Source organism: Cydia strobilella, chromosome 2, assembly GCF_947568885.1.
Source record: "Cydia strobilella chromosome 2, ilCydStro3.1, whole genome shotgun sequence".
Lineage (NCBI taxonomy): Eukaryota > Metazoa > Arthropoda > Insecta > Lepidoptera > Tortricidae > Cydia > Cydia strobilella.
The window spans coordinates 9,920,696-10,149,051 of record NC_086042.1 but is presented as its reverse complement, the minus strand read 5'-3'; the positions used below and the strand labels follow the sequence as shown (position 1 = coordinate 10,149,051).

General features: G+C 36.9%; 7 protein-coding genes across 22 annotated transcripts; 3 read left to right on the top strand and 4 right to left on the bottom strand.

The window, feature by feature from the left end:
- The first annotated feature begins 4,128 nt into the window (after positions 1-4,128).
- On the top strand, positions 4,129-7,297 carry LOC134755431 (uncharacterized). Its single transcript, XM_063691986.1, has 4 exons — positions 4,129-4,912; positions 5,071-5,139; positions 6,106-6,250; positions 7,125-7,297. The coding sequence occupies exons 1-4, from the start codon at positions 4,160-4,162 to the stop codon at positions 7,295-7,297; spliced, it is 1,140 nt and encodes a 379-aa protein (XP_063548056.1). The 5' UTR covers positions 4,129-4,159.
- A 25,729-nt stretch (positions 7,298-33,026) lies between these two features.
- LOC134750947 (proton-coupled folate transporter-like) lies at positions 33,027-41,494 on the bottom strand. The gene is made up of 9 exons (XM_063686211.1): positions 41,282-41,494; positions 40,588-40,819; positions 39,470-39,763; positions 37,303-37,455; positions 36,735-36,927; positions 36,143-36,244; positions 34,365-34,502; positions 34,045-34,128; positions 33,027-33,363 (listed from the first exon to the last, which is right to left on the bottom strand). The coding sequence occupies exons 1-9, from the start codon at positions 41,323-41,325 to the stop codon at positions 33,074-33,076; spliced, it is 1,530 nt and encodes a 509-aa protein (XP_063542281.1). The 5' UTR covers positions 41,326-41,494; the 3' UTR covers positions 33,027-33,073.
- Positions 41,495-45,541: 4,047 nt separating this feature from the next.
- LOC134750560 (uncharacterized) lies at positions 45,542-139,132 on the top strand. Of its 10 annotated transcripts, none has more exons than XM_063685810.1 (19): positions 45,542-45,559; positions 52,133-52,195; positions 110,057-110,207; positions 111,855-112,101; positions 113,370-113,465; positions 123,904-124,150; positions 124,605-124,785; positions 124,869-125,025; positions 125,594-127,849; positions 128,121-128,244; positions 128,353-128,707; positions 129,189-129,438; positions 130,398-130,817; positions 131,263-131,410; positions 131,984-132,092; positions 132,482-132,589; positions 133,131-133,220; positions 135,564-135,713; positions 136,093-139,132. In XM_063685810.1, the coding sequence occupies exons 2-19, from the start codon at positions 52,162-52,164 to the stop codon at positions 136,262-136,264; spliced, it is 5,295 nt and encodes a 1,764-aa protein (XP_063541880.1). In that variant the 5' UTR covers positions 45,542-45,559; positions 52,133-52,161; the 3' UTR covers positions 136,265-139,132. The 10 variants fall into 10 exon arrangements, with proteins under 10 accessions (XP_063541880.1, XP_063541873.1, XP_063541841.1 ...); XM_063685803.1 differs by lacking the exon at positions 45,542-45,559 and adding an exon at positions 51,835-51,979; XM_063685792.1 differs by lacking the exons at positions 45,542-45,559; positions 52,133-52,195 and adding exons at positions 63,040-63,113; positions 63,639-63,895.
- Positions 139,133-140,003: 871 nt separating this feature from the next.
- Positions 140,004-168,275, bottom strand: LOC134750710 (microtubule-associated protein 4). Of its 6 annotated transcripts, XM_063685960.1 has the most exons (10): positions 168,133-168,275; positions 158,238-158,373; positions 152,927-154,340; positions 152,757-152,800; positions 150,808-150,967; positions 148,774-148,979; positions 148,179-148,364; positions 147,836-147,868; positions 146,801-146,971; positions 144,516-146,470 (listed from the first exon to the last, which is right to left on the bottom strand). In XM_063685960.1, exons 2-10 carry the CDS (start codon positions 158,259-158,261, stop codon positions 146,408-146,410), a joined length of 2,301 nt encoding a protein of 766 aa, XP_063542030.1. In that variant the 5' UTR covers positions 158,262-158,373; positions 168,133-168,275; the 3' UTR covers positions 144,516-146,407. The 6 variants fall into 6 exon arrangements, with proteins under 6 accessions (XP_063542012.1, XP_063542020.1, XP_063542043.1 ...); XM_063685942.1 differs by lacking the exons at positions 144,516-146,470; positions 146,801-146,971 and adding an exon at positions 140,004-142,192; XM_063685973.1 differs by lacking the exon at positions 146,801-146,971 and having other exon boundaries at positions 144,512-146,470.
- Positions 163,480-164,786, top strand: LOC134755430 (uncharacterized). Its single transcript, XM_063691985.1, has 2 exons — positions 163,480-163,639; positions 164,076-164,786. The coding sequence occupies exons 1-2, from the start codon at positions 163,576-163,578 to the stop codon at positions 164,279-164,281; spliced, it is 270 nt and encodes an 89-aa protein (XP_063548055.1). The 5' UTR covers positions 163,480-163,575; the 3' UTR covers positions 164,282-164,786.
- Positions 168,276-215,598: 47,323 nt separating the features above from the next.
- Positions 215,599-222,186, bottom strand: LOC134751325 (myosin light chain 1). 2 transcript variants are annotated; one of them, XM_063686710.1, is made up of 7 exons: positions 222,046-222,185; positions 221,695-221,722; positions 219,375-219,532; positions 218,753-218,903; positions 217,950-218,036; positions 217,337-217,399; positions 215,599-215,849 (listed from the first exon to the last, which is right to left on the bottom strand). In XM_063686710.1, exons 1-6 carry the CDS (start codon positions 222,046-222,048, stop codon positions 217,374-217,376), a joined length of 453 nt encoding a protein of 150 aa, XP_063542780.1. In that variant the 5' UTR covers positions 222,049-222,185; the 3' UTR covers positions 215,599-215,849; positions 217,337-217,373. The 2 variants fall into 2 exon arrangements, with proteins under 2 accessions (XP_063542780.1, XP_063542779.1); XM_063686709.1 differs by lacking the exon at positions 217,337-217,399 and having other exon boundaries at positions 222,046-222,186.
- A 452-nt stretch (positions 222,187-222,638) lies between these two features.
- LOC134749425 (uncharacterized) lies at positions 222,639-226,905 on the bottom strand. Its single transcript, XM_063684353.1, has 8 exons — positions 226,745-226,905; positions 225,033-225,221; positions 224,818-224,867; positions 224,364-224,735; positions 224,201-224,264; positions 223,854-224,002; positions 223,476-223,631; positions 222,639-222,897 (listed from the first exon to the last, which is right to left on the bottom strand). Exons 1-8 carry the CDS (start codon positions 226,851-226,853, stop codon positions 222,700-222,702), a joined length of 1,287 nt encoding a protein of 428 aa, XP_063540423.1. The 5' UTR covers positions 226,854-226,905; the 3' UTR covers positions 222,639-222,699.
- Positions 226,906-228,356: the final 1,451 nt, after the last annotated feature.

The following is a 228,356-nucleotide window of genomic DNA, read 5'->3' as shown; positions in this document are numbered from 1 at the left end:
CACACTGATATCAAAAAAATCAAAATATAACCAAAAATTAGGAAATTACGCATCAAAATGTAAGTATTTGCTAGAACAAATGCATTGAAGTTTAAAAAATCCAAATTGGTCATTTTCAGGTTAATCCACTTATGCTTCTAGTATGTTATTAGCAATATGACCTGGATTCTAAAACTGCCGGGAGACCATCTCTATTGTCCCTATAATCACAGATAATCACTGCCGAAATTCGCAAAATTTAAACTATAGCTATACCATGAGTCACACATCCACGTGTGCTACATGTAATGAAAGGTTATTAAATGTATTATGATTCATCTATACATTGTTTGCAAAAAAATGTATGGTTTAAGAGCTATAAACAAAGAAATACCACTCTTTATGAAAAGAGTAGGTGTATGTCAAATTTATAGCTAAACTAAAAAATATTAAAAAGGTACCTTTAATTCAACCCCCTCCCCCCCTAAGATACACCCTCAGCGTCCCGTCCCCCCCAACCTCGAGGACTTTTCTTTTAGTATGTTTATCTGGACACCACAAGGTATAACTATACCAATTTTCAAAACTACACGAATTATTTCCGCAGACTTTTTTTAGTTTTCTTGGGTTATAAATATAAATACACACACACACATTATTACAATCTACAAATAGTAAATACTTATACCGGGTGTTTCTTGTAACAGGAGCAATAAATTAAACTGGAGGCTGTCGCCTCAAACTGACCAACATTTGTTCAGCAACTTTTTAAAATTATGAAATTTTTAGATTATATCTTTTTCATACTAATTAAATATTATTTTCAATGTACGCTGCCATCTGTGTGTTTGACGTTCCTTGTCACCCTTTAAACATAACAAATTTTGCAATACATTGCGTCTTAAAATAAACTTTAAAGTGTAATAAAAATCAAAACACAAGTTATTTTTAAAAGTTGCTGAACAAATGTTGGTCAGTTTGAGGAGTACAGCCTACAGTTTAATTTAATGCTCCTGTTACAGAAAACACCCGGTATATGTCAATCACAATGAAAAAATCAACGTGGGACTCGAACCCACATATCCTTGGATTGCCTATCCAGAGCGTTACCAATTTAGCTCCATGCATGATTTTTTTATTATTTTTGGATTCATAATTTATATCGTTGGAACACCGGAAATGATAAAAATACTTTTGTAAACCTTAACATTATTTTATTAAAAAATATTTAAAATGTTGAAAATTTTTGAGCGGTTGAAACGCTCATAATTTTTGGCGCGAATTCGACAGAGCGTGATGACGTCACACGTTGGGCGGTCCAACTGACGTTTGCTACTAATGACACTAATCTGTCGAACGCGTGACGTCACGTGGCGTTTCGAGCGTTTCGCTCACTAGCTTTTCGCGGGCAAATTTTTGTACTTTTTATTTATAATTTTAAGTAATTAAATGGTAATTTAAAAACGGAAATGCATTTGTAACATGATATAACGGTAACAAACATCCGAATAAAACATATTTCATTTAAATATAAACTTCATGCATGAGGCTAATTCCGCCAGCTGACCGGATGGTTGAGTGGATGCCAATCAACGCGAATTTAGAAATCTGTGAACAACGTCACTACCGACATCTGCCTTTGACCAAGGATATGGGTACGAGTCCCACGTTGGCCAGAGTTGATCATCGATCATCGTTGATTTTTTCATTGTGATTGATATGTACATATTTACAAGTTATAGACAGTTCCAGGTCCATGGGGGTCCCAGCGCGCACAAGTTGTTTGCAGAAATCGCGAAGCGTCTGGTTGAAGTTTTAGCCACATAACTAAGATTACATAGTTTTTTATGTTGATAATATGCTTCACATACTTCGTTGCCTTAAACATGGAGTATAATTATTAACAGGTATTCATTTAATATTTTCGTCGCAACTCATCCATACTTACTAATATTATAAATGCGAAAGTCTGTCTGTCTGTGTCTGTCTTTCTGTGTGTTCCCTCTTCACGCTTAAACCGCTGAATCGATTTAGATAAAATTTGGCATAGAGATAGTTTGAGTCCCTGAGAAGGACATAGGATAGTTTTTATCCCGAAAATCATCCCTTAAGAAAGTAAAAAGCGGGGTGGAATTGAGATAATTAACGAAGTGCCTGCTAATTTGTGTGCATAATATGCCCAAATTTAGATTGCTATGAAAATTTTTCCAGGCGCTATTCTTACTATAGCTGCGGTTACTAAGTCCACGCAGACGAAGTCGCGGGCAAAAGCTAGTATTAAATAACACAATCAACAACGCACAATGAATCCAATAAAATAGAATTACAGAATAAAAAACAGTTGAACTTTACCTCCAAAACGATAAAAAAAATACCTACGCGTGTTTGAGTAGACATTTTTACCGCTAATATTTAAATGAAATATTTTAAATCTGTAAGTTAAATTTGCAATGCAATATTATTGGAAATTGTTAATAATGTTTTATTTATAATTTTTTTTTGTAAATTGTATACAAATAAAACTGAAAAATATATCAAATATCGTTTATTGTTTTTTTTTAATAGGCGTATTAGCAGAATGTACCGTCATTCCGAACCAAAAAGCAAATATTGGTTATATTTTTTTTATGGCTGAATGCCATGTAGGCCAGGAAATAAATGCCCAATAAAAGGTATAGAGGGAAATGCTTGGAACACAATTTTTGACTTCGTAGCTTTGTTTGGACTAGTTATGAAAATGAAAATAAAAAAATATTTTATTTCATTAATAAAATGTTACATTACAAGGTAGTAGGTTGGGACTTCCTTTTTAGCAAAAACCTAGTTTAACAAAAGCAGAAAGAAAACTTAAGCTAATACAATTTTATCTACATTAAATGTGTATGTGTGTGTGTGTGTGTGTGTGTGTGTGCGTGTGCGTGTGCGTGTGTGTGTGTGTGTGTTCGTGTTCGTTTTGAAATTTCATACAAAGTTGCAGGCCTAGGCCGGGAAGTGGCTCTTTTTTAATTTCCATTTCAATGTTGATACCATAAATGAATTCAGCACCCCCGATTTATACGAAAACGATCCCAAACCCGGCCTAGCAGCTTTACTGATGTAGATAATCAAGATAAAAATGAGAGCCCTAAATAAACCTTCAAGAGCGGATGTCTCAAAAACTATACAAGATATCAAAAAACTTGACTGAATAAAACTTATAACAAATTAAATCTCTTTTCATTTTGTATAAGTGGCCAAGTCGCTCAGACACATAGTTTCCGAAATATAATCGAAAAACCGAAAAATGGAACCTTCAAACCCCCCTCTCCCCGCAGCACCAGGGTTACGGTCGGGGACTTTGGATATGTTCATCTCCTAACTAGTCCAAACAAAGCTACGAAGTTAAAAATTGTGTTCCTAGCATTTCCCTCTATACCTTCTTATTGCTTGGCCTAATGATGCCGATGTGAAATGGAAATTAAAAAGAGCCACTTCCCGGCCTAGGCCTGCAACTATGTATGAAATTTCATTACAGACCTCTCGTCTAGCCGCGCCTGAGACGTGATACTTCCCAGCCTAATATGAGAAGAACATAATATCAATATTTCATTGCATGTTTGAGAAAATGAAGATTAGATTTTAAATATATTACAATTAAAACATTACATTAAATGTCATCATAATTACATTACAATACTATTTTACAAACACAAATTTAAAACTATTTAACTAACCTAAGACCCGTTCTGTGGCATGCCTGGTCTAAAAGTCCCCATCACACTCGCAGCGTTGCCGCGCTGTATGGCGATGGAGACTTGTTGGACAAGACCCAGATCGGGGATCGCTCCCCCTCTCTCTCAGCCGCCGACCCAGTTCTCTGAACAATTCGGACGCCTCGCTGCACCATGGTCCGGCTGTTTCGACAGCAACGGGCACAAAATCGTACGCCCCCTGTAACCCGGAGTATTTGGCATGCTTATTTTAATTTAAAATGAAGCTTTTTTATGTCTTGTTTATTTTTTAGATAAGATCTTAAGTGAAACCCAATAGCTTTAATGATAGGTTAGCCATCAAATTGTTGTTAGCGTTACTTTCAGCTGATTTGAAAATAATAACCTACCTATTTCAAAGCTCTCTCAAAAGAATAAGTATTATTCCCAAATGAACTAACATAGGTTTCGGTTCTCTTTTAACTCTTAAAATGTTTTACTATTACTTTCGTGTTTTTAATTGGTTCTGTACCGCATTCGGCATGAAGAAACCATTTCTGTTGTCGAACGGGCAGGCCTGCAACTTTACCTATTGGAGTAAAGTTTGGTCTGTCATGGTTATTACTATCTTTATAGCTATACATTTTATATCAAACAATGACAGTACTAAAGAAGGCATTAAAACTTACGTAGAAGATATATCGGATATCAATGATTTAATATTCAATATAATCATACTAATCATAGACTTTTTTCATCCCTTGACCTTGTGGACGGAGCTTTATATGACTTTTGGCAATATCTTTAATCGTTTGAAGTTGAGTAATCGAAATTTAAAGATGATTGCTTTGAAACTATATGTGTGGATTTTTTTGCCAAGTGTTGTATTTATTCCAACCTTTTTTATGGAAATATTTATTCCACAATTTGCCCAATTTACTATTCTTATAAAGGTGCCGGGTTATTTGGCAACTTTGCATTTGGTGATTCATTTGCACCTAGCGTTGGCTGTATTAAGGAATATAAATAAAAAATTGTATAAGGCACATCAGTTTTATGTAAAAGACACCGAAATACCATTTTTAACGAAGGAATCAAGCATGTTCAGATATTTTTTAAATATCAATGTTAATTTTATGGAAGCGGATGTCTCGGATTCCAATTTTAGTATCAAGTCCATATGCAAAATTTACGATGATTTAATCACTTGTGTTAAATTATTGGAGAAACTTCACGGAAAACAAGTAAGTTAAATTATCTGAGTATTCTGAGTCGATGTGTGATAAGTTTAAAAATTGTGACATGTAATACCTTACTACTCGTACCAATAAATTACGATGAATTTAATTACCTATACAAATAATTATTGTAAAAAAAAAAAAAGATTTTGTACCATTTCCAGATATTGTGTACTATTTGGATGATGTTCTCCGGTGCAGTGATTGGAGTTACTCTGATGAGTTGTGAGGAGGTACTACTTTAATACCTAATGATAAAACATGCCAATATACCCATTTTAACGGTTGGCTAGTGGGTTCTGAGCTTCTTAGTTCCGCGATCTCAATGTACACTGGTCAGCCACAGGCGGACTATTGGGTATTTGATGTATTTAAATCAAATAAAGTCATAATAATGTAAACATTTAAAGGTGCATGGCATAACGACTTAGATTTCACTTAAAAATAAAATAAAAAACCGGCCAAGTGCGAGTTGGACTCGCGCACCGAGGGTTCCGTACTTTTTAGTATTTGTTGTTGTAGCGGCAACAGAAATACATCATCTGTGAACATTTCAACTGTCTAGCTATCACGGTTCATGAGATACAGCCTAGTGACAGACAGACGGACAGACGGACAGCGGAGTCTTAGTAATAGGGTCCCGTTTTTACCCTTTGGGTACGGAACCCTAAAAAGTCTTAATTCCTATGGTCAGCCTACCCCGGCTGACTTTTGGGTTTACGACCTTTTTAAAATTACTGCCTCATACCCATTAGTCAGCCAAGGAAGGCTGATTATTGGATTTTGTACAAAAAAGTAGTTTCCAATAGTCAGCCTTAAAAGTATAACTTAGTATGGATTTATATTTATTTTTTACTTTTATTTACCTTTATTATCACAGTTAGAGTGATAGAAGAACACGAACTTACTGGACCAATAGGCCAATAAAATTAAATTTTTTCGAGAAATTAATTCGCAGCAAGCTGGAAATCGTTTTAATACCATCATTTGGTCCAATCACCTGGGATTGCTCAAACTTGGATTACACGCATTTAGGGCCAAATGAAGGTATTTAAACGATTTCCTGCTTTAACGCTTATATTTATCTAATTTTATTGGCCTATAAATGAGAGCGTAACTTCGATTGTATGGCATCAGGTAGGTTCGTGTGACTTTTAAAACATTATAAATCCCACTCAAACATTGTTTTTATGTTGTAGGTAGAATGTCCCTGGATATTATCGATAAGAATTGTACTACCATTTATTTGGTCAAGTCTTTGTTGTATTGTGGACGACCAGTTAAGACAGGAGGTGGATTGGACTGAAATACTCATCATGAAGCATTTGATTGACTTTAAATGTGGTAAGAAAACATTATATGACATCTTTGGTTGACAACCAACTTACTGTAATAACATAATAACTTTACTTCTTTCTAAATAAATACATGTAGGGGAGGGTTGGAACTAATTTTAACAAAGTCGGATCTGGGTTTTTAATCCATGTATCTGGGCATATATATATATAAAGAGGTCGTATAGATTAAAGGATCTATCCACGGATATGGATCTATCAACCTCAACCTTCAAGAAAAGAGCGTACTCCTATCTTAACTATGTTATAAGTACCTAATGTGTAATTTTACTTTTGAGTGGCATTAACGTGAGACACTTCATTCGGTTCTTGTCTGTTTCTGATTTAATTTCTTCTTATAATTACCTACTTGTATAAGGTATATTTATATATCTTGAAGGATAATATGATGATCGTTTTTTTATTAAATATGTTTTATCTCTGACATTTAGAGACCGGTTACATCTCTAACAAAATATATTTAATTGATTCCATATTTGTAATTGTTTTTCTGTATATTTTGGTTATTTTTATTGCTCGTAAATATTTGACTTGTAAAAGGGCCCTGTGGCCTGATGTTTGAAAAGGCCTGTTATGGCTCTACACGATGGCCCAGCGTAGGCCAGTCCAAGGGACACATTTATGCGTTAGAGGGAGCAAGGGAGGGAGGGAGTGATATTGCTATCTCATTTCACTCAACCCCTTTAGTGTTGCCGGTGTCCGTGGGCAATGGTAATGGCTTGCCATTATTTACATTATTACGAGTATTACTTTTCAATTTTTTTCTACAAATATGTAATTATAAAGTACTAAAAAACAACCATCGTCTTTGTAAAATTTCAATACACCCATACTTTATTTCTACTGCAATTTGTTTGTTTTAGATCTCCCCAGAAAAAAAGTTTTAGAAACATTCAAGCAACTCGTTAGTACAAATAGACTACAATTCACCGCTGGGAGCCTTTTTCGTGTGAACTACCATCTGATTTTTGGAACTGTCATGAACGTTATTACTTACAGCATTATTTGCATTCAATTGTTTTTAAGAACAGATTAATGTTTGGTTATAAAATAAATTGTCTTTTTAATACAGTTGCTCAAAAAGTGCTACTTTACGTAGCTGTTTAGCGTGCGGAAAGTTGGTTTTCGCGAACTAGTGCTTTTTACTTTTCCAATTATTTTAAATTTATTCTTGTTCCAATTCATGACTACTTATTGATGAGTGTTAATATTAGTTTCCTTTAAACGTCGTAATCAACATAAAAACCTACTATAATGCAACTACTACTAATGTAAGAATACGAAAAATATACATATTTTATATTTTATTACTTACCTCTTCATCATTATAACACGTCTATTTTTTTATATTGAATATTGAAAAACCGTTCTTAATAAGTTGTCTGAATGGAACGGAACGCCTGTCAAAGAAGAGGCGTTTTTTCTTTCTGCTTTAAGTTTCCAAAGGCAACATTCGATATTGTTTTTATAAATGTACGATACACAAATAATCGTAATTAACGATATTTGGGTAATAATAGTACAATGTTTTATATTTACAATTGTTTCTGTCTTATAGAACATGCATTAAAAAAAAAAACATTCATTGTAATGGGTTCAATAATAATAACACCAAGCTAAAAAAACACCTCTTCATAATGTCAATGTCAATGATGTCACAGAATTAATAATATAAAAGTTTCGAATTCCTTACTTGTTGTTTTTCTTATTTTTTCGCAACTGTATTAAAAAACGTCGTTCGATACACGTGCGGAAATGTCATTCTTCACTCGTCCCGAGTCTTGCCACTCGCCGGCGGCTCGTGGCAAGATATCTCGGTACTCGTGTGCTGATGACATACTTTCCGCACTAGCATCGAAATGTACTATTATACTTCAAATTATCACTATTTCGATGTGACAATTCTGCAATTGTTTGGTAGAGCTAATTATAATGACCGTTTTACAATAGAGCTACTGATGTAGAATTTGAAGAATACTATCTATATATGATATGTCATTTCAGTCTACGGAATAAAAAAACAGAATATATAGGTATGTATCTAGCCTAAGTTAACGGAATGTAACAAAGTAGGTATACCCTTATTCAAAGTCAATACAATAGAGTCCGGTTATAACTTATAACGACGCCCAAGGGACCGCTGATATGACGTCGTAATAACCGGACATCGTACTAAACTAACTGCCAATTTTAATATATTTTTGAATCAAAATAATTATTTACGTAATTACATCATTTTGTATTTATTAATACTTATGCGAAAATCAAAGAAAAAAAAATAAACATTACAATTAAAATAATTATATTTACGTTAGTATTATGACTTTTTGTCTTAAATGGAGAGACTTGTTTTTGGAAGAAGCCACTTTTGTACGCGTACTCATCATCACCCGCAAATTACTCGAATCTCGTAAAATAAAAAGTCATAATTCTTGGGGATGATCTAATAAAGATGACACTCGTACATCGGCAATCAAAGAATAAATAAGTTTTTTCATGAAATAAAACTATGAAAACGGATTATATCGCGTATCATCATCTTCATCTTCCTCGCGTTATCCCGGCATTTTGCCACGGCTCATGGGAGCCTGGGGTCCGCTTGACAACTAATCCTAAGAATTGACGTAGGCACTAGTTTTTACGAAAGCGATTGCCATCTGACCTTCAAATCCAGAGGGGGAAACTAGGCCTTGTTAGGATTAGTCCGGTTTCCTCACGATGTTTTCCTTCACGGAAAAGCGACTGGTATAAATATCAAATGATATTTCGTACATAAGTTCCGAAAAACTCATTGGTACGAGCCGGGGGTTTGAACCCGCGACCTCCGGATTGAAAGTCGCACGCTCTTACTGCTAGGCCACCAGCGCTTGCGCACTACAATTACCAGCCAATTATCTCTACCACCAGCTTGGGATACTGTAGTCCATCTGATAAAGGAGCAAGCGAGACATAGACTGTGAGACCTTAGTGTTGGATGATGTTGGACATTCTGAGTATAATATGTTTTGAAAAGATGTGTCCCGCCGAGTTTGTTGCCGGTCCCATATTGGGATACCCTCCTACAATTTAGGAGGGAATTAAATCTTCTCGGGTCCGTGGTGTAGGGTTGGAGCCGGCGTAGTTTTTATCGCGTATATATATATATATATATATATATCTTTACTTGAAAATAATTGTAGTGTATAACTTATGAACCGATTTTGCATGTACAACCAGCCTTAAAGTTTATAGTCTGTGATTGTTCATTATTTTAGTGTGGGTATTTTTGCACTTTGTAATTTTTCCTCAGTCACCCGTTGACCACGAACGCTGTAAAGGGTTCGAAACGTCGGGATGTATTATAAATTCAATATACGCGATATAATCCGTTTTCATAGTTTTATTTCATGAGTAACTATCGCGGTAACCGAAGACAATATTAAATAAGTTTTTTGCCAAAAATTTCAATTTTAATACAAGCCTTTATCGCTGGCTGTGTACTTTTGTTTCAACACGCAACTTATACTCATTGAGACAATTCTAACAAATCCAAACGTAACAATTAGAAGTGGGTGACAGTCCAAAATATTGCATTGTCACCCAGCTTACACAATTATGTATGTGAAGTTTAAGCTCAATTAAATAATGGGAAGTGGGTTTTATTTAGTTTGCAAGATTACGAAAAGTCACATGACCATTTCATAATATTTAGATCAGTACGGTTTCACTCACTACAACTCCGAAACATGTCGCCAAAAGCAACTAAAAATAATAGTAAGTAATAAAAACCGTACTGATCTAAATATTTTGAAATATGTCTCACGCATGTTGCTGCGTATAGACAAAGGGGGGGAGCAGATGGGTGCGCGGGACGGGTCACTATCAAATTTACCTTACACAAATGCTAAATGGTCCGGTAGCAACACTTTTTTATCTTAGAACGTCTTAATTACTACTAAACAGACATGAACGCTAAACAGGCAAGAAGCAAAAGTCTGGATTGTGTAATGTTTTTATTGCTAATATTCCTTACAATCTTTCCGTGTTTTTACACTGTCTAAACCTTCTGTGGTCTAATACAAACATTTCAATGCCGAAATTAGGTAAATCGGTCCATCAGTTCTCGAGTTTATGTGCGACTAACAAACGCATTTTATTCATGTTTTTATTTCATGACGTTTTGCTATTAACTCGTTCTGTGTTTATGTCAATTAACTAATTTCACTTTCGGCTCATTAGATATTCTAATCATATGGACTATTTATATTTTCAGACGCTTGGCTACTTATTCATTCCATAGATAGATCGTTAGTAGTTACCTCCGTAATAGATGGATACAGTCTAAGGAAAAAACGTGCCTCGAAAATCACGAAAATTTGATTCTCGATCAGATGGCGCTACTAGTTTTGGCCTACACTCGTATAGAGGGCGTTAACGGTTCGTTTGTTATTTATAAAATTAACGCATATCAGTGAAAGAACATGGGTCAAAATCATATAAAAATAATTAATGCAAATAAAAAAATCATTTATCCATATTTTAATACATTTTAACATATTTTTATAAATCTTCATTTTTAGTTTTAAAGTATGTCGATAGATGGCAGTGAATTTACAGTGGTTACAAAATTTACTATGACAGTACCGCTCTATCTTATTATATCCTCTTTGTTCATTCTAATTCTTAGCCATCCAGCCAAACTGTATTTTTGCTGTCTGAGTATTCTACTTTCATGTCGTTGCAGCTGAATTGACTATATGCTGACTGTGTATTTAAATTTTATGTCATCTAGCTGAAATGGTCGTTTAACGATAAGGTCAATTTGATAGTAACCCCGCGGGACGGATTAAGCTTCTTACTAACAATTTATTTGTAAAAACTACGTCGCTCGTCGTTGTAACCGGACTTGACGGACTGATTTTATGTCAATTTCCGTCGTTAAAAGCGGTCAGTCGTTATAAGCGGAGTCGTAATAAACGATTGTACTTTCATAGTAGCTCTTACTAGAACCAAACATGTGCCTATACTTACGTCGCTATAACCAGTTGGTTGTTTATGCGAAGTGCTAACCGCACTCTACTGTATATACCAACATAAAATATCATCATCATAGGCCTTTCAGTCTATTGCAGCTATACAAACAGTGTCAGGTCAGGTAAGGTTTCTCATGGCTGTGTAAGCCAATACGAGAGCGGCAACCACGACCGCAAGACAGGCAGACTTAAAACATACGGTGGCACAAACACCATGCACCGTGCGTGCGGGCGCGGGGCGTGGAGGTGCAAGCACCGCGTATGAAAAGAAAAGCATTTGTTTGATTAGGTATTTTATTAGGAGATTCATAGCGTTAAAGTATATGTAACTAATGTCTTATTTATTTAAATCGGCTAAGGGCCACTTGCACCGTCTCACTAACCCGGGGTTAACCCGTTAAACCGTTAACCCGTTAAACCGTTAACCCAGTGTCAAATTGTACTGGTAAACATGGTAACTCCAGGTTTAACCAGTTAACCCCGGGTTAGTGGGATGGTGCAAGTGGCACTAAGCTTCTTCTTCTAACAAATATACATTCTTGGGGAATTGGGGATGTTCCTAGTATCACTTCCCTCCCTTGGTGTCATGGGGCGCGTACGGTCTTTCGTGCGGAGGGGGGCGGTATGGCTTTTCCCTTTTGTCACCGGGGCCCGACATATCTGAAATTAAATTAAAAACTTAAAATACAGACTCATATAGAAAAATAAAATTTATATACTTTATGAATATATTTTAGAAAGAAGAAGATTTTATTTACTTTGAAAACAAATATTTTAATTCTTTGTGTGTTTTTAAGGCTTTAATACCTAATTGACAGGTAGTTTTGCGATATTTTAAGTAGAAGTACATAGGTCACTAGATAAGTTTTGCAACAAATAAATAAAATAAGCCTTTATTGATGCTCTACAATGTAGAGTCTACATTGATAACAATATATTATTAGGTATTACTTTTCCGATGATTGGGTTTTGTAATAACAGCTTGTTTTTCGACAAAGGCCTCCTCTAAAGATTGCCATTTCTCCCTATCTCAAGCCACTTTTTTGACGTCATCTTCCCAGTGGCACTTGGCATCCGTATGTTAAACACGGCAGGATGCATGTGTTAAAGACTTTCCTCTTTTCCTTTATAGGCATGTCTTGGTTTTTCATTACTTCGCTAAGTGACCAAAACCTTTTCCAAGTGTTGGCAATTCTTCTATCAATTTCTTTAGCCATAGTGTCACTTGTAGCTGTTAACTGACCCGTTTTTTTTTTTTTTTTTATACCACGTCGGTGGCAATCAAGCATACGGCCCGCCTGATGGTAAGCAGTTACCGTAGCCTATGAACGCCTGCAACACCAGAGATATTACACGCGCGTATACAAGTATACATATTCATCCACATAATCTATTTTTTCCTTATTTACCATGATGCTGTGACTTTGTGAACCGTTAGTCATGATTTTGGTTTTGAAAGCCCCGTTGCTGTTATGCTTTGGTCTGATAGTTGTAGCATTTGTTCTAAATTTTTTGGACATTCTGAGAATAAAATCAAATCGTCTGCAAAACGCAAATGACTCAACTTTTCACGGTTTATGTTGAGTCCATTTTTATTCCGTTCCAGATTCCTGAATATCATCTCTAAGGCCGTCGAGAACAACTTAGGAGAAATTGGATCCCCTTGTCGGACTCCTCTTCCTATAGGGAACTCTTTTCCCGTTGCTTCTAGTCTGATTTGGGCAGTGCTTTTCGAGTATATGTTTTTAAATAAGCGTATGTATTTTTCTTGGATTCCCTGTGTACGCAATGCTTCCCAGATGTATTCATGTTCTAAGGAATCAAAGGCTTTGTTGTAATCGACTAACCCTAGATAGTAGGTTTTATTGTATTCTCTGTACTTTTGTAGAACTTGTTTTAAAACATGTATGTGGTCTACGGTTGAGTGTTTGCCACGGAACCCCGCCTGTTCTTTTGGTTGATTGTCGTCGAGTGTAGATGTGATTCTGGACAGTATTACTTTTGAAAAAACCTTGTATATATTCGATAACAAACTGATCGGTCGATAATTGGCAATTTCTCCTTTATCTCCTTTTTTATGCAACAGGATTATAGGTGTTTTGGTCCAATCTGCAGGAATATTTTCGCTCTCTACAATTTCATTAAATATATCTGTCAGTGCAGGGGTAATAGCTGGTATAGTAGCTTTTAGTAGTTCATCTGTTATTTGATCAGTTCCAGGGGTCTTGTCTCTTCTTTGAGTATTAATTGCTCTTATAATTTCTTCCTTCAATATTTTTGGTACGGGCTCAGGGTATTCTATGTCACTTACAGTTGTCGTTATTTTTGGGTGGTTACTTTGGTATAGGTCTCTGTAGTAGTCTGTAGCTATTTTGAGTATTTCTCCTCTATTGTTTGTATAGGTTCCATGATTTGTTTTGGCTTTTAGCATCCAATCCTTTTTACAGTTCAGTTCTTTCATAGCCTTTTTTGTTCCCCCGGTTTTTTCAATATGTTTTTTTAATGTATCTTGTCTTTTTAGTTTTTTGTCTTTTCTTATGTGTTCATTAATTTTTTTGCTAAATTCTGCTATTTTGAGGCGGTCAGTTTTATTTTCTTTGCTGTGTAGTAGTTTTTTCCTCTCTTGTAAGCAGCTGTTGTGTCTCATTAGAAATTACCTTTTTACCCATTGAATTCACTTTCTTAGTTTCTGTTTGTAAAATATTTATAAATTGTTCATACTTAGGTGAGTTGCTATATTGTCTTCCTTATCTTTTCCTATTGGCTCTTGTAAACATCTTATGAGTTGGTTCTTATTATGAATGCAAGTAAGCGAAGAAGTATCCTTGTGAATCATCCTGTTCCTCTTTAGGCCAGGTAATAAATGCCCTAAAAAAGGTATAGAGGGAAATGCTTAGAACACAATTTTTTCGTACGTAGCTTTGTTTGGACTAGTTAGGAGGTGAATATATCAAAAGTCGCCGGCCATAACCCTGGTGATGGGGGGGAGAGGGGGGTTTGAAGGTTCCATTTTTTGGTTTTTCGATTATATACAAAATGAAAAGAGATTTAATTTGTTACAAGTTTTATTCAGTCAAGTTTTTCGATATCTTGTTTAGTTTTTGAGATATCCGCTCTTGAAGGTTTATTTAGTGCTCTCATTTTTATCTTGATTATCTACATCAGTAAAGCTGCTAGGCCGGGTTTGGTAACGTTTTCGTATAAATCGGGGTTGCTGAATTCATTTGTGGTATCAACATTGACACCTTTCTGAAGTAAAATTCATCTTGAAACATTTTGGCATTATTAGTCATGATAAAATCTATTTCATTTTTGTATGAGCCATTTGGGGAGATCCACGTCCATTGTTAACGTAAGTTTTGCAATAGACGAATATGAAACAAAGAGGTGGCCTGTCACATATACTTTTTTTAAACTACATATATTTACATAGACAATGATTGGTACATACGAGCCGGGGTTTAAACCCGCGACCTCCGGATTGCAAGTCGCACGCTCTTACCGCTAGGCCACCAGCGCTTCGTTTGACTGTATTAAAACATAAGTGTTAAATGGTCCTAGTCCATCGTAATCAATAATCATGAACAAGATTAACATTTTTTTTTGGGAAAATAGGTTTTGCACTTATTCCTTGAAAAGCGTAACCTTATAATAGTAGATTGTTAACCAATGGTTGAAAGACACCCATTTCTGTCGAGGTAGTTTGGCGCTCGAACGCAGTGAGATTCGTTTTGGTACCCGCCTTATGAAATCGAGTAAATACAAAAGAAATCAAGAATAATTTAGTTTAACAATTTACATAATTTTTGTTAAAAATAATTCAATGCGGGATTAGTAAAGTTAGAACAATTACCAATTGTTCCAGGTGGGGAAATAAAGACACTTTTTTCCATTTTGTTTCCACCCAGTGGCTCGTGAGACGGTGACGCAGAGGAGTACACCACTTTCCTGCACTAGAGCAGGAACGTATCACTTTCTGCGCACTTTTTAGAACAACAACGACCCACTTTCAGATCATGAGATATGAAAACTTAATAAACCGTCACCTACTTGCAGTTGATGCTGAAGTGTTCGCTCTCAATATAGGGATAATAAGTTCCTTCAAACGTGCAATGTGTTTTGATGCGTAACTAGCCATGGAAGCTATATATATATACAAAATGAAAGTGTGACGAGAAAGATAGCTGTCCGTTGAAATTATCTCGTAAGGCTAACTCTTTTGGTTTGGGCTTCCCGAGATAACATTGGATTTATTTGATAGGAGATTATCCGTCTTACTTTATATTATACAGGATGTTGTAGATTCTGTACAAGATCTGAACAAGTGTGTTATAAGGCAAAGCGCGGCGAATTATATTTATATATCCATTATATTTACAGATATACTTATTTTTGTTAAAAGAAAATGTTGACTGGTAGAGAATGCCTTGTAGCATTAAGTCCGCCTTTTGTGCGTTTGTATTTTCTTTTGTGCAATAAAGATTAAATAAATAACTAATGTATGGCCTCACAACCCTACCGTACAACGGGAGTAGGACGACGTGTGAAGTAAGCACGTGTACAGTTCTTTGGTGTCTGGTGCCTTGGGAGTAGATCTAGCGCGCCTCAAAGCCATCGTGGAGCCAGAATCAGGGGCGTGGCTCCATACTTTGCCCTCATCTCAGCTGAGTACCATGCTAGATAATGATTCGATTCGAATAGCTGTGGCACTGAGATTGGGGGCAAAAGTATGCGATGCCCGCTGTGGCTGCGGGGCATGGGTGGCGGAGAACGGGCATCATGGCCTGTGTTGCCGGCGATGCGCTGGTCGTTTTCCAAGGCACCACTCTATCAATGAGATTGTGCGGCGGGCCATGGTTTCTGCAAAGTTGCCGTGTGTTTTGGAGCCGCCGGGTCTCAGCCGCACGGATGGGAAGAGGCCGGACGGCCTGACGTTGGTTCCGTGGCGGAGAGGGCGCTGCCTCCTGTGGGATGCCACTTGCGTGAGCACCTTCGCTGCATCCCATTTGGGGCAGACTGTGCGTCGTGCTGGTGCAGCGGCGGAAACTGCTGCTAAGTAGAAACACGCTAAATACTCCGCACTGGCATCGGCGTACGACTTTGTGCCGGTGGCTGTAGAGACCGCGAAGCCGTGGGGTATGGAAGCCCACCAATTATTTAGGGAATTAGGCCGGCGTTTGCGGGAGAGGGGTGTTGATCCTCGTTCTGGGTCGTACTCGTACTTGGTTTAACAGGTCTCCATAGGTGCATTCCACGAGAATGTTCCCTTACGAAACGCCGTTCTTCTAATAGTTCTGAAAAGGCTGAGAAAATGATATTGGGTCTGGTAATATTTCATGACTTTGCTAACAAATTGGCAGTATTTTCTCGAGCTTTACGGATTTGATTGAATTAGCTGCCAATGCCATACAAGGCAAAAGGATTTCGTAAGGGACATTCTCGTGGAATGTCCCCATAGCAGTTCAGAGGGGGAATGCTGCGGGCATTATGGGGACCTTTGAGTCAGGTACGATGCAGGGGGGTTATTTTAGGCTAAGTGTAGAATTAATTTTCAATTTAAGGTGTTTTTTTTTTGTTATGTTTATAGTCAATTTAAATGTAATCTTTTAAAGTGAAATGAGTTAAATTATATCTTTTTCATCCCTTTACAGTTTTATACGAGTTTGTTGTGCCTATGTTGCAACCTGACATATCGGTCAGTAATTTTAGTTTTATTCTATGAGGACAACAAATAAATAGAACTAACAATTTATGCACAAAAGCTAAAAGTATGAAAATTGCTTCTAAAAATGCGCAATTTTATTTTTGAGGGATTTATTCGATTATTTTTAAAACCTACAATAAATTAAAATTCAAAACATAATATATCCGCGGTCCCAAGCACGCATAACCATCTCGCTCACGTTTACACTGAGCTCACTGAGAGAAGAACACGAACCTACGGGGCCTTAATAACATGTTTGACGAATTGAACGTTCTAATCCGGCAGTTATGCGGCAACGACTGTCGCTCATTTTATCATGGAAATTGTCAGTGACATCGCCCGCATCAACGCCACAGCAGTAATGCAGCATCAGTTGTGATCCGAATGTCACCTATTAGGCCAGGAAATGAATGCCCAAAAAAAGTTATCACCAGGGTTACGGTCGGGGACTTTTGATATGTTCGTCTTCTAACTAGTCCAAACAAAGCTACGAAGTCAAAAATTGTGTTTCTAGCATTTCCCTCTATGCCTTCTTATTGCTGGGCCTATACATATACGTGCTTTTACGTTTATAAACTGATAATGTCAATAAAATAGATAAGTAGCTATTTGGATGACACCGAGTCCGGAATTCCCAGCAAGATCAATCAAAACATTTGGGAAAATATCTGGAAGCTTTATCTGCTGTTCATGTATCTTCGAGGTATTTCTACTGTAGGTAAGTAGATATAGGCGTCCACGTTTTTTACCTACATGTTATTAAAAAAAAACATTTATTTCAGACGTTGGTCTATACAAAGTTAGAATAAGAATAAGAAAACATGTATTGCCACACAACAAAAGAGAAATTACAGGAAACAAATAACATAAAAAATTGGCACGCGCGACAAAATATGCTGCGCCAGCCACGTCACCAGGAATTGACCGCACGGCGCTGATTTTCAGTCCGCCCCCTTACTGAACCACATTGATATGTGCGCGGGATATTATTTTTACAGCTATATATATATATATATATATATATATATGCAGGTTAAATTTAGAATAATTAGATAGATTACACGAAAAATTTCATAGTTAAACTCTAACAAAGTATTATTACAGTTTCATACAGTTTACAAAATTTCATACAATTAATATGTTTATCCTAAAATTTATTAAAGTTAATTTATTAATAAAATAAAATACTGTTCATTAACAAGTCTACTAGTTTGACAGTTACAAAAAAAAGACTAAAGTACTTTTTGTATGAGGGAATACTTATAATATATTTAACATTTTTATAATATTTTTAACATATTATAAAATATATGCAAGAAAAGTGTCCTGAGTATAGCACAGCACTATTTTAAATAATTATATCTTCTGTGGCAATCTGGTCATTTAATAATAAAGGGACAATTTAGCGCGCAAAGGCGGGGGCAGGTCGTTCCATCTTAGACGCCGAATATTTAAAGCAGCCACGATAACCAGCCGTTTTATATTGCGGAGCACTCATTTTATTTAGATACTTACTGCGAGTGTTTCGATCGTGAACGTCTTTCATCCAACGGAATTTATTATAAAGATATTCTGGTTTTTGACTAGAAACTACATTTTTAACCATACTAGCAAATACTAGCAATATGCAAGGTTCTACGTGCTGCCATCTTTAGAATTTTCCTCTCGTTAAGAAACGGTGTGACATGGGCTCGCTTTGGCACCGAGAAACAAAACCTAGTAGTCAGCTGCAGAGAAAAGGTACCCCACGTCCATACTAATTTACAGAACTTTGTATGCAGGGCGGGTGCCTTTTCTCTGCAGCTGACTTACAAGCATTTTGGACTCTTTGAATTGCATGCTCGGTTTTAGCCAGCAGACGTGGTCCATAAACGGTGTCGCAGTAATTAAACTGTGACAATACTAGCGACTCAACCAAAACCAGCCTCACCTCTTCCGTTAGGTAATTGCGAATACCATACAAAACTTTTAGCCTGTAAAATGCGTTTTTTATTTTTGTATTGATATGATCAATGTAGCGCATATCACTATCTATTATCAATCCCAAATATTTGGCTGTATCCACTCTCAATTCTTTTACCATTAACCACTAATCTAGGATCAGAATTAATTATCCGACTGCGCTGTAACTTAGATCCAAATATAAGGTACTTTGTTTTTGAGGGGTTTAAAACTAGGTTATTATTATATGCCCATTTGTATATTGCATCTAGATCCTCATTTATTTGTTGTATAGCACATTTCGTGTCTTTTGGGTCAAATGAAAAATATAGCTGCGTATCATCGGCATATAAATGAACACTACATGTTTGAGTAGTTTGCTAAGGTCAGCAGTAAACAGAATAAAAAAGCAACGGACTGAGAATCGAGCCCTGTGGTGTGCCTCTTTTAACTAATTTTATTGTCGAACATTTTTCCTGTCCCTGACCATCTTCTGTAAGAACATACTGTTTACGATCTGTCAAATACGACATAAACCATTTCCGTGCTGATACCGACAATCCGTAGTAAGCCATTTTTGCTATTAACAGTTCCTTACTGATGCAATCAAATGCTCGTGAAAAATCAAGTAATACTAATATTGTGCATATGCCATCAGTAGCTGACATAATGTTATCTGTCACTTGAGCTAACGCGGTGGTCGTACGGTGCCCGCTACGAAACCCGGATTGTACGCTCGGTAGCATATTATTCTGTTCTACGTAGTTAGTCAGCTGAATGCAAACCGCTCTTTCAAGAACCTTTGACATGACGGACAGGATACTTATTGGTCGCAAGTCTTTATGGATTTCTACAGAAGTACTTTTGGGCAGACACTTAACTCTGGCAAGCTTCCATGCCTCCGGGAAGTTAGTCGTTTTATTGTCATACAATAGTTACCTGCCGGGCTAGCACATGATTGGCGCGAGAGTAGGGTAAAGGCACCAGTGCTCAGCCATGCACCAGTGGTCAGCCTTTCTTGCTTATTTTTGGCTGTAATTATCACACCTTTTCTAATTTTCATGTCAAAAGTAGGTGATATTAGATTCATAAACTATTAATTAAAAAATAGTTTAATAAAAAAAAAAATGTCTAGCATGAACCACAACACTACTTTAAAGAAGTGCTGTTTTCTGACATGAAGGATCATGTGATATATGCGCCATTTTTTTTGGAGTGTCACATGGTTTTTTGATAAGTCGTTAACAGCCGAATTATGATATCTTGTTAAATGAATTTGGACTGCATCACATGACTAATACTTATTCTATGTGAAAAAAGTAAAATATGAATATAAATCCATATAAAAGTAACATTTTTAAGGCGGCTGACTATTGGGAACTACTTTTTTGTATGAAATCTAATAGTCAGCCTCCCTTGGCTGACTACTGGGTTTATGGCAGTAATTTTGAAAAGGTCGTAAACCCAGAAGTCAGCCGGGGGAGGCTGACCATAGGAAATAGAACTTTTTTATTTTCAAATGAAATCTAAGTCCTTAAGCCGAGCACCTTTAAATATTTACATTATTATAATTGTATTTGATTGAAATAAGAAACTACCCAGTAGTCAGCCTGTGGCTGACCAGTGGACATTGACATCGCGGAACTCAGAACCCACTAATCAGCCGTTAAAATGGGATGGCTTGGCACTGGCTACTTAAAGGCTGTCTATTGGTACACAGGGGGCTGATTACTGGCAAAAACGCACTTTCATTATATTTAATTTAATATTTCCAAAAGCAACGTTTAAAAACGTTTTATTCTTTACAAAACTTAAAGGTTATGAAATTCTTGAACAATAAAAACTTTAATCATTCTTATAGGTCAATTAGTAAGCAAATTAAACGATCTTGAACATAGAAATTTCGTAAAAAGGCTGACTACTGGTGCCTTTACCCTATCTCGCCGCGACATAGACTACCCGTCCCCCTTTAATTCATACAGTTAGTAAAAGACGGGTAGTCTATCTCGCGGCGAGATACTGTCGCGTCAATCATGTGCTCGGCCTACTGCTTAAAGTAATACGTAATAATTGTCTTTAAATTACTAATACTACTAATAGCTGTCTTTTGTAAGCCGCTACTAAATCACAGAATATCTAATAGTACCTACTACTAAGTTAAAATCAGATGTTGCGGATGCAGGTTTTTTTTACATCCGCGGATGCGGATATTTAAGAGCTCACTTCCGCGGATGCGGATTTCAAGATTAGGTATATAAAAAAAATGTCAAATATAACATTTTAGTAATTTTTATAAAAAAAAAAACTGCAGAACCACGGCGAGCAGCGAGCAGAAATAGGAAAACATGAATTGTTAATAAATACAAAGTAGGTAAAGTACCTTTGGTTTTTTATTTATTTACATTAGGAAACCTATATATATGTATGTAGTCTTATAAAATAATCATTACTATTTTTTTTTTAAATAAACACATTACAGAAACATAAGCAATCAGGCTGGCCTTATCGAGATTCTTAGCATGTTAACGATGTCATAGCTTTATTTTTCTGAATTTGACGTTATCGTTTTACCCCATAATTCTCAAAACTATAGTTCACACCTTTGATGTCCGAAACTATTGTTTTCAGTGTACAGCCGTATCCTTAATAATTACTAAGATAAATCCATATTCCCTATGATGAATTTTTGTCAAAGAAATTAATGGAAGCAAGGATCATAACGGTACGACGTCGGCGCGGTGCTGCAGGCGTTCGGGCCGTGCACGGGCATGGGTCGGCGGAGTGCCGAGGCGGGCATGAAGCACGAGCCGGCCTGGAACGTGGCCTGGGGCACCGGGGCTCCAAAGCATGGTCCGTACTGCACCAGCCTGCCGCCACCGAAGTGAGTTGCCGGCCAAGACATAGGGTTTGGCCCGGTGAAACCGCCGACGAAGCAAGGGTTGAATCCGTTGCGCTGCATTCTGGGAATAAATAAAACGAGTTGAGATAACATTTTGAAAGTAAGAAACGTGGCACCAGTAACAATAGCTCTTAAACTATATCACTAGGTATTTAATTTGTTATTTATGAGTATGTACAAACAAATTTCTGTACAAAAAACTACATATTTATTGTGGTATAATGGAACGTGGTTACTTACATATTTATTGTGGTATAATGAAACGTGGTTACAAAAATTGCTTATTTAGTAGCAACAATGGAAGCTAGTACAACTTGATGTACTGTCGCCTAGCCAAAACGTTTGTGCGTCAATCGCAAATCGCCTTGAGTATTTTATACGCTCGCGTTATCGGCTTCGATTTAGATGCAATATGTCTTATCTGATCACTAGTCACTTCCTTTGTGCTATTTCTTTCAGTTGGCAGAAATATGCTATTTTTAGAATAATACGGCTCTCGCCAACAAGATAAATTATAATAATTAGGTCAAGTGCGAATCGGACTCAAGCCCCGAGGATTTGTTTTGTTGAGACCGTCTCAGGTTGGCTTTATCGACATCAACAAGCTTGACATTAGAAAACAAAAGATGATTGGTACCGTTTCTCCATTTTAAATCGTCTACCTGTCCGTCCTTAGTTCAGTGAAAATTAGTGCTAGAAAATTGGTTATTTGGCTTGAATACATATAAAATAAATATTACTCTCCGACAAAGTGGAAAAATAAAATCTAAGAAACTGTTGACCTTCCCTACCTACCAAAGATAGATATAACTCCGTAATAGATGGATACAGTCTAACCCTTAAATGCATGATTTTTTGTATAACTTTTTAATAAATTGAAATAGATGTGTCATGTTGTATAGATTGAGGGAAAAATAAAGAAAAAAATCATAGTATTTAAAAAAACATATATAATATACGATGCATATATACATCATTATGCATTTAAGGGCTAAGGAGAATTTGATTCTCGATCAGATGGCGCCACTACCTTTGGCCTACTCTCGTATAGAGGGCGGTTGACGGATTTTAACGCGGATTTTAAAGTGAAAGAACGTGGGTCAAAATCATACAAATAATTAATGCAAATAAAAAAAATAATTTATCCATATTTAAATACATTTTATCGTATTTTTATAAATCTTAATTTTTAGTTTTAAAGTGTGTCGATAGATGGCAGTGAATTTACTGTGGTTACAAAATTTACTATGACAGTACCGCTCTATCCTATTATATCCTCTTTGCTACCTACGCAATAAAGTTTTTCCGCACCTTTTTCAGCTTTTGCTCTTGGGCGTCTGTACACTCTGTACCTACTTTCCAAGTAATTTTTTAAATTTTTTAACGATAAGTAAATAAAATTTGGTTCGAAAGGGATTTGTTGTACATTTCCATTCTGATATTTAACTCCCCATGCCATAAATAACGATAAGTTTACGAAATTGTTAATCGAAAGTACCCTCAATAAATATAAATACTATAAAAGTTAATATTTGTGCCATTTTCAACCAAAAGGGTACTTCTTGTCGCTTGTCAGAAAGGCGCTATTTCCATATAGCTTCAATTAGAAATCAATCTTATCAACAAGCGACAATGTGGTACCTTTTGGTTGAAAACGTCACATTTAATCATGTTTTTAAAATATACATGTATTCGGTATACACTCGTATTCGAAATGAAAAGGAGTGTTAACACGTTCGCGGATGCGGATTGCATAGCATCCAATTTCGTACACTTAAAGAATTTACTTTCCTACCCATTGTGTACTTTGTCACTGTGACAATAGTATGAGGTCTCTAGCGACTTTCATTTTGATTTTGATAACGGTTAACGTGCGGTTAACATTAAAAAAGTGAGGCATGAATGTGTATACTCGTACCTATTTATTCTTCAAGTAATAATTACGTTAGTAGTCATAGTTTTGGTGATATAACATGGAATCTTTTGTTAGTTTAGTATTCAAGACTTTTTTTCAAAACGGTTCATCTTACACCACCACTAGTTCCACTACCGTAAACTCAGGTTTTAACTACTTACCTATAGTCCTACGATACAACAGAACTATGGTCCACTTTTTAACGTTGATTATTAACGAGCCGATTTGATTTGGACTCGTTACATTTATTTTGGAGCTTAGATATACTAATGATTTTCTATAATAAATACTCAACATAATTTGAAAAATACTTACTTGTACATATTTCACTGGAACTTGGATTTGGAGTATTTGGACCATAGTTGTAAGTTGTTGACTAAAGTTACCTGAGTTTAGGATATGCCTTTCCTCTTATCTCGATCATCTGTTGCAACAACAAAAAGAAAAGAAAATATAGTGTGGGTATCGCAACCACTGGCCACTTTATAAAAAAATATTAAATAGACATAACAATTTAGATAACAAGGAACAAGGTCAATAAAAATAAGCCTATCACTTGAACGTGCCACGAAGATTATTTGGCTAATCGTGCCACATAAGTATAATTATAATTACATTAGAAATTATGAGAGCCTAAAAACTGGAAGTATTTTATACAACGAAAATGAAAATGAAAAATGATTCATTTATGTATCAAAAATGCAGCTTGTTACTTAGTAAAAGAGTATTACATTTTTAGGAGTATTCTATTGTTTGAAAGAAAGAAAATAACTTTATTTTGCATGAAATATGGTACAAAAGGTGGTCAGACAATTTATACATAAGTATCACATATTTCACCAGCATCTGGCATGCAAAAAACTAAACTTACAACTAAAGCTAAGTTTAAACAATCATAGTCAAGGCCTATATTATAATTATCATGCACCTACCTCACTCAAAAGATGTCATGTATTCCTCAACGGAATATAAGGCTTTTTGTACGAGCCATGCTTTTAGTTTTACTTTAAACATTTTCAAAGGCAACTGCTTGATGTCATTATCCAGTCTATTATAAATTTTTATGCTCATACAAAAAGTGTTTCTGCTATACAAAGCTGTTCGTTTGCAAGGTATTGCTAGCCTATCAGGGTACCTCAAGGTTACATACATTTTGAAACGTCTTGAAAAGTTCTGGGTTCATTTTAACAAACATACATATTTCGTATATGTACATACAAGGTACTGTCATTAGCTCAAGATCTTTGTACAATGGTCTGCAAGATGTCATAATATCAACATCGCAAATTGCTCTGATGTATTGTTTTTCAGCTATCAGCGCTCGATTTGCATGGCACGAGTTCCCCATAGGATGATGGCATATCTAAGTAGGGAGCAAACATAGCCATGGTACGCTTGTATGGCTGCCTTCTTGCTACAAGTTTTTACCATGCAGTCTCCACAAAGCATATACAAAAGAGTTTAGGTGTTAGACAACCTAGGAATAGTGTCCTGAGCCCTAAACCAAGTAACCTGTCTTATAAGGATCAGGGAATAGTGACATAATTAGCCCAGCATGTGGCCTGAACACGGTACTCGATTGAAAATTTCTTCTTTCAAGATTCTTTATTATGTCACAATTTGTTAATAACAATCGCTGAAATAAAAGTAATCATTACCCAAAAGTAATCCCACCCGTCCCATGTTCCGCCAGAAAGCCAAGTACAGCCGCAGTCTACGCTCAAACAGACAAGTACCGCAAATAAGTATTTTTGAAAAATATTTACCTACCTATCTGTGGCACATTATTATTATGTGTATCTCCGTTTTAAAACTCTCGGGTCTTTCGAGCCCGGTCATTTATAAGGCGTGCGTGGAGATATAGATCCAAAACGTAGAGTCCGTTTGGAGTGATTTGATGTCATGTAGAACGCCTGCTGGAACCCTTTCGCGGGTACATCAATAGATACCCTTGAACCGGTTTCAGCAGGCATTGGAAGCTATTGTAGAGAATATGGACAGAGTACTGGTCTATGGTTTAAGATTGGGTGGAAAAAAGACTGGGCTATTGCAAAGAAGTCCGGACACCTGCCATAACATTGCTTGCACAAGTTATCGAGGCAGGCGGTGACTCGCCACTCATTAGATGGGCACCTGATACGCCATCGTAAAGACGGCCAGGCGCAACACCGGCGTGAGCGGCTCAGCGGTGTCGAGAGGTGTGCTGAGCTTTCTCCGAAGTTACTCGCGGCGTTATGCCCTTTAACACTTCCACCCCTGGAGCATATAGCTCTTACGACTCCCCTCTGGACGGCCAATGAAGGCAAGCCAGAGCTGAGAGTCCTGCAGGTCCCCTAGGGGTCCACTCCGACCGACGAAGACACGCCGGAGACGGAGACCCTGACCGACTCTCTGGAGCACTCGGGTTCGTGGCGTCGTCATTCCCCAACAGCTCGCCACAAGCTGCATTATTATTATCTTTTTTTTCATTCTGACAAGTCAGGTTCCCTGGCATTTCATGGCTCATGCTTTGCTTACTACATAAGCAAGAAAATAAAACAAAGTGAGTAAGTACTTATTATTTGTATTTATTACGAGTAGGAAATTATTTAAATCTAAAACATATTTACGAAATCTTATAGAGTAACTATTTTTATACAAAGGTTATTAATATCGAGATTCGTAGTAATTAGTCGGCGCCAAAAAGTATAAAGTATGCTCCACATTCCCATTGACAATATTTATAGAAAGAAATTATTGAAAGCAGGGATCGAAGCGGTGCGGTGCCGACGGCGCTGTGCTGCAGGGGTTCGGGCCGGGCATGGCGGGCATGGGCCGGCGGAGTACCGAGGCGGGCATGAAGCACGAGCCGGCCTGGAACGTGGCCTGGGGCACCGGGGTTCCGAAACACGGTCCGTACTGCACCGGCCTGCCGCCACCGAAGTGAGCTGCCGGCCGAGACATAGGGATGGGTCCGGTGAAACCGCCAGCGAAGCAAGGGTTAAATCCGTTGCGCTGCATTCTGAGAATAAATTAAATTAAATTGTAAAGTTTCATTCATTCAGGCAGAAATTGACTATTGAAAAGTAGAGCTGGACAGCAAACATTAATATAGCTAAATACTTACATGATTGTATATGGTTTTAATACGAGGTCGTCGAAAGTTGTCAGTGGCAACAATGGTTGATTGCTGGACTTGCTTGGTGTACTGACTTTTTGAGCCAATGATGACAAATTACAAATTGCCGCCAGTATTTATATGGATGCGTTATCGGCTTATGATTGAATATCTTTATCGGATCACCCACATCCCTTATGATATTCAAGTAGTTTTCGTAATACGCTATACTTATTAAAAAAGGTTAATACTTTACAACAAAAATATATCACTAATATGATCGGTCTGAAAATAGAATGTCGGCAAGATAAAACGTATGTGAAATGTATTTTTGATATCGAAATCAAGACATTAGATCCGATCCTTGTGATATCGTTGATTGTTGATTCAATGGAAGATTTAGCTTATCATTGACAAAATCGGCAGAACTTATTATCTCACAACCTAAAATTAAATATAGATTTCACAATATTGAAAGAAACCGGATGCAAAGTAGATACAATATTAATAATAAATATTCGTGGACACGCATCGACCTAGCCCCAAACTAAGAAAAGCTTATACTATGAGTACTAGGCGACGATTATACATAACTAGGTATATAGATAAATCGATACTTATATATGTACATACAAAACACCCATGACTCACACAAATAAATGCCCTTACCGGGATTCGAACCCGGGACCATCGGCTTCTGCCAGGGTCGCTAGTGTCGCTACCCACTAGGCCAGACCGGTCGTCAAAAGACCTCACATACAATGCAGGTAAAACAGGGCTTGAGAAGTGACTTTTTACTTTAACAGATAGGGCATTGATGAAACAGAGCGTATATAGTGCATCATCTTCCCGATTAGTCTTGCTTGAGCTTGTTGTTTGACAATATTTTTCAGAATTCGCCAATCGAATGTATGGACTGGATCACGAAAATGTTCGTTTGCAACAGAGACCGTGCGTCTGCCATCTCATGACATGACCTGTAGGAGATACGTTATACAGGTTGACTAAAAATAAGTGTTTTAACTTTTTTCGAATTTGTTTATTAGGCACTATTTTTGTGATTTTTTGATATTTTTTGGAACGACGGTTTAAAAGTTAGAAGGAAAAACCCTTTTTTGCTACTTTTTGTGGCTGTGTAGCGTGCGGAAAGTTGGTTTTCGCGAACTAGTGCTTTTTACTTTTCCAATTTTATTAAATTTTTACTTATTCCAATTCATGACTACTTATTGATGAGTGTTAATATTAGTTTCCTTTAAACGTCGTAATCAACAAAACGAAAAATATGCATATTTCATATTTTATTACTTACCTCTTCATCATTATAAGTATTACGTTTATTTTTTAATGTTGAAAAACCGTTCTTAATAAGTTGTCTGAATGGAACGGAACGCCTGTCAAAGAAGAGGCGTATTTTCTTACTGCAAGAATGTTTTAAGTTTCCAAAGGCAACATTCGATATTGTTTTTATAAATATACGATACGCAAATAATCATAAATAACGATATTTAGGTAATAATAGTACAATGTTTTAATATTTACAATTGTTTCTGTCTTATAGAACATGCATTTAAAAAAAACTTTCATTGAAGTGGTTTTAATAATAATAAAAGCTAGAAAAACACTTCTTCATAATGTCAATGTCAATGATGTCACAGAATTAATAATATAAAAGTTTCGAATTCCATTCCTTACTTGTTGCTTTTCTTATTTTTTCGCAACTGTATTAAAAAACGTCGTTCGATACACGTGCGGAAATGTCATTCTTCACTCGTCCCGAGTCTTGCCACTCGCCTACGGCATGTGACAAGATATCTCGGTACTCGTGAAGTAATGACATACTTTCCGCACTAGCATCGAAATGTACTATTTCGCACGGTTATTTTACAACGTTTTACAGTACATATGGCCCTTAAAATTTTTGACATACGAACGTATAGTGCACTAGCACTAGTGCGGTAACTATACCGCACGGGCGGTAAATAACACCATATGTACTATTAGTACATTTCGATGCTAGTGCGGAAAGTATGTCATTACTTCACTCGTCCCGTGAATCTCGATACTCGTGAAGAATGACATTGCCGCACGTGTATCTTGCCGAGCCGAGATATCTTGCCACGAGCCGTAGGCCGCACGTGTATCGAACGACGTTTTTTAATACAGTTGCGGAAAAATAAGAAAAACAACAAGTAAGGAATTCGAAACTTTTATACTCGTATTATTCACTAGCGACCCGGGCTTCGCACGGGTAGTTCAAATAATTTACACAAAACCTTTACAAATTATACATATAAACCTTCCTCTTGAATCACTTTATTTATGAAAAAAAAAACGCATCAAAATCCGTTGCGTAGTTTTAAATATCTAAGCATACATAGGGACAGACGGACGGACAGACAGCGGAAAGCGACTTTGTATTATACTATGTAGTGATTCTGTAACATCATTGGAAACTTAAAACATGCTTGCAGTAAGAAAAAAACGCCGTTTCTTAGACAGGCGTTTCGGCAGCTATTCCGTTCCATTCAGACAACTTATTAAGAACGGTTTTTCCATATTCAATATTAATAAATAAACGTGTTATAATGATGAAGAGGTAAGTAATTAAGTATGTATATTTTTCGTATTCTTACATTAACAGTAGGTTTTTATGTTGATTACGACATTTAAAGGAAACTAATATTAACACTCATCAATAAGTACTAATTAAGTAGTCATGAATTCGAACAACTATACATTTAAAAAATTGGAAAAGTGAAGCACTAGTTCGCAAAAACCACGTTTCAACCAAACAGGTATGTTAAGTAGCACTTTTTGAGCAACTGTATTAAAAAAACTATTTTAATTTTTCATGCTCTAAAAATGGGTCGTTGTTGGTCTAAAAAGTGGGCAGAAAATGATACGTTTCTGCTCTAGAGCACTGTACTTTGTAAGTAGGTTTTTTTACCATATATGCAATCAAAATTTTGGTTTTTAATGGATTTGTTGTACAATTTCCATTCTGATCATTAACTCCCATTCCATAAATAACTATATTTTTGCCTAAAGTAATTTGGATACCTATCTTTCTTATCACACCCAAGACAGTTCCAAAAAAATTGCTGATTATCATATAAATTTTATGAACACCTATACCTATTTGCGCAGTTCTGGAAAATCAATGTTTTCATAACAACTTATCATGCAATCTATTGGCTGGCTTAGTTTATTTACCCCCACGGGTAAGAACGTATATCTTGAAATGTGGGTTACCTCTTAACAAATAAGATATCATTCACCATACGCAAACGCGATATCTAGTATCAATTAGATAAATAGGCTAGGTTGTATTCAGATTAGTAAACAATCGTGAATTTATAGTCAGTACCTAATTATATTCCAAAATAACCATACATACGATTTCATAGGGAGCCCTAACCAAGCCTTTCACAGGTAGAACTAAAGGTGAAACCATGAAACTTTAATAATACCTATTCTTAATACAGTTGCTCAAAGAGTGCTACTTTACGTAGCTGTTTAGCGTGCTTTTTACTTTTCCAACTTTTTTATTTAATTTTGACCGTAGTAGGGTAGATTAGAGAGTTCCAGCGCACAGGGGGAGGGGCGAGGGAGGGCCACATCCCCAAGCCACGCCCTTTGTGCCACGCTCCTTTTTGACATACCCGTTTTACCCCAAGCCAGGCGTGGCTTGGAGGTGTGGTTCACGAACCACTAGTTCACGAAAACCAACTTTCCGCACGCTAAACAACTACGTAAAGTAGCACCCCTTTGTGCCACGCCCAGTTTGGCCCAAGCCACGCCCATTTCGGCCACGCCACCTTTTTTTGGCTACACCCCTTTTGGTCCCAAGCCACGCTCTTTTTAGCCACGCCCCCTTTGACCCAGGAATTGATTTTTGGACAAAATCATTATTTTTCGACTGTATTACATGATACAGGATTAATAATATAAAAGTTTCGAATTCTTTACTTGTAGTGTTTCTTATTTTACAATACATATAAGGTGCTACTTTCTCGCACTAGTGACTTTTCGTGCATATGTCGAAAGTTTAAAGGGCCATATGTACTGTAAAACGTTGTACGATACACGTGCGATTAGGTAATTCGCAACTCGTGTCGATTTAAAACACTCCCTGCGGTCGTGTTTTAATTTATCGCCACTCGTTTTAAATTTCCTCTTTTCCGCACTTGTATCGTAATAGTTATTTGTTATACAAGGGTGCAAAGTTGTATTTTACCCGCGAGTGTGGAATTAAAACACGAGCAAGCGAAAGGATTCTATAGATGAACCACGAGCGAAGCGAGTGGTTCTAAAATAGAATCCTGAGCGTAGCGAGTGTTTAAACACACGAGAAGTAAAATACATTTGCACCCGTGTGTAACACAAAACTTTTCCCCTCACTATAGCGAGGAAAGTGCAACATCCACAGGCGTTAGATCATCTTCATCAACTGGAATCACTCATTTTTTACGATATTATAACAAAAAACTCTGGAAGTAAAAATTTGGTTGACAATGTTGACATTTCTGACGTATGAAATGTCAATGATGCGTTTTGAAATTGCATCGACTTAACATGTGCGTTCAGAATTATATAAAATAACATAATTATTAAAAAACAAACGTTTATTATGGAATTTTAAGGTTTATGACTTAAAATCATTAAATAAAGCTAAATCTGGTATTTTTTATTAAATACTCAAACCATTTATTTAATGATAATTAATATCGAACGAACCATTATTATGAGCGTTTTACGTTTTGTTATCTGTCAAGCTACTTAAACACGCTCCATCCAAGGTCAAATTACTTTCCCCACTAGTGGATAAAATGCGTTTTTCCCCGCTTGTTTTAAAGGATAAAAGACGGCTTTCCGAGCTAGTGAGGGGAAAATAACTATTTTCACAACTGTATTAAAAAACGTCGTTCGATACACGAGCGGAAATGTCATTCTTCACTAGTCCCGATATCTCGTACCTCGGTACTCGTGAGGTAATGACATACTTTCCGCACTAGCATCGAAATGTACTATTTTATCTGATAAGGCCCCTACGAGGGTATTTCCTTGCCTTAGGGCCTGTTTTCACATTGATTAGTGTTTAGTATAAGTTATTAAATTTTATACATTTGCTACGCAAGTACTACCTTGGACGACTGATGTTCGAAATGATTATCAAATTGATATGTTAGTTGTGTATTAAGGTTTTTACCTACATCTATGTATTAAGGATGTATTATAGTTTCCCAGGTTTTTAAAACTTTTATATTAACTATTATTTATTTATTTAAAAATTTGAATCACCTGAACAAGGCCCATATTACAAATACCTTACATTAACATACATAATGTATTATCTATTTATACGACAAAACGGCGTGGCTCCGTTGAATCGGCTGCTCTTGTATCGGATTCAGCAGTATGCCCCGGAACCTCCGAAACACGACACCACACCACGACACGATTAACTATTATGCCGTATTATCTGTAATCTGTGTCATCTACATAGTTTAAAACAAAGTCGCTTTCCGCTGCGCTGTCTGTCCGTCTGTCCCTATGTATGCTTACATCTTTAAAACTACGCAACGAATTTTGATGGGTTTTTTTTTAATAGATAGATAGAGTGATTCAAGAGGAAGGTTGATATGTATAATTTGTAAAGGTTTTGTGTAAATTAGTTGAGCTACCCGTGCGAAGCCGGGGCGGGTCGCTATAAAATAAAAGTAGTCTTGAGTTCGATTACTTACTAAATTTTGCAACCGATAGTTGCTGATGATTGCCTTAGATTGCCTATATAACTTCTCTTAGATTCAGTTTTCAAATAAATATTCATACTCACGATTTAAATGAAATAAAGGTTTATTTTTAAAACAGTTGAAAGAACAGGTTGTTCATTGTTAAATAATAGTTTTTATACAATCGTAATATAATAGAGAGCTTTTCAGTCGAGTACCGTATTTAAGTCACTAAGCTTGCGGAAGTACTTTAGGTCTTAAAAGAACGCTTGGCCTTATTGCTCTTAAGCTTTGAGTATGACACAGAAGAGACAAGAACCTGCTGTAAATGACTCAAATTATATTTGGGTCTGTAGTATGTAAAAATATTGCAAATGTTAAGCAAACATTTATATTCGATTTATTTATTTATTTAAACTTTATTTCACAAACACAGAAAAATGTACAAATGGCGGAATGGATTTCACAATATCATGTTATCTTTTCGGCAAAGCCGATTTGATTCTTTGGCTTTATGTTACATTTTCATCTTTCTTTACTAATTCACAATTATCTTCTAAAAGATCTTGTAGAGCGACTAATGGTTTTTCATGCGGTGCATGCGGTTCCTGATAATTACTCTTTTGTATTAGTTTCCTAGTAACAAGGAATGATAATAATTGTATAATAGCTAAAGCAAGGCACGGCAACAGCCATGCATCGGGCATGGTCTTGACAGTTCTGCTATACAGGTAGTTGTAGAGGGGAGATGCTACGATAAGGGTTGCCGATTCGAGAGCTCCCAGAACACTGTAGATTTTACCTGAAAATTAATAGTCATTGTTACTTTAAATGAAACAGATAATATTTATAATTGTTTACAAGTTAGCATAGAATTATAGGAGATGAATGTGATTGTCTGTCAAAACTTGCCCTGTTTTAGATAGACTGACACTTGTTACAGTTGACAGCCCATAGTAACACAGTAGACAACCAGTTGAAATAAAATTCTATTCAGGAATCAGTGTGTCGCGTCGCCCTCTTTAGGTTTCGCGTTAAGTGACGGAGGTGTTCGGATGACGACTGCAGAAGTATTAAAACCTACTGTTGCTACGTTACGCAGTAATACTGCTGCAGTAGCCATTCAAAAGTCACCTATTAGTATTGCAACCCGCTACGCGCAGCCGTTTCTGATCGAATTCCAATCAGGTTTTTAAAATGTTAAGTAAATTCCGCAAAAAATATTCCACTGTTCCGCTTCAAATCTTTGCCCATGCCTAACCTTTTTAACAATTTTCTTGATTCTCAATCATCTGTGACTGTGCTACGAGAGCTCTACGCCTACGTAAGTAAACATCAATTTGTAGCAAAAATTGCCCGCAGCAATGTGTGTTTTCCTTGCCGCTGTTCAGCATTAAATTTACTCATGAAGCGAATGTAAGAATTAAAACTTAACCTAAGAATTAAAAAATAAAGTATACCCTTATTTAATTTATATACACACCTTGTTCGGTTGACAAAATTTGTTTATTCAAAATAGGTCTTTGTACAACTTGAGAGCCCTGGCTTATGATGCCCACCAAAGCAACTGAAACCAAAATATAAGTAATTAGTACCTGAGTACATATAGTTGTGACATATTAATTATCTAAACGTGAAATGACTGTGACTATGTTTTACTCTAACATACTTACTCTAACATATGTTTTGACTTCCTGCTTCGCTGTTCCCTTAACAGGAAGGACATTTTTCACTTCGTGGCTGATCCAATTTACGAATTTTTTATAGGGGCCAGGCCATCACGAACAAAGATCGTATACTTACGTAAGAAAACTACATATGTGTATTTAGCTGCGATGAGGCCGGACGTGGCCAGCAGGTAGGACAGGCAGCTCAGCACGCCCACCGCCTCGTCCGACAGCCGCAGCCGCCGCTTCAGCAGTGTCAGGATCAACATCGTTCCTGCAATACAAATACGAATACAATAAAAAAATTTTTTTTATAAATTTACAGTTTTCAGATTTTATTTCGATATTACTTCCCAAATCTCATACTTCTAGGTCAAAGGGAATTACCCTATCAATTTTGATTCCCTTGAGTTTGAGAGTGTCGAAATTTACGTTTTTTGCCGCATTTATGCGTCGTCGCCGTCTATTTTTACGTTAGCTTAGAAATTTGATTTATTTACAACTTTTAGGGACTGTAGTAAGTATATGATTTTAATTTCAACTCGATACTTCAACGCGTTCCCGAGATAAATGGTCTTGACAGACGGACAGACGGACGGACAGAAATCAAAGTGATTCTATAAGGGTGTTTGAGGTACGTAACCCTAAAAATGTGTGAAAGCACGAGGTACCTACAATTGAAAAATGGCGTATTACGCGGGAAATCGTATTAAACTGATCGTAATAACCGGGATTTAAATATTAGGGCCTAGTGCTTATATTGAGATTTGAGTAAGCTATCTCAAAAAGTAAAGTAAGCGTTAGAGCGTTTTCACATTGTCCGATCCGATATCGGATGTAGCATCCTATACGCGTAGTCAGGCCGCGGGGGCGTGCCAGGGCGCGGGCGCCGTCTTTAGCGGTCACGCAGACTCTACAACAAGCATGCCTACACATACGCACACAAGCAAATATAATGGGTACGACGGCTGACGGGAACTCCGTCCTCCGACATGGCTGAATTAATCGAAAGCGCCTTTCCGATATCGGATGTCGGAAGGCGCCTATGACAAAAACAGCTCCAGGAGAGTGCCATTGGCATATTATCGTGTTTTAGTAATCATAATTTATTAAATGCATACATAAATACAGTGAAACACATAAGTATATCTTACATTTTACTTCCTTCCGACATCCGATATCGGATCGGACAATGTGAAAACGCTCTAAAGATGGTTTCAATTGGGTCTGATTTGTTTAACAGATCAGTAAATTTGATTTAAATGTTAAATTTTTTACGTTAATTTATAAAATTTTAAACGGCAAATGTAGTTTTCAACGTGAATACATAATTATACTATATAAAAAATAAATTATTAAATATTTATTAATTTAACTGTTATAACCAACTTTGGGAACATATATTTCTTTAATATATGACATCTATTTCAGTTTAACTGTTATAAATTTTAAAAAATGTGCCCAGGCCCACTAATAACATAAAATTTAACCGTTGATGTTTTCTCAATTTTGACCCATTTTTTTCGCTTTTTAGTTGCATTCTGTGTTAGTTCAGTTGCACGTAGGTTGATTTTTCGTTACTTAACAAAGTTTAAATACCTTTGATACAACTATAGTTACTAAAAAAGTTTAGGGTGCCGTACCAAAAAGGTAACAAGGAACTCTTATCTAGTTACTAGGTCAAGTGGGGTATCATTTAGAAGAACTTGCTTTTTTACTGTAAAAAAAATTTTTATGAAGGAAAACAGCAAAACCCTAAAAACCCCTAAAATACAAATCAATTTAACACATTTCTAAAACAGAAATAAGACAACTGTGTTGTATCATTTTATGAAAGAGTTATTAGCTAGCTCTAGCTCCTTAAAAATATACGAGTATTGAAGCTCTCTATATTAAAAAAAAAACGGTTTTTACCTAGGAAACTGACAATATTCCGGTAGGCGAGGAATAATCCAAATGTGATGTCATCCCAGTTGAACTTTTTCCTGTAGTACATGAAGGCCAGCACTACTTCGGCTGAAATATAAAATGAACAGTTTATAGAAAATAAGTATAAATAGTTGCTGCGTTGTTGTTTTTATATCTGATCTGGTTATGAAAACTCGAAAATACGACTATACCATTAGGTAATTAAAAAGTGGCATTAAAACGACACAAAGCTTAAGATAGCAACACAGCCAGTCCAACAGCGCAACCAGCATCTTAAAGAGACATGAAGAGGAAAAGGAAATGTGTTTTTTGATATATGGTCCTTCTGCAGTCCTGCTGGGCCCACTTGAGGCAGACAAATCAGACACTATCTGGAAGACATAACCAGTAGGAATATTATTCAACCCTCATTGACAATACTTAAAAATAGACAGCAACAGTCAGTCCACAAGTGCAGCATGAGGAATACGATGGTCCTCCTGTAGTCCGTTCGTGTCCGCATTAGGCTCTTAATGGCCAGAAAGGGCAGCCACCAGTTGACCACGGACACCTTGTTACCGTGCCCTAACAAACTTACTAGACAACAGCAGCTTGTCTGACAGCCCCACCAGCAGCATGAGGAATATGATGGATCTCCTGTACTCCTGCCGCGCCCGCACTACGCTCTTAATGGCCATGAATGGAAGCCGCCAGTTGACCACAGACACCTTGTTGGCCGTGTTCACGTTCACGTCCTTCACGTACACTATCACGAATATCAGAGACGAAAACTGAAATTAAAATGTTGTAGTTAAGTACATATATCTCATATACCAACTATTCACACAATTTGTGTATTTGTGATTCTTTGGTACAACTTAGTTTGAAAAAGGTTGCCCGTATGTCAGTCAACTATTTCTTTTATTATACGTCAGCGTTTGCTGAAGATACAACAAGGGAATAAATAAAACGTTGTAAATTCAGTCATGGTAATTGCAACTATGGGGCAAATGCAAAACTACTTAAGTAAAACAGGATGCATTTTTGTTACGTGGACTTTCCTATTTAAGGCGAAAGTGTGCTGTATTTCAGGAGTACCTAGTTGCATCTGGCCAATATATGCAATTACTCTGACTGACCTTACTCTAAATAATCATATTAAGTACCTGCAGGAATAATGCAATAGGAAACACACCATGGAATCCTAGTTGGTGGTAGAGCAGCGGGCCGCTCACGGCGCCCATGACGTGCGCTATTTGCATGGCCGCGCGGTGTGTGCCCATGGTGCGGGTGACGTCTCGGCCTGTTGCGTGGCACACCTGAAATATAAAGAGAATATCAGAGTGTCGAAAATATATGCTAATAGGTACTTGGCGATGGAAAAGAAAGCCCCAGATCAAATGAAATATAACGGCATAAACGCAGGCATAAGCAATTTACTGCTCTTCTCATCAAATACTTAGGCCAGGCATACGTGCCCTTTCTTTTTTTGTATGAACGTATGAACCCCTCCAAAGATATAACTCCGTAATAGATGGATACAGTCTAAGGAAAATACGTGCCTCGAAAATCAAGAAAATTTGATTCTCGTTCAGAGGGCGCTACTAGTTTTGGCCTACAGTCGTATAGATGGCGTTGACGGTTTCGTTTGTTATTTAACAATTTTAACGCATATCAGTGATAGATCATGGGTCAAAATCATAAAAATAATTAATGCAAATAAAAAAAATCATTTATCTATATTTAAATACATTCTATCGTATTTTTATAAATCTTCATTTTTAGTTTTAAAGTGTGTCGACAGATGGCAGTGAATTTACTGGGGTTACAAAATTTACTATGACAGTACCGCTCTAGTATAAGTTACTCTATGCCTCCACTATGCGTGGTCCGACACGCGCACAGGGCCGTTTTTTGTGACACGACTCGCTAGCCAGTCATAGATTAGTATATGTTATTACTGTAAGCCGGAGTGTAGTTGTGTCCATAAAAGGAAGAGTTTAAATCCGAGCTTTGGCTGAAAAAAAAGTATGATTACTTAGCTAAAACAAAATAAACCGTCCTTTTTCTATTACGAAAATGTAAATACTAAAAAATATAAAATAAAATAAAATATTTATTTAAACTTTATTGCAAAAACAAAGAAAAATGTACAAATAGCGGACTCAATGCCAAAAGGCATTCTTTACCAGTCAACAGTCAAACAGGGACATAAATGTTGGCGCAGGAGAGATTCATAAATTATAACGAAAAATTGAACCGAAAAGTCAAATATTATATATAAACATAATAAGATAAACCAACAACATTATGATTAAATACTAAGGCACACTTGCACTATTCCACTGATCACTAACTATCGACTTTGACCCATGTTCTTTCACTTATTTATTCGTATGGCGTATATCCATAAACATTAATTCTATATAAAATTGCATAATAGTCTAAATACTGTTCTTTCACGGATATGATGATATGTGTTAACATTGTTTAATATCAAACGGTGTCGCCAACGCCATGTACACGGGTCTTCTTCTCTTCTTCTTCTTCCTGGCTGTATATGTCCCATATCATTTGGGGTCAGCCCTCCTTGTACGTTTACGCCACAATGTACGGTTTTGTGTTGTCTCCGTATCTACCTCCACCAATTTCAGGTCCTTTTTAATGGTCTGACTCCAAGTCGCGGGGGGTCGGCCTGAACCTCTTTTTCCCTCCTGAATGGTCATTACTTTTCTCGTCATGTGGTCTTCACTTCTTCTCATGTCATGCCCATACCATCTCAGGCGGTTTTCGCGGAGTTTGTCTTCGATTTTAGCGACTTTGAAGGTTCCTCTTATGTATTCGTTTCTAATGTTATCCATCCTAGAAACTCCGCCAGCCCAGCGCAGCATTTTTATCTCTGTAGTATGCAGTTTCTGTTCATCTGTCTTTTTCGATGGCCAACACTCAGAACCATACAGAAGAGCGGGTCTTATTGCTTGTTTGTACACTTTGCCTTTGGTTTGCCATGTACTACACGAGTATAGGCCAAAAAAATAAAAATAAAATAAATTAATAAATAAATAATTTATTCTGGCGAAATAAACCCTATTTAACATTTACTTATTCAGCCAAACTGCAAGACAGTTTGTCGGTAGAGGAGAAGTCCCCTTAAAAACAGATGAATAGGTGCCATTTATTCGACCATATTTCTTGATTTTCCGAGGCACGTTTTTCCCTTAGACTTTACTTATCTTATACGGAGTTACATATATCTTTGGTTTAACCAACTACTTATATTGAAAATTGTTAGACCACAAACGGAAAAACTGTTTAAGTTAAAATGTTCCTTACATCTCCGATGTGGCTGAAAGCGCCCGCCAGCATGAGACCGAAATTTCCTCCGAGAGACATAGGTATCTGCACTGCGTACAAAGTTTGCGTGGCATTGAAGCCCGGGAAGATACTCAGAAGAATGGTGCACGTTGACATCACGCACATGCCCACTAAAGGTAGAATCATAATTGGTTTTCTTCTGCCACTGCAGTCACTCCATGGCCCGACGAATAGTAATATGATGGTGGAAATTAGTGCTCCTACAAAACTTCGACTGACGTTGACTTGTGAAACGACCATCTGACTTGCTGCCTGAAATACAGAACCAGGTAAACAGTTAACTACTTAAATTTTCAAATAAATACAACCATTCCATTAGAGGGACAATAGTCAACTCATATTACTTTCGTGTTTGTTTTTTCAAAAACAGTCCGTTCATCAGCCAAATCTCTAGAACAGCTCAGGCACTAGTTTTGAACCTGTGTGTGACCTTACAATCCAGAGGGAAATCTATTTAACTTTAAAATTATTCAGTCTACCACCCACCCACCCCACTTTTACTTACAGTACCGGCCAATAATATCTCACCTTTGTGTGTTTTTATATGAACTTGTATAGAGTAAACAATATAGGTTAGTTTGTAGATTGCATATTTTACTAGTAATTTTATACAAATATATATTATGATGAATACTGCAATGAAATACTGTGAAGTTGAACTCACTCACTCACTGCTTACCATCAGGCGGGCCGTATGCTTGATTACCACCGACGTGGTATAAAAAAAAACGTTAAAATAAAAAACCTCTATGAAAAAACCTTAAATAATTATGTTACTAAAAGACGTCGTACCAACAAAAATCATTATTCAATAAGTATGCCGCCATTATAAAAGCTATATCGTATTGCGACATCCTCGTATCTTTTTTGGTATCACTGCCTTGTGATACAGGACCTGTATTTATCCAAAGTCCATAGACAAACAGCACTTTATTCAATTTCTATATATTCGATAATCGATACGCCACGTTATGCAACACTATCTATACATTATCACTCGATACGAGATGACAATACCGGCAAAGATAGATATAACTTCTATTATATCCTCTTAGATACCGGTATTATTTGATTACCTCTGCGCTTCTGAACTCCTCTCCAACGCCTTTGTCGCATATTTCTGGAGCGATGTTGAGGTCAACCATGCAGGCCGTGCGCAAGTACAGGATCTGCAGTGAGGTCTGTGAAAGGTTTATGGCTACCATAGCGCCTATAAGAGCCGGTTCCATAATTATTTTCCATTTTCGTGGCTTTGGTTCTTTGCATTCTTCTTTTTTTTGGACTTCTGAGAGACAATCGCCACTTGAACTGAAATCGTTTAAAAATAAAAATTAAAAAGTAAGACAAGTGACTAATATTAAAATGGATATACGGGTAAATATAAAATTTTCTTGTCATTTATATACAGGAGTTGCTGCACAATTCTAGCTCAAGTGAATAAAAAGCTGTCTAATGATTTCTATGATCTGAAATAAAACGCTTCAGTGCCTGACGGACTTTATGTCTTATCAAAGGCCGGGAAACGCTTCAGTGCCTGACGGATACAAAGGTAACCACTCGGTTTTTCCAATTTCGATACCTCTTCTTCTTTTACCGGAAAACTATAAATGTAAGCAGCAAAATACCTAGATACTTTCGTAAACGGGAGTCGCTTAAACCAACTGCTTTGTTAGATTTGGGACAATATTTCACATTAGAATTAATTGACATAACTACTTATCTATTTACTTTTGATATATATGTATTCTAACTAAGAAATAATAATTTTACTTAAACTTTTCCAACTCGTGGATATCAACACCGTTGGTAGTCATGTCCCGCAGTAAATATATTTACACATGTAAATTAGATTACACTTAATGTTTTAATAACATTATTTAGCATTAACATGCACACATTAACATCACAACCACACGCGCGGGTTTCCAGTATCGCGCCGCTTTTACATGTGAACTGATAAGATCCACTGTCTGTCACCTCTGTTCAAATTGTATCGGAGACAAGGCGTTGCTTTGGGGCTTGGGGCCTCTTCTCACCTCACCGATAATTGCATACGATTTGTGTTACATTTCGGCATTTGATCGATCAATTGTATTCGTTGCACCTACTCAGCCGACAATTATCTAAAATCGCATGCAACTATCGGTGAGGTGAGTATAGGCCCTTGTTCAGCCGCGGTCGCAGATATAGTGCGAGGTCTAGAGGTCGAGATTATACAATGGTCTGTTTCACACGCGCCAGGATGCGAAACAGCTGATATCCAAGTAGCCGCGTAACTGTCGGTCAATTGGTTTCACTTACGTTCGATTATACCTCTAGTTCGTGACCATTCAGCTACATTCTATAAGATGCATAAGTCAGAGAAAGAATATATGTACTTAGTGTTAAAGTCGAAAAATGTAAGAGTCAAAACTAAGTGTTCATGCCAAGTAGTATAAAGGATGACTGGATATGGGATATGTAAGCATTGTCACTGCCAAGTTGATGTAAACTTAGCGTAGACGAACTCTACGAAAACGAATGTCAATATGTCTAACTACGACGGTAAGGACGGTACGGTTCTGATAAATTTGCGATAAATTTGCTTTTAGCAGCCAAGGGCCACATAGCGGTTAGCAAGATTGCAGCGGGCCGCACACTGTTAATAATTCGTTTATTAGACAAAAGGTACATTGCCGTTTGTCAAAAGGACTACTTTTAATATACATTTTTGCTGCGGCGCCCCTCATACTTAAAGGTCGACCGACATTCATCGCGCTTGGCGCGCTCTTACATGCAGGGCGCCTGCGGCGTCCCTCACAGTTATTCAGTGCCCTTCGCGCGCTCTTACATACCTCACGCTTAAAGGTCGGGCGGAGCCCGACATTCATCGCTCTTGGCGCGCTCTTACATGCAGGGCGCCTGCGGCGTCCCTCACAGTTATTCAGCGCCCTTCGCGCGCTCTTACACACCTCACGCTTAAAGGTCGGGCGGAGCCCGACATTCATCGCGCCTTGCGCGCTCTTGCATGCAGGGCGCCTGCGGCGTCCGTCACAGTTATTTAGCGCCCTTCGCGCGCTCTTACATACAGGGCGCCGGCGGCGCCCCTCACACTTAAAGGTCGGGCGAAGCGCGACATTCAGCGAAGCGCGCTTACTAGCAGGGCGCCAGCGGCGCCCTCCATACTTAAAGGTCGGGCGAAGCCCGACATTCAGCGAACCCTCCACACTTAAAGGTTGGGCGAAACCCGACATTCAGCGCGCTCTTAAATTGCAATAGGCAGACACTCATATTGGCACGTTTGTGCATATTGAGTGATCAGCACATTTAATGTAGATCTTTTGATATATATATTATATATATATATATATATATATATATATATATTCCTCGACCGTTATTCCAATTTTCTTGGGGTCGGCCCTCCTTGTCCATCTTCCCATTGCACGCGATTTTGTGCGGTGTCTTTATTGACGTTTAAATCCTTGAGGTCTTTCTCGACCGTCGTCAACCAGGTGGAAGGGCGTCTTCCCCGTCCTCTTTGTATATCGTCGGCAAGTTTAAAGCCAGCTTGACTATGTGGTCTTCAGGGCGTCTGTACGTGCCCATACCATCGGAGGCGTTTTTCTACTACTTTGTCTATAGGTGCGACCTTGAAGCTTCCCCTTATGTAGCCATTGCGGACCTTATCTTCCTACCTTATGTAGATCTTGTGATAATAGGTCAATTCCGAAAAAAAATTGAAATTAAAGACTTTTCTTTTTCACTCCATCACTTTAGTGACGTAGGACTAATGTAGCCTGGAGGCTCGCGGGCCGCCGGTTGCCGACCCCTGTCCTACGTGATTAACACCATGCGGGTACCTACCTACTCGTACTGTTTCCTGACGCATAACGCATAATGCACATATCATAATGATAACTGCTATTATAGTATTTTTCAAACTGGAAGGGTACGCTGATAGATGTCAATTCAATACAATTTTGCTACATTGCATTTGGCATTTTTAACCGACTTCAAGATTTCAAAAGGAGGAGGTTATCAATTCGGTTGTTTTTTTTAATGTTTGTTACTCCATAACTCCGTCATTTCTGGACCGATTTTGAAAATTCTTTTTTTGATTGTAAGTATATACATACAGATTGGTCCCGTTTTGGTCAAAACGCAGTTCTGATGATGGGATCCATGAGGAATCGAGGGAACTCCTCAAATGTTAAAGGCATACATATAGTGATTTTAGTATTTTCATCAACAAATCAAGCATTTACATTTAAAAAAGTGACATTTGATGAAGTGGAACTGCTGATGATGATCAGAACGGAACTCTTTAACGACGCATAGTTCACGTTTGGCGATTTGTCCTCTTCGTTATGATTGGTAAGCAAGTTAGGTTTTCAAGACACATTTTTGTCAAGCTCGAGTTCTGATGATGGAATCCATGAGGAATCGAGGGAACTCCTCAAATGTGAAGGGCATACATATAGTGATTTTTGTATTTTCATCAACAAATCCAGCATTTCCATTTAAAAAAGTGACATTTGATGAAGTGCAGCTGCTGATGATGATCAGAAATATCAGAATGGAACTCTTTAACGACGCATAGTTCACGTTTGGCGATTTGTCCTCTTCGTTATGATTGGTAAGCAAGTTAGGTTTTCAAGACACATTTTTGTCAAGCTCGAGTTCTGATGATGGGATCCCTGAGGAATCGAGGGAACTCCTCAAATGAGAAAGGCATACATATAGTGATTTTTGTATTTTCATCAACAAATCCAGCTTTTACATAAAAAAGTGACATTTGATGAAGTGGAACTGCTGATGATGATCAGAATGGAACTCTTCAACGACACATAGTTCACGTTTGGCGATTTATTCTCTTCGTTATGGACCCAGACCCAAACTTGGACCTGGACTTTTTTTTGAACTGCGATCCTCACAGAATCGAACTGCTATCAGAAAAGTGGGTTAGGTTAGGTTAGAACTGTGACCCTTACAGAAACGAAATGCTATCAGAACATTGGGTTAGGTTAAGTTAGAACTATGACCCTTACAGAAACGAAATGCTACTAGAAACGTGGGTGGTTTTACCTCATTTTAGTTAGGCAAAAGATGCTGTCTTTTTCATTTCATCGTCTGGAGTGCATCATCAACAATAAGTAACCTTTCAACGGCATCCCCCATTGAAGTCGGTTTTTTTTTCTTAAAAATTATTAGGTTATACATTGTATAAAATTAATGTACACTTTGAAAAAATACTATAATTTTAGCATTTGACGTGGATGCCGTCGTAACAGTGTACTTCCTTAATGAGAATGTAGGTCAACATTATATTCTAGGTCGACATAGTACCGGGCGGGCGGTAGCTTGAGCGCAGATGCTAGCTTAGTAGCTTACGCTACTTGGTCTTCGTTCGAGACCCGTTGGGCTGACTATGTTTTTTCATTTTTTACACTTGCCTATAATTTATCCTATTTCCCGATACCTAGATTGTCGATGTATGAATATAAAATGAATGTATGAATTCTATTATTTTCTTGGTGATCTACCTATGACGGAAATTATAAATTGTCAGTGCATTTTTTCGTAAAATAAAATAATTTTCTTCCCTTTTAAGATGCGTAATTCTCACTGCTTTTTGATAGCTTGTGACATCGTAAGTACCTATTTAAATCGTAACATGGTTAGGTACTATAATTGATTCCATATGTGACAACATCTAAATATTCTATGTGCCTATGCATCAATTAAGTACACACTTACACAGAATAGCAAGCTTTGATGATTCGCCAAGACAACCCTACATTTCACAAGAAAAACCAGTTTCTCTTGAAAATGTAACATATGACGCGAAAACCTAATTCGTTACGCTTTTGTTTAAACCTAATGGCTGGCTCGAATTAGGCAACGCAGTCAATGAACGACATTGTCCGGCGCTAGTAGTTACATGAATACCTAAGTGCTATACCTCTGCGATGATTTTCATGGTCGAAGCTAGAGCCAGCTCTAAAATAACACAGTAGAGAACCGTTCGGGCAGCGCGCTGCACTACGCGGTAGCAACAAGCTACAAGTTTGTTACGCGTGTAATTATTATCATTTGTTCTAACACTTCTAACTGCATAATGTTTACTTGTTCATTAAACTAGCTAACTTTATTACGAATTGATAACTTACGTGTTTGTTCTAGAGTAATGATAGTTAATTACAAAGCAATCAGCACTGATTAATATTTTTGGGTTTTGTTCACTAATATGTAAAAAAAAACAAGCATTTCTATGCATTTCCACATACGACAGTTAAAACTGTACAAAATACAAACCGTGTATTTCTGACAAGTGTATAATGTTACATCGGCACGTGAATTAACTCACCACCTAACGCTTCCCTATACATATGTTGTGTAATTGAAACTAAATATTTCAAATGAACAAGTATTCGGCAACGTTAATTAATGCTATCTGTTTGCGTTTCGGTAGAACAAGTTTGAGTGACTTCGTTTCAGGTGTAGGACATGCAATTCAATCTAGAATCTATTTAAAATGCACTAAGGTTTAGTTTAGCTCTGACATATGTAGTTTCAAATTCTTGCTAAAAACATATCCTTAATGAGTTAGTTCGCTTGAATCATTCGTTGCTATTGCTACGGATCGGTGTTTTCGTGTGTTCCCAGAAGTTTTCAGCTTGTTATAAAAGTGAAGTGAAATCTGCAGTTTTTAGTTTTTATATTATCAACTGTCTTCTATCTTATCAGGTAGGGTTAGTCGTGATAACAGAAAGATGATAACATGTATACCGACTAATTGATCACTAATATACACTCAACTGGGTATTGCTATTTAATAAATGATGTTTAAACGTTTTATCTATAACCAATAAGCATCACTACGTAGATATTCCGAATAATACCTCCCAATTAAATAAACATTGTTTCATATCAGCAAATATCAGTGTTATGCTTAAGGTTATATATTTATCCTGACTGCGACTGCATCAGCATAGCTGATGTAGCGTTTCTACTGCAGCGTTGCAGTTGTGGGAAGCGGACGAAATCACTCCTTGAATACAATATAATATCTTAGGTTGTAAGTGCTGTAACTGGTTGTCAAAATTTAATTTAATTTAAAAAATGTATATACAGTACCGGTCAATAATATATCACCTTTGAGTGTTTTTCTATGAGCTTGTATAGAATAAACAATGTAGGTTAGTTTGTAGATTGCATATTTTACTAGTCATTTTATACAAATATATGATGAATACTACAATGAAATACTGTGACTTACGATAGGATACTCAGCATATTACTAAAAAACCTCTGGTAAAAAAATTAAGTTATAATACATAAAAAAAATCTTTATGAAAAACCATTACATGAGACCAATTTTTCTCATCGCCCGTACAAAGGAATACTACTAGACTACCTAAAGCAGTGAGGTGGAAGTCACTAACAAATATTAAAAAAAAGTTATACCTACCGTAAAAACATGGAGGTGATATACTATTGGCCGGTATACTGTATAGTCCACAAAAACAGAAAAGCGTATAATATAAGTTTACCTATCAACTGTTATTGTCGTCACTCTTTGTTTTATACAATAGCCAAATTAGTTAAGCAAATTACAAAGTATTATATGAATCATCTTCTAAATTATTATCTCGTTCATAAACTTGTTCGGACAAACAAATGCATTTAAAATATAGTCGAAAATGGTGTGACGATATGGCCTCTTCTAAAAGGTACCTGGAACATATCTACATCAAAATATGGAGGATCCTTATGAGGCAGGTGGATGGCCTTGAAGCCATCTAGGTACATAAACCATACTCGCCTATATATATTATACGTAATAATTAACTATAAGTACTGTGATATATCCCTCCATATACAAATGCAACAACGTCCATTGAAATTTGGTTCTTGATGAACTGACATGAGGTATTATATGATTGTACTCTGCTGCCGGCTATATGTACGCATTTGTTAACGTCAATTAAGAACCGATTGAATAATGACTAAGGCCTGCCTACGTTTTAAGTTATTTGAACTCATAGATAATAGATAGACTAATAGACTATTTTTAAATTTATTGTAGGTACAAGATAATAAGTAATAACGTAAACTACGCAGCAACCTTAGCAGCACAATCGCGACATGTTGATTCCTTTAGTGCTGTTAATTAGGGACTTTTTTTTTAAAGTAGGTGTATATTGTAATTAATTATTGCACAATACCTACATCGCAGTACATACTTATGACCGTCGAACTGTTTGACAACATGCTCTGAAAGGTAAAGCCCTGTTTAGGCTGCGTTGCGACCAGAGATGTGCGAGCATGCGTTGCGAGGGATGTGTTTTCTATTGGTTCTTAACAAATACATCCCTCGCAACGCATCATTCATTCATTTATTTATTCCTTTATAAAACATAGTTTTACATGTCAAATACAGTATTTCATATTTACAACTATTTATATCTAAGTTACATAGCAAAACACTGATGTACATCCTCGCACATTTCTGGTTACAACCTAATGGAGGCGAATAAAAATACAAGAGATGCAACGGACAGTGGTTTGGTCGAATATCCGGTATTCGGCCGCCAAAAATACGGCTAAAAGTTTTATCTTTAGCGCATATGTTATTCATTAATATCGTGCTTAGTTACTATCCGGTATTCGGCCGTATACTTAAAAAATGGCCAGATAGGCCGGATATCGGATAGTGACCGGATATCCGTTACATCTCTAAAATATACACAGCAATAATACCTTAACAGTAGGTAAAAAAAAATCGGTTAAGAGCATGTCGGGCCATACTCAGTGTAATAGGGTTTCATAGTTACTATTCTGTCAGAACAGGCCAAATGGGGGTTATTAGTGTATCATGTACAATATTTGAAGGGTACACGGAAAGAACATGTCTAGTCACTTTGACAACATTTTGAGTTATCGCGGTTTGAAAGGAATGATGTGGGTAATTAACCATATTATTTTCGTGTATAGGTGTTTTTAAAGTGAGACAAAAACGAGTTATATTTATAATTGCAGCGGTAACAGAAGTTGTAACTAATAGTTCATAAAGGGCTCTACATTTTGAAATTAGAATCTCATTTTCCAAAAAAAGAGACTAGACATGTTCTTTCCCTGTACCCTTCATTTACATTACTAGCATAAAGGGAGACCTTCGCAGCGCTTTGTACGTCTTTTTACTAAGAAGAGAAGATTTTTTGCAATAACTCGAAAACGGCTAAACGGATCATGTTCGCTATAGTTTTCATTGAAGATATTTACTAAGCTTTTGCTTTACGATTTTTTCATATTTTTTGGACCCATCGTTCAAAAGTTAGCCCCCCTTTTCGGAGCGATTATTTCCGAAAATATTACCTTTGTCAAAAAATGGTTGTTGGTGACCCTTATTTGTTATGAAAGACCTATCCAACGGTATCCCACACTATTGGGTCAAAGCAAACAAAAATAAAATTAAAAATATCATTTTGTATGGGAGGTACCCTAAAAAATGTTTTATTTATTTAATTATTTTAGTTGTACCGTTCTGTCGCCATGCATGATTTATGTGTCCATACCAAATTGCAGCTTTCTAGCACTAACGATCACGGAGCAAAGCGAATCGGACATGGCGAAACTATAATATAATATAATAAAGGGTTTCTAGTTTCTAGGTGACTTACGAAACCCTAAAAAGATAATTTAAGAGGGGCTAACCCAAAACTGTGGTTTTATATTGAATTTTTACACGTTTTAATCAAGGGTAAATGCCATGAAACATGTACACGGAAATTAGACTATATTTGCAAGGGCAGACTCCAAGCTCTATAGAATAAATCACGAATTTATTTTCTGTAGTGTCCCATCTGCATAACATAGTATAATTTTATTATAAATAAAATAGCTAGTGATATAGCTGAAGCATCTGACGAGCAAAATTTTAAACAGGTGTATATTTTTATAGTATATACCTGTTTAAATTTTTAAATTTAAAAACATTAATAATAAAAAATTAAAAACCCGCGCAACGGATCTTCCGTCGCAATTTCCGCGCTTCGCGTCATATCTTTTGTTTCCTTCTAATTTTCTGACTTTACCAACCAACATATCTGTTGATACATATCAATTGCACTTTTTAGATTCCTTATCAAAGTTTAGGTACTTACACAAAATCTGTTTTATTGGTCACATACCATGCTGTGTAAATTTCTTCTTTATTGAAAATGTAAAAAGAAAATAAGTTATTAAATTTTATTTTAGTTTTATGTTTCATACATTACTGGCGACTATATTTATTCAATTATATTACAAAACCCAGCTAACTATTTTCACGTCAAATGTAACTGTAACTGTACCAGAGAGGGTAATAAAGCGCCTACATAATCGTAAGAGCAAAGTTGAAAATCTAGGGCAAGCGAGGATTAACAGTCCCCGGCAAGCTCGGCTAAATTTCACCTTCCCATACAAACGGAGTTACGTTCTCATTTTAAAACTACGAGTAGGTACGTGTTGAATTGAAATGAAACTTTCCACATACAATGACATGAGGTACTATATCTAGTCCTCTAATTAGTTTATATAGCTCCAATTTATAAAACAAATGAAATAGAGCAAAAACAAGTTTTGTATGAAAAACTTAAATTCGCTGTATTTTTTTAACTATGGTATCTGAAGTTACATAAATAAGTTACATAAATGTTAAGTACAAAGTTTCAGAGCAATCTAGCTAGTCCTTTTAAAATGAGAGCGTAACTACGTTTGTATGGAGAGCCGAGCTTGCTGGGAACTCTTAAGTGTTCAAACCAAAGTGGATGGCAGCTAGGCTACTCTTGAATATTATACAGATAGACAGAGAAAGTTACTTTCGCATTTATAATATTATATAGTAGGGATTTCTTAGGGCGTAGGTAAAATAATATAGTATAATATGGAGTTAATATTTTGTATTATGTATTATGGGGTTAATATTTTGTTCTGAAATGACAATAATATAACGTAAAATTTATTAATAACTAATTAATATCAGTCGGATTTACAGTGATGGTTCTAAGAATATTTTAAACTGGATAACTATATGGTACAGCAGTGATCTGATATACGAGTATATTACGTATGACCTGCTCTCAATAGTGTGACGTCACGATATCGACCCTTGCCTTGCTGTCAATGCACCTCTACTAGGCCGGCTTCATACACAATACATATTTCTAATAGAAATTTTCTATGCTATGAATTCTTTAAATAATAACAATTAATACATGTATGAAATGAAAATAATACTTAAACGCGACACGGTACCTGCATATTTTATTTTATTTAACACTGGTCACACTGTAGCGACGTAATACCATGCCATGCCTAGTGATTACCCCAAGCATGAAAATTAAGGCGCATGCGTGAAAAACATGGCGAGCGACCCCACTGCAGGGTGGCAGTGCTTTCTTTAACAGGGACGAATTCAGAAAAAAAAAAAAACAACCGGATTTAAATTTTACTGCATACTTTAAATGCTTTCAGATAGGTAGGTCCAAAACTCCGTTACTAGTCCCATTTTAGTCAGAATTTAGAATGAGAATCTTTATAAACGAATTTAATAACCTGTTCCCTTTTAAGATTAGTTTTATTTACTTACTTTGATAGTTCAGTTAATATTATTGGTAACTAAATGTAAAAACGGATTACCTGAGACACATTTTTTGTAAACTTACTTATTTATACTTACCTACAACATAATCGGAGCCAATGGTAGTTTATAGGGTATTTAACTGTATTTAAAATAAATTATATTACACCATGCAAGAAATAAAGCAGCAGAAGATTAATAGAGGAACGTAGACAGCAGTTATTTTTAGACACACTTCCTATTTTAAAACCAGTTTAAAACTATAAAGAGAAGGTAATTTGATCGTGACGTCACATGCTAGTGTTTCATATAAATTCCATAGTAGCAAATCGTTTTGACAGTTCGAAAAAAGAAACTGATTTGACTAGTAGTCAAATACCCTATTACACTTGTTTTTACTTTTTATGTTTTTTAATTTATAAAAAATATATATAATATCAGCATATATATATACCTATGTCATCAGAATAAAAAAGTATTTGCGAAAACTAAATTTTACTTGTGTCTATATATCTATCTTTGATACAATGTATCGTCATAGTTCCTGAATTTAGAAACACTTAAAATATTCCAAGTGCGTCCCTGCGTGATATTTGCATTCGGCTCCAGTCGGAGGGCTTCGTGCATTTCCGCGAGGCAGCCTTTCAACCCTCGCAGAGATGGCTCTATCGCAATATGAAAAATCTTTACAATATTTCCCGTTTTAAACAAAATAACGCATAGTTTTTGAGTGAAGTGTGTTATGTTTTAAAAGTTGACTATGCAGAATTCGTTTTACATTATTGTTAAAGTTCTGTGTAGATATAGTGCCAATCTGTGATTGTGTTGTGCTTGTACGTTGAATTCCGGAACGATAGATTTAGGTAAAGATTGTATATTATGACTAATCGTTTATGTCTGGTTAAAGAATACGGATATTGTCAGACTATATATAGCGATACATGTTCTGTTAGCGGGTATTAGTAACTAATGTATAGTTAGTTACGTTATTAAGTGGATACTGTTTTACATTACAGGTATCGAACCATGAAAGGCATCGACGACGATGACTGAAAAAGGAGAAGTCAATAGGATGCTGGGTAAGTTGTTTTACTTTTTTCCATATTTTAAACATACTCAGCCCTCACTGTATTAAATAATTACAATATATATTTACATAATCAATTTTCGACGAAACCTAATGTCACCTGGGGCATAGTCCCCAGGACACTGGCCGCATTTCCCCGCTGTATGGCTAAGCTAAGTCTTTGGGCAAAATATGACCTTGCTAGTAGGTCGCCAGACACCCTAACAAGTTCCGGGAAATTTATTAGGGATTTGGTGTCTGACGACCAAGGCCCAAAAGTCTCAACCGCCATCGCCAGTGCCGCAACTTCGTATTTAATTATCTTTCAAAAATGCGTATTTGTGGCACTGGGCAGTCTGGGCGTCGTCTGCTGCTGCACCTGGCTTTCTGGCAGAGCGCTGGACATGGGACGGGGCCAGTGTCTACACAAGTCACGTCCCATGCCAAGGGCCGTACCAGAAACCACGGCACGAGCGTACATCCGTCGGGTCTTTTACCGTCCGCCGCGGATAAACCTACTGGTTCCAGGGTTGCCGGTATGGAAGCCGTGCCGAGAGCCCTCCACTGTATTTATATAATACTGTATTACTTCACTATAAATTCGATACCCATAATTAGATGGGTTGTAGGTACCCATAATTAATTTGGCCAACCTACCTATTACAAAATTTATTTCAGAATTACAAATACCAACCAAACCAAAAATTAATATATCATAGGCTTCATTCATTTATGTTTCGTAGGGCGCGGGCGGGCGGTTCATACATACACGTAGTTAGTAACATACATAAACATTTGTTATTTCTTATTTGGGTTTCTCATTCTCAAACCCTCTACCGAAATGATGCTAAAAGTGCCACTTTATTTGCCTTATTAAATGAAATAAAATTAAGACCTCAGATAAGTGATGCGTTGAAGTTATACAATTCTTACATTAATTCTAATTAATTCGTCCTACAGAATAAAAAAAAACTACCTCGTCAGGCCATTATGTAGTAGTCCTCGGAAATAATCCACTATCTTATATATAAAAATCAATCCATATTTCACTTGGTCACGGCATCACGCGTGAACGGGTGGACCAATTTCGCAAATTATTTTTTGTTGTGTTTGTTATTATTAGGAGAAAGTTCTTATGTAGGAAGAAATTAAGACTGCAACAAAAATAGATAGATATAGGTAAAACGAAGTTCGCCGGATCATCTAGTCAATAAATAAATAAATGTTTTTTTGTTTTGTAATTTCTCCAAAAGCTCTTAGGTTTACGTGATTAATTTAAAAAACGTGAATGCAGGTACCGCGACCGGTGCGGATGTCACGACTGCCACTACATCTAAGGGGCCCACTGATTACCATTCCGCCGGACGATATCAGCCTGTGAGTTAGAACAAAAAGTTGACAGTTCCCAACAACTGACAGGCTGATATCGTCCGGCGAACTGGTAATCAGTGGGCCCCCAAAATTAACATATTTTTTTGTGACATCCCTCGCACATGAAGTTAATGTCAAATTGGATTTTCGTATGACGGCTTAAATTATGGAGCAAATTACTTAATAGGTATATGAGCTTTATCTAGTAAATTATTTGCTCTTATTTTTCGTTATTCGATGTTCATTGGTGCCTGTAAGCTTTTATCAATAAATAATAAATAAGAAAATGTGATTTGTTTATTGTAAATTGTAATCATAATTGAAATTTGCGTTTTATATTTTTGTGTAACACATTAAGGACATGTTAAGTAGGTAATATTTGGGTACGAATAGGTAGCAATGCAGATGTAGGTAGATATTGAGTATTAATAATAATAATAAATAATAATAAAATGTTTTATTGCAGGCATAAAAAAACCCATACACTTCTTAATAACTAACTATAAACTAGCTAAACTAACGAAAATAAAAATAAAAATATTGAGTATTAAATATAATTCAATACTCAATATTGTTATTTCCGGTTTTCATTCTGATGAATGAGATGAGCCAATGCCTAAAAACGTGACTATTTGGGTCCTCACTTATCGTCCTCAGAATTTCGTTCTTGGAACTTCTAATAGCTTCTCAAAAGGAGGCTACTCTGGCTCTGAGAATCGCGAAGAAGTCAGGTACTCTGGCCATCGCAAACATGTCTGATGCACTACAATATCTAGGCTTTTGCATCAGGATACGATATGCATCATTATACAGTACCCTGATGCTACTATACGCCCGCCTCGTGTACCTGGTCCATAGTATTGAATGCAATACTTACCTATAAGTATCTAACCATTTCTGTCTCCTTAATAATGCAAGATAAATGTTAGATTTCTTGATCGTGACCTGTTTGATAAATGAGTAAATTTTCTATTTCATAACAAAAGGATAAGACTTAAAACTCCAGACACGTGCGACTAGAAAGCACGCACAATACGTTGCTCCCTGATTACCGGTAGAGTACCCAGCTACTATATTATAAATTTTGTAAAATCGGTATGCAATTCATTCTGTACCTTATTTTCAATAGCTTAAAGCTCATGTAATAACACATGATAGGTTTCTCAACACGGACTTAACCCTTCGACGGAGTCACTCAAGACTTGCCCTTCATTATAACAGCAGCAATATCGACAGTGTTACAGGCGGTAGAGTAGAGCTAAACAGCGAAGTGTAACTGCAAATAAAGTTGTGTTTAAAATGTAAAAGAAAATAGTGGCATTAGTGCTATGTAAATACTGGACAGGATGGAACAAAATAATCACTTTACATTTAGAACTAAACTTTAAAATTAGATGACGTTTCCAATATTAACAATATGCGGTAAAGTATGAATTTCAAGTCTACACCATCACCTATGTCAGGCAATCAATGGTTTTACCGGCTCGGCTCGGACAACTTTTTACTCAGCCACGTATGATACTGATGTGTGTATTTTTATCCTTATAAAGAAATCACGTCAAGGCTGCTTGTAGTGTTTACTTCTAACTAAGACATGTGCCTATTACGAGATGCATCGACTCAGTAACACGCTCGCCTCTCGGACGACTTGTGTTGTGAGTGATACAGATAACCTATATAAGAGGTCTTTTAAAACTCACAACTAGTGTACTTGGATAATCTTAGTGTTTAACCAACTGTTACTTAACAGTACAGTTTATTGTGTTTGTCATCAACGAAGGTTATGTGGAACTCTGAAGTATATCAAGTATATGGCCAAAAATATACAAAAGCAGCGCTAGTAAATACTAAATCGACAAAGATACCTGTGTACAAAATAAAAATAAAGAAAAGAAAAAGAAGACTACTCAAGTGGGTGTACTGTTGAACAGTGAATATGATTGGTTTAGTGTTGTGCATTTTCGGTAAATTATGTGAACTCGCAAGGACTACAAATTTAGGAGTCGTCGAGGATACTGGAAACAAAAACTATGTTAACAAACCCAAAATAAAAGGAAAAAGGCAACGTAAAAGAAGACGTAGGCGACGCAAAGGTAGGTAAAATTTTAAAAGGATATTTTACAGAAAAGTTAGATAATAATATGGTGCAGTCTTTATTTTCGTAGCCTTTTATCAGTCGCTGGTTGGTTTGATACGCAGATTAAGTACAGTTTGGAGGCCATCAAATTTCCATTATGCAGCCTAGCGTCTCTTCCGACTATCAACGTACCAAGGTTGGTAATGATGTAAGAAAATCGGGAGAGTTTCAAGTTCATAGTAAATTCGAACTGTAGCAGTAGAACCGAATTATTCCACTTACGTCAGCTGCCACGCAGACGCGACATCTAGTCGCGAGACATTTAATTAACGTAGTTAGGTACGTACCGAAGCGTTATACTGGACAACGAGCCGAAGTTTTTATTCATGGATCACGTTAGATGGCGCTAACGTATCAATAATTTAATATGACATGTTGTAGCAAGGTAGCATTTTGGCTGGCATATTTTGTATGGGAGAGTCTTTTTTTTTTCGCGATTTCGACGGGGTTGGTTCCATAGTTGAAAGTTGCTCAGTATGCAAATTATTGCAGCGACAATTATGCGCATAACAGCAATTATGGCGACACATCGTGGCGTCTCTGTCACTTTGCTTATATAGAAGCCGTTCCGATGTATGGAAAACAAGGAAATTGCGATTTTATCGGTGAAATGTTGCGTTTATGTATATTGTTGCTGTACAATATTTTTTTAAATAAAATGTAAGGAATCGAATAGTACCGTTATTTTTTCCTATTTGAAAGTTAAAAAAAGTTTCATTTCGAAATTTTCAGGTCTTTTATTTATTTATTATTCCCATATATTTTTTAAGTTTTCACTTTATTGTGATAAATTGCTCATTTTCTATCTATTTTACTATATTTAGTTATAAAATTCAACATTTGTCAACTACCCTACTAACCCTTTTTGCATGGTGATGGTAATTTCCATCATAACATTGTCCTAAGAATTAAAGGTACTTTTGTAGGTAATTGATATTTATTTTAAGACTGACAACTTCAACAACAGTACAGTACGAAATGGAACGTAGTTGATAAAAATAAAATAAACAGAACTTTGACATATCAAATTTTAATTTGCGGGTTCGCCGTTACGCGCCAATTACATAAACGTTTGACTTTCAGGCTGTATTCTGAAGGATTTTACTGCGAAGATATTGATTGACGCGGGATAATAAATGTGTAACAGGTATGTAAATTGATACTGTTACTTTTTGTGCATACATTTTCAAAATTTAATTATAAAATAACTCGAAAGTATGTGATGGAAATTTACATCATCATTAATAAATATAATATTTATTCACGTAAAATAATTATTTTGTGTTGTATGGAAAAAATAAGAATTATTAAATAAAAAATACGTTTAATTTCATCATCATCATCATCATCATATGAGCCCTTTATCGCCCACATGTTTAAAATTTATTATAAGTAGGTACTACCAACAATTATAAAAAAAAATGATATATTCTGTTTATCTTATGTGTTTTTTTCCCTTAATCTAGAGGTCAACTAACATTATCGTGATTTATAATCAATTGCTCATGCTCTGCTTCTTCCCATTTTAGATTATGCGGATATCAGCTACCCCGATCTTTCTGAAGAGCAACTAAATAAACTCGAACGTCTTCAAAACCTATGCATCCGGTTCATTTATGGCTTGCGAAAATATGATCACGTCTCCTACTATCGTTCGCAGCTCAAGTGGCTTCCTATACGTTTGCGACGCAATTCCCACATTCTAGCTCACCTATACGGTATTCTCTTCAACCCCTCTACCCCGCTTTACCTGAAGGAGCGCTTCAAATACCTCTCTTCTTTAAGATGCTCCCAGAATTATCTGCTTACCCAAGTTTCTTCTTCTTCTAAATTCTATAACGATTCTTTTACCTTCCAAGCGATTCGGTTGTGGAATGCTCTGCCGTCGGAGCTAAGACGAGCTAAATCACTCCCCATTTTTAAGGCTCAGCTCAAAATCCACTATCTGTCCCTTCCTCAAACTCGTTAATTATTCGATTCTGTCTGTCTATCTGTATTGTGTGATATGTTTATGTATGTATGTATATATATATATATATATATATATATATATATATATTTATTGTATATATTACATTTATGCATGTATTGATATTGTTATATATTTAGTTGTGCTGATTTTTTTTTCCTGTACTCGTTCTCCATTTATTTTTGCTACCCTTATACATATTTCTTCCTTGCGCTAATTTCTACTACCTGAAGGTTGTCTGGAAGAGATCGCTTTTAAGCGATAAGACCGCCTGTTGCTGCTTAGTTTTTTATGTTAATTTGCTGTATTTAATCATGTTTCATTGTGCACAATAAAGAATATTATTATTATTATTAAAATCGCAAAAAAGGGTTAATCAGTCATGAAACGGACTTTTCACGACCGCAATTTTCTTACGGGTAAAATATTATACTCTTTCATTTCATGAAGAATTATTGTAGTGATTAAGAAATTTGTAAAATAAAAATTGGATAAAACATTTAAGTTAATCAAAATGATTGCCTGTACCTAAAATGTTCGAGTGCACGTTTGTATATAAATAGGTACGGTTTAATGTCAAATAATATGCCTAAAAAATTCTAAAAGGTTAGGTATTAAATAAATACCACAGCCACATGACAGTCTCCTGGCCGTCGTGGCAGGGAGATGGGACAGTGCAATTATTAGGCACTGAACCTCCCAACATCTTAGTTTAGGTACTAACCAAAGAGGATATAATAAGATAAGAGCGGTACTGTCATAGTAAATTTTGTAACCACTGTAAATTCACTGCCATTTATCGACATACTTTAAAACTAAAAATGAAGATTTATAAAGATACGTAAAAATTTGTTTAAATATGGATAAATGATTTTTTTATTTGCATTAATTATTTTTATATGATTTTGACCCATGTTCTTTCACTGATATGCGTTAAAATTATAAATAACAAACGAAACCGTCGACGCCCTCTATACGAGAGTAGGCCAAAACTAGTGGCGCCATCTGATCGAGAATCAAACTTTCGTGATTTTCGAGGCACGTTTTTTCCTTAGACTGTATCCATCTATTACGGACTTATATCTATCTTTGGTACTAACATAGTAATTGAAGCATATTTGTAACTAACAAAATATGGATTGTATCGTCCGAAATAAATGTTTTTATTTTTAAATAGAAGCCGATTGAACTTTTGTTTCGATAAACATTGATAAGTAGGTTTGTGGAATCGTTGCCTAGAATGTAGTTAAGCGAGTCTGTCGCAATTGTCGTAACTCGTAAATACCGTTAGTCAGCACAATCAAAAATAACGACACTAAATTTGGGACATCAGCCGCTCCATTACATTGAAGAGTTATGGAATCATTCCCACGCACGAATAAATTCGAAGCATATCCGGGTAACGTTACTGTGATTACGTTACCTAAGTTTTCAGGCCCCGTAGACAACATGCCAGTCGCTAACGCTACGTAGCGATCAAAACGCAACTGTCACTCTCATACTAATATGGAAGAGTGATAGAGAAACACAAAGCGATTCGATGGCGAAGCGATAGCGATTGTCACCTTGGCTAGGCCGGCAGGTGTTATACATATAACTAAGTTAACACATTGGTAACGCAACTTTGGGAACAAATCAAATTATTTTATTAAATATTTTTGATTTGTGTTTTATAAGTAGTCACACTACTATATATAAATTATAAACTGTAATATATGTCATATATTAAAGAAAAAGTAACGAAGCCCTCCAGTGGTGAAGGCCGGATCCGGCAATAATTTGATTTGTTCCCAAAGTTGAGTATAAATGGCAGCACCAGTCTCTCTCGCTATATCGTATTTCCGTAAGGACTTCGTATAGGAGGTGCAAGCGTTACTGCTAGCCCTTAGAGTTGGTCAAAGACGCCTAGTCTTATTAAGATAGCATATAGTCGAGAAATTCGGACGGGCACCGCCGTGGCGGGGTGACCTAGGGGTTCATGGCGTTAGCCGCGATAGCTAAAGACGCCGGTTCGTAATGTTCGTATCTGGCCTTCAACACTGGAGGGCTTCGTCACTTTTTCTTTAATATATGACATCTATTACAGTTTACATTGGTAACGTTTTGGAATATTTAAGTGATGGTCATTTGGGACACCTACAGCCTACAGCCATTAGTCCGGATCTACATGCTTCGTACAGTATATACTGTAGTCATGTGATTCAATCCGGGCGATGCAATATTTTTTACCACATGACCTATTTAGCAGAACATGGCTGAACTTTAGCTGAACGCAGAAGATAGGTCACGTAACGGCCTCTAGCGCTTTCAGCATTTCAGATGAGATTTAATTTCGTGGGTCATTGAACCCGAGATTATTTGCCCCGTTCATTTAAACTCCAATTTAATATGGAGTGATCTGCGTTTCAATGAATTCGGTACTCGATTAATTTAATTCTAGTTCAAGCCCATTGATTAAACACAAGGAACTCCGTTATACATTTTTGGCCGGGTCTGAAATATATCAAAGTTTAACAGTTTTGAAGTACCGACATACCTAATATTAAATTGGTGATAATACAGAACTTGCACAAGGGTATGATAATACTCTATTACTTATTCTGTGACAAGGGGTTGCATTGAATGAGATCATAGACAGTGCCAAATTTTACAAATATGTTATTTATGAATTTGAAACCAATCCCTTATCATTGTAACGTAACAGAATGTGTAAAATAAATTAGCTTGATTTATTTGAAATAAAATAAGTACTTACAATTTTTACAATTTATAGAAAAATCTTATTATATTTACTTAATTTTACTTATAACTAGTTTTTTCCCGCAGATTTGTACAATTGAAAATCAATCAATTGCACCTTTTGACTAATAAACGGCATATGTGTCCCCTTAACTAAAACTGTGCGTTACCTAGCATTCAAATAGTTGTCGTGTTTGCGTAAAAGAGTAATGCTGGCACTCCACTTCGCCTTATTTGGCAAATATTCGTGTTGTATCTCTTTCCTTTGACATACAAAACAAAAGGGATGCAACACGAATATTTGCCAAATATATCGAAGTGTGGTGCTGGCATAAAAATTATTAGTACATCCGTCCATCTTTACAAGCCTTCGCGATTAGCAGAATATTAACTGAATTAACTCCCCGAGAATACAAAAAGAGATGAACTAGGTAATTAATTAGCTGTAAGCGGGCTTAGTCTAAATATGGTTAGTACACACAATGCTTTCTTGTAGCGACTCAGGGGTCATTCACTCGCTGATCCCACATTACTGCCCAATGTGGTTCGACTTAGCAAAAGTACCGTTCGGTTTTTTAGACTGCAAGTATAGAGGACATGCTAAATGTAGAAGTACGTACCGACTATCAAATTCCGTTAAATTTACAGGCTGGTCTAAAACTACGTTGACAAATACATTTTTAGTAATAATTATCTTACTTAGACGTCTTTTACAGTTTGTCGTTAAACATAATCATTTAACTGAAACAATTAAAGTACTTACTTATTATTTATGATAAAGTTTTTGATCCGACCCCTACAGGTTTTTTTAAAGACATTTCTCTCACGTTTCACATAAAAAATGCATTGTTTAAATTGTGTAATGTACGGAACCCTTGGAACTCGGCCGGTTTTTTTTTGGTATTACTATTACATTTTTATTAAAAAAACCGGCCAAGTGCGAGTCGAACTCGCCCACCGACGGTTCCGTAGTTTTTAGTATTTGTTGTTATAGAGGCAACAGAAATACATCATCTGTGAAAATTTCAACTGTCGTACTATCACGGTTGATAAGATACAGCCTGGTGACAGACAGATGGACAGACGGACAGAGGAGTCTTAGTAATAGGGTCCCGTTATTACCCTTTGGGTACGGAACCCTAAAAACTACACATATGTTTAATTAGTGATTTAATAAGGTACACATTTCGTCCTGGGAGTCAACGTAAAGGTTTAGATAAAATTTACCCAATCCTCCGGAGTAACAATAACGATTTCGTACAAATACTACAAGACAATTTACGATTTGCGAACGACGATATTACACCAAAAAAAGCGAACCGCAATTACACATGGTACGTAAAGCGAAACATCGGGGCATAGTCTAATCATTTCTTTATATAGTAAAAAAAAAAGTTTTGGATCTGTGCATGGTGGCCTTTTAGAGAATAAATAATTATGTCATGTTAATTACGAATTTTGGGAAATTTGTTACCTAAGAGAAGCTTTTAACCAACTTGACTTGTCCCCCCGCCCCCTTTAATTTTTTAATTCAAAAATTATGAAATAAATCGTGGAAACAGAGCTTTAGAAAAACATTATATTAAAACTATAGCGAACATGATTAGTTTAGCCATTTTTGAGTTACCGCAAAAAGTCTCCCCTTCATAGTAAAAAGACCGTACAGCCACAGTTAAACGTTACATTAAATGGGTTTTTAAAGTTATTTGGCATTATTTATGTAAATAAAGTAAAATGTAATGTTGTAAGAATTGCTTATTTTACTCATTCAATAGTTATTTAATATTTAATTTCTCTAAAACAGTTTCATTGGCTGAATGACTAATGCCGTTGCCTAATATTGCAGTTTAAGAACGAAAAAGTAAAAAAATAAAAAGTAGGAGGCAATCCCGCTGTTTTTATAATTATTGCAGTTTCCTAAAATATTTGGTTTTTTTTCATAAATATTGCGATTTAATGTTTTTCGCTATGGATTAAGTATTATGACCAGACATGCAGTCTCCGATTGAAAGTATAAGTTCTAAGGAAAAAACATGGTTATACGTCTATTATTTTAATTTTAATTACTGACTTGCCTTGTCTTTTTGGTTTCCTCGTACCTATTCGATATGAAAAGTAGTCGGCTGAAAGGCACCAAGCATCATTTCTTCCCTTTGTTAACAATCTTCTATACTAATAGCGGTTTAATTATATCGAAGATAGTTGTTGTGTTGTTGTTGTTTTTATTTTATTTTTTTATTTTATTTATTTAAAGAGCCAGCATAAAATTTTGGTTTTCAGAAAATAAAACGGTACAATTTATTTATACTATTACAGACGTATAACAGTCGCTGTTTTTGAAATTTTAATTAGGTAGGTACTTATACACATAAGTTTCAATTAGCAAAGCCCGCATGAGTCAGAGGTTTGGCATCGGCTGATTGTTGAGGGACAACACATGACACGAAGGTGACGAAGGGCTCGCGATGTGTAACATGCGGGTCAATATCAAATCCTCGCTTAGCATCTGCCACATTACACAAATTATATATTTTTTGCCTGTTAATTTGTATTAGTTTATTCACCCCCCTGCCACGGAGAAACTGGGTTTGTTGTCACGACACGAGTGACGTCGACCATGCTGAAGTCGGCCGCAGGTGTACGTCAGTTGCGCGCGCAGCGCTTGCGCGATAGACGGTTATACGGCGGTGGTGCAGTCGTGATCCGATTAACAACGTCAGTTTTATACTTACACCATTCAACAATATGATTATCTCTATTGATTGTTTCAGTACATGTTTATCGCTTGATTTGATCTATAGCAAAAAATTTGGGCCTGACGAAATAAAATAATTGCACGTTTTTTCATGTTGTAAACGCTGGAATTCCGGCATCATAATGCAATACTTTGTCTTTCACTACAGTGCATTATCGTTCGGCCTCAATTCTCGTGTTTTATTCGCTTATGTTTAGTTAGTTTGAGTGGCAGACGAAGTATCAAGATTTGTTAGCGCGCGAGTCGTAGTATAGTGGGATTAATCCCGGTCTATTTGTGTCCCGTTCCCGCGTCCCGTGCTCCCGTGGGCACCCGCGACTGTCTTCAGGGTGTTCCCGCCCCGCGCTCCCCGTCTGCCCCGCCGCTCATTCACGCGATCAGCCAATATTTGGATCGGGATAGCGTGCTCGCAGCTGTCAAATCAAGCGATACGCAGTTGCTATACTACTAACAAATAATCTTATTTATTTTGTTTCACGTTGCAGTGTCTTTACTTGTGTTTTGTCACGTGCAAAAACAATGTGAAAAGTGGTTGTTAAAATATTTTCTTGATTACTTTTACCCTTTTTGACTTAAATTAAATCGATCGAACACGCAAAATGTGAGGTGATTTACCCTCAAAGTGTTAAGTGCTAAGTGATGAAGGTGCGTTGTACGCGAATTTGGCACCAAAGCGACCGATCATAAAGGATATATTGGAAAGAGAAAATGCGGATCAAGCTCACAGACCTTCGCCCGAATGGTACTTAGTTTTTATAATTACCCCCCTTTTTAAAACAATTAAGTAATCTGAGCTAAAATAACCTTAATTTATTCAATTAACCATTAATGTAGCTATATTATATTATAAATATTTATTGCCAATTATTAACAATGATTAATATGAATAAAATTTATATAGCCGGTCAAACGAGTTTGTCACGGACGGGACGATTACCCTTCGCGCATACACTTTTTAAATTTGCCGCTTTTTTCTACTGACGGAAATGGCTTGACAGACTATAGATGTGTTACTCGCCCCCTGTCCACTTATTAGAGAGGCGTTCCTAATGTTTTAAATTGCGATGAGTGTGCGCGACGACGGCGGTGATTGGTGCAGCCGCCGGCGAGGTCGCGGTTTCATCACCATCATAAAAACAATACCTCGCTCCCGCACCACAGTCCCACACTTGCCCAACACCAATTGTTTATAGTGTCAAGCACTAGATTGGATACAAGGAGGATATGATTGTCTTCACACTACTGTAGTGTTAAGGGTCTAACCGTCTAACCCATACGTACATAAGTAGGTATACCTACCTATAAGTATTTAACATTCAATTAGTTAACTACACTCAAGAGAAATTAAAACGAATCACATTGTATGAAAGTTTTGTACAGTTATCCGTTTTAGCACATATTTACGTAACTTACATTGCTTTCGAACTTCTACTAGTAGATTTACTACCTACCTACTTGATTAAGGCCTCTAACTCACCTTGCAACAGTTGCAACAAATCGCATGCGATTTTAGATACATGCCGGCTAAGTAGTTTCTACGAGTTTAATCGATCTATCAAAAAACCACAATGTATCAAAAATAGCATACAATTGGTTACAAGGTGCGTAGAGGTCTTTACACGATTACTTATGATAGGTAATTTCATTTCATTTTCTTGGCAGTGTAGCAGCTGATTGAAATGAAGCGGTAAAAAACTAATTTCATCTGAACTGATTGTTAGTAGGTACATACCTATTAATAATGTTAACATGAACGAACTCTATTGCTCATCTACAGTCTGGCAAAAAAGAGTAGAAATAAAAAAAGGCAACACTGTAGTGTCGTCCCTTTCAAATCAATCTAAGAAAAACGGGACGACACTACAGTGTTGCCAATTTTTAATTTCTACTCTTTTTTGCCAGACTGTATCTCCCTAGAAATTGCTTGTTGCCATGAAAATTGTTGCTGACCACCGACTACCTACATAAAGTTTGCTCGATATACCTGAAATCCAACAGAAAAAATACATAGATATCTACGTTAGCCTACACCAGTTTAAGAACACTCCGTTCGATGTTTGTGTTAAATAGTTACCTGGTATGAGTGTCTTATTGGAAAAAACTAATCACGCGAAAGAAGGCCTACGAGTCATATCTACGAACAAACGTAATAATAAGGGCACACTGTAAATCTTATGAACATGGCGTTAAGCAACAATGTTTTTTTTTTGTAATAAAATTAAATACATAGGTACATATTGAATTTGTTGATGTAGTAACTTTTTCATGAAAATTTAAGTTAATTAGCTCCAAGCATGTTTTTTTTAAATTACATATAAGCACGCCTATTTCCCGGAGGGGTAGGCAGAGATCACGGATGTCCACTTGCTATGATCCTGACATACCTCTTTCGCTTCTTTTCATAACATTCCTCATATATTTATACACGTTCGCTCATTTCTTCAATTGTATGATTATATACTTTGCTCAATATAATTGTGACTTTTAGGTAAAAATGGTCACTTGGTGACTGGTGTTACGTAAATTGCGTTACGTAATATTTGAACGCCTCCTCTGGGAAAACTCGCAATTTTGAGCTTTTATATGTTTTCCGAGCAAAGCTCGGTCGGGAGGCCTATGCAAACCTCGATGAATTGTGCATTGCTGATTAATCGTAACTTAACCTGGTTGACCACTGTTTGCTGATCGGTTAGGACGACTTTGTTATTAACAATGTTTTACTGGCCGTATTACCAGGCAAACCAGCACAAAGTATGATCTTCTTTTACCCATAATTGCTAGGGATCTCGAAGGCACAGTTATAATAGAAACGTTTCCACTATTAGAGACATAATGTTTTATGAATTACAATGAAACTCATTGGAAGTGTTTAGGTCCGATGTAAATACGGGCTTTTGTAATTCAAACAAACCTTTTATTCCTTTAACGAGGTGCCATGTTTGGTAAAACAGGTAAACCGTACAATAATTTTACACCATTAATAATTATCATAGGAAACGCCCGTTTCGCTTACCGCTAAGTTCCTTATGATACGTTTTTAATTGAGTAATCTAGTCTTTATTAACAATCAAGGAAGTCGTAAATGGTTAACCGTTTAAACGCAACTTTACACATGCTTAGCTCTGAAGGAAGATACGTATAAAACTACTTAAATTTATTGCCAACTGAAAACGATCGATTAAAAGAGCATAATTATGGTAGAGAAGAAGCGCTTAACGCTTGTACCCCTGGGATGTGAGTACGCTAAATATAATGTCAAAATAGAGCTGGATTATATTTATTGGTCATCAAACCTTAGGTACCCTATCTTAGCCCACTATCCCCTATTGTAACTCATTTGCATACTCACAATTATACATAGGCTGTTTTTTCTCTGTTCGGATAAAGCAAAAATGTAATAGAAATTTAATACGAACTTTGTACCGCCGAACGTTTCAAATTTTTAGTCCTTACCCTTACGCTGTCATGACATCACAGAACCAACCCTGACTACAATTCCTTAAAATATGTATGTTTTCAAACAGGTATAATTAAAATGTGAACGACTGTTACTCGTAACGTAAAATCATTAAAAGTAGGGACGTGTTATTTTGGATGTCCTCAAGTTCAACAATATCGAGCGGCCGATGCCGAAGTTCGTCTCCCTTGATTGACTGCACTGTGCACCCTGGTGTCTGGGGGAGTTTCCTAACTCGATCGATGCCTCCCTCGCTTTCTTTCATCATATACTTATACTGAGATGTATTTAAGACACTGTTAATTATTCGTTATCGCGTGAGTACGGATTCGGGATCCATATCCGAATTCTCAGAACTAGGTATAGAAATATCGTTACATAAACTTGCGGCAAACATAACTAAATATTATGCTCTATTGTGCACTATGTGTGATACCACGATGATCATTAATTGTTGATACATTCGATAAATAAATAGGTAGTACTTCTCTTTTTTTTTCATTATCTATCAACACACTTATATCGCCATTTACATTTTGTTCGGACTGGATCTCTTTGCAGCGATTTTCCCCAACTTTAGTTTACAGATATTCTTGGCTGGCCACGACCGTCAATTTTCTTATCAAAGAGCGACAGAACGAACCGCAAATTGACATAGGTATAGATTTAATGCCGTGACCACTTCTGGCAGTTTAATTCGAGGAAGAAATGGCTGTGTTCTATTTAAAGTGTACATATGCAGACGCGGACTAGACATCCGGCTGATTATGCCTTCAGATAGTTTTGTTTGAGTCAACTTCAAACGTCGGTCATTTGGTATCTTCGAGCTTCGTATATTGTTAACTTCATGTATTAACTTATATGTATATTAGTGTAGCATTGAATTCGTTGATGTAGTAACTTTTGCATGAAAATTAAAGTTAATTAGCTCCATGCATGTTTTTTTTTTTTTAATTTTTGTAACGATAATTTATATCGTTTGAACACCGGAAAAAATAAAACAATACTTTTGTAAACCTTCAAGTTATTTTATTAAAAAATATTTAAAATGTTGAAAATTTTTGAGCGGTTGAAACGCTCAAAGCAACGGTCGAACAAGCCAACGCTCCAAAAATATATTAACACGCCTCTGAGACACTGACACTTAGGTCGTGTAAATATGTTTTTGGAATCTTGGCTTGTAAAGATGTTCAAAGACGTTTAAAGATCACAGAACAATATCAGACAGGAAGAAAATTTGTTATATAATTTGGGCAAACTGTACATTGATATTGGCAAATAAATTTGCGGATAGATTTATTAATACTGTACAATACATCAGTCTCACTTGGATGGGTAGCTTTAAAAGTGAAATTGATACGTAGGCAGTCTTAAGAATTCCAAGCAGTATTCCGCTAAGCGTGCCCATTTCGACATTGCCGGCTTGAGACGAGATTCGGTTACTGCACAGTAAAAAATACCGTGACTTATTATTAAGTTTCACTATGTTTTTGTTTCCTCGTTAAATATGTATCAAGGTTGCTTTAGACCTTGACTGGAAAGGTTGGGATTAAGATAAGGTAAACGAGAACATTAAAACGCCAAAAACTGTGTCTTAATTCTCCTTATGTTGACGAGAAATAGGGACATGTGAAATATTTAAGACAAAAGTGTTGTTAGGTATTTTATGAATTCAATACATATAATAAGCTAGAAAGCTGATATTTAGCCAATATCTAACATTTGTAAAGAATGTGAATCAATTTCAATATGTATACCTAGTACATAAATACGAGTATTTAATTTTCTTTTATCTTCAAACGATCAATCTTTAATGACCATTATACATCTCAAATGTGTACTGTTCTACAAACACTTGTACACCGATTAATTTGTTGTATGACCTGCATGTACGGTGTTGACCTAGATTACCTTAATTTAAAATATGTTCGTTAAATAAAATATAGAATTCATGCCCTTTAATGGTACATAATACATTACATAATTTGTAATGTTTGTAGGTCAAAATAGGTTATAATTTTTTTTACACAATTCATAGTGTTAAAATAGATTTGAAAGTTTACAACATTGTACGAGTAGAGAGTTTGACCTCAAGGCCTACTTTTATGTCAGACAAACAGCATGTTCCAAAAAAACATTTTGAAGTTTTTGACCATGCTCCCTAATGTTTTTTTTTACATGTACAAACAGCAACACTCTTAACTGCCAATCGGTGGACCTTATTACAAAAGGCATACGGTTTCCTGATGGACAGTTAAGTGTGGACGATGTTACAGTCGCGATCAGATATATAGGAGCGGCCAAGGTACTCAAAAATATCTGAACGCGCACTCTATCGCCTTGACAATAGAGCCGTGTTCAGATATTTGCGAGCGTCTTGGCCGCTCCGATATATCTGATCGCGACTGTACCTACTTCAACAAAGAGTAAATATGGCCTTTTAAAACGTGTTTTTTACCTAAATACCTAGGTAACTTATAGAAAATGCTTTTATCTAATATTTACAGAGAAACAATTTTTCACGTTTTTCCTCCTTTAAAACTATGTATATACCTGTATGTGTGTTACGAGTATAGTTACATGCTGTAGGTAGTATTTTTTTATTTGTAAAAAATTAACTCTTTTTAAGGAATCTATACCCATGCTCTTATATTTGCAATGGATATTACTTACTGTCGTAATTTACATAAATTTAGAAAAAATGTTGTGGGCGGAGAAAATGACAAGTAATTTCCAACATCGTAAAGTTGTTTGTAAAGGACACTTTACTGTCAACAGTCTCAGCCCTATTAACTGATAACGCTAAAGTACACTGGCCCAAATCTTCTCCGATACCTCGCTGTAGAATGGCTCTGCTGTTAAACGTTCATGCTCGTTTGTAGTTGGCTCATAAAAGGTGACATTTATGGATCAGGTTTGTTGCCTTTCAGATATTTTATTTTTAATGTATTTGTTTACATTGTTATCGTATGCTAACGAGACAGCCTGTCCAATAAATAGGTACCTACTTGTGTGGTACAATAAATAGGTAATAGGTGTTGAATTTTGGCATTATGAGGTGAGCTTAAATGAGCTCACCTCATAATGCCAAAATTCAACACCTATTACTACATATTAATATTTAATATTTGTTTTTACCTGACTAAGTTATTAATTACAATTCCTATATGTACATGTTATTCTATAAAAAAAATATTTAAATCAATGTGTTATCCCTCTTGCGTGCAATAAATACGACCATAGCGACCGCTTGACATGAATCACCGGTATTCTAAAATATAACTCATAAGTAACGCTAACTAATTTCTAGGTACATAAATACCTACCTTAAGTCTAGATTTTTGTATAAGGAAGTTTCAACATATTGTTATATACTGTTGAATTGAAGTAATAGAAAAGTTATAAACGTTGCTGGGTTTTGCTCGGAAATTTGTGTAAATTTAATGATTACAGTAGGCCGAGCACATGATTGACGCGACAGTATCTCGCCGCGAGATAGACTACCCGTCTTTTACTAACTGTATGAATTAAAGGGGGACGGGTAGTCTATGTCGCGGCGAGATACTCTCGCGCCAATCATGTGCTAGCCTGGCTGCACGGTATAAAATTACAACACAATGCGATTTGTAGGTACACGTGACATACTTCGGTTAAAACTGTAACAATAACAATGTGTAATAATATATAGACCTAAATGTTTTGGCTTGGCCGTGTAACCTTTACGCGTATCAGGATTGACTATACTGGCTGTACACACAATTTTCACCGGCATCCCTTTGGGGGCGGCGATGATTCATCCGGTACTTTCCGGGAAAACCCTACGGGAGATTAACGCCTCGAGGCAACAATGGCGCTAGTTTATCCCCATGCAATATAAATCTTTGATACACGTAAAGGCCATTGCGGCAATTTTCTAACCAATTGGAAGATGAGATTTTCCTGTTCATCTATTACTGTATCAATAGTTTGATTGAATTTCAAGAGATGTATTTCGTAAAAAGTTTTGCCCCAACAAATGTTGGTTATACATAGTTGGTTCATACGCAGCAATTAGATTCAGGTCTCTCCTGTGGACATGCCCAAATACTGAACTCTTATCCGCATAACGGGATACTCTTTTTCTATTGATTTTTATAATATATATCATCAATAAGTAAGTACCTCTACTTATTTATTTTTTAATTGCGTTGTGTATGACCCAGTTTTCCAATTGATCAGCAGCTTTTATGTAAAAGTTTTATAGGTAGTTAATTAGTATGAAGTATGAACTTAAGCGGAACAGTCGTTTAAAATGAAAACATGTTGTACATATTTTACATCTTTTGTCACAAAAACCCAAAAGACTCACTGTAAAATGATAGTGATTTAATACCATACATTAACAGCAGAAAGTTGGCTTCGGTATCGAATCCAACTAGACTTTTCTGGAATACGGCTGGCATGGGGTGGATTAGGACACCGACCCCGCTTACCCTCTGTCTGCATCTATACTTATATTTTCATTACATTACACCCTTATTTTTATGGTGAAGCGAAGGCGGTCACTTACATAAGAACGTGCGTGTTAGTTAATACTGTTAATAGTTACTTAATTTCGCGTAAAATCTAATTACTTTGGTTAGTTTTGGAAGGCCTTATTAAATTTACTTTCGTGTTTTGCTTATGGTATGACCACGATTGATTTAGGTATGCCTGACAGGTAAAAATATTGACAATTAGTACAGTGCTAGCTATAAAGTTAGAAAAAGAAAATAACTAAAATGTGAAACTTGCATGTAATACCGCGAAGAGTGCTTATTAAAATCGTAATCCATATGAAGGGTACACGGAAAGAACATGTCTAGTCACTTTTTTCGGAAAACGAGATTTCCATCTCAAAATGTAGAGCTCTTTATGAACTATTAGTTATATCTTTTGCTACCACTGTATACGTAACACAACTTTTTTTTAGTTAATAAAGACCTGGTCGCGGAGTTACCATATATTTTGACATGGTTCCAAATTTTAAAACCGCGATTACTCAAAATGTTACTAAAGTGACCAGACATGTTCTTTCCATGTACCCTTCATATAACCACATTACGTTTGATAAAAAATATGCATCTCAACACGGCTTTGCGGGGAGGGAAACATCCGGCTTTGCGTGCTTAGCTTAGGAATATTAATTTTATTCCCCAGACGCACTTGAGTGACTAATATGAGTAGAATGACACGACTAATCGCCTAAGCCTATTCCACTTTTTTAATGACAGCGCGTGATATTGCAATATGTGTGACATGGCCAGCACATTACGAAATTCTACCATTTTTTATACGCAAACGTGGAAAACAAGCGCATGGCTTGGCTGATTGTAAGAGGACACTGCACGCGGAGCTATACCTATAAAAGGACATACTGTTCGCAGCTTAAGGAAAATTTGCAGGATCCTCACCGCAGTGCATGCTCGGGAACTCGGGACGGCGGGGGAAATAGGGACAAGAACCGGGAAGGACCTGTTAACCTGATAATTTATAAGAAAATATGTATCACAAATTGCATATTGCGATTGAAAATAATGGTATATTATATTCTTTTGGTAATAGAAAGACTGGAAAAGCATGAAAGTAGTGATATATTGTCAAACTAACAGTTTAAAATTGAGTCTGTCAAGGAATGGTTGATATGAGCTCCAAAACTTCCTTTAAAAGTAAAGGTTTTACTTGTTTGTGATACTCCTGGTAGTGAAAATTGGTTTGGCATTTAATTAAGAACCTATTAATAATGACATGGTAAGTAAGTTTAAATAATATTTGTTTTGTTAGCAAAAAGTGTGAAAATAGAGATCCATGAAAGTTTCGAAAAAATTCGAGGTTTATAGGGACGCAACGGTGGTGAATAGGGACGACTGAGGGGTGGAGCGTGACGCCTCTGGTAGTTAATAGGGACGCAATAAGTGGGAATAGGGACGCTAAAGCTTTAAAATTATTAGTTGCATATTCTTTGTTTAGTGTTTTTGGTAGATTAGTACTAGACACTTACTTACACCAACTTAAAACAGGCGTAATTTTTGAATGGGATATAGTAGGTAGGTATACTAGGTATATAAATATATTAAGTAACTGTTTTTAATTATTCTGACTTATGTTACTTTCGTCCATATAATAAGCCCCGGTTAATAATATAATAACAATTAAGATTACTTGGTCAAAGACGCCTAGACTTACTAAGATGGCATATAGTCGAGAAATTGGGACGGGTACCGCCGTGGCGGGGTGGCCTAGGGGTTCATGGCGTTAGCCGCGTTAGCTAAAGACGCCGGTTCGAATCCGGCCTTCACCACTGGAGGGCTTCGTCACTTTTTCTTCAGTATATAACATCTATTACAGTTTAGAATTTATATATAGTAGTGTGACTACTTGAAAAACACAAATCAAAATATTTTAATAAAATAATTTGATTTGTTCCCAAACTTGAAATAATCATTGTTTACATGATATATATAGTCTAATTTCGAGAATTTTCGAGTAAATGCCTGCAAAAAATTGCAGCATGATAGATTTTTTGCCGCTACTGTATAATACCATATATTTATTTTTATGATTATCTACAACAAATAAATAACAGTTTATTTTTAACCGACTTCAATTTCATAGAAGGAGGAGGTTCTGTATTCGGTTGTGGCTATTTTTTTTTTATTTTTTTTTATGTATGTTCACCGATTATTCCGAGACCCGTGGTCCGATTTGAGTAATTCTTTTTTTGTTCGAAAGGAGCTACTTCCAAGGTGGTCCCATATTAATCTAGTTCTGATCTGATGATGGGATCCCTGAGGAATTGAGGGAACTCCTCAATTTTTAAAGGCACATGTATGGTGATTTGGTCGTTTTCTTAAGCAACTTGATCATTTTTTCTAGAAAACCACCAATTTGATGAAGTGGAGCTGATGATGATGATTGTTTTGATGATAATGATTTCAGCGATTACTCCGGCACCCATGATCCGATTTGAGTTATTCTTTTTCTGTTTGAAAGAAGTTACCTCTCCAAGGTGTTTTCGTAATATTTTTGGTTTTGATCTGATGATGGAATCCGTGAGGAATTGAGGGAACTCCTCAATTTTTAAAGGCACGTGTATGGTAATTTCGGTGTTTTCTAAAGTAACTCAAGCATTTCCTCACCAATACCACCAATTTGATGTAGTGCAACTGTAGCCTAACCACGAGTTTGGCACTAAATATTCTTCGTAACTTACTTTGTACACTAATACGCCAGTACGAGCGAGATGCATAAACAGTAAGTTACGCACACGATAGCGAATATATCAATGTCAAACTCGTGGTAAGGCTACTGATAACTTCCCTCGTATGTGTATTATGATTTTTGATGTAGGTAGTGTTGGAAACATCCAAAGAGACTGAGAGGTGAAGCTAGAGGGTATTAGTGTTTGGGGGGTTTGAGGTTGGGGGTTGAGGGGAGGTGAGTTGATGGGTCGGAGACTGAGGGGTTGGGAGTTAAGGGATTGGGGGTTAGGGTTAGGAGTTAAGGGGTCTGGGGTTAGGGGTCGGGGAATGGCGGTTGAAGGGTTGGTGGTTTAGGGTCGAGGGGTTCAGTGATCAGGGGTTGATGTGCTGTGAGGGATTGGGTCAGTGGCGGGGCGGAGAATGGATTTACTGACAGGAATGATTTCCCAGACGGACTCGAGGAAAATTCTGATTATTTAATAAAGTTTACGAATTTACAGATAAACATGATTATGTTTTTCATTCATGCGTCACGCTCTTAACAATGTCTTAAAACTAAAAATGGAAAAATAAAAACTTTTATAAAAAAAAGATAAACCGACTTCAAAAAGGATGAAATAAAATATTATCCTTTTTAGGGTTCCGTGTTTAAGTATATGCGTTTGTTGGCACGTGGAAGGAGTATGAATTGGTGGAGAGGAAAAGGCGTGTCTCTTCAATGGTGTCTAATTCGTAAAGAAAGTATAATTTTAATATGGCTAAGCTTAAAACTAGATATTGATTAAGGCGCCACCTATGGGCCTATTCTTGAACTACGTGCCCTAGCACGAAGATTCAATAGTGTAGATAGTGTCCCATAGATTGCGCCTGTTAACACGAGTTGACAGCGTTACCAACTGATATGTTTGAAGTCGGTGCCAAGCCAAGTACTCCAAGTAGTAACAATATCAGTCAAAAATAATCAGCTTTATGTCTATAAATCCCATTACAACTGTACAAATGTTATAAACGTGAAAGCAATTATGTCTGCCTCTTTGCTACCTTTTCATGGCTAAACAACTGAACCGCTTTAGCTGAAATTTTGCATGAAGGTTCCTTGAATTGTTTTATATTTTGAAATGTAGTCCTCTGGATAAGCGACAAAAAATAACTCAGTCCCAATCCCACACTTGCGTGCTATGACTGTTTAAGAATTAGTAAGAAATGCTCTTTAAAAAAATACGACGACAAAACGTATTAGATTTACACTAACGTGCCGACAAGCATGGTACGAACTGCGCCAAGAAGGTTCAACCGTGTGTTCTGTTCTGAGGTGTACAGGAAGTTCGTTTATTGTCGTCGTGTAACGCTGCGTCTTACATAGGCGAACACTCGCGAACACGAAGCGAAGCGACGCGGCACGGCGCGGCCGGCCCAATTCGTTCGCGTTCGCAACGAGATCGCCCACGTAGGACACTTCTATATAGGTATCAAAGGATTAATTAAGGCGCCGTGCCGCGCCGCTTCGCATTCGCGTGTTGTTCGCCTACGTAGTACGCTGCATTAGGTAATCCAACGTACATACTATACTTATATAGCCGCATCTTTATCGAATTGCACCAAAATCCCTATGAATATATGGTTTAAAATTTGGCTTGGCACCGACTTCAAACATATCAGTTGGTAACGCATATACTTAAACACGGAACCCTAAAAAGGATAATATTTTATTTCATCCTTTTTGAAGTCGGTTTATCTTTTTTTTATAAAAGTTTTTATTTAATCATAGTTTTATTCGTGTTTTAACTATTTGCCTAATCATTTTAAAGTACGCAAGTACAATAAACTATCTAGACCAGGTACTTACTTACCTGTCAACTTTTTTATTTTTTTATTTAATTAATATTTATATAGATAGACTATACTTATCTAAGTACATACGGGCTTTATTTAAGTTTTTCTTATAAATCAATTTCAAAACGAATAAAACTCGTTCAAACATTTCAAAACTGATCCGTATAAATTTTGAAGTAAACAATAAATTTTGAAATCGTTGGCCGATAGTCTGTTGGCTCGGCGCCCGCTTTTCTTCACCATTTTAGCGTTCGTCCCGGTCGGATATTTTACAGTCTGCATCCTAGATTGCAATAACCTATTAAATTTATGACTTTTATTCTAAACAAAGATGTGTACCGTGGTATATGTGTATAGATAATTACTTGAAAAAAGTAATAGTCGACCCCGTCTTGCAGGAGTTGCAGGTGTATTATGGTCGTTTTTATCGTGCATGGTACAGTCGGCATCAAAAGTAGCAGTTCAGACTACGCGTCAAAAGTATCTAACAATCCTAGTAGTTTAACTAAAAGATGATAGCAATGTCTCTATATGTTGAACAATTACATTGTGAGAGATACTTTTGAACGCGAACTGTACAGATATACATATCTCTATTTGGAAAAGTTTTCCAAGGTGATGGCAAATACTTTTGGTGCGTTATTTCATCCGCTACTACCTATTGATACTGACTGTATAACATGACATGCTATAGCGGACGCCTCTTGCTAATTCACAATGTCAGAAAGTGACGTTTTATACACACGTACTAAATTTTTTACTTGGTACTTATAGATTTCTATCTTTCAATCATTTAGATATTTTAGATGGTACATAAAAGTCATCATCTAAATGTATTCGTTTAAAAACCATTCTCTACAAGATTTGACAACAAAGCTTGCCGTATATTATTTAGCCAGCTTTCTTATAACAATCTCAAATAAAATCAAATGTCACGTCGTACGAGAAAAGTGCTTCAAATTTTCCCAGCGACTTAAGATGACTGATACGAATATAAGTTTGCTGAGAGTACCCTATTGTGAAGATATTGTCTTTCTAGTTAAACCCATAACTTGTTTCAAAACTTGCCATGGTATAAAAACAATATCGCGGTAATTAGGAATGCGGAAATAAGGTATATGGAATATTTTTCACGATATACAGTTGGGTTCAAAATTTCTTAAATGGGTTTCGTCAACGTTTAGCCATATGTATATGTAATGTCATACTTTTACTAAGGGACCAATTTGGTAATCGCAAAACACCAACTACATAGTTGTCTTATAGAAAACGTCGACGTCGTTGTCACTTGTCAGCCAAAATATATGTATGAAACATTGTTTTTCCGATTTAGATTATGCATGATCCTCGCTTGGGTAGTAAAAGTTGTTTAGTAAGTTAATTTAAATTTTGTTGAGACTTCGTGCATTAGACCCCTAATTAAAAAAAAGGTTACTTACGGTACGACTAGTGCTAGAGTAGGTACTGTAAGATAGCTAAATATTTTCATGGAGTGATATAATTTGCCCATAAAAATGTACACACTAGTGTACGCGAAGCACTTAATTTCATGCGGGATCTAAAAATACTGCGAAAGAATTCGATACGATTAAGCTGGCGATGGAGAACATACAGCGCTAAGTGTCTGATACGTTATTAGGTGCGAACCTCTTCAATGGGCCTCTCAGATACCCAGCTCGACACACTTCAATAATACAAGATTTATAGTTTGATTCAGTTCGTACATCATAGTAAATATATATATAGATAGCATATATATTTTTGGGAGCTAATTATGGTTGGAGAATGGTCTGTGACATCAGACGTTAGACCGGGCATCTTTACATAATACCTACCTCCTTTTCTGTTCAAAATGAGGTGGGTCGTTATTTACTGCTAGCTTAATTTTCGTACATGTAATAATAATATTTGAGTCGTTTTTCAGTGACGATCTGTTTAAATTACTTGTTACACTGCCTACAGGAATGTTGGTTAAAACATCAGGTAACCGAGTTTGCAAAAAATTAACCGGCAAGTGTCAATTTTTCGCCAACCACGTTAATCATCAGCAAACATGACGCGGAATAGTTATTTGTTATACAAGGGTGCAAAGTTGTATTTTACCCGCGAGTGTTTTAACACACGAGAAGTAAAATACATTTGCACCCGTGTGTAACACAAAACTTTTCCCCTCACTATAGCGAGGAAAGTGCAACATCCACAGGCGTTAGATCATCTTCATCGACTGGAATCACTCATTTTTTTACGATATTATAACAAAAAACTGGAAATTCTGTACTTTTACGTGAGAAGTTTTTAAGTAAATTTTTTGTTGACAATGTTGACATTTCTGACGTATGAAATGTCAATGATGCGTTTTGAAATTGCATCGACTCAGAATTATATTTAACATAATTATTAAAAAACAAACGTTTATTATGGAATTTTAAGGTTTATGACTTAAAATCATTAAATAAAGCTAAATCTGGTATTTTTTATTAAATTCTCAAACCATTTATTTAATGATAATTAATATCGAACGAACCACTATTATGAGCGTTTTACGTTTTGTTATCTGTCATGCTACTTAAACACGCTCCATCCAAGGTCAAATTACTTTCCCCACTAGTGGATAAAATGCGTTTTTCCCCGCTTGTTTTAAAGGATAAAAGACGGCTTTCCGAGCTAGTGAGGGGAAAAAGGCTTTCTTTGTTTCGAGACGGTCGAGCACCGGTCATGGTCGGATAAACAACAGAAACATATTAACGTTATATAACGTTATATTATATTAACGTTAATACCTACGACAGTTTTCCTAGTTGGTGCTTCAGCTTGCTTAATTAGCAGTGAGTCCACGGGTCGGGCTGCGTAATTTTGTGTCATGGCCGTACTCGTTACATTCCATAGGGGCACTTGTATCCTCATAACATTGCATAGTCGGCATAATGATGCTTATATCAATTTACATACTTTTTCATAAATTTAGATTTTGCTTATGTAGCTTATATTATATCTGTACAGCAGACTCACTAATTTCGCATGGTTTTTTAATGGTGTATAAAAAGATAAAGGCGTTTTCTTGTCTTAGTACTTGCTGGTAAATACAACCATCGTAGTTTTGAGATGTTTAGAATTCCAATGCAAAATTATGAGACTCATCATACTTCTTCCAAAATTAGAACACACACTCATATATTTAACGCCCATCCAATGCCAGTGCCAATAGGTAGTGAACCGACACCACTAGTGTGGGGGCAACCTTTCAACGGCATGAACCATTGTTTTAAAGATGTATAAGTCATATTTTTGCGCTATTATTGCCTTTATAGAAATATTGAGTCGCGTTATTTCGGTCAAGGGTTCATTCGTGAGTTTGATTGACTCCAAATTTCATGAACATACCTAAATCATTTCGTTCAAATCGTTTCAAGTCGTGGCATTATGACATCTGGTCCGATCTTTTTATTAGATGCTAAATGTATCGCGCCCGTTTTGGTGCAGACGAGTACCCAACATGGCGAGGTGATTCATTAAATGAGATCTCCTTCCTACATGTGCCATAGTTAAAATATTCAGGTCGAGGAATTTGAATATAACTATTTATAGCGCCAAGCCAAGCCATGACTTGAGAGATGAATGTACTCTAATCGACCCTAAATCGCAAAAAAATCGCTGTTTCATACATTATGCCTGACCAGATGTGAATTTTGTTAAGCGACAATCTTTTTTTTTGGAAGTCATGGGCCCAGCCGGATAGGCAGACAGACAGACCAGGCGATTACATATGGATATAAACACCTATTAGCAGAGTATGGCTATGGGTTGAAATACGACCCAGTGTCGTAATTTATTTAATCAATATGTATAATTGTAAATGTATACGAATAGTTCGTCTGTGACAGGGGAAGCCGGGTATGGTTGTCTCAGAGGTTGTTGTCACAGTGGTCATAATAAAATTAATAAACCACTAAACGAAGAAAAAAGTTCATCGACTCATTCATTACGTAAAGAAGGAGGCCTCTTGCGATCTTTCGACACCGGTACAAGATTCGTTCGTTTAGTTGGTTATTATGGCTGCTGTTCCAACCAACCTCTGAGACAACCATACCCGACCTCCTCTACTTCTGCCAGTAATAGGTACACAATCTTACGAACAACAAAAATATTGTCTTAGCTTTGGTTTTATGGTCGTTGTAAGGATATAACTATTACGAATTAATTATTTTACTCATATAAAAAGGTGCAATTGTACTCGTAGGTATGACTATTAGAAAATCTTATAACAGGCGTGTAATTAGATACCTATTTGTTTTATTGTTCGTTTCCTTATAAGCAATAAATCGCATAAAAGTGAAAGTTATGATGGAAGTCAAACGGAAGTGCGCTTTGATTGCGCAATACGTGTCCTCCGAGTGAGACGTTCTCCTGCGAGTCCACTTAGCCATACCTTTAACTATCTACATAAGACGTTCCATAATAGCCCGGTATCGATTTTAGTCGCAAAAATGTAAAATTGATAAATCTATATAAGTCGCTGAAGTTGTACCTTTTGATACGTTATAGAAATAACAAGTACTGGTTTCTATAAGCACGTCTTCTCATTTTGCCATTTTACAGATAATTTTTTTGAAAACAGACTCACTAAATTAGTAATGATTTTTTTTTTAATGGGCGTTAAGGTAAACGCGCGTAAAGCACTGTTTTTGGTCGCTCTTATTTGTAAATATCATAAAGTTTGGACGGCTAAACATAGTTATTATGTATTACGCATATCCTGTACTCGACCTTTTACAGACTACATTTTTATTATTATGACTTTGAAGTAGTGTAAATGAAAGTTAGACGAAATCAATTTTCTCCAGAAATTACTTCAAAACAAGTGACAATTTCTCTGAGAATCGACTTACTCTCAACGTAATTTTGATATTTAAACAATCTACAACATGTGCTGAAACTGTTTTTATACATCATTTTGTATAATTTACCACCATCATTTTTTGATGAATTTTTAAAAACTGCACCTTCATATATTACCGGTGACGCACGCTCGCGACCTCATTATTAAAAGGCAAGATGAGAAGACGTGCTAATAGAAACCAATTCTTGTTATTTATATATTACGTAACAAAACGTGTATAATTTTAACGACTAAATCTATCAATTTTACATTTTTGCTCCAAAATCGTTACCGGGCTCTTAAATACATTTTATATAACTCACTCATTAACTATGTGAACGAGACCTCGTTTTTTTAGCATTAGATAAAGGGTAAACAATCTTGAGGTGTATTTTTATTAAAAATCGCTTATGAAAAAAAAGTTACAGCAAATATTTATATAACAATTATATAGCAAGGATATATATTTAGGTTTCATAAGTAATAATTACTATTTTTTAAAGCGTTTTTTCATTAAAAAGACATGTCAAGATTGTTTACCATTTTTCTACTGCTAAATAAGGAGGTAGAAAGCAACATGCTATAATAAAGTAATTAATATTTAGCAACACTAAAAGAAGATTTATTAATGTCAACGAGAGCAACACGAGTGTTTTAAGTGTTTCGTTGTTATTTGTCCTATATGCCTTTTTCATTCCGTAATATTTATAGCAAACAAAAATGACGCCGCCATATTTTAGCAAATAATACCTCTACAACAAAGTGCGTTTCGGGCTTTATGCGTTATTCACGAAGCTATTATCACTATCAAAGCTAGTGATTATGCTTCTATGAAGCTAGATTATGCTTCTATGAAGATTTAGAAAGAGATGATACATATGTAGCTATCATTTACTGTTACACGACTGTTACTCACATATTTAGCTTTCGGACCTTGGCGTTTCTGGAAGTTAACCTGCGGCTATGACAGTTTTGTTGCCCAATTTTTCCTTGAGCCAATGCAGAGAATGAGGGAGTAAATAATTCAATTGGCTGGGTGCCGCCTTGCAAACTAAGAACTATTTTAATGTGTCGTTTAGACTTTGTTTGTCAGACGGGCCCTTGAGAAAAAATTAAATTAAAAACCGGACAAGTGCGGGTCGGACTCGCCCACCGAGGGTTCCGTACTTTTTAGTAGGTATTTGTTGTTATAGCGGCAACAGAAATACATCATCTGTGAAAATTTCAACTGTCTAGCTATCACGGTTCATGAGATACAGCCTGGTGACAGACAGACAGACAGACGGACAGTGGAGTCTTAGTAATAGGGTCCCGTTTTTACCCTTGGGCACGGAACCCTAAAAACCTATACTACTTGAACGATGTAGATAATCTACTTACCGTCATTGTTGTGGAATTTAATATTGTATCAAAATATACTGCATACACACAGCTACATTACACGGCGCCAAAGAGTGATAATAGGATAGAGCGGTACTGTCATAGTAAATTTTGTAACCACAGTAAATTCACTGTCATCTATCGACTCACTTTAAAACTAAAAATGTATTCAAATATGGATAAATGTTTTTTTTTTCCGTAATTATTTTTATATGATTTTGATTCATGTTCTTTCACTGATATGCGTTATAATTGTTAAATAATAAACGAAACCGTCAACGCCCTCTATATGAGAGTAGTCCAAAGGTAGTGGCGCCATCTGATCGAGAATCAAATTTTCGTGATTTTCGAGGCACGTTTTTTCCTTAGACTGTATCCATCTATTACGGAGTTATATCTATCTTTGACGGCGCCTAGCATTTCATATTTTCACGTCACACGTTCAGAGCATCTCGAGTGCCAAGTGACATTGGGACGAAGTATACCTAATAATAAACTTGCAGACTCTATTTAAACTGAACTACAGTGTATAAGGTAAGGTCATAACAAATGTTGTAATTACAATACAAATTAATTAAATATGATTAAATTGCTACTGAATTGAAAATATTTTTGATCATAACAACAGTATTAATAGAGAAATAGTAAAATATGCAATAAATTTCTGTACTGCTGAACTACAACACAACACTACTACAACATATATCTATGTTGTAGTTTCATCGTTCGAGCCACTTCGAGCTGTATTTTCCAAAATTCTTTCGATATTGTCATAATTTTGCCTTCTTAACTACTTGCCGCAAAAGACGGGTATTTCGACACTCTTAAGGGAATCAAAATTTAAGGTACTTCCCGTTGATCTAGAACCATGAAATTTGGCAAGTAATATCGTCTTACACTGCAAATATAGGGAGAATTCTGAAAACTATAAATTTGTAAAAAATAAATAAAATCAAAATAAGTTTCATTTGTACAGAACCCTCGGTGAGCGAGTCCGACTCGCACTTGGACGGTTTTTGTTCATCTAAGTAAAATTAGATTTAGCAAATAAGTATGTACCTAATAAGTACCTATTCGCAGAAAAGTCAGATCTTCTTGCATTATTTTATCGTTCTGTGACCTATAATGTGTCTGTGACACACGCTTATTAGTATTTCTTAGAAAGCCATTAAATAGAGAGAGCTTGGTTCCATGATCGTAAGGAGAGACAGGTGATAACTCAGGCGGGTTTAGCCCAGTATGTACCTGCCATCGACATGTGCAGAAAAACCACCTGCGCAGCTTTCTACTGATACTGATGCGATCACTTTACTAATTAACGTGTTACTTTTTACCATAATAAACCATAATGGGGACCACCTAGTGATCTCTACTCCTCAGATAGCACGTTTTTGCGACTAATCATTCTACATTTGAATAATGTGACGCGACGGTGCATTACGCATGTAAAAACGTACCTACTAGATTTGACCGTGTAGATTGTGAGAGTAATTTCTTGCTGTCGCACACAATGCTGCCTTTGTAATCTTTGCAATTATATTGATAATCGACAGCAAAATCAACGTTATTTTCTTTGGGACTTATGTGATGTAACAACAATCTGCTTAATAATTTACAAGATATTTTTCTTAAAAACTAAAACAACGTTACATCAATTCTGGAAACGAGCACATATGGATCTTTTTGTCGTTTATACACGGAGTTTTTTTGTTAATTTCAAGGGTGCATTCCTGATCTTAAATTAACTAACATTCTTAAAGAAACCGATATTCTAATTAACTTCATTTTGGAGATAATCAATGAATTATTTATATCTGATAAGGTCCATGCGAGCGTGTACATTTGCCTTAGGGCCTGTTTACATTTTGATTAGTGTTTAGTATGAGTATAGATTTGCTACTAAACGCAATTACTATCCTGGGACGATCGATATTCGAAATGTCATTGATATCTCATAGTTTTCAATTGTTTGGTAGTTTTAATATAATGCCCGTGTTACAACAACGCCAATAATAACTTAATGCGAAAAAAATATATATGAATAATTAACTATGCCATTCAGTTCAGTTTCCTTAATGTACCTACTTTAGCCCATACCCAGAAGCTAACGGAGTAAAAAAAAAACACCGTGTATTGGTTCTGGTTGTGATAATAAGAATAAGAATAAGAATAATTTATATTGACAATAGAGAACAATTTTCAGACACATGGATACAGTGGATCCCAAACTAGGCTATGCCTGTGACTTGGGGTCCTAGAATGCAGTTGACATTAAAGAATATTACACCTATTTTATTTAAATTTGAATAATTAAAACTACAAAACTATACTACTATAAAAGGAAAAGGAAAAGAAGAGATTAATTAAAATAAGAGGAAACTTACAGCTAATAACGACTAATAAATTTACAAATTAAAGTCGGTGAGTGAGTATGTGTGAGAGAGCGTGTGTGTGGGTGTGTTGGTATATAAGGGTGTGAAAGAAGAGGGAGGATGGGAGAAGAAGGAGGAGAGGATGGGAGTGTCAAATATAAATGTTTCTTAAGAAAAGTTCAGTCTCGTGATAGTTCCAGTCCAAGCATGCTCTAGTCACGACAATTTTTACTTCCCTTTCAGTCATTTTTTGGAGGTCAACTATCTTGCAGAACTTGTTGTAAAGGAACGGTTTTAGGTAGGAACTGAAACGTCTACAGAAACTAGTCTTTGTGGGCATTAATGGCATCCTAAAACAACGATTTCTGAGCCTGTTGGATTCAACCGGTCCAACCGAGAGCGAGACCTTTCGGTGGGCCCTGGTGACAATTTTTACCAAAAAGAGTTTTCTAACACTAAGTAAGCAGGCCTCCCTGAAAAGACTGTCCGTTGAGAAAAGTGGTGACTTTTTGAGCATAACCTTAAGTACTGAGCGCTGCGCACGCTCCAAATCTATCAATGATGAGGATGCTGAGCCCCCCCACGCCAAGATACAATATGTTAGAACCGACTGACAAAGGGCAAAATACACTAGTTTTAAGGTTTCACTATCGGCTACATCTCTCAGCAGTTTCATCGTGTATATGAGCTTCCGAACTCTTTTTGACGTAGCGACAATATGTTGTTTGAAACATAGTTTTTCGTCAATTACTACGCCTAAGTATTTTAAGGCTTCTACGCGTGAAATAGAGTGGCAGTTGGTACAATCAGGACGAAGGGCAATGGCGGCAGGATTATTGCAGGTGTGAAGTACTAAACTAGTGTCACTTGGTGGACTCGATGCGCTGGTTTTAAAGAAACACACGTAGTTCGTTTTGGCACAGTTTAGGCTAAGGAGGTTGCAGCTCAGCCATTTCCCGGTTCGAAGCAGGCCCTGTTGAGCTATTTGAAAGACCTCGCCCCAAGTCGACCCGTGAAAAATAATCACTGATAATACTTCATACATGTGTTAAAGATTTCCGTACAACCATAATTACGACCAGCATGTTAAGATATCCATAACTAACTCTCCGCCTTTGTTATTAGCATGATTGTGTAACACGAAATGTTCATGCGATGGCCACACGTATCCAATTCGTCAGTTATACTCGTACAAGTAACCTATGTAATATCTTTTGTTTTTATTCGGCTTTCGCTGAACACAATGGGCGGGCTGACACCCACAGTGGAAAGTGTTTGCCTAGATCACGGTTACATTACTGCTGGTGACACTGGGGGAAAGTAACAATTTTGTGTTTGTTGCCAATTTTTAGCAGACAGCTCCTCGGTCAATATTTGCATAAGATGTTGGCTAATCTCTTTTATGCGTAGACACGTAGGCTATAAAGAATGTTGAAATGGTAAACATGTCATTAAAATGTTACCCTTACGATGCTAACGAGGATATTAACGATTACTATGTGTATATAATGCGGCATATGTGACACACATACCTACTTTTTTTTTCTAAAAATGAATAAACAATTATATGGATACTTTCTAAGAAATGAAAGAAAACAAACTGGACATTGTTTCATGGACTAAATAGGTAATATTATAATTAGGAACTTTAAAATCAGAATTCAAGAATTTATTATTATCAAAATTAAGGTAGGTATCTAATACTTAGCTACCTCGGTATTTTGATTTGGACTAAAAAATAAACAAACGTTTACAGAGTGCAACGGGTGTTACAAGAAATACATAACTATATATGTATTCCTTTAGGCTCAGTAGTAACGGAACTTGTAAATTCTGATTATTTACTGTGCATAAAATAAATATTATAGTGCACAAACTGAATGCCCAAAGTTAATAAAAAACAATTGTGTAGCCCATTATCAAGTCTTGTGTTAGCCCATTTTGTCAATAATGTAATTAAAATTATCTGGTGTGAACTAAATAGTGGCATTGTGTAGGTTGTGAGGCAGCATTTATTTAAAGATAAATTGCGTAACAACTAACTATGTTTTACGTACATGCAAATGATGGCTTCATTCAGGTTGATGTTTTATCTTAGCATAATAATTAGTTTTGATTTAAGCTGACCCGACTGCCACAATATTTTCAAAGCGGTTTTTGTTTACCACAATCATGTGGAGGAAACGTCTCTGGCACGAGTCAATGAGCCTATTCATGTGTGGACCGCGCCCGCAGCAGTGAAAGCAGTAGCCCTTTTAATTGCTGATGGGGTTTAAATTACCCATGTAATGTACGATTTGTTGAGTGGTTCAGTTGACGCCAGTGCAGTTGTAAACGTTTACATCAAGTATTAGCACATATTAACAACACATAACTTCTTGTAGACAGCGTTGACATTAAATGGACAGCAAATTTAACAATAATTAAGAGCTGTTTTGCTCATTCATCCTTAGTTAATTATGAAATAGTTTCATATAATAAGTAAGTGTGTTGTGTATTGCGAACGTAGGTAGTAGGTAGACATAAAAACTGGTCAGCGGTAGAGAGAGAGAATAACATCGCTGTTTTCTTTTAAATACCGTTAGTACTAGAATTTGAACAAGTATTCGTCCTTTATTGTTTCTTTAGCACATTCTGTACACTTAGTAGAACATGTTAGGACAATAAGGTATATTTACTATAAATCAGTAGGTACTCGTACTCTTAGTGGGCACACGGTTATACAGTACCTACTTGCGTATTAAGGTCTTGATTTTTTGCAGTCTGGCTTACAGGTCATCCTTTCATGGTTCACGCTCTGCTGCAGCACATTCAACCATTTTCCGTATAATTCCACCTTTTAATTACATCTTTAAAATTAATACACTAAGTTTCAAATTAGTTTAACGTAGACATGCTGAAGCCGTAGCGAGGTGAGCAACTAGTTGACAAAGGAGAGTGTCCTTGAGTACAAGTATCAGCCATCCAGAAGGACTGCCGGTTTTCATTTCAGTTAACACCCCGCTGCACGTTGCAGTCTCGTGTTTATGGCTGCTATCCTTTTCCATAATTGTATGGAATGGATGTAACAATTAAATGTTATAATTAAATAGGTACGAGAAAATTACTTACAATTTTTGCGGTAAGTTACACACGCGAGCGTTGTTACATACATTTTTGTTGCTATTACTGTCACATGTAGGAGGTAATTAGGGTATAATTTTGGATTTTAATGTATGTGCACAACTCAGTATTCTTTGTTGTAATAGATTAATACCAATATCTGCCTAATAGTATATTCTTGGGCAAGCCGATTTATTAATCTTATATTATTATACTTGTATTATACTTGTATATTGGAGAGACTTACCAGCGTGCGACTGCGGGGCCCCGGTACAGACTATATAGGTACACCACATTATGCATAATTGCCCGATACGGAAATTTATCGGAGAGGCCCTAGATCTTCACTCACCTAATACACACGATGCCCAATGTGAAGAATTTAGATATCATATTGTAATTAATAATTAGCGATTCTGCATATGACATACGAATAAATAAATTATACTTGTAATAGTCAAGCCGGTAAGCATAAGCATCTTTTTAGTTTTCGGCATCCGAGTTCTATGGACCTACCTACATTTTAGTGGTATCTTGTTCCACTTTTGAGCACTTCCTATATTTATCAAATATTACGTGTAAAAGGCAAGACCGACAAAACTGATGCATTACGCAATCGACTGGTTAGATCGGAAGTTGATGATTATCAAGCGCGAATGTCGTCTCGCTCGTGATGTATTAAACAACTAATGAATTATTGATTCATAATACTTAGATTAACGTACTCACATAACACTACTAATATGACAACTTTAAGCTTTCTACACACGTTTCTTATATAACGATTACTTAATTACCTCTACGATAAATTGTTTGCTAAATTATGTTGCCCCCTCAAATATATAATAAAATTCCGAACACTATAAAAGAATTAAATATTGTACATTTTAAGAAGACTTTAAAATCACTGCTAATCAAGAAATGTTACTATAGTGTACAGCAGTTCTTGAATGATAATAATTTATAGCTCGTTTTTCTATTTTTGTAATTCTTTTGTAGTTTTCTTTGAAATTTTCATTGTTGACATTCTTTAATATTTATTGTTTTAAATTTAATTATTATTGTGAATTATCTTTCTGTTCTTATTTATTATTTTTGTAATTGATTTGATTATTGAAGCATGAATACCTTAGACTAGCGCATGTTTAACTTAGTTTATATAGGTAAACAAATTCGTACGCCTAGCGGCAAAACATAGCGTTCGCAATATGCTCTAACTATAAGACCAATACAATGTACCTATGTTATAACGAATAAATGCATTCTGATTCTGATTCTGATCCCGAAATATATACTGGTAAGAACGGAAAGTTGGCAAGTGTCGTTAACGTCTACAAAAGTAGACTATAGAAATGATCGTCTTGATTGGGCTGTTCAATATTGGCAAAGGAGAGGCAATCTTAATGTTTCCACCTGTGGCGGCTGTGGCTGTGCGGTTGCGGTTGCGGTTTAATGGTAACGACACTTGCCAACTTTCCCTTCTTATCAGTATTTATTTCGGGGGCAACATAATTTAATATACTTTTCCCCTCACTAGCTCGGAAAGCCGTCTTTTATCCTTTAAAACAAGCGGGGAAAAACGCATTTTATCCACTAGTGGGGAAAGTAATTTGACTTAGGATGGAGCGTGTTTAAGTAGCTTGACAGATAACAAAACGTAAAACTCTCATGATAATGGTTCGTTCGATATTAATTATCATTAGATAAATGATTTGAAAATCTAATAAAAAATACCAGATTTAGCTTTATTTAATGATCTTAAGTCATAAACCTTAAAATTCCATAATAAACGTTTGTTTTTTAATAATTATGTTAAATATAATTCTGAACGCACAAGTTCAATCAATCTTTAGGTAGTATGGCTCCATCGATACTGTCGATGATTTCGCCAACGTCAAAGTGGGATCCACGTGGGATCGAATTAATATTTCAGCCAGTGTACGGTAAATAATAAAATAATGGGCCTCTAGGGCTCTAGCCAGACACGGTTAGAGGTAGAAATACCAAATGCTCTTAGAGCACGACGTTGTTCGGTAGTTATTATTTGTAGTTGACTCGTAAAACCGATAGCTGGATTTTACGAGAAGCACGTGGACTACCGGCCGTTGACTCCAAAATGGTGGTTAAACACGCTTTGAGATTAATTCTCCATTCACTGCACACTACTACATTAGATTACTGTATAATAAAGCTATCGATATTACACTTTAAACAATATTAATGAGCAAAAAACAAAGTAATTAATCACGAGGCTACTATCAAGTTAAGTCGATGCAATTTCAAAACGCATCATTGACATTTCATATGTCAGAAATTTCAACATTGACAACAAAAATTTTGCTTTAAAACTTCTCACGTAAAAGTACAGAATTTCGAGAGTTTTTTGTTATAATGTCGTAAAAAAATGAGTGATTCCAGTTGATGAAGATGATCTAACGCCTGTGGATGTTGCACTTTCCTCGCTATAGTGAGGGGAAAAGTTTTGTGTTACACACGGGTGCAAATGTATTTTACTTCTCGTGTGTTAAAACACACGCTACGTTCAGGATTCTCTTTTAGAACCACTCGCTTCGCTCGTGGTTCAACTATAGAGTCCTTTCGCTTGCTCGTGTTTCAATTCCACACTCGCGGGTAAAATACAACTTTGCACCCTTGTATAACAAATAACTATTTCACGACATTCTTAAATTTGTTTTTTTTTTTCAGGTAAGTGCCACCTACCTACATGCTAATAATGAAACAAAGGAATGATGTGTAAGTACTGACTAGTAGCGCTACTATCATACCTATGTGATAATTTAATACAACAGTTGTTATTATTTTCTAAGTTTTGCCCGCAAAGAACCACTACATAAACTTCCACTCTTTGTCTCTTTCTCTTTTTCTTTTGTCTAATCTTATTCATATATAATATTAATATGTATATTATATCCGGGATAAAAATGGCCATTCACTGATTGTGCCGCAGATTTTATAATATTATTTATTTAAGCATTTTTGCGTTTACGCGTATGAGTACACAAACATCGATACGATTCGTCGCATACATTTAAAAGAAATTCTAGAAACTATCATTGATGATTTTATTTGATTTACACGAACTAATGACAGTGTTTAATGATATCGTACAATTAACAGAAAGAGCGTGAATTGCTGTAATTAGGGTGTCGAGATACAATCGTGACGATTTATGCATAATGAAATCGCGTGGTCGCCACTTCGATCACGAGCTCGCGCTTCAGGAGTAGGTACTATCTCTAACATTGTGTGAAATATAAAATTGAGCATCCAAAATTAAGCAAATTGTCAATTCGTGCGTCGACGGATTTTTAAATACTCACGTTTCTACTTCCTACTTTACTCGTCTTTGTTTTTAAACTTAAATTCAGGAATAATAACAATTCGAGGAGTTTTAAACCGCCTTCAAAAAAAGGAGGTTCTCAGTTTAACCCGTATGTTTGTATGTATGTTTGTTCGCGATTATCTCGCGTTTGGCTGTTTGGCTGAACCGATTTTGATGCGGTTTTCAGAAAACTGTTTGTTACATTCTGGGGAAGGTTTTAGTATACATGGATGGTTGGAATAACATTTGGACCCGGTAGGTGGCGCTGACCAAAAATTATGTTAATAACTATTCTATCATAAACCCCATGTTCAGGCAAATACACATCATCAACTACACAAACAAATAACACAGTAATTACCTGTTGCTAACCGCCTCGAAGCCGGCTTCAATGGGGCATGGGGCAGAGAGCCCCCGCTCTCGTTGGTGCTTAAATTTAATGTTCCGAGTTCCTTAACACCTTTGACACAAACAAAAACAGAGGTTTGGCACCGACTTCAAAAACTAAGTAATTACCCGGATGGTTATTAATTTTCTTATTATTAGGTATTAACTACTTTTTGGCAGAAATTTGCTTTACGACGGAATAGGGGTGGAGTACCTTTTTTGTGCTTTTCAGTGGGTTGTTTTATTGAAGGCGGTTCCTTTTTTTAATTAAAAATAAATGAAATTAAGTTCTTTTGCTTTTTTAAATTTAATTTTTATTATCTTTTTTTATCATAACTTCACGTCGCGTCGTATCTATCGTTCTGATAATTAATCACGGTTTAACTGGAAGAATGGTCCGTAGGTATTATTCACGTTATGAGGAAACAAATAAAAATTAAAGTGCAACCAACGTGGTATTTTTTTTAATTAAATAAATAACTAAAGTGAAAATGTATTGATACTGGAGTATCGGATTGCAATACCATTCTGAATTTTAACTTGGTCGTGCAACAGGCTGCAGTAGTTGTAAGTACCTATGCATAGCTACATATGGTTAAGCATGCTACTAAAATAGGTGACACGATATTTCAGGCTCGATAGGTACATTAAAAAAAATATTTAGTAGGTAATAACAAATTACTATTGGTAATAAAATCAAATAGCCTAATAGGTCAAAAGCGTGAATTACGAAAAAGGGCGTGAATAATCTAATAGTTAAAGATTTGGGTACATTTTACTAAGGCTTCAGACATTCAGATTTTCAGCTATGGACAATTCTAACATACTTGTGAGGGTCCTGTGAGAAAATAAGGTTTTAAAGTACTTATTTTTATTTCCACAGGAAAGACGCATAACCTTAACTCATACTAAAAAAACGTCTTAAAATCTAATATAATAATATGATCATACAATATATCTATACGTTTGTAATTAAATTAAAACCACTTTCTCGAGAATTCTGGAGAGTAAGTAATAGTCGACAAATAATTTAGATAAACCGACAGATTAGATTCGCCCACATCCCAGATAGAGACAGAGACTCAAAGCAAAGAGTAAAATATGTTTAGCAGTTTATTAGTAAGTTAATATAGTGGGAGAATGTAATGATAAAAATATATATTTACCTCTGGATATTAAATTACTAAAATATAGTGGTATAAATGCGTGTAGGTTACATTATCAATGAGTAGGTATTATTTATAGGTACATTAGTTATTACGAATGAAGAAAATGCTAACATACACGTACAAGAATTAAAAAGAATATGTAATGAGACTTATGAGAGAAGTTCATACGAGCATTTTTTCACTTTGGTCTAAAATGAAAATTCATCTTACGTTTTTTTTATTATCTACACAAACACTCAAGCTTTTTTAATATCTGTAAACAATATTTTAATTAGTTGTCACTCATTTAATTAAATTTTTTAACTAGCGCCCTGAAATATTTTCACCAGAACTAATCTCACTTTACCTTAACTATAATAATTTCAAGTAAAAACTTGTTAATTTATTGTTAATTACCATCAGATATCCAGTAAGCTTATAAAAAATATTAATATAATATTTTAAACTATTATTAAGCCATAAATTAACAAATGTATGAAATAAAACTATGAAAACGGATTATATCGCGTATATTGAATTTATAATACATCCCGACGTTTCGAACTCTTTACAGCGTTCGTGGTCAACGGGTGACTGAGGAAAAATTACAAAGTGCAAAAATACCCACATACTAAAATAATGAACAATCATAGACTACAAACTTTAAGGCTGGTTGTACATGCAAAATTGGTTCATAAGGCTAGTTATACACTATAATTATTTTTCAAGTAAAGATATATATATATATACGCGATAAAAACTATGCCGGCTCCAACCCTACACAGCGGACCCGAGAAGATTTAATTCCCTCCTAAATTGTAGGAGGGTATCCCAATATGGGACCGGCAACAAACTCGGCGGGACACATCTTTTCAAAACATCAGAATGTCCAGCATCATCCAACACTAAGGTCTCACAGTCTATGTCTCGCTTGCTCCTTTATCAGATGGACTACAGGATCCCAAGCTGGTGGTAGAGAAAAGCCATCTTCCCTATTAAAGTTTGGATATTTCTTAATCTCAATGGCCTCGCGCAGCATTCTGGGTATGTAACGCTTCTCCTTGGCAAGAACCAGAGGCTTATCAAACTTGATTGAGTGATTGGCTTTATCCATGACATGCTCACAGACAGCAGACCTAGGTCGACGGTGCTTGACATCAGCTATGTGTTCCTTCACCCGAGTGGAAATGCTCCGTTTCGTCTGCCCGACATATGATAGGCCACACTCACAGTCCAGCCTGTACACTCCTGCAGTCTGTAGAGGGGTATTGCATTTTACAGGCCTCAGGAATTGTGACATCTTCTTCATTGGCTTGAAATATGTTTTTATAGAAGCACGCTTCAAGATGTGGCTGATCCTGTCCGTGACCCCCCTGACAAAAGGCAGAATGGCAGGCCTGCGCTCGACTGTGGGGATCTTAATGTGGGACCTCTGGTTGACCCACGGTATCCTGAGCTCGTTTGCCTGGAGCGCGCGCCTGGCATGCTGGAGCTCCGCGGCCAGATGCTGGTCATCACATATCCTCTGGGCTCTCTGAAACAAAGATTTGCCTACTGTAACAAGTTGACTGGGATGGTGATGCGATTTGCCATTTAAGTACCTATCAGTATGAGTAGGTTTCCTATACACAGTGCGACCTAGGGTGTTATCAGGATCATGGAGGTGACATTTCATCGGTGAGATTAAAGACCTAACATTGACTGATGATGAGATCATGGTCAGTTTTGACGTTCAGTCGCTATTTACAAGCCTACCGGTACAAGACTGCATTGAAATTGTCAAGAAGAGGTTATGTGAGCAGAACATGTCAGAGGAATATGCTAAGCTGTTGGAACATTGCCTTACATCTGGCTACTTGCTATGGAATGGTGAATTCTACCTTCAAGTCGATGGCGTGGCCATGGGGTCTCCGGTGTCTCCAGTAGTCGCTGACATCTTTATGGAGGACTTCGAGGAGAGGGCACTCTCATTGGCTCCTGTGCGACCGAAGATATTTAAAAGATACATAGATGAGCCTTTTACTATACTTCCAAAAAGTAGTGTTTCAACTTTCTTGGATCACCTAAATTCCATCCATAGCAAAATAAAATTTACTATGGAGTTGGAAAAAGACTGTTCTCTCCCCTTCTTAGATGTATTGGTAAAAAGAAATCCTGATAACACCCTAGGTCGCACTGTGTATAGGAAACCTACTCATACTGATAGGTACTTAAATGGCAAATCGCATCACCATCCCAGTCAACTTGTTACAGTAGGCAAATCTTTGTTTCAGAGAGCCCAGAGGATATGTGATGACCAGCATCTGGCCGCGGAGCTCCAGCATGCCAGGCGCGCGCTCCAGGCAAACGAGCTCAGGATACCGCGGGTCAACCAGAGGTCCCACATTAAGATCCCCACAGTCGAGCGCAGGCCTGCCATTCTGCCTTTTGTCAGGGGGGTCACGGACAGGATCAGCCACATCTTGAAGCGTGCTTCTATAAAAACATATTTCAAGCCAATGAAGAAGATGTCACAATTCCTGAGGCCTGTAAAATGCAATACCCCTCTACAGACTGCAGGAGTGTACAGGCTGGACTGTGAGTGTGGCCTATCATATGTCGGGCAGACGAAACGGAGCATTTCCACTCGGGTGAAGGAACACATAGCTGATGTCAAGCACCGTCGACCTAGGTCTGCTGTCTGTAAGCATGTCATGGATAAAGCCAATCACTCAATCAAGTTTGATAAGCCTCTGGTTCTTGCCAAGGAGAAGCGTTACATACCCAGAATGCTGCGCGAGGCCATTGAGATTAAGAAATATCCAAACTTTGATAGGGAAGATGGCTTTTCTCTACCACCAGCTTGGGATCCTGTAGTCCATCTGATAAAGGAGCAAGCGAGACATAGACTGTGAGACCTTAGTGTTGGATGATGCTGGACATTCTGATGTTTTGAAAAGATGTGTCCCGCCGAGTTGTATTGGGATACCCTCCTACAATTTAGGAGGGAATTAAATCTTCTCGGGTCCGCGGTGTAGGGTTGGAGCCGGCATAATTTTTATCGCGTATATATATATATCTTTACTTGAAAAATAATTATAGTGTATAACTAGCCTTATGGACCGATTTTGCATGTACAACCAGCCTTAAAGTTTGTAGTCTATGATTGTTCATTATTTTAGTATGTGGGTATTTTTGCACTTTGTAATTTTTCCTCAGTCACCCGTTGACCACGAACGCTGTAAAGAGTTCGAAACGTCGGGATGTATTATAAATTCAATATACGCGATATAATCCGTTTTCATAGTTTTATTTCATGAGTAACTATCGCGGTAACCGAAGACAATATTAACAAATGTATGTTTTGTTGTGATATGGGGCATTTTCTATGAAAAAGGACCTTATTGTCGATGGCGCTTACGCCGCACAGCGTCGCGCGGCATTGTATTTATATCGGAGCATCGTTAATAATGGCGTAAGCGCCATCGACAATAAGGTCCCTTTTTATAGAAAATACCACATATTTAGTTCTATTACCTATATATTTGAAGATTAGACCAAGTTATAGTTTCTATATCAAACTCTCGCATCAGTCTATTAAATTCAGGCAGTCCTAGGTACTAGGTAGTTGGTTACCTATCCATGATAATAATCCGAATTAAATATTGCTAAACCCTAATTAAATTACTAAAGCCTAATCATGATTCAAAACCACAAGCCAATTTAAAAACTTGCTCAAACATCTAGATTATTTAACCACATAAATAAAGTTAAGGCATTTAATAACATTGAAAATAATGCATATTAGTCACCGAATCCGCTAAGATCACGCGGTGGGATTAGCCAGGTTATACCTTACATATAGGTATTGGATGAAGATATCAGTGAGATCCCCAGGTAATCAAAATTAACGTAAAAATGTGCTTGGTTTTAGTATATTTTATACGGGAGTCTGTTTTATACGGATGTACGTCAACGTCAGTTTAAGAAATATGTACAGCTACTCGTAACCAGTAAGTAGATTGCATAACTTAAGCACTAATTTATGAAGCTAAAACATATTGGGTCTCAGTTCAAGGCTAGTTACTCTATGAAATGCCTGTGAGCTCAAATTAGCGCTTGCGAAACTTACGAGTTTTCCCAGCGCACAGTAAATCAGCCGGTGGTAAAGATATCGCTGCTCATAATTTGCTAGCATGCACTTTTTCTTCTAAGCTCTGTCAGCTTGAGATGAATGCTCCTTGATTTTTGTGTTTATGCGATAGCCCTGCAAATACATATACGAGTAAGACTGCAAAGACCGCAACAAATTATGAATTAATACAATTCCAATCTAATCTCAATAAATTAGTTCAAGATGTAAAACAATATTATAAAAATAAATACTTACTTATACTTAATGGCCCAGCAACCCAAAATGAGTGTTGGCCTCCGACACGAGTACACGCCAGTTGTCTCGATCTTGTGCCATCTCCCAATAGTTATCGGCTTGGAAATCGCGCAAGTCGGCTTCAACCTCTTCGCCCCAGCGATACCTGGGACGTCCGATCGGCCTCCGCCTTACCGAGCGTCCCAGGCCCTTTTAACGCCGTGATCCTCCTCCATTCTCAAAATGTGGCCGAGCCAGATTTTAAAAATAAATAGATTTTGTTTTTATACGCATACCTACGCATGTTCTGCTTGTACGTTAAAGAAGCTTATCTGAAACCTGTTATGACTCCTCGTCAAGCGTTTTTAAGTGGATAGTTACAATAGTTAGGTACATATATTATAAAGAGAAACATCTAAACCTTCATTAGAAAAAGTATATGAACCACATTGTAACCCCTACGTATTAAATAGAGTTTAATGCAGTTAAACTCCGAATGCCCTTTAGCTGCTCATCCATATGGATAACGTACTCGTCTCGTCTACGGAATGGAATCCATTGTCCACGCCGGCCGGCTTGGATGCCGGTCCTTCTATTTATATATCCCAATCAACTCCCACATCTGGATATTTACCTCTTTAACTATGGGATCATTTCACTCGCATTGCGGTTTATGTAATCCTAAATGTCATGCAATCGCACAATAAACCTAAATTTAACTTTATCGTTTTATTACTTCTCGTTCTTTGCAATGTTTAATTAAATAAAGCAAATAAATTCTTCGAACGTGTTGACGATCACTTGACGACAACAAATACTTAATATAGTTTTATTTTTATTTTGAGACAACAGTTTAAAAAATATACAAATGAATAAAGTTAGTAGTAATTACATAGTAACTTTTATATGCGAATATAATCTACATTTACAGTACATATATTATGTTTTTTACTTTCTCGCACTAGTGCGTCAAATAGCACTTTTCATGCATATGTCGAAAGTTTAAAGGGCCATATGTACTGTAAAACGTTGTACGATACACGTGCGAATAGGTAATTCGCAACTCGTATCGATTTAAAACACTCCCTGCGGTCGTGTTTTAATTTATCGCCACTCGTTTCGAATTTCCTCTTTTCCGCACTTGTATCGTAAATAACTAAAAATGAATACCGCATCATACCAACCGGCCACCAGCATTTACTCCAGTAGCAATATTTGCTTCCTCATGACGTTTGCTATTTGAAATTGATTTCGTGTGAGTGGTACAGCGAGCGGTGCATTTGGATTTAGAAAGTCAATGCGGTATTTGCGGCTAACGCCGAGCTGATGTGGTCGACGGCTTTACCGTTTACCCATCACTTGTCGTAACGATCATCTTTTGTTTTGTCTGCAGTCTAAGAAGTTATTGATTTTGTTCAATATTGCAGACCGTTTTATAGCGGGACCACCATACCATTAACTTGACATGGATTCAACTAACGAAAATCGAATGAGCTTTGGTCGTGTTAGTAAATTATGTTTAACGACAGCTTAAACATATGCTATCAATCAGTCGGTTAAGGAACGTTTTTTCCAAGGATTTGGTAACTATAAATTACTGGCTGGTGTTGTAGCAACGCTAAATTTGTTTCACTGACTTGTTAGGGTTGCCGTACATTAATTTACTTATTTTCGATTTCAGTTTGACATAACTGGCACACACATATATTCACTTATGCAGACAATTCTTGTAAATTGACGTCGGTAGCATAAGTCACTGTCTACGCCTATGGCGAGTCCGGTGCTTGGAATTATATCGTGACTCACGCAATAAAATGAATATATATACTACAAGTCCTTTAATGCGACCATAGCGCTTTATATTCGTAGATATGTATTTAAAAAGCTGTTATTTCGTTTTGGAGAATACCGGCAAATGAGGTTTAACTTACTTAAGAAACTTGACTATTTGTGTGCAATCCCTTCATGCTTTTAATACAATAAGGTCTTTCAGACAACACATACGCAACACTGGTAGGTATACCTACAGTACACGATAGGATACGTAAAACTAGTTTCGTAATTATAGTGTCGACGAAGAGGAAGGTTGCTCCTATAATTGTTTTACATACTGGATTGGATAAGAGAAGTCATCTAGCTTTCGGCCGCTATGAAGCTAGAACACATTGCGTCTCAGTTCAAGGCTACTCTCTAAAATTACTGTGAGCTCAAATTAGAATGCATGTCAAATGCATAATAAAAAGGGACAACCCTGATGCGGTGTAGGGTAGGAGAGGGGACTAGCAATAGCGCCAACCGTGCGCGCCGCGTCAAGTCAAGGATGGCGGCGACAGCGGCGCCGGCATCGTATCGGTGCATTATTAGTTTGGGCGTTACTTTACCGCTATTATTGCACCAACTGGAGGAAGGTCGTCAAGAATCACGACGACAAGAGGAAGATGGAGGTCAAGACCCATAAAGGATTGTAGCGCTGTCGAAATTAACAAATAAATAAATAAATATCGATTTGAGCATAATAATATGCCGAAAGCTTACGCTGGGACAGCCCTGATGCAACAGAGGGAACGGGCTGTGGCGCCAGCCGCATGTTGCTCCAATACAAAGACGGTGGCAGCGCGGACACCCTACCGTTGGATAGTTTAGGCTATTTATGCCGTACCGTACTTGACTACTATTGTGAGATTGTACAATATCACAGGAGAAGGGTTGGCTATGAGGAAGTCAACTGACTTGGGAACCTACAATGACCTACATGTTGAATACGTAAGCAGATACAGCGGGCTTGCGATGGAGGGGATCGGCGGTGGCGCCAGCCGCGTTAGGCCAAGCCGAAGACGGCGGCGACAGCGGCGCCAGCGACAAACAGTTTCATTGTTTAATTTAGCGATTTTTTACTGCTATTGTGACATATCCTAGTAGCATTAGGTGAAATCGACACCTAACTACATAATTGATTTAGCTAATATTATTTGTATCTCATATAAACTCACGGGTATATACATCCCGGTCATTTGATAGGCGTGCGTGGGGATACAGATCCAACACGTAGAGTCCCTTTAGAGAAGTTTGCTGTTATGTAATACACCTGCTAGAACCCATTCACGGGTACAAATAGATACCCGTAAATCGGTCCCAACAGGCGTAGGGGCAAAGAGTGCCGGTTATGGTGTTGAAGTTTGGCTGGTCAAAAGATTGGGCTATTGCTGAGAGTTCCGGACACGTGCCATAACAATGTCTGGCCAGCCTCTCAAAGCCTTAGCTAATATATTTGTGTTTATGTATTTCTATTTCGCAAAGCCGCAAAATAATTGCATTGCAAAACATGTCCCCCCCCCCCTCACCCCCAAGAAGCGTGTTGTTAAGGCCTTTCGGAATATTAGGATTCGATTTAGAAGTGATAACTAACAAACCACGAGTATAAACGGGTGTCTCTGTATCATGAGTCACAGTTAGTATTTCCATGCAACCATTTGTTTCATTGCAGCTGCGAAGTGAGCAAACAGTCAAACACACTGCACTAAAACGTGGAGACGCGGTCTATTGAGGCTCAGGCGAGCTCTGTGCAACAATACGGACTTAACTTTAATGAAAAACGCCTCTTCGCAGACTAGCTCGTGCCGAGAGCTGTTGTTTTAAATATTTTTCACTTGTTTTCTATGTTGTGTCCTTTAGCCTCTAAATATTTTATTTTTTATTATTTTATTTTAAACTTTATTGCACATCAAAGAAACAGTACAAAAGGCGAACTTAATGCCTCATGGCATTCTCTACCAGTCAACCATAGGGGCAAACAGAAATATGTCAAGGTGTGAGTGCAGTGAGAAGCGTTTAAAAGCAATCAATACAGAATACTCTTATCTAGATATTTGTTAATGTATAAATATAGTGAATATATATACATATACAAGTATACAGATATATAAATATATATATATATATACAGGTGCATGTGCTTAAGGGTAACTTATAAATAAATATAGTATATCAACTCTTACATTTTACAGCGTTAACTGCTGAAAATCGCGCTCACAATTTTTTTTTTTCATTTCTATATATACTCGTCGCTTGTTCCCGGCACCCGAGCGTCATAATGTCGCAGTGCACACGCTAAGTGTATTTTCTCATTTTTACAACGATTAAAAGCACAATCTACCAACCACCAACCTATAATGGGATGATTCTAATACCGTTCGATTTTGTATAAACTGATCCAAATTCTGTTTGGTATAGTATCATAATTAAATTAATATTTACTTAATACTGTAACTGTTACTAAAAGATGCAAGTAGCTACGTAAACAATTAACATAAATTCTAAATAAAAATTGATATAGCTGTCCCATGTAGCGCCCGTCTCCTAGCAGATGGTTTTTACTGATATGTAACCCTTATCATGCCGGCAACAGTAATATAGTTAGTGTATTATTAGTTACAAACCTTTTTATCTCCAAAAGGATGTCAACATGTCACAATTGTCTTCATTATAACTTATTTACATCATAACTGACGTTCTAAATAAAGTTTAATTGTAAAGCCCCATGTGAATGACATTTAAATTTAAACGAGATTAATTGAAATGACATTTTCTGTTGAATTTATGAAAGCTTTGAATTTATCTTTAGTGTTAAAATATACGAATTATTATAAGTATTTGATTGTCATCCATTGAACGGTTAGTGTTGGTGCCTAGGCCTAGACTGCCTACTCGTCAGCAAAAAATGAGATGTCGCAAATATTCGCTAAAACGAAACGCTGTGAAAGTATATAAATTGTGTCTGTGACAATGTAAAGCGACCCTTAAATTTAATTGGAAATTAAATCACACGAAAAATAATAGCTATAAAGATTTGTCCTGTAAACAATGTAAACAATAGTAGAATGCGAGTGTCATTAATTATGCACGAGGGATATGCATATAGTTCTTACAATGGGTTCAATCTGATAGGGTATTGTATTCTAACTAAGGTGGGGCACGGCGTGATGCCCCCTGAGTGTTGGAGCTTCCACTTCCACTACCAGCCATTAATTAGGCGAGGAACACATTGTTCTATTATACTAGCTGGGAACACTAATCCATTTACGTTAAGGTTAAATAGTTAAATACGTGTTTATCTGAATGATCGGTGTTGTATTTTGATTCTGAACAAGCTGCGCCGTTACCTATATCATAGTTTTCCGGTATGTAGCAAAAATACTTTAAAGAGTTACAAGGATATTTTTTTTCGTGATTAGCGCTACTGGCTACTGGCCATATAAGCAAACAATTTTTCGTGCAAGCCACGCGTATGCTTTGGTTGGCAATCAATATCATATCAAGCCCTAATAACAGTTATAAGGAATTAGTTTAGATAAACGGTTGTTGGTACCTCTAGTACCGGCTGGTACTACAGGTAGTCAGAAAGATTCTAAGATATAAATAATAGTGGTACCTGAATAAATAACTGTAACATTTATCAAATAACATACGTTATCAAGATGTGACCTTTAAACTTTATCTGTTTTATTTTTCATTATTAACTTAAGTACTTTGTCAAATTTCATTACCTAATTGACTAACTAAATGCACAAACGTGTTATAAAATTATTCAAAATGTTTTGCACACTCTTTAATTACTGGTAACATACTTTATGCTCATTACGTTTAATTATGTAAACAGAAACAGTTAAATAAAAACACTGTTTACAGTGTTGCTGTATCCACTTTGAGTGACTGTGGGTGGATCTGTTCAACAGATTCTGATGCTGCAATTACCACTCAGTGAAGCCCACATATTGACGAAAGTTACGCAACGCATTTTGTGATTACATAAAAACAATTCGATACTATCTATATCTTCAATTGTAAGCATTCATAATTATTCTTCAACACCCATACAGTCCCATTCAATTACTCAAAAGAGTTTGCTACATTGATTGTTAAGGCAGAGACGTATTCAATTCGTTATTTCAAAAGGGAAGTTGGCATTTTGTCGAGTGACTAAATTGCCACTGGTATGCAATGCAACCATCATCACGTCAACGTTCATTGATGACGAGTGAACCTCTTAAAATTTTCTGTTACAGGATATTTGCAGACAAGTACAAATATACGTATAGCTAGATTGTTGAAATGTTGACATAACTATAATAATAGTTATTTCAAATATAGGTTACTAATGTAGGTACCTACAATATTTACAGCAACTATTATATGTATACTCGTACTCGCTTAAGCTATTCATAACTTGCATTAAAAAAAAATCTCATCTTTATCGACTAAGATGCCTTGCTTTGTATATACGTAAAGATTCGCAACGCAACGCAAGGAAAAACACATTTATATAGGTATTATAAATCTTCAAGTACAAGTAGGTATCATGTATTTTATAGATAATACAGTAAAGCCCTGTTAATACGATTACGTTTAATGCGATTTTCTACGTAATAAACCATTTTACATTGATCCCTGCAACTAGTTTTCATCGATTTTTCACAGTTAATACGTTTTCCGCTTAGCTTCCCCTTCAGAATCTTCTTAAGCGGACTTTACTGTACGAGTAGTTTATTGGTATACCAGAGGGAGGTACCTACTTTCAGTACCGGCCAATAATATATCACCTTTGAGTGTTTTTTTATGAGTTTAACTTTATTCTTAATTGTTTAATTTCAATTTTAATGTTTCACTGCTTTTATGAGCCATGTTGCTTGAAATAAAGTATTAATAATTAATAATTATATAGAGTTAACAATATAGGTTAGTTTGTAGATTGCATATTTTACTAGTCATTTTATACAAATATATGATGAATACTGCAATGAAATACTGTGAATTACAATAGGATACCCAGCATATTACTAAAAAACCTCTAGTAAAAAAATGAAGTTAACAATACATTTAAAAAAAAACCTCTATGAAAAAACCATTACATGAGACCAATTTTTCTCATCGCCCGTACAAAGGAATTCATATTCATATATTTATTGATAAAGTAAATTACACGTCCAGTCGTAATTATAAATTCAAATAATTCTAAATTTGGTCACATAATTTTAAAAAGTGTATAGTAATTCATATAATATTGAATAAATTAAAAATAAAGATTCACAATGAAAATAATGTCCCATAAAAACAGCGAAATTAGACTTTTACATCGTGTGTGTGGTTCGATGACACCATTTCGAAAAATTCGTCGATACTACTAGAATAGAATACTACTAGACTACCTAAAGCAGTGAGGTGGAAGTGTCACTCACAAATATAAATAAAAAGTTATACCGTAAAAACATGGAGGTGATATATTATTGGCCGGTACTGTACATAACATGATTTATATTAAATTAATGTTTCAGTTCACTCGAACTACAATTGTTAAAATATAATATGTTTTCAACCTATACCTACCTGCCACGTTTCAAAGACAACGACCCTGACATAAGACTACTTTGACTAAGTATCGCGTAAGCGGCTGGTTACTCATAGCAGTCATAGCATATTCTCGTATAATAGGACATTATCTACTGCCATATCGTTTCCATGATAGATCTGTCAATGACCACCCACGTGCCCATTACTCGCAACCGATCGCAGGTGGGAAAATAGAATAAGACAAACATCCTATCCGATTACAAGTAATGCGACTTATCTAGTTCACAGTTCTGTATTTATTTTGCATTATTTTTTTGGATAGTTTGTAGCCTAGGATGTAAGGGTGCGTAGATACTTTGCATAGGTACCGTACAGTTTCTATGCCATTGTTTAATAATAATAAATTAATGCAGATACTTTGTGTTTGGAAAAACGTAACCATTAACTAATTTTTTATGACGAAATCGCTTTATGCAAAGTTTCATCGACATATCCGTTGCCAATTGCGTGAGGATCGGGCTATAATCAAGTGAAACAATATTGCATCGCACTTCTAAAAACCTTTGTAAAATGTTTTTTTTTTAACAAATATGCCATAATAAGTTTTCTCATAGGCTTTTATACAGACCGTTATAAAATAATTGTAGTAAAAATACTTACAATAGTATTAGAGTTTTGAATGATTCACGGTTAGTTTCAATATCGGGAGCTCACAAATAATACAAAAGGTAATCGCGGTCTATATCCCGGTCAATATAAGTCTAGTTATAATAGTATTTATTAGTTACAAGCATAATTTGCCTATCTTAGTTATCCATAGTAAATAAATTTTGTTTACTGGGCTAAACCACTTCGACGAAACACCTTGTATTCGTACCTACAAAAGTCAAGCCGAAGGTTGATTACTTGGGATTTAGCGCTACAGTATGTAACATTGTATGTAGATCTGTATTTAATGCTATTACGTTTTTTACCTAGTACGTTTTGGATAGTCTTCTGTTGCAAGTCCCTTTGATTTCCTTAAATAAATGACATATCCTTTCAATTTTGAGTTAGCTCCCTAACTCTAGTAGGTTCTTGTTTTCATGAGCTGGTTACGGTTATAAAATTAGAGAATTGGTCATACAGCAAGCAGTGAGACTATTTATGTTGCAAGTTTTCTTCCATTTTGCGAACGTACGCCGCCACTTGCGACGAAATTACCCGGCGCCTGCTCGTATGTTTTCTTTTACGTCGCCAGCATCTTGCATTTAGAGCTTTGTTTTTTCTAATGACTCACTAACTCAATTTAAATTTATCCTCGATGTATTTTTACTTGCGACACTGATCGTTATTTACAAGTCATAAACAACCGCCTACGAGTTGACTATGTCCGCTGTTCATGCGACAGCAAAATACAATTGTAATAAAAAGTTTTATATCATCTGTATAACAAATTATACATTACGATACAAGTGCGAAAAGTAGGAAATTCGCAACGAGTGGCGATAAATTAAAACACGACCTCATAAAAGACATCTCGGGACTCGTAAATATACCACACTTTCCACACTTGCATTGAAATGTACTATTACAGTTAGTATTTTCCTTGTTTGGCAAAATTTGTTTAACCCTCGTGCCTTGAAACCCTCGCAACGCTCAAGATTCCATTTATCGAATTCCAAGATTCAATTTTGGAATCTTTTGCTTGCTTGGGTATATTATTGCTTCTTATTAGGGTTCCGTATTTCTTATAGGGCTTCTTATAGGATCACTCGTGCGTCTGTCTGTCTGTCTGTCTGTCCGTCTGTCACAGCCTATTTACTTCGAAACTACTGGACCAATTAAGTTGAAATTTGGTATACATATGTAAGTTTGTGACCCAAAGACGGACATGTAACGTAAACAAATGAATTTTAAACACGGGGGTCACTGTTGGGGGGTATTATAAGAAAATAAAAAATAAATCTAAAAAAATAAAGAGCTCATTGTGAGAATCTCAAATATATATTTTTTATAATTTTAGGATAAACAGTTTAGAAGTTATTCAAGAAAATAGGCAAAACATTACCATTCCCCCCCCCCCGCCCTTTAACTCCGAAACTACTGGGACTAAAATTTTGGAAAAAATACACAAAATAGATCTTTACCTACAGATCACAGGAAAACCTATTAGAAATGTGCAGTCAAGCGTGAATCGGACTTAATTACTTAGTTTTTGATCCGACGAGGTTTTTAAAGACATTTCACTCACGTTTCACATAAATAATACATTGTTTAAACTGTGTAATGTACGGAACCCTTGGAACGCGAGTCCGACTCGCCCTTGGCCGGTTTTTGTTAGTTAAAGTAGTCAAAAGTTTATTTGACTGATTCCTAAACATGATATTTCAAAAGATTTAGGACCGCAAAATAAACCTCTTCGCCCTCGTCGGATTATTCTATCAAATTCTTTTGAAATTGACATGGATTAAAAAATACCTATAACGCCACCTGCGTCCCTAAAAGGTAACTCTTAATATTGTATTCTGATTTAATAATCCGATGATATCGTTGAGTACATTCTATCCGAATCTAATCTTCCGGGTCTTAAATAAAAATCCCAAAGCCCGAAGCGTAACAACAAAAATATGTGAACAACTCAACCGAGAATTCTAATAATATTTTCATGTTGTTTTGTTGTTGTTTTATGTTTTGTTGTTAGGCTCCTGTTGCCTACTGTAACGTATTTATAATCTTTTCCGGAGGTCTTATCGAATACGTCACATTCCTCACGATAGTTTCTCGGAACGTGGTCCCAGATTTTGTACCGACAGCATTTCTCGAGTGATACCTGGTGGTGGTCCGGCGACGTTGCCGTATATGGCGAGTCAGCGTCTTTGGGGGAGGTGAAAGGTTGCACTGCATCGTTACCATTCTCACGATTAATATGCTAACGTTGCTTGCATGTTCATATTTCGCAGTAGGATATACAACAAACAAATGTATCTAAAGGAACGTAGCCTTGAAGGTGATTTTGCTTGCGCTTGCCACTTGATAGAGCATCCGGCTATATTGTCTATCAAGTCGTAGAAGCGACGAATGATTTGGCAACACACTAATTTAGATACTTTTCTTAACATGCAGTTGGGTGACTCTTCTTCTGAGCAAATAACGGTTTCTGTGTGGTTTCTGTGAATTTTAAAGTTCCGCGAGTTTATTCAATAACCATGAACCAGTTGTTAACCCCTCGTTGGTAGTTTCATGGTCAATACCTATTACATATATGTTGGGGCGTTTCACCTTTAACAATTTGAATGCTATTAAACCGGAATGGCATTATGGGTTGAGATTGCAATTTGTTTCATACTTATGTACGCGTATTTAAGTAAGAAATAATTTAGTGAGTGAATACGAAAGTCTATTATCATTCTACATCATAGAAAATTGTTAGATATTTCGGATTCAGAAAAAACTATAGCAGAATAGCAACTACATTATTACAACAGTTTTAATTACTACCGTTTTGCACGACATAAAAATTAAAGTCACAACTGCAGTGCCGTGGTGGAAGCCAACTGCTGACCTCCATTTTGCATCACGGCCAATTTAGTCGAGCGGCGCCGGCGCGGTCTCACGGGCACTTTTGGTTGTCTGCTGGACGTTGCAATAAGGAAACAACGTACAACATCTAGGAAACCAAACATGTTTCAAACTGCAAACAAACTCAGGTTATTTATATTATAAACTTAGTTATGAACGTGACATCCACTATACATATTATTTAAGGACTTAGCTAGGGCCTCATGACTTTATTCCTTTTGAAAAATGAGTTGCTTCTAACCAAGCAAGACAAAATAGGGCGCGTACTGACACGACACGAATAACTGCGACACGAATAGCAATATCGGTATTAGACACGTGAACACGGTTAATACTTTACATTAGCGTTTATTTTTCGGATCCATTGCCTAGAAAACTAAACGGATACAGCTTTTGATAATAAAGCATCTAGAAATTGTTTATTCGGAAAAAGTCGCTGGCACTATGCCATTAATTGGAGGTGTTATCATAATACGGAATACAATTTAGAAAACTTTCTCGATGCGATGCATGCATCAGAGTGCCGGGTTTGTTTACTTTGTGTTAAAAAAATAATGCCCTAATTAATGGTGCGTGCATATTGTAATTAATTATAAAAACAAACCCATGGATGCGCCACGTCATAGATTAGAGTAGTTTGGCCTCATGCTTCATGCTTGTGCAGTCTATGCCAATAAATAACTTATCGAAGTGTTTTATTAGTAAGCTCTATTGCTATTCCTTTTTTCTTATTATTTAAGAAGCCTTAAAGATAACTTGCGTAAAGCATTAGGTGAGCGTTAATGATTTACACATGAAATAATAGGTACATAGTTTAAGAAAAGGTTTTTAAAGTTCATTTGAATATGATGACAATATATATTATATATATATTAATATGCTGGCTAAAATGTAACCTAAGAGTGTAGAAGAGTTGTATTTTACTTAAGCAAACATTATATACCTACATGCACATATCTGAACTAAGATAATCTCCCGCGCTAACAAATTGAAAAAATGAAGTAAGTAATGCAGCTCCCGCCCACAAGAGGCCGTCTCGCCGAAGACGTGTCACATCACAACTGCATTTAACCGCATCTTTCCGTTTAAATTGTAAATTTAGTAGAACAGCTATTTATTGCTGTTTACAAAATTTGTTCGATTTTTTCCGTTGCGTATTTTAATGGTAAACTATGTTTACCGTTGTTTTTTAATAAACCTACGCATCGATATGTACCGGTGAAACATAATATTGAGATGATGCATTGGTAATTTTAATACAAAAATGAAACAGAGGTAGGTACAGGTACCTACATTATGAATTTATGATAGTGATCTTGCAAAGTAAATCAAAGCAGCTCTCGGAGTCTGCTCTAATAGTAGTCAGAGATGAGTCAGTAATACTTGCGTCATGCCCCGCTTAATCCGGCCTCTGTACTTAAACTCACTGATCAGCCGTATATCATCAACATAAACCGTGATGTGACGGTTATTGACCGTCCCGACTCATCGAAGTGTGATCAATCTTTAACTTAATATTATGATCATAATTTCTACTCATGTTTAAAATACAAATATTTAACCTGAATAGGCTAGATGCCATAATTTATTTACATTATGGATCTTGTAAACTTATGAGTGACTAATATTTAGTAGGAGTCGATGTTGTATGTACGAGTAAATAATTATGTAAGATCGTGAGTATGAAGACCGGTTGAGAAACGTAGGGTTTTTATCGGCAGCAACAATTCTTCTATTAATTCCTAAAGAATAACCATGATCCTCAAGTTACGTACTCTAGGACCTAGAAAGGATACTCGGGGCTTGGCGCCTATCTCTAAGCTAAAAATATCCCTTTTCCTTATTGCATTGCATCTCTGCGATATCAACATTCCCTAGAAGGCATGTTGTCCGGCGAGCCACCCACGCCCCGCGGCCTGCCCGTGCCCACCCGGGCCCGTATTACAATACAATGCTCGTGACAGAATAATGTGGCGCCGGGAGACGGCGAAACTAAGAAATACCTATAGCCGATGCCTCTATTGAATTTGCTAACCTGTCGCATGTTCCATGTTATTATAAGTACATAGCTTTTACGAATAAACAGTGCAATTACTTTTTGAGGCATAGGAATCCTGTTAACACATGCCTAGTTATTTATCTACAAGCATTGTATATAATTACAGTTTTTCAAATATACCTACTTCATTTATTTTATAATTCCACCTGGCTCACCATTGTCGGTTCTCAAGCAATATTTATACTTAGCCATCCGGTTAGTCATAGGCGACTGACTTCCTTCTGTGATTTTTATCAACATGATAATTATTATATTTTAGTCACTATAAACTTGTATTATAGCCTATTGTCTTGCTAAATGAATCTCCATAGAATAACAAAACCATAACTTTTACTATCACCATAAGTATTAGGGTGATAGGCTATAATAAAAACCTAATTATAAAGTTGCGTTTATTGTTAGCGTGGTTGAAGTTGCGAAGAGTTTTTGGATTGAATGAATAGTTGAATACTGAGTTTTTTGGTACGTTCCAGGGCCACCGCCGCGGCTGGGCCTGAAGGCGGCGAGCCCCGGCGTCGACGAGGACTGCAACAGCAACACCAGCCTCGCCGGCAGCCAGCACTCGGCCGACGACCTCGACGCGCACTGTGACAACTCCGGCTACCTCTGGTTCCTCGACTATAAGTAAGTGTTGCTTGTCTGAGGTAACCCAAGGGACAAATATTGAGGCCTATTCTCTTCTTATAATTTTTTTGTAGCTAGTGTAACTTAAAGCGCATTACGAATATTAAAATTTCAAGATTGTTTGAAATAGTAAAAACCTGCAGTAAAAAGTATAATGGGCCTTGTATGATTTTCATATTTTGTAAAAAAAAAGTCCTTGTAAGATAGTACAATAATCATATCAGTTCAGTAACTTCCTCGACAGTTTTTTTGAATGATGTCATAGTTTTACAATTTTAGTAATTTATTGAACCTCTATATACGCTGCTGATTTCACTTAACATTAAAAGTGTCATGTCTCTATAAATGGAATAGAACATTTAACGTTATTAGCTAATTTGACGTCAACTTCGAAAATTTATCTTTAATCTCTGCTGTAAACTAGTGTAAACGTTATGACAGTGAAATCCATACATACAAATTTGTGAGAGAAATCGCCATTGGCTTGGCATCGCCGCAAATTACACCCGCATGTTGGCAAAGTAAATGTACGAATAGGTACCAATTGTGATGTTGTAATGTAGACGGAGGGTGCAGGTGTAGGTTACATTAAAATAACAGAACCGGGCTTCGGCCTGCAGCGCGCATGATTGATTTAACTATTTGATATTTTCAAAATACTAAACTATAAACTACAGCAGCTGAGAATTCAATTAATGCGTCAATGCGATAAAAATGGCCACATCCACACAATGAGTTGGAAGCGAGTTTTCGTGACTTGAATTTAAAAATTATAACGCTATAATTAAAGTGGATGAAAAATAAAATGATATTGAAAAGAGGAAAAGCACTAAGTGCCTTTACCTGTTATTTGCATTTTATTGTTTTATTCGTCAATCAACCTGTCTACGTTGATTTTATTAAACAATACCAACTGATACCGCAGCCACGAGATGTTTAAATCTTGCACCCCCCCATGCATGTCAAAGAAAATGAAGGCAATAAACGTACATTATGACCCCATTATTAATAAAACTGTACAAGCCTCAATTAGTTAATTTATATTTTATCCCTTTTTAGGGTTCCGTACCCAAAGGGTGAAAACGGGACCCTATTACTAAGACTCCGCTGTCCGTCTGTCCGTCCGTCTGGACAGTCCGTCTGTCTGTCTGTCACCAGGCTGTATCTTATGAACCGTGATAGCTAGACATTCATTCGTTGAAATTCTCACAGATAATGTATTTCTGATGCCGCTATAACAACAAATACTAAAAATAGAATAATATAAATATTTAAATGGGGCTCCCATACAACAAACGTGATTTTTTTGCTGTTTTTTTCCGTAATGGTACGGAACCCTTCGTGCTCGAGTCCGACTCGCACTTGGCCGATTTTTTACTAATACATAGATCTAAATGACAGATTAAGATGAACATATTGTGTCGCTTAACTTCAAACTCGGGTAAATCCATTTGACCCTCTCAGCCTCAGCAAATATCCCTATTACCTGTTCTTAATACCAAAATCGCATAATCTGACAGATGAATTTCCCCGAGTTCCCCGAGTAGTGTGTATGAATAACGCCATATGACAACAATTACTCGACACTTAACATAAGACAGTATCTTACTCCTCAAATCCCTAAACGTGACAAATATTTGTTTCCAGCCCGATATTCCGCGACGGCTCCTGTCACCACACGTCGGTGTTGTCTTCCGTGTCGGCGTCCTACAAAGGCATTAGCGATCTCGCCTCACGCTTCGAGTTCACGTCGCGCTACAACGACATCGCGCGCGACCTCGATGCCAACCTCGCCGAGGCCGACATGGAGAGCTTCAAGACCGAAGACATCCACGCCCTGCTCATGACAGCCAATCTCCCGCACGACACTATAACTGATGACCGAACGCATGATGTGAGTTTATATTGGACATCCTGTCTCGTAGTTCTGATAAACGCAGTTCGGATGAAATCGGAAGAGGAAAAAGTTGCCACTATATACCTTATATTCTTATATAAATACCTATACACCGTGTTTTTTTTTATTTCCGTTAAATTCGACACGTTGCTTGGTACATTAATAGAAGCTACCTGGTATATCGCTTTTTGTAAAATTCGAAAAAAAAATTTTTTTTCCTCTCATACAAAATAAATAAATATTGCATCGTAAAAGGTCCTTTAGAGTTACGTAAAAGTTAGTGTGACACATAATGAAAGAAAAGTAGGTAATGTCGGAACTGTCAAACTAACTCACCTCAGTAACCTTCTTGTAGTGAAATGGAAAACTCTTTACTGACGAAACTTAAAAAAATAAATAAAATTTGGAGGCAATGAAGAATTGTTTACACAGGTTTAGCAATTAAATTTATTTATTGAATATCTCAAAAACCGTAAGAGTTAAAAAACTAGTTTCTTAGAGAAATTAACTTTATTTAACCTGAAGAATCTCCCCTTAAAATGAACGGAAATAAAAAAAAAACACGGTGTATAATGGACTACAGTGACATTCGGATATCAACTGCAGCTGCCATTACTGTTGCGGCATTATTGCAGTGGCGTTGATATCGCCGCGGTATCTGTCAATTTCCTCGATAAAAAGGAGTGAATTGCCGCGACTGTGATGTTCAATCCGTCACTCATTTTATTAAGGTAATTGACGGATACAGCGTCCACGTGAAGGCCGCAGCAGTTAATGTTGCAACAATAATACAGCTGCAGTCGCCACCTGTCACCTCAAGCCGTTTAAACGTACAAAATGACATTAGCGGTAAAGAGACCCTTTGAGAAATGTCGTAACTGTAGTCTTGGGGTTTTCATTAAATATGTTTAATGAATCTCCAGTGTGTGTCACAGTGTGACTAAAAAGGAAGTCATCATAAAAGGATATCATCTGTTACAGCGTCGTCTTATAAGCATTGCTTGCGAAAACGTATCAGTAATTATGAATTAAACGTAAAAATCTTGCATTTGTCAATATGTAATTTTAAATCGAGAACCTTGAACATTCAAGAAATGGTTAAAAAACGGAATCCGAGTCGATTTCTTGTTCGTAATCATTATTAACCACTACGGGTGCCGTTTTATATTTTTTTATTTATGAACCCATCTTATTTATTTATATTTATGTTTATTTTCAGTTGTATACTAATTTCTTGTGGTTGATCATGTCATGGTGCATTGCAGAGTAATCCCCGTGGCGAGATGTTCGCCAGCATCTCGAGTTCTCTCATGGAAAAGTTTCGGTTCGACAGCTCTCTCAGTGGCGACAGTAGTTTTCAGGTTCGCCACTCATTGCTCTTCGATGGTTAATTTTAATCGTTTCTCTTTCTATGTTAGTTTCTATTCCATCAGTGCTTATATCATCTCATTTCATTATATTCTATTACATGTTGTGCACTATTTAACGTTTTGGTTATGACTGTTTGGAACTAGCAGATTTAATTGTTTAGTTTACAAGTCATCATACCTATATATAGTAGGTATAGTTAATTTATTGGGTAAAAATCTTTTGAACTGAATTGAATATTGCCTAGAGAAAATGTCATTGTCATTATACCTTCTTTTGAGCTTAGCACCGCCACCTAGTCCTGCGCCGTAATAATGCAGCTGTAGGAAATTAAAATAAGTAGTAGTTCAATAGATGTCTCTGTGTTTACATAAGGATTGAAGAACTGCAAGAATATTATTGGTCTGTGAACCTTAAAAGTTAAATCCAATATAAACATAAACCCTACATATATAAAAGTGTAATCGCTTTTCTCTTTGTCACAATGATTTTCTTTGATAGACGCACTCAGAATTATGCTCTTTATTGCACGAGGCACAATTCACAAAACACAATTCAAAAATGGCATGGCAACATTTGGAAGAAAGGTCATTTGTCCATACAAAATAAAATTTCCTTCGCCTTAACCTTTATCACTGATAGTGAATTGGCATTTTCTCGAAAAGTCTTCTAGAAATAGATTTTCGCTCATGTCATCTCGGATATGGGTATATTGGTATCAGTGCATTCAGTGTGATGTCCTAAACACAAATATGTGACATGTCAAGCGCGAAAGTGGTGGGGGTAGTTGCTGTGACGTCATAAAGTCGACAGTACAAAGTTATTTTCTTTTTTCTTTTAAACATACCAAGTGTGGCTCCAAATGAAAGGTCTTTGTGAGTAGATTACAAATATAAAACATACTATGATATTTTCACTACTTGGTCTAATAAATTATTAGAAAATTTTCAAAAATTTCACACTCCAGGGTTGACTTTGAACTGCTCTAAATTGAAAATGACTGAATGAATTATTTGCACATATTTGTACCTAGTACATGCGATAGTGATATAGAGGTATAGAATGTTAGAGATACGAAGATAATATATAGAAATAGAGGTGGATGGTAGAGATATAAAATCAATTATACCAAAGGTACAATTAATTTTATATTGCTTCATTTAATTATTATTTTTAGATATATTTACCCTTCGTCGAAAAATAACAATAATAGAACAATATACCTATTTCGATATGATATGGACCATGCCAAATGTTGTGAGCCATTGTCATATTTTACTGATAATGAAGCCACCCAGCCAAAACTGACCACAGTATGGTGTTTTTAAAGAATACTTGAGTATAAAAACCCAAAGAATGATATGTATGTCAGTCCACGACTTGTAATGTCCTCAACATCAGTACATTCAGTACTTATGATTGTGATACGAACCAAAGACTGTTAGACCTGTTACCACGAAAATTAACACCTGTTGGAATACCTAGTAGGTTATCTGAAACCAATATAGAAATGAATTGCTATAAAAAATACTCACTTTAGGTCCGGCGCTATTATCCAAATACACACCCAAATATTCCGAAAGATGTTTTTCCGATTTTTATAAGTCCGAAATATCAAAATTACGATTTTTAAAAACACGATGGAATAAAATCACGAATGTGCTATTTCCGAAAACATAAAATCCGATTGTCATTTGACCGAAAGCTTAAAGTTCCGATTTTACACTTTTCCGAAAATATTTTTTTCCGAATTCTTAAATTCCGAAAAATCATTATCCGATCGGAAATATAATAATTCGGAATTCAGAAATTCGGTCTTTTGTAAGGTCGGAAAAATGAAATTCGTGATAATCTAATGAAGACTCACGTTTTAGTAATTCGGTATTCGGTAATTCGGTTTTTTGTACGGTCGGAAAAATGAAATCCGTGATATTCAAATGAAGACTCACGTTTTAGTAATTATTTCGGGTGCCTGTCGTGCCACATCACGTTAAATTTGGCATAAAATATTTTTGGCGTGAAAATTCGGCATATATACATTCGGTAGAACTGCGACCCTCAAGATGACGAACCAGAAAAGTGGGTTACGTTAGGTTAGAACTGCGACCTCCAAGAAAACGAATTGTTGCCAGAAAAGTGGGTTAGGTTTGTGCTGGATGAGGTGGGCAAGCTCCTTGAGCGAATAATCGCTGCTCGCCTCATCAAGCACATGGAAAGAGAGGGCCTGGACTTATCCGACTGCCAATTTGGGTTCCGCAGAAACCGGCTAACGATCGATGCAATTCTTCGGGTCAAATCAATGGCGAACGAGGCGGTGATCCAGGGCAACGTCGTCATGGCGGTATCACTAGACATTGCCAACGCTTTCAATACCTTGCCTTGGAACACAATAAAAGAGGCGTTACGGTACCATCAAGTACCCCTTCACTTGTTCCGCATAGTCGAAGCATATCTCAGCGAGAGGTTCGTCACTTAGCCCGGGCAGCAGGAATGGGGGAAGAGAGCAATGTCCTGCGGGGTTCCGCAGGGGCCAGTCCTAGGACGACTCTTGTGGAATATAGGTTACAATTGGGTTCTAAGGGGGGAAAACTTGCGTGGAGTAAACGTCATCTACTACGCCGAAGATACACTTGTGACGGCCAAGCCGACCGTTACGCAGCCATATTAACCACGGCGGGAGTTGCTCATTGCGTGGGCAAGATGAAGTCTGGGCCTTGAGGTGGCCCTAGCGAAGTCTGAGGCCATATAAACTATGGTCCACGAAAAGCGCCCCCAGCTGGGGCGGCTATTGTGGTGGGAGGAGTCCCGATTGCCGTCAAGCCGACACTGCTCTACCTTGGCGTCATGCTTGACAGCAAGTGGAATTTCTGTGCGCATTTTGAGCGCCTGGCACCCAAGTTGTTGCGTGCCGCATTCGCCTTTAGGCGTATACTTCCAAACCTGGGAGGGCCTGCGGCTTCACGCCGCCGCCTGTATGCGGGTGTGGTGCGCTCGATGGAGCTCTACGGTGCCCCAGTCTGGGCAAATGCTCTCAATAGAGAAAATGTCGCTCGGTTGCGCCGGCCGCAGTGAACAATGGCCGTAAGAGTTATAAGAGGGTATCGTACGATAAGCGCGGAGGCCGCATGTGTACTAGCCTGCTCTCTGCCCTGGGACCTGGACGCGAGGGTCCTTGCGTCTCTATACCAGTGGCGCGGGAAGGTGCGAGACCGGGGTGACGTGCTAGCTCCGCAAGAAATACAGATGCGGCAAATGGAGCTGCAGCAGGAGGCGGTTGACGAGTGGCGGCTGCGGCTGGAACGGCCGAGTGCTGGCGTCCACACCATAGAGGCGATCCAACCTGTTCTCCGTGAATGGATTGAAAGGGATTTTGGGGTTCTCACCTTTCGGCTCACCCAGGTGCACCCAGGTGCTGTCGGGGCATGGTTGCTTTGGCAAGTACCTGCATAAACAGGCAAGAAGAGAGCCGACCCCGGAATGCCACGAGTGCAGAGCGTGCGAAGACTCGGCCCAGCACACACTGGCAGAGTGCCCGGTCTGGGGCGTCGAAAGAGAGGAGGTGATTGCCCGTGTTGGGCAAGATCTGTCGTTGCCAGCCATAGTTGCAGGCTATGCTGTCTGGTGAAGAGGTGTGGCAGACGATGCTGGATTTTTCAGAGCACGTCATGGCTCAGAAAGAGGCGGCCGAGCGCGAGCGGGAGATCCAGGTTGAGACTGACCCAATGCGCCGCCGTAGAACCAGACGCAGGCGTGCTGCGCACGACAGACGCTTGCCACCTTAACATTGACCTCCGGGAGGCAGACACGGGGGCGTCTGTCACCCTTAGGGAAGAGGTCCTTGGGTTGGAAGGCATGTCAAGTGTTCGGACATGCCCTTAATGGTGGTTTCGGGCATACATCCACCCGGTGATGGGTCCTAATGGGCAGCTGCTGGTGGGGTTGCGGATGAGTGACGCCGCGTGCCCGTGACTCCACCCCAAAGGCAGAGAGACTAACACCCCAGGTTTTTTAGTGAGTAGAAATCTCACATTTCCTCAGTGTGGAGACTGGCGCTGGGGAATTTTTCGAAGATTATTCCTAGGCAACAAAAAAAAAGGTTAGGTTATAAATGCGACCCCGAAATAAACGAACTCTTGCCAGAAAAGTGGATTAGGTTAGGTTAGAACTGAGACCCTCAAGAAAGCGAACTTTGATACTTATATTCGGAATATCGTTATTCGAAAATTTTAAAATTTGAATATTTAAAATAGGAATCACGTCAATTTGGAATTATAAAATTAGGAATAAGGGCAATTCAGAATTCGTGATTTCAAAAATCGTAAATGGTTAATTCGGTGTTTGTCACTGTCGGAATTGCTATAATCGGAATTATTCAATTCAATTTTAATTTCAATTTATTTATTAAATAAAGATAACAATGATCTTGATTATGTGGTTCGGAATTTAAAATTTCGAAATAATGGCTATTCGGAATTCGTGATTTCAAAAATCGTAATAATTACATAATAATCGTTACCGTTATAATCGGAATTATGTGGTTCGGAATTTCCAAAATTCGGCTTTACGGGTTTTCGGAAATATGAATCTTCGTGATTTTTATCATTCGTAATTACGACAGTCGGAATTTGGATGGGTCGAGCATTTAAAAATCGGAATAGTAAAATTCGACATTCTAAAATTAGGAATAAAAATTTTCGGAATTATGTAGTGTACCCATCAAAATAGGGGGTATCTTAGCAAAATATTAATTTACTGCCTGAAACATAAACATAAAACATTTATCTCAGTGTTTTAAAAAACGGTTAGGTATCCGTATGAAATTATGACGAAAAAAAATTCGCACGAAATCCAGCTTGATCTAGTCTACTTTTCCGCACCACCGACCACCACCACCAACAGTACCAACACCCCCGGCAGCCCGGCACCGACCGCCTGCGGTAACTAGGGAATAAATAAATTAATGTTATAAAATATTTTTTATTTCTCATCCTCTGAAAGAGGGTCATTGTTGTTCTAAAATGTGTGCAGAAAATGATTCGTGTCTGCACTAGAGCATTTTACGTTCGAAGTACGATTTTTTTAATTTTTTTACGATACACAATTGAAATTTGAGTTTAAATGAATTTTTTATACAATTTCCATCCTGATATTTGACTCTCCATTCCATAAATAACGATACTTTTGCCTGAATTGTTAATTGAAAGTACCCTCAAGAAATACTATAAAAATGTGTACTTAGTCATGTTTAGGAAAAAAACACACGCATTTTACTTTCCTCGTATTCGAAATGAAAAGTAGAGTGTTTTACTCGGGTGAAAGGCATCATTTCTGCCTCGGACTATTGGCGCTCTCACCTCGGCAGAAATAAGTGCCTTTCGTCCCTTGGTTAACAATCTACTATTTCATATCTCATGCTCTGAATGTGTGTCGTTCTTGTTCTAAAAAGTGCGCAGAAAGTGATACGTCTCTGCTCTAGTGCAACGACCCACGGAAAAAATTAAATATTGTATTCTATTATGTTGGCTAAATGAGTAGGATGCCATTGAATATTGGGAGTTTTAGAACGAAAAAGTAAAAATTAAAAAGTAAGAGGCAATCCGGCTGATTTGCATACTATAATGAACAAATTCAACAAATCATTTTAAAATTACTGCAGTTTGTAAAAATATGTGTGTTTTCGTAAATATTGCAATCTAAATGTTTTTCGCTAAGGGTTATTTATCTTCACACATGTAAAGTCTCCGATTGCAAGTTCTAAGGTAAAAAACCATGGCCGTAGGTTTATGAGGTACTTTAATTACTGATATAGCAAAAATGCCCTTTCTTGTTTGGTTTCCTCGCGTTCGATATGAAAAGTAGAGTGTTTAACTCGGGTGAAAGGCACCATTTCCGTCTCGGACTATTGGCGCTCTCACTGCGTTCGAGATTTTTCGAGCGCCAAACTACCTTGACAGATATGGGTGCCTTTGGGGTTCAATCTACTATTAATTTGTGTTGTTTTTAAGTAGTCACACTGGTACGAGTAATATCTATTAAAGAAAAAGTTACCAAGCCCTCCAGTGCCCGAGACCGGCCAGCTTTCGCGGCTAACCTCTAAACCACCCGGCCACGGCGGCATCTGTCCCATTTTCTTGGGACAAACCCCGAAATCGCGTTTTTTTTTTGGCTTTTTCATACATTTTGGCTGATCAGTTGTCGATATTTTCTATGGAAAAGCCAAACAATATTTTGGGTTGGTCCTATAGTAAAAGTAGCTCGATTTAGCGAGTAGTTAAGTACTGAGCCCATATTATTATACCTATTATTTTTATATATATTTCATTCATTTCATTTCATTTCATTTTCATTATACCCACCTAGTACGCCTTTAATTTCTTATCCAGAAGCGGTATACAGATTTTTTTTAATGTGTTGCTGATTTGAATTCGTTATATATAAGGTGCTAACAAATTAGTCACGGATATTTTAAGAGATAATGCATTACATTAAAACAAGAAACTTTTAATTGAAATTAAGGAACCTTTGTATATAATTTTTTTGTTTTCATTTACCAAAATCTAAAAAAAAAATATTATAATTATTTTTTTAAATAATCACCCCTATTATGTACCTGTCAAGATGCTAAACACTGTCTGTCATGTCACGTCAAAAGTTGTTTTTCTTAAATGTCATTATGATTCGGCGGGAAAGCTGTAGGATATTAAATACTAGCGTCTGCCCACGGCTCTGCCCGCGTGGACAAAAAAACTGTTCCATGCGAACAAGTAGTGTGAAAAAAGTAGTGTGCTAATCCATACTAATAATCTATCTCTGTGCCTAATTTCATCCAGATCAGTTAAACTGTTTGGGCCTGACGTGATAGTGTAACAAACATCCATCCACCCATACAAACTTTCACATTTAATAATAATTAGGTTAAATATTTAACGAATGCTAACCTACCTAATTAACAAGTCAGTAATTTAAAAAGAATAATAAGAAAACTTTTATTAGCATAAACAGTTTATAAAAATTGTTGAAAATGGTGACCATGGTTTTCAATGCACAATAGTGCTCGCTTTCGGATATTTTAATTAACACGCATTAAGATCTCTCTTTCCCTTTTCATAACCTCAAAGGCGTCGGTAATCCGTGTTTGTAATTCTTCTGACGTTCTGATTGTGTGCCCGTCGTTTCCATAAACCAAGTCTTTGGCTCGTCCCCATACGTGGAAATCAAGCGGTGTTAAATCTGGTGAGCGGGGTGGCCAGTTCACTGCACCTGCTTGAACCCCACCCCGGCCAATCCATCGTAATTGGAATCGTTCCGTTAAGTACCTTCTTACGTTACGATCGTAATGGGCTGGGGCACCATCATGTTGATATCTCCTACGGAGATCGACTGGTACTTCATCTAAGAATTCTGGTAGGCCTTCTTGTAGGAATTGAAGATACGTCCTTCCATTGAGGCGGTTGAGAAAGAAGTCCTTTGGCAGTCGGGTAAAAACAATAATAGGCACAATGAACGAATATGTCATTGTTACCCCTAAACCCCTGCTGTACAGTGTACCTACTACTTGCATTTCGAAGTGTCCCTATCTTCTGTTTTAACAAATATTTTCGTATTATTTCTATACATTCTTATAAATACTTTAGTTCGCCGCCCTACGTCGCACTAGTTGCTTTAACGGAAAGTAAAGTAATGATAAAATTTGTCACGCAACGACGGTCTCAATTAACCGTAAGTGGTGTCACAAGAGACACCCACACATGCCCATTCGAAAGTCTGGACTGGACTAGCATCCACAATGTCTTCCTGGCTCTTACAACACAGTACGTTGGTCCCACGGGATGTACAAGTAGTAACGACAAAATAAGACCAGTTTTCATGTGTGTGTACCGTCCACGCTGAATTGCGTCAATCTCAACTACTCGCTACTCCCCGGTTCCCCTTCATACGACCGATACTGATGTGTGTGTGCGCGCGCTATATTTAATTGTCCTTCTGTGTGGTCGCGCACATACTGCTGCCATGTGTGAGTTTACCAATGAAGTCTATCCTATCGGTCAGTTCTACTCAAACTGTTGAGGGTTTCAGTCGTTATGGAAACCTAAATAACGTATTAAACCTGCATCGTAAAGGTTTGAGTTTAAACTCGTGTACAATATCGCCTATTCATGGTAGACTTAAAAACTGAGGCACACCGAAATACGCTAATTAGACTAACAATTATTATGATGCTAATTACGCACACCGCCCTCGGCAATCTACACATATTTTTACAGTTGTGATCGTAGCTTGGCGTTGATAACACGTTGATAGTGTCATTTTATTTCTCTTAAGTTTGAGAAGCGCACGCGGTGGCTAATATTAAAATGTGTATTCCCGCTGCCCCAGTCGCGCCCAGGGCTCTCGGAGAGATTGTACTCTGTACTTCCTTACGATGAAGCCAACTCGTTGGAACTCTTCTAATCCCAAGTTTGACCCCGGAACAAGTGACCCAGTGGACAGTTATGTTTGCGTGACATAAACATTGGACTTTGTGACTTTTTGATTGTATTTAAACGTTAAGTATTAGGTTTTAGTCTGAAAGTAGTGGTTTTTATTTGAGAGTGAACTGTGATCACGTGGACAGTGCCGATAGCCGTTTATTTAAAAATGGGTGTGAGGGACGGTTGTGATTGGGAATCCTACAATGGATATTACTCAGTGAGTCATCTTAAAATATACCTCACTTTTTTTCAACAGCCGAAGTTACCAATTAGCTACTCATTTGTCATTATAGATTTGCGACCATCATCATCTATGCAAATATCATATTTTTCGTCAAAACTTTGCAATACTTAACACTTTGTTATATCGCACCCACCACAATTTTCTGTTCTTATACTCCTCTATGCCACTAATAACAGTAATAACATATGAATAATGTTTTTGTTTACTTTTGTTTATTTACACATCTATTACTAATCATTATGTCATTAAGAATATTAAATTACCCCCAAATTCTCAACAAAGCAAATTCGACCGTGTATAAGTAATTAGTAATTCAATTAATTAGATAATGCATCGACTATGTTTGTTACCTAATGGTCCATGTATAATATTAATGAGTGATTGTTTGGTTTGTGACCTCATTGTAGCAGGAAAAGGAATTAAATTGATGATAACGCGCGCCCGCCGGTCGCCATGTTGTATGTCATAAACTTCTTGCAACTGAAGGCCTACCGCGATCCACATTCGACGTGTTGCCTCTTTGTCGCACTTGTAAATTCGTACGTAAGTGTGACAGGAAGGCAACACGTCGAACGTGATTCGCGGTAGGCCCTCTGAACTCTTGAACATTCGATTAATAAAGTATTTATGCTATTTATCGTTTCATATGATATGAATTATGACTAAACTAAAAGGGATTATTTATACGTAAAGACGATTCCAGTTAAAATCAAAAACAGACACTCAATTTCCCTAGAAATACTTATAATGTTTTAATCATTGCTTCATTATGATTTTCTATAGATGTAGGTATTACCTGCCGACTATTATTTAATTTTACGATATTCATTAAATTTGGAGTAGATAAAGGTGTTATCAAGATTATCTTTAATCTTTAGATGTAACATGTCTCAGTTACCTCATTCTTTAATCAAAAGAAAGCCCAAATAGATGAATTGATCACAGCAGTTGTAAAGTAAAATTCACAGATTGTTTCCTATTTTAGTCTCGAGTTGCATCCGCATCCAAAATACCCGTGCAACGTAAATGTTTATGTTCAGCGAGAGCCGTTCATGTGTTGAAATCTTCCGAGAAACATTTCGAGAATACAACTCTTTATATATTTTATAGCTATGGTACCTATAATAAGAAACAAGATTTTGATTAATGCCTATTTAGGCATCAAGGCAATTCAATTCCTATCTTTAAACATATTTTTGTATATTTCACTTAAACTTTCTAAATGTGAGGGTACCTAATATTTCATAATACGACAGCGAGTAGAAGGGTGCTCCTTACAATAAATATATCCGCCTATTACTAGGTACAAGCGACGCCCACAATACACAGTTACAGTGCACCACTGATATCGCTCGTTCACTGAATGTTCCTACCATAATTGTAGCTAAATAGGGTCATTGCGCTAGTTTTCGTCCAGCTCTAGTTTTCGTCCACTTGACGAAATTTGAATATAAACCTAAATTGCTGCACAAATTTGGACTTATTAGAATCCTTAATGTCTAAACAATATATGTATCTACATAAAAAATATATTTCGTATGTAGCAATTAAAAATGAAATATATTATTTGCTAATCCGTCAAGTGGACGAAAACTGGACCATGAACGGAAACTAGCGCAATTACCCTATAAGACATTTTAACATCTGCCAATGTTGCATCAGCAATAATGCATGTTGGTATTTAAGTTGATTCTAACGGGAATTATGTATGTATAGGGCGAAGAGTCCGTCGGTTCCATCAACACGATGTCGATCTGCAAGTCGGAGCTGCTGTTCTCGCCGGTGAAGGAGCACGGCGTGCACTTCAGCGTGGACAGCCTGGACTGCTCGCTGCCCGCGGAGCAGGACCTTATCCTCACGTGCCAGGCCAACAAGGACAACTACACCATTGCCTTCGAGGGCAGCCTCACCGTCTACTCCGAGGACAGCGAGTGTAACGAGTTTGCCGTCAATCAAAAACATGGTTAGTTATTTTGTATTAAAATTGTATTGTTTTTCCACCTAGATATGTACGTATATCATTCTTAACTTAGGTGTCGAATGTATTTTAATTAGAATAAAGTATACTCATATTTATTGAGCATGAGAAAATTTTATGTGCTATAAATTATATGTGCTCATTATATAGGAAAAACACGCTGAAACCATTCATTGTACTGTTGTATTTTGTTACACTGTTAAATATTTCTAATTACCGGAATTAAAACGTATCAATTGAAGTCCCAAAACTGTTAAAATGAACATGTTTCAATCCTTTAATTTTTTTTTTATCAAATGATTTTATTAGGTTTTTGGAAAAATGAATCGTTCGATCCAATCATACGTAGAGTGAGGTATTTCAGATGATGACATAATTGTTTACCTTAGTCGTGATTACGTCCAATATGATTCATTGTGTCGTCTACGTCTATTTTCAGACAAATTGGATAAGCAAGAAGATAATGCAACGCTAGATGAAAGAACACGCAGGAATTTAGAATTATTAGAAAGATGTAAGAAACTAACCAATAAGCTAACTACTTCTATGGCTAGGAGTGACTTAGGATTAACTACTTGGAGTAAGCTTAAGAAACAGACCAACCATTCGCCTTTAAGAAGGTAAGTTTGACATGTTTATTTATACATTATGTTTTTATTTTAATTGTTGTCAACGAATCACTCATATATTGGCATGTAAACAGACACCCATCGGGGAACAACAATGAAGATTCCCATGAAGCGACCGATGCAACAAGTGATATGAGCAACTCGGTTATCAAGAGCCAAAGTCTGCCGAACCTCTACAGAAGAAAGATTATGAGCAGTTCCATCAACTCGGCTGCTCTCAGCAATTCAACGGTACGAAAATATACTAGTAACAACAGACTAAATTAATATCACTTTATTTATGATCTCAATTCTGCCTGTTTTTGTAAAGATGCAAACCCTATTGCAGAGCTGCACTGAACGGAGGGCATTGTGGAAAATGCCCTACTTTAAAATGCAAATACGCTACCTCAAAAAATAAAATCAACGAATAATAAAGCAGCTGATGCGAAGTTAACCTTTTCGACGCCAACAACGGATATATCCGCACCGCATGTCCAACGACAAAGACGGATTAATCCGTCACAGACCACAGAGCAACATAGACCTACGTGCATAGGCATAAAGTTCAATTTCAGTTTTGACACTTCGGTGATGGTCATGACGGTGGCGTCTGAGTGACAGCTTTTGTGTTTGACACGGCGTCGAAAAGGTTAATCTATAGTAGAATAGTAAAAAATTACTACCTACATCCACTCGACCTGTAATCATAGTTTCCCTACCTTAAATTTATGTCTAGATGCCCTATGATTATTATAACCGCTCCGTAAGCTTGACCTTGTTGCCTTTCATTAACACTTTGTTATGCCCTTGTTTGCAGGTCGATTCTTTCACCACCAATCAAAGGTTAATGGGTACTCCGACCTGCATGAAAGTATACGATGTATCGCAGCACCGTTCGACGCACGGAAGTCAGCATTCAGAACCAATGAGTACCTCCTCTACCGAAAACCAGTCATCTTCAGACAAAAGTCAACCAAAGCAGGCCTTTAGCCTGGTAAAACTGTTTATGAAACAAAAAAGCAACGATGGTGTAGTTGGATTGGATCAAATAGACAGGTCAGAATGCTGGCCATCTAGCTCAGGTGGTGAAAGTGGAGACTCCATGGGAGAGCCAAAAGATGACTCCAAAATTTTAGTGCGTTCTCAAATGGAATTGCCGTGTGATGTACCGGAAGAGGGCTCAGCAATTTACGATGAGATTCCACCTAGCAACCCGTACAATAATAGAGTTTATGACGAAGTAATAGAAGAGGAAGATAATGATGGCGTTAAATTAAGCGATAGCGAATCCAATCTTTATGCGACAGTAAATAAACGCCACTCAAAGAGAACTAACGTCAATATGATGAATAGCCCTTCAAGACTGAGAAGTAATAAAAAATCATATTCTTCCCAATCGTCCAACACTAGTGTTAGTATATCGAGTTGCTCAGAGTCGGATGGAACTCAGATTACAAAAACGAATCGATTATTGCAAAGAGAGCCTTTTGATAACAAATCTACTTCTACTCATCTCGAGACCACCACTATTGATAAGAGTATGCAGACGTCCACGTTACAAATGTCGACCATATCCCATGAACGTGAACTATTCAAGGTGGTGGAACCCTCGTTTCTCGAGAAACTTAAAGAAGGAGACTGTGAGAAACCTGTATTCATACTGTACCCTAACTACACGCTTCCCGATATCAGTTTTCTGAACGGCCGACCAAATATATACCTGAATCCTGTAAAAGTAAACGTATCGCCAAAATCAAGCGAAATCAAGAGGAACAGACTGAACGTTAAAGGTAAACGACCATTTTCTTGCAACGACGTGGAGATGCTAAAAAAGAAGGGGCTCGGGCACATAAAAGATTGGGATTCATTAAACTTTTTGCTACCCACAGAATGCAAGCAAATGTTATCAGAGTTACCCGAATTGATGCAAAACGTAAGAGAAAAAGAATGTGGATCAAAATGCGGTGACAAATACTATAACGCGACACCTAGATCCAAGGGCAGGCCCATGAGTTGCGACTGCAACAACCTGGCGGGCCACAACACCACCGTGTCATCCAGCTCCAGCACGGCCACGCAGCCCTCGTCCGGCTATCGCGGCTCCTCCACCATGCTCACCGACTCCTCCGCGCAGGCCAGTCCCGCGCCGCACGGCAACTTCAACCCCTTGTTCGTCTACCGCTACGACAGCGCCACCAGCTCGGAGGCCAGCAACAACGAGGGCCCGAGAACCAACCCCGCCGTGCCGAAGCGATCGCTCTCGGCGGCCAAGCAGGGCGAGCACGCCCCGCCCAGACCCCCTCTACCTAAGAGCATTTTGCGTAAGTCGATGGACAAAACGCGTAAAACGAGCACGCCGTCAAAACGTTACAGTATGTTCGAAATGGACGAGCTTTTGCAAGATCAGATCGTTTGTATGACGGCTGCGACAGAGCACAAGACGAAGAGAAGATCGCTGCAGGAGCCTTATTATTTACAAAATCAAACCACAGAATATAGGAAAAATAATGATTTAGCTGCCAAAAGACTATCGCAGCAATTTCTCGATGCGGCCGAAAAAGATGCCGACTACAATGAACTTTTCCACGATGAAGGTGTCGGTACTGAGAGTAGCCTGGAATCGGGCAAATCGAATGAATTGAAATACCACAGACCTCACACGCCACCGATGCCTAAACCGAGAACTAAGAAAACTGAGTACACGGAGTTCCCTCCACCGGGCGCTCTGATCAGCAGCGCTGATTTACAACAATTAGAGGAGTTTTTGAAATTAAGCGGCTTTAATTGCCAAAATATGGATGAATGGGACCAAAATCAAGTCCAAAAGGTAAGAAATCAGGTTACCAAGTTTCTACAAATGAAACGTTCTCAGGAAGAAAATCAAAGGTCCACAGATTCTAGCAGCAGTAGCTGCAATAGCAAAAAATCTGTTAGTTTTGCCCATAAGTCTGAGGCCAAGCCCGAAACTCAACCAACCCAAGTGAAGGCAATGGAAGAGCTGAAAGTAGCCAGTCTCACCACACCGCCTAACTCACCTAATATTTCTGCTGTAATTTCACAAAGACTATATCAGGTATCATTTTTCTCTAAATAGTTTGTCGACATCATTGCCTATTGATTTCTGTGAGTACCTTTGGTTCTTTTATGTTTCTTTGCGGCTTGCCAAACTTATGTCTTTATTTATGCACATTATTTTTTGTCAACAACCCGCTTGTTGTCTTAATTTTGCCTGAAATAAAAACTGGCTAATTTTATTGGGCTGTTTATATCGTTCACTAATTCATTTCACACATGTTAATAATACCTATCTAGAGATGTCGGCTACTTATTATTTGCTTTTCCAGGGTAAAAACTTGGCGGAGATACCAATTTGTGAAGAAGCTGAAATAAGCCCAGACGAATTCAGCAGCCCCTTGCACCACGACAGCAGAGGAAAATACGACTTAATTGATTTATCACAAAAAAGAGGTAAGGATTTGGATTCGTCGTCAAATTACTACGACGAAATTACCATTTTAATGACATCTGAACTAAAAGTCATTTTTTTTTAAATTATGTTTATGCTTCTTTTTTCAGCCTTAGTCTCAAATGTGACGGATGCGGTGGAAATGTTGATTCAACACTTCTCTTCGGCCACTGACCAAGCCGAACTGGCTTTCCTGGGTGACTCTAAACAGTCTCCAGCTTGCGCCAAAATCGCCCTAAATGCTCTATGCCCGGCATTGTACGCTGTTTTCAGAGATGGGCTTAAGGAGAACATTGAAACCTCCTTCGGAGCCGTAAACAACTCCGTGTGGCAAATGGTGGAGACTACCGCAAGGCAGGGTCCAATAACAAAGTCCTTGAACGAGTTAGTGTTGAGGATCAATAGTGAAGATGCTGTCACGGAAGGGCTGGTTAAATTCAACGCCTTCATTCTGGGACTATTAAAGTGAGTTGAGGATATAAACTTTCTTTTTATTTTTATGCCATTCGATTAAATAAATAAAGTGACTTGTTATACAGTCTTTACAATAGTATACTGAAATTGATCGGTTGTCCTGAAGCGGCAATAAAATTAAACTTCTAAAATATGTAATTTTTCCAACATATACAGATATGAGCAAGACGCAAGAACTAATGATTGCAAAATGAGATCTAAAGAGATAAAAATATTCAAATCAGCCTTCTCACTTTTTGTTTGTTTCGTGTTCTCAATGACCAAATACAGTTTTTCTGCAATTTCCCGAAAAAAAAGTCTTAGGTACAATTAGAAGTCCTTATTGGTATATTCCTACAAATTTAATATCCATATAGATACTTTTTGTTCAGCTATTTAGAGTTCCCGACCATCCTTGTATGTAAAATAATCTTATAAATTTTAGAATTTAAATTCGTACCTTTTAAACGTAACGTAACGGTTTTTTGTACAGCGCTCAATCAGTGGACGCATGGGTATCGTACGTGCGCACCCGCGAGTCGGTGCTGAGCAAGGCCTACAACGGCGACTCGCTGCTGCTGGCCGGCGTGCAGTCGCCGCGCTGCCGCGCGCTGCTGGACTCGCTGCAGGCCGCGCTGGAGCCGCTGCGCCTGCTGCCCTTCTCGCTCGACCTCATGTTCGAGATGCGCGAGCTGCACCGCAGCTTCAAGAAGATCGAGAGCGACATGCGCGCCGCTAGTCGGGTGAGTTGCGTAGTTTTATCGTTTACTCATCGCTGAGAATCGTGGCCGCACGTGAATACCCAGGGCTGACTGATAGAGATATTTTGGAGCTGTCTTGATTGTGCCATTCCAGCTCACAGTTGTATAGATGCTGCTCTAGATATAATTCCGCCCGTTAGAGTAAAAAAAATCACAGATTTCCACTTGCTACAGTCTCGAAACAAATGCTTCACACACTTTCATGACGTTCTTCGTGCATGATCTATGACCATTGTCGCCTCTTTCATTCAGTCACGCAAGGTAGGTACTTCCCCTAGTCAGTACCGATTTTTGAAATGTATATTCTCGGATAATTTATAAGAAACCTAAGGTAAGGTGGGGTAAGACTATCACCGGGACAAAACAAACACTTATATGGAATCCTCATACTGTTTGTGTTGCCCCAAGCGAAATAAACTATGTTCGTCTTACCCCACCTTACCTTATTTCTTATGACCCTAACAAAGTCATTATTGGTGTTTTTGTCTAAATATTTGGTTACAGCTTGTTGTTTCCTACTTACATATATACTAATCAACAAATCAATATTTTTGCAATACATATTTTAACTACAGTTAATCTTGAGGTAGGTACGTAACTGTAGTTATAATATTAGCGACCATGTTAGCTGAAAATCGTATATTGTACAATATTGTCCTCGTTTCTACCTACAAATGAATTCACTCTACTGCTAACACGCTTGCCGCAAAGGGAGACATCGCTTTATTTGCATTTTATTGTTTATTGCATGTGCTTACGACTCACGATAATACACTCAAGTCTGTGAACGGATAACATTTTGCATTTCGTTCGTGCACAGCTTTCATAAAAATGCAAATAAGGCCCTGCTTACGTTTCACGTGTGTCAGCCCATGAAGGTCGTTCACGTCGCCGTGGATGGCATGATGCATGATGCTAAAAGTCTTTGGTGTATTTAACAGCCTACCTCGATTAACACCCCACCACTAACACTGAACCAGCGGAACTTGCTGAAACTAGTGCGCTCCATGCATTCGAGCGGGCTTTCGAGCGACGACTGCCAGACAAGCGTCATAATGAGGCACAAAGAGCCAAAAAAGAAGGAGCCGTCTACCCCCGACCTTCTAAACGACTCCGCTAACGTAAAGACCGCGCTCGAGAAAAACAGACCACGCTCCTGCGTGAATCCTTCGCCGATCGGATACGACCTATGTCCGAACAACAGCAGGATAGAGTTAGAGAATAACCGGCGCTGGTCCGGGGTGCAGCTGGGCTCGAAGCTGATGCAGGCGTTCGACCGGCTCGTGTTCGACGACAGCGATGACTACACGGACAGCCTGGAGACCAACAAGACCGCGCGGCCTGCCGCCGCCGACTCCAAGGTAACGGCTGGGCTCTACCCTACCTCAGTGTGCTTCGTGTCTTAGATCCACGTTTTCTTCGTTTTGTGTTCATTCATTTTCTGGTTGTTTTTTTTTTGCAGGAACGCTTACAGCTTTTAACCAATTTTGCACTTTATTTATTTATATTTTAAGTTGTGTTGAGCACTATAATTTTTGTGTGATTATTATATAGTTTTAACACAGAATTTTAATAACAGTTAGTATTTGCATTTTTATGTACTTACATCATTTATAGAACTAATATTCTTGAGTAAACGGGGTAACGGTGACAGGCACATGGATATAATCATATTTCCATGGTTGTCCGATTTAAATTATCAACTTTTTGTTATATCAATATTATATTAGATATTATTTAATGATATACACTTTCACGCCAATCAGTAATAAGATTAATTTATAATTCTGTCTGGGTTTGTTACAGCTGGAACGCAGCGGTGAGGAGTGGCGGCCAGGGTCTGCGAGCAGCGGTCACAGCGCGGCGGCCAGCGGCCACTCGGGCGGCAAGTTCCGGAGGCTCCAGCTCAAGTGGGAGCTGCTCAGCAACGCCGAGAGCCCCTCCTCGCCATCTGGTATGCTTTCAAATTTAATAACACAAATTCTGATAAGATATAAACTCGTATACCTAATGGGTGTGGCCGGTCGAATGCTTTTTGCAGATGGCGCCGGCATAGGTTTCTCCTATCAATCAGTAGGTTTTTTTTACGGCCCTAGAAACAGGGTAAACCAAAGCTGGTGCCATAAAAACTTTTGACAGTTGCCAACCCCATTCTATCAAACATTACTAAGGACAAGGATGTTTCACTTCCTTTTTAGGGTTCCGTACCCAAAGTACTAAAAACCCTAATACTAAGACTACGCTGTCCGTCTGTCTGTCACCAGGCTGTATCTCATGAACCGTAATAGCTAGACAGTTGAAATTTTCACAGATGATGTATTTCTGTTGCCGCTATAACAACAAATACTAAAAAGTACGGAACCCTCGGTGCGCGAGTCCGACTCGCACTTGGCCGGTTTTTTAACCACACCACCAATTTTCCTGTTTTTTTATTTCAACTAAATATACTTAAGCGCCGTGTAAACCTCATACTCTGTGGGAATCTCCAAAAAGTCACGTTTGTTTTATAATCGTACTTTATGTACAGGAGAGACGTCCCCGGCAGCGGCGCGCGGCTCCAAGATCCCCCGGCCCGTGTCGTCGCCCGTGCGGCCCGCGGCGCCCACCGGCCCCGAGCCCGCCAAGAATGCCCACCGGTTACTCATTACTCATATATTTCTAGTATAGCTTCTACTTATACTGTTGATGAGTCATGATTTCGGCATAACACTTTGTAAATGCACGTGCTCGAGCATTAATCAAATTATTTTGATTTGACTAACACTTTTTTATTAGACGCAAACTGAATGAGTAAGATGGTCATAATTATCGATAATGTAGATAATGTGGATGATGATCAGCATAATATACAAACAAATCAAAAATAATGTTCTGCACATTTTTACCAAATCGCTAATCGACCTTTGAGTGCTAAATTATATTTCAAAAGTAGTCTTCCAGTAGTAGTAAATTAGTTTTCGTCTGCGTCTATATTTACACTTGAGATTGTTAGACGTCGTACAATAGCAATATTTGTATTGCGCAGGGGCATCCCGGTGCCGGTGCGCAAGGTCGCGTCCCCGACGGCGAGCGCCGGCGCCCGCGCCGCGCCTGCGCGAGCGACCTCCGCCAAGCGCCCGCAACCCGCCAACAGGTAACAAATATTCCAGCATCTAACCTTTTTCTATAATGATACAGGACTATTTTACTTTGGTTTGCACTTTAAAGGTGGGGGGAAATCTTGCAATTTACGTTATTTAAGTTTACAGCTTACTACAACTAGCTACGCAACTCGCCTAAGAAATAGGGAAAAAATAAATAAATAAATAAAACGTTTATTCAAAGATCTTACTTACAACTAAATACATATGTTCTTCTGCCAAACCACACAGTGGTTTGTTGGCAGACGAGGCTCCTTTGCGTTTGTGTTAGCGGTTGATATGTAACTTAAACCTAAACTTACCTACTTAACCCTTTACTGCATGCGCAGCCTAGAATATACACCATTTTGAGAAGTTACGAGTGGGAGAATTCCTATATTTTCTAAATGTTTACAGAACTCAGCTGTGTTAGCACTCTTGTAGAACACTGATTTATTTGCACCATTTTCATACTTTTTTTCCTTGATTATTTTGCCGGTGGTGGTAGAATATTACGCTTATTACATATACGCTTTTTTACCTGGACATACTCAGAACTTTCCCCGAAGCTGTGAAGAAAGTCGTCGCCAAGACCAAGGAAAAGGAAGCAGTTATTTGCAAGCCGGTTGCTAGGAAACCCGCGCCGTATGTACAGATTAAAACATCTAGCGTACTAACAGCACTAACGAAAACTTTTATCTCATTTTACGCTATTGCTTTATACTTATACACAAGCATGTATCTTACTAACATCTACGCTAATCAATCTATGAAAATGAGCCAATGTGTTTTCCTCTTAGCTAATAACAACGAAACAAGCAATTAATCACTTACAAAGCTTCTGGTAATACATTATGTGCATTTTGGCCAGTAACTTAATAATATGGACCGAAATTATCTACGGTTGCCTACCGAGTAAACAAAGAGCTTATTGGGAAGAAATATAATAAACGAGGAAGTTATTAACATTGAGAAAGGCAATGTCTTCATATTTTATACATAAAACCTCATTACAAGCCAACAAGACAAGTAAAAATGTTAGTTTTTAGGGTTCTGTAGCCAAATGGCAAAAAACGGATTCGTCATGTCTGTCTGTCCGTCCGTATGTCACAGCCACTTTTTTCCGAAACTAAGAACTTATACTGTTGAAACTTGGTAAGTAGATGTATTCTGTGAACCGCATTAAGATTTTCACACAAAAAAAACAATAAATTTTGGGGTTCCCCATACTTGGAACTGAAACTCAAAAAAATTTTTTCATCAAACCCATACGTGAGGGGTATCTATGGATAGGTCTTCAAAAATGATATTGAGGAGACACTTCCAAGGTGGTAAAATGTGTCTCCCCCCCCCCCCCCTCCTGTAACTTCTAAAACAGGAGAATGATATAACTGAAAAAAATATATGATGTACATTACCATGCATCCGCAATTTACCTTTCACTCACGTTTCACATAAAAAATACATTGTTTAAATTGTGTAATGTACGGAACCCTCGGTGCGCGAGACCGACTCGCACTTGGCCGGTTTTTATGTTTATCTTAGGTTTATTTTAGTTTATAAGTAATTCGTGTTTACTTCTTTGTTACATTTCTCTGATGAATATAATTTTACATGGTTAAAAAAAGGTTTTATGTTTTGTGTTGAAAATGTTATTTTGAACTAAAGATTTACATGAGCGCGTACCATCGATTGGCACAGAATAAATAAATAAAAAAAGCAAGGTTACCGGATATCGTTTGCGTTTCATCCAAATGGAAAATATGTCGGTGCACGTATTTTATGTCACGTCAGCGTGTGACCTTTAGGTTACGAAGATACTTGTTTCATATTATGTGGTATATACATATAGATAAAGTAAGTATTATGCACCACTTTAGAAATAAACTGCAGTATCTAAATTTATGAATAAATTGCGTACGTACGAGGAAATCACTTGGTGTTTTAGGGGTCAGACTATTCAACACATTACCTGCTGAAATCAGAGATGTCTCTAGTGATGTCACATTTACTGTTAAAATTAAAAAAACATTACTAGAGATGCTACACTATCGACGAATTTTTCGACAGGGTGTCATCGAACCACACACACGATGTAAAAGTCTAATTTCGCTGTTTTCATGGGACATTATTTTCATTGTGAATCTTTATTTTTAATTTATTCATTATTATATGAATTACTATACACTATTTAAAATTATGTGACCAAATTTAGAATTATTTGAATTTATAATTACGACTGACATGATATATTATTGTATTTCCGTTTTTCGCTTTAACATATATGTATGCTATAATTTGTTTTTAACTTTAAACGATGTTTACTTTTGTAATTTTATTTTATGTACTCTGGACGTGTAATTTACTTTATCAATAAATATATGAATAATATGTTAGTGTACCGATATCTATTTAGATTTAGATATGGTATTTTAGATATTTGTATATAGTAATCGCTGGCCAAATATTTTGCTAATATTTTAAAATCCTATTCATCTACAATCATATGTAACAACAATAATGACGTTAAAGTTTTACATCATTTGACCTTTTGTCTAATAAAGAACCCACAACAATGAGAAAACTTTCCCGCTAAGATATAACTATGTAAAACCACTTGTAAGGAATATGACCTCGACTTCTGACGTAAATTGTCGTCGGGCAAGGCCCCAAATTTGCATGACTGAAGATAATTGGTACTCATTATATAGGTACTCGTACATTGAGTACACTAATAAAATTGAAATAATTTGAGTTAGCATTATTATTATTAATCATGGTTTTTAGGCTGACTGTCGTATGAAACTTGTATATAAGTGATGAGGTAAGTGACGAGTATAAAGACTTAAAGTCCAATCAACTTCTTTTTTGTAACTGTCAAGCCGATAACCACTACGGAATTTAATATAAAATACTGAAACGTGACGTCACATCCGAGTAATATCAAATCAGCAATGTTTAGAACTGTTACGAATGTGGTGTTGTCAGGACGTCGCGGGTGGACGGCGCTTGGGCGTCGCCGGCGCCGCGGCCGGCCTCGCTGCCGTACGGCCGCGCGCCGCCGCCCGCCGCGCCGCGCCGCGCCGCCTCCTCCTCCGCCGCCCGCCACCACTCTACCACACAGCACCAGAAACACAAGTCAGTACCTACACTCACGCAAGTCACGCTTGAAACGCAATTTTCTGAGAGAATGAAACCGTAGACCTTCTACGGCGTAGCGCGTAGCAACTCTCAAGCAAAAATGAGTTACGTGCTTACGTGCACGAAATTCATTATGAGCAATATCGTGGTAATATCATAATGACATCAAATCAATGACAGATATTTTTATTACGATTTGAGTAGCGTAGTATTCAGGGCTACTAGGGTAATAAGTAAATATTTTGACTGTACACAGGTAATACAAGATGTGTGCGCAGATTATTAAATGTCTTTTAATTCTCTTCTACGCATCTACCTAGCGAGACAAATGACAATATAAAGCAAATGATTGACAATTGTATGATGTATGTATCAGATACGTGAGAACACTATGGCACCGGCTACCGTCGGACTCCGGGCACCTCGCGTTCAACGAGGGCGAGCGACTGCGGCTGATCCTCGAGGTGGACTCGCAGCACCTGCTGTGCTGTCGCGGCGACCAGAAGGGGCTGGTGCCGCGCGACGCCGTGCTGCCGGAGGACTTCTGATGCCCGCCCTAACGCTGGCAGCCTGAGTGGCGCCCCTTACACTTCGGCCGCCTTTAAACACGCCACAGGCTGCCGGTTATAAACTCCCCAAAAAGTGTAGTGAAGCAGTGAGCGTTTAGTCATTTCGAACTGGAACTCTTCGGTTGTAATGGATCCCGTGAAGCGAACGTTTTGTATGTGAGGACAACGGTTGTAAATAGTGAGGCGAGGTTTTGTATTCTATTATATGTACATTTTATTTCCAGTTACCTCTCAGCAATATGGATATTTTTATTCGTCACGTAACATACTCTGCTACATCACTAAAATTATAATTTATTTAGTTTATGAATTCTACTCACGTTTATAAATTATTTAGTAAATTCTAGTCTTACGTTTTAAGGCACGACATGGTCTTGAACTGTAAATAATATTATTTAAGGACACAAATTGGGAAAATATTTACGGCAAATATAGAAATGCAAATTGCCTATTTAAGTAAGTAGGTTGATACATTTATTTCTTTGTATAAAACACTGCAGTAAATATTTTTTTCAATGTAATGTGATATAGATGATTATTTGTATTATAGGGATTAATCTCAAATTAATTACTAAGGAAAACATTTGTACGCTAAATTATTCCAAATTAAATGCCGAGAGAAAGACGCCCAATATCGGAAAAAATATAACTTAGGAAAATATAATCGTGAATTTGATGTCTAAAGTTACCCATATTTGTATATCATTATATGATGTGTATAATTCGTAGAGTGTATAGGTATTTCGTGTGTGTTAGAACTACATTGTTTATTTACAACCCCGTTTTTAACAAGTCTTGTGCAAATACTCAAATATTTTTTTTTGCTGTAAACGAATATAATAACTTAAAGTTAAACCAATCAGGTATTGGCCGTTTTTATGCGTGTCGCGAACAGTTAAAGGTAGGATGCTTGTGTTGGGGTGGTAAGAGCAATGCATTGATCTCAGGGAATGACAGACCGTTACAGACTAGTTAACCTGCCACCGGTACTAACTGCATGCGCCTCTCCTCGCACCCTCCTTCGGGTCTATAGTGATGGGATGGTCCCGGGAACTAAAGCGTTACAAGTACAGGTGTCGGGAGCGTAACCTCTAGTGTCACTAACTGCACGGCCTCCTCCACTCTCCCGGTCCCACGGCGTCCCTTCACGGCCTAGTACCAGCTACCGCACATGCTCCGCTTCCCCGATGCACGGGCACCACCCTCGCTCACAGTGATCAGCTAAAACTGCCAGTATTATAAATTAGGCTGCGGTTTCACTTTAGTGACGCTTTTTTGGTTACTGATATTGTGATATACCCAACCATATCACTGCTTAAGGAGGAACAAGGGAAAGAGATATTTTTTGTACCTATTTGTATTGCTCAAGTCTGGAGGAGTATGGTTAAGAACGGTACGATTAATATTCCTGATATACTCTTAATCTAAGAACTTTATACTCGTATGGATATTCAATTCAAATATGTCTGTCGATATAAATTTAATGTAAATAATGTTTTAGCGAAATATTAAATGTCAAAATTTGTAACAAATCTTTTAAATGCACGATACAGTTCCTCTCGTAGTCCGTCGTGCTGTCGAGTCGCCGCATCGGTTAACTTAGCACTAGTGGCCGAACGAAGGTACTCGACGATAGCGGGCGCTTTCTCGAAGCCATACGAAATCGATATTCGATGCTCTTGCCAGCTCCGTGGTAACGTAGAGGCTCGTCGACCGACAAATCTCATTAATCTAGGCTGGTCGTAAGTTACACAAATTAGAACTATACTATAGTTTAAATATTTATACAATAAATATAATAATAATGACATTGATTAAACGTTTATAGTTGAATTAGTCTGCAACTGTCATCAGCATATTAAATCACGTTTGTTTGTGGAAGGATTAGTGTTAGCATTAATTCGCGCTTTGTGACTGAATGATGTGATGTGGCCTTTGTATGTAATTAAAGTTAAATAGTATTTAGTGTGATGTGTGCGCTTGTTGCATCGGTCCGAGTATTTCTACTTACCAATTGTCATCGCTGTATGCTTCTACGACTGTGTTAATTATAATTATAGTTATTTACGATACAAGTGCGGAAAAGAGGAAATTCGAAACGAGTGTCGATAAATTGAAACACGACCGCAGGGAGTGTTTTAAATCGACACGAGTTGCGAATTACCTATTCGCACGTGAATCGTACAACGTTTTACAGTACATATGGCCCTTTAAACTTTCGACATATGCACGAAAAGTGCTCTGTACGCACTTAGACAAACAGACATGCCTTAAGAAATTAATAATTAGTAGCCGGTCGCCGGATAGCTTCGCCATAGCTTCCCCTGCGCCGCCGGCCGGCGCCGCGGCCGCGGGCGTAGATTAAGTTTATAACACCCGTTTGTATGTATTATCGAGTGTAGTCCGATCGTTTTATAAATGACTATTCCTGCGCGTTCTTTCATATTATTAAGTATAGGCATCGTTAGAGGCGGTGTCCCAGCTGTCCTCGCCGGTACAAACTGTTAAGTTATTTACGATAATTAAGACTATTTATAATTGCGATTTATGCGGGATCAATAAGTTGAAATTGTGTTAATAATTTTATTTTCTTAAGAGAAGTATACTAAAGTAAAAAGAGGCTTTCGTTGATTTACGAAACGTCTTAACGAACGACTGAGAAATTAATTCCGAATATATTATTATTATGTTTAACTCGAAATCAATACTGTATCTATTATTATGTATTTCAAAATAAGACATTTTTATTCAAAGTATTTTTTATTTATGTTAGTGCCATACAATTAACAGTGGATAATTGATAAATATTATTGTAACCATATAAACCAAATAAACTTATCTAAAATACTCAAGTGTCTTTTTAGTGTATTCCTTAGCGTTCCCTTAACTGGACTGAAATCTATAACCCCAACCTCTACCGACAAGAGTGTAAAAACCTAAGTCCAATTACTTAGTTTAAATGTGTCGAGAAATATATGGTAATTCTAAGTCGCAAGCAGGGGTCGGAAACCGGTATTTGCTCCATACAAAAATGCCGGTATTATTACGTTATTTTTCGTTCTTTTGTTTATAATTTAATTTTTAATGGGACGTTTTAATAATGCAAAATTGTTTCCTAAATACATGATTCAGTCCTACGTAATGAGCATAAAAAAACTCAAAATATTGGGCTAATTAGGGGTTTTTAAAAAATACTGGTTCCGAGCCCTGGTCGCAAGGTATCAATTATACTTGCATGTTACAGTAGAGGTAGCCAAACTTACGACTATACAGTTTTACACTACACTATTTTTTCTACAAAAGATCTAAAAGTAGATCAAATTACGTAATATCAATCACCTATTCAAGATAACCGTCTCGTCAGCGTGGTGGAAAAATCACTGATTCTTTGGACCACAGTCCACGTCAAACAAGCCATATTTACGTAGTCAGACATAAAACGTATTTTATTCCTCGTCAAAACGTTTATTTACTGATTACGATTAGATGTACCTACTCGTGGACTGCGTACCTACGCATGTCTAGCTAAGTGCTGTTCCACCATGCATAACATTACATAACAGCCAATGGAAAACCAGTATGAAATTGTTATTTATTGCGAGAGAATACAGTATTAAAATTAAATGCGTTTTCCAATGGTTCTTTGGCTGTTGTGTAGCGGGGCAGTGTGTCATCAATGATCACCGCAGTTGGGGTTTCAAACAAAAAACTAACAAGGTTCGTGTGTGGGTGAATCACTTTATTGCTCAATCTATATAAGTTATTTCACATTTACAATCTAAGCACTACACTTGCTAGCTTGAAATTATAACTAGACACGGATCCATAAACATGTGATAGTGAACGTAGAATTACCTAATTCAAGTTTTAAATATATTAGAAGCTTATGAAAATTACACAGCATTAATCGTTGATTAATACAACAACATTTAATGATTATTGAAATAATGAATATAATATAAAAGTAAGAGTTAAAATTATTAACGTCTTGACAAGGATCAAACAGACATTCCGACACTGTGATAGATCAAGGGGACTATTCGAATTAGGTACATATCTAAGTGACAGGTCGTGACACGCCACTAATTTTTCTCTTATAAATTCACACTAAAGGGACTAAAGTAGCATATTGCGTCCATGGCATAACCTGTCATTCTGAAGTGTCGAATAGGCCCCCAGCTTAAATATATTCAATGATATACCCAGTAAGTACGTAGCAGGTTGATTGGAACATTTGGAACCCTGATGGTTTTGCGTTTAATATGAACTTTTATTAACAAGCAGAAATATCCGCCTTGTCAGTGTAAAATTCATTATTCATTTTAAATAATCTATGGCCACGCAATTCTAATCATTTCAGTGCAAAATTATATATACCTACAACTATTCCTAATGATACTATAGTAATAGAACAAATTTTACATTGACTGCTGATAACAATAAAATTATTGTAATAAAATTATATTTTCTGTTACTCAATCGATACTAGTTTTAAATATCATAATGCTGTTTAATTTAGAAAACTTGCAAGAAAAGGAAGTTCTCATTATGATTTCAGAATTAAAAGATTTGTCACAAATAAACATATATGATATGAGTAGTTGATATCGTGAAATTAGGAACACTTGAATTCCTACTCAAATTTTTATCAGGACTGATAATATGTTTTACGGTACAATACAATACAAAATACTCTTTAATCTTTATTGCACACCTCATTACAGAAAACATTACAAAGAATACAGAAAGAAAGAAGGTACGGTACGGTAGTCACAGGAATAAGAAAAACTATGTATTTCTTTTTTTATCCTTGAATTAATTGATTTTGATCAATAATATGTTTGATCTCGGTAGTCGGTTGCCATAAAAACTTTTCATTTAAAAAGTAGGTACTGATCCACAGTTATAATTTTGTTTATCTATTTAATTGAAAATATTAATGGTCCTTACCATTGCGTTCAGTTATAAATTTCTTCATTAAAAATTTGGAAAATGGACGGAAATGTGATTCTTAAAATCTAAGACATAAAATCTACATGATGAGGAGTTGCTATTTCTAATTATTATAATTCATCTCCAATCCACCTCGGGTATCCACAGTTAGTTGCAAAAGTTAGTAAGCGAACAATGCGTATAAAAGGGGTATGCATAGCAGCATAGCACGGTCTCATTCCCCTTTAACAATACCTACCAGTAATATTGCTCGCTTAGCTTAGTCACTTCGGCAGCTAACTCGCAAATCACATTTTTGTAAAATCGCTCCATCCTTAAAACTGAATCAGAAGGCTTGCTACGAGCTACGTGTTCTACAACATATATCTTCTTAAGTGTCAAGCAAAAACACGCAAGTAGGTATAAAATGTGACTAGATGCTCCTTAGCCCCTTATTTGACGTTTTAAGGTTGTGCTAAGTGCCGCTCGAATATAATATGGCCCAATGCTCTTTGTTTTGTTTTTTTAGTAGAATGATATAGGGATATTCCTTTTCATAAAGGAGTTCTACGGATGGGCTCGCACTTATGAATTCATTTGATACCCAAAAATCTACCTTTTCGTGGGTTACATTTGGTAGTCACATTTTGGAATTGTCAATCATTCTATTAGGAGAACAAAACGTCATATATGAGAATCTTAATAAACCGTGAACGCGGGGCGCTGCGCTAGTGATGTCTGGCGCGCACAGGCCGAGCGCATCGGAGCTCTGGCGCTAGCTGGGCGCGCCAAGGAAGCACGCCTGTTCCTCTCGTTGTTCCTTATGATACGGTCCTCGTCCTCGTAGTCTTCGGCGTGCTTGCGAGGGGAGAGAGCGCGCGGAGTGCGGGGCGTGCGCGGCGCGCGCGCCGACCGGCAGCGCATCAGCGGCCGCGGCTCCCCCGACCACTCATGCACGGACATATAATAGTGATCCTGTGGACATTTATTCATTTGTTAGTATTTTACAGATTAAGGAAATATTTAGGAATGTCTGTCCCATGACCTTATAATCCTTGGGTTATGTTGACGTATGTATGTATGTAGAGCCAAGCTTCTAGCAAGCCCTTTGTGAAGTTAGGGCTTGTAGAGTTAGAAGCTTGGCTCTACATGAGATCTGATAACTTTTTGACAGTGCGAACCTTATGGTTTCGTCTTAGCAACATTTTACATGTTTTTTTTTTTTAATTTGCTTATGACAATCTTCCATCCCCTAATTTAAAGGGTGGGGGGTGATTTACTAAAAATCATAAAACATGTATTTTAAATCTATAACAAGGAGTCGATATTTCAATTTTCACACCTCTAGCAGCAAAATTTGCGGACCCTCATCTAAAGTTTTGTCCCCTAGTTTAAGGGGTTCGGGGGTAAAAGTTCCAAGTCTTAGATTTTTTTTGCTGTTTGTGTACTAATACTAGCTTACGTAATTTCAGCTTTCTAGGACTTCAGGAACTCCCCTAAGAGTTTTGCTGATCATCAGTGAATGTGTGAGAGTGAGTCAGTGACGAAATCGGGATTTTTTAGATATCAATAAAATCTAAAATATAAGAGCTATGCTATTGAAATTTTTTATGTTTAATAGGTCCACTATTGACATCATATTCTGAGAATTTTGTTTATCTGGGGTAATCCAGATCCAAGTTATAGGGTTCAATAAAACGACGAAGCGCTTCGAGAAAAGGTAGTGCACTTGCGCTTCGCTTGGCTCGTCTTGGCGGGGGCGCTGCCGTGCCCCCAGATTCTTTACAAAATGCAATATTCAAAATGTTCTAGAAGGCACAAATGAAATCAATTAACTAGGCACGTAGAAAAAGTAATTCTGTAAAATTTGAGCCGCATTTACTTTTATGCAGAAACAATAATTTTAGATACCTACTGCCACTTAATAGTAAATTTTGGCACTTGCAATGCCTTACAACTAAAGAAATAAATATTATAGGACAATCTTACACAAATCGACCTAGTCCCACCAGTAAGCTCAATAAAGGCTTGTGTTCACAACACTGTTCCTGTGTAAGTGGGTACTAGGTGATGATATATACAGGATGGCTAAAAAATTAGTGCATTCCCGTTGCCAGGGAGGTGTTGGGATTATACTGAGCAACTTTTACTCTGGAAACAACCACGAAATCGCGAAAAAAAATTACCCTCCCATAGAAAATGGACCAGCCAAAATGTATGAAACAGCCAATTTTTTTTTGCGATTTCGGGGTTGGTCCCATAATAAAAGTTGCTCAGTATAACCCCAAATCCTCCCCTGCAACGGGAATGCACTTCTTTTTTGGCTAGCCTGTAAATAATATTGATAAAATACATAGAAAATTTCCATAACTCAGGAACAAATCTGTGACAAACACACAAATTAATAGCAGGATTCGAATCCGGGACCCTCCTGCTTCGCAGGCTGAAGGTCACTAACTCACTACCACGACTATGCTAAGAGGCCGGCCGTTCTAAACCACCACAACGAGGATATTTGGATGCAACACAGCTAGTCTCCTAGCGCACGCTACACGCTACATACATTTTTTTTAATTACGAGTAACTAGAGAAATATTTGATGTCTTGGCGGGGGCACTGCCATACCCCCAGATAAGTACCTACATAGTACGGAAGAAGAGTTACATATTTTAAATACAGAGCTGGGCGAATTTTAAGACAATAATAAACGCATCCGCTACGCAAACAACATATGAGGCAAGTGCTCCTTCAATCATCTTAATATGTAAATAATAAGAAAAGAAGTTAACTTACCATGACTTGGTGACGTCCGTCGGTTAGGCATGTGCGTGTGCAAGTGTTTGCCAAGTAAATAAACTACACTCAAAATTACTGCAAATCTGTCTACTAGAGGTGTCTATCACAAGGTATTAGATTCCAGGTAGTTTTAATTAGAAAATTGCATTAAGCTGCTTAGAATCAAGCACCTTGCGATAGACACCCTGTTGCCGTCGGCGGTGATCTGTGAATCGCTATAACACAACTGCAAATTGTATGTACACTTTCTGTTAACATCATTGATCAGCAATTCATGAAATGAAACAAGTTTCTGGTGTTAAGTTGTATTAATTTGTAATAAATAGTAATAATTGTTACATTGTATATATTATATCTTTCGCTTTCACAAAAATCTAGTTTTATCTGGTAAATTTTGAGTATATTTGTTTTATAATTTCAACCAGAATTACAACTTGAATAACTTGATCAAACACCACATATACGTAAAAAACTAATAATGTATTTTTTTTAATTACATGCATATTTTTATGGCGAGCGGATTGAAATAAAAAATAAATAATAATGGTTCAAGTAACTTTAATGCTACATTGTTAGTTTCCTAAATCTGGGATCTGGATCGAATTTTATGTGTAAATATGTAACCTAAAGGAATACAATTATATCCCGTGTAGTGTAGTTTAGTAAATGATTCATAGACGGACCGAAACAGAAAAATTGTCTCTTTTGTAACCGAAATTTAAGGATTAGACTAGATCCTGGAGATGAAGTCTTCCTTTTGCTTGTGACGTATTTAGGTCGCTCAAAACCGATTTCGATTGAAATAAGTATTAAAATGTGTGGACCTTTGTATCGCCCTTTTTTACTTTCGGGAACAGAAAAGACAAACATAAGAAGAACAGGAAATCTGTATACAAGATAATTGCAGGAGACGTGAGCAGGATCAACCCAACGCATTCAGTTAATGATAAGCTACTATTTCGTGCCAGTATTACTGAGATTAACTTTATTTTTTGTCACCCTACAATTAGATACTGTTTGCTTTATTTTATTCGTGACAGATGTCAGATTAAAAGTCATCACAGTCAAGTCAGTTCATAATCGAAGTGCTGTAATAATGGTTAAAGAAGTTTTATCTTTATTAATTAGGCGTTGTAGGGCGATCATGATTGAACATTTACTTAACATAAAGTTAAAAATAGGAAAAGGTGTGGTCGTTTCACTTAAAAACGATGGTGAACGATCCATTAACATTTACTGGGTGTGTAGTTGGTCGTGCTCAGATCTAATGAATAACCCTGTACGAGCTAGCTAAATAATCAATTTACTGAAATATATAATATTTCTTGAAATGCATTAACCAAAAAGCCATAAATTAAAACATATTGCATACTCGCGTCACAACGGTTTCATTTATGTAATAATTTAGATACACTCGCTATCTACATCTAATCACATTTTAATGATTTTAATTATAATTATAAAACATTTTACGCTAGTTACAAAGTCTGGTCAGTCAATCTTGGGGCCACGCGTATTCCTTTCACAGCAATTTGAGAAAACATTTCCTTTTCGGTGTAGTCGATGTGTCAATAACACAGTCTCAAATATCCTCGCGCTCCAAATTATACTTAGGTACCTACATATTTACTTGCAAACAAAAAAATTAGCGCATTTATATCTAACACTATATACTTTCTTCACGTTTAGAAACGAACAAATTCAGTGATAATGATAACAGATAACGTGAACTGCGACCTACACACATTTAACATAAAATATAGATAATATAGGTAATAATAATATAGGTACTAATATCACTTAAAAATAGGTACCATATCTTACACATACGGAGAATTTGCAGTACTTAAGTAGAAACCCAACAAAACATGTAACTACGTGCTGCTAATTTAACTAAGCGGTAATCGTGATAGGTAAGTGCAAAATATGGCTAAAATACAACAAATACACAAAATAACACGGCTTGTCACATTTGGATGGACATTAAAATACCGACTAAAGTTTGGTTTAGACTTAGGTTTAGAATGTATCTATTGGCACTCATGATTATTTGCATCAACATCAGGAATTAAAATACTTTTACTAGTAAGGTTCCTTTCGCTTAACATTTGGCAGCCAGTCTAACAACAGGTATACTGTAACATGAAATATATTGTATAAATTAAGATATGCTACAAATTATAGACATCGATTAAAAGTTCAAATTCAATTCAAGAATTCAAAAATCGTTAAAGCCCTGTCGATAATTAACATAATCATTAATCACTGAAAATGGGTATGTGAAAAGTATAAGTATAGCAAAGTTAAAAATGTACAAAAATGTTGAACTGTTGGTTATAAAAGTTAGTATTTTAGAAGAATTGGAACTCTCCAGCTCTCCACCAATCGATTTCTTCACTGCTGCTGATTCAAATTTTCATCCGACTTCGGTGTCTGCGCAGCTGGCGGCACGGGGCTCTGAAGCAGAATGATACACGTGAATATTTCTCAACCCTTGTTTTTATTTGTTAAAATAAAATTAATCAGAAAATAAATTGTTCGTTGTTAATAACACACAAAAAAAAAGCTAGTCAAAAAAAATAAGTCACAACTAAAAACAACCGCCTGCAGAAAACAATTTACCCTTCAATAAAATGTGTAAACATATTGTGGCTGAAACAAAAACAAACAATAAGCAAATGAGTGAGTAAAGATCCTCCACCAAACACAAAATGAAATGAGTAAAACAAGAGAAGTAAAATAAGGAAAAAGTAGAACGAAAGGCCCACACACAGGAAAAGGCCTCACCTCCTGCCGCGAGTGGATGTGGCTGCCGGGCAAGGGCGACTGCCCGCTCATCTGTTTGATGTACTCCTTGTCGTCGAAGATCTTAATGTCGCCGCCTCCTGGTTTATGTTTAACGTTGTCCATAGATCCAACTTTGCTTTGTGCTTTGAATTCCAATTTTTGATTTTCGATCTGTTCGGAAAAGTGTATGTGCAAATATATATAACAAAAATGAATAAAATTATATTATTTGTACAGAAAGGATAGTTAAATGTAAATAATACATGTGATGTGACTGATATATTGCATAAAGTGATAATCTATTATTCGTTTGCGTGTGCATTTTATGAATTATATTCTATTCAATTCGATATTGCAGTGAAGTAACATAAAACATAAATAATATACTAAACAACATTGCATGCATGTAGACCATATTCACGTGAATCGATACACGTTTATGTATATAGACTTTATAAATTTAAAGGGTGTTAACTTTGTTACACACAATTAAAAAAATTGCATAAATTTTCCACTGCGTCATTCCTCGTGTATTGTGCTAGATTTGAATTTGCTCGTAATAATTAACATCGTCAGGAGATTCTAAACAATCCTTAAAGCACAAGGAAAAACACAAACAGCCAGTGAAAGACAGCCGCAAACGTATCCGTGGGTTCTGCACAAGTCATCGCGTACCGCAGAACAGAACATAACTCAAAAGTAGTTCACTAGCACCCTTTTGACCTATCACAAAACTGACCTTTTTCTCCACATTTTAAGGAAAGGTAAATTGATTATTGTCTATGTGATGCCCTCCACCTTCGTAACTGCCATTTTATATACTACAAAACAACAACAACAACAACATTTTTATTTAAGGACAAATTTACCATATTCTATCGACGTGACTATTTTCAGTGATACGTGTCACAACAGACAAGTGCAATAAGTGGCCTCGAATTTTGTGACCTGACATTAAACATAAACTCACATCATTATTGCTAGAAAGCACATTCAGATCAGTAAACCAGTGCGAATTAAGTACTTGTTACTTACTCCTCTCGTCCCTTTCTTAGCTATGACTGTCGGCTGAAGAATATTGTGGTACATTTTAATTTTACTTTATGCAATAGGTAGGCACAAAATGACGGTGATAAAAATGTAAAGTTTACTAAACTCATAACTACATGCTTGATTATACAGTGGTTTGCGAAACCTACATTCTGATTCTATCTCATTGTCTATTTAGCTCTAATGGGTGAGTGTCAATCAACTCGTACTTGTTATACCGAAAGCTGACCAATGATTTTAATCTACAATCTTGCGCCCTGATATAAACAAAGAAATTACCTTAATCGTTTCTAATATGTATAGTTGTATAGTAACAAACTTAAGTTACCTTAACGGCACCGCCCCCAGGTTTGTGAGTTATGTTTACTGTAGATGAAACCTTAGGCTTGGCTTTATCCTTGAAGTCCAGTTTCACAGTTTCAATTTTCTTATCTCCACCGCCTGGCTTGTAAGCAGCATTTTCTAGGGATCCAATCTTCGACTTAGCGTTCCACTCCAATTTTGTAGTCGTAATCTGCAAGAAAATGTTAAATTAGGACTAACATTTATTAGTAAACGTCCAGAAAGTTTTGAACGTTTTTATTCATTGACAAAATGCTCATCGACGGTTTAAATCCAGTTAACTATTTATTTTTCATCACACTCGCTCAGTAAATGTGGAATTGCACGCTGGCTTAGTGGGAACTATAGAAAAAGCGTTTTCCCTAGGGAGTTATGAAGTTTCTAGTATTATAATTATTTATATACAGTTATTTGTCCTTATACTTCATTCGCAAGTGTGATGAAAAATATTGTGTGTAACTCGGGGCGTATTAATATTGCAAACTCGAGTCTATAAATCGCTCCGGCAAGCCGTCGCGATTTAACTATACTCTCGTTTGAAATATTTAACTTACGCCCCATGTTGCACAATGTACTATTACCTTCTTAGTTCCGCCGCTTGGAGTATAAGTTTCATTCTTAGCAGCAATTCTAGGAGCCGCTTTGAATTCGAGCTTTCTGTTTTCTATCTTGACTTTACCCCCGCCAGGCTTGTACGTCGCGTTGTCCAAAGATCCAATCTTTGATTTAACTGTTTTAATATTTGGCGATGGAGCATTTCCCACTTGGATCTTGTTCATAGGTACTTCTGAAAAGTGAAGTGTTACATTAGGCTCTATAAATTGTAATTTAGTCAGCGTCAATAAATTTAAATTACTAGCTGTTACCCGCGACTTCGTACGCGTGGATTTGTATGTTGGTGGTTATATTATATTCTACATGAGCATAATATAGAACATTATGCAGCAAAAGATATCAGTAGGGACGGTTAATCATTTGTTAATAATTATACAACGCATGAAATTTGTTTTTTACAAACTACGAAGTTTCAAGACCCTAACTGAAAAAAATTGTTCCCGATATAATCCCTCTCGACCCTCTTAGAAGATTTACAAGTCCAATATTTAAAAAAAAATTCGCTCCCGAAACTATAAATACAAACTTTTCAAAAACGGTGTAAGTAATCAGTTTTCGTCTATTTTAATATAATGCCCTTTTTACCAAGTTTCAAGTTGATAGCTTAAAAGAAAATTTGTACCACATATAAACTTACATCCCCTTTTTAACCCCTTTAGGGGTTGAATTTTTAAGAACGTTGAAATAACTTTTTTGAATTCTTATATAATGCCTTTCTACGAAGTTTCAAAGCATTTGTAATAAATTCACTTTCAACGTCTTTTTAACCCTTTTAGGGGATGAATATTTAAAAACGCTTAAATTACTTTTCTTGTATTCTAATAATATGCCTGCTAATATGAATTTTCAATAATGCTGATATAAGTTTTTTTCTCTTTTAATGATATATCTTTCTATGAAGTTTCAAGTACCTAGCTTAGAATAAAATTAGGACCACGACAAACTTTCAACCCCTTTTTAACCACTTTAGGGGATGATTTTTTTTAAAACGCTGATATCACTTTTCTTGTATTCTAATAACATGCCTTTATGCAAAGATTCAAGTCGCGCACTTAAAAAAATGTTTGACCTCCATACAAAGTTTCTACCCCTTTTTCACCATCTTAAGGGATGAATTTTCAAAAACGCTGAAATTAGCTTTCTTCTCTTTTAATGAAGTACCTTTTTACGAAGTTTCAAACCCTATACAAACTTTAAATCCCTTTTAAACCCTTTTAAGGAATGAATTTTTAAAAACGCTAATTACTTTTCTTGTATTCTAATAATATGCCTTTATACGAAGATTTAAGTCCCACACTCACAAAAATATTTGATCTCCATACAAACTTTCAACCCCTTTTTCACCACCTTGGGGGAGTAATTTTTGAAAACGCTGAAATGAGTTTTCTTGTTTTTTTATTATAATTAATAAACATATATATTATAAAATTTGAACCCCAAGGCAAAATTTCATTCCCTTTTTAACCCCCTTAGGGGTTGAATTTCCAAATAAGTCAATATTACTTTTTTTTTGTAATCGGCTATTATGCCTTTCTAGGAAGTTTCAAAGTAATAGTAATTGATTCAAGCCGTCAACCCTTTTTTAACCCATTTAGGGGATAATTTTTTAAAAACGCTGAAATCTATTTTCTTGTATTTTAATAATATGCCTTTACACGAAGTTTCAAGTCCCGCACTCAAAAAAAATTATGATCTCCATACAAACTTTCAACCTCTTCTTCACCACCTTAGGGGATGAATTTTGAAAAACCCCGTTCTTAGTGGATACTAACGTCATAAAAGCTACCTATTGTGAAAAATTCAGCTCTCTAGGTCCAACGGTTTGGGCTGGGCGTTGATTTAAGTGAGTCAGTCAGTCAGGACTTTTACGTTTATATATATAGATTTCATTATTTTTATTTTATGTGTGCATGTCAAAGATATACATTATTATAACAACATATAATCTAATTTCAACTTCAACTATTTACTATATTTTGATTTAACTTTCTACCACTTACTCTTTTTTTCAGTAGGTTGTGGGTTTTCAGGTGTTTTGGCCGTCGCACTTTTGCTGGATGACCGCGAAAGACTTGGCTTAAGACTGCTGCTTGATTTTTCTTTAGTAGGTAACTTGCTCGCATTTTTCTTGTTCGGAGACCCAGGAGATCCGTTGAGATCCTAGGCAATAAATGCATGTAAATGTTAATCTTTTGATTAAGTAGGTACGGATGTGCCGTCGGCAAGATTGTCAAAATATCGAAACTCTATAAGGAAAATTTATTCATGAAGTTTTCGGAATTCCAATTCATTTTAGAAAAAAAATATTTTACTTCCTTTTTCGAAGTTAAATGAATCCATTTCTTTTTTGCAAACTTTCTGCTACTTGCAATAGTTGCAATATGTACGAGGGCTGAAATCAAAAGTTCGCGGCCTGTATGAAATTTTTTTTTAAGATTTTTTAAATATTTTGTATTACTCTATGTAGTCTTTGAAGCGCTGGTAGCCTAGCGGTAAGGTAAGAGTGTGCGATCTGGAGGTCGCGGGTTGAAACCTCGGCTCGTGCCAATGAATTTTTCGGAACTTACGTACGAAATATCATTTGATATTTACCAGAAAACATCGTGAGGAAACCACACTAATCCCAATAAGGACTAGTTACCCCTCTGGTTTGAAAGGTCAGATATGATTTAAGACGTTTATTTCTCAAAAGATTTATATAAATCACTTACTGAAAAAACAATAATTTTGCTTAAATCTAAATAGGAGAGGGTAGCATGCAAATCGGTGAACGATTTAAGTACAAAGACGCTTGGTAACAACACTAACAACAAGCGCAATGCAAATATGTCATGCAGTGCGTCGAGTCCCGTTAAACTGAACTATACCCGTGTGACGACTGGTTAGTTATTATAGGGTAAAGTTAAATTTTAGCAAAGTATGTTTAACTGTATTTTAACTTCTAGTAAATCGAAATATGAAAATTATGTATATATATGATGGCATTCGCTTATGTAAAAACTAGTGCCTACGTCAATTCTTGGGATTAGTTGTTATTAAGCGGCCCCAGGCTCCCATGAGCAGTGGCAAAATGCCGGGATAACGCGAGGAGGAAGAAGAAGACTATGCACTAGTTACATCTGAGTCTATTATCTAAGGCTATTATACCATTTTTGAAGATGTTTCCCTCCAAGCCTTCAAAATGCATGGCCAAACCTTCCACCTCAGCCTGGACTTCAGCGTCGTGTGTTTTTTTACCACTCATATGTTATTTTTAATAGTAGGGAACATGTGGAAGTCCGATGGTGATAAATCGGGTGAATGGGGTGGGTGGTGCAATATTTAAAACCCACAGAGTTATGAATATCCGCCATCGATTTTTGTGAAGTCTGATCACGTGCATAATCCTAGTGAAAGAGAACTTCGTTTGTTAATAATCCAGGGCTTTTTACCTTCAATCCTCGCGTAAACGGCGTAAGAGTTTGCAATAATAGTCTGTTTATAATGACGTCCTTCTCAGGATAGTCACCCACTATTACTGCTTTTGCATCCCAAAAAACTGACACCCTCATGTCATTGGCCGACAAAATCGCCATTCCTTTTTTATAGGCGAATTTACAGCATGACCGACTCCTTCGATTAGTGTTTGGCCTCTGGCGTGTAGTAGTGGAATCACGTCTCTATCACAGTTACAAATCTTGTCAAAAAGTATTGAGGATGTGCTTAATACAGGTCTAGGTTAGGAAGATATTTAGTCATTTATTCAATATTGCATTGTCATGTAGATAATAAAGTTTACATTTCAAGTTCATGACACCCTGTAAGGGCACACAATAGTGGAACTTAGTCAATTTGTGTAAGAATATCCCTAAAATATTTAATTATTTATTTATTGGCCAGACCGCGAACTTTTCAATCAGCCCTCGTAGTATTGACCAATAATACGTAAGGAAGGCATAAAAATACATACATTTCCTTGGGTAGATTCATCCACACCACTGTCGTTGTCACCATCTGTATGAAAAAAAAACTATGTTAGAATATATCGTAATGCACTTAAACATGCGATATTTTCAATTATGCGTAATTTTGACTCATCTCTAAAGCGCAACAGATTTTCATGTCAGTTAACCTTATTACCTTTAGGACGTGATTTAGGAGCAGAAGCTATTCTTTTAGGTGTGATAGATTTTTTGGAGTCTGGTGCAGCTGATGTCATATTTAGTTCTGTGGGCTTGTGTATAGCCAAAGGAGGCTTTGCATCCAGAATGGGAGATTTAGTTTTTGGTGCCGGTGTTACTACGGGTTTTGCTTCTCTGCTTTGCTCAAATCGCGCTTCTGGTTTTGTCTCTACTCGCTGTGGTTCTGGAGTAACATTTTGGGATTTATTGGATATTACTGGACTTGGGCTACTCTTTTGCTTCAGTTCTGTTGAATCATCACTGCGTGTCAAAGATGGAGAACGATCAAATGGATCAGTTCTGGTCTGATTTGTAATATTTTCCGAAACATTTTTAGCAGGTGTTATATTGTTTTGCAAAACTACATCATCGTCATCATCTAACTTCTTTTTCGGTATTGCAGTCGGTAGTGAACCTATAAATGAGTCGGCCATTTTTGATCCGGAAATTCGTGACTCCGGTCGCTCGATCATATCTTTAGGATCGTTAGCTAATCCAGGTTTTATGTTGCCTACTGAACTACGTACATTTTCTTGACTGTCAAACTTTCCTTCTTGTATTAGCCCAAGACCGGAACTTCGACTGACATAGTCCAGTGATGTGCCTCCAATAGAACTAACAGATTTTCTCCGGTCATCTTCAATCTTGAGTGGGCTCGGCGCTCCGGGAGCTGCTGCAATACTGTAACTTCTTCCTTTCGGACCCAGCGCATCTGTGCCATTTTCTGGGTTATTGTCATTTGGGTTTGTGATTATACCTTGGTTATCCAGATTTGCTGTTTTATTTTGAATTGAGTTTGAAATATCTAGGCCTTTTAAAGAACCTTGAGACGACTGGCGTGAAAGTGGCCCAGTAACAGGGTTCTGAAATGTTCCGTTTTTAGGTATGCCGTTATTAGATTGTTGTGGTAATTGTGGGGGGAGCTTGGCACCGTCGGGCGTGATGGCACCGGCAATCTGTGGTGTAGGTCTAGGGCCAAACTGTAGATTAGTAGGTGGCAGGCCTCTTAGCGATGGCTGAACTGGTGCAGATGACTGAAGCGGTCTGGGACCCAGCTGAGGCGCAAATGATTGAGGACCAGAAGGACGCAGCGGTTGTTGTGTTCGAATTTGCTGCGGACCAGGAGGCACTGTACCACGTGTAGGTAGAGAACCAGGCCTGGGAGCAAACTGGGGTGGACCTGCAACTGGTCCACCAGGTTGAAATTGAGGCCTTTGTTGAAGCTGAGGTTGAGCGGCAGGTCTCAGTGAAGCTGGTGGAAAGGCTGATCGGGAATCGGCTCGGTTCAGTGGAGGACGGGGTGGAAACTGTGCAGGCCCAGGCAATTCGGGCCCTGCAACGCCGGAAACTGGAGGTCGTATTTCCGTTTGAGCCTTAACAAATAATATCAAATTAAGCAATTGGTCGCCGTTTTACAAAAAAAAGATAATAATTAAAAGTACCTAGGTAAACTCTAACATCTAAACAGTCTCTAGTTAGCTTAACATTTTCAAAACTTTAGCAATAGAAACTGAGGTAAAGTTTTAACGACGTCAGTAATGAAATTCACAAAAGTTTCTTAGATCTGATTTTAATTCAGATAAAAAGCCGGATTACCCGCATTACAGGTATTCCATGGCACAATAATGTACCATCACTTTACTAACTTAAAACATAAAGTTTGCATGAGTACCTAGATTCTGCATGTATTGTAGATGCAACATAGGTCTTATTTGATTTGGTGGGTAAATGTAAATGTAGATGTTCGAAATGTTTGACTTCAAACGCGTAGGACTGTTATTTTAAAGTACCAAATTTAGATTCAATTCATAAGTCGGAATGCCGTCTAAACATTGGCGATTTTGGCAAGTATTTAATGTAGGTATATGAGAAATAAGAGCACGAAGGCGAAACTCGCGCGGGCACGAGGCGGCGACGTCGGCGCCGTCGCCGCGACGCGTTCCCAAATCAAAACAAACTGCTTCATGCAGTTTGCTACACATCCACAATAACACAATGTTATAAAAATTACTGGCTTTTCAATAAAAATTTTGTTTCACGGTGATTATTATACTTGAAATTTATACTTTTTATATCCTATGATACTAACTTAATAGGTAATTTATGACTTCATTACCTAATTATGTCTCTAAAGATGGTTTTAGTCTCGTTTTGAATCCTGTAAATATTAAGTTTGTTCTTAATATTTAATTAAAAGATCAGTATAGCCTTAGATTAGTATACGTAACTAAGTAGGTATTCTCCTCGCTTTGTATCAACCAATGACGTCGATAGATAGACGAAACTTGTCACGAACTCGGCTACTGGGTCAACGAGCTATGCTAAAATTGATAGTGAACGTATGTAGGTAAAATAAATATATTTTCACGTTTTATGCCACCAAAATATCTTGGAGTTATGTCTTAATATCTTCATAATTATGTTTATATATATTTGTTTACTGTTTCGTGGTGTTGACCAAAATGATTTCGTAGGTAGCCATATCTTTATTATGAACAATAAAACTACATTATTAAGTACTTAAAAGTACATAACATGACACCTAATATTTTTTTGATGAAGACTTGGTACCTACTTACTAGATACTATTTCGTGAAATTACAAATATGAGTAGGTATAAATATCATATCTTACAAATATCTAGGGCATTTATAGCAAATTATTTATAAGGTCAACCGAGATAATTGCCAATATGGGTTTATTGCGTCTATTAGAGTTCTTTTTAGGGATCCGTACCCAAAGGGTAAAAACGGGATCCTATTACTAAGACTCCGCTGTCTCTGTCTGTCTGTCTGTCTGTCCGTCTGTCACCAGGCTGTATCTCATGGACCGTGATAGCTAGACAGTTGAAATTTTCACAGATGATGTTTTCTGTTGCCTCTATAAAAACAAATACTAAAACCAGAATAAAATAAATATTTAAGTGGGGCACCCATACAACAAACGTCATTGTTTGCCGTTTTTTCGTAATGGTACGGAATACGGAACCCTTCGTGCGCCAATCCGACTTGCACTTGGCCGGTTTTTTTAAACAACATTAGTTACTACCAGCTCTCTCCATCTTGAGAAAAAAGCCAGAAGTACTTGGAGGACAACACGTAACATAGAGGGCGTTTTATCGAATCGTGTTCAAATAGTTGGCTATTTTGAGAATTAGTTTCACCCCAGACCTACACGGTGTATGAGGTAAGTCAACAAAATCCGTTTACATCCTTATTTTTCTTTAGATATTTGGTAATATTTAGTAATAAACGGAATCAATATTAATTAACTGAGACATGCGAACCAGAATTTGTATTAATAATACTTCTGTTTTGGATAAAAATCCATGTCAAATTCTTGGAGGATATTTTTTAGGGTTCCGTACCCAAAGGGTAAAAACGGGACCCTATTACTAAGACTCCGCTGTCCGTCTGTCCGTCCGTCTGTCCGTCCGTCTGTCCATCTGTCTGTCTGTCACCAGGCTGTATCTCATGAACCGTGATTGCTAGACAGTTGCAATTTTCACAGATGATGTATTTCTGTTGCCGCTATAACAACAAATACTAAAAAGTACGGAACCCTCGGTGGGCGAGTCCGACTCGCACTTGGCCGGTATTTTTTTACTTGGCAAAATACGTCAATTAATAATGTTGAGGTAATTGAGTCTATGTAACGCATTCGCCCCAATGTCAGTGGTCAACAACCTTTTTACTAGATATATAGTTTTACCAGTATACTTGATACGTAGTTTTAGCAGCTATTCAATAAAGTTTCGTTAGTATAAAAAGCTCAGGAAGTTAAAATTTCAGCCCTTAGACCATACAACATTTTCTAAGGAACGGAAATTGCTTCTTGCTTGCCAAGCTTTGCAATATAAGTAACACACATTTTTCAGTATTTTTTTACCAGAAACACTTTTGTCCTATATTTCCGTTTAAAAAAAATCTCTATATATTTTTACTATAGTGCAACGAAAAAGTTACTTGACGAATTGACTTGGCAAAAAATGTAGAAAGAAAGCACACAGCAACAGAATATCTCAATACACTTATTAAATACTAGCTGTTACCCGCGACTTCGTACGCGTGGATTTGTATGTTGGTGGTTATATATTTTACATGAGCATAGAACATTATGCAGCAAAAGATAGCAGTAGGGACGGTTAATCATTTGTTAATAATTATACAAAGCATGAGATTTGACTATCACGACTTACGAAGTTTCAAGCCCCTAACTGAAAAAAATGTTCTCGATATAATCCCTCTTAACACCCTTAGAAGATTTTCAAGTCCACTATTTAAAAAAAATTCACTCCCGGTGCAAACCGTCAACCCTTTTTTCACCAACTTAAGGAATAAATTTTCAATAACGGTAATATCAGTTTTCGTCTATTTTAATATAATGCCCTTTAACCAAGTTTCAACTTCTATCCCCTTCTTAACCCCCCTTTTTTTGGTAATCCTATATTATTGACGACTTGACGACCGGTCTGGCCTAGTGGGTAGTGACCCTGCCTGTGAAGCCGATAGTCCTGGGTTCGAATCCCGGTAAGGGCATTTATTTGTGTGGTGAACACAAATATTTGTTCCTGAGTCATGGGTGTTTTTTTATGTAAGTATGTATTTATCTATATTAGTATGTATATTTATCGTCGCCTAGCACCCGTAGTAAAAGCTTTGCTTAGTTTAGGGCTAGGTTGATCTGTGTAAGATGTCCCCTAATATTTATTTTATTATGCCTCTATGAAGTTTTGAAGCTTAGTAATGGATTTAAACTTTCAACCCCTTTTTAACCCATTTAGGGAATGATTTTTTAAAACGCTGAAACATGCCTTTATACAAAAATTCAAGTCCCGCACTCACAAAAATGATTGATCGCCATACAAACTTTCAACCCCTTTTTAACCCTTTTAGGGGATGAATACCTACCAAAAAGGTATCTAAATGAAAAAAGGTTCTAATAGTTAATTGGTTATGTTTATTAGAAAAGTTGGAATAGCGAAAGTGTTTTCTACAAGTCAGTAATAGTTGCTCGAGTCATGGTTGAGTTCAATTGAATACTTAACACCTTAACAGTTTAAGGGCGCCGAAAAGGCGTGCCTCGTTCATTTTGTTAGACTGCCGCGAAACATTAATAGTATGTACTGATTTGGTTCACACCTAACTGGCACGCACAAGTAGAAAACGAGTGTACGAATAAAAAGCAACGAATTTTACCTCATTATTTGTGATGTGTACAAGTGCAGAACATTTTGTGTGCTCAAGGTGCTAGTACAGCCCTTAGCTTACCCGGTTAACGTTGTTAGTCTCCATTGTTGACTAAATAATTTGTTGTTAAGGACAAAACAATGATTGAATTGTAAAATTTCTATGTCATCATTCCTTCCTTGATGAGTTTACCGCCTATTTCGATATCTTCTTGAAACTATAAAGACAATAAAAACATATTAACTCCAGGCGAGACTACCTACTGTTGCTTATAACATAAAACATGTTTTCGTGGTTCAATGATTGACGCACACTGAGCCATATAAAAATATTTTTGGCAGTGAAATGTTTTGATGAAAATTGCAAATGTAGTAGTGCTCCTACCTACGTATAGTATTTATAGTGAAATGATTTTGTTCCTGAAGCAGTAAGGATGACTCACGCTAGCCGGGCCGGGGCCGGGCCGGAGCTTCCGGCGCTTCGTTTTATATGGAAATTAAGCACCACGCCACGTGATCACCGATCAGCCGTGTTAGAAAATGACGTGTCGGATGCATCGGCTCGAACCCGGCCCGGTCTAGCGTGAGTCATCCTTTAGTCTGAATTCTAAAAGCAATTGTGACTTTATAAATAGCTACATAATATGATTTAATTACACTCTGTAAAGCCAACCCCAAGAACGAGGCCTAAGTATGTGCACGTGTCACATAGAAATGCTTAATTGTTATGGCGTTATTAAATCGACAACTAGTGATAACAAATATAATAAACTAATTAAGGCACGTTAACAACAAGATTACTATTAGGCAAATTTAATTATTAACGGTTAAAGTGACGGTTAACAAACAATATTATACCTAACTAAAAAGAACCTCCACATTACGAATTTGTAAATTATCGGATGCACCCTTGGGAGCACCCAGTGGGACGGCCTGACCTTCAAGCCTTAAGTGCCTATGCTTTCACAGAAAAATAATGCGTAACACAAACATTTTATCGGAAATGGAATAAATAAAGGATGAAAATTGGTCTGTGTAATTTTAGAGTTCTTTTAAAATCATATAACTATTACAACTTATACATAATTGGAGCGACGTCATTTCTTGAGAACTGAGTAAGTATGCCTCTTCATTATCGAGACGGGGTGACTACACAGATAGCATTTATCACATCGCCTGTTTCCGTTTATGGGTATTAAACGCAATATTAACGTAGGACTTCGATAAACGACTTAAAGAAGTAGACATTATATGTAAGATGGGAAAGTTTTGAATACAATAAATAGAGTAATCAGTCAAAATACACCTACACGCACGTTCATCGAAAGAAAGTTTAGCTAAGACTAACTTTCTTCTTACTAATATTTTATTATGACTGCAGAATGTACTGGTCATAAAATACTTATAAGAAAAAAAACTATAATAAATAAATAAAGGCGACGGTAGCGATGGATTCAGATTCTGTCAATATTACCCCATTTCACACACAAGCGCACTTCACGCACACTACCTAACTTTAGTGGGACAGGTCAGTAACCCATCATGTTTTTTAAGATAGCACATTTAGTTTAGTATTAACTACTGGTATTTTAAGTTAAAAGTTCTCTAACATAAATACAAGATTACAATGAGGGCTACCGTTTTTGTGCTCATCGGTTGTCGCCACTGTAGATGGAGGTCTCAGTCAGATCTCAGATTTCTTCTATGTTTTTATTTATAAAATCAATACGTTTTAATACACACAAAGGTATTTTTTAATACAGTTGCTCAAAAAGTGCTACCTTTCGTGGCTGTTTAGCGTGCGGAAAGTTGGTTTTCGCGAACTAGTGCTTTTTACTTTTCCAATTTTTTTTAATTTTTACTTGTTCCAATTCATGACTACTTATTGATCAGTGTTAATATTAGTTTCATTTAAACGTCGTAATCAACATAAAAACCTACTGTTAATGTAAGAATACGAAAAATATGCATATTTCATATTTTATTACTTACCACTTCATCATTATAAGTATTATAACACGTTTATTTTTTAATATTGAAAAACCGTTCTTCATAAGTTGTCTGAATGGAACGGAACGCCTGTCAAAGAAGAGGCGTATTTTCTTACTGCAAGAATGTTTTAAGTTTCCAAAGGCAACAATCGATATTGTTTTTATAAATATACGATACACAAATAATCATAAATAAAGATATTTAGGTAATAATAGTACAATGTTTTGATATTTACAATTGTTTCTGTCTTATAGAACATGCATTTGAAAAAAGAAACTTTCATTGAAGTGGGTTCAATAATAATAACAAATCTATTCTAGTCGAATAAAAGCTAGAAAAACACTTCTACATAATGTCAATGTCAATGATGTCACAGAATTAATAATATAAAAGTTTCGAATTCCGTTCCTTACTTGTTGCTTTTCTTATTTTTTGGCAACTGTATTAAAAAACGTCGTTCGATACACGTGCGGAAATGTCATTCTTCACTCGTCCCGAGTCTTATCTATATCTCGGTACTCGTGGAATAATGACATACTTGCCGCACTAGCATCGAAATGTACTATTAACGTCTAAATGTGCCATTTTTTTCAACCTGTTTAATTTTGCATATATTATATTTGGCATTTTTTAAACCACTAACATTTATTGAGCTATATCTATTGTTTAGCATGATTAATCAAAGGTGGACAAAGATTTACCACAATTATGAATAAGGAGTGAAAATTCCCGAAAAAAAAGCTTGATACCCCCAAAACTCTATGCATTTGACATTTTGCAAGACCTCCATCTACACTAGCGCCCCTAGCGGTGAAATTAAAAGCGGTAGCCCTCATTGTCATCGGCATTCATTAACGTACAGAAGTCATCATATGCGTTTTGTCATAAAAATGACGCAAAATGAATACCATAATAATGAAAATTAATCCAAATCAGTAAAAATGACTTTAAACTTTTTTCATTTAAAGCGGGTTTAGAAGGAACAAATTACTAAAATTCGATTGTAATTGTATTGTTTTAGGATAGTTTACTGCGATTTACGACCGTTATGACCCGTAAATAACAACAAATCAAATTTAAAATCGAGCTCCACGTGATGATATTTATTTACCCTATTTTTTGAAATACAAATTAAATCTACTGGTATTCTTTTTCGTATGCGTATATGATTTAATGTCAATAAAATTGTAAAAAGCAGCTGTCATTTTCATATGTGCATCTACACGTACGCTCTCGTCAGACCCCAGCGGGCATAATGGAATTTTGAGTGATGTCGTCAATGTATGGAAATTGTACGAAAGTTTACATTCAAGATTGAATTTCTGTGTTGTCTTTGTGAGTAAAAATATAAGTTGATGATAATTCGCTAATTCAGTTATCTAGCTTTCAAAATCACACAACAATTCAATTACTGTCAAAGACAAAATTATATTAAATCTTGTTCGAACGGATCCATATTTTGTTTTTTTTAGGGTTCCGTACCCAAAGGGTAAAAACGGGACCCTATTACTAAGACTCCGCTGTCCGTCTGTCTGTCACCAGGCTGTATCTCATGAACCGTGATAGCTAGACAGTTGAAATTTTCAGATGATGTATTTCTGTTGCCGCTATAAAAACAAATACTAAAAACAGAATAATATAAATATTTAAATGGGACTCCCATACAACATACGTGATTTTTTTGCTGTTTTTTTCCGTAATGATACGGCACCCTTCGTGCGCGAGTCCGACTCGCTCTTGGCCGATTTTTTTAATACTTTTAAATGTCGATTTGTAGAGAATAACAGCAAATATAATATCATGAACAGTCGCTACACGGCTTCTTTGTGAACCATGCCTTATGTGTAAGTATTTACAACTAAGAACATATGATGTGTATAGGGTATTTGACAACATTAAAAATATATAACGAATTGCTGTCATCCTGAAAGATAATAAACTAATAAAGTATATTTCACTATATTTGAATGTAAATTATGTTTAGTTTTTGGAATATAAACGAAAGAAAATTTAATATTTTTTGAAATTTCATCAGGGACGTGAACGCTCTGTGATTGGTCAACGCTCGGATGATGTCACACGCGGGTAAACATTCTTGATTGCCTTGAGTGTTTTAATTGTTTTATTTGTATTTAGTTAATTTTAGTTATTGTTCCACAGTTTTCTGATATATTCCGATTTATCCGTATATCTAGTAGCACAATATTCATAAGAATCTCAAAATTGAGCCGAAATATGTGAAAGCTGATAGCGGCAACCTACCAGACATAGACGCATCAATGGTTGCACTTTTCTTTAAAGATAATCCGGATTACTATGCTGCGGAACTTAGAAATGTAAAAACAGCTGTGTGAACTCATACGTAGAAATTGTTTATTTACGAACATTTCGATTTCGATGATACGAGTACGACGAGAATAGTATCTCCATACTGCACTTTAGTTTGAAAGAAAAAGTATGCTACTAACTACCTACTAATGCTGAAAGAGCTATGTTATGAGGTTATGTAGTAATACATTAAATACCTAGATCTTGTTTCGTTAAATACAACAAAATCCGCTGCTTTAACTACCATATTTATTTACAGTTAAATATTACTTACATCGAAGTAGTCTTCACACATACAAACATTTGTATGCGCTAAAATGCTCTTTGGGTCTTTTCGCGCTAGTTTTAACCACATTTTTCTTTTTTTGGGATTCGTTGGAACGGAAACAAACAATTTATCTGGATTTTTTATAGTCGTACTTGAACATTGCGGCACTATACACCATTGATATACCATTTTACAGTGAAATAATCAATTCAATGCACATAAACCATAAGATTTACTAAGGACATTGACTGAGTTTACTCGCGTGTGACGTCACACGTGTCACGTGATTAGCCCCTTTGCAAAAACAGCGTTTAAGGCGCGTTCAAAATAAATAAACTTTAACATTGTTTTTTATATTTAATACAGGAAATTTCACGGAAATATGAATGTAGTGTAATTATTAAGTCGTAAACAATCAATTAAAACCATTTTCAAAAATTAGTCAAATAGCCTATTTTATTTGTGTTACGTATCGGGCCCGAGGGTAATATCGACTTGCTTTTATCTCAGCTTATAACATTGACTGATTCGATATATTATGCAGAAGTTCAAATAGAGACATAGAGCAAACTTCGTGATATGGCCGAGCCACAAGTTTTGATGTCACGAGCTGTCAGTGCGGAATTGCACTCCAGTCGAGTGCTAGGCACAAGAACAAGCATGAAAATACGAGCGTCATAAGTACGTGGCGTCAATGGTCGCCGTGACGCGGCCGGCTCGGAGAGTTCTGCCAAGTGACTCAGCCTCCGGCCACTCGATATAAAACGCGCCGGTATCTACGAGAACGCAGTTCGTATCAAACCTCCGTCTTGTGATTACAGTGGTTACGCGAATGTTTGGCAACGGCGTCGACGCAATCAGTAATCGATTGGACAACATTAATTTAAACTATACAAGTACGTTTATTTTATTTATAACTTTTTCTCAACTTGGATTCGACAGCGGATGAATAAACTATACGTAATTAGAGAGTGAAGTCTAAGCCCTATGGCCCAATACACCTCATATAGCTCTTTAATTCTTTATTACTAATATTTTAAGCGATTTCGATCTTGTTTACCATACGATTAATTTAAAATTAGAGGCACCGTATTTGAAGCAAAAGTTTTAATCACCTTAGCAGAAAATATCACTAATCCGAGTTTCCGAGCGAAGCATGGAACTTTCCTTTTATCCAATTATACGAAATAAGTAGTATAAGTACGCGAATATATTAATATGTTACGGTACGAATATATTAATATGTTATGGTTGCAAACGCTAAGTATCTCAGATTGGTTTAATCTTTAAATGTGGAGTATTACTTGAAATATATATATATTTGTGTTACAGCAATGCAACCCAAAGCTGAAAGACCGCCGGTGTGCCCGAAGACGAAGTTGCCCCTGCTACACCTGACGCCATCAGAGAAGAAGGTGGACGGCAGCCCGCACCAGGGCGTCAACGACCCTTGGCTGCTCAAGCCCAACCACGACATCCCGTCTACACCTCCCCCGCAGGTGGAGTCCATCCAGATGTACCCCGAGCGAACCGGGTAGCTCGCAAAACGAGCGAGCGCTCTCGATTATGAATATTGATCAAAATATACTTTCATATGGCAAGTTGCCATCGCGTCGGAAGACGGACTTTTATACAAAGGCGTGTAAAAATAAGCCTAACTCCATTTTATTGAGGAACTACGTAAATACAAGTGGTGTCGGGACAGGCCTTTACCGCCGGATCCAGTGTGAATGTTGCTCAAGCGTGTCAAATGGTACCTACTACTTACGTCGCGGAATGTCGGTGGAAAACGAATGTGATATTTAAAGTTTAGAAGACTTACAATTAAAGACAGCTACTGTATAGTTCGATTACTGGTTATTTTGTTATAGGCGATGAATTAAAAAAAATAAAACAAAAGACAGTAAATAAATGAATTAAGTAAGATACTCATATTTGTAATAAGTTTGTGCAACTAACAGCCAACAATTTTGTTACCTACTACTTATTAAGAATTTGCTAATAAGTTTTGAAATAAAAAGTAAATGATTCATGTGTACTCTGTTTATTTATTTTTTCTTCATTTTTAATTGTTGTAGGGACACTTAATACTATTCATATAATTAAGAAAAAAATTATAACATTTTACTAGATACGAGACGGATATAATACTCCTATTATTATTTAAATTTAAATAATATAGGTGTAATATTCTTTAATGTCAACTGCATTCTAGGACCCCAAGTCACAGGCATAGCCTAGTTTGGGATCCACTGTATCCATGTGTCTGAAAATTGTTTTCTATTGTCAATAAAAAATATTCTTCTTCTTATTCTTCTATATTTTCTCATAGGAATTGACGAGTATATTGCATATTTCATTTCACGGCACTTCTTAATAGTTGATAAACAAACACGTCACGTCACATCGTACGTCTAGGCACTTATTCTTCAATACAACAGTATATCGATGTAGATGTACATATTATACATACCATACCTGTCCTGTTAGATCTTAATAAAACTTTCAAAGTAACATTAGAATCAAAGAAAGATATAACTCCGTAATAGATGAATACAGTCTAAGGAAAAAACTTGCCTCGAAAATCAAGAAAATTTGATTCTCGTTCAGAGGGCGCTACTAGTTTTGGCCTACAGTCGTATAGATGGCGTTGACGGTTTCGTTTGTTATTTAACCATTTTAACGCATATCAGTGAAAGAACATGGGTCAAAATCATAAAAATAATTAATGCAAATAAAAAAAATCATTTATCTATATTTAAATACATTCTATCGTATTTTTATAAATCTTCATTTTTAGTTTTAAAGTGTGTCGACAGATGGCAGTGAATTTACTGGGGTTACAAAATTTACTATGACAGTACCGCTCTAGTATAAGTTACTCTATGTTAGAATGTTAGAACGAATGCAAATTTTATTGGATAATGGATTTAATAGATGTACTGTACCTACTCGTGTAGCTAGTAATATGCCCCGAAAAGCCATTAGCTCTACCTAATCGCTTGTTATGGCGGCGGCAATAAAAACCAGCATGACACGGAATCCCCACCCGAACCCGATTTTTTGTCAAATTCGTCTGAAAAGAGTTCCAGAGTTTCATTCCTGGCTAATTTATTCGCAAAAAGACAATAATTTAAATTATTTGTACATATAAGAAATTAGATTAGCTTAATTCACCTTCGTATGTCAAAATAGTAGAAGGGATGAAAGGCACTCATTTCTGCCGAGGTATTTTAGGAAATGATGCCTTTCACCCGAGTTAAACACTCTAATTTTCATTTCGAATACGTACGTAATACTTACACACACACTTTATCACTGCAAAGTCGGTGCAGAATTGACTTAAATGGACTCAAACTTAAGCCTGTAAAGAGTAGCCGTAGAGCAGTACCAAATAATAATAAAATTTTAAAATAAGTATCATAAACATTTTAGATTATTCGGTAGGTGAAGTAACTACTGTGTGTCTGATGTTTGTTGCGTTAAAGAAGTAAATCCTTTAGCAAAGTGATTTAACCCTTCGGTTGCGAAACCATACAACCTCCGAAGGCGAAAACGACTCATGATGTGTTGGGGAGGTTTTAAAATAAAACGTTGATTATAGGTATACTTTTGACCTTTAGTAATTTTAGACTAATCGAAACCCTAGTTAAGTACTAAGTATGTTAAAATATACACTCATGTAGAATCACCCAAGGGAAGTCGCTGGGTAAAATACATTTAAAAAGGTAGCAAATTCTTTTGTCAGTAACCGGGAACAACTAGTAGAATTAGGTAGTACCTAAATAATAAATCAAGAAATGAGAAATAGGTCAACGCTCTTCGAGTCAGTCACCCTTACAACGAACCATAACAGTGACAGTGACTTGTCTGACAACTGAAATAACGTTCTTTTTAATGTTACCTAGAGTCGCTCAGCTAATTAGCTATCCCGTCTAATAGTGACAAAATGACGTTGAATAACTTTCTGAAGTAGACAAAGCTAATTATTGTTTTAATATTAAGTTGAAATAATTATTAAGTTTAATAGTTTTAGAGAAAAGTCATATTTAATGAATTCGGATTTTATTTTTTCCTGGCTGAACCACTAGGAATTTTTCAACAAAACTTGGCACAATTATACTACTAGATGTAAGTAACTATATAAAAAAATTCAGCTCTCAATCATAAAAGGGCATTTTTTCTTCCTTTATCCTGCTACGGCCTTTTAATGACGTTCTGCTGTTTTATTTTATCTCCTCACTGTCATGTTCTTATTTAACAAATAACAAAACGAGGAACTTTACAATATTTTCCGTGATAAGAATTAAATAGTAAGGTGAACTGAACAGAAATATACAAAATTGGTTAAATACGTTTTTAGATAACTAGACAAACTAGACCCATTTAGGTACATCGCTTTACATTAATTCTTTTAAACACCAAAACACCGCCTGCAGCACTATTAAAGCGGTCAATAAATTCAAATTAGTCAGTTTGTTCATCGCTATTTGCTCCAAAAAATTGCGTCGTGGGTGTCGCTGCGTGTGATTGGTCAAGTGATCCAATTGCCGGCAGCACGGATAGTTGGTGTCCAGGCCCTGGCTCACTAACGAATGTAACATCCGCCATGTCAGGTTCCTATTTTATATATGTAGGCATAATATAACGAAAAAAACCCTTGCACGTAACTGCACTTAACTACATATGCGTATATATGTAGGTTGATACCATTTACCTACAGATTATTATACGATACGACGATACGACATACAGGATATAACATCTGACAGCAAATGTTAAGTACTAGCACATACTCTAGTTACGAGCCACAATCTATCCTTTCCAATAAGACGCAATTCGACTTATCAATAGATAATAACGGTGGATTTAGAATTCTGACGCACCTAGCACATTGACATTAATCCGGCATTGACGTACGATAGGTTATTAAATATTACTTGCCTTTTCTACAAGCTTTATTGATTGTATAGCTGCTTGTAATACACATTTGATTACAATGCCGCCGGTAACTGGTATTGATCAATGTAAAATCATTTTTTTTTTAGATTACATGTTGGTATCTATGTCTATTTCTTGGTAATTCCTATTTAACCCGTGAATATAGTAATTAAATTGAACCGTTCTTGGTACCAATACCATGACACAAAGCCTCAAGGGCAATAATTAAACCACCCTTGAACATTCGACGGTGCTCTAACCGATGAGATGATAAGCGAGTGCTCGATCGATATTTACGTAAATACATCTAATAACTACATTGTTTACGTCAACGTGAGTGATATTGAACGTCAAGTACTAGAATGTTCGATTTGTTTCGGAACTATTTTAAAGCCTGGTCAGTGCCATGCCGGTGCAGTTTTATTGACACTATTAGATTTACACTCACCTGGCGATTAAGAAGTCACGTTTAATTTATAGAAATGGAGTAGCTTATTGCCAATGATATTTTAGTGGAGGGTCGCGACCCGCTGTACCACCCGCGAGACTCCGTGTGCCTGATGTGTCGGCCTCTATTGGCGACTGAAGTTACGGGAAGACGAAGTAAATGGATAGAGACGGCACAGCCACATTTAATGCTAAAGTCTACCAAACTTGCTACTGGTTGCGTTACTAAGTAATTCAATTAACTAAAGCTCCTGCATATCTAATTAAAAGTTTTACAGTTTTTCAAGAGCATTTATTTTTAATAGCTCTATTATGGGTAATTTCCCTTATAATAGAACAAAAATTCAGTTATTAAAACAATTGGTAGCGTGCCGTGATTAAAGCTACTTTTGTTTTTGTTTTGTTGCACTGGCACGTGTCTATGCATTCATAACACTTCGCGAGGGTGTGTCCTGCGCCCTGAAAATGGTGCGCGCGCACTATCGGACAACTGCCTAAGGAATACCTATTTGCTCTCCTTTCGAGCCTTTACCAATGGTTAAATGTATAGCTGTCCTTTTTCATACAGCATGTGTGAGCGAGGCAAGATGTTCAACTTTTAAAACGTGATTTAAAACTTTCTTCTAAAAACAAAAGAGCAATGACGAATTCCGAAAAGAGGATTATTAAGTATGAGTCATTCTATTTGAGTCACTTTTTATGGCCGTTACTTGTTCTTATAACGGCTTAGGACCGACTGCCTTCAATGGCTTTTAGCTTGGGCCACGATTATCTTGTGACATGAAGAGTCTTATGAGATGACTCAACTCTTGCAATGGCCGTCGCTTGAACTTGACCTCTGAAGCCACTTTATTTTTAAGAAATTTCCACCGCTCTTCTTATTTATATCTTGTACTTAGAACACGTGTAATGTTACGTCGATCAAAGTTGTCCTTTGAGATGAGTCAAACTTACATAGCTAAGTACTTACTGACTAAATTACGTGAACCTTATTGTGCACTTGACCTCAGCCATTTACCTGTAACAGCAAACAGACAATTAGGCAATGTATTCGAATAAAGCACTAACTTACGGAAGTCTAACAACCGGTGAAGTATGACTGTAAAGATGGAAATTAATCACTTGCGACGTCGTTTTACCTATATACGGCTAACTACCTGTAATTGGTCAATAAAATATCTACGATGAAAACGTAAGGTAGGACGACATACCTATACCTACCTATACATATATACGTATTGAGGATTAGAATTATTTTATAGTGATCGAACAGTTAATGTACAATATGACGTTAGTACAATGTGTTGTAGGTCTGTACAATAATAATAACATTAGCCTTAATCTACCTAATCTATTTCAAATATCAACTTTTTTAATGATATAGGAGGCAAATGAGCAGACAAATCGCGTATGATAAGCGATGACTTAATAAGTCTTATTAGTCTTATTATGATTTCGGCATATATGAAGCTTTTAAACGAGCAGCGCTAAAGATTCCACAGTAAGTACATACATATACATATATGAAATAACTGAAAACTAGGTCATATACGTTTTAAGAATTGACAACTTGAAATGGTATTTCTAAATGTCGGTAAATAGCCAAAAAAACAAATTAGAATTTTCTGAAATAATGTCATTTATCGTCACTTGTTTGCAGGTAAGTAACCTATTTTTAGGGTTCCGTTGTCTGTCTGTCCGTCTGTCACAGCCTATTTTCTCCGAAACTACTGGACCAATTAAGTTGAAATTTGGTACACATATGTAAGTTTATGGCCCAAAGACGGACATGTAATGTAAACAAATTAATTTTAAACATGGGGGCAACTTTTGGGGGGTAAATGAGAAAATTAAAAAATGAAGTTTTACAAACTATACCGTGTTACATATCACGTGAAAGAGCTCATTGTGAGAATCTCAAATATATTTTTTTTTATCATTTTAAGATAAACAATTTATCTCTTATCTCCGAAACTACTGTGTCTAAAATTTTGAAAAAAATAAACAAAATAGATCTTTACCTATATATCACAGGAAAACCTATTAGAAATGTGCAGTGAAGCGTGAGTCGGACTTAATTACTTAGTTTTTGATCTGACCCCTACGGGTTTTTTAAAGACATTTCACTCACGTTTCACATAAAAACTACATTGTTTAAATTGTGTAATGTACGGAACCCTTGAACGCGAGTCCGACTTGCACTTGGCCGGTTTTTTTATAACTTGTTAATATCAAGTTAATATAAGTTGAAGACAATTCAACAACTGACACTGTGCGTTTCGGTCTGATTCAATTTATTAAGTAAGTTGATCAATTTGTTAGTCAACGCGGGCCATCGCCGAATTCAGTAGAACTTTTCCGAAACGCATTAATTCAGTTTTGTTACTGGAACGTCCTTGAATGTAACGAGCGAGCGAAATCACCAGGAAGCGGTCTCTTGCGTGCCGTTTGCCGATTCGCAGTGTATCGCCAGCTCTACTACCCTCCCGCATAATCTGTGGTTTTCTCGAACTACATACTCTATGGAAGACAAGTGTAACCCTTCAATGATATACCTATACAGTTTATCCTCGTACTAAAATTAGAGCTAATACTTGACACGAAAATCTGTTATAAAACTGCAATAAAAGCCTAAAAATGTATCTTGTATAGGTAACTATTTATTAACATCTCTCAGACTGGCGGGGTGGCCTTAGGGGTTCAAGGCGTTAGCCCGGATTGCTAAAGACTCCGGTTCGAATCCGGCCTTCACCACTGTAGGGCTTCGTCACTTTTCCTTTAATATATGACATCTATTTCAGTTTATAATTTATATATAGTAGTGACTAATTAAAAAACACAAATCAAAATATTTAATAAAATAATTTGATTTGTTCCCAAAGTTGTGAACATCTCTCAGAATTTACAAGTGACGTAGGTCTATTCAAGTAAAATTATACCGCAATATTTATGTATTTTTTATTTATCGTAGATCTAGGCATCTAGCTGCCGTGGCACGGATTTTCAGGCTGACACACTATTGTTTTCCCAGATTTTCCATTCCCTAGCGCTGGCCACACGGGGTCTAATGCACGGTGCGTGCCGGTGCCGGGACGCATGCACGGGCCGCGTGGCCTCTAGCTGCCGTGACGTGCGTTCCCAGCCCGCCGGGTAAATGCGCAGCAAGCTTTTGTTTCGCCTGTATCTAGGTGCTCAAGCTTCACCTCATTGGAGGTTAGGAATGCTAATATTGATGGAGGTAGAAAGGAAAAATGAATATATTTTACCCGATTAATAAAGTTTGTGTGACGACACTAATTAGATATTACATGTAAAGGAATGCGATTATTTTTTACATCATTTGAGCACGCAAACAAGCGCCCCCAGCGCTAAACGGGGCTAAATTTTGATACCCAAAAAATAATTAATTTTAATTAAGTACATTTGATTTGAATTGGCGCACTTGTAGGTATACATTTGATTGACCTAACAGTCTTTATCGTCGACTTGAGACCAATTAAAATGTACTGCGTTGACTTATTCATGAAATCTACTTAATTAAAAAAAAAAACAGTTTAGGCAGCTCCGTTTTTGTGTCAGTAGGCATGTAAAAATATATGCCTGCTATGCTGCTAACTAAGTCAAAGTATTTTCAAGAGCTACAACTTTACATGTAGATTACATATTTATACAACAACCACAATAAATAAAACAGAATAAAAAATAAATAAAATATTTATTAAAGCTGTTACAAAAATAGAAACGGCCTACATATGTATCGTGCTGTTCAATCGTAACCGGAACATATCCTTAAAATAGGGTAGGACAGGGACGTTTGAAACACTTAATGTTTAACAGCCTGTAACTATTTTATTTTTACAGTTAGAAGGGTATGTGCCGGTATTATTAAAGGTTATTTATTTAGTTTTTAATTAAAATGTGTTTGAAAATCGCCCGTGGTTACGTAATGATAGGGAATTAAAGAGAATGTGGAAGAGTGGTTCAATTGACCCCATAGGTGTGTTAATTGAAACGCTATGTGGGGACGTTTGAAACACCTTAATATGTTCGACATAATGAAAGATAATTTGTTATTAAATTTATTTAATAACAAATAATTTAATATATAATTTAAATTATAGGTTATAGATTTTACATTGTTTGACTATTGATACATTTATAATGCTCTATAATGATTGAATATTTTCACATTAGACAAATTGTAATCTTAAATTATATTTACAATTTATGATTTTATTATTTATTATTAACTGTACTTTTATTATTTTTCAATGTGACATTTTATTTTAATGGAGGTTTAATATTAGTTAGTAATTTAAGAATATTTGTACGCCATGTATTATGGTAAATCAAGGACTGGAAACAATATTATGTAACAACAATTTATACCCTTTTTTGCACAAATAAACTATTCTATTCTATTCTATTCTAAAATATAATAATTTTATATTTTAATTTATTTGTTATTTGTTTGTTTTGTTACTTGTTGTTTATGTTGTGAAAACTTAATAATGTGAAATCCAAGGTTTAAAGCAATAAAGATCTGTTTACTATAACTTTCACGGTATTCAATGAGATCAACTAAAGTTCGCAAAAAAATTAGAAACATTTCACAATTTATCTGCGTCTGAAGATCTTGATCAAAGAAAGGGATGCAAAAAAATTGTAAGATATCTAGACTTCTTTGTTGTGATTACCTTATACATTAAGCTTAATCAAATGTGTTTTAATGCAACAAAAAGTTATGACGATAAGGAATTTTTGTAGAAATACATAATTGTGTTTCAATACAAAAGTCGAAACTTTTATTTATAACAATGTTTCAATCATGACCATAATAAAATCAATATCACTCCCTTTTTTACAAAGCATGTATTATTTTGAAAAACGGAGTCTAAATATCAAAAATCAACTATTTGTAAAACTTGTAAAAAACGGGGATTCAGTTTCAATCGTCCCCAAGTATGTTGTTTCAACAATCCCCGCGTCACATGTTTTACTTCAAGGACCAATATTCTTTACAAACAACCCTCCATCGCTGTTGAATGGCAGTTAAAAATTCCCATCCAAAACACCAAAAGAATTCAAGTAGCCAAAATACATAAGTAAAAAAAAATAACGAAAAAGTATGCGAGCACAGGTCCTTCACTTTATACCGCGAAATTTTTGAACGGCTCCTCAAGACTACTGCGTTGCTCGCGCGCTTGAGCGCTATTGGTCCAGGATTTAAGAAGGACTGACCACATAGCCTGATTTTTGCGTCACATACAAGATGCAAGTCAAATTCAAATTTCAACAAACAAGTCAAATTTCTTAAAAAATTGCATACATAGGTATTGTAATTTTCAAGAAATTTGACTTGTTTCAATCATAACGTGTTTCAATTGTCCCCATCCTACCCTATCTAATTAAAGTAACATATTTCTTGTCCTTCATACATTCTCTTAAACATTAAATTCCAAACAACATTGGAATATTTAGTCGTTTACAACAACGCGGTTACGAACAAGCAATACCTTTATTTTTGCATCCGTAAACAAACAATCAACGCCATCTACACGTTTTATAATACACCGATGATACTTTGTTTTAGACAAATGAATAGCGACGTGATAGCGCCATCTGAGTTATTATACTGGCACTACGTATCGTACTGGTTTTCCCGCAGTGGCGCTGATAGTTTTCATTTTACCTATAACAAAGTTAACCACGGTATTTTCTGCGCTAAAGCTGCTGTTATGCGCTATGAGATGGCGCTGTAAGCTAAATTTAATAAAAATATTTTTGTACAGGATCTTTATGCCCGCTTTCTAGGCCACCAAACGAAGGAAAAATGAGGGAAATAGATAGTGTATAAGCATATATTGGCATAGTTGTAGAGAATGGTGTACACGTTTTTCATGCATTTATAGTTATTATTATAAATTATTTAAGTTACAATATCATAAGTTTGTTAAAATTTAGTGTAAGTTAAATGGTCATTTTTGTAGTTTTAGTTTTAGAAATTAATCTTTAGATTTTAAATTTTTATTTGTACAAATAGTTTGCTTTAACCTAGGGAAGAGCGGTGCCTCCCGAGTCTCCCGACACAGGCAATTTTTTGCTTACCGGGCGGCTCAATCACCTAAATCATGGCAATTTGTGTTTAAAACAAATAAAGATTTTTGTATTTTGTATTTGTATTTTGTGTATTAAACAACATACTAAAAGTACCGGAGGGTGGGGGTGAAGCTCGCGTGTCGCGGGTAGAGGGCGGTTTAAATGTCCCTTATTATAGTTTTTCGTTAATAACTCGTAAACGGTAGCCCATAGCAAAAAATAGTCTACGTAAATAATCTGTATAAAATTTTCTACAAAATAGATATACAGGGTGTCCCAGAAATAGCACGTCAAACTGACACTGGAGGTAGGACACCTAAAAGGATCATCCAAACCAGCTTAACATGACCTCAGTAAAAGTTGCACGGTTTTCGAATTAATATTATAACCGATTTAAGTTTTCATTAATTTTGCTCTTTTTTTATCACTGCCGGTTGAGTGATGGTGCCGGTACGGTATTCACTTGCTTCAGTTAACATTCATGCAGGCTGTTTTGTCATTGTTTATAAGTAGGTAACTTTCCCGCTTTAAAATATTTTTAAATATGGGTGCTAGCAGAAAGTGTAGAACATATTTTTTGTAGACAATTTTATGTAGATTATGTATGTTACAGAACATTATTTGCTACGGGCCACCGTTTTCGAGTTATTTACGAAAAACTATAAAACGGGACCATTAAACTTTGGTACCCCACACGATTCCTACAATAAAAAAAGAAATTCAGCATACCCCTCTCAACCCCCTAAATATCCCCTTAAAAAAGAAATGTGGTTTTCATTTATTCACATTATTAGTGGTAGTAGTTTCTATAACTATTCCAAATTTAAGGCATCTACGTCAAACGGTCTCCGAGAAAATTGCAATTTCCAAGACCGAAGTGATCCCATAAGAGCTTCGTGAACAGTCTTGTACGAAGCTCTAAAAACAATTCAAACGAGTTGACACGTGACAATAAGTCATACATAAGTCATGTCAGCCAGCTATGGATTCAGGAGTATTTATTTATACATTCATGAAACCGTTGATGTATAGAATAATGCTATGACATAGCCGCATTGTTTTTTTTATGCGACAAAACTGCATAATTAAACGATTTTCCTCAAGATACGGAGAAAATTCATAGCTATATTTAATTTAAACATCATCAGTCATAGTTTATTAAACATAAAGATATGATTTCAGTCAATTTAATTAGTTTACGGATTGATTTAAATATTAAGAGAGTATATTTCTTGTTCAAATCTTGTTAAGTCATATTTTTTTAATTGATACATATTTTAATCAGACATTTTGGCGATGTACCTACTCGTAGCTTTAAATCGTATATGATAACACATATTGATTAATTAAAAAGGTATTGAGTAATAAAAGAGTACCTACTTATGATTTTTTTAAATGCAAAATTTATATTTAGACGTCAAAGCCGAACCCAAATATGTAGATTTCGTATATGTAAAATCCTTCACAGCAATCGAGTTACGAAAAAGTGCTTTTTAGACAATGTTTAAAGAAAAACATAGAAAGAAAAATAAGTATTCAAAAAAACTTCCTCGTTTTTTTTAAATACTTATTTATACCTACCTACCTTATTGTTGAGGGCAGCGAATGACCGTTCGTTGTGGAGATCCTTGGGAAGGCCTTTGTCCAGCAGTGGACGTCTTTCGGCTGAGATGATGATGATGAAGAACTTTGGGTAAATCAAATTATCTTATTAAATATTTTTGATTTGTGTTTTTTTAAGTATTAGTCATAAACATAGTCGAGAAATTGGGACCAAGGCGTTAGCCTGGATTGCTAATAATCTTTTCATTCAGATGCCTGAACCATACATTTCTTCTAAAATAAGTAGGTAACACCTTTTCAGTATTTATTTGGTATGTACTTTCATTCGAAACGTGCACATTCATTCACACTTTACACATGCTACTCAGGTTACAGTGTGGTAAGCAATAGCAAGCAGTTTCAAGAGTACTCACCACCCCTCCCCTAGTAACGCACCCCCAGTGGTGCTGCAAGGCACCCTTGCCGACCCGACGAGCCGGCAGGGACAGTGATTTGCCAAATTATCTGACTCAGTTCACCGCAAGAGGCAAATACAAGAAAAAGCTACAGGCGAAAATACTGCCTTCCCGAAATAATTAACTTTTCTTCAAATTTAATGGATTGTTGCTAATAAATTGCCGCGATTAAGTATGTGCGCTTGAGCTAGAACTGCATTGAATAAATCGCTGGCTCAATAATCTCAATATTACAAGGTTCTATGTTACATTTTCGAGATAGCTGAAATTCGACAATGTCACTATGATAATGTTCAAATTTCAGTTCGACAAATGTGAAACATAGAACCCTGTAATATTGGGCCAGCGAAATGACGAAATTAAAAGAGCCTAGGAGAGCCTGAAGAGTATTTAATAGTCGGATAAATTTGTACTCAGAAATTTTCAACAGCTACGCTTGCCGCTTACCATCAGAAGGGATATACTTTTATTCTAATAATCTAATACGAGAACTTTCTTGACATTTGATACTGCAGGTATCCTTTAATGCAAAGGAAATATTTAATTACAGTACTTATTTAAAAATAAGAAGTTTGACATAAAAACAGTTCATATGCGAAGCAGTGATTAAGTATTATTATAAAATACTACTTCTGTTATAACTTTTTCAAAGGCTGGAAGCAAATAATCAGATCAGCTATCAAGCTATAAGATGGCGTCATGATAGTAACCTGTGGCACCACTTACATCATCGGCAGAATTACACATGTTTGCCCAATCGCATGGGTCATCGCCGACGCACCGACCGGCAAAAACATTCTGCCACAAAATTAATTTAATACCTATTCCATTCTTAAAGATTAGATAAAAACCGAATGCATCCGCCGTGTCGTAAAGATAACGGCATAGATGCAAGCGTTATCACAAAGGCTTACGTGGAAGTTTATTACAGTAGGGCTCCCGATAATCCTGGGCCCACTGAACTGATTTCAAAATGTAGGTAATTGCAACACTAAACCGTATGCCTCATGTAACTAAAATCATCAACTGACCAGGAATATATGATCACGCGCCATGTTGCGGAATTTCATTAAAACGTGCCCGTTAGTTTGACATCCAAAACAGATGGCAGACGTCACTGAATTGACAAACTTTTGACAATCAGAGTTACCGCAAAACAAAGATAGATATAACTCCGTAAAATGTATGGAGCTGATGGAGATGTACAGCGCCAGCGCCATCTCGTTTACCTGTCACATTTGAAGCACGCAATTGTATTACTCAATCAATGTATATTTTCTCAAGGATTCATTTTTGAATTAATTCTGAGATTAGCCTTCTGTGTTATTATACTTATTATTATTACTTTGTTTATGTTAGCATAAATCAATCGTAAAATGACAGCTCCTTGGTAAAATTATTCTTCTTTAATATGTAAGGTAAACGGCCGAGTGCTCGACGCGATACTAGTATATGGCCTGGGCACTCTATGTCAATTTGACATGGCTTACATTCGAACTAAGAGGATTTTTCTTCATTCGAATTTAAGCCATCTTGACAGAGCCACTTTGACATAGAGCGCCCATGCCATATACTAGTACCGCGTCGAGCACTCGGATGTTTACCTTATAGGTACTTATTTTTCATTTATTTTTATATGTATAGGTCGGTCGGTCTAATCGGATCCAACCCGAAATATCGTACAATTTGCATTCGGACTGCAAACCCTAATGAAGAGGTAAGAGAAAGACATATTCATGTATTGACAGTTTCATGTATGGCAGCATAATCCTTTTTCTCTTTCACTCTTATAAATTTCGGTATTTCGCCATCGCCTTCTTGCTATGATGCCATAACCCGGCCATGAAAAATGCCCGGTCGGTGATAAAGACAAAGCATGGCACTATTTTCTCTTTCCTCTTATAGGAATCGCAATAAGATTGACTATTTTTCTCTATCAAAGAGTGTCAGGCCCTTGGTCGCCCTACTTTGCTGATCACTCCCTAGTTTATCATTTTTTTCGTTACTCTATGACGTCTATGAATGTGGGTCGTGGAAAGATTATATGCAAAAAAGTACATAGTGAAGTAATAGCGAGCACTTCGTAGTTTAAACTGCGACTAAAAACTGTCGTTGCCTAGGCGGCGCGTCGTCACAAACAACTTACGCAATGTAACCTCTAGTAACGTCTTACAAGTATGTTCGAAACCGATGTGCTAAAATATATACGCTAGCTCTCACACGCTAAATTAGATAACGAGACATCCATAGCATTACGACGGTTTTATGAAACACAATTGTATTGAGACTAATGGACACCCATTAGACAATAACATACAATTGATCATGGACAATGTTGACCAATTGCCTCGGCTAGTTTAGATTTTAATTGTATTTTTTGGTATTTTTTCGGGATCTAACCAAAGCGGTGTGATATTTATAGTATTACGTAACTACGTCGAAAATTTAAAGAGCCATATGTACTGTAAAACCTTGTACGATACACGTGCGTATAGGTAATTCGCAACTCGTGTCGATTTAAAACACTCCCATCGCACTAGTATCGTAAATAAGTATTGTATGATAGGCACCTTGTTCGCTATTGGTGACTAAGTATGTAAATCTTAAACAATTACTTTTTTAGAAAAGTTGTTGCTAAATGTCAAAGGATCCTTGAAACCCGCCAGACTAAATAAGTAAATGACTATACTATAATCCTTTGAAGGCGAAGGTAAGCAATCGCTGTTATAAGTCCCGTCGCGCCGCGCACGTAACTCGCCGCGCTCTAAACTGTACTAATCGCAGCGATAATAATATATCTACAAACAGTCGCAAATTCGCTCCGTGGGCGAGGTTTATTGCCTTAATTTAAATCCAATTGTTACAAAAACGGCTAAACCGTATTCTTACGTATTTTCTTCGAATTTTATTTGACATTTTGTTGGGAGGTTTTAATCCTTTAGGTACGTACTCGTACATGCCAAATTATCGTCGCCTAATACAAGTTCTTTTTATCTTTAATGACCGACAAGTAGTGTTGCTTAAAAATCTTACTTGCAGAACAAACTTAACGACGAAGAAAAACGCCCAGCGTAAAATACGATTCGTTAAGGAATTCCGTTCTGGTCTTCATCAGCTCCACTTTATCAAATGTCACTTAAATGTAAATGCTTGGTTTGTGGATGAAAATACAAAAATCTCTAGGTATATGTATGCCTATAAGATTTGAGGAGTTCCCTCGATTCCTGATGGGTCCCATAATCAGAACTGGATTTTGGCAAAAATGGAACCAATCTGTAATATTATAGGTCCAAACACCAGAGAAATGACGGAGTTCTGAGGTAACAAACATTCAATTTGACGACCGGTCTGGCCTAGTGGGTAGTGACCCTGCCTGTGAAGCCGATGGTCCTGGGTTCGAATCCCGGTAAGGGCATTTATTTGTGTGTGAAATTTGACATGAATGACATGAATATATAAATCAACCAATCCGAAAAGTGGTAAAATAAAATCTAAATTAATTTTTTTTTAAGGGTACCCCATACAAAGTGGATTTTTTTGACCTTTTTCTTCGACTTATGTATTTGTAAGAAAGGGATAAAACATAATTTACGTAACTAAATCAGGCCCGTAAAGTTTTATGAATAAGGGGGATAGTTTTCACCTAATTTTTATTTTCTTATTGCCTGCTATTATATTGCACACAACTGTAGATATAAAATAAATTGTTATAAAAAATATACCTAGTATAAGAGCGTTTTCACATTGCGTGATCCGATATCGGATGTCGAATGGGAGTAAAATGTAAGACATATGTGTTTTTCTGTATTTATTTATTCATTTAATAAATGATTATTACTAAAAAACAATGTATAACACAAAAAAGGCGAACTTGATGCCATATGGCACTCTCCTGCAGCTGTTTATCTCTAAGGCGCCTTCCGACATTCGATATCGGAAAGGCGCTTCCGATTATTTCAGCCATGTCGGAACCTCCCGTCAGCTGTCGGACCGATAACATTTGTTTGTGTGCGTATGTAGTGTACGTGACCCTTGAAGACGGCGCCCCGCGGCCTGACTACGCGGATGTAGGATCCTACATCCGATATCGGATCGGACAATGTGAAAACGCTCTAAATCAGTACGTACTTCGAGTTTCAACCTACGTGGCGTGGGCCGCCAAACCCGTCCGGCAATTTAACAATCATTAGAGATGTCACTAAACGAGAATTAGCCCCTGATGCTGGATAAGAGACATTAGTTAATGTCATCTTAGTATGTACGCTATAGGACAGTGCAATAGGAACACAAGTGAAGATAGTGAGGTAATACTGAAGATGTTATTAGTCATAACAATGCCATGCTAAGGTTAATAAGTAATTGTGCTTACTTAGCCATGTCAAAAGAAACAAGAACCTACCCACCATTTTTTCCGGCGCCCAAAAATAAGCATTTTTAGCACAGTTTTACTTTCTTGCTACTCAACGTCAAGAGTCATTTGTTAAAACGGTAGCGCCTATCTTTGAGCCGCTATTGTTCGATTTACAGTTCATTAATCAGCATAATTTAATGTAAGATCAAAAGGGCCTATAGGAGTTAGAAAACACACATTCATAGGCCTATTTAACTAAAAGACAGCATCATTGTGCGAAGTTTCGGGATCTCAGCGCACCCATATCGGCCGTACCTTAGTTATTTAATAAACCATTTATTAATCACTTTGGGCCTGGAGCATGGGTCAAAAAATAGCAACCTCATTGACTTAATTAAATATTTATCGAAACAAATACTTGTAATCAAGTATAATAAATAAGCAAGTGTAACTTTTTGAAAAGTCTCACGATTAAGTGTCTGCATAGTAAATTTATTATAATATATATATAATACTGTTATTATTATATATTTATATTTATTTATGTCTATATATTTATTGTTGTATATATTAATTTTATCGTCATATTATATTTATATTTGTGCCTATTAATTTAAAGCATTTAGTTTTAGTGTTCTTTACATGCACCGTGTGGTGCCGGGTAAGAATAGCACCACCCCCCCTCTCTTTCCTTGGGTGTCGTAAGAGGCGACTTAAGGAAATCCGGTGGATGGGCAGCAGCGTCCTCCGAGAACTACCTCTATCAAACTGCGGTCGCCAACCCGCCTGCCAAGCGTGGCGACTACGGCAACCCTTGGGGGGGGATAAAAACAAAAAATAAATAAATAATGCAGACACAAATAAAAACCAGACCCCTAGTCCCCGGCAGCCCCGCTATTCCTGGCTCCGGTAGCGGCCAGGGTAATGGCGGGGCAGGGGGTGCTACAGTGAATCACCGGCAGAGGCCCGGCTACCATAACCGACGACCCTTGGCCCTGGCAACATACAACTGCCGTACGCTGCGGACCGACGAAAAGTTATTAGAACTGGAGGAAGAATTAAGCAGGTTACGTTGGGGAATCATAGGGTAATCGGAAGTCCGTAGAGAGGGGGAGGACATGATAACTCTGAATTCCGGCAACTTGCTCTATTTCCGGGAGGGCGAACAACGGTCCCAGGGAGGTGTCGGGTTTATCGTCCACAAGTCCCTCGTAAACAACGTGGTGAAGATCGAGAGTGTGGCGAACAGGGTAGCGTGCCTTGTACTCAGAATGACCTAACGTTATTCGTTGAAGGTCATACAGGTCTACGCACCGACTTCGACACACTCCGACGATGAGGTGAAGGCTATGTATGAGGATATCTCCAGAGCCATGCATAGCTCCAAAACTCACTTCACAGTTGTTATGGGGGACTTCAACGCTAAGCTGGGCAAACGAGACGGTGAAGAGCTGAGAGTGGGGCAATTTGGAGTGGGGCGTAGGAATCACCGGGGCCACCTACTGGCTGGTTTCATGGAGAAGGAAGGACTCTATATGATGAACTCCTTCTTCAGGAAACGTGAGCACAGGAAGTGGACCTGGGTAAGCCCTGACGGTGCAACAAGGAATGAGATCGACTTTATCATGTCGACGAAGAAGCAAATATTCAGTGATGTTTCTGTAATCAATTCGGTCAAAACCGGGAGCGGTCACCGTATGGTAAGAGGCACACTGAATATTCAATTTAGGCTTGAGAGATCTCGACTGATAAAGTCTACGCTCCGCCCGGCACCGGCCCAGCTCCAAAACCCCGAGAGCTTTCAGCTCGAACTTCAAAACCGGTTCGAATGCCTAGCTAGCGACCTGGACGATTACAACGACGGGTTTGTGGAAGCTGTTCATACGGTCGGGTCCAAGTTCTTCAAGACTCGTCGTACAAGAACCAAGAAACTCTCGGACTCCACTCTCAAGCTCATGGAGGTGAGGCGTGAGATGATTCTGCAGTCGTCAGGTGACGTTTGTCGTTATAGGCAGCTCAACAGACGGATCTCGAAGTCTCTGAAGCGAGATATACGCCGATTCAATACTAACAGTATTGAAGAGGCTATCAAGCGCAACAGAAGCTCGAAGGTGTTTGCCAGAGATCTGTCTATTGGCCAAAGCCAACTGACAAAACTGAAGACCGACGACGGCAGGATCATCTCATCCAAACCTGAGCTCTTGGGAGAAGTCGAGAAGTTCTATGGACAGTTATACACAACAACCCGAGCACCCGTCATGGATCTAGCTAGAGACCCTAGAGCTAGACTAACTCGACACTATACCGAAGATATCCCGGACGTCAGCCTGTACGAGATTAGTATGGCTCTCAAACAACTTAAGAATGGCAAAGCCCCAGGTGATGACGGAATTACGGCCGAACTCCTGAAGGCGGATGGTAAACCAGTCCTTAAGGCCCTTCAGACGCTGTTTAGTTCCGTCATGCGCGAAGGAAAAACGCCGCAAGCGTGGAACAGAAGTGTGGTGGTGCTCTTCTTCAAAAAAGGTGATAACACCTTACTGAAGAATTATAGACCCATCTCACTTCTGAGCCATGTCTACAAGCTGTTTTCGAGAGTCATCACGAACCTCAGTGCGATCCTCGCTGATCTCAGCAGAGTATCTGAACGAGTTGGTCTGAAAATGAACATGGACAAGACGAAGATCATGTCTAACGTCCATGTTGTGCCAACTCCCGTATTAATCGGAGGCTCTGCGCTCGAAGTTGTTGACGATTATGTATACCTAGGACAAACAGTCTAGTTAGGTAGGTCCAACTTCGAGAAAGAGGTCACTCGTCGAATCCGACTCGGTTGGGCAGCGTTCGGGAAGCTCCGCAGTATCTTTTCGTCCAAATTGCCGCAGTGTCTTAAGTCAAAAGTCTTTGACCAGTGTGTGTTGCCAGTGATGACATACGGATCTGAGACGTGGGCGCTAACGATGGGCCTCATAAGAAGGCTCAAGGTCACGCAAAGGGCAATGGAGAGAGCTATACTCGGGGTTTCTCTGCGTGATAGAGTCAGAAATGATGATATCCGCAGTAGAACTAGGGTCACCGACATAGCTCGCAGAATTGCAAACCTTAAGTGGCAGTGGGCGGGGCACATTGCTCGCAGAACTGATGGCCGGTGGGGCCGGAAGGTTCTGGAGTGGCGTCCGCGTACCGGAAGACGAACTGCCGGTAGGCCTCCAACGAGATGGAGCGACGACCTGGTGAAGGTCGCGGGAATTCGGTGGTTGCGAGCGGCACAGGATCGGTCGGAGTGGCGCGCCTTGGGGGAGGCCTATGTCCAGCAGTGGACGTCTATCGGCTGACATGATGATGATGATGATGATGATGATGTTCTTTACATACCCCGCACCAACTATGCTTCTCTGTTTGGCCTTAAGGTTGACTGGTAGAGAATGGCGTGTAGCATTAAGTCCGCCTTTTGTCACTGTATATTTTTTACTGTGCAATAAAGTTTAAAATAAATAAATAATAAACCGAAAGGTAAAAAAGCTCGCTAAACGCACAGGAATGATGAAGAATTGAAGATTATTAGTCAATGTAAATATTTATTGCTTGATTAAACTGGAACCAAGCCGGTAAAAGCAGGGGCTTATAACAGGCACTAATTCTAAAAAATATCATCTATCACATCATCATGCAATTCTTAGTTTAGTGTAATAGGCATATCTGCACTATGCAGATTTTTTAATCAATTCATGGACACTACCTGCCTCCAGTTAAATGATGGATGTCTGCACTTCCTACCCTCTCTATTCCTACGAGTATATGGCGGCAAATTATAGTTGCCCTAAAAATAACATAACGGACGTCCCGAACCGTTTTCCATTTACCAGCCCGCTGTCCCAACCCAACTAGCGGATACGACGCATTAGGTAAAGCCCATCCAACATAAAGAATCTTGTATCTACTATAAAACGGCTACCTACATATTTAAATCTGCGTATTCTGTAAGTTATCGGACGCAAAGGCTTCACTTAGAGATTAGTATATCAAGTTCCGTACAAAATGGCACGCGACGTGAACGTGACGCTGCGATCGACTTTTTATTTACATACATTGACTAACGTGTTTTTCAAACTAAGCCCTTACGGGTAAGTTATGCATATAAAGTATCTCACAAATCGTAGTTAAATAGAACTGTATAAACTAGCCAGTGAGTAAACTTAAAAGCCTCCGCTGTCCGTCTGTCTGTCTGTCTGTCACCAGGCTATATCTCATGAACCGTGATAGCTAGACAGTTGAAATTTTCACAGATGATGTATTTCTGTTGCCGCTATAACAACAAATACTAAAAACAGAATAATATAAATATTTAAATGGGGCTCCCATACAACAAACGTGATTTTTTTGCTTTTTTTTTCGTAATGGTACGGAACCCTTCGTGCGCGAGTCCGACTCGCACTTGGCCGGTTTTTATACAAGGTTTTTGTCGCACGGATGCCGCGGACCCCACATGATGCAACTACAGTCTACTCTCTTGGAATATTCAATCGACCTTTAATGAAGCGGTGCAGTTAGAGCCAGTGGTCCAATCGGCTACAAATTAACTAATTAGATTAATGACACAATCTACATTCCGGTTTTAATATTGAGTCTTATGTTACTACTGGAATTACTATAATGTGTGCTTGTTTTGTGTGGTGCTTTGTTTCATTCATTCTCAACTCATCTAATTAAATCACAACATTAGGGTGATTCAATTAGATGAGTTAATCACATGCATACAGTCTGGTGCTTAAATTGTCAGTCATACACTATGTTTTATATGTATATTATCTCAATAGTTTAGTCTAAGTATATAATTTAGATAAAGTTTATGAGATCTACACTCAGACGAATTGTTATAATTGTCTTAAAACACAATTTTCATTGTTCCGGATTTTGTTGTTTTGAACGTATCATACCTATGAGTAAATCCTGAAAACAAGATAACGGATATATTACAAGATATAAGCTGGTACTACGTTATAATGTTGCTCTACAAGACAACAATACGTCGCGAGCACAGCAGCGTATGAAATCTGAAACAATGCATTCGTCAGGGCTGCCGGCTGGCGCAGATTTAATGATGATGATGCTGCTCCCTTCAATGCATGATGGATTGATTAAGGATATAGTTGTGCCGTTCTCAAGAATGTTCCCCGGTTTGTATGGGAAACATTCTAGCTCGAGAATATTTCCCATATCCGTAAACGGAGAACGTTCTCGAGAACGGCACATCTCTTATTAAAGAAAAGTTTAAATAGAAAAAATTAACAGGGTCTATTAGGATTTACATGATCCAAGGATTTTAAATGTCAATTGAGGTATATGTTTTCTTATAAAACTCTCAAGTAGACATAAGCTAGCCTGAGTTATCTACGCACAACTACCACTGTGGCGAATGTAAACATCTCAACCTGCACAGTCCTTTTAATTGTATTAGCATGATTGATTGATTTATTTATTTATTTATTGGTAAAATCATTGTTTTACAGGTCAAGATTACAATTACAGACATATTGATAATAGTGATTATATTTACATATTCTAACATTTGCTTATACATTTACAACAAAATCTTAAACTACGCATAATTAACTTAACACAATAAATAATAGGTAACTAATATTACACGTTCGGAAAACGTTATAATTAATGAGCTCCACGAAGATTCGTCTACGCTGTAGCATGCCTGCGTGATTAGCAGCGATTTGAGTTTCCTTGTGGCATATATTGTACAAAGTAAATGACCATAGCACAGAGCGCATTTGGCAGCCCTAGTGGCCGAGGCCGGTAGCGCTAAGGGCAAAGACACCACATTATCACTTTAACGAGAGTAAGTGAGTTTAATTGTGTTTATGGCATTAACATAACACAATACGGCCAGTCGTCACATAAGTGGCCATTGTTACAACTGTATTTTCCTCCGAAAATCTCCGTACTTTATCTATTTAACAGCTTTTGTAAAACTTCCTTAAAACTTTGAGTTTCTCATTTTGAAAAGAACATCTTAATAGAGAATATCGGTAATAAATTTTAATAATAAATTTTAATAACCCTCAAAGTACTTACGAGCATTTTGCTGAACTTGTTTAGATATTTGTTTATTAGGATCACCAACGAAGACACAATTTACATACAGTATGTAAAGAAACTGCTCAAAAGTCACCCTCTAAATAACCTCGTTGACAAGCGGCTTTACTATAAGTACATTATACATGTATGCTACGTAGTATGTAACCTAACTAGTTATTAGGAATGTTATTATATGGTATGTTGCAAAAGTTGTTACCATTTTCTTATCTAGTCATCAATCATGTTCGATGGTAATCATCGAGCTGCCATATTCCCCGGACTGCTAAACAACCCATAAAATTCCTAATAATAAGCTCAGTTTATGATCCACTACCTGCTCTGATTGTTGCGTTTTTATCAGAGTGTATTAATCACTATTGTTTGTTTTCCTATCAGGCCCATGCAGTGGGAATTTGTGAATGGTATGCTCGAAACCGAGGAATTACATTGTATTCTAAAATAAAAACAGTGAGAAAGTGCGTGTGAAAGGAACTTCTTCAGACTTACAACAAATGAGCTGCTCATTGAGTAGGTACTGTTAACGCCTTGCGTATAAATTAGTCGGTAATACCAGAGAGAATATATAGGATAGAGGGGTACTGTCATAGTAAATTTTGTAGTCACAGTTAATTTACTGCCATTAAAACTAAAAAATATATATCAAAAACTAAACATATATAAAATTTTATTATTTTTATATGATTTCGACCATGTGTTTCACTGATATGTGTTAAAATTGTTAAACAACAAACGAAACCGTCAACGCCATCTAAACGAGAATAGGCCAAAGGTTGGTATTTGTTGTAGCGCCATCTGTGCGAGAATCAAATTTTCTTGATTCCCTAGGCACGTTTTTCCTTAGACTATTCATCTTATAAGGAGTCTTTGGTAATACTAAGTTAGGGCGGTATTTTATCTGTTTAATATCTTTGTCCTATGTGTATTTGCGTCTCACATTTAGGGAGAGAGCGAGACGCAATACACATTGGACCAAGATATTGGACAGGTTGAATTCCAACCTTAAACACGCGCCCAATTTACAGGCTAATTCTAATTCTAGATTTTCGATCTGTTTCCGATATGAGCTCTCAGTGTCAAAAGTGACATTTTTGGTTGAAGATCGAATAACTAAATCTCGAATTGGCCTGTTAGTGGGAAGGGAATAATAAAATTGTGTTTACAATGCATGTGCTCGAAAAGTGCGTTTCCTACGGAGCCATATCATGCGGAAAGTACTACTTTTCCGCACTAGTGCTTTTTGTTTTAAATTTTTTATTTTACAGTACATATGGTGCTACTTTCTCGCACTAGTGCGGAAAAGAGCACTTTTCGTGCATATGTCGAAAGTTTAAAGGGCCATATATGTACTGTAAAACGTTGTACGATACACGTGCGAATAGGTAATTTGCAACTCGTGTCGATTTAAAACACTCTTTTAATAATTAAACTTTTTTGCCATGATACGAGTATGTTTTTTTATTTACTCGCACAATGCATAGTAAAACATTGTATGATACACGTGCGTTAAGATGATTTCCGCACTTGTTGCAAAAATAGCTATTACAATGCATGTGCTCGAAAAGTGCGTTTCCTACGGAGCCATATCATGCGGAAAGTACTACTTTTCCGACCTAGTGCTTTTTGTTTTCAATTTTTTTTTATAGTACATATGGTGCTACTTTCTCGCACTAGTGCGGAAAATAGCACTTTTCCGCACTAGTGCTTTTTGTTTTCAATTTTTTAATAATTAATCTTATTTGTCATGATACGTTTTTTTTATTTACTCGCACAATGCATAGTAAAACATTGTATGATACACGTGCGTAAAGATGATTTCCGCACTTGTTGCATAAATAGCTATTTTGTGTTACTAAATAAAAATGGAAATGTCCCGTGTTCGTCATCACCTTAATTGTTTCAAACTTGGGTGTTCATCGGAAACTAAGTACAAGAATTCCCTTACACCCCATACCATACTGTAGTGTATGTGTAGAGTTACTTATGCACTTATAATATAAACTATGTATCAAATAGTATCAATCATGTATCGAGTTAATCTGTAAGTTGTGTTTGACCAATAAACACGTGTAATCAATATTCTATTTTATTTATTAAAACATCCATCCGTACATGGCGACCCTGCCAGGATAATTCTTAAATTTTATCTTACCAGAAAATAAGTCAAATTGTTTATAACAATTGTAATAATTGAAACGTCTGCCCTAGAGGTACTGTCCGCGCGCCAATTCCGTGCATTCGGAGGTCGAGGAAGTGGGAGGGTGTGCGCCGCGCCCGTACGTACAAAATGACACTACTCTGTCATGACGCCCAACATTCCTAACATTCCTCAGCCGTGCACGGAATTCGCGCGCGGACAGTATATACATTAAGATCGATGAAAATACATATAGACGTGACTGCAGCTTCAACTATCGCTAAGCAAGTTAACCTTACAAAAGTAACAAATAAGATAAGGAGGGGTAAGACTATCACTGGGGTAAAATTATCACTTGACTTTTTGATCCGGGTTATGGGCCATGATTACCTTTTTAGGGTTCCGTAGCCGAATGGCAAAAAACGGAACCCTTATAGATTCGTCATGTCTGTCTGTCTGTCCGTCCGTATGTCACAGCCACTTTTTCTGAAACTATAAGAACTATACTGTTGAAACTTGGTAAGTAGATGCATTCTGTGAACCGCATTAAGATTTTCACACAAAAATAGTAAAAAAAAAAACAATAAATTTTGGGGTTCCCCATACATAGAACTGAAACTCAATTTTTTTTATTCATCATACCGATACGTGTGGGTTTCTAATATATTTTTTTTCTAAACTGAATAGTTTGCGCGAGAGACACTTCCAAAGTGATAAAATGTTGTGTGTGTGTGTGTGTGTGTGTGTGTGTGTGTGCGCCCCCCCCCCCCCCCCCGTAACTTCTAAAATAAGAGAATGATAATACAAAAAAAAATATATGATGTACATTACCATGCAAACTTCCACCGAAAATTGGTTTGAACGAGATCTAGTAAGTAGTTTTTTTTTAATACATCATAAATCGTAAACCGCCGCAATTTACCTTTCACTCACGTTTCACATAAAAATTACATTGTTTAAATTGTGTATTGTACGGATCCCTCGGTGCGCGAGTCCGACTCGCACTTGGCCGGTTTTTTATTGTTTTCGAGCTCCCGATATTTCGACGTATAAGTAGTGAAACTAACAGTGAATAATTCAAAACTGTAAGACTATCACTTGTATGGAATCCTCATACTGTTAGTCTTGCTCCGAGCAAAATAAACTATGTTAGTCTTACTCCACTCCACCTTACCTTAGTTATAGCTTATAGCTACCGGTTAACGTTATTCATTGTATTCGCATTGTACGTTAATAATGTTTATGCAAGTAATAGGCAATAGGCATGTCCCTACCGCATTTTAGTAAATAGGTACCTGATTCTAAAATAACGCAAGAACCGCAAACTCATGGGATGCCAATCATTTTAGCTCCAAAGAAAACAATTAATCTTTTGCTGGCTTTCTATGAAAAGGAAACGAAACGGGATAATAATTGGGAGTTCATTTGATTGGATTTATATATTTGGTATACCGATAGCAAATTCTTGCGTCGGTTTAGTTTTTTTAAGGATGATCAATTTATTCTACGTGTCTACTTATTATTTTTATTTATTTATTTAACCTTTATTACACAAAAGAAAATACAGTCGTACAAAAGGCGGACTTTTAATGCTATAAGGCAAGGCACCTGTCAATCTTCGGGCACAGCAGAGGACTTGTAGGCGATGCATTTAGACTTGAATTATCACGTTCACTGCAAATTTAAACCAACACTCTCTACTGTTTCAGGAAGCTTAGTTTGAATATTTAATGTTTTGCTAAAGTACGTACATACCTAACAGTCGCACTCAGCCAAACCCTTACTAGGTCAAAAAAATATATCAAAAAAATCAAAATATTTTTATTCGGTAGCTTAAAAAACACAAATTAGGTACATCATAACATTCATAATTATTAATTACCTAATATTTATATATCCATTGATCCATTCACGTATGAAGTATACTTCATATACGAACCATAAACCATATAGTATTTTTTACCTCATCTAAATTACCAATGCCAATTTTAAACGTAAGCATGTGATAAAAAACAATAATGTATAATAGAATCATTGTTGCGTAACAAATTACAGAGAAATGGCAATAATCAGTTGTAATTACGCGACTTCGTAATTGTCAGGCGGGCACGGGATACCTCTATACTCGTGTTCCTATCACTTGAACACTCATATTATACAGACCAGTTTTTAAATGATCTCCGGCTTCTCACAGTTGATAAGGAACTCAAGGACATCTTATACTGGATTTCCTAAAACGGTTGGTAACGAGGGAATATCAGGGCTAGACTTGGCGCGCGCTGTGTCAGGCACGAAATTCTTTCCGAGACTTGCAGTGTCGCGACTGATACCCTTTGTTACCACGGGTAATTAGCGAACCTAGCTATGCCAATAATTCATTAGAAAAAATAATGGTTTTAATTAAATGAAGCACGAATTGGTTTAAGTAAGGAATCAGCAACTAAAGGTAGCTAGCTAACTAGCTACATAACTTTTCGCTGTTTTGATACAATCGTTTCAAACATAGACTTAATGTCCTTTGTCTGTATGTTGTCCAATTACTTTAGGTACTTCATATTTATTCATACAGAGGATATCACGATTTTAACAACTAGAAATATGCACTTATTTAATCTGTAATAATATCTAAAATAAGATTTCGTTACAAACTTTTACCAACAGTTTCGATCGAATTTAAAGCCAATTTGTTTTATTCCGTTGCAATTTTAGATAGAATAACATATAATTATGTGCGTACACCTAAACAATGCATTCATACTACGAGTATAAAAGTATATTCCCTGCGGGTTTTTTTTTGTACATTAGATTAGTATGCAGTCACAAACTGAATGCTTGCGGCCCCAGGATGCCCAGGTGTTACGAGCGAACGGGTACAATCACGGTCTAAAACTTCTATGCACATTTACGCCTTATTACAATGACATAAGGTGAAAAAGTGTATACTTATTTATGATGGGGACACTACAAGTGCGGACACTATTTTGTTTTGATGAATAAATCACCGGGCTGAAGTAGGGCGCCCGCTCGGGATAAAGATAACTCGGGGCAATGTCAATACTAGCGTATGACTAATGTACCTATTACGATTGTGATTGAATAACTTAAATTATCAATTGATAGCTCCTCTAGTTGTCGTTATTGGTTACAAGTCCGTAGTAAAAACAAACAACTACTTTTTCATCGCACTTTCTCGTAAGAGGTGTTATTACACGTAGGCGATGCGGTCCGTAATTACAAATTTCGAGTCAATTCATACTCGTTCGTTATTTCTTGTTTCCGCTCTTAATATACAATGTACTCCCTATTTAAACATAGGTGACATGAACTGACATAAGGTTTCGTTCAAGTAGCAATAGATAATTATAGATTCGACATTTTTTCAATGAATGGTCCGTAACAAATAAGTGGTAAATCTAAGAAAACCAATAGAGCCGGACCAAGCTAATTTTGCATGGCCTTATTGCAATGACAAAGTGTGGCCATGTCATCATTAAAGTCAAATTTCGATAAAAATATGCCGTTTATAATCATCATAATCATTCATTTATATCCAGACAACAATGGTCCAACAATAATACAATAGTTATTTGTGCAACAAGTGAGGAAAGTTGGTTTTTCTTGCGAGTGTTTATTTTGAGTCCCGAGAAAGCGAAAGATTCTAAGTTAGAATCTTGAGCGTAGCGAGGGACTGAAAAACAGAGATGTAAAATAACTGCTCTCGTGTTGCACATATAATTTTTCCCCTCACTAGCTCGGAAAGCCGTCTATTATCCTTTAAAACAAGCGGGGGAAAACGCATTTTATCCACTAGTGGGGAAAGTAATTTGACCTTGGATGGAGCGTGTTTAAGTAGCTTGACAGATAACAAAACGTAAAACGCTCATGATAATGGTTCGTTCGATATTAATTATCATTAAATAAATGGTTTGAGAATCTAATAAAAAATACCAAATTTAGCTTTATTTAATAAATTTAAGTCATAAACCTTAAAATTCCATAAGAAACGTTAGATTTTTTGTAATGATGTTAAATATAATTCTGAACGCACAAGTTGAGTCGATGCAATTTCAAAACGCATCGTTGACATTTCATACGTCAGAACAGAAATGTCAACATTGTCAACAAAATTTTTACTGTTCTTCTCACCGACTCACGTAAAAATCAGAATTTCTAGTGTTTTCTGTTATAATATCGTAAAAAAATTAGTGATTCCAGTGATGAAGATGATCTAACGCCTGTGGATGTTGCACTTTCCTCGCTATAGTGAGGGGAAAAGTTTTGTGTTACACACGGGTGCAAATGTATTTTACTTCTCGTGTGTTGAAACACTCCCTACGCTCAGGATTCAATTCCACACTCGCGGGTAAAATACAACTTTGCACCCTTGTATAACAAATAACTATTTCGACTCAGTAGTGAGAACATATTAAAGGTTAAAATTTATTTCGAATTACACAGAATAATACAGAAAAAAAATTGTAATAGAAGTATGAAGTGGCAGTTCATAGCCTTCACTAAATTAAAAAGTTACTTTGTTTCACTCCCTAGAGTGAGGAAAGTCGCACTTTCGTCACTCCCTGGAGGAGGGAAAGTAGGCTTTTTCGAGCTGCCGAGGTGAAAATTATATTAACCTAGGATTTAAAATTAAACATTACAATTAAAATTAAATTAAAATAGGTTATAAATTAAAATTAAATAAATTAAAAATTACATTAAATTATAAAAGTACAATCATGTACCTAGTCACTTGCTGGAGCTCGTCAAGTCCAAGTCAGTGCAAAGTTAGCTTAGACTCTAGCTCCCCATGGCCTAGCTACTCGTAGGCCATAAGGTAAGTAAATGTACAGTAGTTTATTAAATAAACTTTTCTGAAATAGCATTTCTCAAATGAGTTATTTCCACAAATAACTTAACGTAAACATTTTCAAATTTGAAGTAAGTATACTTTAGCTGAATAAAAGACATGAGTAAAAGTGTGATAATATTTAGAATGCCACCTACACGCAGTATTTGCGGTGCGGTGCGGAGCTGGCGCTCAGTCAACAACCCGACCAAATCGACGCTAACATGAATATCACATGAATATTGATACGTTTGTTATTTTATTTTAATTTTTAGGGTTCCGTACCCAAAGGGTAAAAACGGGACCCTATTACTAAGACCGCTGTCCGTCCGTTTGTCACCAGGCTGTATCTCATGAACCGTGATAGCTAGACACTTGAAATTTTCACAGATCACGTATTTCTGTTACCGCTATAACAAACACTAAAAACAGAATAAAGTAATATTTTTTAGCCGTTTTTTGCGTAATGGTACGGAACCCTTCGTCGAGTCCGACTCGCACTTGGCCGGTTAAAATTTTGGTGGTCATTGACTACTTTTAGTTTGGAGTTATTTGCTTTAATAGGATAGCATGATGTAAAATTTTTGGTTATAATTTTTCATTAAAATGGAGTTTTAACTTTGTAGGCCAAGCAATAAGAAGGTATAAAGGGAAATGCAAGGAACACAATTTTTAACTTCGTAGCTTTGTTTGGACTAGTTAGGAAATGAACATATCAAAAGTCCCCGGCCGTAACCCTGGTGCTGGGGGGGAGAGGGGGGTTTGAAGGTTCCATTTTTCGGTTTTTCGATTATATCTCGGAAACTATGCGTCTGAGCGACTTGGCCACTTATACAAAATGAAAAGAGATTTAATTTGTTACAAGTTTTATTCAGTCAAGTTTTTCGAAAGACTTATATTGACCGGGATATAGACCGTGATTACCTTTTGTATTATTTATGAGTTCCCGATATAAGTCAATATAAGGAGCCCACTGACTACCAGTCCGCCGGACGATATCGGCCTGTCAGTTGTTCGGAACTGTCAAATTTTTGTTCTAACTGACAGGCCAATATCGTCCGGCGGACTGATAGTCAGTGGGCCCCTTAAGTCTAGTGAAACTAACCTTCAAACCCCCCTCTCCCCCCAGCACCAGGGTTACGGCCGGGGACTTAATATGTTCATCTCCTAACTAGTCCAAACAAACCTACGAAGTTAAAAATTGTGTTCCTTGCATTTCCCTCTATACCTTTTTTTGGGCATTTATTTCCTGGCCTATTGGTGATTATTTACTATTTTTGACAGAAGTGTTTTATTTTTATTTTTTTGACGGTAAATTTTATTATATTTGGTGATCAGTTAAATACCAGCCATTTATTCATCATCATCATCATCATGTCAGCCGATAGACGTCCACTGCTGGACATAGGCCTCCCCCAAGGCTCGCCACTCCGACCGATCCTGTGCCGCTCGCAACCACCGAATTCCCGCGACTTTCACCAGGTCGTCGCTCCATCTCGTTGGAGGCCTACCGGCAGTTCGTCTTCCGGTACGCGGACGCCACTCCAGAACCTTCCGGCCCCACCGGCCATCAGTTCTGCGAGCAATGTGCCCCGCCCACTGCCACTTAAGGTTTGCAATTCTGCGAGCTATATCGGTGACCCTAGTTCTACTGCGGATATCATCATTTCTGACTCTATCACGCAGAGAAACCCCGAGCATAGCTCTCTCCATTGCCCTTTGCGTGACCTTGAGCCTTCTTATGAGGCCCATCGTTAGCGCCCACGTCTCAGATCCGTATGTCATCACTGGCAACACACACTGGTCAAAGACTTTTGACTTAAGACACTGCGGCAATTTGGACGAAAAGATACTGTGGAGCTTCCCGAACGCTGCCCAACCGAGTCGGATTCGACGAGTGACCTCTTTCTCGAAGTTGGACCTACCTAACTGGACTGTTTGTCCTAGGTATACATAATCGTCAACAACTTCGAGCGCAGAGCCTCCGATTAATACGGGAGTTGGCACAACATGGACGTTAGACATGATCTTCGTCTTGTCCATGTTCATTTTCAGACCAACTCGTTCAGATACTCTGCTGAGATCAGCGAGCATCGCACTGAGGTCCTCCATGGTCTCAGCCATGACTACGATATCATCGGCAAACCGAAGGTGAGTGATGTACTCGCCATTTACATTGATGCCTCGTCCTTTCCAGTCCAGAACCTTAAAGGCATCCTCCAATGCAGCGGTGAACAGCTTTGGGGAGATTACATCTCCTTGTCTGACTCCCCGCTGCAATGGAATAGGCTTCGAGCTCTGGCCCTGTAGTCGGACGGACATGGTGGCGTTTTCGTACAGACACTTCAGCACTTCGAAGTGTCTGTACGAAAATATCGCTATGTAATACAATGAGATTTTTATTTAATTGATTTTCTTTAACGTTAGTTGCAATTATTATTTAGCTTTATTTACACGAATTAATATTCGTTTTTTTACGTACCTATTTAAATATTCTATAATAATGTTAAAAAAGGCTCCTTACATGCAATATAATTTATTGCAGTTTAAAATAGTTCAATGAAGCGAAAACTTTGCAGTTTAACTTTAAGATTCTTTTCTTAGAAATAGTTTCCACTTTTCATAGCCTTGAGACACGAATAAGCAAAGAGAATCATAACTAGCTATTTTTATCTGAATCAAAATTTACGTGTAACATTATTAAATTAAACCCCTCTTAATAAAAATGCTATGCAATAGCAATAGGTGACACCAAAATAAAAAGATAACTGTTCATTCATCAGCATCACACTGTGATCAGAACTAAGTTGATCACAGATCATGTTTTCATAGTGATATAAATATGTACAATTTATAGATTATATTGTGGTAAGTACGTCCCACAATAAAAAAGGAAAAATCAATATGTTTATAAAAATGTTTTGATATATTAACAGTAAATAACTTGTTCCGTAAAAATAACTAAAGCGGAGTCAGCCCTCGTAAAAATTACTATTTCATAGGTTTCGTTACTATTAACGAAACCTATGAAATAGTAATTTTTACGAGGGCTGACTGATGGCGAGGGTTTTATAGAACCATAGAACCTAAACTAAACTGCTCAAAAGTGATAACCTGTGATAAAACTACCAAATTGTTGTAATAGATTGAACTCATGCTTTTATTTTATTAAGATAAGATAAAGATAGTTTATTATTCAAGTAGGCATATTACCACAGAATAACTAATAGTACTACCGTATAACTAATATTACAATGCGCTTATGAACGTCAAATAAAGCTAAGCCGGCTCTAACCCTACTCCTCTGCCCCGAGAAGATTAGTTTCTACACCACTTAACTGTTATTAAAGCAGAATGGGGACACGAATTAAACTTAATAAAACAAAATGATTAACAATTAATCTAAATCGTAGTTTAGTATCTCGTAAACTACTGGCAATTTATAAAGTTTATTGAGTGATTATGTACGCAGCATTTTAGGGTAGAATAAAACCGGCCAAGTGAGAGTCGGAATCGCGCACGAAGGGTTCCGTACCATTACGAAAAAAAAAAACAGCAAAAAAAATAACGTTTGTTGTATGGGAGCCCCATTTAAATATTTATATTATTCTGTTTTTAGTATTTGTTGTTATAGCGGCAACAGAAATACATCATCTGTGAAAATTTCAACTGTGTAGCTATCACGGTTCATGAGATACAACCTGGTGACAGACAGACAGACGGACAGACGGACGGACAGCGTATTAGAAATTAAAAAGGTTTGTGTATTAGTCAACATGCTGAGCGGCATCTTAAAATACAAACTTTTTAGAAATAGCCTACATAACCCGGGACAAATTGAATTGGTTGGCATTGGCACCTCAGCCATCAAGATACGATAAGATTAGAAATTTCTACGCTACGCATTGACGCTATGATTATAGAATTAACACACCGAATACACTTAATAAAAATACAAACAATAACGTCATAATATACCAAAATATTTATCCTTTTTAGGGTTCCGTACCCACAAGGTAAAACCCCTATTACTAAGACTCCGCTGTCCCTCCGTCTGTCTGTCACCAGGCTGTATCTAATGAACCGTGATAGCTAGACAGTTGAAATTTTCACAGATGATGTATTTCTGTTCCCGCCATAACAAATATTAAAAACAGAAAATAAATATTTCAATAAACGTGATTTTTTTGCCGTTTTTTTCGTAATGGTACGGAACCCTTCGTGCGCGTGTCCGACTCGCACTTGGCCGGTTTTTTTATAATTTTATGATTAACCGACTTCAACAAAGATGACGTTATTAATTCATTGGGATCTATGTTTACTCATGCATGTTAAAAATCTCCTTTCTCAAAAAACTTTTTAATAATAAAAAAATAACAAATACCGAATGGATTCTGTGTAGGTTACCTATTTATTAACCGACTTCAATTTCATAGAAGGAGGAGGTTCTGTATTCGGTTGTGGCTATATATTTTTTTTTTTTATGTATGTTCACCGATTATTCCGAGACCCGTGGTCCGATTTGAGTAATTCTTTTTTTGTTCGAAAGGAGCTACTTCCAAGTTGGTCCCATATTAATCTGGTTCTGATCTGATGATGGGATCCCTGAGGAATTAAGGGAACTCCTCAATTTTTAAAGGCACATGTATGGTGATTTGGGTGTTTTCATAAGCAACTTGAGCATTTTCTCTCGAAAACGACCAATTTGATGAAGTGGACCTGATGATGATGATTGTTTTGAAGATAGTGATGATGATTTTTTTTATGTAGGATGTTCAGCGATTACTCCGAGACCCGTGGTCCGACTTGAACAATTTTGTTTTTGTTTGAAAGGAACTACCTCCAAGGTGGTCCCGCATTAATCTGGTGCTGTTCTAATGATGGGATCCATGAGGAATTGAGGGAACTCCTCAATTTTTAAAGGTACATGTATGGTGATTTGGTCGTTTTCTTAAGCAACTTGATCATTTTTTCTCGAAAACCACCAATTTGATGAAGTGGAGCTGATGATGATGATGATTGTTTTGATGATAATGATTTCTGCGATTACTCCGGCACCCATGATCCGATTTGAGTTATTCTTTTTCTGTTTGAAAGAAATTATCTCTCCAAGGTGTTTTCGTAATATTTTTGGTTTTGATCTGATGATGGAATCCGTGAGGAATTGAGGGAACTCCTCAATTTAAAAAGGCACGTGTATGGTAATTTCAGTGTTTTCTAAAGTAACTCAAGCATTTCCTCACCAAAACCACCAATTTGATGTAGTGCAACTGTAGCCTAACCACTAGTTTGGCACTAAATATTCTTCGTAACTTACTTTGTACACTAATACGCCAGTACGAGCGAGATGCATAAACAGTAAGTTACGCACACGATAGCGAATATATCAATGTCAAACTCGTGGTAAGGCTACTGATAACTTCCCTCGTTTGTGTATTATGATTTTTGAAGTAGGTAGTGTTGGAAACAACCAAAGAGACTGAGAGGTGAAGGTAGAGGGTATTAGTGTTTGGGGGGTTTGAGGTTGGGGGTTGAGGGGAGGTGAGTTGATGGGTCGGGGACTGAGGGGTTGGGAGTTAAGGGATTGGGGGTTAGGGTTAGGAGTTAAGGGGTTTGGGGTTAGGGGTCGGGGAATGGCGGTTGAAGGGTTGGTGGTTTAGAGTCGAGGGGTTCAGTGATCAGGGGTTGATGTGCTGTGAGGTTGAGTGATCGGGGGGTTTGAGGGATTGGGTCAGTGGCGGGGCGGAGAATGGATTTAGTGACAGGAATGATTTCCCAGACGGACTCGAGGAAAATTCTGATTATTTAATAAAGTTTACGAATTTACAGATAAACATGATTATGTTTTTCATTCATGCGTCACGCTCTTAACAATGTCTTAAAACTAAAAATGGAAAAATAAAAACTTTTATAAAAAAAGATAAACCGACTTCAAAAAGGATGAAATAAAATATTATCCTTTTTAGGGTTCCGTGTTTAAGTATATGCGTTACCAACTGATATGTTTGAAGTCGGTGCCAAGCCAAGTACTCTAAGTAGTAACAATACCAGTCAAAAATAATCAGCTTAATGTCTATAAATCCCATTACAACTGTACAAATATTATAAACGTGAAAGCAATTATGTCTGCCTCTTTGCTACCTTTTCATGGCTAAACAACTGAACCGCTTTAGCTGAAATTTTGCATGAAGGTTCCTTGAATTGTTTTATATTTTAAAATGTAGTCCTCTGGATAAGCGACAGAAAATAACTCAGTCCCAATCCCACACTTGCGTGCTATGACTGTTGAGGAACAAGTAAGAAATGCTCTTTAAAAAAATACGACGACAAAACGTATTAGATTTACACTAACGTGCCGACAAGCATGGTAAAACTACGCCAAGAAGGTTCAACCGTGTGTTCTGTTCTGAGGTCTAAAGAAAGTTCGTTTATTGTCGTCGTGTAACGCTGCGTCTTACATAGGCGAACACTCGCGAACGCGAAGCGAAGCGACGCGGCACGGCGCGGCCGGCCCAAGGCGTTCGCGTTCGCAACGAGATCGCCCACGTAGGACACTTCTATATAGGTATCAAAGGATTAATTAAGGCGCCGTGCCGCGCCGCTTCGCATTCGCGTGTTGTTCGCCTACGTAGTAAGGTGCGTTAGGTAATCCAACGTACATACTTATATAGCCGCATCTTTATCGAATTGCACCAAAATCACTATGAATATATGGTTTAAAATTTGGCTTGGCACCGACTTCAAACATATCAGTTGGTAACGCATATACTTAAACACGGAACCCTAAAAAGGATAATATTTTATTTCATCCTTTTTGAAGTCGGTTTATCTTTTTTTATAAAAGTTTTTATATTAGTAGTGTAGTGTTAGCTTCAAATTTGGCATATAGATTCAGCATATAGGTAAGTATCTAAACCAGAGTCTGCTATACTAACCTAACTTATATCTACTACGTTTACGTTTATCTAATTATAAAAAATCCTGATTGCTAGAATAATTTAAACAATATATGCATCATTAATTACTGTTGTGAACAAAACGCTTTTTGTAAACAAACGCTTCATACAACATACAACCTGTGAGTTGATTATTAAAAAACAATTCTTATCATTATTGTCACTTTGATAAATTTGATAACATTATACTTACCTACATACTAAAAGCGCAAATACGGGAGTCTCGACACCAACTACAACTTTGTTGCATTTGGAGTCGAGACTCTTGGTCCGTGGGGCCCCGCAGCCCAGGCATATACCGGCAATTGGCGAAACGGCTGGTGGATGGGACCGGAGATAAGAGAGCTGGCAGCTTCCTCGCCCAACGCTTGAGCATAGCGATCCAGCGAGGAAATGCTGCCAGCATCCTCGGCACCTTGCCACGGGGGCCCATTTTAGATTTAGATTTTTAGTTTTATAGTAGTTTTAGTTTAGTTAATTGTAGTTTAATTTTTACTGTAAGGCTTTATTTATTGTTAATTAATGATGTTAATTATTATGCTCAATCAATTAAATTTTTCCTACATACAAAAAGCAATGTTTACCGATAAGAACGAATCAAAAAAAAATTTTTTTTAATGTATAATTTCGATAATTTATTGTAGTCGCTGTAAGTAAAGATTTTTTAGAGGACATTGAGGCGGCTGCAGGCGCTGCGTACCTACGTGTATGCTATCCATGTTGGTAACCCTGGAGAGACGATATACTACGGACTTAGGCGTTAATGAATCGTGACCTAGCTGCCAAACATCGGTTTTGGAAGACAGTGGGATTGCTGTAGTGCAGACGTACCTGTGTTGTGTTTGTCGACGTTGCCCGCCGGCACCCCGTGCTTCACTTCAGCCATGGCTCAAATCAGCTCTCACACCTGCAGCAATATAAAGATAAACTGTTAACGCAGAGCCCAACGGGAGAAGTGCCTCCACCTTACAGAAAACCGCAGCCAAATAACACTAGACTAGGTACATAGTTACAAAATACAAGAAAAGTCCTCAAATCAAACATGGGTATTAAAGTGTTAATCTGACATCGTGTGCGGTTCACTCGCCTTAACCCCTCGAACGCCCGTGTCAAAAATTTGCTACTGCATTAATAACCTTAAAATTGTGAATTAAAGTTTAAATTGTCTGTGACGTATAAGGGCCAAGGCCTTCGAAGGGTTAATCGAGATAAAGAATGTCAACAAACATTGTAGGTACTGATACAAACTGAAATGTTTACCAGCGGGATTGACGACACGGCACGGCTGAGCGCTAGAAAATGGATTTTACATAATTTACTGACATACTTAGGAAGCAAGGTGTTAATTATAATTACCTACTACCGCATGGTTTAGTTATAACTAAGCAGGAAACCTATAGGTCTACCGTTTAACCGTGGCGGTTGGTAAGAAGTTATTATGGTCAGCTACAGACTCGTGAAGGGTTGGCTGCATCAAGCTGATTTGTATTAAAGTTAAATAAAGTGGAAGGTGAAGGGTGTAGGCAAAGAAAAAACGCAAATCGATGTACAGCTTAGCCGTTTGGCACACGCATACAGAGCAGACCTGATGGTCCAATTTTTTGACCCGCAGTTCTTAAAATGAATTATTCATAGTTCTAATAATAAAATTCCCTTAGGAGGGGAGTGCTATCATATTTTTTTTTGTATGGGAAAAATTTTTTTTAGAAACATCGCGTGTAAAGTTATTTCTGTTTTATTAAAAAAATAGCTGAAATGTAATGATCTGGTACCGTAAAATGGGGTGAGTAGGGACAAAACTGACATTCAAACCTCGATAGTATTTTATTTTTGCATTATGCAAACTGAATGGTGTATGTATATAATAAGTGTTCCGGACGATTGCATTTTATTTTGGGTAGTTCCATTTCATAACTTTGACGATAAACGGGAAATCCCACCGTTCCCACCTCACCCTGTTATGTAGTCCCTCGTAATTGGGGTGAGATGGGATTTAATACAAAGGTGATTTTGGAAGATTGTTGGATCGTTTTTTTTTATTATGAGTATTACTATAGCTCCATTTTAAATTGAAATACATTATTTTTGTAGCAGTAGCCTTAAAATCCCATCTCCCCCCTTTCATCCCTTCTCTCCCCATTCATAACCGAACTCTCCCCGCGAACCCTACTCACCCCATTTTACTGTATATTTTTAGAATCGCCTTAAAAAGCCCTTTCATATAACACCACACGCGATAGGTTTCTGAAAAAAATAAAAACCAAATCCCATACAAAAAAAACTAGTTTTATTTCCAAAACTCAGCTAACTTCTACTAGAAAATGACCGATTCACCGCACATCTTCTTTATTAACTGCCTGAGATAAATGGTAGACCTATGTATATGGGCGCTGAGGGAGGAGTACAAAGGGGTGAATTTGTATTTTCCAGTTTCGAAACAAAAATCAGAAAAACCAAATATAGGTTTATATGTGAAAACCCCAATGTTTTGAAAACGCTGATTATGCAGGTAATGACATCAAGCATATATCATCAGAAGTCGGTGAACCCAGGGTAGGTCGTGTTCGCGGATAAACTGTGTAGTAAGCGCTCGCTCGGAGGGGGGATGCATCCATTGTCTGTGGTTGTCAGCTCAAGGGGTGCTGGGGCTGGGGCAGGAGGATATTCAATTTCCGACCCAAGCTTGAAATTTTATCTGATTTAATGCGATTCTTAATCTTTTTTTATTTAATTTCATTATTAAATCATTATTTTTTGAAGTAAACTGTGTATGTCTAATATCTGTCACACAAATTAGGTGCCATAATTTTAAGGTAAAGTGAGATTTAATTTGATATGACTATCAAATTCGTTATAAGTATAGGTACAAATTAGTAAGGAACTTTCTAGAAGAACGCGTGCACGCCTTAACCAGTTTTGGCAAATAAATGAAATATTTGTACTACGCTACCTACCTAGTATTTATGCGCATAATTTAATCCAAATAGGTACAATTAATTAAATTTTCTATAAGTAAGTAGTTATTTAGAACTTTGTATATAAATGAGTAATTATTTTAGTTTATGTTGGTTGGTAGCTCAAACAAACCTTTTGATGCATACTTTCTTACTTGACAAGTGTCATAACAACATAATCATGAGTTACATTAAATGACACCTCTGTTCATCTAAACAAATAATCGTTAATTTCGATTAACTACCCAGTAAAAAATATTTAAAAAATAAGTATAGCTATTGATATTCGTACCTTTGTATTGTCTTGAAACCGGTATCACTCGCTATCACCAGTTATCACGTTATCACACACGTAAACACGCGAGACGTACGCGCGCGGCGAAGATAAACTCAAGGCTGCGGCCAGACCAGACTCGCGCTCGGACTGAAATGGGGTTGCCATGTTTGACTATAGGAAAATCCCTAAATTGAGCGTGTTCTCTTCCGGAAATCGTTTTTTCCAGATCGCGATTTAGAAAACGTAACAGAAAAATAAGCTACTGGAAAATTTAAAAAATGGGAAAATATGCGAATGGTTAGAAAATGTAACAGGAAAATAAGCCACTGGAAAAAAAATGGGAAAATATGCGAATGGTTAGAAATGCTTTCGGGAAAGGAAGCTGTTGATAAGAAATAAAATGGTAAAAATTGCGAATGGCAAAAATCGCGATCTGGAAAAAACGATTTCCGGTTGAGAGAGTCCACACTCCTTTAATTAGTACCACCATTTTTACACAAGTATTGTTCAGGTATGAGGTATGTATTTAATCATATGAACAATACTAACCTAGCTTTAACTAAGTAGGTAGTTACAGCTAGGTTAGTTAGGTGATCGCTTACCATCACGCTGGCTGTGTGCTTGTTTGCCACCGACGTGGTATTAAACAAAAAACTTGAATTTAGATATTTAGAAATAATTGAAATTGTATATCAATTCTAACAAAAGATCAGATTGTACAAGTGTAATTCACGATAATACAATACAATACAAATCCTCTTTATTGCACAACCTCAGAATAAATAATAATGCTAGCTTCTGAAACATAAGATTGCACCACATGTATATATAAGGTAAACATAAAAAAATATTATTATAAAAAAACAAAAAACCCGACTGCACACTAAAAAGAGGAAAACAAGCCCCACAAGATATATTGTTTATTCAAATGCTTAAACCAAGCTATGGAATACCGTTTAAACAATATAAAATGCACTATGAAATGTGTTCGTAATCGATAGTTAAATAAATAAAAAATTATTCTAAATACTAACTAAATACTAATTACTAATTTATAAATGTTGATGGTAAGTGTCGCAGGCGGGGACCAACAGAGGGTTACTTATAGTCATTTTGGTTGTTGGTTGTTAAGTTCACTATTTAGCAGAATGTTACTTAGGTTGTTACTGCGATACTTACCATTAACATTTATAAATTATATTTAGTTAGTATTTAGAATAAGTTTTTATTTATTTAACTATCGATTACGAACACATTTCATAGTGCATTTTATATTGTTTAAACGGTATTCCGTAGCTTGGTTCTGGCATTTGAATAAACATTTTTTCTTGTGGGGCTTGTTTTACTCTTTTTAGTGTGCAGTCGGGTTTTTTGTTTTTTTATAATAATATTTTTTTTATTTATAACTTTTTAGTTGTTTTTATTTAACGAAAATTTTGTAGATTATTTTGTAAGTTCCATTTGAAAGTTCTACGACGACGACCAGATTCAAGACGAATCCCGTGATCAAGACGAATCTAATGATACCTCATGCATCAAATTCTTTCAAAGTGAAAGTAAAGAAAATATTTTCTCTGTATCCCGTAGGACTTTCGGGATAAAATGTATCCTATGACACTCCCGTGATCAAGACGAATCTAACGATACCTCATACATCAAAATCCATCAAGCCGTTTAGGCTACAGGAGGCCACAAAGAAACATACATACATACATACACTCGAAAAACATTACCCTCCTCCTTTGGCAGTCGGGTAAAAATACGTCGATGTAAGCGAGCACTTTGTACCTACTCAAATAAATTATCAAAATCAAAAAATCAAAATCAAAATATTTTTATTCGGTAGCTTAAAAAACACAAATTACAATATCTGCGCTGGTGCCTCTTTTTAAGTGAGAAAACACTTGTGCTAAGAGAGCACCGCTCTTCCACGCGGTTAGTTAACAGTTATCTTAGAAGTATATTAAAGTATATTTAACTACATTTTTTTTTATAACATTAACAAAACAACTAAACATGATTTCAATGTAATTATACTACTATAGGGTACTTAATATAGAAAAGATGTGTGTGTGTGTGTGTGTCTGTGTGTGTGTGTGTTTGTGTGTGTGTGTTTGTGTGTTTGTTTGTTTGGGTCTGTACTAATGTTCGCTATACTTATTTTGAATTAAGTTTTCTATGTCGTTGTAGCTTTTAGTTTGTAACCATTTAGTTAACCTACTTTTACACTCGTATGTAGTGCAGGAATAAATGTCAATGTGTTTGTTTATTTGATTATATAGACTGCAAGATTGTGCCTGTTGCTGTCTTCTGGCAAATGCAGTTTTCACTGTATGGGTTTTAATTACATTAGTCTTTTTCCTACGTGTGCATGTATTGTCTTTTTTGTATGTGGTTCGCTTGTGTGTTTTTAGAATAAGATTTAGAATATACAATTTTCTTACAGATAATAGATTGCAGAGTAAATAGAGGTCGTTAGTAGGGAATCTGAATGGCTTTTGGTGCATGACTTTTAGCAATGCTCTTTGAGCTCTCTCAAGCTCAAGAAACTTAGTCTTTGTGGCACCACCCCATACAGAGATACAATATGTGATGACTTATGACGTTAGTACTCGTAATCTTGATAAATAAGATTATTTAACATTCGTTTCGAAAATAATTTAAAATTTTACACATTTTTAATTTATTAATTTAATATCTAACTGAGTAAATTACCTATCACTACGATAATTATATACTAATTTATGTTACGTGAAGTCTTTTCATTAGTAATCTAAACCAACAGTCAACATTTGTAAAAACATCACATATTGACTATAAATTACTCTACGTTACTTAATGTATAAAATTTAATTTATTTAATAATATTACATAAAACGAAATAAATACCAGTAAAAAATATTAAAAAATAAATCTTTAGCTTACCATGAAAATGAGAAAATGTAGATAAACGATCTGCTGGCAACATTATTTCGCAGCTTCATTTTCCCGAGGAGCCACGAACGTCCCCGAATAGACCCGAATGCATTGTATTGATGCCGGCAAAACATTTCCGCGCCATTTTCTTTGGCTAGTGTGAGTAATGTGGGGGAGGAATCACACTGCGTACTTTGTTTTTCTCGTATCTCGCTCAGCTATTCAATTAAATAGAAACCGTATGTTATACAAAACATAGTTAAAATCCGAAAACAATGTAATGAATTATGTTATTGTGTTAAAAAAATTAAAAGCACCATTTGGCAAACGAACCCCGAGCGGGCATTGCCCAGTTAAGCACCGTTCTGTATTAGTATTAGCACGTATTAGTGACTCGTTTATACTTAATGAGTGGATTTTTTGACCTATTTTAATATACATATATTTACCTAACCACTACCAACTAACCTAACTGAAAATCCACGCTCTTCCAATATGTAAAGTAATTGTTTACTTTTATATTATATTTTATTTGTATGTACACTAGGTACTTTTGAATTTCATTAAGTAAAATTGGAAATTACTTGAAACATTTTAACCAGTATCTTGACTCATAAATGGGACATGAGTTTGTGAGGCATCACTTAAATATGATTATTAATCATTGATTATTTTATTAGGTTATTGATTTACGGATTTTCTTGTAATTAAAATCTTGCCAGTAAATAGTTAACGTATTTTAATGTAGGAAATCAGGGTTAGCATTTACTTAGGGTAAATCATTATTTATGTAAATATACAATTATTGGTAAGATATATGAAAAATTATACTACCATTAGAAATATATACTATTTGTAATATACCTATAACAAAGATTTAAAATATGAAATAATTCCAAACCCCAAAAAACCGCCTAAATTACATACTAAAAATCATCAACTTTTCCAAATTTTCTCAATTTTCCGCCATTTCGTCTTAAAACAAATGTATTTTTTGAAACTAAAATACTGCGCAAATTAGAATAAAACAACGAAAAGTGTATCAAAATAATTATACAGGACCACATCGATTTTATCTAATTGATATGCATAAAATTATATGTTTTTTGTTGTGTAGTCCATCACTATGCATTTAAGGGTTAATACAATTTCTAAATTTTGTTTACTTTTTATCAATAAGTATTCAATATTAGCCTTTGTCCAGCAGTGGATGTCTTTCGGCTGAGATGATGATGATGATGATTATTATTATGATTCAATATCACATTTTTCAAATCCTGACTCGGATGACTTCATTATGAAACATATGGTCTGGGATTTTTGTTCCAGTAACGAGTGGCATTTCCGATCATGACGGGCAGCGGATGGCTATTAACTATCAAACCAAAGCACGTAATTCTGTAACAATGGTTGAAATGAGACGCATCACTACATCTAAATTAAACAATTTCTACGAATTCATTGATAATTATGACTGGAGTAAAATCATGTCATCGGAAAAAGAACCAGATCAGAAAATGGATTCGACGATAAATGTGTTCATACATACATTTCAGCAAGCATTTCCTAAATGTAAATACCCAAAATCTAGAATAGATAAGAGATGGGTATCTGAAGAGATCATCTCTAAAAAGTATATATTAGATGATATACAACGCTTGTGTAAAGAATTTCCTAATAATGTTTCCCTTTCTAACTTTAAAGATAAGTTTGAAGAGCTGTATCAAAATCTTATAATATACAAACGCAGCAGTTACTATAAGAATGAGATTAACAAAGCCAGTAATAAGGGTAAAGCAGTATGGGGTATAATCCAATATGAAACTAGTGCAACAAATGGTAAAAATGTATTTTTTGATACTTCTGAACCCAACAAATTAGCGACTGAAATAAATGAATTCTTTATTAATTCAGTGAAGCACGCCCGGAGACAACCGGACATGCCACTGGCACTGCAGCTCCTAAAAACATATATTCCTGAGGTAGAGGATTGTGCAGTTATAGAACCTTTCTCGATTGGTGAAATCTATCGGCTTCTTAAACAAATTAAACCAAAACCTACCAGGGATATATATGAGGTTCCTACGAGCATCCTACGCCAAATGCCTCCGTCATTTATAGACGTGCTATGTCATAATATAAACCTGTGCTTAAAAAATGGGTCGTATCCCGAAACATTAAAAAATATTAAAGTCGTACCAGTATATAAGGGCAAAGGAGACAAATCCGAATTTAAGAACTACCGACCCATATCGATCATACCGGCATTATCAAAATTTTTTGAGCTAGGTCTTGCCCACAGACTTATAAAGCATTTCATCAGTAGGGGTATATTGGCTAAGGAGCAGTATGCATATCAAACTCATAAATCAACGGTAGATGCAACTAGAAAACTAATTAAAATAATCTTTGATCAGCAAGAGTTGGGGTCCAAAGTTGCAGTCGTATTATGCGACCTTTCGAAAGCATTCGACCTTGTTGACCATGCACTTATTTTGAAAAAGTTGTATCACTATGGCATTCGGGGGACTTTCTTAAAAGTATTTGAATCATTTCTAAACAATAGGAAACAATCCTGTGTAATAGATATTGATGGTAACAAAGGAAAATCTAATTATCATACACTAGACGCCACCTCTGTCCCTCAAGGATCCGTTATTGGCAATTATTTATTCATAACATTAGTTAATGATTTATCATCATGTACATCTCAAGGTCAACTGATAGCATATGCGGATGATAGTGCTTTTGTTGTTTCTGGGACGAACTTTACGGAACTACAGTCTAAAGTGAATTACTTACTTATGGATGTAAAGAATTGGTTTACAGTAAACGGTATGCAACTTAATCTAGACAAGACTAATGTAATTCAAATTAATCTTAGAGGTATTCCACTACAAACGCTTAAGATTGAATTAGATAATATCACCGTTCCTAGAGTAGAAAAGGCAAAATATCTGGGTTTCGTTCTGGACTCTGGCTTACAGTGGAGTGACCACATCGATGAACTTTGCAAAAGATTGGGAAAAGCGTGTTTCGCCATCTCACGCCTAACAAAAATGCTGGACAATGATTGTGTAAGAAATGCTTACTTTGCTTATTTCCAGTCAATCATAACTTATGGAATTGACATGTGGGGACTGGCAGCAGATAGACAAAGGGTGTTTATACTTCAAAAAAGAGTAATAAGGATAATGGCTAGGGTGCCCTGGGATACGCCTGCCCGTAACCTTTTTCGGACATTAAGAATCATAACCATTCCAGGTCTTTATATATTAGAAGTGGCAAAAGTTGTTCGTAGGAATCTCGAGGAATTCAGAATGCGTGGTCCAAACTATCGTCATGGATATAATATTCTACCAAATAGACACAGACTGAAAAAATCGGAGCAATGTGTGTGGTATATAGGTCCCAAAATTTACAACCGATTGCCCAATGACTTAAAACTAGTTGAAATGTCCGACACCATATTTATAACCAAGCTCAAGGAGTACTTAACAGAGAAAGCTTTTTACTCGGTAGATGAATTTATAAATCGAATAGACTAACATAATATTCTAAATGCCTGTGACATACTGCTATATTTTATAATTTAATGATGTGTAATAAATTTAACTGGATAAGTCTAATGTAATCCTATTTCTACATAAATAATGACATATTTATAATTGTATGTAAAGTGTGCTAAACAGAAAATGTTAAATGACGTGTAACGCTTGTTATCAATAAACGATTGATTGATTGATTGGATTAGGTGGGGTTTAGATTACAGGTCTGAGATAGTAAAAAAAATATAAGAAAATTATGAGACATAAAAATATATATATATATATATATATATATATATATATATATATATATATATATGTATATAAGTTACCTAAGCTCGAACTATCTCACCAAAGTCAGACCGCACTATTAGGTAAAGTGTTAGCATATACATATTGGAACATTTCTAGAGACTGACCTGCAAGGATAGTGTTATCTAATTTTTTTATTCCGTAGACTAAAATGACGTTTCATGTGTATGAGATGACATTTCTTAGTACCACATGAAATGTCATTTTAGTCTACGGAATAAAAAAAACAGAATTATAAGTGATCTACAATCGAGTTATTGTAATCGCAAAGCTGGATTAAAGAGTAAAACAAAATCATTGAAATATTGTTTATATCAGTGGTGACCTAACCCACTTTTCTAGTAGCATTTCCGGGTCCGTGCCTGGGTTCGGGTCCGGGTCCGGGTCTTAGTCCGGGTCCAGGTTCAGGTTCAGGCCCAAGACCATGTCCAGATCCGAGTCCGGGTCCGTGTCCGGTTGTCCGGGTCCAAGTTTGGGTCCGAGTTCGGTCTGGGTCCGGGTCCGAGTCGGGGTCCGGGTTCAAGTCCGTGTCCGCGTTTCGCCCGGGTCCGGGTCAAAATCACTATTTATTTACTATAAAAAAAAACGATATGTATGCCTTTCACATTTGAGGAGTTCCCTCGGTTCCTCATGGATCCCATCACCAGAACTCGAGCTTGATGAAAATGTGTCTTGAAAAGTTAACTTGCTTAACAAACATAAAAAAGAAGACAAATCGCCAAACGTGAACTATGCGTCATTAAAGAGTTCAATTCTGATCTTCATCAGTAGTTCCACTTCATCAAATGTCACTTTTTAAAATGTAAATGCTTGATTTGTTGATGAAAATGCTAAAATCACTATATGCATGCCTTTAACATTTCGATTCCTCATGGATCCCATCATCAGAACTGCGTTTTGACAAAAACGGGGCCAATCTGTATGTATATACTTACAATCAAAAAGAGTTATGGAGTAACACATAAAAAAAAAACATACAACCGAACTGAGAACCTCCTCCTTTTAAAATCTTGAAGTCGGTTAAAAAAAGTTAGAAATATTAACGTTAACGTTAATTAATATACTATTTTCTTAATGCGGAAAAATGGGTTGTTATAGTTTTTCTGGACTTTTCACTTTTTTGACTATTAGTGTAAGAAAAAAAATAACTAGTCATGTGCCTGCTTTACGCTACTATTTTGAGCTTACCCTCGTAAGGCCCACCATGCAAAAGATCCTATTTTTTATTAGAACCTTGTCGAATAGTAAATTGAGATGAATTCCATTTGTTAGAGAAAGCAACGAAACAATAGTTATTTGTACAACAAGAAAGGAAAGTTGGTTTTTCTTGCGAGTGTTTATTTTGAGTCCCGAGAAAGCGAAAGATTCTATGATTCTAAAGTAGAAACTTGAGCGTGGCGAGGGACTCAAAAACACGAGATGTAAAATAACATTGCTCTCGTGTTGCACACATAATTTTTCACCTCAGTAGTGAGGACATATTAAAGGTTAAAATGTATTTAATTTCGAATTACACAGAATAAACAGAAAAAAAATGTTATTTAATATGTAATAATACGATACGATACGATACGATACGATACGATACGATACGATACGATGCGATACGATGCGATACGATGCGATACGATGCGATACGATGCGATACCATGCGATACCATGCGATACCATGCGATACCATACCATACCATAATAAAAGTATGAATGGCAGTTCATGGCCTTCACTAAATTAAAAAGCTACATTGTTTCACTCCCTGGAGTGAGGAAAGTAGGCTTGCTCGAGCTGCTGAGGTGAAAAAGAAATGCTATTTTATTTTGTATGTACCTTTTAATGCACATTGGGCCTTAGGTTAAAAGGGTCACTTAGTTAATCCATAGATTTATTGATTGTGTATGTGTCATGTCTAGGGAATGCAATACCGGGATACAAGGATCCAGAAATAACGGGATCCCACATGCAATTTGCGGGATTAATCCCGCTCGTAAATTTAGCGAGATTCCGCGGGATTTGCGGGATTGAGGAGCGAGTGGAGCGACGTTGTTCTTACGTGTTACTGCAAGTAACACGTGCGCGGACGCGCGCCTACTGGCGAAAGTTCTTCACGGAGCTTAGATGCATCTGTGGAAGGAGGAAGGGGGTAAGGACATGGAAGAGAATTTCGCCCAAGTTTGTCTATTTTTTGCTACCTTGTGCATTACTCAATGCACTCACATTTGTTTTGATTAAATATTAAAAAATAAACATTTATATATATCAATAAATAGTTTTGTTTATAAATAGTGTTAAGTATGTTGGAGACGGTGTATAAAGAGTTTCCATCAGGTAAGGGCGGGAATATAGTTCAGATCCGGAAACCGCTACCAAATTTTAGTATGCTGTTGGGCATGGTACTGGGTCTCCAAAACTGCCGGGAGACAGCGGCGCCGGCCATCTACTTCAGCGGAATGAAGTCATCAAAATGACTCCCGCCTCGTTGCGAATATTGCATTTTGCACCTAAACTATGCATTGCACATACACGTGTGGGGTATTAAACGAAAGCCAATAAAATATTATATATTTCACTAATACACTATGTACCAAAATATACAATAGTTTAAGAGAAATTTATAAATAAATTAAAATGATGAAAAAAAAAATGGACACGTCGAGACCATTCTTCTGCAAGCAACTACTATATATATATATATATATACATATATATATATATATATATATATATATATATATATATATATATATATATATACATACATAGTCCTCCATATCGATTTCGATGACGGCGACCTCAACAATCAAGGCTTTTTCCTCTCATGAGCTCTTATGTGGCTAGCCAGGCCAAACTTGCTCTTAAAAACTCTTTCACACTCATGGCAGTAGAGTTGACCGGCCGTATTGTACGTATACACGTAGGAGGGCTTAGGTCTACTACTACTATCTAAACTACTATCTAAAGAGATAGGTAACTACTATCTAAAGAGTATGGGGAAGACGATGAGAAGACCGTCTATAGTAAGATCGTCTACAAGCTCTTACTTAACTTCCAAATCTTGCGTTTGTAGATATATTCTACTTACAGACGGTCGGTAGAGTAGAAGGAGCGAAGCTTTGCCTTTCTGACTTTGTCTGTGACGTACAGTGAGCTGCAAAAGTGCATACCCACTTTATGAACACTTATTATACCACTCGTGCTTTTTCATTATAATTCATTATATTATCCGGCTGAGTTAAGAAGGTAACTGATTGCTAATAATATGCATGGAAAAGGAGCCTTCTTTAATTGGTCGGACTGGCGGGCACCGGCGCGCCCGACCGCCTGCCGCGGCCCGGCCGGCCCGCCCGCGGCTGGGGCAAGGGGCGGCCGGCAGTATGACATTAGTGACATTACACACATCGGCTTTCTTATTGCACGCTCGCTTACAGCTTGCGCGCGCAATATCGCCTCGTGCGTAATGACCGACTTAGCACACTTGTATCACAATGTACTATTTCGGCACACTTGCTAGGCGATACGGTCCGTAAATCCTAAATTTAAACCTAGGGCTGTGATGTACGTTCGAAATTAAGCAGAAGTTTTATTTTTTTCCTCTTTTTTCTCACAAGTGTGATGAAAATAACATTGTGTGTGCCACGGTACAGGAATTACGAACTCGTGTTATTTAAGCCTTCAGTTCATACTCGTCCGTAAATTATTGTTTACCGCATTTAACACATAAATGCGTGATTTATTTATTTTTGTCTGAAATTAATATATGTGTTACATAATTGTTTACTGATTCTGGGAAAAAAAATTAAAACATCAATTTATACAGCTAAATCAGTGTTATAATTTACAAAGGGTAAATCATAACTTATGTAAATATACAATTATTGGTAAAACATATATGAAAAATCATACTACCATTAGTAATTTACACTATTTGTAATATTACCTATAATAAAGATATTAAATATAAAATAATTGCGAACCCCAAAAAACACCACCTAAATTTTTTTTAACTAAAATACTGCACTAATTTGAATAAAACAACGAAAAGTGTATTAATTTACGATCAAAATCATTATACAGGACGACATCGATTTTATCTAATTATGCATAAAATTATATGTTTTTTGTTCTGTAGGCTGCATCCATCACTATGCATTTACGGGTTAATAAAATTTCTAAATTTTGTTTACCTACTTTTTGTTTTAATTTAGTACCAAATCGCTAAATTGTATACTAACTTGCGGGATCCAGCAAATACCGGGATCCCGCGGGACTGAGACTGACAATCCCGCTGGATACCGGGATTGAATTCTTCATGTTCATGCGGGATTTCATTCCCTATTCATGTGAAATTTCATATTTCAGAAAGTCGTTTTACAATGAGAGCGTAACTTCCATTGTATGGCGGCGGCTTGGTTCGTGTGACTCTTAAACCCATTTTTTGTATTATATTATGCTTCAGTACACTTGTACAAGTAGGTATAGTTAAATTCGATTTAACCGGTACGGTTAAATTGGTCGTACTTCAAAAGTCGACAACGTAGGTAATAAATATAATAAATATTACTCATTAAGTTCTTGCATGGTCTCGCATCGCATGGTCTCATCTTCTCATCTCGCATGACGCATGCTCAGATAGGTAGGTACTTAAGCATTTAAAAGATTTTCAATAATGGTGGGGGAATAAAATTTCGTTGTAAGGGTTGTATAGTAACTATAGTAAGTAATCTAAACTGCCTTTTGACTAGCTTTCCGATCAGTGGGATAGGACTACCTACGAGTAACCGGAACTCTTGAAGTAAATTAAAGTATTTTGCATTCGGGTGTTTAACTGTCCGAAAGAATTGAACATAACGAAAAAATATTTATCTGTTTATTATAAAATAATTTACGGCTTTTTTATGTTTTTGTCATTATAAAATGTACTTAATAAATAATAATAAATTTAAAAGACACGTACAACGTGTTTTACAGTAATTTAATCTTACTTTAAGTATGTACATACAGTCGATAGATAGATAGTTGTACAATTTGGTAGGTGTTGTTGCGTCGTATAAAAATGGGAGATAGTCCGTATGCTAGATGGTGAATACGGGTTGTCGTTGGTCGCGGTCGGCGGGGCGGGCGCCTGCAGCGCCGACCTTAGCCCTCCGCAGGCGCCGCTCCTTCCTCGCCGCCCAAAGCTTTTTCGCACATTTTTTGTAGGAAAGCTGAAATAACAAACATATAATTAATACTAATATGTAGCAACAAGCTACTTCCATGACGCCCCTCACGACAACTCAGACTTCTTTCAGGCGGCTTTGTGCCAGTTGCACATTAGCTAAATTTATTGCCCAGTCACCATTAGATATATCGGAGCAGCTAAGGTGTTCAAAATTGTATAATTTAAGAACAGTATTTATGAATTGACTTTAATCATTTGACAATAAAGCCTCCGTTCAAATATTTGTAAACATTTCGGCCGCTCCGATATATCTGATGGCGGTTGTACTATAAAATTTGTCCTCTACAGAATAACGTTTGTCAATCTGTCAATCGTGCATGGTGCAACTCGCACAAAGTATTACAGCGCAATGAAAGATGGTTTTTTTATGGTGGGTACCACCACCACCGGTGAGTGCTACCGGATGTCGTATAATTTTAAAATATGTATTAAAAAAAATTAAAGATTGTTTTCAATTCGGTACAATGTTTTTTTCTTTTCTTATACAGGGTGGCTAAAAAATAAGTACATTCCCGGTGAGCAACTTTTACTATGGGACCAACCCCGAAATCGCAAAAAAAAATTGGCTGTTTCATACGTTTTGGCTGGTCCATTTTCTATGGGAGGGTAATTTTTTTTTTTCACGATTTCGTGGTTGGTCCCGTAGTAAAAGTTACTCAGTATAATCCCAAAACCTCCCTGGCAACGGGAATGCACTTATTTTTTAGCCACCGTGTATATATTTCGGTTGAATTATTATGAAGTGCACTCATGTGATTATGAAGTGAACCGATTTTAACATTTCGCACTTTACCGAAATGTTAAAATCAATAATTTTACTTTTAAATTGTATGCTAGAGTTGCTAGATGGTCAACGATATGTGATACACAAAGTTAACCGTAGGCTGACGGTTTTACCCATTGATATCAACCTAAATATTTTAAGAATTAAGTGATAAAGATGATTTTAGATAGGTTACGTTAAGTTATAGCTTCACACAGAAAATTATATAAATAGTACATTACGATACAAGTGCGAAAAGTAGGAAATTTGTAACGAGTGACGATAAATTTAAACACGACTGAAGGGAGTGTTTTAAATCGACACGAGTTGCAAATTACCTTTTCGCACGTGTATTGTATAACGTTTTACAGTACATATGGCCTTTTAAATTACCGACATACGCACGTATAGTGCTAGTTACCGCACTAGGGTGGTGAAGTAGCACCATATATACTGTGAAGAATAATCTCGTTGAGACAACTTGGACAAAACATCAAGAGCATAAGTAATATTGTGCATAAGAATAGTGTTATTGAAATATAACAGTAATCGCTGGTATCCTGAAAGCTATAATAAACTCGAAAGTTTACCTGATATTGACCACCAAGTAAAATTAAAACATCCAAGAAAAAAGTACAAAACAGTAGCAAAGCACGAACGAAGAGCAGCGATAGCGGCACCCTTTATTAATTTATCTATCCACTTACGATCTTATAACTAAAGATATGACGGGATGTGAATCTTCTACGCCATCACCTTCTTCAGGAATGCTGTAAATGGACAAAAGGTAAAACAGGGGCACACACATCCACGAAACTACACATGCGTAATAATGGAAAAGGCTATTAATATCATCCATTTAAACTAGGGGGCATAATTGGGGGTGGGGGGGGGGCTTTTCAGCTAAATACTTTATGTATACTAAGGTAACATTTAAAATGGTAAAGGTTTTGCATTAGTAGGAAATTCTTGACTACTAGGTGCACGTTTGCAATGAGCTAAATTAGGTATAAATCAGACTACTTACTATTTAAAAACAAACTTTATTTATACTAAAATAAAATATAGGGTGCATTACTTCAATCCTGACATTGAACAAATACGAGTAGTTATTATAAGCGTACGTAAAGATCTAAGTGAAACGGAAATCTACCTTCTCTTTTCTAAATTAATATGAATGCTAGTTCACGAATAAAGAGGGACTGAAATTATGCACCCAATAAAAAAAACCTACATACATATTAGGTAAGTCATGTTCTATCACCTTAAATTTTAAAAGTAAAAAGACTACAAATTTCTAGTTGAGTGAAGGATACTCACGCGCATATTGGATCATGCCGTCGTCATCTTCTTGGTCCATGCAGTCCTTGACGACCTCATCGACCTCTTTGTCCTCAAGCTTCTCGCCTGGTGACGACAGAAACACAACATTAAGGGTACCATCAAAAAAAAACCACAACAAGAAATATTTTGTTTTTCTTTTATTACTTGGCTATTTGCCCATGTCCCACTCCCATCGGTTAATCTAGGCCCGGGTTTCATTGCCAAACACAGGTACATATCCGTTTGGTATTAGAAAAGTTTCAAGTTATCAAATTCGTTTTATTAGTTCTTCGTGGAAGCGATGTTTTCCCCCTAACTGACTAATTATTGACCATGCTAAACTATAAAACTTAAGTCACCGTTCTAAGGATGAAACAGAAAAGGCAGAATAGGGAATATTACGCGAAACTCTGCGCAGGGGTCGCCACTACCACAATCTGAGGGTCTATCGCAAAACAAGAAAATCTAAATTTCGGTTTCTAACATTTCTCACTCTTCACACACTTGCATATTCGAGCGGTAAAGAGGCAGATAGCGAAATTACGGATTCGCGTTTCCCGGTTCCCGATAGGTCCTCTGTAAACAAACCACCTTGATGCATCAATGTCATATTTTATTATCTCTGAAAACTTGTCAAAAACCTGTTAAAGGTACAGTATGTATAAGTTACTCTATGGTTTACTAAAAAGTCTAGTGCTGCACTCTGGTGGCAGAACATTGCAGTAATATCCCCTATTGAATTAATATTCTTCCTATGACACGTTTGTTCGGTCCCACCATTAAAGTTAAGGCGAGCTCACCTAGCGCGAGAAGTGTGTGTGTAAGCTCAGCGGCGAGCATCATGCCGTTCTCGTTCTTGTCGTACAGCTTCAGACATTCCAGGAAGTCTTCATAGCCTCCCTGGTCTTTGTCCTTTTTCGCTGCGGCGTAGATGGGAAGGAACTCTTCGACCTGCAATTGAAAGTTGGAAACTTGTCACCACATCACAATTTAAGAATAGTTTCTGTAACTACCATTATTTAATCTGTACAGAAATTTTAAAAGCGCAAAATACGATGTGCTTGGCTATCTTGGCATGCAGGCTAGTATACAATAAGATTATATGATATGAAATATTGTCAATTCGTGACAAGTCACGTTACATCTGAGAGTAGTCTAAGAACCAATTTCAAACGTTTAAAATTAGGTGGGATACTTTAGGACCCCTCTTAGCCTCATCTCTAAGTAGAACTAACATCATAAAAATGAGAAATATAGAATCTGTGCGGTAAGAGGAGAGTCGTGGAATATAAGGGAAAGGAAACCAATACATTATATGACTCTTTTCTTTCCGCAGACTACTTATAACGAGTTTTTGTTGGATTTGGATATTTTTTAATGTTTAAAATTCCATTGAAACACACAATAATAAACAGTACTCACAGTAAGTAACTTTTCGCCCTTCTTTTTGGTGCCGCCGAGCTTCTCGATGGTGGCGAGTGTGGGGTTGAAGTTGAGCGCCCTCAGGACATCGCCGAGGTTAAACGCGTCCACCTTGCCACTGCCGTCGAAATCGTAGATGGAGAAGGCGAAGGATGCCCCTGAGAAACAAATATAGTTGTTTTGATTTGAAGTCACCTTTCAAAAGACTGCATATAATATACCTACTGAAGAAATTGAGATAAGTACGTGCCACCTAGAGGTTAAGGCGTTAGCCGCGAAAACTGAAGACGCCGGTTAGAATCCGGCCTTGCGAGGACCTGATATTTTTTTTGTAGTTAAGTATATGAATTTCCATTTATTTATAAAATTGATATGTATATATGAGTATATTTATGTTCATTAATTTTAAATGTTTTACCTTTAATGTCATTAATATATTAATTTCTTTGTAGATAATTCTATTGTAAGGTCATTCATGTGGATTAAGAGAAACAGTTTATTTTGCTCGGGGCAAGAAAAACACTGTGTGGATTCCCTACAAGTGTTTTTCTTGCCCCAGCCACGGAATATATTAAAAAAGCCTAGTTATTCCTGAGAAACAAGGTTGATGTAGACTGAATATTCGTTACAGACGTTACAGTGTCTCTAAGTTAGGACGATATAGACCTGCAGTAGCATATACTATAAAGTATAAACCATTATACCCATTTAGCCATACTTAAAGCATGATTATAAAAGTGTGTATACATTTTCAGTATAAATATTTATTGTTATACGAGCTGCATTTATATGAGATTTATACAAAATTTACCTACCTAAATTGATACAAGTTAAACATTGACTCAAAGCTATAATTACGCAAATGTTTCTAGAACTATCTATTATATTTGCACCTAAGCTCAGACAACACCATGGGCGCGGCTGCGTGGCGTGGGCGGACATTCTTCGCTGAAAATATTTTCTTTTCTCGCAAGTTTCGATATATTCACTGCGTCGACTTCTGACTCACATTCTAATTTTAGAGCATAGCTCTGTGCCCTAATTGTGGCGCAGGCCCAACTCCTTTGAACTTCTTTCTAATGTTAAACTTCATCATTGAGGTTGTCAGAATTTAATTCAAACAAATGAGAATGAAAAATGAGTGATTTATTGTTGTGTTGTATAAAAATGTACTAACTGTAATTTTAATAAATAAATAAACAATTAATAAGTCCTTAATGAGAACTTTAAAATAATATTAGTTACAAACTTTTATCGCCGAATGTACTATCCCTTACGACAATTCTAACATGCCATTGTCAACTCAATAAGGTTGCGTTGACTTATTAGAGAGTTCATATTTATATCCACCTTCAGTCTTCATTATCAGGCAAGACAGATGATAATGATAACCTACAAAATAATTAGTTACATTGTTACCAAAGTGTTGTAGATATGTAAACTATAAATTTATATTTATAGGTAAGTTTAATCGGACATCCATAACTGGTTCAAGTCCTGCAAGTAAGGTTTGAGCTAAACAAACTAACAAGGATAGTGAATTAAAAAAATCTTGTACAAATACTTGTTTTTTGTTGTTATCATAATTAATATAATATACCTACGTAAACATTCCTCGTAAAAAGTATTCATTGTAGGAGTTTTTGTCTACCTACCTAATAAAAAATATATTTAATTATTAATGTATATATTATTTTAAAATATAAGTTCATATTTAAATATAATAAAGTGTAGGTTATAATATAACTTCAGGATGTGGTATACTATACCATAATATAATATAATAACCCGGTGCAGTGTAGAGATCAGCTGATCGACAGCATACGATGACCTTGATATTGACAGTCAGCTAGATTGTAAATGACGATTGTATGATAAAAGAGTACATCCGTATACGTCGGCGCAGGTAGATTTTGGCCGGGCGCCGAAAACGTAAAGCAGGGTTGCAGTGAAATTTGAGCGGTTTCTCTGTTTGGGCGGGCGGGCCGTGTGCCACGTGACCGAGGGATAAATATAGAACGCAGCGCGCGCGCAGCGTGGCCATGCCAATGCCGCACCACCGGCATCTCTTAGCAACGATTACGCGAACCTTATTAGAGAAACGATTCTATACTTAGATGTTACGATGCTCGCTCGCATTACATTCATTTTGTTACTTACCATTCACAATCGTCAGTTCCAACGCATTCATAATTATGTCTACTACGAGCATATAAAAATCAATACACAAATAATGTTAGATCTATGCGGCCGTTTGAACTGTTCCGCGAAAGAAGAGTTAATCTTATCGGTATAACTATCAAATAAAAAGAATACTTACTATCGACGTCGTTCTTGCTGAGGTCGCTCTGAAAATGACGAAAAACATTTCGTTACTTTTCATGTTTAATGGTATCATGCTATGTGTAGGATTAGTTGTGTAGCAGCGACAGGGCACTGAGTGTTTGTGTTATCTGTCCAAGCATACAATACCATGTTAATTCACTGTCTCTTGAGCACAACACTGATTTTAAACGTGGTTCTATGTGCTGGTCGCTCCACAACTTTGAAAATCTTCCGGTCTGCGGAATATGTTTCGCGAGATTAGAACGCGCGTCGGTAGATATCACTGGCCGAACTTTTTTCACTGAACTCCTTTATCACAATTTCACTGACGTCAGGAGTGACTCACCATTTTGTGTGGTGGTAGTTGGTTCCCTCCCGGTCTTCACTGGCGAACGTTCAGACAAGAAGTGGGGCTCGGCAACTTTTCGCGGGACTGTTTTAACTGGCTTAGATGGCGCACCCGTCTGGATATTTGAGATTTAGCCCAGGAATCCGCGACCGTTCTATTTTCAGCGGAGTCGGTCCGTCGCCGCGACCGCTTCGGGCAAGCGTCCTTCGCACGCGCGCGAGCGAGATGAGGAGCGTTCCCGCCCGCCCTCGCCAAACACACCAACCGCACGCTATTCCAATGATAAATCTACATCTTCGATAACTATTTTGATCGGATCTCTTTCGGAAATCGAGGTGTTCGACAGCTACCTGCTCGACCCGCGCTGATTGATTTAATGCCGATGCCATCGTTAATGTTTTTTTTTTCTAAAGCACCTGTTTAAGAATCTATGATTGTAACAAATCCTCAGTTAAGTACTGACGTTAGTCAAGTAGATGCTTCGATTGAATGACGATTTAATTTGCGATTAAACGTCTACATTATAAAGTCTAATAGTAAAAAAAAAACATATTAGTTCAAACATTTTATTTAGAAGACGTAGGTATTCGTACTTCGTAGTATCATTTAATTTAAGTAAATCATTCAACTTTAAATCTCACGGCAAGGCTATTAAACATCACCACAATCATTAGGTTTAGTTTCGAAGGTGTAGTCCATCCAGAGCTGGGAGTTGAGGAGTGCCTCGTTGATGGTGTTGGACTTGGCGTGGCAGGGCAGCGCGGTGGAGGACACACGCTGGTCCAGCAGGCTGGCGGCGCGGCGGCGCACGCCTGGCGACAGTGGCCGCTGGCTAACAGATCCCTCTGCCTGTAACCAATAATCATCACAAATACTTATTGAATTTAAAATAGTAACGGATAGGCTATATCAGAAACGAGGTCACTATGGAGTAGAGTTGCGCTAGTTTCCATGATTTCCGTCCAGCTCTAGTTTTAATCTAGTTTAATGTTGTAAACCAGTTAATTATTTGATATATTTGTGAAACTATTCTACGAGTACCAAGTGGTGCTGTCTATGACGTCTAGAAAATTATATCGATACTATAATATCCAGATACTTGGAAAGCCTATTATACTGTTTACGCTGTAATAATAACACCCCACGAATTTATTTTAATTTCTAAAGCAAAAGTTGAACAAATAATTTAATGTATTCCACTCGGCTAACAGTTGTATACGCCTTAGCGTATATTTGTCGAAGATAATTATTATTATATTTACTTTCGAATCAAAGATACAGGTTTGCATGTGTGTGTCCTATTTCCTTGCCTTATTTTAATGACAGTACCTAATCTTCATTTTAATGTATGAATTGTGATTTTCATGAATCAAATCGTCGATACATATATTTAGATAAATATATAAGAGAAGTAAATTAAAATCCACCTTGCGTTTTCCTGTAGCTTTGCGTCGCCACCAGCCCCGGATGCAGGCCAGGACCCTGGCACCCTGCAAACGCCACCGACGAACGAGTCTACTTTTGCGGGAGCCCGCAGAGATGCCGGAGGTTGCTGCAAAATCTTCCCGCTCCTTCTTATGATCCTAAAGAATACATATTTTAATAAGAACATAACAAAAAGCACTATATATCAACCTTTGGCTGGAACACTCTTCTGCGCCGTTATTTATCCAGATTACTAATAAGTTTATGAGGGAACTTTATTAATACCTATTCCGGGCAATACTATCAGTCATCCGTGTATGTTAGAAATGGATTCGAAATTTCAAAGGTAATTAACTAACAATCATTAATTTAAACATTACGTTATGTATGCCTTCCTCGGGCTCCTCGTACGAGCGGCCAGTATCGATAGAAGTATTTGCTGTCAGCAATTCAATTTCTTGCATCAACATCCCCTTGGGATCTTCTAGTATAGGAAACTCTTCCTCATCGGAGCATTGATCGTAATCACCTAGTAAAATTTTAACAATTATATATTATCCACTAAGTACTGCAAAGTAACTAAGTAATTAAAATTATATTATATTATATTATATTATATTATATTATATTATATTATATTATATTATATTATATTATATTATATTATATTATATTATATTATATTATATATATATGTATTACAAAACAGTTATAAATACTAACTTACGGTTCAAAGTAAGATACGTGTTTTCATATAATTCCGAATTTTCGTTCTTGTTATCAAGATCACACTGTTGAAACACATAACATATAAGTATATATAGGTAAGCGAAGTAAGTACATTGCGTACTATCACATCGAACATTTAAATTTACTAAGCTAAGTTAAACCTGTAATGCCATTTGTGACGTCATTGGATCTTGCGGTATCTGATAAACATTTTCCGTACATGGTGAATCGTCATTATCTATGTAGAACACTACGTCATTCTCATAATCTTCTTCGATGTAAGAAAAGGAAGAATTTCCTGAAATCCTAACTTGTTTGTCAACAGGTTCTCTCTTTTTATCTTCTGTTATACGGAACGCATCAAGTTCTGCGTTCATGTAAAAATCCATTACGTTGCTTATAGAGAAAGGCAATAACTCGTTGTAAGTATTCTGTGCATGATTTGCATGGTCGTTAATTCCTAATTCCACGTCACTTATGTCAAACAAGTGATTTATGAATAGAGATGTAGAGTTGTTCAACTCGTGTTTTTGCTAAAATGGGGAAAAGTTTAATTAGTAAGTAATATGTTAAGGTCAGGTCTACAATTACTGTAGTATTGACTTATAAACTTGCCTCCTCTGTATAGTCGTCTCCTTGACCATTTTCTTTTTTAGTTTTATCGTCTGAAACATTTTGTTCGAAATTTGTCAAGCACAGCAAAATCGGAGATGAAAACTGATACGTTAATATTACACCTTCACACTTCGATATCTTTCATGTGTTTCTATATGCGTCCAGAAGTGCGAATAGGCGCCATTATATTTTCATGTCAAATTTACGTTGTTTACCTTCAACTTTTTGCGGTGTAGACGTCACCAACAAATTTTGTTCCGACTCCATCTTAGCATTATCAGCCTTCTCAATGAAGTTATCGACCGCGTTGTCGATATATGTGGCGTCTTCGCCCGCACGAATAACGAACGTCAAATCTGATCTTACGGTGTTCACTCTCGTTGACAAATATTCACGAGGACGCCCTGCAAAACGAAGTTAATCTGATGGAATAGTTTAAAGTAACGTTCAGTTTGGTCCCGCAATGTAGTGTAACGTACACTTGCATGAAACCTTGCCTTGCTGTACCTATACTTGCATGAAATTCGTTCATAAAGTGGTCATGCACTTTTACAGCTGGGTGTACCTATTCCGACAAATATAAGTTGCCTACTGACCACAGTAATGACTACATGCTAACGTTTTGCACGCAGATTATGTCCGTCTAAACCTCAGCAACCTCAGCATAAACTTATTATTATGAATGAATGGAATGTACCTACTTGTAGAGATCAAGTTAGGTATATTAACGTTTTCGAAGCCGAGTACCTACTTACATTAGAAAAATAATGTTTCGAGAATGGCTTATGGTTCGAAATGTTGCGTAACCAATAACATTAGATAATATTACCTTCAGTTACCGCATTCACTGCCAGGGGGCGTGGCCTAGAAACAAACTTGTATGACGGTGAACGCACATGTGAGTTGGGGGCAGCCGGCAGTGAATGTGTTACCGCTGTCGCGCTAACCGAACTATCGTTACTTATGAATTAGTACTATGAAAACGGATTATATCGCGTATATTGAATTTATAATACATGCCGACGTTTCGAACCCTTTACAGCGTTCGTGGTCAACGGGTGACTGAGGAAATGCTACAAAACTACCCACATACAAAAATAATGGACCACAATAAACTATAAACTTTACAGTATGTTTTTATGTGATGACCAGGGGCCCGTTTATCAAAAGCGTGTAGCTTGTAATACAAGTGGAAGTCCCTTTCTAACAAAAGCTGTCAAAAAGGGAGTTTCACTTGTCTTGTAATAGTATCTGACCGCGGAGCTCCAGCATGCCAGGCGAGCGCTTCAGGCGAATGAGCTCAAGATACCGCGGGTCAACCAGAGATCCCGCATTAAGATCCCTACAGTTGACGCAAGCCTGCCATCCTACCTTTTGTCAGAGGCGTCACGGACAGGATCAGGCACATTTTGAAACGTGCTTCTATCAAAACATATTTCAAGCCATGAAGAAGATATCACAATTCCTGAGGCCTGTAAAATGCAATACCCCTCTACAGATTGCAGGTGGCCTATCATATGTCGGGCAGGCGAAACGAAGCATTTCCACTCGGGTGAAGGAACACATAGCTGATAGCAAGCACCGTCGACCTAGGACTGCAGTCTGTGAGCATGTCATGGATAAAGCCAATCACTCAATAAAGTTTGATAAGCCTCTGGTTCTTGCCAAGGAGAAGCGATACATACCCAGAATGCTGCGCGAGGCCATTGAGATTAAGAAATATCCAAACTTTAATAAGGAAGATGGCTTTTCTTTACCACCAGCTTGGGATCCACTAATCCATCTGATAAAGGAACAAGCGAGACATAGACTGTGAGATCTTTGTGTTGGATAAATTCAATATGCGTATTATAATCCGTTTTCATAGTTTTATTTCATAATAGGTAGGTAATGTAAACATATTAACATATTATAAAAGGCCAAATACCCGACTCTAAGGCGGCGTTTGCAATCATGCAACCCTCCTGCAGAACTAGATTGACTAAATGATAGGCAAGCAAGCCTGCGACACGGGAATTATTGTCACTTTCTTCCATTATTTTATATTTTTTTCAGTACCTATTTTATCTTTGAGCACAACTTTCTAACCTTGGCTTGACATACATGTCAAAGAGCAATCACTACATATGTCATGCTTGTTTTGTTTTTTTCCAGCCATTGCTGAAAAAATATCATTTTTATACACACATAAAAGTTAGGCATTTACCTTGGTGTACGGCAAAGAGTAGTATAATATGGTGTACGGTATTATATTCTTTGGTAAATACCTATAGCGGCGTTCCATAGAATTATAGAATTAATAGCCTAGAATTACTTTTAAAATAAATTAAATCATATATTATATATGCCAAGAAACAAACATCGTAACTACATTTTCTCAAACAAATTAAACTCGTTATTACATATCTCAACCGACGTAGCAATAGTCGAAAAAAAAAGTAACCAATTATCAGCGAAAAATTATATATATGTAAAGCTTGTGAAAAAGAATAGAATAAGGATTACAAAGTCGCTTTGGATTACAACTCCTTACAATGTAGGCAAAGAATGTAGGTAGGTATGCTGACGGCAGTACCTGTTACCTGCATATGCTGAAAACAATCTATAAAGTGGGAACAGTTTAGTGGCTGCCGCTCCCACTCGGTCTCTATTTATAAAGTAAATTGCCACCGCACGGCGATATCCACACCAATCTCGTTAACAAAGACTGTCGCGCTGCCACTATCACACCAAGGACGTCACCTGTCATATTACTTAAGCATTACTTACTACGAAAATATGCTGTTCATTTCAGCGGTTTAGAACTACCTGTAGGTATCTTACAATACATATACGTAACCAACTTCAACTAACAATTGTCAGTTTCTTTCTGCCAGTTTTATTTGTACCTACTGATGACCACTTAGGACTACCCACAGCTACTATGTTATAGTTATTTGTGGTACAAATTCGGAAGTAAGCAATTCCTAACGAGTAAGTAGTGACTAATTATTTTTCCCCACCTGTGCGGTAAAGTGCTAGTTTCGGTTCCTATTGATTCATATTGCACAGATGCAATTTCAGAGAATATGCATGTGTTGTATGACAATGAAATGCATTTATGCTACCAGTGGTATCTTTGCTAATGTACGGTCAGCCACAAATCTGTGTTTTCATTGCCTAACACTCAACCATTTTGCATTAGATATTAAATGCATGCAACTTTTTAGAATAACTGTTCATATTTAGTAATAAATAATGCTTTTCATAACTGACCATCAGACCGAGACCAATAAATAATTACCTAATTATGAATTGACAGCGCCGTGGTTCCTAACCTACAACACCCGATACCTTGACATCACGGTATCGGTCGCCTTGTCGCCTAACAATATGATATAGTGTTACATGTAAATTATTCCACAAAAAGCAGATGAATAAGATAGGGAAGATCTTCAATGGACAAGATAGTGACCTAGTTCTCGGCCTGCTTGTGAATCGGCCGCCATGTTGTCCCCTCTCCGGCTGCGGGAGGCTGCGCACAAATCAATGTACTCTGG

What these genes read in the sequence shown, in the direction of transcription:
- LOC134755431 (XM_063691986.1), top strand. Translation starts at nt 4,160, where the DNA reads ATGTTTTACTATTACTTTCGTGTTTTTAATTGGTTCTGTACCGCATTC. An exon ending in CTCTGATGAGTTGTGAGGAG is followed by an intron (nt 5,140 to 6,105) that starts GTACTACTTTAA and finishes TTTATGTTGTAG; the next exon opens with GTAGAATGTCCCTGGATATT. An exon ending in TTTGATTGACTTTAAATGTG is followed by an intron (nt 6,251 to 7,124) that starts GTAAGAAAACAT and finishes TGTTTGTTTTAG; the next exon opens with ATCTCCCCAGAAAAAAAGTT.
- LOC134750947 (XM_063686211.1), bottom strand. Translation starts at nt 41,325, where the DNA reads ATGACTACCAACGGTGTTGATATCCACGAGTTGGAAAAGTTTAA. An exon ending in AGGAGTTCAGAAGCGCAGAG is followed by an intron (nt 39,764 to 40,587) that starts GTAATCAAATAA and finishes TCTGTATTTCAG; the next exon opens with GCAGCAAGTCAGATGGTCGT. An exon ending in CTATTGCATTATTCCTGCAG is followed by an intron (nt 36,928 to 37,302) that starts GTACTTAATATG and finishes TTTTAATTTCAG; the next exon opens with TTTTCGTCTCTGATATTCGT.
- LOC134750560 (XM_063685771.1), top strand. Translation starts at nt 55,490, where the DNA reads ATGATTGGTTTAGTGTTGTGCATTTTCGGTAAATTATGTGAACTCGCA. An exon ending in GTGGCGACAGTAGTTTTCAG is followed by an intron (nt 113,466 to 123,903) that starts GTTCGCCACTCA and finishes ATGTATGTATAG; the next exon opens with GGCGAAGAGTCCGTCGGTTC. An exon ending in ACATGCGCGCCGCTAGTCGG is followed by an intron (nt 129,439 to 130,397) that starts GTGAGTTGCGTA and finishes TGTATTTAACAG; the next exon opens with CCTACCTCGATTAACACCCC.
- LOC134750710 (XM_063685942.1), bottom strand. Translation starts at nt 158,261, where the DNA reads ATGGAGACTAACAACGTTAACCGG. An exon ending in AGACTAACAACGTTAACCGG is followed by an intron (nt 154,341 to 158,237) that starts GTAAGCTAAGGG and finishes TTATTTGTTAAG; the next exon opens with GCTCAAACGGAAATACGACC. An exon ending in ACAACCTACTGAAAAAAAGA is followed by an intron (nt 148,980 to 150,807) that starts GTAAGTGGTAGA and finishes TTCACTTTTCAG; the next exon opens with AAGTACCTATGAACAAGATC.
- LOC134755430 (XM_063691985.1), top strand. Translation starts at nt 163,576, where the DNA reads ATGTTTGGCAACGGCGTCGACGCAATCAGTAATCGATTGGACAACATT. An exon ending in CATTAATTTAAACTATACAA is followed by an intron (nt 163,640 to 164,075) that starts GTACGTTTATTT and finishes TTTGTGTTACAG; the next exon opens with CAATGCAACCCAAAGCTGAA.
- LOC134751325 (XM_063686709.1), bottom strand. An exon ending in CAGCAAGAACGACGTCGATA is followed by an intron (nt 219,533 to 221,694) that starts GTAAGTATTCTT and finishes TTTGTTTCTCAG; the next exon opens with GGGCATCCTTCGCCTTCTCC. An exon ending in AGGGCGAAAAGTTACTTACT is followed by an intron (nt 218,904 to 219,374) that starts GTGAGTACTGTT and finishes TTTCAATTGCAG; the next exon opens with GTCGAAGAGTTCCTTCCCAT.
- LOC134749425 (XM_063684353.1), bottom strand. Translation starts at nt 226,853, where the DNA reads ATGGAAGAAAGTGACAATAATTCCCGTGTCGCAGGCTTGCTTGCCTAT. An exon ending in CGTCACAAATGGCATTACAG is followed by an intron (nt 224,265 to 224,363) that starts GTTTAACTTAGC and finishes GTGTTTCAACAG; the next exon opens with TGTGATCTTGATAACAAGAA. An exon ending in CCGAGGAAGGCATACATAAC is followed by an intron (nt 223,632 to 223,853) that starts GTAATGTTTAAA and finishes TGTATTCTTTAG; the next exon opens with GATCATAAGAAGGAGCGGGA.